The following is a 204,152-nucleotide window of genomic DNA, read 5'->3' on the forward strand; positions in this document are numbered from 1 at the left end:
CCTCGAAGAAGTGAAAGGTTATTTAGGCTTAGATAAAAACTATGGCGCCTTTTTTAGCATGCACTGCCATCTCTGAACATCTGTTTGTCAATTGTGATGGTTGCCACTACACAACCCCTAATGCGACGAGTGAGCATCGCTATCTAAAGTGAAATACGCATTCAAGAGCAGTGCTACGTTATGTACAGAGGAGTCTGCGGTTAAAGCGAACACCTGAGCACGTGTCGTCCGCTCGGAGCAACCGCCGGCCGGCTGTGGCAACTACTTTCGCGCAGGAGCATTGAGCCTAGTGGGCGGTACTTCTTTGTAGTCTGCGACTGTTGCAGCCGTTATTCAGCTTGTCGTGAAGCGAATCTGAAGTCACAAAATCTTAAATATGGTCGTTTTTTTAGGTAAGGGAGCATGAAAGAACAATCTACAATAGGATAAATGTCACCTGACACAGGCGCTTTAAAACTGTTTGTTCACCTCACGCACTGCCGCCGGTCGATGTTGCATTGCTGAACATGAAATACGCGCTCCACACGCAAGCATATTCTTATATATAGCTATACTGAAAAAAGCCATTTTTAAAGAAAAAGGCGTGCTTCTTCGATCACCAAAAACATCAATGAGGTAGTATTTTACAAAATCTAACTTCCTTTCACCGTTGCCACAGCTTTCCATCTGAGCGTGGCCGTGCAGCCTGCGGACAAATTTCAAAACGTGGGGACAGCTGCCATCGCGGCGATCTGAAGCACGGCCGCAACTGTATCAGACGACTAGGCAGTGCCGCCAACAGCGCTCACTGCTCCTGGGCGAAACTATTTGCTGCAGCCGGCCTGCGGTGGCGCTGAGCAGACGTCACGTGCTGCAGTGTTCCCTTTAACAGTGGACACCTCTGTACATTCTGCAAAGATGAACATTTCGACAACAACAAGCATTACTGGCACTTGCGTAGACTTCACCCGGCGTTTCTCTGTGTAAAAATAAACAATAATGAATTGCGGAAGGAATTCGGAGAAATTTGTCGAACCTATTTTGAGCACTTCAATCACGGCGATGAAAAAAGCGACATGGCCCTGTACATACAGTTTGTCTTGCAAGTTTACCTCGAAACACTTTCTTCGAGAGATTTGAGTTGTTTTGACAGCAACTGAAAATGAAGTACGCTTGAAAATTTTCCAAACCAATTTCACTTGGTTGGCGTAATAAAAGTCCTGTCAAGAGACGAAAGGGTGCACTCGGAGCAATAAACTGTTCCGCCTCTACTTGGCTGTGGAATCTTCTATGCGTCATAGGTGTTTTGTTTTTGTGTTATATTGACGCTGTCACTAAAATGTGTTTCGTGTTGAAGAGACGTCCCCAGTGCTTGCTTGACAAAAGAAATGCGTTTTCATTGAAGTAGGTTTTCTGATTCGACCTTATTTTCCTTCCACAGGTGCTTTTAGGGACAAAAATAATTTTTCTTTTGAGGATATGTCGAGCTTAACATAAGTAAAATTGATGCATTAAAAAAACAAAATATCTCATTTCTAAAGACAATCATGTGCAAGCATTGCATCGTTGCTTTGAAAAGTGTGTCATATGAGTTACTGGGCTGTTGTCTACGAAGCATATTATTTGGAGGATTCACAAAGCAGTAGGTGTTTTCTAAGTGTAAAAATAAACACAAGCGCGCGTGCACGCGAACGCACACCCACACAGGCACAGAGAGCATGGGAAAGTGCCATATACGCACGCATTCAACACGTGTCACTAAATTCCGGTGATGTCATGGGCTATAAAATAGCAAGTTAGATAGGTATAAATAGTAGATTAGTTTTAAATGCTGGATGAATGACTAATTGCGTATATTTTACGGCGTGCAGCGCTTAACGCGTGTGTTCAAGTGAACGCAATGTTAGTTGCAGAAAAGCCTAAATTTTCCAGAAATGTAATCTATGATAAGCCAAGTCTACAATTGAGGAAACTTGATAATACTACTTTTATATATACACAGCAAACTGAAACAAGCAATGAAAGACGCCAGTAGCTTATATACATTCAGAAAAGAAAATTTAACTGATCTCTCGGTGAAAGGAATCAATATAATACGAAAAGGAAACACGTCTTCGCAGAGGTAATGAAGCATTTATTGCGCATTTTCGGCCACACTAGTGAACTAATGAATGCGATAGCAACAAATTGTATTGTCATGTGAAGGACGACCAGCAGCTCGAAACTTGCAGCACCCTACTCAATCAGAAATGACGCACGAAAAGAACACACACAAGACGATAGTGAGCTAATGACTGCCACAATTGTTAATTCATTATGTGCGATCCGCGCGGCCTTTTTGTTAACGTAGCCACTGTGACGAGCGAAGTGACCTTTGTGTTCTCTGTAACTTGAATGCAAACTTACAGTGCAAGCAAAATACGTACACACTTCGTGCACAGAAGTGTCCATGCTCTGTTGAGGCATGCGCGCATCGTAACGCGTGAGGCGGTGACCTTAAAAGTTAGTTCTTTAGGTGTTTAACACCATCTTGCTAGTGATAACGAAAACAAGCAGAAGGCATCAAGCTCCGAGTACCACTGACGTTAAGCGGTGCAAATAATTAGCGCGCAATTCATACGTTCAATAACGTACGCTCAGCGGCCGAGTCAATTCACGCCACGTGCTGTAGAACAAGGGAGTATAGGTTTAAATCCTGGAGACAGAACCACTTCTTTTAGTCTCAAATGTGAAAAATTCATTTGCATTCTTCGGAGACTTTGAGCATGTCTATATATCGGCTTACGTCTGGGTACACTCATGATCACCCCCTTAACTTGGGGTAGACCAAAACTAGTATAGGAGGGAGAGATGGTCTGACGAATATGACTAGCTTGTCTTGACATGAATAGCACCGCGATTCCGTCACCTAAGTTGTCACACTCTTTCCTTCAGATAAGTGTGGCACATACCGGTATTCCACAGACCACGCTACAAGGGGATGCGTCACAGGTCACTGCTCGTTATGTCTACACCCAGAAACAACGAGAACAGGCATTGGTGATTTTTAAAAACTTCACACTGGCAGCTAAGACCAGACGAATGCAAATATTAAATGTCACGGTTTCAGTGGGAATTTGACCCAAGTGTTCTAGTTTCCAATGGAGAATTCTAGAACAGTGTCACGCAAAGCCTTCTAAGTGACCCTATTGTTCCGGAAACATGAAATGTGGTGGCAGCGCCAGCTATCTAATTTTACAAACAATTCCTATGTGTTACTATCACTCAGCCACCACGTATGGTTATGGGAAATTGTATAGTTGCACATCCACTAATCTTGATTTGTGTACTACTGTCAACTGCTAAAATCCTCGTGAGCACAAGTGCTACATGTCAGCTTACCACTTCTGGTGCTGCAGTACCTATGCTGCTGTTGGTATCATTACGCAGATGTAAACAAATGTTTATATCAATCATATGCGACTTTTCAACGTATGTATGTGCGTACGATATTGGTTCATACCTCTAGTGTCATTTCATAACGTTTCGCTCAACACCTAACTTACACTAGTCACCTTTACTACATACGCTTCACATAACATCAATTACTGAGGTACGTGGGATCTGTAGCACGTTTTGCCATCTGTCAGTCTATATTTTACTATGTTATATTCATAACTTTAATATGCCAGTGGAGCCCTGGAGGACTCCGCAGTAAAACACCTTCTTGTAAAAAAAACAACAACATTTATCTGCCTATGAATTTCAAACTTTAAAAATGTTTTTACTCTCACATCTGATTATGTAGAATGCTTATACTGTATTGCGGTTGATAAGAGAAAGTTCAGCGCCAGTAGAATAATAAAAAAAACCAAAGCAAGTTCGTGTTTTTTTTCCTCATACTCTGTCATCAAACGTAGAAGCCATAACCCAATACAGTAAAGAGCTGCCTGAAAAGGGTGGTTTCTGCTGCAGATAACACCACAGTGAATCGGAGACTGCAGTATACGACTTGATCTCAAGTGACAGCTTGGCAAGCAATCTTCTTGAAATGAGCATCTTCATAGCCTGGCCGTGTAGCCTGATAGTGAAAAAAGGTATTTTGTTATTTTCCACTAGTATTTCACGTAAAAAGTTTGCGTAATTAGGCGAGTGGGAGAAGCCAAACACGTTATATGCAGTTAAATAGTATAGGATGCGCATTTCATCCAGCAGTGCAGCAGTTCATTCCATTCGGTATGTCTATGAGATACCGCTACTCTCTTTTATCCGGTTGCAAGAGATGAGCCCGGGCTTTCGTGGATGACCTTTATTACCCAGATAGCTGGAGGCAAACGCTCATAACGTCGGAGCAACGAAAGAACGTCGAGTGTAACGAACCATAATAGCGGCTCGAAACAAAAACCGCAGCGCAAAGGGTATGAAAGGGGGAAATGCGGGCTCACATTTAGAGCAGCATCGAAAGGAAATGTTCCAAATAATGAGCTGTAGCACCTTTTTCTGACGAGCCTCGTAATGCACACCAGCTCGTACTTACCGGACACGTCACAGGTCATTCGTTCCCCATCTTTCATCATCATCATCATCATCATCAGCCTGACTACGTCCACTGCAGGACAAAGGCCTCTCCCATGTTCCGCCAGTTAACCCGGTCCTGTGCTTGCTGCTTCCAATTTATACCCGCAAACTTCTTAAGCTCATCTGCCCACCTAACCTTCTGTCTCCCCCTAACCCGCTTCCCTTCTCTGGGAATCCAGTCAGTTACCCTTAATGACCAGCGGTTATCCTGTCTACGCGCTACATGCCCTGCCCATGTCCATGTCTTCTTCTTGATTTCAGCTATGATATCCTTAACCCGCGTTTGTTCCCTAATCCACTCTGCTCTCTTCTTGTCTCTTAAGGTTACACCTACCATTTTTCTTTCCATTGCTCCCCATCTTTAGGAAAGAGATATACGTCGGGCTCACACCTAGCGTTAACGCAAGCATATCGTAAAAAGAAAGGATACTGGCGATGAGGCCTTGAAAAGGGGCGTCCAACGTTTGTGATAAAACTGAAATTGTGTGTGTAGAGCTGAAGGGCTTCCGGCCGTTGTCAAAACGCTGACTGACCTTTTCCGGCTTTTGTGGCACCGACCAGCCATCTGTGGTCCGTGTTATCTAATTACCCATAAGCTGTTACACCAGGCATATCTGTAGGTGCGTTCACAGCACATGTAAATGAATATTTCTCTATCCAGAATTAAAATCCGATCACTACTACAGCGTTTATTTCTCGAGCTCAAATCTTCAGAATCAACTATAGTATTCATAGGAAAATTTATTTCAATTCACAAGTTCTTCTAGTCGCCAAATGTTCTAAAATTTACGTTGCTATAAAACACTGCACAAGCAGTCAAATTAGAAAAAAAAACTGCTTTTAAACTCAGTTTTAAGTGAGCTTCACGGTGTTTTTTGTGTTATATGTGATATTTTGAAGTGTGATTACAACTGGAGAGAAAGTGAGATAGACGGACATAGAAAGACAGAGAGTAAATTTAAGGATACCTGGAGAAATTAGCTCCACGTGAGCCCTGAATTTGCATGATATGAACACATAAGGGACACAGAAACATAGATTAAATATGCACAGACTATATACAATATAACGCCAATGCGCTGCTAGTAAACGCAATTTCAATGCCACACATATGTGTGAGTGTACTGTACGCTGTTGAATAAAATGGTGCAGCGTAGCTGAGGCCAACCTTCCTGGTTTCGAAGAAACTCTCCATTACACAGCATTCTACGTCAGACTTCCACCTGTTGTTACCAAAGGTGTTATTATAATTGCAAAGTGTGTGTGACCCCTTTTCTGTGAGTTCCTTTATATCTATCTGTATATTTAAAACACCCCCAACCGTTTTCATCAGAGGAACTTTCTTATACTCAGCTATCGAACGTTTAACAATATTGTGGAAAATGGACAATATCGCGAGACAACTGTATAAGCTCTTGCCTTCTCTTTGAAAGCACTTTTTTTGAGGGACCCGTAATGCCACATAGCGAATATGACCAAAGTCACTGGGTCTCTCACGTTTCCGGAAGCGTTAGAAATGGCGATATTGAGTCCGAGTGATTTTCATGACAGCCGCCTAAGAAGAGAGTGAATTTTGATGAGTGTTCTTGTGTGTGTTATTGCGTACTTAAGAATTAAACTAAGTCCGTAAGAATTAGAAATAATCAAAAACACTCATAAGGAAAACGAGAAACAGAAAAATGAACAAGAAGACCAGAAAGAGAGAACAGCATGAAAAGAAATACACAGAGCAAGAAAGAAAGAGAAAAAAACAGACACCAAAAAGCTAAAAACGACAGTGGGCAAGGTAGAAAAATGAAGAAAAAGAGAAAGCTAGAGCATAGAAGAAAGAGAGAGAAAGAATTCATAGCATGGTCACTTATGGGATAATTTAACAAGGTGGGAAAGAGGAAGGATGGTGATGAGCTGCCACAGAAGGGGAGAGGGTGAAACATCGTATACCTATGTATAGCACAGTATATTAAGTGAGTGTGACAAGAGGAGAGCAGATGAGTTGACAACCATTGTTGTTTCATCAGTGATCGCATAATTAGTGCGTGACTGATTCAATTTTTCTTGTGTCTCATGGTGCCTAAGCATTCGACGCAGATTGAAGGTGTTTTCGACCTGAGAGACGGGAACATTGCACACCCTAAAGTCAAAAAACTTGTAGCCTACAAAATGGTTCGTTAAACTGGATGATTGTCATTGCGAAAAGCAGAGTCTTACTAGTAGTATTCGTTTCCAGAGTAAGACAAGGATCCTCGTCCCCTATTTTCATGAACTCACGGTAGTACTTTTAATGAAAAGATTACTAGATTGTTCATCTTAATTGGACGCCGTACGCTAATCTCTGAAGAGGCAGCGACCCCGAGGAAAGCTCTTTATGGTGTGGAGGACAACTAATCCTCGCATCACTTAGGTGGCATAACTAATGTCGCAAGCATCTCTCATGCTGGAGGATTATCTGAGATTACGCTCCCATGGCGAACAAATTGTGTTCTCTTCATTACGTACATTTTTATATCCCCGAGTGTTCACTCAGTCTGAAATACGGCTTTTTGGCACAGCCGAATCCACAGCTCTTAATTCAGACCTCCGTTCGTCGCATTAAGTGCACCTCTGAAACAGTAATCCTATCTGAATCGCAAAGGGACAGACATTAATGGCCGCTACTGCACAGTTCTCTTGAGAAGTATATGCTAGCCTCATTACAAGTTCGTCTCCAGATTCACGTTGAACAGACTAGCAGTACCAATAGCTTTAGCAGCTCTACGCTGTCGTATGTGTATTTGGTATGAGGAACTGCTCGTAGTATGTTCAAATAGACGCTATTCCATCAATCTAAGCGGTGTTGACACCTCGCTAAGAAGACAGATTAGTAAATGAGAAACTAACCTTGATTAAGGAAAGTGAGAACGTCTGCCAGAGTGCTGCAACTCTAGTCTGCTACTTCACTGTAGAGAAGGTTGTCTATGGAACATATATCGCATAAGGACATTGATACACAAGCCCCTGAAAAATTGTGTGTGTGACCCTCAAATCATTCACAAACTGTGCCTACCGGATGTGTGATGCTCTACCCACATCAACTCTTGTAGTCACCGTATCAAGGTGTGGAGATCCCTCTTTTTTTTTGTTTCACGCTCTTCGAAGTGCTCAAGCGTGTGGGGTACCCTGGATGCTTTCTTGACAGCATGTGTTCATATTTTTGGTTGCAGGGAACGTAGCCCGTGTACACATTTGAAAAAGTTCATATACATGTCATTGACTTGAATAAAATAAAAAAAGAATTATGACAATTTAGCTTTGCCAGTCAGTTCTGAGCTTGTGAAAGACCTACGGGGAATAGTCAGTTCCTCCGATATTCATAAATTCCGCTATAAGGAATGCAGTGTTTTGGGCAGTGTTAGTTTGAGAAACCATAGCTTCAGAGCGCTAAAAAAGAGGAAAAAGAGAAACAAATCACTGAGGAACGCAGGACAAGCACTTCCTCTTCCATTGTTTTTGATTCTGCGCTTCCAGAAGCTATGAATCAGGACCAAATATCCCGACCTTATTGCTTCGTATTGAAAACAGTTGATGGAAAAGCTGGAAGTCAACGATCTGGACGTGTCTGCTGGGACGAAGCTTGCCGTGTGTTAAGCTCGGTATTTAAACTAGAAACGTTCGAGGAAACATTTAGTTGGTTATAACCCAAAAAAATAAATATAAGCACAGCCGCAACCACCACCCTCTCTGACCACCTATTGGCATTCTCTGATATTCCTGCCATCAAGCAATTCTACTTGCTAGGAGTCGAATTTTTCCACAGAGGTGCTCTTTTGTGTTGCAAGCCACAGAAAAAAATTACAACCAAATTTTGTCAAATATACTTTGGCTTGTCAGTACGTCGACAAAAATATTATTTTTGGCCTGAAACGACGATTATTTGTTTTGCGATAAGCCTACTGTTTACATTAGGAAAGTGAGAAATGCTTGCGATTCGAGTCAAAACAAGCTGGTATGATCCTTACAGACGTGAACGACCGGTGCCCCAAGGCCTCACGGGTGGAAATTACAATTGTTTTTATGTAAAAGAACAGCTAATTCTGTAGGATGCATTTACGCATAAAGTCTACTGCGGGCATTTTACGAAGCACTCCGGTGAATAGCCCTGTATGCGTCTACATCTGGCGCCTAAAAAATTACTTTTCTACGCTTAATAGTCCGGCAGTTTTGCCGTTACGTAACAATTTGTCCGCCTGTAATCCCCTCCTTGCGAAAGGGCAGCTTTCACTGACTGCCGCACTCTGTGAGCGAAAGATGTGAGCGGAATTCGAATTTTCAGGCTGCCCTGCAGTCAGAGATGACACCGCTGAGGCTAATTCTCTTAATTCCGGGGTTAAGTAGTGCATACGACTCTGCACCTAATTTAATGTCATTGCGATACTAATAGCCTGATACGCTTCAGGGTGTCTCGCATTTCACTTTAATGGTTACGGCTATGCCCGTAACTGTACATTAAAAAAATGGAAGCGACATTTCAATTAAGTTATTTCTCTAGGAGCAAATCTGGCGACGATAAATATGCTGAAAATAGAAATAAGAGGTAAAGAATATTTCAATAATTATGTTAAAGTCAGAAGTTCAATTGATGCCAAACTTACAGGTTGGTCATGTTAACACGTTTCATTGTGTCCCCCCCCCTACCAAAAAAAGAGAACTTGAATTACACCTCCACAAAAAACAACGCACACCATTTCTTATCTGACCTACAAGCTTTGCCTTCACTGCATTTGTGATGTAATGCGCAGTCATGCACACGCGCTCTCATTTGGCGGTAGCACCCTTTCTCGTAAGTGATGTATGTAAGAGCGAGTTTCGTTCAATTAAAGACTTCTTTTGACACACTTGACCCGTGTGAGCCAGTAAGTTGGTTAATGTTAAATGTCAATGACGTTGTCAACCTATGACAGCTCATAGTTGCAGCCGGCCTTATATGCGGTATTTTCTAATCATTGATTGCATATCCCCTTCGAATACCGAGAAGAACATTGCCACCCAAAACGGTATAATGACTAACATGGTTAATAGTGAAATGCGAAACTTCTTGCTTTGTTGTTAATAGATGTATATAGTTCACAGGAATAATAGTCAAGTTTCACTCGCAATGTCACCTTGCCCCACATAATTGTCAGAAATACTACTAACGAGCAAGCTTGTTCATATATTCTTCCTTTTGTCAGCGTGACGTAACAGTTAACTCTAAAAAGGAGCAGAGAGTGACCATAAAATGAAGAGACAGGAAGGTTAACCTAGTAGAAGAACTGGTTTGATACCCTGTGCAGGGGTGGAGAAATAAGCGTGCAAAGAGGATAAAATGAGAGAGATAAAATAAATAAAATAAGCATACACATGCACACACATGCCGGGGTGTTTCGATCGCAGTCGTTTGGAGAGACCACATAAACGCAGAAAGCGCAGGAGCGCCTTCACAGCCTTCTTCTGCGACATGAAGTACTGTCGGTAGCACCGGATTCTTTCTTCCGAAAGAGCCTGGTTATCTAGTTGATCGAGTGCATTGCACAGCGACTGTCTATGCGAGCAGTATTGCGAGCATTCGCACAGAACATGCCGAGTTGCTTCGTCACTGCCGCAATGGTCACAGGCTACAATTCCGGCCGTTGCTATGCTGAACGAGTACGCAATGGTTAATGCGACACCCAACTATAACCTGCACAGTAGGGCAGTGTTACTTCGGCGAAGTCCTGGAGGAACTTGAAGACTGAGAGTTTGGTCTAGAGTATAAATCGTGCATGCGCAAAATGTGGCTAGTTCTATTTTGACGAGGCCCGTTCGCGAGCAAGCTTGCGGAGCTTCCATGCAGTGTCAGTTCTGGAGAGTGAAATTGATTATTGATTTATTTCAGTGTGGGCAGAATGGGCAGCTTGATCGGCCCGTTCATCGCCAATTATTCCAAAATAACTTGGAAGCCACTGAAAGACTATTTTATAATCTTTGTTAATTAAATATTGTGTCGCTTCCACAATCTCGGAAAACAGTTGTTCGTGTGGGCCGCGGCGTAAAGACAATAGAAGGGATTGAAGTGCCACCTTGAATTCACTAAAAATATTTGATTTATATGCCCGTTTATCAATAATGAAATGCAATGCGCCACGGAAAGCTGTGAGCTCCGCTCTTGTTGATGTCGTAAGTTGGAAGGTCTTGAATTTCATTGTTGCGGCTTTCATTGGTATCACAACAGATGCCGTTAAACTGTTTTATAAAACGGAGCCTTTCGGTGTATACGTTTATACAGTCTTGATAAGTCTCGTATAACAAAGGTAGATCAAGCTGTCTAAGAGCATGTGACAACATATCTGCTTTTTTCTGGATACCAAGTATAAATAGCCTGATGTTAGCCTGAGTCAGGCACCAAGGAGGAGTCGAAGGCCTGGCGGCGGGTGTGAAGCATTTTGACAATGAGTCGCGATATGTGGTTACCGTTTGGCGAAATGACGAACGTGGTATGTCTGCTGGTAAAAAGGCTAGGTGGTGGCAGGGTGTCCGAGCAATATGCCTTATAAGTGTCCTGAGTGTTTCAACATCAATATATGTCGTGATGAGGTGGTCACTGGCGATTGCTATAGAAGCTACCGTCAAAGCGAAACGAGGAAAGCCGAGGCAAATCCGGAGATACTGTGCTTGAAGACTCTATAACGTTCGTAGGCTCGTTTTGCTTGCATTGGTGAATGCCGGTAAGCTGTACCGCAGAAAGTCAATAAAACATACCCTGTACAGTTGTAGCAGTGCACTAGGTGACATTTCTCAAGTCTCTCCTGCGAAAAAATTCAATAGATGACAGATGTCTATTAACCGCTTTTTCATGTATGAGCCCTGCTGGCTTCATGCTAGATCCCTGTCAATTACGTTGCCCAAAAACATGTGTTATCGAACGTATTGTAGAGTATGACCTTTGATGCTTACGTCGTACTTATTCATAGGTTTGCGTGTAAAAGCTATGAGGGCGCATTTCTCGGAAGAAATTTCCGAGTCTCGACTTTGGAGGTAACGTGCAGTTTCATTGGCAGCTTCTTGAATTTTCACTCGCAACTGTAGGCGTGTTACAGCTGATACCCAAACGCAGACATATTCCGCGTACATTTATAGCTAGACTGTGCTTAGCAGATGCTCAATGAGGGCAATCAGCACAAGACTGAACAGCATTGTAGTGAGTACGCCAACCTGGGGGATGTCATGGTGGTTGTACTGCAGATAGGTTTGACCGTCTTTGGTGCTCACAAAGAAGGACCGCATTGACAGATAACTACGTATTCAGTGATACATCCGACCACCTACTCTTATCTATTCGAGAGCATTGGGGACTGCTTCATGCGTAACGTTGTCAAACACCCCTTTGACATCTAGAAACAAAGATTCACAGAGACGCTTACGGCCTTTCTCGTGTTGAACGTACGTTACCAGGTCGACTACGTTGTCAATTGATGACAGGCCACGCTGAAACCTTGCCATGGCATCAAGGTAGGCGCTGTTGCACTCCAAGTACCACTTCAGGCGTCCCAGGATCAAACCCTCGCCATAATTTCTTACACAACTAGCCAATGAAATCTAACGATAGGATTAGAGCTTCAACGGTGACTTTCCGGATTCAGAAGTAAAACTGGGCGGCTTGTCTTCCACCTTGTCGGGAGCCGTGGAAGCAGCTAAAAAGAGCGCGGCTGAAGCGCACGCTTCAGAATGAAGCGTAACAGATGTTCACAAAGTCGAAGCGGTTGGGACAGCTGATATGACCGAGGAAAAATGCTACCGCTGTGGGTCTGCAAAGCATGCAAGCAGACTGTGTCCACAAATCGCTGCCATCTGTTTCAAATATGATAAGAGAGGACACATTCAAAGAGCGTGCCAAGCTAATAAGCAGAAAACAATGAAGGGAGCACGCCGAAACGCGACGAAATTATTGCATCCCGCTCAAGCTTCTCTTAGCATGAAGGAGATTTTTTCGCCTGGTATAGAGCCGATGAAAATTTCAATTCGAGTACAAGACCTACCTCTGGAAATGGAGTTGGATACTGGGGCTACTGTGACTGTGATGTGTTTGAATCAGTTTCGTCAAATGTTTCCCTCAACCAAGGTTATGTCAACGACGCTGATGCTGCAGTCATTCGAGGGAGCCATCATCGATCGCCCCGCCGCGGTGGTCTAGTGGCTAAGGTACTCGGCTGCTGACCCGCAGGGCGCGGGTTTGAATCCCGGCTGCGGCGGCTGCATTTCCGATGGAGGCGGAAATGTTGTAGGCCCGTGTGCTCAGATTTGGGTGAACGTTAAAGAACCCCAGGTGGTCTAAATTTCCGGAGCCCTCCACTACGGCGTCTCTCATAATCATATAGTGGTTTTGGGACGTTAAACCCCACATATCAATCACTTAGCCATCATCGATCCTGTCGGAGTTGCCCACGTGACCGTGCAGTACGGAGAGCAGAATGCCTGGCTGCCTCTTTACATCACAACAGAAAAGGACCCGCCTCTGTTAGGTCGGCAATAGTTGCACGCCATCCAAATCGACTGGAGCCGTATTTTCAAGCTCAACGCTATTCCCAGGTTGGAAAATTCTACATGTACCGGACTATGCGCTTTCCTAGACAAATAGAAGAGTTTGTTTAAAGATGAACTGGGGATAATTACAGAAGAAAAAGCAGAATTGTTGCTGAAAGAAGGTAGTGTACCAACATTTTTAAAGGCAAGAAGTGTGCCCTTTGCATTGCAACCGGCAGTTGAGGCTGAGCTTAAGAAGTTAGAAAACATGGAAGTCATTTCATCAGTTCTGACAAGTGACTACGCCACACCGGTTGTGCCAATGGTCAAGAAGAACAGTGGTATAAGACTATGCGGTGATTACAAGACCACTCTAAATCCTTGTCTTGAAACTGACCGATATCCACTTTCAAGAGTGGACAAGTTGTTCACGCCATTTGCAGGGGGCCAAGAATTTTCAAAGATTGACCTCAATCGAGCATATCAACAGGTCGTAAAGACGCAGTCGTCCCGAAAGTACTTGACACTAAATACCCATAAAGGCCTTTTTTTCCGTAAAGAGACTGCCGTTCTGGGTCTCTTCACCTTCCATTTTCCAAATAATTTTGGGCGGATTGTTGAAGAACCGTAAAAGTGTCAGCTGCTGTTTGGATGACGTTCTCATTACAGGCAAGACACTGGACGAACATTTTGAAAACCTTGAAGCGATTCTGAAGCGGTTGAATCACCGTGGTGTTCGAGTAAAGAAAGAAAATTCTTATTTTCCAAACAGAATTACAGTATCTGGGTCATGTTATCAGTGCACCAGTGGTCAGTACAACGCCAGACAAGATAGAAGCGCCCATGAAAGCTTCCGCACCTACAAGCAAGCAGCAACTGCAATCGTTTCCGGGGATCGTAAATTACATGGGAAATTTGTGCCTCGTTTGTCTACTCTAGTGAGTTCACTTTACAAACTGCTGCGTCGCGACCAGTCATGATTCTGGGACAAATCGTGTTAAGCGGTGTTCGAGGAAATCAAGAATGCGTTGGCGTCATCCTCGATCATGGTGCATTACGACCCAGATAAACCTTTGCAAGTGGCATGTCACGCTTCCCAGTACGGTGTGGGCACAGTACTTTCGCATGTAACTGAAGATGGAAGCTCTCGCCCTGTGTGTTATGCGTCGCGCACATCAACTGACGCGCAAAAAAAGTACAGTCGGCTAGAAAATGAAGCGTTGGTCATTATCTTTGTCATCAAAAAGTTTCATTTCTACATCTATGGAAGATGTTTCACGTTGATTATGGATCACAAGACGTTGCAAACAATCTTGGGACAAAAAAAACAGGCATTACACTCATTGCAGCAGCACGTTTATAGCGATGGGCCGTCACGTTGTCAGCTTACAAGTACTCGCTCGTGTACAAACAATCCAGCGACAACGCAGAAACACACTTTTTTTCAAGGTTCCCGCTCCTGGAACCTGAAGACAGCACATACGAAGGCGAGGAATTGCTTTATGTCTTGCGCCTTGACTCTATGCCAGTGTCCGCCAAAGAGATTGCACGCGCTACAGCACGTGATTCGGTGCTCAGTAAAGTGCTCAAGCTTACAAGCATAGGTTGGCCATTGCACGTGCGCGACGCGAGCGTAAAACCTGTTTTTGACCGACGTTTCCAAATCAACATGCATCAAGGGTGCCTCAAGTATGGTTTCAGAGTTGTTATCCCGTTTTCTTCGGGAATCAGTGATTGAAGAACTGCATCTAGGCCATCCCCGGTATTGTGCGGAGCAAGGAGTTAGCTCGCAGCTACGTGTGGTGGCCGTCAATTGATGCAGATTTAGAGACAAAGATACGAAGTTGCCAGGCCTGCCAGGAACAATGAACTGATCCATGTAAGGCACCTCTGCATCCATGGGCACGGCCGACCGCACCATGGAGGCGAATTCACTTGAATTTTGCGGGGACTTTCCGTAGAACTATGTTTTTGGTGGTGGTAGATGCCCACTCAAAGTCGCCGGAAGTGTTCATTACGCGAAGCACAACGTCCGAGCGTACTGTGGCCTGCTTGCGCGAACCTTTCTGCAGATTTGGAATGCCGGAGACGGTGCTGTCCGAAAATGGAGCCCAACTGGTGTCCGAAGAGTTGAAGGCGTTTATGCGAGATGTCGGGGCCAGACATGTCGTGAGCGCCCATTATCATCCAAGTACAAACGGCCTGGCTGTGCAGTTTGTGCAAACGTTGAAGTCTGCTCTGCACAAGTCGCTGCCCGGTGAGCCTATAAAAGAAACACATCACAACTTTTTATTGGCATACCGAAACATGCCTCATCCTACGACTAAAGAAGCTCCTGCTAACCTGTTTATGGGTAGGAGGTGCGCACCAGACTGGATGCCATGAAGCCTACAGTGGAGGGGAAGGTGATGCACAGTCAATTCACCCAAATGCAGCAGGGGAAGAGCAACAGAAACTGTTTTTGTATTAATGAGAGTGTTCTAGTACGAAAACAGAGGCTCCCCCAAGTGGGTTCGTGGAACCGTGCTACAGAAGACTGGCCCAGTTTCTTATAAAGTCATAGTCACTACCCCAAGAGGCAAGTTCATCTGGCGCCGACATCTCGACCAGCTGTTGGCAGGCACGGGCACTGTGACGACACCTAAGGCATCGGACCCAGACTTCACGGAGGGGTTCTGGCCCTCTCTCAAAGCCAGGCTGTTGAACAGTCAACGTCGGAAGAGCCTATGCCTATGGAAGCTGGCTCTCCAGCGCCCACTCTTCCATTGGAGACACCCGCACCAGAACGGCGCTACCCGTCAAGACAATGCTGTCCACCCGATCAATACGAAGCTCGTTTTTAAATATTGTATAAGAATACAACTTCACCCTCTAAATAAAAGGGGAGCAGAGTTATGTTATCATCGCCCATAGAGCGATAGGAACGGCTCGACTATCACGACCGTTGACTATATAAACCCGGACATGTAACCACGCAGCCGTTGTCCAATGCGCGCTGGCATGAAATAAACCACGTTCAACTGCTCCCGTGGTCTTCTTTTGGTGGCGGTTTCCCACTTCGACGAAACGCGACACTATGACTTGCTTGTCTGTCTTCCACAAGCCTTCATCGCAGCAGCTTGCTCTGACGAAGGCGACTTTTGCAGTGGTTCTTTTGCACCTCGTGTACGGGTAATTAGTGCCACTCTTCCATAGAAACTATCTGACCCCTTGCTCTGCTTCGACGTCTGCCCGTGCCATGTAGGGAACTGCAGCTGGCGGTTTCGCGGATGTGTCGACTTACTTCCTGAAGCTGGGCGGTCTGTCGTGACGACCTCCGACGGCGACGTTGCCTTCGCCGGACTTTCTTAGCGACTTCTTCATGGGTTGAGCTGTTTTGTACCATTTTCTTCAGAATAGAAAACTCTTTATGTGCAGACAATTTTTAGAAAAAGCCTTGTGAGCATCCTGAAAGTTAGGACACTTCAGTTTGGGGGCGCTGAAGTTGTCTTCCGAGTGCGGTTCTGCGCACCGGGGCCATCCTGTGAAGCTGCTGCAAACACAATTTACATGGCAGATCTTCTCGCAGTTGAAGAATAGCAGAAATATATGAATATACAGTCGAACTTGTTGACGTAAACGGCCAACCTTCATGTAGGCATGAAGTAAGAGAAAAGAATGTGTCGCCATATTTTTTTTTCTAAATTAAGGCTGAAAGCTGCAATATATACTGCAGGAGAGCCAAAACTTATAATTACGAGGCATGAGAGTGGTTTTTTCGAAACGCTTGCGTCGACTGCTTTTGATCCCCAAGCATGGGTGCAACAGCAGAACATGAAATATATGAAAAAATGTCCTAAATCACAAATTTAAAATATTTTCATTTCAGGTTGCACATGACGCATCACTTTATTTAGACCCACATTTTACGCTCCACTGACTATCACTAATAACTTCAGTGTCATGAAACTGCTGGCGCGGTGCTTTTCTACTTCGAGAAAATTGCAAGCATAGCTGTATTGCCGCCACAAAAAAGTATTCCATCATTTACTCCAATACAATAAAGTCTGCTTCTTCTCAACCGGGCTCAGTTTTTGCCTCAGCAACGTGCGTGACACATTTATACCGTATACTCTTGTTGCCTAGTTAAAACAGGTTAAAAATCAAGAGTCATGAAGGGCAAGATTACATCAAACCCTTCTGAGACTGGAAAGTTCGATCGCTTATTCCTTGCGTACCTTATTTTCGATTTTCTGGTGCATGCATTCGCGAATACCCAAGCCTACACTACTTGAAGGCAACTAATAATCATCCACGCTTGCAAAGATTTCGCATCTAATAAGTTTCAGTCGTGCCTCTGGAAAGTCTTAAAGAAGTTCGAGCTGACGCGAGTTGGTTGTAGTAAGTCGAAAACACAAAGAAGATTATGCGGTTTAGTGGCCTAACAGTGGGGATGACTTTTATTACAAATATAAAAATACTAAGTTTCCCATAGAACTTTTTTTTTGCAAAATACAATAAATTGTAGAACATTAACGCACTTGAATGCGTCAAATAAAGAAAGAAGCAGTGCGTGCAAGCGCTGTGAATCTGCCTCAGGCAGCAGCTGTCGAGCGCGAAATTAAAGCACTCTAGGCGGCATTCATCCATCTATTTTGAAACCGCGGGCAGTTCAGTATTTCAGGGCCTAACAATAACTCGGATTACTGCCACTTCATCGGAAGAGGACAAGTAACAAAACGAATAAGTTTTTCCCAACATTTATCGCTATCTTTTTTTTTTCTTTGTATGATAGTTCAAAGAACGTTGTTATTTGAACCCTTAGGAATATGGCGAAGCGTTTGGAGACAATTACATGCTTGCTCTTCAAATATATGGAACGCTGTAGATTGAATAGAGGATCGGCGTTTCGTAGAATGGCTTCGGAACCCTGGCAAAATTTACACCATTTCTCGCTAAAGGGAACCATATGTAGATGCGAAGCCGCAGAAGATGGTTCGATTAAGTGAAAGACTGTGTACTTTACTAAAGAGCTTGTGCTGGCGCTAACACTCACAATGGCGGCGGCGTTGACGCTGGCGCTGATAGCAGTTTTGCACAGGGAAACAATGAGGCGAGCGCGTTTGTCATTTTGCAAAGTGGAACTATTGTGGAAATACCGTGGCACCTCCAGCGGAGTACGCAGCCGTCGCACCGTGCGCGCTGCTTCGTAGAGTAGATGATTCTCAGGAGAAGCATATGGGAGGAGAGAGGTGTGGAGGGGATGCGTACTTGACGCGGGCGGTGGACGCCGCGGGAAGGATGGATGGAGGGACGGACACAGCCCCCGCCATAAGCTGTTCAGATTCTAAAAAACTTGAAAGAAATAAATAGCCAAACTAAAACACGTTTCATTGGCAGGTAAGTGACTTCATGGCACTCTCAGCAGACGCTTCGTATGCAAGTGCCATTGGCTGTAATTCAGCTTACGAGTATAACCATTATTAAATTTACAGCAGCTCTACATGAATAAAAATTGCCCTTTGTGAAATTTTGCCAGTGAGTGTGAATGTACAGCGATAGTTACATGCCATGAAATGCATTGCCACTAAGCCCGGTTTTACGAGTCATCTTATTATTGCGTGTGAATTGTTAATGTTTCAGTGAAACTATTTATAGTACACACAAAGGTTTGCTTGCCCAACTACCCAACTATTCTCTACTGAATAATAACAACAACAACAATAATAATAATAATAATAATAATAATAATAATAATAATAATAATAATAATAATAATAATAATAATAATAATAATAATATTATTATTATTATTATTATTATTATTATTATTATTATTATTATTATCATTAATAATAAGACTAAACATCAGTGCTAACATAGGAAGACCACAATATGGTAATGAGAGACGCCGTTGCGAAAGACTAGAAATTTCAACCACCTGCAGTTATTGCAGTTATTTAAGGTGCACCTAAATATACGTACGCACACAGGCGTTTCCATCGCCATAAAACATGCGGCCGCCACCATCTGATCCCACCACGACGTTGAAACCAACAGTCTTGCAATATATGTATATATATATATATATATATATATATATATATATATATATATATATATATATATATATATATATATATATATATATATATATATATATATATATATATATATACGATTAACAAAAATGCTCATTGGGAGTTTTCAAGTGGAATACTCTGCAGAAGACATCGCACTTGAGCTCTTATACCTAGATACTACAGGAAAAGTAACATAAATTACGCAAATAATGCCTGAAGAGATTATTATTCTTGGCAAAGGGTGTCGCTATTTGCGTGATCACGTTCCACAGTACCTTATTAAAGCAATGAGCATAAAACGAACAAAAACAGCTTTATCAATAAAGAGCAGAGAAATGTTCCCCGCCGAATCGGCAGTTACCAACTCAAACAAAGAGGGGTAATTCGGTTTGTAATTATTGCTGTTGGTACAGCCGTACCGTAAATTAATCAGCCCCGGCGTACCATACTTCATTAAGAGCAAGCTGCAGGTAATATAGTTTTCATGAAAATTGAACGTGACATTCGATTCATTGTCGGTTAGGTACAAAGAACGTCGTTCTCGCAAACTAGACAATTAGACTGAAAGCACTTCATCGTAAGTAATAAATAATTTTACAAACAAAAAATGTTTTTAAAATACGTTTTCTGCAGCGCCAAGCAGCTTGCATGCATGCATTAAAGCGTAATTAGACACGTCGAATAGTAAACTTGATTATGGTTAGGGGTTTGTCTTTGACGATTAAGAATTAAAAAAAACAGTAGCTTGAGAGTTCGTGCGAGCGTAATTTCTTATTACAAAGTCCACCTGCTCACCAGCCAATACCTTCTCGCACCTCAAAACGCCGCAGAACACTAAGCTCGTTCCATATCACCGTCCCGATTCCTCACGGGAAATTTTGCGAATTCCGAAGCTTAACGACCTGCACAACACATCGCGGATAGCCGACTCTACAGGGCTTTTGATCATGCTATTTTTATTACTTGTATGTATGCAATGTTCTTTTTTCTCTAATATAGGAGAAATTTCTGAGCTCAATTCTCACTCCCTTGAACAATTTTCAAATGAGAAAGATTGTCTGACCTCATAAAGTTTTTCTGCGATACATAGCTATTACTTCCACGTTGAAACTAGCCATAGAAGCAGTTTTAATGTATATGAATACGAAATAGGTCTTTATTCATGATACACCTGCTTATAGAGCTTTTGAGTTAGATACACTGAAAATCGCTCACTTACCTGAATACCTACGCAATACACTTTTTCAAAAGTTCGCATTATTTCACCCGACAACGACACTCCTAACATTTTATGGAAGGTTCATACACATGTATTCTTGTTTAATTGTGATTACCTATTCTCACACTTTCTGCGAAGCTAATGAAGAAAAAGCAGTAAGAGGCATAGAAAAAAGTATTCTTGTTGCTCATTCCTATTAACAGGTTATAAAGAAAGTAAATGACAGTAGGTGCAATAACATCATCGCTTAGTATTTTACGTGCTACTTGTTACATGCAAAAGAGAGGAAGAGATATTTTAATTACACTGGAGATACTCACCACACACACACACACACACACACACACACACACACACACACACACACACACACACATATATATATATATATATATATATATATATATATATATATATATATATATATATATATATATATATATGTGTGTGTGTGTGTGTGTGTGTGTAACGTGTTTCAAGTCTTCGGGCACGCTACACTAAGATGCACAGTGTTGAATCCAAGCGTTTAATTCCACTACTGATATAATTAGTATAGGCATCGTATAAACTGATGCAGCGCAAGCCTGTTTCATCGTCTCTCGATTTTGAATGTCACTCGATAGATCAGTTTTGTACAGAGGTCTACATTAGAGACTAGCACCTGTCCAGATGTATTACTAAAAGTTCCAAGCGTGCGCGGTATTTTAGTGTGGCCACGTCTTTTATCGAGAAAGGTATCTCAACTATTTCTTCTTTTTTATTTTGGTGTCAAGTGTAGTTTTTTCATTGTTATGAGCCTCGACGTTGCTATGTATTCCGCAGTGGGCAGCTATCTACTGTAGAACAACGCGGCCATTCAGTTCATCACAGGATACTTTTCATAGGCCTTTCACGACCGTTTTAAGTTGTTCGTGGGTCTTTGGGGATTCTAAAAAAAAACGGCAGCGCTTTTATTGCGTATACAATTAAGGTTTACTGCAGTTGACGCTGTGGCCTAAGTGGTGACGCAAGCTAACATGCTTGTTATGAAGGCGAAAGCTTTGGATGCCTCATCAAAAGAGATATCCGGCCATCGCAATACATGCCGATGACGTCGGAGAACCGTGTAAATACACGCTGATGACGTCAGGGTAACAAAATAAGAGACTATTACAGGTGCACTGAACGTAGTAACTGTAATAAGGGACAAATCTAATCAATAAAGAAATTTCTCTGTCACGCTGGGCGAGAGACAGCACGCTTCCAGAACTAGGGCCTTTTTGTGGAAGTACAGGGTATCATTGCAGCAGATCCCACTCAATCGCCATTGAGATTGATTGATTTGTAAGGTTTAACGTCCCAAAACAACCATATGACTATGAGTGAGGCGGTAGTAGTCGAATACGGAAATTTCGACCACCTGGGGTTCCTTAACGTGCACCCATATCTGAGTACACGGGCCTACATTTCCGCCTCCATCGGAAAAGCAGCCTCCACAGCCGGGATTTTTATTCCGCGACCTGCGGGTCAGCAGCCGAGTACCTTAGCCACTAGACCACCGTGGCGGGGCGATTCCATTCAGCATCGAGAGAAATTCGACAGATCTTATTTATTCTGGTAGTCACTGTCCAAATTCACATGACATCGATTCTCAGATTGGATTCTCTTATCGGTATCTGTTGAAAGTATTTATTTATTTTTTTCGTATCTATCTCAAAATTTTATTTGTGGACAACGCAAATTTCTTGCTCACAACCAACGACGCCATGTAATGTTAAGCACCTATGTCGGAAACCAGCTGGAGATAGTAGCGTACGAATGTGAGGAATTCATCCTCAATCGTGTTTATCTTTCCTGTACCGTCGTGGTATGCGAATGTATGAAAACAGAGTTGGAAACTTTGTCCTGTACACCTTCCTCGTAAATTGTATGTGCCAATACTGCGTAGTTCCTACTATACAGATTCATGAGACATTGCCTGTCACTACCCCATAGGCAATGTCTTAGATTATGGGGCCGTTGTTTATCAGTCTGCGACTCAAAGTGCTTTGAAGATGCTGGATCTCGTGCACCATTTGGGCATCCGCCTTTCTACGGGTGCTTTTCGCACCAGCCCTGTAGAAAGCCTTTACGTTGAGTCGAATGAATGGTCGCTTTATCTACAAAGAACTTACATATCCTTTGTATACTTTCTTAAGGTTAAAGCAGACAAGAGGCACCCCTCATACTCAACTATTAATGATTTGTCGAGCTCTATTCTGTTTCAAAACAGGCCTTCGATGAGGCAGCCCTTCTCAGTTCGCCTGAAGGGTCTAGCTGAGGAAACTGGAGTGTTACTTGAACATAGTTTAATGGCTCCTGTAGCATACCCGCCACCGTGGCAGTGGCAGAGTATAGACTGCGATGTGTCTTTTTTAGAAGTTACAAAACATGCGCCTATGGCCCATATCCGAAAAAATTCCTGGAACTTCAACACAAATACACACGTCCTGAGTTCTTTACAGATGCCTCCAAGTCTAACTCTTCTGTGTACTATGCTGCTGTCGGCCCATCCTTTTCGGATGCTGGCCCTCTACATCCAGGCACAAGTATCTTCACAGCGGAAGCTTACGCGATACTTGTGGCTGCTAAACACATCAAACAACTACAAATACAAAAAGCAGTAATTTATACGGACTCCCTCAGTGTGGTAACGGCTCTGCACAATCTTAAAAAAACAAAAAAAAACCTTTCCTACATACTCAAACAACATGTTGTAGTGTGCTGGGTGCCAGGGCACCGTGAGATCCAAGGCAGCGTGATGGCGGATCAGCTTGCTGCATCCGCCACGAAAGCACTGCCACTACACCCATTTATATCCCGGCCCTTGATCTTAAGCCGTCTCTCAAACGAAACCTCAGGGACTACTGGCAGAGCAAGTGGGATAGACACACACAAAACAAACTACGCATTATTTGATCACGTCATACAGAGGTAATACTAACGAGGCTCAGGATAGGACACGCATACAAGACACACACATATCTTTTGTCCGGTGGCGATCTAGCATTGTGTGATAGATGTGGTGAAGCATTAACAGTTCTTCACATGTTAATCCAGTGCAAACAGCTAGAAACTCTAAGAAAGCAACACTTTCCATCACCCTACCGACAACATATACCTTTACACCCTGCAATGTTCGTCGGTAGGGAACCGCTTTTTAGTCATAAATCATTGTTAGCGTTTATAAAAGAAATTCATAGTTTTCGTATCATATACCCGGGAATTCCGTAGCACGACCTCTCTAGAGAGGTTTTCGCTTCGGTGGCTACACAACAAAGCACTTGCCTCACGGCCCTTGGACGCAAGGGTATGAACGAGTGAGGCACTTGTGCTAATGCCATGCTTGTAGACCATCGTTTTCTGTTATCACCAACTTTTGTCATCTATTCACACCACACACACCTTTCACGGCATGATCATGATTTTATTACTTGTATGTTTTTACCCGCCTTATCGCGAGCAATTTTATGGCCCTTATACAGCCGCTTATCACAATCATTGTCCATATCTTTAGTAAGACGAACTGGCGCTGTTTGGCCGTGAAATGGCCCTTGCTCCACAAAACATCAAACATCATGCGTAGTTCATACTACTTTTCTTTAGCGCAACAAGCCTTGCGTAGCAAACACTAAACAATAAAACACATACGCGCAGAATCTTTGAGCGCCGTGAAGAATGAAACGACAAACAAAAGAAGTAAGAAGGAACGATTACTACGAATACTTACAGCAGCCTCCGAAATTGGTACGGGTGCTTCTTCGAAACATCAGCATAGGAAGAACCACCAATGAAGCTTAGGATGAAAAAAAGAAACCACACGCATAGTCTTCAAGGGGCTGAGTAGATTGTCCACGCGTATCTTTCTGCAGCGCTGCAGAAAAGGCACATCGCTTTGTCAAGCATGGCCTTTTATAGGTGGCTTTTGGGAGCGACAACCAGGAATATTGATCGGCTAGACCATATTTATTTTCTTTCTTTCTTTCTTTCTTTCTTTCTTTCTTTCTTTCTTTTTTTATTTATTTATTTCTTTATTTCTTTTTTTCTTTCTTCCTTCCTTTCTTTTTTTCCTTCTTTATTTATTAATTTATTTATTTTAGACTTATTTCTCTCTGATTTTGATTCCTCGACGCCGAAAAAATTTTTGGCTACCCCTCCAGTTTAGATAATTACAGCAGTCAGGTGTTTACTAGACAGGTAAGACGACCGATAAGCCCCTGGGAAATCGCCCACATAAATGCACCAGGTTATGAGCAAGATCATGGTGTAATATTTGTTTTTTGCAAATAAATAAGACAACACTGTCCTGTTGACGAAATATATTGTGCATTCACTATTATTCAGCGCATTATCAAAGTGGGCTATAAATTCTACACAAATTTCACCGACGAACTGCTTTAGTGTGACTGGAAGTGTCACCTTTATCAGAAATGTTATTTTATCTGCACATAAAGTACATTCTCGTTCACAAACTTTCTAGCCATGCACGTACAGAACATTCTTGAAGTACCGCTGAGCTTCAAGGCACAGTGTACGCTCTAACCATTGTCGTCTGCCGTTGTAGCCATCATGTTTTACCCTGTGAACATTGGGCATGAGGCAGTACGAAAAATAGTATTGTAGAAAAGTGGGCTAGTGTAAATTGATGCATATCGTAAAAACGTAAGCGCAAACAAGAACAGAGCACAATAATGCTGTGTCCTTCTACTCTGTTTTTGTATTCTTGTGCTCCGTTCTTGTCGGTACTGCTTTTTTAGGAGTATAAATCACCTTGTGATTACAAATCAATTTGCAAGTCATATCCTATTCGTTTTGTCAGATTGTTCGCTCTGTATAGGAAGCTATAAATTGTCTTATATCATCATCTTACCAACAACCTTAAACAGACGGAAATAACACGTCGTGTCGTTCGACACAGCGATAATTAGGTGGGCACAAATGGTCTAGGCGTCCTTAATCAACAGCAAAATTAACCCATTTGTCAAGTAGTGTCAGTGATGAGGAAGCAGACATAGGTCTCACCAGATTGGTTGTGTTTGCAGTACAAGATGGAGCTGTAATCGTTAGCTGTCATTTGTAATGCAATGTAAAATAATGCTTCACGTAAAACAAATGGGTCTTCTCAAAGTTGACAAAAGGTGTAAAGGGGCTCCAGCATTTATGTAGTGTTTTCATTGTACAGAAACATTCACTGCCAGAGGCACTGAGTTCACCGAAAACACCATGATGGAGAACTACTCTATCTATTTTCACTCATTGCTGCGTGCAGTCGCCAACATTATAACACAAAATGGGAAAAAAAGGCAATGCAATGTGCGTCTGTTTACATTGTTTGAATTTCACAAATTTCTAATTCGCCCTCAATGTGCAATTTTCGGCTTGGCATGATCGTCTGGACAACCACATGTCTCCACCGGGTAGAGCAAAAGCAAAGTGAAATGTGTTCAAGGCGCCAAATTATCACTCAGTTTTATTTCACTTTTTGTAGCACATGTCTTATTGATTTAAATGTATATATGGTAAGCGGGTTCATGGAAGAACACTTCCTGATGGTGCATTACACTCCTGTGCGCGCGTCACGTAGCAATCAGCACGTATTATGCATGTGGCTCCTTGGGTTATATAATCGTCATCTGTCGTCGGTCCATCCCTTCCAGCTTTCTTCATCTTGACGCTCACTCTGGTGAGAATTAACAGATAAGATATGCATTTTGACGACCCACCTCTTGTCATGTCTACCGAACAAATCTATTCATCCACAATTTCAAGAAAATGTATGATGCCTCTACTTACGACATTTAACTGTCTATAAGGTTATAAGCAACCCACTGGTTTCACTTCATTTTTTGTGTATTGTGCTGAACTAAGGAATGACCAGCCTACTTGCTGCGCACACTTAGTTGGCAGGCCATCTTTCATATAGGCGTGAGAAACTTGCCAGACAACTCTCATCGCCTACGTTACTTGTCTACCAGGTTCATTCGTTCAGTACAATTTTGGGGCATTTGCTGGATACCATTAGAAAAAACGACCCATTTTGGCATGATTACTGTTATCCCTGGTAACATTATCGTGGTATAACAAAACTCACGGTAATTATTCCAAGATGCGATGGCTTGGGGAGAATGGGTAGGTGCTGTGCAGAAGCCGTGAGATACGCATTTCCCTCGTAATCATCTGTACAACTACAAGCCTGTTTGTGTGTTCCCATACAAACAACAACGAGGTAATAGCATCTTGCAACGTTAAATTATCTTCAACACAGGGCGCAACTAACCTCCCGAAATGATGCCGAAGGAAGTTGTCCCTCAATAAAGAAGCGAAAACATAGCCAAACATGCAGTTATGCTAGGTTTAACTTCGTGCGTATTGCCTTACAGTGAGACCTCAGGTGCTGCTTACTATTACTAAAAGCGGTGGTATGCACGTTGGTTATTCTGGCTTTTGAACAAGAACACTACTGATAAGCGTCTGTTTCGAGGTATGGCGACTGTCACACAGGTCCCGTTAATTAGGGAGGCGATCGCCGGGCTAATTCCAAGGGCCGAAGTATTGCCCCCCCGAACCGCACCACGAAAGCGGGGACAATTTAGAAATGGTCCTTTTTGGCGCGCCAGCGGACGCCGGTTGTGGCCCAAAGAACAAGTCAGAGCTGAGAGTTGATAAACAAAACAAATATTATATTCTCAAAAATGGCAGATCGAAAACAATACGCAAGAATGCACACTCCACAGTAGTTACATACAATACGTCACCAATCAAACAACGTACTACACAGTACAATCAGCCACACTCGAAACAACGGACACAGACAACAATACGCACTACAATGTAGTCGCATGCATTGAACAACCAAGACACTCAAAGACTAAAGAGATAGAAAACCTATTCAGTCCAAAGTTCTTGGAACAAAGTCTAGATGATACTCGTCCGAGAATCACTCACTCAAAGTCCAGCGTTGTTGTCGTTCCGCAGCCCTCGAAGTTTCTCTTCCAGGAAACCTCACGTCTTCAATAGGCCACTCTCCAAGCTTCAAAATTCTTCGCCCGAACACGTCGGCTTCACACACGCAGCTGTTGCCACGCGTCTTCGCTCGGTAGCGGTAAACACATGCTCTTGCCTGTAGCTGAAGCCTTCACCCCTCAGGTGGAAATCCTCTTCTTCTCCTGCTTTATCGCTACGGACAAAACCTTCGCCCACTACACGGCGGAATCCCTACGCGCTCTGGCGCTAACTTCCGTCTTCTCCTGATCTCTCGTCTCTGCTGCTCGGTTAAATACCTTCCGCACGACATTCCAGAAGGTTCTCGTCATTTCGTCGGCGCGATACGCAGCGAAGGCTGGAAAGAGGGCGAGACGGTTGGAATGCCCTCCGAGATGGATGACTCAACCCGGCGTGACCACGCCTATTTTCTTCTGGAACTTTCCAGCGGTTGCTCGGCCGCCGCTGCGGGGTGCGGAGGCTCATCGGCGAAGCCACGCTTCCGAGGGGAGAGCGCGCGCCCAGGGGGAGCCTTGGATGTTTGTTTTCTTTTTTTTTTCTTTTGACCTCGCGGCATTTCTCCCACCCGTTATCGCAAGAATTTGGCGGCGCGCCCATTTTTAGCGCTCGTTCTGTGACACTGCCCCCCACTTTAAGAATATTATCTCATAATATTCAAAACCACACAAACGAGCGCGAACAGTCACCACACACTCTGAAAGACTGTAACACAAACCGTCGCTCATGACACTTCACATTCGCAATAGATCGCTCAATACAATCTTACATTGTAGTTCAATTCCACAACACATGAAATATAGCCACAGGTACACGACTACAACACTTCATCACTCATTCCAAACAATACAAACGTACAAAGTTCTCTCGTTACAACAATTATACAACACTATACATCACATCATCGTACAGAACACTTTGACTCGCTCGACATACACTTGTGACACAGGATAACAAGAACATTAATACAACATATGTCACTCAGCCCTGCCGAACACATTCTGATTCGACTTAAGCACTTATCCTGTGTACTTTGAGCGGCGCTTGCGCCCTTTCTTGCGGTGCTCGCTCGATCTCTTCTTGTGTTTCCACGTTCCTTTTCGGCGAGCCCTTTCCAACAACGATATCTGAGGCGGCGTCTCAGCCATCGTTGACACTTCTGACACTGTTAACGGGGGATAACGCTCAACCGATCCTGTCACCCGCTTGTTCATGTCACGACATTGGGCCTGGCTTGCCGACTCCGTCACCTTTACACTGTCTGTCGGTTGAGGTCGTGCCGACGTACGTCCAGCTGCGCAGCACATGAACTTATTCGACACGATCGTCTTCTCGTTCGCTGTCTTTTGCGCCGCGACTTCACCTTGGGCTCTAGTGAGATCCGTCACGGGATGCTCCTCCACTGTATCTCACGGTCGCTGGGTTGGCGAGGGCTCTATCTTAGGGTCTTCTCCCAAACCTTCCGGATCATTCGGTCCTCGCGCCCCGGCGATGTTTTCGATGACAAGGTCGTAAAGGGGGGACGTCATGCATAAAGCAGTAACCTTCCCGCTGAAGTACGGGGTGTCAACCTCAATCTCTGCTTCGGGAAGCATCCGAACCATACGGTCAATTAGGCAAACCGGTTTCGTTCTGCCTGTCAACTCACTTTCCCGTACCAAATTTCTCCGCACGATAACCGTGGAGCTACCGGTATCTCATAACACCGTAATCTTTTTGCCCGCAACTTTTCCAGGCAGCGTTGGCATTCCTTACGCAACTCCGGTTGGCTGTTTTGACATTACAGCACCCACAATAGGAATTTTCTCCCCATTCTTCAACTCTACGAATCCATCGGTGACGGCATTATTATCAGATTTCGGTGCCGCTTGAACACAGGATACCTGGTGAGTTTGACTCACTCCGTTCCGAAAAGCGTCTGTTTTGTGCCCAATCTGACCACACTTGAAACATTTTACAACCGTAGGGCTCGTAAAGATCGACAGTTTTTCGCGCGATGACCCACTCGGTTGCACAAAAAACATCGCGGAATGCTGTCTGCTGCACGCTTCTTTTCTTCGGGAGCCAACTTCTTCGAATCATCGGGACAATCCTTCTTGACCTTGGCCAAATTAGTTCCACCTTGCGCTTCCAAGAATTCATCAGCCAATTCAAGCATGCCTTCAAGTGACTCAGCCTTCCTCTCTTTCAAGTACAGCGACAGGCTTGGGTGGCAACTAGTAAGAAATTGTTCTCTAATTAGGAGCTCTCTAAGCTCATCGTACTCCTGCGCTGTCCCTGAAAGTTCAATCCATCTGTCGAAATAATGACAAAGTCGGGCGGCATACTGCGTAGCCGTCTCACCATCAGCTGGCTTTCCTGTCCTAAATCTGTCCCGGAATCCTTCCACGGTAAATCTAAATCGCTTCAGCAAAGCAGCTTTCACCTTTGCATAGTTGGCTGCATCGGTCGGCGTCAGCCTACCGTACACACTGAGCGCTTCACCACTCAAGCAAGTACTCAAAGCAGTTGCCCATTGATGGTCCGGCCAATTCTGGCTCTTCGCAATCGTCTTGAATCGGTGAAGGTACGCGTCAAGGTCGTCCTTTCTTTCATCAAACGCTACGAGCAGCTTGCTTGGGTTCAAGCGGAAGCCATGATCTTCCCGTTCGCTGCTTTCAACTCTAGGTTGGACGGGAGTTTCACTTCGCTGTTGCAACCGGAGCCGCTCGAGTTCCATCTCGTGCTGCCGCTGCCGTTCCCTTTCCTCTCTTTCTTCTTTCAGCTGTCGCTCCTTTGCCTCTCTTTCTTCTCTCGCCCTCTCAGCGGCCAGCTTTTCTCTCTCCAGCTCCAACTTCAACTGCTGCTCTCTTTCTTCTTTCAGCTGTCGCTCCTTTGCCTCTCTTTCTTCTTTCGCCCTTTCAGCTGCCAGCTTTTCTCTCTCTAACTCCAACTTCAATTGTTGCTCTCTTTCTTCCTTCGCCCTCTCAGCTGCCAACCTCTCTCGTTCCAACTTAGCTGTTTTTTCTTCCTTGGCTCTCTCAGCTGCCAACCTCTCTCGTTCCAACTCAGCTGCTCTTTCTTCCTTGGCTCTCTCAGCTGCCAACCTCTCTCTCTCCAACTCAGCTGCTTTTTCTTCCTTGGCTCTCTCAGCTGCCAACCTATCTCTCTTCACCGCCTCTTTCTCCTTCTGGCTTACCCACTTCCGTAGTTCGGCGCCAGAAAGACTCATCTTCTCACCAAGAGCCACTAACTTTTTGAGATCCATGGTGTCTCGCAAATAAAGTCTTGCCGCGTGTAAAAAGTATCTGCCTAAATCAGTCTATCGGAACACTCCACAGCACTCGTTAACGAGAACGCTGCATAACACACAAAATTGTTCCGATAGCACTATCAACACTCGAGGCTCTTTCTCACTACTTTGGACACACTGTGCACCAAAAGGTCCTGTCACGGACGCCAGATTAATTGTCACACAGGTCCCGTTAATTAGGGAGGCGATCGCCGGGCTAATTCCAAGGGCCGAAGTTTGGCCCCCCGAACCGCACCACGAAAGCGGGGACAATTTAGAAATGGTCCTTTTTGGCGCGCCAGCGGACGCCGGTTGTGGCCCAAAGAACAAGTCAGAGCCGAGAGTTGATAAACAAAACAAATATTATATTCTCAATAATGGCAGATCGAAAACAATACGCAAGAATGCACACTCCACAGTAGTTACATACAATACGTCCCCAATCAAACAACGTACTACACAGTACAATCAGCCACACTCGAAACAACGGACACAGCCAACAATACGCACTACAATGCAGTCGCATGCATTGAACAGCCAAGACACTTAAAGACTAAAGAGATAGAAAACCTATTCAGTCCAAAGTTCTTGGAACAAAGTCTAGATGATACTCGTCCGAGAATCACTCACTCAAAGTCCAGCGTTGTTGTCGTTTCGCAGCCCTCGAAGTTTCTCTTCCAGGAAACCTCGCCGAAGTTTCTCTTCCAGGAAACCTCGCGTCTTCAATAGGCCACTCTCCAAGCTTCAAACTTCTTCACCCGAACACGTCGGCTTCACACACGCAGCTGTTGCCACGCGTCTTCGCTCGGTAGCGGTAAACACACGCTCTTGCCTGTAGCTCGAGTCTTCACCCCTCAGGTGGAAATCCTCTTCTTCTCCTACTTTTTCGCGACGGACAAAACCTTCGCCGACTACACGGCGGAATCCCTACGCGCTCTGGCGCTAACTTCTGTCTTCTCCTGATCTCTCGTCTCGGCTGCTCGGTTAAATACCTTCCGCACGACATTCCAGAAGGTTCTCGTCATTTCGTCGGCGCGATACGCAGCGAAGGCTGGAAAGAGGGCGAGACGGTTGGAATGCCCTCCGCGATGGATGACTCAACCAGGCGTGACCACGCCTATTTCCTTCTGGAACTTTCCAGCGCTTGCTCGGCCACCGCTGTGGGGTGCGGAGGCTCATCGGCGAAGCCACGCTTCCGAGGGGAGAGCGCGCGCCCGGGGGAGCCTTGGATGTTTGTTTTCTCTTTTTCTTTTGACCTCGCGGCGTTTCTCCCGCCCGTTATCGCAAGAATTTGGCGGCGCGCCCATTTTTTCGCGCTCGTTCTGTGACAGCGACACAGATGCTTATTACGGTTGGGACCTTATAAGGTCCCAAGCGTGATAAGCTTGGGACCTAATAGCTTGGGACCTAAGCATTTAATAAGCTTGGGACCATTCCGAATGAATAAATATTTTTGTGAACAAAAGGTGACGTAATTGTTGTTGTCAAATCATTTATATAGCAGGAAAGTCACTTCTAACTCAGCTTGTGATAGTGTCTAGTGTCTTTCCACTCTTATTTGTCTACGCATCTGGGGTGTTGCACTTTAAAAATTAGTAGCTGCATTACCTTGAAATATTTCAAAACTGGCATAACATAATTGCATGACTAACATGAATGACTGGTCACGAGAAGAATTGCGTGGCATGCAAGTGATGGGCGCCATAACATAAGTGGCATTTTTCTAATACAATGCAACAGTTGTCATTATCAGCAACATCAGCTTGGCAGCGACCACTGCACGTCACAAGTTTCTCTCATGTTCCGCAAAATAAACCAGTCCTGAGCTTGCTACTCCTCCATTGTAGCCACAAACTTCCTAATTTCACCTGCCCACTTAACTCTGTCTCCCACTCCCACGCTTGCCTTCTTTTATAATCCAGTCAGCTACACTTAATGTTCAGCGGCTACATTGAGTACGCGTTATATGCACTGCCCATGTCCATTTCTTCTTTGTTTCCACTAAGATGTCCTTAGCACCCTCTTGTTTTCTGACTCACTCTGCTCTCTTCTTACTCGTAAAGGTTATACGTGATATTTCCTTTTGGCGTTGCTCTCAGTGCCGTTCCTAGATTAACTGGAACGGCCTTTGCAAGCTTCCAGGTTTCTCCTCTGTAGGTAAGTACCGGTAAGCTGCAGCTACATTATACGAAGGAATACAAAGGTCATTGAGGTTAACCAAACAGAACTACAGTTAGTGGCCCACACCGAGAGAAAAGGGAAAGGGGAGTATAAAGACGAGAGAAACACAGAAAAAAGGAGCAGCGCACCAAAAAGAAAATGAAAATGATCAACAAATGCGCTTACACTTATATGACATTTATGCATTACACTTATATGACATTCAAGTCACAGACGTTCACAAATACCTACAGCCCTTAAAAAGCACTAGCGCTTTGACTGTCTTGTTGGCCGACGAGTGATGTGGGTGGTGCTCCAGCAACATCTGCAGGAAGAGTGACCAATCGTCCAATCGTCGCAACTGATCAGAAAAGGTGGAAGCGGTAATGTTGTAGGTGCGTGTGCTCAGATTCAGGTGCACGCTAAAAAACCTCAGGTGGTCAAAATTTTTTGAGCCCTTCACTATGGCGTCTCTCATAATCGCATGGTGGTTTCGGAACGTTAAACCCCACATATCCAACATCAGAAAACGTTTCATTCAGAATTCGAGAATGCTTGCTCAATGTGCTCCCTCCCATTCTCGTCGTTTTATAACCTCGGTGCTTACCAGAATCCACGAGGCTTGATTTGTGTATAACATGGCATAGGTAGTACAAATAGTAAAGTTTAATAGCGAAACAAAACGCAGTGGTTTGGGTAATGAGCAATAGTTGAACAGAGAATATCGCTGCAGCCCACGTTTCCGCAAGAAGACACATCATCTTCAATGCAGCTAGTTTGTTCCTTAAGAGCGTGCTTGTGTACGTCTTCCTCACTCTTCGCCAACCTGAAAGATTTAGTAGAGAGAAGCAAGCTTGTTGCCAAAAAAGGAAACAAATGAAAATAAAAGAATGAAGGTGGATCTCAGAACAATGCAACTTTTGATCGAATTGTCAGGAAAGTAGATGATGTAGGCAAGAAAATGAGTCATAATCAAGCTAAGGTTGCAGATAATGCTAGGAAAGCGTAAAAATTAGTGCGTGCCACAATAAAAAAAAACGTAAGCTATAGTTGAACAGATTTGTGGGAAGTGGCAGCGCTTTACCAGTGATCTTTCAGTCAACATAATGGAACACCAATAACACTTAGCCATATTGGTGTTTTATGTGTTTCTGTTTTCGTGCTCTTCGCATGCAATATTCAGGGAATCAGAGAAGGCTGAGGGCTTCCTCGAAATAACTACTTCCTCGAAATAGCTCTAAGAGCATTTTGAAAACAACTTTTTTTAGCAATCAGCACAGCACCGTGGGTGCGTTGCCCCGCCGCGGTGGTTTAGTAGCTAAGGTACTCGGCTGCTGACGCGCCGGTCGCGGGTTCAAATCCCGGCTGCGGCGGCTGCATTTCCGATGGAGGCGGAAATGTTGTAGGCCCGTGTGCTCAGATTTGGGTCCACGTCAAAGAACCCCAGGTGGTCGAAATTTCCGGAGCTCTCCACTACGGCGTCTCTCATAATCATATAGTGGTTTTGGGACGTTAAACCCCACATATCAATCAAGCATCAATCAACCGTGGGTGCGTAGGGTTGTCATAATGGCTCGGTATTAGTCGTTAATGGGCACAACGTTTCAACCTGAATTTATAGAACTCGCCCATATTTTTTAGACCTGTTCATTGAGCCAACACTCCCTTGACTCCATACGCATTTATCTTTTTGTCTCGTCACTTTTCATCTAATTCCTTTTAACTATCAAAACAATGTCACCTTCTATATATGAACGCATAGTCGCATAAACATCGAATGAATAGGTGAACCTATTTTGGTGAATACAAACTTGTCTGTTTTGTCATGTCTAATACCAACCAGTGACCATCTGACTTTACGTCAGATGCTATACTGAATGATTAAAATTTACGTTAACTATGACTAGGCCACCTTCCCGAAGTTTAGAACTTTCTCTCAAAACATGAGTGAGCTTGTCCGAGGGCTTTGGGCACTGATCATAAAATGTTTGTCCGACACTGTAACAACTGGAAGCATCTCTTGCACCATACGCCTGTTTCGATATCGCTGAGCGTGATCTTGTTTTTTCTTGATCTACGATAAATAAATAAATAAATATATATATATATATAAATATATATATTAACGTCAACACCCCTTACATGACGCGTAACATAACACAGAGGTTAGGTGTTGCTTTGCTATCGTCTGAGTATGTGCCACAGCTTGGTATACTAAAGTAATGCCATACGAGATAGTGTATACGTGTCAGTTCTTAAAGGGTCTAGAAGGAGTACTGAAGGCGAGCATTGCATTGTGACATGCGTCGTCATGCTTCAACACGCCATCATTCTAGCCATGCTTCCCAAGTCACCACTTAAAGCAAGTGGTCATTGAAGTGTTGTGGTTGTCATTGGGCGGTCTTCGCTGTTGTCGTGGCGATGCAAACGTCATTGTTGTCATGTTGAAAAAGGTGTCTAGTTAATCTTCACACAATCAGCTTCAGCGTCAAGAAAGCACCAAAGGCCCTCGTCAGTGCTGGTTTACCATCGTTGCATACCGTGAAGTTCCAGTCATGGTTTAAGGTTTGGTTGTTTTCATGGGCTTTGCATGAGTTTTGCGAATAGATTTACGCACTAGGGACTATTTTGTAAGTTGGTATCACAGCTGTTCAATGAGTGCTTGAAAAGCTCGATTAATTTCACTATTTTTTCTGCAGCCAATATTACTACTACATTATATTGTAATGACTGCTGTGCTTTTAGCTGTCAAAACAACAAGATTCTCGAGAATGCTGTAGAGTTGGGTTGCGAAAATTTCGACGATCTGTGGCCCTTTGATGTGCAGTGACATCACATAGTACAGAACCTTCTAGTATTTCGGCTGCATTGAAATGTGACCACTGTGGCAGGGATTGGATCCACGACGTGTAGGTCAGAAACTGAGCACCGTAACCACCGTAACGCCCCGGTGGCCTCCGCTCCGGCATTTCAAAGCTGATTCATGTGAAGACTTTATGACGTACAATAAGCAAATGCACTAATAATTTGTGCCCCACCGCGGTGGTTTAGTGGCTAAGGTACTCGTCTGCTGACCAGCAGGTCGCGGGATCAAATCCCGGCTGTGGCGGCTGCATTTCCGATGGAGGAGGAACTGTTGTAAGCCCGTGTGCTCACATTTGGGCGCACGTTAAAGAACCTCAGGTGGTCCAAATTTCCAGAGCCTTCCAGAACGGCGTCTCTCATAATGGTTTGGGGACGTTAAACCCCACATATCAATCAATCTAATAATTTGTTATTTTCGTTATATTTGTTGCTATTCGTTCTCTGTGCTCTCTGAAAACAGGCTGCGCAGAACGATTGACCTAAAATTCAACAGTTTTATGAGTAGAATTGACGTTTACTTACCTAGGAGAGAAGTTATAAGATTCAGTGTGGTGCCACTACCTTCCAAACCATCTTGCCACTCGAACGCTGAGTGCTTCGATCGCGATGTAGTGCATGATGGCCCACGTGCCTTTTTGCCTTTTTTCACTGTAAGGCTATTCATTTTTTTCTGTAGTCGCGTTTACAGTAAATGGTAAATATCAATTCCACATTAAAGTGTTCCAGGGTGTCTAAGGAGGGAGAAAAGAGTTGTGGAAGTTAAAAGGTGGATCTAGTATATAAACGCATACCGGAATTCGCTTCACCACAGCGGCATCTTATTGCACGCAGAAGAGCGATTATTAGTGTGGGGAACGTGCCAAAATGCGAACTAAACCGATTAATTTCGCCAGACTTTCTTATGGCGTGCTTTGAGAAGTGGTACTGGAAGAACAGCCATGAATTTTAATCGTGGAAGCATACTTCATTTCTTCGCTAAGTATTAAACATGTTAAGCGTCATTGGTTGCATGGAAATGTGTGCGATGAGAAGGCAGAGTGAGTTCTTTTTTCCTTTTTTAACTGAGCATTTACGTATTGCTCCTGAATAAGATTAAAGTTTACTGCTTCTCGGGAACAACCCAGCACCTTAATTTTTTCGGAGAAGAGAGAAAAAGAGAGAGAATAAAATGAGGAAAAACAAGAAGGTTAACTAAAAACTGGATCATACGATTTGCTACCCTGCACTAAGTGAAAAGGGAAAGAGAAAGAAAAATGAAAAAGAAAACGAAAAGCAAAATAGACGCACCAAAAAGAAAAAAATAAGAGTGAGCGGAGATGCTATAGCCTAATCAATGGGCCACTAAAACGCAAACACTTCAATAAGGCCTTGACTGATTTTCTGTGCGAAGACAGATCATGTCGGCTTTCAAGCACTGACTGTTCTGACAAGAAAGGAAGAGTCTCCTTAAGTAACACACATCGATTAACATTGCTTTTTATCTTTACTCTCGGCATGTAGCGCTTGAGAATTGCGGAATTGATCACTTCATCCCCCAGTACCCGATTCTGTACCGCCGGCGTGTTACCACTGATGCAGTGGAAAGACACAAAAAAAGAAGCGAAATAAAAAATCGTTCATTCCCAAAGAAATGCAGCTTTATCTACTGGTCTGCTAGTATTTGCATTCATACGGAAGCGTTCCATGTGTAATCATTATCATTTTGGGAAGCGCTAACATTTTCTTCGATTTTATTTTCGCTTAGAGGACTTTCGTTTGCTTTTTTTTACACATTTATTTGTTCCTCTTTTGTATTTTACTTTTTCCATTTTGTTGATTATATATACTGCACAGGTGGTGCTATTTTATTAACCTGCATTAAGTCACTTGCAATGTTGTTTAATTTTTTTACTCTTCGCAGCGTATTTGATTAGTATTACGAACCAAGAAAGTTATCATAGTTACGAGTTATTATACCTGGTAAATAAATGTTGTTGAGCTCGAGGGTATGGGTTACATATTCAGCTATGCCGGCTGCATTGGCTGGGTCCCAATAAAAACAACCTGTTGGCTTGTACATAGGTGCTTGTTAAATAACCCCACAAGGTGTAAATAAACACGAAGTCCCCTGGTGCAAAGGTTAAAGGGCCCTTAAGCCATATCGAATTCAAAGCGAGGCAGTAGTTATTTTTTCGCCTTCAGTGCCCTTCCTAGAAAAGCTGCTCCCTCCTTGACTTTTATCGCTTCAGTAAACACGTCGAATGTCAGCGCTAAGCGCTGAGCCTGTCAGGACATTGCGCTTTTCGACGACACGCAGCTATTTCTGCTTGCACAGTCGCAAACACCAAAAATGAAAAGAAATCAGTTTATCGCACACGATAGTCATGTGGCACAAGGCAGGACGAGGACGCTACAGCATGGCAAACCAGCGTTTAGGTTACATTTCTTAACAGATATTTTGTGTATGTCAATTGAGAGCTCATTTCAACCTGACGTCAGCTGAACAAACTGCTGACGTCAAGCATTGTGCCGCAAAAAGAGTAAATGGCGGCAGATTGATTGATTGATATGTGGGGTTCAACGTCCCAAAACCACTATTGGATTATGAGAGACGCCGTAGTGGAGGGCTCCGGAAATTCAGACCACCTGGGGTTCTTTAACGTGCACCCAAATCTGAGCACACGGTCCTACAACATTTCCACCTCCATCGAAAATGCAGCCGCCACAGCTGGGATTCGAACCCGCGCCCTGCGGGTCAGCAGCCGAGTACCTTAACCACTACACCACCGCGGCGGGGCAAATGGCGGGAGAGAATAAAACACTGGTTTGATTTTTTTTGTTTTCAGTGGCTATAGAGAGGCTTTTTAGTGCTTGGGCAAGTTGTTACAACGGGCAAAGAGGAGAAAATATCACTGATATTTATGTTTCACATAACAGAAAATAATAATCACTTGTAAGTCAGCGCCTGTCATCATCTGTATTTCTTTGTGTCCGTCTAAAATACAGCTCCATATTCATCTTTTTCTACTAATTCACAGACGGAAGAATTGGCCAAAGTGGCTACATGCATCGATACAATTTCTCGCAGCACGATTAATGTGCCCGCTGAGAAATAAAGCCACGCAGGCAATCAAGATGCCGATGCTGACGCGATCTCATTACGCTATCGCGTTTTGCTTTTGAGGGTGAAGTTTTATTTATTTATTTATCAAATTCTGCGGACACGTAGCCCAAGCAAGGAGGGCAAATAAAGTTGTACAACAGTGGACATGTCGAAAACAAAAAGAATCAATGAAACAAGAACACTCTTACGGAAACAGAGTCAATGCGTTTGGTGGAACGCTATACAAACAAATTATTAATATACAGCATTTTGGTGTCGATTCAATTACACAATTCAATTCAGTTATTGTACGAGGGGAAAAAGAATTTTAAATGTATTCGTTTTAACGAAGTACGGTGTTAATGCATCTTGTCTACGGTGATGAGGTGTTTGGGTTAATATGGGCGATATGTATAATGATGAGTCTAGGGGAGTATTGTTCGCGTAAGCTAGTTTCAGAAATTCCAGTCTGTGTTTCTGTCTTCTCATATCGAGTGGTTCGATGCGGTTAGCATGCATAAATTCTGTGGGTGAATCCTCTGTTGAGAATTTGTTAAATATAAATCTAACTGCTTTTCGCTGCACTCGCTCGAGGTTTTTGATATTTGTTCTTGTATACGGATCCCAAACAGTACATGCATATTCTAGTTTGGTTCTAAATAAGGTGTTAAGGTGTTATAGCATAACACTTTTACGTCGGAACGTGCTTTTTAGGTTTGTGCCTCAGGAGGCATAATTTTGTGAAGGCTGGGGAGCAAGTTTTACTGATGTGGTCATTCCATGTTGACGCGTTGTTAAAGGTGACTCCTAGATACTTGTATTGGGTTACTTCATGCAGGGGGGATGAAACCAATTTATACGAATGAAGCAAAGGTGATTTTTGTGTGTCATTTGTATTACTACACTTTTATTTCTGTTTAGTGTCATTCCCCAGTGCATGCATCATTCAAGAATATTATTTAAACTATTATGTAAGCTAATTTGATCATTGATAAAAATAATGTCTTTAAAAAGCACGCAATCATCGGCACATAATCGAATCTGAACACCGCCTTCAACCATAGTAACAATGTCGTCAATGTATAAAATAAAAGGGAGAGGGCCGAGGGCACTGCCCTCGGCACACTTGATGTAAGTGAGCCCGATTTGGCACCCTTAATTTCCACGAATTCATGCTGGTCTGTCAGATATGCAGCAACCCACGAAATTAACAATCCTGAGATCAAATGTTTTGCAATATATATATATATATATATATATATATATATATATATATATATGTTTTTACAAGAAACACAAAAATATATTTTGAAAAAATTATTAATTCTATTTCGCTTTGCGTAAATTGTAAGTGTGTTGGTAAGATGCAGATACACATGCAGAAAAAGCATATAGTAGAATAAAATTGAACGCGAGGAACTGACCCTGCGGATTGCGACAGGGTCGCGCACCTGGCTCAGTTTCACATCACCACAAGTCGAGCTTGCCAGACCCCTCGCGAACCTGCTGAACAGCTGTGAGCAAATCATTGGCATTTGAGTACCAGAGAAGCTTGTCGCTCTCTTCCAAATGAAATCTTGATTTGAAAGATGGCATGTGCTGATGATGGCCTCTAGTGGGACTCTCCCACGTTTTTCCAAGCAAAGGCCACTCAATAAACCTCCAGGTAAATGATGTGAAGGAAATCAAGGCTCAGATGCAATGCAATCTAGATTATTAGGACGCAGCATTGCCATGCTTGGCTATATTGTGCCAATTTGGTAACTTCTCTTGGCTGGTGGTGGCAAAAAGAAAGAATACTGATGTTGGCTACCTATATATTTGTTGTCTACATTATTGTTTCCTTGAATTCTGTCAGGTTATTATTATATCTTGACAACGCAGCCGCTGTCGTACGAGTATGCGGTGTAAATTCATGCCAACCAGCTAAACTGGATATCCAGCTAACAAATTGAATTCAGGAAATTGAGTATGCAGAAAACTGACAATAAGTTGAACACTACTCAGTAACCTAATAAGGGATAAGCGTGAATTGCGGGAAGCACCATTCGGTTTTGACACGCTTCCTCTTTAGCCGGCGTTCTGTGCGCTTTGAGTATGAGTGACGAAGACAAGGTGGTGGAGCGGAGGGCTTGAAAACCACTGCAGCGCGTTCTCGCCGTCTTTACATGTTGACCGACTGGGTAAGATTTACAGAGGATTCACGATGTACCGATGTACCTCCGGAGCTTCGCCCACTTATCATTCACTCCGTGAATATAATTCGATTTTTTTTCTCTTGGGATGAGTGATGAACGAAGGGAATTTGGCCATACAAATAAAGATATCCTGTTAGACGGTTGTAGATATGTTCTCAATCACTTGCCGTCCCTTCGCAGAGTTTCATGCTTGGCAAACATGAGCGTTTTCAACGACGGTAGACACGCATGAGACATGCAAATGTACAGGTTTTCTTAACCGAACTCAATGCACTGATTCTGCAGCGTTGTACACAATATATGACACGGAGTATAGCAAATAAGATTTGAAGGTATGATATCCATTGCGGGATAGCTAGAACTGTTCATCCTGAAGTGCCTATTGGTTGTCGCTGGCAAATTTTCTAAGGAATCTGCGTCAACTATCATCTCAGTCAGGCAAGTTTTTAGCGAGTTCTAAAATATCTATACCGGTGATCCGCTAGCATCTATTCTCAATCAATAAGCAATAACATTGCGATAACCAATATACAGACAAACCAGGCTCATTTTTGCAATCGACGTCAGCATCACCGCGAGGTGTTTAATGAAGTCTAAAGGCAATAACATTCACCCATGGACCTTATTTTGCCACTGCAAATCAGACCATGCAACGGAAGCCCACGTTCGCGGATGAAAAGGTGATGAACCACACTGGCCATTCTCCCCTACGGCACTAAAAGCCGGTGGGGGTTGTAGCTGGAAGGAAGAAGAAAAAACAAAACAAAATACAAACTGAAAAGACTCTTACGGCGTGTGAGTAGATAAATACTTATTGCTTGTGATAGTGCATATGATAGTGCATATGTAATCCCTCCGTTACCATAAATACGTGTGCTAACATGACATGCGCGTGATCACTCTGCTGATATAGTCAATGCTGTGTTCGTGTTATTAGTTCATGATATCTCTGTTCATATGTGTAATGTCCAGCATCAGTTTTGTATATCTTGCTCAAATGAGGTGTTCATAAAACTCCTTTTTTTTGTTTTCTGCCGGCCTCTTTCACTGAAAATAGCAGTTCTGACGAAATGCTATTTTGTTTAAAAATGACAGTGTCATTATTATAGTTACGTATCAACTGTCCCAGCTTAGCTATGTTCATGTTCGCTCAATCTGAAGCCCAGTGCATTTTCTTAGAAGGCTGCCCAAAGCATCACAGTAGTTGCATGTTATTGTAGACACTGCATTCGTAGCCAGGCTTTCATGCTAATCTGATGAAGAGACAGGGCAACTGCGAAGAACAAAACTATGATCTTTATGACTTAATGTAGTACGGCCAGTACACGAGATTAAAGAGGAGAAAAAGGGCGGGAAAGGCGACTCTGCTGAGTTGATCAATCTGCTTTGCCTTGACTTTTCCGACGCTGCGTGGCACTGCTTGGACCAACGTGCGAACTTCGGTGTGTCCATTCTTGTCGAGAACTAGCTGAGCCTGAAACAACAGAAGCAAAGAGGCAAAATAGATTGGATCAGCAAACAGCCGCACGCCACTTCATTTAATGCGTCAATACGTTCTCAGAGATGTGAAAGGAATCTCAGAGAAAATTCACAGTAGCATTGAATAATTGACGAGACTTGTCTGGGTTATGTCCTTGACCGCATCTCGTGTCCTCGTCCATACATTTTCATTGGATATTGCCAGGCTGTATTCTTCTATAGTTCTTTTCACCCTTTCTTCGGTAGTGCTTACTGACATGGCGGAAAATATAAGAGTTCAGTAAGTTAGTTGAAAGCAAGGAAAGGGCTGTTTTCCAAAAATTTAGGATTAGCGAGCTTTCTGAATTTTTTTTTCATTTCCTTCATCGACACTGTCAGTTAAAGTGAATAATTGATTGATTTGTGGGGTTTAACGTGCCGAAATCACCGTTTCTATATGAGAGACGCCATAGTGAAGGGCTCCGGAAATTTTGACCACATGGGGTTCTTTAACGTGCACCCAAATCTGAGTACACGGGCCTACAACGTTTCCTCCTCCATTGAAAATGCAGCCGCCACAGCTGGGATTTGTACCAGCGACGTGCGGGACAGCAGCCGAGTTCCTTAGTCACTATACCACCGTGGCGGGGCACTGTCAGTTAAAGTGACGCACGTTTGTTAGCTTAAAACTAAGTTTTGTTTTTGTTGTTTATACGCATGTTTTTACTGATTATTCGGTCAACAAAAAAATGATCCAGTTCTGAATGTGTTATTCAATTTATTTTCTTAGGGTATTAGAGTCACTGAGCTCCGCCCGGGTCGGTTGAAATATTGTGCTTGAAAACTCTATTTCAACAACGTCCTTCTGCACGTAGCAGCCATTACTCACCAAAGTTAGCAAAGATGCTTGTCGGCTCTCTATAGATTTGTCAAAGGCAGTTGTTCATAATCTTTTTTTTCAATAATTCATTGTCTTCGGAGATTATTCACATTGGGAAATATTTTTTCTTCCGCGATTAAATAATAGATGGCCACTAACTGACATTTTTCTTGACATTTAAAGCCTATAATTTATTGGCGTGCAACAGAAATTCTAGACACCACCGCAACCTAAGTTTTCATGAAGAATTATGAGGCTCATTATTTTACAGAAAGAATAATAAGTAAAAAAAAGAAAGCAGAAAGAAAATGCTAAGTGTACAAAACATTGGCCAAATGCAACAAATGTATTTTCAATATACAATTGAAACTGAAACTGAAGGAAATTTTTCCAGGAACCAATATTTTTCCATCATTGCTCAGTACGTCTAATCCTGATAAACAGACGGGATAGATCCCTATTCCTGAATGCAGTAGTCTGATCTAATTGAATATACTAATATGACAAATACCCACCGCAATCTCGTGCTTTGAGCCATCATTTGGTATATCCGTCACCGGTACCTGTAATTGGAAAGTAATTAACAGATGAAATATCTCCACAGGTAACATTTCTGTGCGTTTCACTGTTGGGGAATTGTCATTTCAAGAAGGCAGCAGTTGGGACTTCAATTCTAAACTCTTTCTTTAGAACGAACTTGTGCCCGAAAAATGAAAGTCATAGTACAAACAATAATTGATGTTGAACCCTGATGGCCATGAACAGAGCGCTGGCCCATATTTCAGTCGCCTTAATTTTCAGCTCTATCGGTGGGCTCGCGTGAGCTGTTCAAGAAACTTGATTACATGCGTCCAGCGCGTTATCTTTACAGAGTGACCTAAAAAATTACCGCCCTTACTGAAACCGAAGATTACAACGTTGTATACGTCGAGCGTTGCTAACCCATATTGCGGAAAAGATCCGAATACGTCCAAATAAAGCATGCAACACCCAATGGAAATACAACATGAGAATTAACATCGAATTAGCACTGGTGAGCAACGAAAATGCGATATTAAGATTGCAAGGTAGTGACAGTGTATTTTGTGGCTGGTGAGCAAATCGTTCGATGCCCAAATGTGGGCATGGTGTAAATGAGACCTTCATTTCTGCTGGTAACCAGAATTCGTGAGCTTGACGTATATGTCTCTATTTCGCAATAACGTGAAAATTGCAGACATATACGATCGCTGAATTTAATGTGCTTAGCACTCAGCAGTGCAATACGTCTACGGCCGGCGCCAAATCAAGGTAGGAGATAAACGAAAGGTGGGCCATCGACGTGAACGTGGTTCATTCGAAGGAGTGAGGACAACACGACGGTCTTTTATCGAAGTTGTGCTAACTTTTCGACCCCATTCCCTGGTTAAATAATATAGATAGCCACGTAACGTGCTCATTAAAGCATCATTTTTTTTCAATATGTAGCTCGTAATTTGATAGCACAGTCATGTTGAAAGAAGTGGCGTGACTAAAACGAACGTGCTAATGCACGGGAAATAATGGCTAAGACGAATCAACGGAGCGAAAGACACGCGGGATTAATTCGAATGTGGTGAGGTAATCGCGCCTGCGTTATTTCGGAGTGCTTCGAACTGCAATCTCATTTCCGTCTCAAATGATAGATAACCGTGTACCACGTTCATTAAGCACAATTTCCACGTCAATGCTACGTACTCTTATCAAGTGCTATAGCAGACCACTGATGGCGATGCGGTAAGCTGAAGTATTGTATAGAGAGATTTCTCAGCAATAGGAAGTTTGAAGAAAACAATTCAGAAGCAAAATAACTTTTCATCTATGTCCGAAAGTAGTCTTCTTTTATTACACATTCCTCTTAGAAAAGAGAACAACAGAAAAAAAGATTGAGGATCATTGAAGGTGCTTTCTCAGTAAGTTTTGACTTTGTGGTAATTGTTATAAATTGCATTCTAAATACAAACAAAAGACACGCACTTCACGTGACTGCGCGCTATGTGGCAGCGGAAATCGCTTTAGCGATTGCTGTCTCGACACGAAGCACGCAGCGTTTAATTTATTGGTTTTGACCTAAAAGCTCAACTCGCCTTTTTAGGTGAAGGTTTAGAAAATGCTATTTCCAAACAACGACAACAACAACAACCACAAATAAATAAAAACAACAAGGTCAAGTATATCTTAATGCTTAAGGTAACCCCAGTCACTTCTTATCAGCTTAGCAACTTCCGGCATGTTTTCTTTGTTCCAGTCAAAGTTCAAGCGAAGTAAAGCTTGGTTGATCAACCGAAATAGGCAATGATGTAGGAGGTAATCTACGCTAGCTGATTAAACTGAACATTTATTGCCTGATTTGCAAGATGCGTGTCTTGAGTGCTGTATTGTGTAGACAACAAAAAACTAAACAGTAAATAAATAACAATATCCAGTAGAATGTTTAATGCTAGGAAAACACTCCTCGTCAAGAAGAGGGCATGATGATGCATTTATCAGCAGATCTGTGGTCACCAGGAATTGACATTGCTTATCTAATTGGTTGCAAAACGATGAACAGATAGTTTATGTTAAAGTGGAAATGTATGCTACCTGGTTGTTTATATTAAGTGGCGTAACATTGATATATAAACAGTATGAGCACAAAGCCCTCCTCTCATCCTGTGAGCAAGAACTAAAGGGTGGCGTGCGTTCTTTTCTTGGCTGCTTTTCCGTCGTGTTTCTAGTGCTGTTATTGCATTGAAGAAGATTTTATACGGTGAGAATGAACATGCTAACGTTGCAGCCATCACTGTAAAAAGGGCATAAAAGAAAGCACAAAAAATTGCTTTGCCATAAAATAAAAATAAATTGAGTGACAAATCGAGTGACAAGTCCACGAAAATTCTAAGTATGCGCAGTAAAGTTAAGCGAGAAAGCCAAGATTTAAGTAAAAAATAATGCAGTACTGGCACTTTATGCCATACTTTCAGTTACATTGGCTCTTTTTTTGTTTTCTAATGAATTATAGCACAGATTGTTTGTGAACTCGGAATATTGGGGTAATTCTGGTGTGTCCGAGGTGGGAGTCGTTTACTGCGGCACTTGTCGTAAATATCGATTCCGGGTGTCCTCACAATGGCCCTGCTCAGCGATGCGCATTTGTGAACAGATAGGCCATTATGTCTTGGCACAGGAAAAGCAATTCAGCTGAGAAGAAAAAAATAACGAACTGCGGGACAGAGTTTTGCTGCTCGTGTAATGTAGTGGCACGTATTGCCGATTTGTAGACTACAACGTCGTATATAAAAAAAACGTCTGCATTGGCAATTCCCGCAAGTTTGTAGAAACACGCATGTTTCGTTGGAAACGGAAATATTGAGCTACGAGAGTAGATAAATAAATTCTTCAGTAGAGATTGTCACTGGAGACAATGTTTCCCCGGGTAGTCTGGCCTTCCTTAAGGCATGAACTGCATGGAATAAAACAAGACTACTTGTCGGGGCATTTGTTTCAGTTTTTCATCTGTTCCAGCTTCCATATTTCCTTAACTATTACCTTATTTGGGCTATAAGCACGAAACGTGAACCGTATATATCTTCGTGCATATAAAACGCCTTACGTCAGACGATGGGCGCTTGTTGGGCAGCCGCCTCCAGAGATAGTTGACGAATGTGAACTCGAGAAGGGCTGCAAAGACAAAGGAAGTGCACGATCCTATCCAGACGTCCATGGCCTTGATGTACGAGACGGGAGGCAGGTTTCCCTGGATGCCGGCACCCTTGGACGAAATGGTGAGCAGCGTGGTTACGCCCAGGGTGACTCGGGCTGGGATGGCGTCTACGTCGAGCCAGAAGGACACCCACGAGATGACCACGATAAGCGTGGTCGGAAGGTATGTTTGCACCATGTGATAACCCAGAGAACGCTGGAGATAGAAGTCGGCTTTCAGGCAGCTGTATTCCCCTGAAAAGCAGAAAAAAGAAATGACGCCATGGGACTACGTCCAATGCAGTGGAGCGCTGTAGCGGCAGACACAATGATTTCCGCATTAGCTTGTTTGCCTTCAGGTTGGGCCCAATATGTATAATCAATTTTATATGCGCCCTATATAAGCACTCCTGTACTAGAGTAATCACGCGCTTTAAATGCATGCAAGTCATGTCTCTTATCAGCCCCAACAAGGTCAAATGCATTACGAATTATGCCTGCAAAGTTGCATATGTATTTTGGGACTATGCTGCAAAAAAAAAAATAGGGAGCAGAACGAGAATAGCCACATTTGTTTTGACAACCACTTACTCAATTTTCTGCCTAATTTGTTTGCACGTCATCGTATTAAAGTGAAAAAGTTGACAGATATCCAACTGCAGCAAACGCTGCATGTGCTATGCTGGGCCCATATATATATATATATATATATATATATATATATATATATATATATATATATATATATATAATGAGATATAACAGACAGTAATGCCAAGGAATGTACAGGGGAAGTTATTAACATTAATGGAATGTAAATAAGAAGAAAGAAAAGTGGATGAAAAAATTACCAACTGTAAGCAGGAATCGAACCTACGACCTTCGAATTACGCGTTCGATGCTCTAACCACTGAGCTATTACAGCGGCACTCCCTCCATCCACTTTTTTGGGTTTATCTGTGAATTTAGAAGTAGGAGCGACAGTCAGCGCCATCTATAAGCCAAACAACGAGTGTGAAAACACTCTTATGCGCATGTTTGGCGTCACGTAGCACGTGAACTTATTATGAGCGGGCAGCTGATTAATTGTCCCTCTTATATATATATAGCTAAGAAGTAGCCGGTGTCTAAATCAAAGTCCAATGTCTTTTTATATCGAATTATGTAAAGAAAAGCTGCAGCCAGTTGCAGGATGGCTCGATTTTAGGTACCTCACATAAAACTATCACAGGTAAACATGTAAGAATTTCTATATATATGTATTTTTATTTCTTTCGCTTCCTTTCATTCAGCCCGTTCATATTTCTAAGCCATGGCACAGGCTTGAAGATAAGCAGGCCAACACTTGATCATTTTGTTCTCTGAACTTCCTCCTATCGATTCTCTCCTCGGCTCTTTCTTTTCAACAGTCGCTCAAGAGGTCAGCAACAGCAATGTCCACTTGTATCTTTTGCTTCAATATTGTGCTTGAGATCAGGAATCTTCGATGGATGATCAAAGCCTTTGGAGCACTGGTCTCAGCCGGCACTGTAGTTTCTCTTCTTAATTCATAATAGCGAATTTCTTATTTTTGAGCAGTGGGCATGAAACGAAGCCTATTGTCTGACAAATTCTGTTTTGTCACGATAAAACATTAGCGAAACTTCGAACGATGTTGACCTGGTGAGTTAGAAAAAAACAAAGAAATAAAAAAAAATCTCCTTGTCCACGGCTTTTTTATGCTTTTTATCAACTAAAAAAGCAGAGTATGAAGATACAACACGTATGCTTTTAAATGTTTAGCCTAATTCCGTACTTCACCTAATGGTCGCATAGAATTCTCAATTCTTTCATTTGTGGTCCATGTTTTTTTATTTATCTGCAGCGTACGTAAATACGCTGTAGTGATTGCCTCTTTTGAGCCTTCAAAAATGTTTAAACTTTGCTATCGCATCCAGATAGTTGTCATGCTTGTTCTGGTGTTTGTCTCCTCTCAAAATGTCGTAATGAGGCTTACGACATCGTACAGTCATAGCTTATTGCATTTTGAGTACATATTCATGTGCATCAATGTTTGCTGAAATATTCAGTAAATTATTATAGATATTGTAGCATATATGTTCCCTACTCCGATGAAAAGGAGTCTTTGATGCATGCATTACGCCCTTTTGCTTCAACACAGCGGCAGAAAATGCTAACACGTTTTCGTAGATAGATTTCGTAGATAGATGAATTCGTGCATTGCAAAATACCCCATGAGATGAATGTACGTTAAGGGATAGCACAGAGAAGTGAATAAAAAAAAAACTGGAGTGGTAATGTACCTCAGAACACCATATAATGCCGATAAAAAAATGGGCTGGCTATCACTCAGCGGATTGACGGGACTTATCAGAGCGTGTAGCGGACAAGCAATGGACACACTTAACTGCAGCGTCCAGGGTTTTTTTTTTTTTTAAATAGATAGCAAGGCCGTTTCAGATATCACGAATGATCCTTTAAACAAGACATATCTTTACTTTAATCATGCCAATAGCATGTTCTTCAGCGTCCTCTAGGGAGACACGGTGATTTGTTTACCTTGTCATCCAGTTACTAAATGCTAAGGGTCAATCTTTTGTTTCTCTCATATTACGAGCTAGGAAGCTCAGGATAAATGTTTATAAGAGCTAGTCAATGATCAAATAGCTAGGTGTATAGTTTGTGGTAGTTTGATTTTCAAGTGAAAAATAAAGCCTCACAATTATGGTGAACACACTGGAACTACATACATGCAACAGCCGTGTAAACCGTGAGAGAGTATCTGAGAGCAAGACACCCATGTGTTATTCGTAAGAGCTTCGTAAGTAACAGCGGGTCTTGCTCTTTCCAGTAATATTCAACAGAATGTGTCGCTTCTTGAAAAAGTTTACCCAAGGATGACGCACACCTAGCTTTGTTTCCCACATACACTTTTTGGTGGTACTTTATGTCCTGCGCGTGGCTGCGTAATGACATAACATTTTCTCTTTTGCCTGTTTTCTCTATTTCTCTGAAAATAACCACGTCGCATGGTACTCTAATTATTAAACATCTCATTTGATGTCGAGTGTGACTAAATGCAGTTCCCTTGAGTGCGTCTCAATTAAAGCCTATACATTCCTAATGCCACACGTAAATTCTATCTCCAATAAGTACTACTCGTTCTGAAAGAAAAAAAAAAAGTATTTGTTCTTACCTATGTGAAACTTTTCTTTGCATAACGACGTGTTGACCTTCTCTATTTCAAATTGTGGCAACTTGAGATTATCGAAGAGAACAACGGGCTGACTCTCAGACCATTTCAGCAGCAGCTCTTCGGTGGTTTTGGAAACTGCGTGAATCGTTACACAAACAGTCGAATGATAAAGTGTGAAACTTCTCGATACAAAAAAAATGTGAAGCTCTGACTTTGTTTTGTGTGCTCGTAAAGTACTTACAAGAGGCGATTTCGATGCTGCAGACTTGGGAATCCATGGGGTACCGGTACAAGTCCATCATGCAGGAGAACCGTAGTTTTAACCTGTTGCGAAGATACGAACACGAAGGGGTGTCACAGGACAACATATGGGTCAGTTTTTTGTGGGAAGCAAGTTTTGATAATGGTGAGAAGACAGAGAGACCGGCCCAAGGGTAGCGTTTACCTCTGAATATAAGTGAATATGCGTGAATATACATTTCTTCATAACATGAATGGATTTTGTGCGAGAAAGAAGCAAGGAAGAAAATTGAGCCCGTATCTGCATGTTACACTCCAAATGTCGTCGAAAGACGATAGTCTTGCATCTGGAGAGAGTGAATAAAACGTTTATTCGATGTTATGCACAAGAACATCGGTGAATGATATTTTGGAGGCACTGCGTTATAGTTCCTCGAGCGTGCAGCGGAGGCGAACGAGTGCGTTTAGTCACGTCACACGTGAGACATGAGCGCTATCTGGCAGTTATCCTGAAAAACGAAGCACGCGCCGGGCGCGCTCGTCTCTGAGGTGATAAAATGTAGAACGCAACGCGACGGGTAGGTGCCAGCACCGTGTCATCTTAGAAAAGCGTTGGAAACACTTGCCTTTTCGTGAGAGCGTTGCATTTTCAGCGCGGCGTGATAAACGCTACGGTCCTTAGAATTACTTATGTATGCCTTTTCACGTAAAAAAAATACACATAATATTGACGTATTAGTATGGTGCCTCAGATATGCGCAATAGTTGCTTTTTAATTGACAATCGCACAAGTATGAACGCTGAACCTTGAGCAATATTGGTGGGCGCTGCGGATGGGGTCGGCCGTTTGGAGTATCATTTGGTTACTTTGGTGCCGTTTAAGGCTGCTAAGGGCGAACAAACAGACAAATGTACAGACAGACAGGCACATAGACAGACCAAAATTATTGCGTGGAAGGTCCCCAAGGTAGACTGTCATCTTTAAAAACCCAAGACTTGCGTGAAAGGCGCAGCAGAGTTACAGCGATAGGTGGAAGAGGGCTCGCAAGAGCCTTTTTAAACGCTGTTGTGCAAACCACTGAAAAAAAAATGCGCTTCCTCCCACAACGCTATAAATCACCGGAATGTTTTTTAAGTAGACAAGCCCAAACTGCGTCATTATTTTCAAGCAAGGAACCACTGCACAACTTTTAAATGGACACAAAAGGCAACTATTAAGTTGACGTTGATTGTTGAAATAGCGGCCCAGAAACCTCGCAGTGTTACTTTTGTGCCGAGGAAGTGCTTATTTCTAAGTAGCATCACGTTTTAGTGGTCGTCATCAAGTTATCATGCTTGAAATTATCCGCCTAGATGGCACGACTTGTCAGTTTAACTAGGCGAAAACTGAACTTATGACCCACTCGCGCCATTCTCTATAGTAACGTCTGGTGGTTGTTTTTTTTTTTTTTCATGAATCAAACAGAAGCGAACAGGGAGCATTTCAGCGCATCTGATAATGCACGGAAGGTTAGTGGTCTGAGAACTGGCTAACCTCCCTGTCCTTCCTCATTTATTCCTCCTCTTTAATTGGTACAGGTAGTTCGCTTACAAGTGATCAATTGTAGGCTGTAACTCTGGCATCATTCGGTAATTTTGCAAATGTCCCATTGCGGCGCAAGTGTTCTCGTGAAGTTGATTCCTTGGCAACTAGCAGGAGTACTATTGTGAGGTACCCATTATGCCATAAAATATAATCATTGTGTAGTATGAAACGGTACAGTATGCCACAAAGTTTCTGATAATTTTGGGAAACTCCATACGTAAAATGCGATTATTCGTCATTCTTCAGAGTAATGTGGTACCCGAGAAATACCTGTGAGGTATTGTGGGCGCTTTGTTGGTGCTCTGGCTAATCACGATGAATAACTATGGCTGAGACTTTTGTGATGGGTCGCAAGCAATCACTAATTCGCAAGCAATCACGCAAGCAATCACTAATTACGCAATTTTTATTGTGAGAACCTCGTTTTTATTTTTGCTCATTTCAAATACTCATTTGCGCATGTCAATGGGATTCCTTCTCAACATAAAGCCTACAAAGGATCTGTTTGAAAAGGTGAGCCAAGCACCAAAATGACTCTGCGATAGAATCCTGTGCTGCCACTGAGAAGGTCCTGGTTCGAGTCTAATTCTGTCCTAGATATTTTCACTTTTTTAAATTTTTAACAGGAGAGAGTTTTTGCCGAGATTCACCAAGAGTTGAATGATGTATTTCCGTCACGGATATGACGTTGTAAAATGGGCACACACCTATGATAAATAGCAAAATAACAGAAAAGTTACCGCAGTGGAAATCGAACTCATGAACTTATGACCCGTCGCTCTGCAGGAGGCAGCCCTAATAAAGCGGCGACAAAGGGCCTGTTCTTCATCATATTAACGGCAAGCCACTAGGTCCACCTTTTACTGCTGAATGTACGCAGAGTTCGGAAGCACGCCAGTGTGTTTTCGCAACCTCCAGTGATATAGCTCAAAGGGCGTGCTTTGGAGGTTGTCGGACCACTCATTGCGAGGTGCATGTTCCTCCTGCCTCCACAACCTGCACTTTGCCTTACAGGGTGTGTTTGCCCGTGTGCGCGCGGTTACAACGTAATGAGGTAGTTTGCACGACTTGTGTTTTCTTCAGAAATTTTTCTATAAAGTTACAGAGTGCGCAACATTCACTTCACTCAATGCAGTGACCTTTGTATTTTTCTGCATTAGTTTCGTGCGTTCATCTTTGTGCCTGAGCAGTAAACTATAAGCATCAAGCTGTGACATTTGTTAGTTTTCTCCATGTGCTCTTTTCGGGCGTCTTTTCGTGCTTGGTTAGTGCATTGCAAGTGTCAACCTGCTAGCCATTTTTCGCGCGACCTTCCAATCGCCACAATATCTTCAATAGCTGCACTCTTGTGGTGAAACTGTGACATTTTTATGTGCTTGTACGCCCTCTTTGCGCGGGGCTCAATATCTGCTGCGTCAAGGTTTATGTCAACAAGTTGATCTACGCCAACAGTTAAATCATGATCGTGGACGTTTCTCTTCGGGAGGGAGACGTACCACTGATAGCGTCAACGTGGTCTCAACGTGGGCTTTTTTTGTACATGGAACCCTTAGTTATTTATTTTTTTGGACCCTCAGCTAGCCTTCGGCTATGGGTCCAACCAGTCATGATGTTTCTGTATGTTTCACAGTTTGCAAATAAAGAATTGAATTGAATTGAATCAAACGTGAAACAGTGCTATATGTGCCAAACATCAATAGACATTACACAAGCTCTCCTACAACAATGAACAACAAATGGTCCACTCCCTCTGCGAAGGCACATTTCACTTTCGCGTTACACCAAGTCCTATAACGGAGAATTCAGGCGTGTTTTCTTTTTTAAAATAATTTACGCGATAGCGGTTACAGACGCTTACAGTGGTGGAAGTGACAGCGAACAACTACGGCGCCATATTTGGCAGTTGTGATCTCATGTAGCTCAAAATGAGCAGGCAGAAAGATTAACAAGACAACCATCTGATCGGCTACTCTACTATGTGAAAGGGGGAAATAAGACTAAAAAGTAAAGCCATCAAAAAATTTCAGAAAACAAGACCTAATGTAGTGAAATGAAAATAGTGCACTCTAAGTGGTGCATAGGAAAGCTTAAATGTTAAGCAAACCTGTACGCCTATTCAATCACGCAGTGAGAATGGTGTCTGCAATGTGTCGCCTGGCTGTGCTACATAAGCAAAACCAGATGCAATTTTAAACACAACAGCGTTCTTCTCAGCGAAGTCCCGGAGAGTCAAGTGTACACGCGCAAATGCCTCTTTGAAAATTGCAATGCCTGCAACGTCCACGAGCGTGATTTTTATGGCACGATGTCTAAACTCGTTCAACAGTAAAGGCGGAAGAACGTTTATCAAAGCACGGAGTACTGAAAAAAAAAGAACGAAGTGGGGATTCAGTAGATGCTAAGTTAAACACGCGAAAAGCCGATTGCAGAGTTTGGCTCCGCTGTTGAAAAAACGCTGGGCCTGCGTGGAAGGCGCAGCACAGTCACAGCGAAAGCTAGAAGAGCGGCCTTTCAGAGCCTCTTCTAAACACTCATTGGGTAACTGCTGCAAGCACACTTGCTGGGTAACCAGTATGACAATAATAATAATAATAATAATAATAATAATAATAATAATAATAATAATAATAATAATAATAATAATAATAATAATAATAATAATAATAATAATAATAATAATAATAATAATAATAATAATATAATAATTTCTCAATGGTAGACCAGCATTCGCTATGCTAGTTTTCGTCATTCTTCTGAGAAGCGTTGTGTCTGTTAAACACTTGCAAGGAATTTTGTGCCAATTGTTCCTGCAGTGGTTGACGACGAAGAGAAATGATGCCTGAAATGGGTACGCGCCACAGTGAATCGGTGATCAAAAACAAGCTTTTGTAATGAGTTGGAGCATTGGACGACCCACTCGTTCCACGATTTGCATTGTGTGGCGCCTCATTGTTTTTTGGTGTTCTAAAATGCCTTATTACTCGTGATAACACGATTCCTTTTCTGACGTCAAGCGTGCCTAAGGCAAGTTTGCGAACAACTCCCAAACACCGGCGTGGCTCAGTGGCATAATACTGAGCTAGCACGCAGCGGACCCGGGTTTGAACCCCACTTGGTTCATGACACAAGACTTTCTTTCTTATTTTGGGATAAAGGTTACGGTCACCAGTGGGGGCTGGATGGATGGATGGATTATTATGACTGTACCCTTCAGATTGGGCGGCAGCTAACGCCACCTAGCTGTAGAATTTAGGGAACAAAAACTAAATTTATCTTTCCTTTTTTTAATTGTAGAAGTTAAGCACTGGCACTTTGCAGTGAAGCCTTTAATTTTCACTCGTGCCTTGACCGTAGCCACCAATCAGATAACCTCCTCCTAGTTAATTCTACCCGCTTGAAGTCTAATTTGCCCTCCCTGTCTCTAAACCGCAGTGCTTTGAAAAACTCTGCGTCATAGCCCTGAACTTTAGAGTGAAGCTCTTTACAGAATATTATCAATTGTTCGGCAGTTTTTTTTCCCTCTCCAAACGCACTGCATACTGTGTCTACCCCTTCGTATCGGGCCTGATAAGTCTTCGTTCGCAATACTGTCGTCCTGGCCTCAAACAATAGAGAAATACCGCGAGTATTATTATAGATCCTTTCCTTGGCAATTTCCTGCTTAAAATTTCGATAGGTCTCTAGTACGGACTTCCTGACCGTGCCTATTCTCCTCATATCGGTCTCCATTTTCTTCACCTTCTCCTTAAGAAATAGTTCTTTTTTTGTTTGGCCTCTTGTTTTTTTCTAAGTATTTCCCCGTCAATTTTCTGGATCGCTTCCTTCATTTTGTATCGAAATTCATCATGTACAAGTAGCTGAAAACCTTCTTTGTCCAATGCTCCTCCCCATTTCTCTAATTCACTTCTGCAATTTTATCTTGCTGCTAGCTTCCCTTCCCTCAAATGATGTCCATCCCGTATCGCCTTGTACTCAATGATTAGATGTATTCTTGTTAGCTCCTAAAGCAAGCCTATCTATTCCAAGTTGCTTAATTTCCAATCTTGCTTGAACCTCTGATCTCATGCACAAGACCAAATTGCGGAAAGTCAGACCAGAAACGATGACACCTTTCCGAATTCCTTTCACAACATCATACCTATTGTAATTCACAGTGCCCTAATTGTCTTCACCACAGCATTCTTGTGTCCTTTAGTCATTACGTATATTTCGTGTTCCCTTAGGTACTCGGTCCTATTGCTTATCTATACGTTCAGATATTTGTATTTGTAACCTCTAGCGTGACCTCCTGTATCGTAAGCTCACTACCTTCATTATCATTAAAATCATGACTGCTGATTTTTCTTTACTGAATCTCAAACCTAACTCATCTCCCTCATTTCCGCACATGCCCATCAATGTCTGCAAACCTTCCATGTTGTCGGCCATTAGCACTATATCATCTGCGTTCATCAATGCTGACAGTGCTTGTTCGATTAGTTTTCCTTGTTTGACGAAAGAGAGGTTGAAGCCAAGTCCACTCCCCTCTAATTTGGCCTCCAATCTTTGTGGGTACATCATGAATAACAAGGGTGCAAGAGGAGACTTCTGCCTAAGCCCCCGTTGTATCTCTGAGGGCTCGGATAACCGTTTTTTCTATTTTATAGCTACCTGGTTACTTTCATAGATATCCTTTAAGAGCTTAGTGACTCCATACTCCACACCTAGTGTGCCCCGTATTCCCCACAAGGCCTCTTGAACCACGCCATTGTACGCTTCTTTGATATCCAAAAATGCTAGCCACAGGGGTCTGTGTTTTTTTCGGCTATTTCGATGCACTGTGTCAGTGAGAACAGATTGTCTTCCAACCTCCTGTGTTTCCGAAACTCATTCTGCAGTTCCCCCAACACCCCCTCATCCTCTACCCATGCCTGCAGTCTTTTTTTTTATAATTTGCATCGCAAGCCTGTAGACCACTGATGTCACTGTTATAGGACGGTAGTTGTTTATGTCAGCTTTGTCCCCCTTTCTATTATATATCATACTCATTCTGCTAAGTTTCCATTCATCAGAAATTTCACCATCGAATATTGTTTTGCTCACCTTGTCTCTCAAAGTCTGCTTAGACTTGGGACCTAATTCCTTTATTAGCATAAATAGGATGCCGTCAGGGCCTGTTCATGTACTACCAGGAACCCTCTTCTCAGCCCTTTTCCACTGTAGTTGTGAAAATGGAGCCACTGTACCACTTGATTCATCCATGGAGCCACTGTACCACTTGATCCATCCTTGTCTATTAAGGTGCATAAGGCACTTCCTTGTTGAAAAGTTTCCGTCATACTTGCTTTTATATATTCAATATCTTCGTTCCCTTCACGCCTAACACCTTGAGCTGTAGTTACAAACCTGTGCTTTAGGCCGGTCTCTTTTCTTAGGGAGTTTAGATGGTTGCAAAATTTTGCAGCTGCCTTTCCATCCTTTTTATGTCCTTCTGCCAGCCATTGAGCCCCCTTTGTTCTAGTCTTTTCATTGATTAGAATGGATGCTTCCCTTCTTCAGCTTATCCCAATTATCCCATTCTCAGCTTATCCCATTCCCAGTTCCCAGCTTATCCCATTCCCTTCTTCAGATATTGTATTATCTGTCAAGATCATCTCTCGGTTCACTCCACTAGTCAGCATGTCTGTGTTCCGCTTTCTGACGTTTTGCTATGGCTCTCCTAACTCTTCATCCCATCAACTCACGGGTTTCTGTCTCCTTTTCCGGCGGCGTGACTTGTCACGTGCCTTAGTAAGCTCTAGCTCAAATAGGCTAATTAGATTCGTGTATGTCCACATTGTTTTATTATCCTCAGTGATTGATTTCTCACTTTGTTTAGTAGCTGTTTATGTTTGCCTTTCTGAATAATAATTTCCCTGTAGTTGCTCATCTTCACTCCTTCCCACTTTTGTTTCTCACCCAAAACTTAGCTTGATGCGTTTGTGACCACTGCCCAGACTTTTGGAGCCACATTCATCTATGTGCATTTCAATGAGCCTATCATACATCCTATATGACATCAGTGCATAATCTATCGTTGGCTGCAGCCTTACTACCTCCCATGTTATTTGCCCATCACACTTCTCGGTCGTGTCGCAAATAATCAAATTATGCCTTTCACACATATCTATTATCATTTGCCTGTTGGGTCAGTATACTCATCTATATCTTTTATGTGCGCATTTATATCTCGTAGTATATTTATCTCGCACTCTCCTCCCGATTTCTCAATGTCATTTGTTATACACTCCACCATTGGCTGGTTTTCCTCTCTGGTCTTTGCTCCCATCCTCAAGTACACCAAACTAAGAATTGTCATCTGCCCAGCTACTTTCCCTTTTAACCGTAAATGTTCTGAGCATCTCTGCTTGACTCTTTGCCAATCCATACCTATATATATATATATATATAAATGGCCCCCTTCCACCACCTTTTTTGCTGCCTTCTGTTCTATTGCAATATTCTTATGCCTGGTCCGGATTCTGGCGGCAGATAATTACGGCGTCATGCGTGACTCTCGTTTTGATCTCATAACAGCTTTCGCTGCAAAAAAAATCACCTGCGCGGAACGTGCAGCGCCTGCAGACACAGCGAAAGTTGGAAGAGCAGCTTTCAAACCATTTTTAAACACTGCTTGGGTAATTGCTACAACCACACTTGCACGTTCCTCATTACGGGCACAAATATTCATAATTTTGATATCTTCCGTCATTGATGGAAAAGCGTAGTATCCGCAACACACTCGCAGCAATTTTGTGCAAATTGTTTTACGCATTGACTGACGACGATGAAAAATTATGCGTAAAGTGCGTATGCGCCAGAGGTATCACAGAATGAAAAACTCACTGCGACTAAACGATTTTCTTGCTAAATTACGGTCTCACGATTTTTCTTTATTTTTTTTCTGCAAACTTGCTATCGGCATTTCAAATCAAAATTAATTTACAAAAGTTTTGTAGGAATGACGCAATGCTGAAAGTATAGTGAAAATTCACCTTATAATCAGCCAATCCCCTCCTTTGGGTACGAGCCATTTGCACAAGAAAACAACAACAACAACAACAACAACAACAACAACAACAACAACAACAACAACAAGCTTTTGTAATGGCTTGGTGCATTGGAAGACTCAATCGTTATGCAATTCGAATTGTGTGACGCCTGGTTGTTTTTTGCTGTTTTAAAACGCGTTATTACTCATAATAAGAGTGGGCACGTCGGCTGGTCATCTTGTAGCACCATGTTCAAGCCGCTTCTTTTCTACGTGCAGATATTCCTGTGCGGTGCAACAGCAATGACCAGCGCACATCAAGATGCGACCAACTTTGTCATCGAAGAACGTAATGCTACTTCTGCGCAAGCGTCAGCCATCATCAACGAGGGTTGGGCTACGCTGCTTCCAGCGCCATCAACGTCAATTCAAGTGGATAAAAGACGCCCCCCATCCCCGGATTCCTCCAGTGGGCACGTCGCCTGGTGATCTTGTAGCACCATGTTCAAGCCGCTTCTTTTCTACGTGCAGGTTAGTAACGAAGTATCATCTGTTAAAACTAGCAATCGTTATTTCGTCCAGATTACGTGCCCACGTAGCTTGTATACCTTGTATTTTGACATTAGGCAAGTGTTTTTGTCCCTACTGATGCTATGCGGGGACGTTGAATCCAATCCAGGGCCCTCCACTGCGAAATTGTTGTCACAGTTGATTGAAGGTCAAAACAGCATTCAAAAAAGGCTTGATGATATCGAACTGAAATTGAAAACTGTGGAGGAAACTGCTGAGATAATTAAAGGATTCAGTGATAAACTTCGCAGCCTGGAAAATACGGTTCAATACTTAGAACGTAAGCTCGTTGATTTAGAAGACAGAAGCAGGCGTAACAACCTTGTTGTGTTCGGCATACCGGAAAAGAATGATGACGCCTCTGACGACCTCATGGATAGCGTAGTCTGCAATGTGTTCAGGCATGCTTTAGACGTGAACGTAAACTCAGTCGAGCGAATTCATAGGCAAGGGCGAAGGCAGCATGGTAAAAATCGCCCAGTGATCGTGAACTTTTCGACCGCAGGGAAAAAATTAATGTTCTCAAAAGTTGCTTCAAATTAAAAGGGAAGGGAATCTCAGTCTCAGAGGATTTCTCTGCAAGCACTCGGCACGTCAGGAGGTTTCTATGGAACAGCACTTCAGATATTAGGAAATCTGGCACAAAGGTTAAAGTTGTACATGACAAAATTAAGATTGACAATTTATTGCTAACATTAGATGAAGTTCAGCGTGGAATGGTCTCTGCGAGCAGACCGCTTACCAGAGCAACTCGCAACAAATGAAACGACAAGAACGGGAGACTTTTCCGATGCCTAAATATTAAAGCCCGTAGTATTCTAGCGAAAAGCGATGATTTAGACAGTATTGTGTTAACGTATCACCCTCATCTTTTGATAATTACTGAAACCTGGCTTCGCACCGACGTTAGTGACGATGAGATCACGCCCCAGGGTTACCGCATCTATCGCATAGATAGGAGTAGTCGAGGCGGCGATGTTGCAATCATATTTAAGGAAACCTTACAAGTTGAAAGATTACCCGATAAAGCAGATCTTGAATGCGTCATTGTGAAAGTAGACACAGGCGATCTTATGTTCATAGTCGGCGCTTTTCGCCGGCCCCCAGGCACAGACGAAGCATTCTTTGATAAGCTTAATGAATTTCTTTGCATAGTCTACAGTTGCTCTAGTAATATAATAGTTGGCGGTGATTTCAACGTTCCTTCAGTTATATGGGATACTAATTTTCCTGTACCGTCTTCAAATGCAGCGAAACGTTTAGTCGATATAGTCCTTTTTCATGATTTAACTCAACTAGTTAAGCAACCAACCCGCGTACAGAATGCTACTGCTACAACTCTGAATCTTTTTTTCGTTAGCAACAGCATGCTGCGTCGTGTGGCAGACACCAATGTGCTTGATGGAATATCCGATCACAAATTGGTTTACATGTGCATTAATCTTAATGACGTTCCAAAAGGCAAGAGGGAAGAACGCGTGGTGTCTTCTCGCGCGCAAAAGACGTAGAAATACTGGACACAATAGAATTATATTTCTCTCGATTCACTTTACTTTCTCAATGTAGTACTTGTACTGTTAACAAACTTTGGTGTTTCTTCAAAAACCTTGTGTTGCAGTGCGTTCATGACTTTGTGCCAGAAAAAGTGAAAATAATAAAAAATGTTAGCCCATGGATTACTATGCCAGTTGTTCGTTTGGGGCGAAAGGCAAAAAGGATAAGAAAACAGCATCGTCAGAACCCCACTCCGTCGACCTTGCTTAAACTCAGTAACGTGCGTAAAGAATTAAAAGACAGTATCAAGGAAGCAAAAGATCAGTACTATAACGTCACTTTAGAAAACTTTTTGCTGTCATCCCCAGCAAAATTCTGGCAGCATTTTGCCCCAAACAAGAAGCGTTTTCAAAATATGTGTAAATGGGACTATCGTAACTAATAAAGAAACTATTGCAGAATCATTTAACACGTTTGTTTGTTCAGTGTTTACTGATGACGCTGGAAGTAGGCCATGTTCAAAAACGCTTCATGATATCCCACCAATAAGTGACCTTGCAATATCTGAGGAAGGAATCTTGTCTCTGCTTTTCAACATAGATCCCAAGAAGACGCCTGGTATTGATAATATACCTAACGCGTTCCTTATGAGGTATGCTGAATGGTGCTCGAAGTTTTTGTGCATCATTTTTCAGAAGTCACTGTCACAGCGCGCGCTTCCAGATGACTGGAAATTCGAAAAAATTATCCCTATACCCAAATCACATAACACTTCTCTCGTCTCCGCCTATAGACCGATTTCCCTGCTTTGCTCATGTGCGAAGGTATTAGAACATATTACATTCAAGCATCTCTCAGTTTTTCTCGAGGAAAATAGTTTAATCAATGACCGACAACACGGCTTACGAAAAGGATTATCAACCGTCACACAACTGTTGTAAACCGTTCATGACATTACAGCTATTCTAGATAGGCAAGGCCAGGTTGACATGATTTTTCTAGACTTCGAAAACGCATTTGATCGCGTGTCGCATCCAAAACTTCTCGCGAAACTTAAACCTATACTAAAAAACAGTACATTGACTTCATGGATTGAGGCCTACCTTTCTTATCGAAATCAAATAGTTTCTATAGATAACGTCCAGTCTGATTCACGACCGGGGAAATCGGGAATCCCTCAGGGCTCTGTGCTCGGGCCACTTCTTTTTTTAATTTTGATAGACGACATTACCAATGACATCCCGATTTCTATTAAGTTATTTGCAGATGATTGCATTCTTTATCAGGAAATACGTAGCGCAGACGATCAGGTTTTTTTAAACGCAGCGTTAACAAAAATATCTTCTTGGTGTGCAGTGTGGCAAATGAAGATTAATGAAAAGAAAACGGTAGCTATGAAGGTTACGCGCAAGCCGCTTCCTTTGAAACACTCATATTCTATCAATGGTCAAAAACTATCGTTTGTTAAAACTTATAAATATTTGGGGGTTGTAATAAGTGCAGATTTTAAGTGGAATGAGCATGTTGCCAACATTGAAAAGAAAGCTTTACAGAAACTTGCATTTCTAAGACGTTCTTTGCGCAAATCTACCCCAAAATTAAAATTAATTGCGTATAAAACTTTTATTCGTCTGATCCTCGAGTACTCATCTGTGGTTTGGGACCCTCATAGCCAAGTAAATATTAAAACACTTGAAATGATTCAAAGAAAAGCAATCTGATTTGTATATAATCGCTACAGCGCTCTGACGTCACCCAGTGAATTGTTAAAAAAAGCTGACTTGGATACATTGCAGGCAAGACGGCAACACGATCGATTGAAGTACATGTTTATACTTTACCCCGACAAGCTACGCATGGACAAGCACGCGTACATAAAAACGGTTCACCGCCGATCAACTCGTTCCGAGCATCCAAAAAAACTGAAGGAATATTCCTGTCAAACAAAAGCCTTTAAAAACACTTTTTTTTTCCGCGCACTGTCACTGATTGGAATGCTCTTTCTGCCGATCTGGTGAACTGCGAAACCATTCAGTCGTTCATGGAAAAACTTAAACACTAGCAACCCACTTGACTCTGATCTTTCTTTGCGCTTCGCCCTCTATTTTTCCACTGCGCATCCTGAACAGGCTTCCATTTATGTTCCACTTTCTATCAATTTTTTTCATATCAATACGTTGTATTTTTGAAATGTTGCCGATTTTTGAACCGTTATATGATATTTGTTTCTTACTTCTGTATGAGCAGATGTTTGTCGGTAGAGTTTTTTTTTTGTACATGTACACGTAAACCACTACAATTGTGTAAGTACTGGCGTTTTACTTTGATGCACTAGTTTTTCATGGTGTAGCTCTACGTGACGTGTTTTCTTTCCTATTGTATCTTCATATTTGTTTCCTTTTTTGTATCACCCACCCCTGCCTAAGGCCTCATGTGTGAGGCTGGCAGCACTTCTGAAATAAATAAAATCAATACTAACACAATTCCTTTGCCGACATCAAACCTACCTAAGGCCAGTTTGCAAACGAGTTCCAAGCACCGGCGTGGCTCAGTGGTAGAACACTGGCCTGGCACTCGGGGGACCCGTGCTTGAATCACATAGTGTCGTTGGTGGTTTTTATGCAATAGTGGTTACGGGCATTGGCAGCGGCAGACAACTACGGCACCGCATGTGACCTGTGTTGCGATTCGTGTTGAGAAGATTTAAGGAATGTCGGTTGTTCGATAGATAGTAGTCTACGCAATCTCAACTTTGAGTTGACAAATGCGGTCAACCGATTAGTGAAAGCCCGGTGCGCATAGTATCCTAGTAGGTTCCGTGTTCGATACCAAAATTATTATCAGGTTTTTTAACCAAGCCCCATTAAGGTTTGGTTCAGTCGACGTTTACCACGACAGCCCCGCCGCGGTGGTCTAGTGGCTAAGGTACTCGGCTGCTGACCCGCAGGTTGCGGGTTCAAATCCCGGCTGCGGCGGCTGCATTTCCGATGGAGGCGGAAATGTTGTAGGCCCGTGTGCTCAGATTTGGGTGCACGTTAAAGAACCCCAGGTGGTCGAAATTTCCGGAGCCCTCCACTACGGCGTCTCTCATAATCATATGGTGGTTTTGGGACGTTAAACCCCACATATCAATCAATCAACGTTTACCACGACAAATATCTTATGAAGACGCCAGTTATTGTTATTCACTATTTTTCTGAGCCTCTTTTGATCATGTTCAAGAAATGCATGGGGGTAATGCTTCATATTGGGGCCTTCCACTACTACTTATATTTCACTCATTCACTATGTGTTAGATTGAGCCTTAGACGTTTACCGATAATTATAAGTGATGGTAACTCTGTGAAAAATTTTTTCCAGAGCGCGCTTCGGTCGATTACAGTACCACAATCTTTTAAAAAAATATACAGGTCGTTGTCGTCTTTTTTTTATTTTAACTACAAAATAAGCATCATATTCCCGTGCAATATGTACCCAATAAGGTTTGTTTATACACGAAGGAGCTTATTTCCATTGAATTGAAAGGGCAAGTGCCATCTGTCTGGTGTATAATTCCTTGTTTACTGCTTTGCAATCATCATTTTGATTTCACAAACACCATCTGTTACGTCGATGTTGCACTAAGCACACAGTGTGCTCTTCGAGAAAACAAGGCACAGAAAAAAAATGAGAAACGATGATTTGAGGCAAAATGCAGCGATGTGTCTAAACTGTTTTAAGAGTTTGTAAGTGTTTCGGCGTTGTGCTATGTGTAAAGTTTTTGAGCTTCCCCTACATGACATATCCTTGTTGTAGCTTGTCCATTTTTATCATACTAAAGCCTTTATTTCCAAACCAACCTCGGCCTTACCTCACGTTTTCCTCAACTTCCCGTACCCTCTATGTTTTGTAAAGGTACAAAAATGGTAACAGGGCGAAAGATAAAGACAAGATTGGTTTATGAATACTGGTGCGATTTGTTCATCATGCGCTATAAAAGTTTAAAACCGATAAGAAAAACTCGACGAAAGGTTGAGGTTGGTTTGTGAATACGACCGAAGGATCTGACACGTAAAACTTGACAGGTGAATGAATTAGCAAGTGCGTAGCGAGCTTTAATTTTGAAGTGCTACACTGAGTTTAATATGCTGCCGAAGTTTTATTATTGCGCCGCACGGAACGCCGAGAAAATGCTTGTAGTCTGGGAACTGCTGCCGATGTGTACGCATTATTTGGATAGGTATGCTTCGCCATAGTAAAGGCAAGTCTAACAGGCAAAGACCGTTGAGAGGAATAAACTGCAAAAGCTTTTGTTTGTAAAGTACACACACACACACACACACACACACACACACACACACACACACACACACACACACACACACACACACACACACACACACACACACACACACACACACACACACACACACACACACACACACACGTCTAAAATTTATATGACTTACCGCAACATGTACAAGATTTCCCCTGTCGGGTTTATCCTAACTAGGACGTTAGGTACGGTCACATACTGGAACTCGGCATGTTTCGCGTTCGCGAAGAATACTTCTGGCTTCCATATCATTTGCACCAGCTTTGGGTCATTAAGGTCAAGTGGACGAGATAACGTGGATTTTCGTAACCGCTCATCCAGCCATGACTGCCGGAAGTAGAGGTCGACTTCGTAGTCCTATAAAAAATACAAAACATTTGGAGAAACCGTTAGTACTTACAGCAGATAAGCAAATTTCATCTTTTTTAAGTGAATTAGTAAAACGCTGAAGATCAGAAAGAACTATAAAATGTTATTTCTAGTGATTGGAAAGGGTGCCTGGAGCAAAAATACAGAGTAAGACTTAATTATATTGTGAATATAAACAATCGACTGCAGAAATTGGTGCGCTCAATCTCGATGTCGCTATTCGAATAAATAATCAATACGGATTCCTTTGCCATATCCCACAATTTGTAAAAAAATGCCCTAACAGCATTTGTTTTATCATTGTGTGCAGAAAAATTTTGGGGACGTTTATACTTAACCAATGGGAGCAAAAGAAAAAAAATGTCTGTCGAAAGCATGAAATGCACAGCGATTACTTGTGTTGTGATGAATTTGCAGTTTACGGTGATGGATTACGTATTTTATGTAACTCCATATTTCTTTATTATTTTAAATTCGGATAAATTTCAAATCAAATATCTCTCATAGCTCTGCTTAGAAAACCCCCACAAAAGCACCAATGCAACTGTTTATTCAGTTTTATTAATTTGATCATAATATTAGGAGGTAACTTAGTGAAGCGGTTGCTTTCCAATAATATTAACCGTACAACTGCCTTTGCCTCTATATTTATCATCTGATGGGTCTCACACGGTTTGATGACAAGCATGTGCGCGAAGTTGCCTAGTTCCTTGATAACCGTGCAAAGAATAAATATATCTTTCAAACTGCGTAACAACAGAGTATTGATTGACCAGCCAGCCTTCAATAATGGCGCCACTAGGGCGGTGAATTCAAATGCAAATAATTCGATATCTTTAAGAAAGAGCTGTTAGCATAGACAAGAAGTTTCTCGTCTTAAAATGTTGCTGTCTCAGAGATTGTCACATCCAACGCGTAAGGCGTGCTCGATCTCACTCTCGCAGTAAAGGAGTCAATACTGCACGACAAGGTAGGATCGATAGCTTACTACCATGTACAGGAAACCATTCATCAGAGGAAGAACCTTTTCAGATGCCCAATTAGATTGCAACAAGAAATAGCAGAAAAAAAATGTATGCTGAAGCCCTCTAAGTTAACAAAAACAAGCGTGGTTTGATGGGTATGACATAGAATTAGGTACTCAATTTTTTTTCCTCAGCGTATATATTCATAATAAGGCTTATACATCGCTTGGAGTTGGGTGGTGAAGTTAATTTAATTAGTGACCTTTGTTATGGTGGTTATGGGAGGATGTGTTTTGTATGTTATTGGGCTCATTGGGCAGTAGATTTTTTTTCTGTTTACATATGCTCCCAAACAGAATAACGTTGCTAGAACATATGGAATTTTCTGCCATAGCTTCGAGGCACTACCATTTATCGCATGTGCAGGAGCTAAACGTGGCCACAAGCAAATACGCAGCTATGGCCTTACTTCCATTATAAAAAAAAAGGTGGGCTGAGTGCGAAGAAACTGCAGGCACAACTACGCAGGCTAACACTCGTCAGTGTAAAATACACCCCAACAGCATGAAACATTGTGTTTTCCGCGGAGTACGGACAATGCCTGAAAAAAAAAACATCGCTGATCCCACTGTAGAGAGGTCGTTGTAACAAAAAAACGTGTCTTTACAGAGGTAGTTGAGCCTTTATTGTTCATTGTTTCATCAACAGCAACAAATTGAAAAGTCAACTTAAGAAGGGAAAGCAGCTCAAAACTGGCAGCGCGCACCTCAAGAAGAAATGTACAAAATCAGCATACACAGGGCGAGCGCGGTACAACAACTGTAAAAGTTCGAGACTGAAAGCGCGCTGTTCAAACAGAAAGAAAGACGCACGGAGCAAGCACACAAGTATACACAGGATAAGCGCGAACAACTGTCAGAATTATTTCTGCATCTGCGTCAGCAGGACGCTCCTTTCGTAAACGAGGCCGCGGCCGCTGTGGAGTCACCTTCGTCTTCTCGCAAGTTTAACGAGTCTGATAAGCGTGCACGAGAGACCACGCTCCGTGGAGGCGGCGCTTCGTGGAGGCGACGACCTTTAGAACGCCCACAACGCGAGCCCATCGCGCTATTTTGCCGCAGCTAATGAAAACGCGCTAAAGTTTCGAAGGTGTGACGTCTGTAAAACGGTGTATGGTGTATATCAACAGCATGCCGTTGGCATTCCAAACAACGCACGCTTCGCGGTGGAGTGGTTGTCGCCACGCACTGAGAATCGGAAGGTTCCTGGTTTGATTCCACGTGGCGATTGCTTGCCTACTGATTGTTTTTTTTTTCTTTGCAATCTGTTAGTATACATTTTTCAAAGTCACTTCTGTAATGAAAGTACGTCAGTGGAGCGGTGGTGGACCCTCGCATAAAACGTTTTCGTGTTAAAAATGCGAAGCGATTTCCTCATCATGACAAGAGTGCACGAAATGTTTTTATTACTAACAGGTTGGTCAAGGAAACAACGAACATGGCGCGTAAATTAATTTGTTGTCATTAGCTCAAGTTCATTGCCGATACACACACGTGCTAAAATAAACCAGCAAAACACACTAAATTAGACAATTATTTTGTGTCACAGCATTTATGGAGTGAATCATGCATAAATATAGGAAGCGTGCGACCTTTCATGTCGATTTTCATGAATAGAAAATCGTATTCGACAAAAAACGTGCTAAGGGCCCGCCATACAATGAAGCAATGCAAACACTGGGAAATTTACGACATGAGTAATCGTAATGGGTCCTTCTTCTGAAAGAATTGTGCATCCAATTTTTCTTGCGTAGTAAAGCAAATACAACAAGCCAAGAAGCAACCAACCTTCTCCTCACAAATCAACACAATCCATTGACCAGTTTCAGATCATTACCATTGATACAGTGCTTGCTGATAATTTTTTGTTTCAGGTTCTTTGTAAACACAGTGTTGCGGCACGACATAGTATTGGGCACACAGTGTTATATGATCCTAACTTATCAGAGACAGTGAAGTTATGGGCTCAGGTTGTAAAGAATGGTAGAATGATGCCATTTAGAGAATGATACCATTTAGAGAATGATACCATTTACAATTCAGACTATTTTTTTCTTGATTCACATGGCAGCATTCACACGGCAGCATTCACACGGCCGCATTCAAATGCTCAGCAAAATCAACTGACACTGTTCAAGTATATAGCACTCCACAAATATAACAATGCGCCCATCATTGTGAGAACCTTCAACAAACTAGCAATATGGCCGGGGCAATGCACAGAGCATTCAAAGCTGATCAAGGACTCACCATGTTTGACGGATTTATTGATCCAAAACTTCGTATGTAAATTTCGCATGACACGATGGTTGGATCTCCTGTGAAAAAAGAACGTACGGGTAAAAAGTAATACAGAAGCTCGGGATGGAAAAATCGAAGGCGTATTGTGTGCTCTATTGGGGCTCAGAAAGGCACGCTCACCGAGGTGACTACTCGGCAAGGCTCTTCGATCATAGTTTTTGAGGAGCTCGTCCAGAATGTCCAGATCATTCGCTCTTGAGGAAACTCCCCTGAAACGAGCAATAAAAAGTACAGCACTTACTCAGTAACCCATCTTCTGCTACTCGTGATGACAACTTCGTGATATGTTTGCAAGATTGATCCCTTTCCGCCAAACCGTAGGGGCAGCCAGTCACGGAAATGTTTGGAGGAGCCGATTATCTTCTTTTTGTGTCCTCCTCAAGGCCACAATTTTCATATGTTTAGGAATGTCTAGTGATTTCATCTATGGCAATCGTTGTTATCACGCTCTTTCTTGTGTACGAAATCGATCACCGTGCACGTACCACATTACAGTTTTGCCAAGCTAATGACATAGGCAACATATAGGCCTCCATGCAGCTTTTCCTTTAAAACTAAACATTGTATTTCTCTATGGTGGACTTGGCTCTGTATAGAGTGCCCATAATACACTCGGTGTGTTTTATTGACCCTTTTTAACGTTTCTATTTGGGCTCCAACAATGTTTTTTAACATTCAGGATTATATGTCAAACTTTATTGTACATACGCTTTTTTTCTTTCTTGTACTACACAAACACTGACAGAAATATTCACTTACTTAAAATGTGGCCCAACGTTTCATAGCGACCGCGCTATGAGTCTGTTATTTTGGCGTCCACAATGATGAGCGTGAGGACTTTTCAAAAACAGACATGGGCTAGCTCTGTTGGTTCATTGCACGTTTTAGTAGCGTTTGTAAACGAGCGCTACAGACGTAAAGAAGACGGAAAAAATTGCTGCAAGCTGCATAATAAATAACAGTGATGTTTAGCACTACTATTGTTAATAGATATTTATCAATATTGCTCAATTTCCTTGCTGTGGTAAATTGGCGATGTGTAAAATATTTGTCGCGATAATAAATTTCATATTGAAATATTCTGTCTCACACGAATGGAGGACTTTTCAATTCTTCAAAAAACATTGCGATTGTCTGTGGTGCTTCTAAATAACATTTTATATTTGCTACGATTATGCACTTTTATAGTTTGTTGTTTTAACAGCTTTATACTGAAGCAAAATAGCGAATAACAGACTGATTCCTAAACTTACTTTCTTCAACTAAATAAGCACTAAATTGAGAAAAAAATTGCATATTGCATGGTAAGTTATTGGGCAATGTAAATAGAATTACAGCATCACACTCAGTTTATTGATGACGGTTTCAGGACACCGTACCACACTTACAGAGAGGCAGTCCTAATTATCTATATTAGAATTTCTTTCCTTGCAACTTCCTTTATTTTACCACGTCCGGAAATGAATACAGTGCTGGGAATATGCAAGGCGTATTGAAGATACACCAACTGAAGTGGCTCGTTTTCAATGAAGAACTGTGTAATGAAGTGTGTATGAATTATTTGGAGTGTTTGTGTTTCTGCTATGTCATTACTATGACATACTTGCCAGTTCGTTTCTGACTATCTTCGAGATCAAAGTTGGATCGCAGCAATGTACTAGGGTATTACGAGTAACCACAGAGGAAATGCAGATGTGCTGCCGTAGTGGGATGGAATTTCTATCGCGAGCTTAAAAGAGCAAACGTGCTTTGTTCTGGGTCAAAATAACTGATGTTTCAATTGACCGATACAAGCGTCACAAAATGTGAGGCACTGGTAAGTGATAACATTGGCATCAAAATAAATGCTCCGTGAACTTAAGCTTCAGGGAACGTGTTTGTGATCACTTCAGAACAACTAAGAACGTCAAGCATTGCATACTCATTGGAAGACTCTGAAGAAGACTTAGCGCACCTTCTTCCTCATTGCGAAAATTAGTATACTTCATTGAGAGAAAAACTTTTATAAGAACTTCGTAGTTCGGATTACTATTAATTGCAAACATTTTTGGCCAACGGCCAAAAGAAAAATTTCAAAACATAGGTGTACGCGCATCAGAACTTTTTTGCAGGAATAAAAAAGTATTGCGTGGATACTACATCAAACCAAAATATTCTTCGCATCTTTATTATTAACTGGTACTTTTCGACATATTCTTTCTGTATTTTCGCGTTTGTGCAGCATGTGTTTCTACAATATTGTACGTTGCAGTTACAGTGCGGTTCTTGAAAGACGATTTGTGAATGCCTAACGGTCTGCTGTGAGAACACCTCGCGGACTTTTATATTGTGTGTGAACGTGTGCTCGGGCTGCGCCAGGAAAATTTGGGCTCTAAACGGCACAGAAAAACAGTGTGAGATGAAGCGCGTCGCAGTACGGACAACCCTCTCCAACAAAAGGCATTCCGAAGGCCCGACTCATTGACTAGAGTCACCGGCTCCCAGCGCTGTCCTGATAGAAACCATAGACTTCAACGGGAGCCCTTGGTCTTCGCTCATCATTATCCTCACGACTATTGAATAAAGTTCTTGTCATGGTCACCGTGGACGTTTCCTTTGTTTGAACATTTACTTTTTTCGAAACTTTTGTGCTGAGTGAATACTCGCATTCGTTTTTATTTAAGTAATGAGACAACGTGCTTGACCGTTCGTTTAATGCCAAATTATATAGTTTTCTGATTTTCCACTACATTACGATGACTGTAACAGGCAACAGAAAAAGAGTAGTCAGTGTGACACTAGGCAATACCCTCGCTATAATACACTTATGGCTGCGGTGGCTGCATTTTCGATGGAGGCGGAAATGTTCTAGGCCCGTGTGCTCAGATTTGGGTGCACGTTAAAGAACCCCAGGTGGTCGAAATTTATGGAGCCCTCTACTACTGCGTATCTCCAAATCGTATGGTGGTTTTGGGACGTTAAACCGCACATATCAATCAATAATACATTTATTGCAAAAAGAATTCATTTGCTGGTAGGATCGCGGAACTTCACTATCTAGTTTCTTGTTTTCTAAAATTATAACATGTCAACTGAAGAACCCCCTACATAATGTGCTTACTATTTTTGAGCAAGTTCTTTGAGTCTGTTTTACCAAGAACACATACTAAAACCTTAATGCACCTCTATGACATTATTGTAAGATGATAACAATAAAAATAAATTGAATTAGTATATCTGTATTTCCATTGACTATGCCATTTATTCTGGGTTTGCTCTAATTTATGCGGAAGCTGTACGCACGTGGGTTTCTTGATTGCAGGCATGACATCATGAGCTGAACCATCTTGTGTACGTGCTAACTTCATTCGCCTAATTGTGTTTCTCCTACGATTTTTTTTCTTCCCATGCGACGAATTATTTCAACCTCATTAACGTTTTTCTTGAAAGACGAATTCATGTCACTCGAAAATGAAGGAATGAAAGAATAACAATTTTGTCCATTTATTTTAGTGACGCTTTCATTGTGTTGATGCAAGGCTAATTACGAACTTAAGAAGTCACGTTTATGAAATGGACTTTGTGGGGATAAAATTGTTTGTTCTCTTGTCAAGAATAATTGACTTAATAGTCCATGCAGATCTTTGTGCTACCTAGCTGGTTCAAACCACACACCCCCCTACAAAAAAAACAAACAAACGAATATTCTACTTCTATAATTCCTAGCACGCAATAATTTAGTGGTAGCTGATAGTTTCATCGTTTTACGACCTACGAGATGCGTGTGACAAAATAATGATACTTATGTTGCAGTCTTATTAGGAATTAGGGTCCTGAATGCAAGCACATGCTGACAACCACGTAATTTGCAATGGGTATCAAATAAGTTTTCAAGACGATTGTGGCTGCATGCTTGGGAAGTTGCGTACTCGGCTGCTGACCCGCAAGTCGTGGGATCAAATCCCGGCAGCGGCGGCTGCATTTGCGATGGAGGCGTAAATGTTGTAGGCCCGTGTGCTCAGATTTGGGGACATGTTGAAGAACCCTAGGTGGTCGAAGTTTCTGGAGCCCTCTACTACGGCGTCTCTCATAATAAAATTGTGGTTTTGGGACGTTAAACCCCGCTTATCAATTAATCTTGGGAAGTTGCGTCAATGCTAGATAACTTGCGCGGCTGCGTTCGTGAGGAAAAACAGTCAAATAGACACCACGTAGGCTCGTTAGCACAATTATTGCAATCACAATAACGGGTTACTTGAAAAGGAATATCTTTTCTCAAAAATTAGCGCGGATATATTCAGGTCACATCAAAACCTACTTAGATTCGTGAAAAACTCTGTATGCTTTAGACACGTTAATATGCTTGGTACCTTTGCAAATAACAAAAAGTGGCAGGTTTTAAATGTTTTGAAAGACTCGAACACGTCATGCATACATTATTTTCTTTTTAATATTTGAGAACGCCAAGACATAAAATAAAACGCTGAAATAACGGAGAATAACATGAATGTGATACCGAGAGTGAACACTAAAGTAAAAAGAATCGTTCTGCATTTGGAAGCTTGGCGCCTTTACGTGAAAGGCATTTGAAATTATGAGCGCTGTAGAGATTATTGAAAAATATCATACTAGAAAGCGCTGGTGGGTGGTCTTTCGGAAGTGTCTAGGAGTATTACATCAGCGAGTGGAATTCGGAGGAGCTGAGGAGTAAAACATTCAAATGAAGAAAACACATTAGATGAATCATGCTTTTTTTTCAGCAGAAAAGCAAACTGCGAGAACCTCTCAGCAGAATTTCTCATTTAAATAAAGAGGGAAATTGAGAGTAGAGAAACTCCACTACTTCATGAGGCGGCCACTCGTGATCTTACAACGTCTACTTATCATATATACTAGGAAAAACGCAGCCTTGCGTAAACATTCAAATGAAACTCTTTCCGTCATTCGAGACTTTCCCTGCAAAGTATGCAAACACTTCGGAAACAGCTGAGAATTGGGAAACACTGAACTTCAATAACTTGCTTTAAGCCTTTCTACTAGCCTCTTCACGGATTTTCGAGTGGTTTCCCGGTTACCTATCTCCGAATGACTGACTTGGAATGTAAAAAGTGTGTGTCTACAAAATTAGGAATTAAAATGGTGGATATATCTAGCCCAGTCTTCTGCAGTGAAACTATCTAGTGCCTTATTTGAATTTGCGCATGTTTCGGGGCCATGAGACGGGAAAAAACAAAGCGAGGAAGCACTGCAGTTATAAATAAACGTCGTAAGAGAAGTCATTGCTCAGAGGTTAAAGGACCAAATAGCTTCAACGTCAAGGGACGGGGATCGACACTTTGCACCAAGACGTCATAAAATGCTAGCAGTTTGGTGGTTGCATTGTTTCTGTAAGAAAAACCTTTACCGAAGCTCAAAACTGGAGCCGAAAGAAAAGTAGTGTTTATGATGCGCGATAGCGAAAAGAAATCGCTATAGCTGAACGCTTCGACAAAGTACGCGTGCATTACAAAGGCCTCCATCTTTCCACTCCTGCTTTTTCGTAATTAAAAAGTAGAAAAAAGCACCCTCCTGAAGCAGGTATTCAACACGTCTACGGTGCCCTTAGCGTAGTGATGTATTGCCTCAAAGAAGGTTGTGGGAAACAGCACAAGTGTTGCAGAAATGAAGACTTTCTCACGAAGCCCAAAATTACAAAAACACATGAGATAACACCGCTAATGTTTAGTGGCGTCATAGGAAACTACTACATGAGAATTACTGTGTTGCCAGTACAGGAAGAGTGCTCTTAAAGGCAACATTACTGAGCGACCACCTGTGAAGCCCTGCACTTGGTGTGTGGTGTGCAACGTACCTCTCCGTCTCCATCTCTTTCCCTCCCCTTCACGCTTTCGTTCTTCTCCCAATGAGTAGGGTAAAAACTGGATATTGTCTAGTTAACCTCTCTACTTTTCCAATATTACGTCTTTCTCTGTCTCCGTGTTGCGAAAAATCACAAGCACTTTACATGCAGCAGCTGGGACAGGGTTCATAACATTTTGCCTAGGTAATTTGGCTAGTTGATATTGATTCTTGGTTAGACTGGATAAGGTACGAACGCACCCATGGACACTAGAAGCAAAAACACCAAAAGTGTTTGCGTTCTTCCGTCTAGTGTCTGTAAGCGCGCCTTATTCAGTCTAAAACCTATGAGTGGTACACTTTGTTCTGCGACAGCGCCGTTTTATATCAGCATACTGACTTTTTAATTATACAATGTTTTCGCCAACAAAAAAAATAGTAGTATGCCATGAAGTGCAAGACAGTATTAGTGCTTAAATGTACTCGTCTATGGTGGCGCCAGCAGCATACCATCTCAATGCGGAATGGTGCTTTCCTGTACAAAGCCAAGTACCTGCATTTCAAAAAAAAGATGAGCGTGGTCATAATGACGTTATAATGAGACAGATCATTTTGGTTAAATTTCTCTCAAAAATAGCATAATTAACTGTTGGCGGTATAGAGCCTTCCATGAAGAATGGCGGTTCTGCTTGCGTGAATAGGGCACGAATGTCTACATTCAATAGTTTCCACCCAACATAACAAGCTTGTAGGTTTAAGAGCACGTAACTGTCCTCTCTGCTATGTGCAGGGCAAAATCTATGTACTTTACTAGGTGGAATCGAGGGGGGAAATGTGATGCTCCAGAAATGGCTATCACAGTATTATCCGGTAACTCCTGTAATGTTGTACCATCATAACGGAGTGAACGGTTATAGCAGAACACCACTTATCCTTCAACTCCCACAGTTACGGAGAAAACGAAGAAACGCTGTGCAGTATTATCCCGTCGACGCTGTATGCTTGTGGCATCACTGTTTTTTGTCAACTCTCGGCCCTGGTTAACTACCCTGCCTTGCACTAATGCTTATTCTCTCTTCTTTTTTGTCCCAGTAATGACTGTTTTGAAATGTTCATGAAAACATTATTGAGAACAATTATGAATATCGGTTAAGATGAAAAATAGTCGTTGACGTTTGATCACCCACACAGGCACTCACAATTTGATCGTGACCAAGGCTACCGCGTAGAAGCCAATGACATCAGTAAGCGTTTGTCCCACTGTTCAGTACCTGTCATTGTTTTCACAAAGGTGTCATCCCGACCAGACAAGATTTCGTCAGACCTTCGACTTCATCTCTCAAAGTAAATGCTAACTGATTTCTTTCCCCGAATCAAACGAGTAAAGGTATATATGAAAACTTTATCCAGGATACATAATTGAAATTGACGTTGTCCACTGTGAACACTGCTATTTATTTCGGGTTATGAAAAGACCACCAAATCTTCGTTAACGTAGAGCATCCACAGAGGTACGGTCTGCTATAATTGCATTGCTCTCGCAACTTATCTGCCAATACCACAGCCGCTTTGTGTGACTGAACGCTCTCTTTAAACAATACGCGGTGATTATCTCAGTGATCTGAAAACGAAGCTGACAAAAGATGAATTCGAGCAACTCATTGTCGTAGATAAAGCACAGAGTTGTCTGGAATGGACAGCTTTCCATTTATTTACAGCATCGAAGCCCAGTGACCAAGTACTGTTTCAGACAGAGGTGATGCTTCAAACAGAAAGAAATGTGGTTTGAAAAGCTGCACGCTCACATGCGACTTACTTATCTTTTTAACAAACCAGCTCTGTCCATAAGCAGCTGACATTTTAATTAAATGCAAAGAGACAAATAATTACAAGCAGCTAGGTTTCTCCTTACAGTTACTTTATAATTTCTTGGTCCTAGAGAAATAATGTGCAGACCACCGTAAACCATTTAACCGGTTAATATCGCTCTCGAAGCATTCATTGCCCCAGAATAAGGTTGAAACGGGTTAAGTTACGGACTCTGGAAAATGGTACAAGAAACAAAGTTGGTGTTTTGTGTTCTGTTCAAACTCTACATTTCCCTTAGCTACTTTGCATGTTTAAGTATGAAGCCCACGGGACCGCTATATGCTCTGCCATAGTAGAGTACCAAGTACTCTAAATTGTTAACCACTTTCCCGAAACACACATTTAAGAGAAAGTCTGACTAACATATGCACAACAAGGCGAACTATTGTCATCAAGAGAGCTGCAGTCCCGACGAATACAAGTCATCTTGTTGAAACCTTACAGCTGCATCACTTGTTCAACAATATCGCATGACTTTCGACGCCCGCTGAGCTTCGTGTATTGTTCGGGCTCGTAGGTCAAGAGTGAATCGAAGGAGTGAATGAGCTTGAAGGCTGTCGCTTGTTACAACCGCTAGAAAAAAATCGAAGAGAAAAAGAGAAATATACAATAATGCAGAAATGTTCAAATAATCAAAGGTAGATTGCAGGTGAATTGTTATTTTGTTCAAAACGTAAAAGGCCGTAATGACAAGTTGCGGAGGGTAATCGTCAAGTAAACGTTTTTTTTTTTTTTTTGGACAGCACAACTCCTGCGCTTATATAGTCTCTTATCTGGGACATAATTGCCATCAGTGGTATCCGATAGCCACTAAGCGTTCGTGTTTTAACTAATTACGCGAAGGCGGCATGTTTGGTAATCTGGCTTAGTCGGTGGCGATCGAGAAGCCTAATGGTAACTAAGGGAAAGAATGGTAATGAATCTCAGTGTTACTGCCTAGCCGACTTGTGAGCAAACAGAAATAAACATGAGCACTGTCAATTGCCACTTCCAGCTTCTCGAGAAGCTCTGGACGTGTATTGACCGCTCAAAGAAATAAATCGAAGATTCATTTAAACTCGTTGCATCAACGAATTGCCAGTTCGAAGAAGCTTCATGATGCATTTAAAGCGCAGGCCACGAATGCTTGTCCGTTACACAGAGCTGGTGAACGAATGACCTTGTTGTTGACCTTGTGTTTACACCATCAGCAAGTAAAAACCCCACTAGGTAAATGACCTGATTCTTGCCACACTTTCAGCCCAGCGTGGCAGCCCTTCGATTCCCTTTGTTCACACCCTGTAGGAGCCTTTTGTTTACGTAGCGTCAAGAAGATCGTGTTAGCAGCTGGCGATAATTGATTATCTAGACTGACACGAAGACGCCGTGAATAAGAACTTTTTGCAACGTCCAAGGCTCAGCACGAAAACCTACCGCGCTAAAAAAGACGTGATGTGTGGCATAAACGAGATATTTCGTATTATCGCTCATGATGTGAACTCCATGGGCTTCCTAAAGTAATGCTCGATTGCGAGAGCAAAGGAACAAAGAGAACGAAAGAATGCCCAGCACATGTACTTGTGTAGCTGGTCTTTGTTTCTTCCATCAATCAGTATATGCCAGAGGAACCCCACCTGGCAAAGTCTTTAGAGCCAAGCTTAGTATGAAAAACTGCTCGCGTCATCTACCGCTTCTCATTGCACCGACATGTCTGTTCTCAGCGTGAATATTGGCAAATGAATATTTTTTTCTTGAAATAGAGCGCACACTGCGTTCGGCATAGTCGAGTCACTGCAAAACATTAAAATACGTGCACACAGAGGGTGGCTGATTTCTGTGCAAGCCTCGGGGGGACAATTTTTATTTTCTCGCAGAAATTAACAGTGATGCGCACTCGTTCCAAACGTAAATTATCTCGTAAAAGTTTTCCTGAACCATACGTAATTTTACATTTGTAGATCGATGTGCCATCTTGAAGTCTTTATATAACCGAAGACCCAGTCCTAAAAAGATACAGGTCTCTGCGGTGTCACGCTACTATTTAATTTTAAAGATAATGGCTTTAGGAGCACAAGCTGAAAATTAACTAACGTATACCGGTCACAGTTGATAAGAAGGAACATGGCGCTATTTTCATTATTTTTCTGGCTTTATTTTAATTTGGGCACTAAATGGTGTCGGTCGTTTCATGTTTTTCAAAAATTCATATATTCCTGTGTTTCTATACTCGTCATGTATAACCACAAATTTGAACAACTGCTCTAAGCTTATGGTATATTACATTAGCATGTGTGCGCGTGAGGTACTAAAAATTAGAAATTTTTTCACACAATGTTCTAGTTCCATCAACGCCCACGACTGCAATTTAGATATAAGTACAAATGCGAAACTTGTAGATTCGCTTCCCAGCAACGCCAATGTATTTATTCCTCAGTCCTTTCACTAGACTTTAAAGCAACCAAACTTCAAAATAAAGGTACAACTAAAGGTTGATATGCTTTCCTGCCCTCCGCTCCCGTTTTCTGTGATCGTAGTCCCTATAGGAGTCCCTCAAACGATTCTCTCTGTTTCTTTTTTTGTCGTTGTCACGTAGTACAATAATTTCTTGAGTTCAGTAAAGCAACAATCCAGATTTCAAACGTAGATGTTATGAGTCCCCGCAGAATTTAGAGTTTTATCTCTCTGAATGATCATTCCTTCTAATCACAATAAGCTAAAATAATTAATTTTTTAATTAAGTATTTTAGCTTTTAGCCAGAACTTAAAAGCATATAGTAGCTGTGACAGTGCCATAGCCACGTATTGTCTCCTCTTCAAATATCTGTGGAGCTTACCTTTTGTTTGTTTGCTTGCTTGCTTGTTTGTTTGTTTGCTTGTTTGTTGGCAATACAGAAGGCACATCGAGGTTTTGACGCCCTTTTATGCGAACTACTCGTATTCTTCCTAAGCTCAGTTAGTTCCATTCAATATGTGTTTTTATCAATCTTTCCGAATTCGTCGTCTTTTTTCACCAGTGCCCCCGTTTCAAATTACCATTATAACAGCTTAATTCACCCAAAATCAAGAAAAAAAAGCAACTTCAGCCTTGCGAAGTAATTACTGTTGTGCCTGCATCAGGATACTTTCTGCGATGTCGTCATATCTTGCCTTCTCAATTGGCATTTACAGTGCTGTTTGTTTGTTATTATCATTAGGAACTCAACGTGTATAAATATACACGTTGGGCTCATCTTGATTTTTTGGCAGATTGAGCTAGCAGCAGATAGACCTAATTAGCGGGACAAGCTCTGTGACAGCATGTGTTCGCGCAGACAGTCCTCGAACAAAGCAGAATACACAATTAGGACACCACTTTTTGATTAGATTTTATTTTTTCTGAGCATTATTCATTGTGTGATAACAGGAAATCGTAGTGGAGAGTCCTATTAATTTTACGTAGTTCCCCATTGACGTGTTCCAAGTTTTTAAAAAGTATGAGTGCAAATCGCAATTAACCACTGCGGTTCGTGCGCAGTGGTTAATTGCGATTTGCGAAGTATTTTCCAATATCTTTGAACAACAAGAGAAAAGATTAGCATCTTGTGTTTGCATGGCACGGTGATGGCGAGCTAAATGTTTGCATCGTGTCTTCATTGCTATTCCCCTAAGAACAGGCTTCAAAAAACATTCTCGCATGTACTTGGTTACGTTGAAAGCCTAGAAGTTTGGACTCCGGCTTGTGCCTCGGCAGCCTCGGGGGGAAAAAAAACCTGCTTCGGGAACGTACTATTGCGCGACTACAAGTATGCTTTCACGGTGTTGTTCGTTCTGCTTGTCACTTTGGGCATATTGCTCGGAGCAGTACTTTCCTGTGTAGTGATAAAGTTCCCATGTGCCTAAATCCTTTGTTCAAGCCTCACCACTGGGTCCCGTAGTGCTAATTAAATTTCAAACGTGAACTGTCACCTTGGAACACTGCTTGCGGTGTTTGGCAGCTGAAGCGAAAGTCACATTTTCGGTCGTGGCCATGGCGGTCGCGTTTAGATCGAGGTTAAATGCTGAAGGGCTGTGCGCTTATGTTTAGGAGCACGTCAAAGAAAAACCCGAGGCAATTGGAATTTTTAGAGGCCTCTATATCCGCACGCACCAGGATTATGACGTGATTAAGGAACATAAAAACTGATATGGAATTTCGGGGATTTCAGCTGTCATCACAACTGCCGCTATTGAAAATGGGTCGTAAATCTGTCAGTGACTAACAGGCGTTTAGCGTTCTCCTCGAGCCCAATAAAAACATGTCAGTAGCTTTGGCACTTATCCCGAGTCAATAAAGGTAATCATAGGTGGACGATTTTGCACAAAACATGTTTTTATGTCAGTCTAGCGAGATATAAGCAATCGAACTTACATCTAATCAGGAGCTCTATACTGTAATTATTCATGCCGCCTTTATTTTTTCATCAATTTTTTTTTTTTCAAAACCTGATCGCGAAATCATAACTTTGCAATATGGAGTGCAAGCGATATCTGCGTCAATCATCTTTGCGAATCAACTTCTTCGAACTCAAGCCCACGCACACGCCCTCCAACAAGCACACGTGTGATCACCGCCCAACGTCACAGCTGGCATCCGGTAATGGCTGCACCGAGATACCAGACAGCCGGTCATCTGGAAGGAAGAAGCCTGGTCAGCCCCCGCAGTATGGATCCAAGGTTTGGGAACTGACCATTTTCCCAATCGCTGGTGTCCATTATTCTCCGACACAGGACGCAGTACACCAATAGAAGAGCCGCGCAAGACGCTCGAAGGGAGCGCGAAAGCAGTCACGCTTGGTCTGTCTTCATCCCGGAGAGATTACTGCGCCGTTCAACCAGAAATTCGCGCCCTCGGCTCACATTCGGAACCACCTCGGTGTAATGCGCGCTGAACGCCCTCGTTCGCCATTGAGGTCGATATCAGTGAAAAGCTCTTGTGCTCCCTTTCGTGACCGAGTTTACGTGTCAAGCGAAAACTGGGTAGAAAACTTTGGTGATAGAATTGAGTTTTTAATTTATCTGACGCAATGTAATCATAACGTCTAAAGTTACGATCTTTTACTTCCACAAACGAAAGCCTGAATTCTTTTTTTTTATATTGGCGTGCAAACAAGAGAAGAGTGGGGTATTTATTATAAGAGGTGACAGAAGATTTTGGGAACTGAAGAGGTAAAAGTTTTTTTCCTTTTTCTTACCGAGCATTAAATATTCGCATAGCTGATGATCGCTGTTCAGGTACCTAGAGCAAAATGAACAGGACTGATTTCTCAGAAGTTACCGAGGTCATGCAAGAAATTGTAGTGCATTTACGTGATTGTGCTCTTCGATAGCTAAGAGCATAATAACAAAACTGTGAGGTGACTAAATATACCACCACGTTGTGAAAGAGTGAAGAATTTCTGAACGCGTGGTGATGCTACAACCGACATTTCAACAAGCGGTCTTGTCTGCTGCAAGACTGCAACTTTTTCACAATTACCGTCTTGAATAAGAAAAGTGTATGTGTTCAAAGGTGGGTTTGAGCGGCATCACGTATTCATGAAGTTTCCATATTCTCCTGCAATTTTATTTGTATTTTTATGTAGTAAAGCTTGCTCTGGCCTCGTAAACTATATTACTCTTCAGCTAAACGTATATGCTTATGTCCCCACTTATAGACGTCTACTGACCTCTCTTGCTAACGCGGCATGGTTGTAATAAACGTGCTTTCTACCTTGCTTCACTATACTTCATTGTATTGGGGACTATAAAGATAATGGAAACACAAATAAGAAATACGAGGTATAAAAATTTCGCGATAGGTTGACATGTTAACATGTGCTACAGATTGGCTGTAAAAATGTACAGTAAGATACATTTTTCAGTGAGAGAGACTATCAGTACAAAGAACTATCCTTCAAGAATTTCGAAAGAAGTTTTTCAAATTAACGTTTGAACTTTTGTAATTTTTATTTATATCGACAAACTATCCCTCCTAAGTAATACGATTTTTCTATGACGCTATTCCTGAATATCCAGGCAGAAGGCACTCATGAGTTTCCATTTACTAGGCAGCGTGGAATCCGTTGAATCTTGTCAAAGTTTTTTGCTTTCACAACACCTTAGTTTGAAGCGAAAATTCTGAAACTTCAATATTATGGAATGATTTCTACTGAGAAAAGCGGACGAGGGATTTCTCTTGCACCACGGTTCATAACACGGGTAGATGAACACCTACCTTCATACAGCTGCTAATGAAATATGTCAAAAAATTCAAAGAATAAACTCTCCGACAAGTCACTCATAACGACAGGAGCTCTAACTTGTGCGATTGTTCAAGCCTTGCTGTACAGTTTGTGTGAGCATTTTTGACATTCGTATCATTTTGCTTGCTGTATCTTATTAGAAATTGAAGCTAGGCCCTCCAGCCAAACTTCAAGTTTTGTTAGTTGTAACGCCTTGTGCCACGCGTACTTCTGATTTAAGGTATTCTGTCAATAGCGTAGCCGTGTGAAACTCATATAAATCTTGATGAATTAATTCAATAAACTTTGCGATATGAACTTACAGTGCGAAGAGGAGAAGCTGCGAAAACTTCTACTTAGTACCATTCAAGTTGGGTAAGCATGCCCTTTCAAGTGATGTGATTTTTCACTAGGCACAATGCGTTTATTATTGATTGCAAACTTTGTTAGCAGTACGGCCGTTCATCAGTCACCAGAGGATACGCCAGGCACAAAAATACCTTAACGAAATGAGTGCACGACCAAGCTGTTACCAGAATTCTCATTGATTGTTTTACGCAACCGTATATATTATGCAGTAAAAGTTCTGCGCAAATAACACTCAGGTACAAAACATTCCTTTGTCTACGCGTGCCGAGGTCAGGGCCGCTCTATTATATTTTTTTGCTGGCTAAATTCGTAACATAAAAGTTTCGCTAATGAGTGTATCGCAAAAATTACATTCAGGTTTTCATACATCATGTGTCCCCTTATGAAGTGAACACGTTGAGTGCGATAGTAGCAGAAAAGGGTGCTCTAACGAAGGATTTCTTAGTTGCGTGCATGCTCTCCTCTGCCCACGCGCCTTTTCATTACTAAAAAAAAGCTGGCGACTTCCTAAGAGAGAATAAAGCAATCATAGTTTCCTTCTTTCTTTTTCTTTTATAATAGGGTTGTTATGCTCACAGTTTGTCTCACTTGTGATGTTGGTTGGTTGGTTGGCTCCTCAACACCTTGGCGCAACCCACCTAGGGGGATAGGCCATGAATGGGACGGTGCCTTGCTTTTCAAATTATTTCACTTCTTGAAAGAGAGGGTTGGATTACTTAGGTAATATAGGTAATAATAAAAAGGGGTTAAATTTCTAAAAAAACCTTGAAAAGAAAATATATAAACATACAAAAAATTATACATAAAACAACTGAAGTTACTTATTATTAGCATTCCATTCTTCTAGATTCTTGTAAGAAATTTGTAACAGCGGTAAAAACGCTCCTGTGGCTGAATCCAAATGCGACTGCGCCAAATGAAAGAATCACCGGAAGTGTCAAGTTTAAGCCCAACTTTCGTAGGGGTTCTCCTAGTAGATTTTCCCTTTGAGTTTTGAATTTTCGGCATGACAAAAAGAAGTGCTCCAAAGATTCCCTCTCATTACAATAAAGGCACAAAGGCGACTGTGCCAGACCCGACCTGTGAAGGTAAAAGTTCAATGAGGGGACTCGACAACGCAGCCCGGTAATCACTATTTCTTCCTTTCTTGATGAACACCACTTGTTCTTCCAAGGGAACTTTAGCTGTGGGAAGTCTGATACAAACAAAGGGGATTTTTCAAAGTTATTGGCCGTTGTGCGTTTTTCAAAGCGTGCTGCTGTGATATATTCTGAAGTAGGCAAAATAGGTAAAACAGGACAATCAAGGGAAGATACAGCTAGTGCATCTGCATGCTCATTCAGAGCTAAACCTCTATGGCCTGGTACCCAAACTAGTCGGACGAGTCGCACATGTGTAGGAATGAGCGAGTAGAAAGTTTCTAAGGTACGCGAAAAATTTGGTGAGCTTAAGGCAGTACAGACCTAGAGACAGTCTGTTAGAACAATAACCGCTGATTTAGACAATAAACAATCACTGTCCCGGCGCACGCTCTATTTTTTCGTCTTCCACATCCCCTACATCTTTCTCCGGACACGATCACCCGGTGCGCGCTCGCCGGCTGCACCGATTTCTCTGTGCAACACGCGGTATTTCAGAGACGAACAAATGAGTGCCGAGAGAGAAAGATAAAATAAAGAGTTCGAAAGAAAAAACGAAGACACACATATAGGGAGACATAAAGAGAAGGAAAGCTAAAAACATAAAAAACAGAGATCAACACAGAAAGAGAAAGAAAGAAAAGCAGCGAAAAAAAAACATTGTCGGGAGAGAGAAAATAAAAGAGAAAGAAAGGGACGACAGAAAAAATGGAAATACCAAAAAAGATAGAAAAAAGTACAGCACAAAAAGCAAGCAATGGAGGAACAGAGGCGAAACGATAAAAAAACAGAAAGAGAAAATATGATGGGATGACAGAAAGATAAAAAAAGTTACAATTTCACTAAAAGGGCCAATGAATGAATGCATATCAACATATTTAAATGTTTTAGAAAGCAAGGCTAGTGTTTTTAGGAGCAATATTATTTGTAACGAGCATGAGCTTGCTAAGTAGCCAGGTTTCCCGCGGCGCGGCCACAGTAGATGACCACAACAAGGCTCGTGCGTAGTGACGGCATTGATGAGAAGCGCCTCCCATGGGCAGCGCATGCTGGTAGTAAGGGCTATACGTCATGTGTGGCCACTGGTGGCAATTTGTTATATGAAGAGCGCATAAATATGTGGACTGCGGCTTGAGGTACACTTTTGGCACCGTTTTTTCATGTTTAGAGCGCATCCCGTAGAAGTTCCCACCTACTGTGGAGGCAATCATAGGCGCCCCCCCACCCCCCTTGTTCGGTCTCAACATGGGCGCGCACAGACCATCGCGGCCGGAATAGTGATGCTCGCTACGCAGAAAGAGCAGTCTAGTGAGTATATATATGTATATATGAGATCTAACAACCTATAATGTAAAATAAAGCATGGAGGAAGTTATTAGGCCAATTGTGATGTAAATGTGAAGAAAGAAAAGTGGGTGAAAGTTAACTTGCCGTGGGCAGGATATATATATATATATATATATATATATATATATATATATATATATATATATATATATATGTGTGCTTTTCAAGACCAATTTGTTTAATTCCGGGGGCACCACAGCTTCACTGACGTGTTTCAGACAGGGATATGACGTAAAATATACGCTAACAGGTGGCAGAGAACAACACTACAACAAAATATTTCACCGCTGGGAGTCGAATCTTCGCGCCCTCGCTACAGAACACGCGTCGTAAAATGATTCGTCCGCACAGGACACGCTGATCAGCATACTAACGGCTAGCTATTTATTTGCATCATTTTACAATTGACACTAAACTGAGTTCATTGACTTTAGCATGTTTCCTCATCACTAGCGAGGTGACGCGAATGGTTCGAATGGAGCTCTTAGAATAGTGGTGCCGCACAGTGCGACGCGTTCGCTTATCTCGCGATAGGAGGGGTTTGTATGTCATGTGCTCTCACCACAAGCTAGGGAGAGCGCAAAGGTCACTTCGCTAACTGCAGCGGCCACTTTTGCGAAATGAGCGCACCACTGATACATAAAAATTCACAACCATGACAGGTGTTAGTTCGCCCTCATCCTGTGTATGTTCTTACCTTGCGTCCTTTCTGACTGAGAAGAGTTTTGCATGTTTCGAGCTATTGCTGTGCTTCGGGTGACGTTACAATTTGTTGCTGTAGCATCTATTCCTTCGCCTTTGTGCCAGAATAACGCACTAAGAACGCTCTCATTTCCGAGTTTTGTCGATTTCTATGAAAAAGGGATCAGCTATGAATGAATGGATAGAAGAACTTTATTTTTATTCCTGTGAAACGTGACTAGCCCAATGTCTTTTCGTTTGCTGTTTCACCACAAAAGCTGTGGATTCACAAGTTTGTAAATTGGCACTGAATTTCTTTCATTAACTATGTAATCCGACAGATGATTTGTTGTGGTGACTGTTTCACGAAATAGCCTTTAAAATGAGTGATGCATCAACTTGGCTTTAAATACGGATCAAGAATCGTTAGTTACTATTGTTGAAAATTCTTTTCTGAGTGCGACTTGCGAGTGGAAAACGCTATGCCCGCTTAACAAACACAAACTGCCGACGTAAATTGAAAATTAATTTCATAAAGCACTATGCTACAGTGCTCTACGAGGTATTATTTTGCATGAAGCAAAAGATATGAACAAGAACCATCGTGGTATAACTAAAATGCACAACAGCTCCTGATCCAATCCTTCCCGCGCATCATATCCTTGGTTTAAAGCTACTAGCACCTGGGAATGCGTGAGTCAGATGATGCAGTGTTAACACACATGAAGTAAATAAATTGAACATAATGAAGTGTGAAGAGAAGTGTTGTGCATAAGAAATTTTTTGATGACATGACATCAGTGCTTGTAATGCACGTGGCCTCAATAAATGTAAGTTAAAGAAATTTCTGACGCCTGTATCGAGCCGCGTGTTTTCACATATGGAGACAATTTCTAGGCATTACGGATATAAAAAGTTCAAATCCCTGATACGTAAGAATATATAAAGTATAATGTCTCCGCATGTGGAAACATAAGCTTATTTCGTAAGCCCTACCCACGTAACTTAGAAGTGCGGCAGTTTGGGCTAGTTGGTAAGGCATAACGATAGTTAGAGCGCGAGAACAGAACGACCACAAAGGAGCACGAAGGAGACAAGCGCCAACTTGCATAGAAGTGTGGCAGGTTGGGCTAGTTAATTGTTGTGACATCACGATAGTTATAGCGCAAGAACAGAACGACAACAAACAGACATGAAGGACAGTTGGAAGTTAGCGCTCGTGTCTTTCTTGTGTCTTTGTTGTCGTTCTGCTCTCGCGCTATAACTATCGTCTTAACTTCTGAGTTTATTGGTCAGAGCGCGAAAAAATATAGAGGAGACGGTAAACCATGCGACAAAAACCATGTTACACAAAGAACAATGCATGAGTACGAAAACAAACGACAGCAAAAAAAAAAGACGAAGAAAAAGCCATAAGAAAACGAAACAGAAAAGTAAAAGTAAAAATACTATAGTTTCGCGCACTGACACCTTCGAGGAACCTTAGTTCCTTCTCGGACAGAGACACGGAGGGCTTGCTAATGCATGACACCTCCTCGCGTGCCATCTGCGCAGCCTCGACGATAACTCGAGAGCGCTCATCCCTGTGCTTATACAGCGTCACTGTGTCCTTCAAAAGGGGCACGCAGTTTCACTCAGTTCAGTGCTGAGCAAGGAAACCATCCTTCCCGTTTTTAATATTGTTAGCGTGTTCCCTCAGTCAATAGTCGAGACAGCTTCTGGTGATTCCGACATAATAAGAACACCAGGAAAGGGGGGTCCTATAGACAACTCCTGGGAACATGCCACGTACCTGTTCCTATGCTTAACTTTACATTCAGTTTATGATAGCTTTTTCAGGGGGTTTGTAGATTTGGTGTGACTGATTAATTTAAATATTGCAGAGAACAGCACATGAACGTCCACACGTTTTTCATCTTTTCGCCGTCTTATACATCCTGCGATATACCCCTCCACTTTGTGCATTTTCAGTCAACAAAGAGCTAACCTAGACCGTAGCATGTGGGAGTGTACTCGAAACCCACCACCTAATTCTTTACACATTAATAGTAAGGAGCACTGGGAGGCTGCAGTGCGCAGCTCGGCGCCCGAGGTCCAGGACCAGATCTTGGATTGGGCCAAGGTTGTAGCGGAGACCTACGCTGGTTAGGCTCCTCTGACACTCCACCACCGCACCTTTCCCTCTTGGGATAAATAAAGTTTTTCTCCTCCTCCCCCTCTTCCTCCTCCTCCTCCTCCAATTTTTTGAGCCTATGTGATATCGGGTGTCTGTACAGGGCAACAGCTATCCTTTGACGCTCTATATCTGTTTTGTTCAAATCCTGTTCCTGCCTCTGTTCTGCCCTACTGGTCCGCAGGATAGACTCAGCGACAGAGGCGATGAACACGCCTCAGGAAAACCCGAAGCCTTAAGCCGGGACACTCGAGCTTTGAAGCTCACAGAGATGTTGTGAATGCACGACCTGTTCAAGGCATTCTCAAGGCAAGTCCGTGCTATGCCTCTCTTCACTAGCTTGCTGGGAGCGGAAGAAAAAGGAATCAAAGATTTAGGCCACGTGGTTCGTAAAACCAACAAATATCCTGTGTGCTAAAAACAGTCTTAAATCCAAAACCATAATGTGCAATCCGAAAAAGGTAGTGTGTAGTCACGTCTTGCTACTGGAGTGTTCTTTTACAGAGATTGATGTGCACGCAACATCACGGTTATCACGTTGCAACCTTGCTGCTGCTTCCTGTGTGGTTATCAGAAGCTTTCAATAAAGAAGCTTCAGGGGCTTTTTTTAAAGTTTAATAATGGCCAAGACTTATTCTCGGTGAAGGCACTTTAAGAGGATATTAAAGAAGCACTCTTATCTTGGAAAAGTTGGTGTCGTATTCGTGACACATGTTATTTTGCGGGAAACATATGAGGCCAAATAACTTCCCACGGGTAGACGGTTTACATCAGCTACTCAAACAACTCGTGGTTCTATTAGAGGTATATAACTACATTATAATGATGTTGCCATATGCTACTCATGGCTCTGCAGGTGCATTTGTCGAATGACAGGTTTTATCTCTCGTACTCTTGTTAACAATAACTGTTTGTTATATTAGCTTCATACTTTCCACAGGACCATTGTATCAGGCAGGTCAACATACAACGGTGAACGTGCACTCCTTTTTATTGCCCCTTGGAAGTATTGTACTATTAGCACGACATAAACGGTGCGCAGTTTTTATTGGTCGACAACAGCCATGACAGAGACCATCTCTTGTTTAGTTGCAAGTGATTGATATGTGAAATTTCACGTCCCAAAGCCACTATATGATTATGAGAGATGCCGTAGTGGAGGGCTCCGGAAATTTCGACCACCTGGGGTTTTCTAACTTGCACCCAAATCTGAGTACACTGGCCTACAACATTGCCGCCTCCATCGGAAATGCAGCCGCCACAGCCGGGATTGGATACCGTCAGGAGCTTTTAGTTGGAAGTGGACGAGCTTGTGTCAGGCATGAACAAGACGAAGTAACTAGCCGAACCACAGCAACTTGTATACAAGTGTTCCTAGTCAGACTTTTGTCTGGTATTTTTAGTGAAACACTTTTGTAGACCCCTCCTTAAGATGTCAAATCAACCCGCCGAACAACTCACCATTTTGGATATATGGCGTGTGAAATGATTCATTTTTCATGGTGCTTCAGTGAGAATAAAGTAGTCAAAATCAGAATTGTTTTTTTTTTCTTTTCTTATAATACCGGTGATGCATGGCGGCAAACTGAATTCCCTGTCGGTACATTGCTCCTTCGTGGTAAAACAACAGCAGAAGTTTTTAGTACAATTAAAAGTCATTTTAGTCGTATCAAGAACAAAGAAGTTGCTATTGTTTTTTTTTGTCATGTGCCAACGTAGGTAGTGTTCGAGAGCAACACCACTTATACAGGCAACACAAAAAAAGAACGGTCAAAACTGGCTGCAAATTATGACACGCCTAGCAGTTTTTTCTAATCTGTAGATTGCGGAAACAATTTTTAGAAGAATGAGCAAGACATATAATTCACTCACTATCATTTATTGCGAGAAGCTTGAATGCAACCGTCGTGACTTTTAAATGGCTTGAATTGATTCACGTTCTGCTGCCCGCAATTTCATTTTTTGTAAACAAACTTTATTGCATATTTTAGTTTATGCAAATATGCCATAAATCTTATGAATCGCAACTAATAACTCATAACGCGAGCAATGAGAACTTATTTTTGCGGCAGATAATGTATCGCTGAAAAAAGAATAAAGTTGCGATTAAAAACGAACAAAAGGCCTGCGCGTAATTTTGTTTCGCAAAAAAAAACATGAAAGGGGAAAAGCAGAGAGGCTGATTACGCTTTTGCTTAGGCAGTGCGTTTCGACAGTCAATAATAGGCTAAATTTGTATCGTACAAGTTTTAATGAGGGTCATTATTCAAATAGGTTCTTCTGAGCTGCACAATCAAGAGTAATGAGGACATACCTGGTATAGTTTACAAGCATGGGGAGGCTTCCCGCCTTCTCTTTCAATGTTACATATCGTCTACTCATTTTTAAGGCATAATATTGTACGTGTTATGTGTAATAAATTTATTACACGGTGAACGCCATTTTCTGACTGTAAAGTCTGTACCTGCTGCGCTGTATCAAAAAACTAATACGTAAGTTAGTATCTTGCATACATACAACTGAAACATTAAGTTCTAGGCAATGCGTTTGCACGCTTAAAATGTGCATAATTAGTTTATTGTTTTTTTTCCAAAAGCTTCGTCGTGTCAATGCTTTAAGTAATTCAAGCAATGTGCAAACTATGATTGCGTACGCAATCGTGTAGATATCAGGGCTTCTCGCGCTGTAGATATGTCATATATACAATAAAAAGAACCATGTATTTTTTTCCATAAATATGTGGTCATACGTTTACCCACATATCACGTAAGGGAGGGTGAAAAATCAAAATAAGATTCTAAAATTCATTGTCAGCTGTACGTGTTGAACATATTGATAAAATATATTACGTCCTGCCCATGCGAAAATCACTGCCGAGTATAAAATTCACCTACCGTCATTTTGATAAAAATCAGGCCAACACTGTAAGCGAAACTTGCCACTCACCAACTTAAGCCTTCATCTCTTTAAAATATATGATTAACGAAAACAAAGGAATTGAGAAAAGTTTGCTGCTCCCAAGAATCACCTTTTTTGGACGGCGACGTTAGCTTGCGGACTTGAATCACGCAGTCTCCTGTCGCGTAAATAATTAACTTCCTCTGATGGCCAACGAGTGGACTTCGGCACTACCGCACTGTACGAGATCACCCTCCGCGCCTATCTCTAATGACATGCCACCACGTGTGTGGATCAATCGCTCTTGCCTAATGTTTGAAAGCGTAGCAGTGTTTCTTGAATGGCCTCTTTGTGTTTTAGGTATAAATGATTTAGGTTGATGTATTGTGTGAAAGCATATTGCGTCCTAAATCAATCAAGAAGTAGGTATTGTCGTTGCACTTCATATAACGAGGTTTAATAAAAAACACCGATACACACGATACCGAGAGAGAGAGAAAGAGAGAGAGAGAGAAGAAATATAAGAGCGTAGGGAGGCTAGCGCCATATCTAAAAAAGACAATATACGGTGTGGTTGATACATGTATTACTCCTAAATGATAAAGACAAAGAAAATGTCAAAGAAGTAGCCGCCTATCGTTTCCCACGTTTTCCCAACCGTAGTTTGGGCACTTTTTAAGGCTTAGCGGGTAGTGAAAAATACGTTGAAAACAAATCCGGCCCTTACGTTCTTCGGTAAATTTCGTTAGTCCTTTCGCAATTAGGACCATCACATTTCTCCGTTTTAACGTCATGCCGTAGGCTAACTAGAGCAGATTTCCTCTCACTGAAACAACCAAAAACCAGCAGGAAATAGAACATCAAAGCTTGCAACAACAAAAATTCCAAAAACAGGGCCTGTGTACCTAAGCCGATGTTTAGGCAAGAGGACTTGTCTACCTCAAGGCTGAACAGATTTCTTTAGCGCTAGCACGTATATGCTTCGTACCTTTTTCCACAATTCGCAATGAAAAGAGGCAGTAACTTATGGTAAGCGAATGGTGGAAGGGCCATGGGGTGACGAATTGTGTGAGAAAAAGGAAAGACGTAGTCATTGAATAAATAAACAAAATAAGCGGGGAGGGTCTTGTCGTGAATCAGCCGTGACTTGGTTGATGTAGGTACGTCATCGTAGACAGCGCAGCTTTGACTGCCTTTTTGTAGCACGCCGATGTAAAGAATAATTAAAAGCTTAGTTATGTTGCTTTTCTGTGAACACGTTCTCAATATTGAGTTTTTGTGCATGTCTGTTAATTCGAAAAATTGCAGCTTATGGCGTATTCAGAAAATTACTGGGACAACCTGAACTAACTTGTCCGGTAAAGAGCACTTGGAAATTTTTTGCAATGAAAATGACTTAGGGAACGTTATACAAAAAGAAAAGAAACGAAAACAGCAAGACTTAGACACTTACGGGAAAAAATTCCGACGAAAAGTCAGGGCTTTTTTGTTATCTTAAAGTAGTTTTGCATCAGCACGAAATATAAAGTTCATATGGCATAGTGTGCTTACTCCAAGAATTGCTTTAACCTTCTTCTTTAAACGAAAATTTTGAACCACCCTCATGCATAAACGTATGATCGTTCCCTGATCTTCTTCAATGAACTGTACGCTAAGTGCTACAATCCATCCCACTGGTAAATCCATCAAATCAGAAACTTTACTGTGTTCCATTCTCTTTGCCCTATCTCTAACTACCTCCAATGTCACGAAGCGACGCAGAAGCAAGGATTAATACGCTCGCGCACAATGTCACAAGGTCTCCGTGGAATACCCCCGGATTTCTCGACACCCGTCTTCACCGCCTGAATCCATGTCTACGACTTACCATTCCACCTGGTTTATCCAGATCTGAAACAACCGTTCCCTGCCGCATGTGGCTCGGGGTGTCTTTACGAACGCCTTTTCTTGCAGGATTGGATGGGCAGACAGTGTTGCTTGTGAATATTGCGGCGCTGACGAAACCATCGAACACAATTTGTGTCAGTGCCCTCAGTACCCTCAGTACAGCTGTCAGAGACAGCCCTGTCAGAAGTGTTTGCACGAATCTACGACCAGCCCCTTTTCAAAAAAATAATTTTGGGATGCCGGAGAGATCAAGCGTCACGCCGAAAAGAAACAAAGGCCCTTCTGAAGTTTCTGCGATCGATCCGCCTTGTCGAGAGATAGTGACAATCTAGTGTGTGGGTGTGTTGCCGCTTCCGTTTTCCTTACTTTTCTTTCTCCAATTACCCCTTTCCAATGCAGGGTCGCGAACCAGGTACTTGCTTTCCGGTTAACGTCACTGTCTTTCTTCATGCTATATATATATATATATATATATATATATATATATATATATATATATATATATATATATATATATATATATATATATATATATAAACAAGCTATACAGAGGGCTTAAAAACTGCAGCGACAATGGGGTTTTTGTAGGCGCTATTTTTATATGTCCATGGCAAATACTACCACACCTTGAACACCTACGATATTGGACAAATGAACATCTTTCTTTCTCTTGTTTAATACCGAAAGGATGCAGAAGCTATATATATATATATGGCGCAGCTAGGGTGAAAATTTGTGGTGATCTGATAAAAAGCTGCGCGACTGTAAATTTGCGATAGGGGAAGAATATCAACTCTTTTTAAAAGTCATGTGCTCTATTTGACTTCCCATGATAACTGCATATTTATACTGCTAATTTAGCAGCGCACAGTTAATCATGACGTAAACGGGTGCAAATGAGCTGTGTAGAGCTCGCACGTATTATGATGATTATACTGCCTGTAGGTATCTTAACTCAAAAACACGGATATGATCATGAGAGACGTGATGAAGGAGAGCTCTGGAAACTTGGACCAATTGAGTTATTTTAACGTGCACCTGAATCTTAGCACACAAGTTGCGCCCATTTGACCATCACAAAAATACGGCCGTCACAACCGGCATTCGATCCCGCAACAACCACTACAACACCTTAACTAGTTAAAAGAATTTCTCTGTGTAAATGGGACAAAATTATTTTGCCTTCCCTAAGCATAGAAGCTGCTCAAGTCCTCCGTAGTCATTCAGCAACAGCTAATAAAAGAAATAATTGCTATGCGAAAAACGAAGAGAATGATTAGCTATTTTTACCGCCCCTCACCTCATCCAATGAAAGGCAGCAGCAATAAATCATTCGCAAAACAGAGTCACTTGCATACAAGACTGCCAACGTTAAATCAGAGAGTAAATAGCCGTATGTTGTATGAGAATCAAGAGAGTTTGAGCCAAATGCACTAGTTGCCGGACACTTCGTAGCTTGTGGTTCTTTGGGGTCTCATTCAAACTGTTCTTAGTATGGCGGGGTTGTTTTACTAGCGCTAATCTTGATCAGATGGCTTGCCTGATCAGATGATCTGCTCGTTTGCTTGCACTAACGGTTCATACTGTGACTGAGACAACCGAGACGGAAATTGATTGATATGTGGGATTTAACGTCCCAAAACCACCATATGATTACGAGAGACGCCGTAGTGGATCGCTCCGGAAATTACGAACACCTGGGGTTCTTTAACGTGCACCCAAATCTGAGCACACGGGCCTACAACATTTCCGCCTCCGTCGGAAATGCAGCCGCCACAGCCAGGATTCCATCCCGCGATTCCATCCCGAGCACCTTAGCCACTAGACCACCGCGGTAAAGTAACCGAGACGCAGTGTTACGTGAGCACTTCCACGTTTTATAATTACTGCAGTCTTACCATTCCAACTACTTTCTGACAACACGTAGCAGTGCTGCATTCGCCTTTTTTGAGAATTCGGGACACCTTTCGAAATGAAGTCAGGTGTTTACTTGGAATGCAATTCCCCTCGAGAAGCCTTTCATCATGTAACAATAAAGTGTGGGTTGATGCTTTTATTTTCATTGTCGGTTGGTGTGCTCCGTAGCCGTTTAAAAGCAGCAGCGAGTATGTAGATGTCACACTCCCTCAGTTCAACGTTAGCAATTTCTTTAATAAGTTAAATTACCCCGATAACGTTTGTACACCCTTCCATGTACACCACCAACAGGCATGGTTCTTTAAGGACTTCACAGCTAATATATCTTTTACTATTCGTGGCAGGCGTAGAATTTTAACTGTTTTTCAGAGAAATGACTCAGAACGTTTTCTCAGTATTAACAAATATTTTTGTCACAAAACGCGTAACCTAATACCCAAGAAGCAAGCTTCCTGTTTTATGCAGCTGTGTACATATGCTCGTGGGAGCATACATGCATATGTTCGTGGGAGTCTTCGCTAGTGCTCAGGACAAGGCTTGATCGCAGAAAACATATTTGTTCTCATAAAATTTTTGTTCCTTTCACGGAACAATAAATGCTTAGGTAACGTATCGTAAAGGTGTTTATTGAAGCTTAGTCGATGACTGAACTATTCCACGTTTTTTTTTTTCTTTGTCGCAGTCATTCGCAAGACTGGATCAATCTTTTCTTTTCGTTCTACCTTTCATGCGAAAGTCCGCTAGTTATTAATTAATGATAATATACTTCATTTGATCTTCACAACATCAAGGATGGTACAGGAGCTAAAGGCGAGCAACGCCTGACAGAGACCCCGGTACGCGTAACATGTCCCAACAGCATATTACATGACATAATGTCAGTTAACTGGCAGTGTATAAAACTATAATAAATTGTTATACAATTGATAAACAATGCATTGGGAGCACAAAGACTTTCGCATTCATTCATTCATGCATTCATACGTAGTTATTGTGCTATTTATTAGCATAACATCATAACAGTACCTCTATATTGGAAGTCGCTGTCTTGGAATGTCATGCAACCAGAAGCTTCTCATTTTCCGACCTATTGTTTCACTTATCTGCGTTTTTACATTGCTTCTTAGCCCAAGCCGTTGTATACAGAGATAGGAGAATCTTGGTTAGTTAAAATTTCACCCTAGCAATCATAAATTATTGTGAACGTATAATACGTTTTTCTAAGATAGTTTACACTTGTCCTTAAAACCGCTCTAGGAATGAAACCCCTCGAGTTCCAGCGTACGAATTTGTTTGCAAATGCAGCTGCTGTTCAGTGAATTGACTTGAAGCTATTGCCCTAATCTATTTACACGTTGGCCTAAAATGATTGATTACAGGTACAGCTCGGGAATCCAGAAACATCGGCAGCTGTTGGAGTATTGCTTGTTAATTCGCTGTAAAACAATTCTTTACTGACGCAAAGCTTTCCCTAATAAAATCATTCTTCAATCTTTCTGCGATGAAAATGCGAGAGGATGTTTTGTCTACTTAATTTCTTTAAACATTTCTATGAAATGCAAAACAAAATTGAGCGAGATATTATGATACTCTTGCATATATTCAAGCGCGGAGCTCAAAATATGTGTACAGGTGATTTACGAGCAATTTAATTAAGCCTCAAGGCGATTAAGCTTTCGGAAGGCTCTTATGAATTATGAGCTCAACGAACCAGAAGAAGAAGGCTCGACACGTGAAGGGTGTGGCGCTAGTCTTTACGAGTAAATGAGTTGGGTGACCACCCGTGGAATTCTATAAAATTATGCTCCACGGAAATAGATCTCTCGGCTAGTGCTTTTGGAGCCAACAGGGCACCAAACTTTAGAAGGCCGAAGCGATTTCGGTCGGCGACGCAGCTGAACGTGACATGTTTTGGCAGAGGACGGCGCCACCTATATCAGCACTCACATTTGTTCACTTCTTTTCTTACGGTGAAAGCTTTCGTTGTCGGCAGGCACGTCACGTTCGTCTTTTGCACGCGTCACATCCTTCCTCTCTACAATCCAGCTGTTTCGCGGCTTGTATACTCAGTGAATTAGGCAACCCATTTTGTGTTTCGACGACTCAGTCCCTTCCGGGCATCACCGGGCATAACAGTTCTCTTTTGTATACTCCAACGACAAACAAACGCATGTGCAAGTGCTCATACAATAGAAAACTGCATCAGTACCTTCACAAAACTAAGTTTCCTAGATTTAAAAAACTGAAAATGTGAAAAGGACAGACTGTAAAATGCAGGTGGAACTAATCTCACGATAACAAAAAAAAAACAAGCTAAGTAGAATACATAGATTGAAGCTCCAAGCCTTCTATAACAAACGGGCTAGTGTCAGTAAGGCAGGTGACGGAAACCCAATTGAGCTGATTTGTGCTCAAGCCATTTAATTGTCACCAAGGAGCTGAACAACGTTAAAAAGAAATAAGCTATTGGTCACGTAGTAGCATAATTTCCCTGCCCGTACAGGTTCAGTACTGGCCCTTCATTCGTATTAACCTAATGCTGATTGATCGAAACGGAGGAATGTTTTAATCGACAAATGTGGTGTTGCATTGGTCCTATCAGACTAACAAATTAGGATGCTTGAGTGAACAGCGACGTTTCTTTCTACAGATATATTCTGAAATAACGCAATCGTTTTTTTTTTAATTATAAATAAACCATATGCTTTAGGATGCCTAGTAGCCTGATATATAAATATTCGACGTCAGTGTAAACGCACCTAATGGGAGCAGACGCATTTATACCTATAATTACTTCTTCACACAATCTGAAGTAGTACGTCGCTATCACCTCTGCCTTTTTAGTCACTGTGCAGCTGATATGTACTTCCTAGTTACATTAGAAGTCATAGGGAACCCTTCTTGACATTTGACGATTGACTGACGCTATAAGATGACAAGGAGGACTTACAATTTTGTATGTAGATATAAAGAAACATTTTGGCAGCTTTTATTTTCCTGATTTTATTATCGGCCGAACTGTATGAATACAATTTTTTGAGCGCTTAGAATATGTTCATTACGTCTTATATAATACTGAATCCAAAATTTGTAAGAAACCCAGTAGTTACGACGGTATTTCCTTGATCTGCGTGAAATTCGTAAAATATGATTTCATAATGCAACGAAATTTTGAAAGCATGGGAGAATTATCACGCAGCGTTACTATTGTATTTGAATAAATCCCTAAAATTCTAAACATGTTCTATTTATACAAAATCAACTATTATCTCAAACCAATGCTTGCCTAAAACCATTGCCTTCGTTTGTTTTTAAAGCAGTTAAAGCAATAGCCTTGCAAGTGTTTCCAGCGCTTTGCTAAGACGACATGGTGGTGACACCTACCCGTCCCCTTGCGTTCTACACCTTTTCACCTCCGAGACGGGCGAGCACGCCGCGCGCTTCGTTTTCCAACGTAACTGCCAGACGGCGCTCATGTCTCACGTGTGACGTGACTTGATGCGCTCGTTCGCGCTGATGCGCGAACGAGCGCATCAGCGCTTATTCAGCGAACGAGCGCTGCAGCGATTATTCACGCTGCGCTTCTCAATAATCGCTGCAGATTATTTTCGATATGCAGTGAGTTGTGGAAAGTCCTTGAGTGACGGAGCGTTTGTGAATACGGGGGTAAAGCTTCTCCTTGAAGAGTCAAACGCAATAGCGATGCCCCACTTCTAGTTCGTACTTTGAACATTTAGTGCCTGAAACCTTTTTTTTTTCAACTTGCTATGCATTCATACGTGGCCTTAAGAGACTAGGCATCGTAGCGTATGTACCTTTTGCAGTGTGTGACTGGCTTTAAACCACGAAGTCATAATGGAAATCACATGTTCTGACGGCCGCTGGTAATAGGTGCTTGTACCACGCATTATTGCTGCAATATTTCATGTATTTAGAAGGATGTATACAGGACGCGTGTGTTTCTTGAGCATGACAGTTACTTTCACTGCGTTTTCAAGCAGGTGAAGCTATTTTCACTGTACTCAGAAGCGGATGCGTGGCCGTGTGGTCGAACATCCGCTTGCCATGCTAGCGACCCGAGTTTGATTCCCAATCTGCCGCAGAATTTTTTATAATTTATTTTATTCGCGTCATTCTTGATTTTTCGGCCATGCATAAGATGATGATTCTTCGCTCACAACCAAGGACGCTGGCACCAACGCCGAGATTTCTGCGCAACGAGCTCTTTCGGCAGATCCCACAGCAGATCCCACGTACTTTGTGGAGGAGGAAAGTTTAAGCGGAAAGACAGGGAGGTTAGCCAGTTCTTAGACCGGCTGGCTACCCTGTGCTGGGGAAAGGGGTGAGGGGAATGAAAGATGTTAAAAAGAAATGTTGCGAAGAGAGGGAGAAATTACAAAAAAAAATTGCGATAGAGGAAAGGCAACATCAATGAGTAAAAGACACTAAAGTCTGTCTCTGAGGCCAGTTGTCCGCAAAAAGCGCAGCAAAGCTTTCAAAGCCTTCTGGGCTGAGGATGGGCTCGGCCAATGACCCAGAATCCTTTGTTCCGACAAAGGCCGATTGTCTAGTCTATCCAGAGCTGCAGTGAGTTCTTGTCTTTGCACGTTGAAATAGGTGCACTCACATAGAAGGTGCGCGGTGGTTTCTTCGCAAGTGCAGTAAGTGCATGTAGGAGAGCTGGCCATCCCGATGAGATAAGAGTATGCGTTCGTGAAGCCCACTCCAAGCCACAGGCGGCATAGAAGAGTCTCCTCAGCTCGAGATATCCTTGGGGGAAGACGAAGCTGCAGATCGGGATCCAAGTTATGCAGGCGCGCGTTTGTGAAGTCTGTCGAGTTCCACTGTACCAGTGTGAGGTCACGTGCAAGCGAACGAAGTCTTGTAGCTGCGTCGGTTCTTGAGAACGGGATGGCTGTGTATTGGGTACCATCGTGTGCAGATCTAGCGGCCTCATCTGCGCGGTCATTGCCATATATACCGCAATGACCTGGTATCCACTGATACACTATGCTGTGCTTTTTTTCGGTTGCTTGGTGATGAAGAAGCCTTATTTCAGCTACTAACTGTTCATTAGGTCCATGGCGAAAGGGTGATATAAGACATTGAAGAGATGCCTTCGAGTCCGAGAAGATCGACCAAATTCCCGAAGGTTCTTTCACTATAAACTCCAGAGCTGCACGAATGGCTGCAAGTTCTGCAGCTGTCGATGACGTCAAATGCGATGTCATGAATTTAATTGTGATGTGCCTCGCGGGAATAACCACCGCCCCTGCAGAGCTTACTGAAGACACCGAGCCATCCGTGTAAATGTGAAGGCGTCCGTTGTGCTTCTCTTGCAGGAAAAGTAATGTGGCCTGTTTCAGGGCTAGATGCGACGACTTTTTCTTATTTTGGATGCCAGGAATTGTAAGAAGGGCTTTGAGTGGGTGTAGGCACCATAATGGTATCGGCGGCTGTGCTGCATGCGTGAAGTGCAATGGAAGCACTGCGCAATGCTGAGCTACAGTTGCGCTGAACGCTGAGTGGGGCCTGGAAGTTCGAAGTGAGGCTAGGTGATGAGATGGAAGCCGAGCGAAATGTCTTATGTGCATTCTCAAAGCGTCTACGCGGATGTATGCGTTGACTGGATAATCACGCGCAATGATGACTGTCGCTGCTGTAGACGCGCCTCTCGGGAGACCAAGGCATATTCTCAGGGCTTGGGCTTGGATCGACTGGAGGACGCGCAAGTTTGTTCTTCGGATCCCGCAAAGCACGGGTAAGCTGTATCGCATATAACCGAGGAACAAAACAGTGTAGAGTTGGAGCATTGCTTTTACCGATGCACCCCACGTTTTTCCAGCAAGAAACCTCAGTACGTGGGTGATCATGGTGAGTTTAGTTTTCATATGGGCGATGTGAGGGCTCCAGGAGAGGTCGCGATCAACTATGACTCCGAGGAATCGGTGGGTCTTCACGTAGTTGATCGTGTGTCCGTTGATTTTAATAACATATGGGCTCATAACCTTATGCGTGAATGCTATAAGCGAGCATTTCTCTGATGACAGCTCTAGTCCCCGTTCTTCCAGGTACTTTGTCGCTATTTTTGCCGCTCTCTGAAGCCGGGCACGCAAATGAAGGCGTGTTACGCCTGACGCCCAGATGCAGATGTCATCTGCATATATTGATAGATGGGCAGATTCTGGAAGTGCATCAACCAGGCCGAGTAGCGCTAGATTGAAAAGTGTGGGGCTAAGAACGCCGCCTTGAGGCACACCTCGGTGGTTGCAATGGTGCGTTGTTGTGCCATTCTCCGTCTGTACAAAGAAAGTTCTGCCTTTCAGATAGCTGTGGATCCATTGGTAAACCCGACCCCCTAATCCAACATTTTCCATGACATCCAGAATAGCTTCATGTGATACGTTATCGTATGCACCTTTCACGAAGAACAACGCCGCAGATAAACGTTTCAGTCTTTTTTGATGCTGAACAGATGAGACCAGGTCTATAACGTTATCAATTGCGGACCTCCCACGCCGAAAGCCCGTCATAGCATGAGGGTATACCTCATGGTGCTCCAGGTACCACTCCAGGTGAGTCAAAATCATCCTCTCCATCACTTTCCCGAAACAGCTGGTAAGCGCGATGGGGCGATAAGAGGTCAAGTGCAGAGGAGATTTACCTGGTTTAAGCACAGGGACGAGGCGGCTGGATTTCCATGAATGGGGGATAAATCCGCTGCTCCACGAGTCGTTGTACACGGATAGAAGGGCCCGTCGAGCTGCTTCTCCGAGATTGCAAAGAGCCATGTACGTGATCCCATCCGGACCAGGCGATGAAGATCGTTTGCATGCCGTCAAGGCCGCTTGTAGTTCCTCTAGAGAGAAAAAGGTGTCCATTCTTGAATCTCTGGAAACTGGAGCGTTTTCTAGGTGGCGCGTGGTGCACGCGGACGCATGACCGGCAACTTTCATGCAGAAATCTTCTGCTACTTCAATTTCGGTGCGTCCTTGGTGGAGAGAAAGACACTTGAAGGGGCGATGTTGATGTGGCGATGTTCGTAGGCCACGGACAATCCTCCATGTCTGCGTCAAAGGCTTGTGTGGATCCAAAGATTCGCACAGTTGTTTCCAGCGAAAGGATTGAAGTGAAATGATTCGCCGCTGAATTTTTTTCTGTAGGCGCCTTGCCTCCCTCAAGTCGTGAATGGACTTAGTGCGCCTATATCTTCTTTCTGCGCGACGACGGATTGCTCTGAGCCGTTCCAATTCCGCTTGATATTGACAATAATCTGAAGTATGTTGAATATGATAGGTCGCTTCTTGAGTAGCACCTCTAATCATATCCTCGAGGGTGTCAAGAGGAGGCGCTTTATTTTCTTGACACCTTTTTTCCGTCAGTGACCTGAACTTTGTCCAGTCGATGCGAGTCGAAGTGTCGTAGTTTGGCGATTTTTCCAGGCCCTTGATCTTCAAATAAGTTGGTATGTGGTCGCTTCCATGAGTTTCATAGTCTGCGAACCACTTGACCTTTCCATTTAGGCTTCGTGACACAAATGTCAAGTCAAGGCAGCTGCTGTATGTCGTTCCCCGTAAAAACGTTGGGCTTCCGTCGTTTACACAAAGCAGCTGCTGCTCCAAAGCAAAGGAGAATACTTGCCTTCCGCGACTGTCTGTCTTCTGACTTCCCCATAGTGGGTGGTGAGCGTTGAAATCTCCGGTGATGATCCATGGTCCAGGTGTGGCTGTTAACAGTGCACGTAGTCTTTCAGGTTCAAAACGGTTTGAAGGTGATATATATGCGCCTACAAGCGTGAAATTGAGGTCTCTACGTTTAACTGTCAAGCAGACATACTGGTTGTCATCGTGAGGTGCTACACGGTGCTCGATATAGGTAAGGTCGCATCTGATATATACAATGACTTTACTCTGTTCGTTGCAGGTAGCGGACTTGAAGGCTTCGTACCTGGATAGTCGTATTGCATTGTGTAGCCTTGGCTCACAGATAACAATAATTGGAAACTGGTTTTTGAACACAAATTGTCGTATATCAGAAATGCGGGGCTTGAGGCCTCGGGCATTCCACTGGAATATCGAAGCTCCTTTGACCTCTTTACGAAAGGCTTGCAGAGGCGGAGCCATGGTGCCTTTCCAGACTTGATAGCACCGGCTTCAGCGCATTCACTAACTGAAGTGCACTCTTTGCAGCCGGACTGTCAATGCTAGTGAGGAGCATACGAATGGTATTCATAAGGGCCTTTACCATGGCTACGATTTCTTTGTCGCGACTATCACCGCATTCTCGTTCCGAAGTGATTGTAGACGAGCGATGCGGTGGCTCAAACGGTGGGTCTATCGTTGGCAGCGCTGGCCATGCTTCAGGCGAGCCGGTGATGCTCTTGTCTTGCTTGGAGGATTTGTTTTCGGCGTGTCTGGACGCTTGAGGTGGTATGCGGGCGGTCTTTTGGTGAGGTTCAATCCTTGCTTCAGCACTGGGTCTCCTCAGGGGCCTCCGGCGACGAGACCGCCGGCGTCGTACTTGGGCAGCGGCCTCCCTGTGAGTTGAGCCATCCCGGACCATTTGCCTCAACACTTGCATTTCCTTTTTCATGATTGGGCAATCTTTCGACGATGCTTCGTGAGGGCCATGACAGTTTCGACATTTTCGAAGTTCTGCCTGGCAAGCGTCTGCGCTATGTGATTCTGAGCATAGCGAGCACACAGCCAGGTTTGTACAAACAGCACTGACATGTCCCAATCTATAACATTTCCGGCATTGAAGGGGTTTCGGTACGAAGGGTCGCACTGTGTGTCGAAAATGGCCGACCTTGACTTGCGATGGAAGGCTGTCACCCTTGAACACGAGCTTCACGCAGCGTGATTTGCCAAGGCGACGAGCTTGCAGTATAGTAGGTTCTGCAGACACCGGTTTGATGAGAGCAGCAAAGTCACTTTCGCTGATGGAAATGTCGACGTCGTAAATGACGCCTGCCGTAGAGTCGCGGCCATCAGGTATATATGAGCGAACATTGATGTTATCCAACTTCTTGACGTTGCTCAGCACTTCCAATGTGCTTCGTTGAGTGACGTCTACGGCGAGGATATTCTTACGGCCATTGATCCGCACGTCCGCGATCTCTCCCTGGGCGAGTTCCTCAAGAAACCTAGACGTGACTTGACGATTGAGCCGGTTGAGACTATGAGCCGCATCGACCGGCACAAACAGAATTGTGTATATCGTGGGCTCTCGCGTCGTCGTCACATTCTTACTTGTTGTTGGAGACGGCATCACTAGTCTTCTTTTTCGCTGCCGCCTTGTCACAGGCACGAAGTCGCCTTCATCGGAGCTCTCGTCGCTGGCCGTAGAGTAAATCAGCGTGTCTTCGCTGTCGGCATCACTCGGGTGGCCCGTACGCTTTCTCGTGGTAGCTGCGGACGACGTCGATGGTTGCGGTGGAAGCCCAGGCGAATCCACGTCCATCGCCGCAGTCACTGGAACGGTGTCTTCCACAGAGTCGCAGAAAAACTTTGAAAAATTACAGATAGTGACAGCAGTGTTCTACGCCAGAATCACTTTGTGAATCGTACTTTTTGAATCGATGTACGCGAAGCATGTGGATGGAAGGTGAAACATGTTATTTTTTTTATTTTTTTCATTGAGCGAGAAGTTATGAAGTGACGCTAAATATATGTGCGAATTGACGCACGCACATGCATTGAACAGCCGCGTATGTTTTCTATTACCCGTTTTTTAATGTTGCGTATTGATAACAATAGCAACGTGGATATTAGCAACACCAAAGTGGTCAGCTGATATGAAACGCTGGTTTGTGCTGGTGCGCGCAATGATTGTAGCCCTCAACACTGCTACAGAAATTAACCTCAGCGGATGGTGCCTAACTACAAATTAAGTTAAGCTGACATGACGGCTGTATCATAAGAGTATATGTGTTGTTCTTATATTCGGATAGCGAGTACTGCAACCATCATGCACGTTACTGAGCATTAGGGTCTATTTAAAATATTTAAAAAGTATATACGAGGCCTGGAATGGCTCTGTGTTGGAATACTTCATTGGCACACAGAATGATAGGGTTCAATTCCTGCTGAAACACTGATATTTGTTTGCATTCTCTGGTCAGCGCTGCCTATGGCAGCCTATTCTTAACGCTCAAGCGTTAGAGTTACCCGTGTGTGTTCTCGCCGTTCCTGAGTATATATATATAAAAACCCTATCACCTGTGGCACATACCCTCGCACCAGTCACTCTTACCCACCCCCGGTTATGTGCCATTGTTTTTGGAAAATGTTTCACAATATACGCGACCAGATTGGGACATTAATCATGTCATTACAAGCAAGTCATATTTAACAGGCCATCTTACCCTCCCGTACTAATTTTGGTGTACCCCAAGTTAATAGGGGGATGATGAGAGCACCCAGACGTAAGCGGTTATAGATAGATAGATAGATAGATAGATAAATAGATAGATAAATAGATAGATAGATAGATAGATAGATAGATAGATAGATAGATAGATAGATAGATAGATAGATAGATAGATAGATAGATAGATAGATAGATAGATAGATAGATAGATAGATTCAAAGTCGCCGAAGCTCGCTAAGAAATGCTTCGCATTTAAAAAAAGAAATGAACAGAGAGCTAGAGGCTGGACATATGACCAGTGCAAAAGATAATGGTTTTCATGATGACAATACATTCAAAGAGAACTGACAAGATATCGCCCAAATGAAGAATAGTTTGATTAATACGTTTGTTGATAACACGTGGATAACGACGTGATTTTCAAAGTAATTTTTATTATCGAGGACTATAGAAAAATTAATAGAAAACTGCGCTCTGTTTGGTGGTTGTTTCAGAAAAGGAAAGTTGACAATTTTTGTTTTTAAGGTAAGGCTTCAATTTTCTACTTAGCACACACAAAGAAACACATACGCACACTAGCAGGCGTACGACTTTTTCTCAAGTTCCACTCACAAAAATCAGAGTGACAAGAAAGAGAGAAAGAAATAAAAGGAAGGAACAGGGAGGTTAACCTAGAAGAACTGGTTTGCTACCCTGTACGGGGGTGGGGAAAAGGGTCGGAAAGAGAATGGGGATAAAGAGATATAAAAAATTGCAAACATATTGATACGAAGTAGTGCTTAAAAGATAAGCGGACAAGTATTCTTTTTTTTTCAGATATTGACGCATTTGTTTATATATCTTTAAATTACGGAGGAATAAAAATCACGAATATTTTCATTGAAAAATAACCCGCAACCTAATATCCACATATGACATCTTATGTTGAGCTTTGGCGAAGGTTGTAATACTACAACTAAAGGACCTGAGTGGCAACTAACATCCGTATAGCTTTCCTGGCGTAGGCGAAAACGAGTGGCGGGTTATCCACATATGACATCTTATGTTGAGCTTTGGCGAAGGTTGTAATACTACAACTAAAGGACCTGAGTGGCAACTAACAACCGTATAGCTTTCCTGGCGTAGGCGAAAACGAGTGGCGGGTTTCTTGTAAAAATGCTGAAAATAATCTACGGCTAAATTTTAACCTGCTATTGTTAAGGAGAATTTCATTGGTGTTACCAGTCAATTAAATAGCATCCGCGAGATCACTATGGGATAAAAAGCGTTAATATACCATAAAACTCCGTATATTAGACTATTTGAATGGCCCTAAGTCCATAGAAAAATGTTCATCTATATCAGCCTGAGCTAATAGAAAAGGCCCCCAAGACAGCAATACAGAACGCGTTTCACTATTTCATTTTTCGTTTTAACAATCACGCTCCCTAATTTCAGACACTGAGAACATATGCCTTCAAAACCACCATTTCAGTCTGTGTACTTACGGTCTCACGTGAATGAACACAACTCACACTCGAACAATCTTTCACTTTAGCCACGACCACGTGCCACGACTAACTTAGCCAGCGTCTCGAAAAAATTTCCCATGACACCGATGCAATTTGCCGTCCTCATTTCTGAGGAAAAAAGCACATAGTCATAACCCTTTCATTCTTCTTCGTGCATACCAAACTACTCTCATCAACTCACCCAGGCACGAGAGCCAGAGCGGGCGGCCAGCAGAAGATGCCGATCACCATGACCAGGCGGCAGGCGCGGGTGCATAGCCCGCCCATCATCGCGTGGCAACGTTCGTCACAGCGTGCGTGCAGCGGCCGGCCACCACGGTGACGAGGGAGCTATGGTTCAAGCTCTCCGGGGACGACGGGTCCGCTGCCCGCGATTGAGCGGCGGCGTGGCTCTACTACAAGAGCGTCCGCGGGCCCCGCAACGCCGCCGCTGCCGTCGCTAGCGCGCCAACACGCCGCCCGCGTTGGCGCGCTCGTTAACGGCCGACACTGTGGCGAGGAGCAGGCGCTCTCTCTTTCTCTCCTTCGTTTAGGAAGAAGAGGGAGTTCTGATCTGCAGCGTGGCTCAGAACTCTCTCTTCGAAAGTAAACGCACATCCGTGCTCTCCCTTTGGACCCGTCAGCCACTGCACTCCCGTTGCCAGCTTCGTGTCTCCTCGTGACAACTTTCAGACTCCCTTTCTCCCCATTCGCTTTTTCTTCCTGTTTTTTGCGTTTTCTCTAATTGACCATGTTTGCTTTGCTCCCACGCATAATTCGAAAGAAGAACAAACGTCCCTATTCACGTCTCAACTTGCAAAGTTTAGAATGAACGCTTTAGTTTTAACTTCCTTGGCTCCAGAGTAAACCGTTTTCTTTCAATATTGTCCTCTGCATGGACGCTGAGAGATGTTCGTCGTTTCTCTACCCCCAATCTCTCACATAAGTCCTATAGGCGTGGTTTCATAGCAGTTTTATTACGCACTCTACACTGTGAACGTTCTTTTTTCTTGTAACATACCTGCAGGTGGTGTTACTCTCGCAATGCTCTTATATTTTCTTCATTTCTTAGTTTTCCTGCTCAAGCTTTCTTGTTAGCTGCATTTAAATAAATATTTTTATGCACGAAGCAAATATGCAGTTATATTTCAACCTATTTTGGGCTTTTTCGTACATGTTACCCTGTTACAGAACATGGGCGGACTAAGTATGCGCATGCGCGTCCTAGCGTCTTTTCAGTTCACTCATACTTCATCATACGACAGTTCAGGTAATGTAAAACATCACCTCGTATTAAGCTGTCATGAGATCACAAATCGAGTCACGAGCAGTTTTCCGCCGCCACCGTTGGTGTGCGTAAGCACATCGAGCGAAATTAGGAAAAAAAAACTTAGCACCAAAGACCCAGTGGGGCTCGAAACCCGGGTCTACTGGGTGCAAGCTCAGTATTCTACCACTGAGCTACGCTGGTGCTTATGACTTGTTAGCAAACTTGCCTTAGGCAGACTTGATGTCGGGAAAGCAATCGCGTTGATACGAGTTATAAAGCGTTTTAAACAGTGAAAGAACAACGAGTCGTCACACAATGCGAATAGCGTAACGAGTGGGCCCATGCTCCAACCCATTACAAAAGCTTGTTCTTGTTTCCCTATTAACTGGGGCGCATACCCACTTCAGCCATAATTCTTCATCGTCGTCAGCCACTGCATAGACAATTGGCACAAAATTCCTTCCAGGTGTTTAGCGGATACCACGTTTCTAAAAAGAATGACGAAAAATAGCATAGCGAATGCCAGCTTACTACTCAAAAGTTTATTATTGATGCCCTAGTCGGTATCAAGGAAGTGTGCTTGTATTAGGTACCCAACGAGTGTTTTGAAAATGCTCTGAAAGGCCGCTCTTTTAGCTTTTGCTGTGACTGTACTGGCCCTTCCGCGCAGGTCTGGCGTTTTTTATACGGGTTTGCCTGCTTTGCTGTGGAGTTGTTATGCCAGGAGATCTTTCTTTTAATAACGCTCGTTTTGCAGAATTTCCAGTGTCACTATTGTTGTCGGCGTCAGAAGCGCTCGTGGTGACCGAAAAATCTTATTCGTGACAAAAAAAATGATGAAGATGCAAATAAAATATTTTTTTTAATTGCCGCGTCCAAGTGAGAACTGAATCCAGGCGTCTGAGAGGCAAACAGAGGTTCCACCATAAAGTCATGTTTGTTTATTTTTTGTAAATAGAGTTAAAGTACCTTTCCTTGCTTGGAAATGCAGTGAAAACAACTTTCGTGCTTTACAAACAGAAGTGTCCTGCATACGAGCTTCGCAATACAACGTGTAATATCGAAGTAATATTGAGAGATTCAATTATTCTCCGTGGTTCAAAGGCCAACTCCGGCAATCCTTCGAGATTAATCGGTCTCAATGAAATTCACTGGGTACGTTCCTTTGCACATTTCCGTCATTTATGCCAAATTACAGGCTTGAGAGATGTGCTGATTGTTTCAAGTGAATTTTGAAGGTTGCCTCGAAAAGTTCCCCTCGCTTTCCAGAAAAATTGGCAACACTGTGTCTGTGACGTCATGTTTGGCATGTTAACGAAAGTGACGTAGCCGATGGCATCGCTACTTTGGCCGCTACAGCGTTAATTTTGCTGACCACAAGGTGACAGCGGTGGTCTTGGACATGGGTATAGCACGGAAAAGCTTCCTCTCTTCCTCTGTGGTGTTTGGCTGGCGCTTCACTGGTCTGGCTTCTAACAGTTTTCATACTCCGTGCCGGCGAGATCAAAAATACGGCCTCCGGTTCTTACCAAATAGTACATCATACGCAGACAGAACGGCCGGTTGGGTATTGGTTTTGGTATTGCACCTTTTTGCTTAATAAAAATATTTTTCATATTTCTTGCGCATTTGGGCACGCGATAAGAGTGTCCCAGAGGCATACAAACACCATTACCTTGACATGGTCAAAAAATTGCCGGAGTTGGCCTTTACAGCATGCTACCGAAGAGGAACAATGCAGCCATATGCGAAAGCTTCGCTGACACAAGCCACTTTGCTTAATATCAATTGCAGTAATGCAATCCACAATTAAAGTTCCTCAAGTAACATCATATCATAAAAAGTATACACTAAGTGGTGGATGGAGGCACTAGGGAGAGGATATCAATGTCGCGTTTAACTTTTAAAGGCGAAGCTTAGGGTGCCCTAATTTTGTTTTTGTTCTTTTGCCCGAAAAAACCTTTTGTCTTTCATTTCGTTGTGAGCGGAGAATTATCGTGCTGTTCCAACAAAGAAAGAGAACGACCTAATTTTGTGCATTTCGCGGTAGACGTACAAGTACGTTCTTGTACTCAGCAGCGATTCTGGCAGTGCATTCACTCCGATGAGTTGTGGAAACAGTGGATAGGAAAATAAGATTGATGGTAGGAGCAATATTCCCGTCACTGTTGAGAAGTGTTTGCGATGCTAAATATAGTGAAGGAAAAGTATAACAAGCAGATTTTCTTGGTCTTTTACAGCTTGATACTGCAACCGAGATCAGTCAACCAAAACAAATAGAAAGGATCAGAAAATTTTCACACTTTTTTTATCTATCTTCAACTGTAGCATCCTTCGCAGCTACGCATATCAGTAGATCTACCTAATTTATATTTGATCTCTCGGTATCAGCAGCGTGTGTTTCCATGCTAAAAAAGTTTTGTAAATCACCATGTTTGATGAAATAATCCCGTTTGCTTGATTATTATTCCCTATGCAATAAACGAAGCGTTGCTTGAGCTGTAACCACGCCTGCTAAATACCTTTAGATTTCATATATGCATTACATAATCTCAAAACATATCGAAGTTCGCAACATCTTACTGATTATACTGTTTTATCAACGAGTTGAAGCTGTCTTAGTGTCCTGAATCATATGTTTATGCGTGTACGAATGGGGGGTAGTGTGCCAGACCCAAGCCAGCTCTTTTCCAACAAGCCGAACTTACAAGACGAAGTTACCTGCACCAGTTAGGTTGAACTATCAAAATATAAATAACTACAGCAACTTAAAAATAGTTTAACCATCCTTCACCACCTTCAACATTGGTTGGGTATACCCCACCCCCCGTAGCACTTTCACATATAAAATAACTTCGCGATAGTTACCTAGCTGAGAAGAAATGCGCAACAGACAACTCTTCAGATCAGCCCCGCCGCGGTGGTCTAGTGGCTAAGGTACTCGGCTGGTGACACGCAGGTCACGGGATTTTCGATGGAGGCGAAAATGTTGTAGGCCCATGTTCTCAGATTTGGGTGCACGCTGAAGAGCCCTAGGGGTCAAAATCTCCCGGAGCCCTACACTACGGCATCTCTCATAATCATATGGTGGTTTTTGGACGTTAAACTCCACACATCAACTCTTCAGATCAAGTACCCAATCTGCCACAAACTGAGTAGTAATACTGTAAAATAACTAATGCAAGAGAAAAAAGAAAAAATGACGGCAATATAATCGACATCAGAACAAGATAAAACAAAGCTGCAAAAAAGGGCGTCATTGGCTAAGAGTGGTGAAGATGAGTTTACAAAAAAGTAAGTAACTGCTTTCAAGTAACAGTTGATGAATTGCTGTGGTTGTAAAAGAAGCCTATTTGAAAGCCGATAACATACTTTTCAGAAGGATATTGTTGCAAAGATTAAAAGCGTGGAATGCTGTTATACGCCACACGCATAAGTCGGCAAACTCACCCATTAATCGACTAACCCAGACTTACTGATACTCCAATCGAGCCATGAGTCTGATTCCGAATGAGTGCGGGTGAGTTATATCTTGGTTAGTTTGAGTCCGGTTGAAAAAATGCACGTTTCAGTCTGTATAAGTTCAAAGCGCGAGATCTGTGCCCCAGTGAGTTCCACTTGTTTTTGCTGTCCTAAGACCCTATTTACTCTTATTCAGCATTACAATCAGACTTACCTGAATTCTCGTTTATACTCATTTCTACTAACACGTATTCCAGATAATATCGTTCGTACACCATTTCAATATCTATTCACCAGAGCCAAGAATCGTCTTAGGGTGGTCTTGGCCTGCTTCTGCCAACCCATCTGGGGAAGCTCTCGATAAATGTATCTTATTTTGTCAGCTCGTTCAATAAAAAAATGTTCTCTCTCGTTTGCAGCCACTACCACAGATAATTCAAGGCATATCAAAATGTGCCTACATGAACACCAATTGCATGAGAAATTAGTTTCAAATAGCATTTACATGATGATCAAACAAGGTCATTCTATAGGCAAATGGACTAATCAGTCGACTCACTCGGACTCACTCATACACAGTTCGAGCCTTCAGTCTGAGTGAGTTCCGGGTAGTAACATTTTGGTGAGGTTGATTGATTGATTGATTGATTGATGTGTGGTTTTTACCATCTCAAAACCAGCACATGATAATGAGAGACGCCGTAGTGGAGGGCTCCGAGAATTTCAGCCACCTGGGTTCTTTAACGTGCACCCAAATCTGAGTACACGGGCTCAACACATTTTCGCCTCCATAGAAAGGGCAGCCGTCGCAGCCCGGATTTGACTCTACGACGTGCGGGTCGGTAGCCAAGTACCTTTGCCACTTGACCACCGCGGCGGGGCATTAGAGCCAGATTAGAAAGACGCGCATTTGGGCTGGGTGGTGCATCTTCAAAACGAGTAAACGCTAACAGAACCTCATTTAAAGAGCATTATACAAGTCAATTTCAAAGGCCTTCAGTATTTAGGAGAAACTGACTATTTGGCGAGAAAAATCGCTTTTTTTCGTATCTCTTCTTTTATGGGGTCCCTAAAAAGAGAAAAAATAAAAAATAGCCGACAACAAGTTCTACACAAAAACTTAAGCCGAAGTTCAGCAAACGCGAGAAGCGATTAAATTTAGATGTGTGCATATGCATAACAAGGAGGTTGATGTTATTCAACGCTAGCCACATGGCTTCAAGTTTGTTGCCCTTACATAAGCACCGGCATACCCAAAAATATACTACCCACCTATATTGATGTATTGCTCATATGGCGGAACAGCTGGGACTCAATTAAGTTCACAGAAAACAAAAAAAATTGGAAAAAAAACAAAGCGAACTGTGGTTTCCCCTTTTTTGAATTATTTTCTTCAATTTTATAGTGGTCCCGCCAAAGTTAATTAAAAATTATTTACACTTTGCTAAAGATATTGGCTGTTTTATGATAACTCCTTGAAACTGCGCCAAACAGCGCCGTTGTCCTTAAGAATTTGATTGATTGATATGTGGGGTTTAACGTTCCAAAAGCACCATATGATTATGAGAAACGCCGTAGTGGAGGGCTCCGGAAATTTTTGACCACCTGGTGTTCTTTAACGTGCACCCAAATATGAGCACACGGGCCTACAACATTTCCGCCTCAATCGAAAATGCAGCCGCCACAGCCATGATTCGATCCCTCGACCTGCGGGTCAGCAGCCGAGTACCTTAGCCACTAGACCACCGCAGTGGGGCGTCCTTAAGATGTGGTGACAGATACAGTTTACTGACAAAATCCTGCTTTGTACTGGTCCCAACTGCTCTCGTTGACTTTGGCACTTGAGGCGTGCAGCACATTCAAAGCTAACGCTTTGTTACTCTTGGCTGTCGTGCAGTAGCAGTTAGACTGTGAGGGGTGCATTTTGTATGCTGCTGTCATTCAAGTTTCTCTAACCTGGTTGAGCGAATCGCTTTGCCCAATACTGCTTCTGCATGCAACTACACTACACAAGACGAAAAATGGTTCTAGCATATACAGCAGTGAAAATAGCCGCAGGCTTATTTAGGCCTCCTTTAGCGCGTGAACAACACCGAAACAGAATAGTGGCTCAATAGATTAGAGATGCCTATTTTTGCCTAAGCTTAGAGCTGTTTTGCATTTTATTGGTTGTGCAAGCCGTGCTGTTTGTCTACTCTGCTATTGAGTGTGAGAAAGTTTGTTACAACTAAATATATTAGGCAAATTAAATGTAACAGGATGTTTCACAGTGTGGAAGGGGGCAATTGCCCACCAATTATCTCATGTATCCCTAAGGCAGCATAGCCTACAAAATTTTTGTACGCGTGTATTGGAAGTGTCAATATTTAGTTTTCCTTTTAATTAACAGCATTCTACAAAAGAAATATGGTGCATAAATCGCATCCTATTGATCGCACCTACATTATTTTACCATCAATACAATTGTCGAAAAAAATCAATATTTTAAACAAATATTGGTAATTTTTTGATAAACATTCACAAAAGAACACGCCACAGACACGGACATGCGTAGAGATGGCGAAAAGTATGGTTTCCATCAGTCATCAAACAAATCATGATGTGGCGTCATGGTTAAGGTGGCTTATGTCACAGACAGTCCACCTGAGTGACTAATAACAAGTTGCCACCTGATGAAGCGGAGGCTAATCTAAAAAAATTGCCCGCAGCTTCCCTCGGGGGAACACTGAGGAGGATGCGGACCATATAATTGGTTAACGGGGTGTTAAGTGCGACTTACTTGGGTCGATGGCTAAATTGGTTAACGTGGTTGTGAAATGGGGTGTTCAATTGCGACTTACTTGGGTCGATGGCTAAATTGGTTAACGTGGTTGTAGGAGGGGGTGTTAAATGAGTGAACACGTACACACGTATGCGAAAGGGCGGCGCTGGTCGAAGGGACGTCGATCATTGTGTTTGTGGATTCGTTGGAATTCATTTCACCGCGACCTTGGACGTCGACGCGCCGTACAAACCAACCGACGAGCGGCAACTGAGCGAGCGAGCGCCGACCTTGAGTATATGTACAGCACGACGGCGCATGCACTGTCAGCTGTTGAATGTTCTCGAAGCGCGACGCCACATGCGCGTCCACTGGAGAATCAGGAGAATTGTAGATGTCGAACGCGGTGTGTAGAGGAGGAAGGGTGCACAGATGGTGGAGGAGTGAAGCGCGCGCGGTGTGTAGAGGAGGAAGGGATGCACAGATGGTGGAAAAGTGGGCGACGGCGCGACGGCGCATGCGCGCGCGTCAGCTGTCGAATGTTCGAGAAGCGGTGCGGACGGCGCGGACGGCGCACTACAAGGCGCGAGTATAAGATGCTCCGCATCTAAAACGCAGGCAGCTTAGTTTTTCCGCAGCACAAAGAGAAAATAAGAAAACAGAGATAGCTGAAATAACAAAAGAAAGCGAAAATCGTGGAGGGAAGGTGTGCTACAAAAATAAAGGCTGGCCCGCAGCAAGAATGGGAGACGCAACGGGATGAAATAGAGATGCAAACAAAGGAAGTTGCGTTATGAACATGCTTATATTACTCATGCCTGTCTACGTCACCGGCATCTCAAGGAAACTGAATCTATGTCTGTTTCTTCAAAGTGCGCGCGAGCCATTCGTGTACCTTAAAATAAAGCTCTGAAACATCCCTATAGCGTGTTCTTTTGAAGCGAAAGCAGGGAGTGGCATCATGTGCAGACCAGTAAGCTAGCCTGTAAAGTGGTGCCTCCAAGGTTTATTTTCTCTGTGTAGGCTACCACAAAATTTACAAAGAAAACTTGGGGTACTATAGTGTTGTCGTAACCTGCTCGAACGTATTCTGCATTTATGAATTAACTGTGCCCTAGTTTTTATTTAACTGCCTTGTAATGAATTATAGATAAAGCTACTTTGAAATAACTTTGAGCATTCTTATTTCAAGGCCATTCATGCACTGCATTTAAGAAATGGCGTGCATCAGTATGCCTGACACTTAAATAAAAAAAAAGAGAATTTGTATGCGAATCCTGTCGCCTGTGAAAGTAGGCCACCGTGCAGTAGGCTTGGGCAAAGGTTTCATGCAGTGGCTAATGCAGATTTCCTTTTTGTACGACGGAGAGGTATCTTCAACGTGTAATTTCATTCAATGTTTCTGCTTGTGTACGCAGCCCCCTCTTCCACCCTCAAAGCCTCCCCCGGCTGCGTCAAAGTTTCGTTTGACATGTACGCATCGCAGTCAGATGCGCAAAATTTATTTTGCCACCTGGAATTTGCACATATGAACGAAATTCCGAATGAAGGAACCTTCTCCTTACAGGCCGCTTCGCCTTCGTTAAGCAACACCTCATCTCCTTCATATTGGACCTATGCAGACGCCCAACACTTCTTATATGGACACTCACTGGCATTTTCTAGCGTAGTACACAAGGCATTAACATTGTCGTAAACGCTACCTGTTTTAATATTATTACAAGGGCGTTACATGCGGAAGTTAATCCTTCTTTGCCGGCTACAAGGTCACGCATGAACGGAGTACTGGTTGAGGTAAGTGCATCTGACGTTCAATTAGCGGGAGTGTCGGTTACGCTGAAGTCCCGTACTCTTGCCGGTGCAAGGTCTCGTTGATTGAATTCAGTGTCGCTTCCGGCTGCAAGGAATGAAATTGAATTTCTTAAGCCTCCCTGCTTCGGCAGGCTGTGCACCAATGCTCAGTACGAAGATCTCTAAAACGGAAGCCACCACCTAATGCGGGCAGTCTTCGAAACTTAATTGTGGCAAGAAATAAGTGAATACGTATACAAGTTCCGACAATTGAGCAAGATGGGGCAAGCAAGCACACCTCATCAAGAATACACGCACACAAACACACAGAAAAGTAGTTTATTTAAGTAACTTCTCCATGACTTGCTTAAAGAAGAGCAATAGTAAATGCATGCAAATAGTATTTTATCAATTTCACAATTGCATGGACACCCCAGATGAGTTTTTGCCACCACCGTCATGTTTTGTGTAAAGGCTAAATAGATAACATGACTCTATGCGTCGCATATTGTATGTCCGAGCGCATACTTTCAATTGCTGCTTACGGACGCGGCTCAAGCGAAAATAAAACGCGTCAAACGGCTCTATCGGGCGAAGTTGCACGAAGAGGTGCTGGTTGGGGGGCTGTGGAGCTAGGGTGGCAACTTTGAATTTTGAACAAAAAGGCACATTCAAGCACTCTCTCTGGGCAGACATCAGTTGGTGGGTTCCACGTATACACATATACGCTCTCTCTGCTTCCTCCGTGTTGAGGCGACAAAAAGCACGAACAAATCTTCGTGTCTTGAACGACCCCATTTACTCACTGTAGTGTTCTGTGATGGTAAATGAGATCGCATTCTAAACAATCCGATCTCGCCCATTAGCAAAAAACGCTGCATTTATTACACAGCTGCTAGCCCTAGTTAATATAGCATTACAATTGTTGCTATTGCATTCATTGCTTCGTCCCGCCGCGGTGGCCCAGTGGCTAAGGTGCTTGTCTGGTGACCCGCAGGTCGCAGGATCAAATCCCGACTGCGGCGCCTGCATTTCCGATGGAGGCGGAAATGTCTTAGGCCCGTGTGCTCAGATTTGGGTGCATGTTAAAGAAGCTCAGGTGGTCAAAATTTCCGGAGCCCTCCACTACGGCGCCTCTCATAATCGTATGGTAGTTTTGGAACGTTAAACCCACCATATCAATCAATGCATTCATTGCTTTACTGTTGTGATAAAACTATGACACTTTTTGGCCAGCATTTAGTTATGACGTCACTGCAAACGCGCCAAACGTGAATGGATAACACAGATGCGCGTGCCCAAGTGACGTAATACCAGCACACGTGTACGCCTAACAAATATAAATAACCATAAATGAAAATGTCTGAGCTATTGTGACAGAGGTGTTTCAATTGTGACTCTCTATGGTCAAAGCCCAGCGTGAAAACAATAAACTCGTGCCCATCTATTTGTTTGTTATCTATCAGCAGGTAGAATCGATCGCACAGTGCGCACATAAAAGCGTTTACACTCTCGGCGCGTTTTCCGTAACGCTGGTGGTTTCTCAAAAAATCTGCTGATGGTTTTCTAAATATGCTCAATTTTATGTATAAGAAAAACTTTACACCACAGAACCCTCTCAATACACTAGTTCCGACGTCAGCGCAATAAAGTAAGGCTTTCATCTCCAACTGATGTCATACTTTGACAGGTTTCAATACGATCCATGAAAAAACCACTCTTCTGGCCAACTTAAAAGCGAGTGATTGGCAGACATTTCGCACGCATTTATAGTAAAAAACAACGGTAAGTGCGCATGGTCAGGGCCATTTGAACAAATCATTCTGATTTGAATAAATATTATTCAAGTATTATATTTTAAAAATACTTCATATTCATGTCCATCATGTATTTATTGATCTTAGGTTGCGTATCAATATTACCTGCACTAAGTTTACACAATATCATAATTTTCTGCCCCGCCATAGTGATCAAGCAGCTCAGGCACTCGGTTGCTGAACTGCAGGTTGCGGGATGGAATGCCAGCTGCAGCGCCTGCATTTTCGATAGAGGTGAAAATGCCGTGACCCATTTGCTCAGATATGGGTGCACGTTACAGAACCTCAGGAGGCCGATATTTCCGGAGCTCTTCAATATGGCGTCTCTAATAATTATATGGTAATTTCGATACGTTAAGCCAGACATACCAATCAATCAATGTTGATTTGCTGCTCCGTCGATGTAGCAAACTAAGGTAAAATGGCATCATCGTTTTCTTCGCTTAAACTTTGGAATGGCGATCTACTGTCACTTCAACTTCTCTACACACATTTAGGCATGAAATAAAGCTTTATATTCTTAGTAAAATAGATTAACTATTGGCCTTATTTGCTTTCAATTTGATTGTTTCTCGGTGTTAATGTTGCTTGTTTTATGTTCTTTATGCTACAGATATCTCGGGTTACTTTTTGATATTTTTTACTATTGTATTATATATTTTTTTCTGTATTTAGAGCACACTCTATCTATTTGTGTTCTCAACTGAGAAGCCCGTTGAGTGAGGGCTCACTGAGTGAGCCCTCACTCAGTGAGCCCACACTGACTCAAAGCCCTCACTGACTTTAAGACTCTCGTCTGCATATATTTTTGTACCGATCTTTGTAAGTTCAGTTGCAATAAACCTCAACTGAAACTGAATGTGCTAGTGTTGTGTGCATCTGGGTGTCAGGTCATCAAGTGCTAGCTGTAAGCAAGTCAACGCACAATTCAACCAGAGAATTTATTTACCTGGTTTTGTCCTGGCCCCTCAGTTCACGGTATTCAACAAACAACACCGACTACAACATAAGCAGTTACACTCCAGCAATCTCGCCTGCAAAGACAAGTTTTCCATCACCTTACTAAGAAGCTTGTTAATAAATTCGAGGAGACTTGTCATCCAGCAGTCCAGCCATGATGGCCAAATTATACCCAGAACAGTTTGGTTCTGTGTGCGAATTCTGTGACAGCTATGCTGACCTGTTTAACATGTCCAGCCATTATGATAGAGTCATCATGCCAAATACGCAGCTGATTTGGAAGAGGTGGAAAGAGACTTTATCCAGCCGAGCACTGCCTCGGGGAATGGGTGCCGGTTACAGCTCATTCCAACAGAGTCCGTGAATAGAGAATAGGCTTCACGTTTCTGGCTAATATAACTGCCGAAGCTAGTAACAATAAATCTTTTGAACCATTCATTAAATCATTTATCCGCATACAGTTCATCGTTTTTACTTAATTTAAAGTAACGAATAACAACATTTCTTATTGTCTCAAACCTGTTGCCAGATGCACAAATACAGCTTAGTAGTTAAAGAAAAACGGTGCAACACTACTTGCCCCAAATTCCAACAGTCGTGTAGGTGGTTAGCAATATAGTGCTCGAACTGCTTTCTTTTCCGAAACATGGTGTTGTATTAACTATTTCGGCACCTATAGTTGTGATGAAAGAATGTATAGACATAGAAAGCAAGCAATCATCCAGAAAACACTACCGCATTTTAACAGCGGCTGCCATATCCAATGTCTCTAGACTGTGTGGCCCTGGTAACGTTCATTTCCTGGTGTCTACCGCAGCGCGTGAACAACTGTGACGCTTCCGAGCGTCTCGGTGGCAAAAGAAATAAAAATCTTGGAATGAAAGCGCTGCAGCTGTTACAACCTCGTAATTATGCGACTCTTGATATTAAGAGGAAGAAACCGATGCCAGATGTCGGCTAAGAAATGTAAGTTGCTGACATAAGCAGGGCAGGGCACCTACGAGCAGAAAATAAAGGCGGATGCGGGATACTGGCCGTCATAGTAATGCCACTTTAACTGAAGGTAAACGCAATTGTTTAGTATTATTATAACCACCTTTTGTTTTCATTCTGGAACTACTGCCATTACAAGGAAGTCGTAAACTTCTTCAGTGGCTTTCATCAGAATGTGACGAAGACGCTGCTGAAATATGTACGATTCGTTGAAATTGTTTGAAAGCCCCTTGTTTAATGTAGATTCATGTCTTTTAACTCTTTCTTTGGTACTAAGCAAAATTGCTTGTGCGTATAATATATAAGAAAGTTAGAACTAAGGTTTCAAAGTTGTGTTGTACCCCATTTCTTCAACATTGTTGGTAACCAACTCAGTAGAACAAGAAACGATATAGTCTTTCATAAAACACAAGTGTCATGCAAAGGTAAAAACGAGTGATCCAGAGCGAGAGAGAGAGAAAATGGAACGAAAAAGGTAAGAAAGTTAATGGAGCTCCCGTTGAATAATTGTGTCAGGACACATGAGCGTTACGTTAAGTGTCAAGCTTCTATTATGTATATTAGTACTTGAAACGTGCAATTACGTTGTTCTCTGAAGGTGTACTTCAACTTACAACCATATTTAGTTGGAGCAGCACATTAGCAGCAGGCTTAAGCTGTTGAAATAATTGCTTAACTATTTTTCCAAGCGTTCTCAAAGACAAACGAGCTGGCCTTGTGGTTTAAACGCTTTGATGTGAACATCAAACGAGCATAGTGTTTTTATATTCCGTACTTTACTTATACTAAGCGGCTAAGTCGTTAAGAAAATAGAGGCCGTAATTATTTTTTTCTTTAGCGAATGGTTTTATTCTTCTATAGAAAGAAAATATTGCTGCTACGGCGAAGGAGACAACAGAACATTAATGAATGAGCAAAGTATTCAACATTTACTTGGCTCGATTATCGGCTGTCAGCGTAAACTCTACTTAGAAACATGGTTAGGGATTAGTTTTAAAACCTTGCCACAGTGATGGAGGTGCCTGGAATCTAACTTCACCACACCAAACGTCTGAGTATGTCTCTAAAAACTGCGCTGTTTATGCACCTGTGGCTACATTGTCGGCATTCTCTTCTTTCATATCAACGATAGTAACCATTTGTCTTCTTTACCATGAGTGAGTCGAGAGCCATGAATTCGTGGGAGCGACCGGACGCCTCCAAGATTGCGACACCACAGTCGTGACAAAAAATTAATGTACTTGCAGAACACAACTTATATTCCTCTGCCCGGAAACAAGGTCAGCTTCTCAGGCAGTTTTATGAATGAAATATTACAAGAACAAGGTTATTAAAAGTTTTTAAAATGCATGCATAATAACTAAGCTGTAGCTTCGGCATTTCCACCATTTCTAACCCCCGCAAACATGAAAGAAACATATGTACCATCTTGATGTTGAGCAAAAGAAGGTGATTGCACAAATGTGTACTTTATGGCCTGTCAATTGTCAATATAACCATAACTACTTGAAAAATGTGAAATGTTGTAATCATAGCTTTCCTAAAAATGTGCTTGTTGTGAATAAAATCGTTCCAGCAAAGTCACAATCGGACGCAATGTTCGCATATCTAGTACTAGTCACTCCATCAAGGCATGTAATTGCGTATTCTCTTTCGAAACGAGCGTAATATAGATACCATTTGTAACGAGTAAAATGCTTGTGCTGTAGTACATGCACGAAAACAAAACAAAACGATTCATAAAGCTGACCATATCAATGCTTTTTTTTCGTGAGAGAATTGCACACATCGACAACTTTCCTTGGCAATGCAGTGAAGGCTACAGATCCATATTGGACGCATTCTACTGCTCATGAATATGGTCTTCCAATTGCTTGATTTGCAGCATGAGATGTGAAAATACTGCTCTCCTTTTCTGCTGATAGCTCCCCCACACAGAATGCAGCTCACATCACTAAGATGTCCGCATTTGTTTTAATTTATTCATCGTCACTTGGAGTTTTTGAACTCGTGAGAAAGCCGCCTCTTTTACGCACTTCAAACGCCAAGCGGCATCTGGATCGATATGAAAAGTTCATCGCACACGGCCATCACATTCAACAGTTGTACAGAACGCATGGTACGCGTGTGCATACATATGCACAAGCTCTGCTTATGTAGCATTCACTTCATTGCCAAGAAAAGCGGTCTGAGAGTATAAGCCTTGATTGATTGATTTGTGGGGTTTAACGTCCCAAAACCACGCTATGATTATGAGAGACGCCGTAGTGGAGGGCTCCGGAAATTTCGACCACCTGGGGTTATTTAACGTGCACCCAAATCTGAGCACACGGGCCTACAACATTTCTGCCTTCATCAGAAATGCAGCTGCCGCAGGCGGGATTTGAGCCCGCGACCTGCGGGTCAGCAGCCGAGTACCTTAGCCACTAGACCACCGCGACGGGGCTGAGAGTATAAGCCTACCTTTACATTGTGCAGTATACTCTAAATAGAAAACACAGAGATGAGGTAACTTCATTCGAAATAATAACTTCAACGCAAAAAAGTAAACAAAAATTTTCGTTTGTTAAGAAATCGCGAACATTGCAAACAAAGCACCGACTGCTTCAACCAACAAAAAATTGCCCGCAGCTTCCCTCGGGGGAACACTGAGGAGGATGCGGACCATATAATTGGTTAACGGGGTGTTAAAGTGCGACTTACTTGGGTCGATGGCTAAATTGGTTAACGTGGTTGTGAAATGGGGTGTTAAATTGCGATTTACTTGGGTCGATGGCTAAATTGGTTAACGTGGTTGTAGGAGGGGGTGTTAAATGAGTGAACACGTACACGCGTATGCGAAAGGGCGGCGCTGGTCGAAGGGACGTCGATCATTGTGTTTGTGGATTCGTTGGAATTCATTTCACCGCGACCTTGGACGTCGACGCGCCGTACAAACCAACCGACGAGCGGCAACTGAGCGAGCGAGCGCCGACCTTGAGTATATATACAGCACGACGGCGCATGCACTGTCAGCTGTTGAATGTTCTCGAAGCGCGACGCCACATGCGCGTCCACTGGAGAATCAGGAGAATTGTAGATGTCGAACGCGGTGTGTAGAGGAGGAAGGGTGCACAGATGGTGGAGGAGTGAAGCGCGCGCGGTGTGTAGAGGAGGAAGGGATGCACAGATGGTGGAAGAGTGGGCGACGGCGCGACGGCGCATGCGCGCGCGTCAGCTGTCGAATGTTCGAGAAGCGGTGCGGACGGCGCACTACAAGGCGCGAGTATAAGATGCTCCGCATCTAAAAAAAAGCTTCGTGGATTAAGCAGAGTAATAAAAACTAAATGTGATTAGGTGATGTATAAAAAATAAAAACGGAAAAGAATTAAGTAGTTTAGCAGAGCTTTTAGTTCGGTTGCTAGGGAGATACAATTTTTGGGGTCAGTATTGCCGATACAGACGAATTCAGTACGAGCTTACTTTACAACAACTGCTAACTTTAATCTATAAAATCGTGACTTTAAAACCAGAGCACACTAAAATATCCAAAAGAAAATGATGTCTTTAGGTAACATTAACATGTCAGGCCTTCATTTTCAGGTACTAGTGAAAGTGACACGCGATACGCTTTTCTAAAAAAGTCAATTTCTACACCTTCAGGCAGAATTCGCACGTTTGTGAGGGCGTTTTGCGATTCTGTTCAGTGTACACAACTGGCGGCTATTAATATTCAACGCTCTTTGATAAATCTTGCTCACGACTTTAGATGCAGGAAATTTGCAACGTCAATATGGACTGTGACGTCATTTACGCCAAAAGTCCTGTCGCCTCATCCTTTAATGGTAGGAATGATTCGGGCTTCCTCAGGGAACTGAAGTAAAATTAGCAACATGTGCCGAGTGAGAGTATGCTGCCGCGACCGAAAGGGAAGTCGGTGGCGGAACGCGTAAACACACTGTTACTCAGACATGCACCTTGGTTTCCAACTTCGTAAACACACCGAGTTGTTTACTTTGGACGAAGACGTGAGGCCATGGAAACAGCGCTCGCTCACTAACCTCCTTCGGGAAACGTTGGACAAGAGATTTTATGCTACTTATTACTATATTTTAGGGCGTAATGAGCCTCTAATTAAGCAGTAAGCTTGTACGCTGCGTGTATTTCATCGTAAGAGTTATATAACTAAAGCACTTGGAATTGCTAATATTTAATCGAGTCAATACAACCTTCCACTTGAAATATATATCGGTGAACCTCAGGACTGGTGTCTCATGTCTGGGGAGTGGTTAGTTCGAAGTAAAACCGTATAAAGTATGGAAGTTTTGTAAATAAACAAGAAGAGCACCAAGAAATTTATCGAACTTTCTGGCTTTTTTATGGCTTTTCAAGGTACTTATCTATCCACAACTTTATTATCTGAATAAATTACCGCTCAAACGGCGAAAGGAGTTTCTTAGAAGCGGAAAGGTGAGCTCGCTGCCTTGGGTCTGTTTGGAATCAGCAACTTTTGCATTCTGGGATTTTTTCGCTGGGCAAATAATTACTTTTTGTACTGTTATTTTCTTTTTTTATCTGCGTTTCTCAGTAAGATGTCATTTTTTTACACTTTGTGACAATTGGAACACTCGCATGCATCTAATATATTATGTATTGAATGTAGCAAAACAGACATTCGCTTTCCGGTTAACCTCCCTGTCTTTCCAAATTTCATCTCTCTTTCTACCGCATGCTCAACTCACTCTGTGCCTCGTCCAGGTCCTGTTATGCATTTCAAACTAATAAATAGATGAATAAATAAATATATAATTACATCAGTAAGTACGCTATAAACAACGAATTTTCAAGCGGTAGCTACATGCGGCAACGATATAAATCTTGTTGCCACGGCTACAGGAATATTATAGCCACATATTTTGTTATAGGCTAAAGTAACTACATCCGACATGAAAAACCATGCGTTTATGACAGTAATGGATCTCTGCCACCTTCAGGTTGAATGTTTCTCTTTGCTTTCAGTGCTATGTCAAAAACTAAACAACACAGAAGTTCCGGAGAAGATCTATGCATGAACTGGTGACAAAACGTTGCGCTAAATACGTTGTTCGATCCAATGTTTGAAAAAGTGAACTTGTTTTGGTTCAGTCAGCAACTCCACAATGCTCCATAGTTACAATTTCTAGGGAGGCATCTAACACCGGAAGTTAACTTGCGATGGAAACCACTTTTACACAAACACTTGATTGTCATCTATCTTGTAATAGCTGTTTTTTTTTTACTTTGAATCAGTGAAAGCCTTTGCTTTAATTTAAGCACACACAGAAAAAGTTAGTACAGGCCCACCCTTTAAAAGTAACATATAAACGAGCATCTGTGGGTTTCAAAAACGCGCTCATTTTCAGAATAACGAGTAATTCATAAAGCTCGCAAAATGTCCAGACATTAGGTACGAAACACGTACTTTACGTGCAAATCATACATATGTCCGAGTTTCCCTACCATATAAATATTTCACAGACAGAGTATTCAATAGCTGGGTACTCAAAGGCGTACCTAAGTATATGCAATAATTTCTCTCGGTGGCCCGTTGCACGTAACTATGTCGTTTTTCCCTTGGCATAAAAGCTGTCGTCGATCTACTTGCTTCTTTCAGAACAGGAGTTCCATTGATTGTTGAGAAAGCCACGAGTTTCTTGTCCCTTTGGTGTTTTTTCATTGAAGAAACACGAGTTTGACGCGAATCAAAACACTAGAAGGGGAGCGCCTGCAGGACTTCAGGTTCTCTAGGGATGTTGAAGAGACAGGGTTAGGAGCTTAAAGGAAACATATTTGGATGATCCCTCTGCAAATGTCAATGCACCGTCCTTTCCTGATCATTCTTACAGGTCTTAGAAAAGGCACGTTTCTATATGTACTGCCAGTGAAATGCCATCCCTAAACAATTTTTGAAATAAAGACATCTATGTACATCGACTAGGCACAAACACTTAAGAAATTGGTTCAATAGAGTTTATCTTGTAAAGCAATACTGAAAACGTATATAACGTTTTTTATTACAAATCTGACAATAATATTTATTGCATAGTAATTGTAAAATTTCTGATCTCTCAATACGAAGAACGTGTACGCGCTATTCATCAGCCTGATTCACAGTTAGACAAAAGAGGCTAGGAAACACAAAAAACCGAATCCGAATCTATATACAATTTGATAGTTTGTTTTAGAGGGACAAAATGGGAAACAAACGGCTTGAGCAACTGATTTCGGCGCAACTTCATCTAGTTTAAATAACGTAGGCTTTTTCATTTCAACTAAAGGTTTGCATATTTACAACTGTCTATTTTAACACTAACACACCACATTTCCAATCAGCATACTACCAAGTCAAAGTAACATTAACTACAATATCCGTACTACATAGTTTAGCTGCAAATTTGTTGGCTTATTTCCCACCTCCACATTCATTCATATCCATTTAAAATTAAGTAATCGCTCCCGGAAGCAGGAAAGCTGATTCTTCAAATTTTCCCTATCGCTTTTCAACTTGATTTCTGAGATATTCTTGCTGATCTTTTCTGCAGTATGTTATTATTCATCATTCCTTCAATCGAATTTACTGCGTTTGTATTGGGCTAATAATTTTGGATACGAACTTATGAACATAAATAGTGCGACATGCGGCGTGTGTGATGCCCACAATAGTACAAAAACTCTTAATTGATATGCGAGGTTTAACGTCCCAAAACCACCATACAATTATGAAAGACGCCGTAAAGGAGGACTCCTGAAATTTCCACCACCTCCTTGGGGTTCTACAATGTGCATCCGAATCTGAGCACACGAACCTACAGCATTTTCGCCTCCATCAAAAATGCAGTGACCTGCGGGTCAGCAGTCGAGTACCTTAAGCACTAGACCACCGTGGCGGGGCGGTACAAAAACTCTGAACCACGTGTCTGGCCAAGTCAACTCCAGGTGTAGTATATCTAATTATCGAGTTTCCACTTTAAAAAGCTCATTAAAAGCAAAAAGCTAAACATAACGCACGGCTTGTCTTCCGCCAAAATCTCGCAATTAGTATACAATTTAACAAAATCTAGTATGTGACATGATTACCGCAATGCACTATAATCTCTTTACCGGATGCACCAGCCTAATGAGTATAAAGCGACAGCTGGGAACACGAAAGTTTCATGCCCTGCTGAGCCGGTCGCTAATCCAACCCGTCGGGCCGGCACGTTGCTTTATACCCGCATGGCTGCTCCACGTGGAATCAATGGTACGATAGCAGAGCTGACAGGTCGTAATCCTCGTTGATAAAAATATATTGGAGTGTACAGCCGCTGCCAAGATGCTTCTGTGGTTTTTTTTTTATAGTAGCAACGTCGAATGGTTATAAGCAGGCTTTGCTTGGCTGATATATCATTTATCTTACCACCAGAGCCATGTAGGCTAAAGAACTCTCAGCAACCATTCGCCATCTGTGCTTCTCGCTTGGTGCTGGTGACAAGGCTTCAAGAACGCTTATGTGCATTAGGTATTTTGTTCGCTAATAGCCAGATGTCCCACAAAAGTGTTATTGGTTTCTCGTCTTTCTACATCCTTATTTGTCAGAGTGATATGCAACGGTGAACAAGGGTAACTTCTGCACTCTTCAATTCAACACATACTTGAATAGATGGGAAGTAGCGTTAATTTCAGTTGCGGGTGTTTAAACCTTGGTACACCAGCCAAAACCTTATCACTCAAAATGATTGGTACGCATGTTCTTCCCTTTATTTCGGCCAGTTACACTGAGCTTCATAAACAAATAACATCCGATATAATTTAAGTAGACTTATAAGTCATGTTGGCGTCGTAATAGAAAAATAAAATGTGTGCACGTGCTTGAAAGGCACGTGCTTGAAAGGTACTATCATCTGTTAACTTCTTACGATCGAAGGCGAAGCGTGTCTTGTGTAGCCAGTAGGCATAGTCCGACGTGGGAAGTTACGTTTATTTTGTAACATGAATGTTTTCATTTCTTTGCATTAAAAGGCTACTATAAACTACAAAATCTTTTTTTGTGTGTGAAGCAGTATACGTATCCGCTGCCAGCACTTATACTTGCAGCACGCATGCTGTTCCCGTACAGGATGATCCGTGTGAGAGACAACATACGAATGCGTAGCCACTAAGACAGCGCAAGAAGAGTGCTCATGGCGCTGCCTGCTCACGGACAAAATAGTCAGCTATGGCAGCGGAGAACATTCATGCTGCAAGCTCAGTCTTCAGCTGACGGACAGATGGCCTAAGAGGCAGGGGCATCTAGCACCGCATTTGCCTCTCCGTAGTCTTGCTACTGACTGTTAGAGATTATAATCATTGTTTATGTATTTTATCTTGGTTGTTTATGTGCATTATGTCCTTGCGGTAGGTAAATATAAAAACTCTAATTCAAATCGATAGAATACTTGTTGTTTTCTGCTACTACTTGCCGACTTTCAAAGCAATCGATACAGTTTAGCCAAATTTATAAGCCAATGTACTTTCAGTCCTCTCGAAAGGCACATTCTGCAGTGGTATATGATGAATATATTTGAACAAATTGAACTGTAGTGTGTGCCGGCGTAGAACCATCACGGTTTGGCACTGATTATCGCATATTTATTCGCTTTTTATTATAGTTCGTAGTCATTCTGCGATCACTGTCACCGAGTTGGTTTTGTTAGAGTTTTCAGTCATCGTTTCGATAAAAGAGGATGTCTTCTGTAGCTATTTCACTTATTCTGAGCATAAAAAACAATATGCTTGATTGATTGATATGTGGGGTTTAACGTCCCACAACCACCACATATGAATATGAGAGACGCCGTAGTGGAGGACTCCGGAAATTCCGACCACTTGAGGTTCTTTAACGTGCACCTGGGGTTCTTTAACGTGCTTTGATCTGAGCACACGGACCTACAACATTTTCGCCTCCATCGGAAATGCAGCCGCCACAGCCGGGATTTGATCCCGCGACCTGCGGGTCTGCAGCCGAATACCTAAAAAAAACAATATGTGTAATGAGCGACGACAAACAACCAGAAGCTATCGACTATACTCTCAGTCTATATATAGGCCACAAAACATGTGGTATCCAGAAAATAGTCGATTGAAATAGAGAGGATGGCCGACCTTTGTCAGTGCGATGCCATTACATGGCCATTCTTGCAGCCTCACTAGTGTTATGACCCAAAACTACGTACTCCGTGAGTTGGTTCAATTACTGGTGGGGCCAGTGACCTGTCTTTTAATGTCTCGACAACGATCGATTATTCTTCTCGCTCACTAACGTTGTCGGCGGAAGTCAGCTGCGCAGCATACAGAGAGATCTCTCCGCCCATACCACCCGATTAAGCCCACCTACCAACCACAAGAAAAAAGTGAATTGCCGTACTTACTATTCAGGAGACGTGGTCGACTGTGACGTTCACGTCATAACAATGAGAATAAAAAACACAGACAGGAAAGAATACCAAAGATGCAATTCAATGCGCAATAGAAATAACGATTGCGTTGGACTATGTCAAATATACTGAACGCTAGTTCAAAATGCTTTTTTTGTTTCACGCTTATCTCCGTAAAGGCACCGTGAAAACTAACTATCTTGTGTCTAACTGTCTTTAATGAAATACTAGTAATCATTATTCGGTCACAATCGTCGTATAACAGAGGCATTTCATGAAACTCGGGAAGCATGAAACACTATTTCACGACAAATAATCTCTTCCTACGGGAAAAATGCCGACTCCGTCGGAACTGCCCTTTATTACGAGCTAGCGTGCACATATACATGATCACACACCAGAATTCATCGTATGGTGTCTTCGCGTTGTGATCCCATAGCAGTGCCTTGGAACCCTGATTCGAAGACACCATTGTCCACTGCGGGACCAGATTGGACAATTCCTCTTTCGTTTCAGCGTTTTCTGAACGCTATTCCGGCTATTAGTTACTGCAGCCTACGTTTCGACGGATGATAACGCTTCTACAAAGTGAAGGAAATAAAACAATAACTGTAACATCGCAAACGATGAGCCGCATACCTCCGCACGCACACTGATAAATGACGTCCATGCTTTTTCTGGGAGAGGTAGTGGATAATCCAGACTATCGCATTTCTTTTTTTATTGTTTCTCGCGTAGGTGAGCTGGTTTCGGAATATAGTCATACTACCATGCAACTTGTGGCATTCCACTTTTATTAATCTGTACAAAGCAATCCTATACGAATCGTAGTTTCTCAAACATCTCAAAGAGAAATGTAATACAGCAATCTACATCTTGCTTAAATGTTTGATCTATTTGCACACTGTTCGAAGTTAAAACTTGCAGAGTTGTAGCACAAAAAAAAATATCTGATACGAATGACCTAATGATCACAAGCACATGATTGTTAACCAGGAAAAGCACATATACGCGCTTTTTAAAGCGAATAGGCATAACATATCCACTATTGAAGTATCGTACGCACAAAACGCGTAAAATAAGTATAGGATAAATTCGGGTCATGCGCGTCGGTAAAAAGAAATACCTATTACGATCAGCTTATCATATACAATGAATTCATCATCATCATCATCTTTTCATGCATTCAAACGTGATCTTAAAAACTTCATCTTGCATAACTAGGTTGACAACGATGATTACTAAACGATTCTTGGTATCCGGGCATGAAATGGGAAAGTCTTTGCAAATTTACGTTATTGCTTTTTGGCGTGATTATGTTTTACTTATATAATCTTATTACTATTGTTCTTGTGTCGCATTCTGACTGCCTGTTTTGTTTACTTGATGTTATTTTATGTAAGTTCACTGTTTATTTTTCTTTGTGTTGCGTATTTTACGTGCTGTTTTAATTAATCATTTTATTGTTATATTTAACCGAGGGTCCCCCTGCAGTCGCTTGACTTTGGGACCCTCGTCTGCATACTACACTCTACGAATTTTGTATTTTGAATGATTGAATAAACTAAACTGAACTGAACTGAACTGAACTGAATTGAAGCTTAGGCGGTAGGTAAGTTTGCCATTACATTCATCCTGCATGAGCACTTGTACCTTGTAATGTCTACACAAACAGAAGTGCCTGAGCTCAACAAATTTGAGTGCGAATACCTGCACTCTGTATGTGCCTCTCAAGTGTCCTTGTAATTCTGTGTATGGCTCTCCTTTTCTTTTCTCTTTTCTTCCCTATTATCCCTTCCCCCAGTGCACAATAGCAAACCCGACGTGCGTCTTGTTATTTTCTATGCCTTCTTTTGCATCTCTATCATCGCTATATAGCGTTAATATATTATCTGGAAGTTGCGAAAAACTCTTAGCATATGAAATGTATCTTCCCAACTTTGTTACTTTGTAATCGCGCTATTTTTAGTTGGAATTTGAATCTGTGGAATCGTCAACCAAGGGCTGCTTAGAGAAACTACCCCAAAGGTTCAAAAGACCACTCTTTTAAGTCACTTAGACTTGAAAGCTGTAGTTTATGCGCCTATGCCACAAAATGATTTCACTGACCAGACTACCTCCTCGAATCCAGAATTGTGTATTTTGATGTTTTCCCGACGGCGGCTTTTTCTTTTTTTTTTTGCTTCTCAAAGCCTCATTTTACTCAGTGCTCTGTGAAACTTACTTTTCGCTTCCCCACTGCTTTCTGCTTCTCGAACTGAGTGGCGGATGAGGAGAGCGGGATTTCTAACAGCTCAATATGATTATAATTATTACATAACGCTCAGGACAGACTTAAGTGTACGCTTGCTGCGCGATGTTCTGAAGCGAATTTGCATTCGCTGAATGTGGTCATAGCTTTAAGCCGTGACAAAGGACAATATAATGTGATGCTTGGAGGATATTCTCGCAGACCGACTCTGAACAATAATCAAAACGAGACAAGGCTGTGGGGAATGGGGTGCTCCTTCTGCGTTATGCTCCACCATGAACTTGTTTCCGAGACACAAAGTCACCACATACAAACAAGATCTGTCCGACAGGTCAATGTTATTTATCGGTGGTTGTGACAATTGTATGAGTGTATTGCTTGTTTTTCACGCTGATGATGTTCTCTTGACTATGCTGACACAATAGGCACAGAAGTCAGTATAAGTTCGGTGGTATGTAACTGACCAACTTATTAAGGAATTCAGAAGCAGTACCATTAGTAAGACGCTACATTATTTTTGCAGCTTGGTTTATGCGCATTTAATTACTGAAAGTGTTGTTTGTCTTTACATGACCGCATGTATGTACACTATGCGAGGGCTACCGAGAAATCGATGTTTTCTCATAATTAAAAGTCTCTTGAAGGTTGTCGACGGCTTAGTCTGAAGAAAGCCAACAGACGCAGACGGTAAAAAGGCTCGTGAGCTTTGCTGCCTCAACATACGCAGCCATCTACTTGCAAATGTAGCTCAAACCAAGCCAAATAACTCAAGCCCATACTGCTTATTGATACTCGTTTAAAAGACGCAGGCAGGGAATGGGGTCTAGCATGGACATGGCTCATGGGCTGGGGAGCTTTTCGTGTCATTAAATATAAGTGCAGTTATTTCACTCGCCATCATATTACGCAAATAGTTTACCTACAACAACCACCAGAAGCGATCAGCAACCTTGGCTAATTCATAAAAATATGTTCTGCGCTGCTATGGTACAAATATTTCAATATATTACATATTAAACTGTGTCACCACATAAAACATACAATTATTGCTGGAAAAGAAAACAAAAATGACAAAAGTAATGGTCTTAGTACGCATTGTCTCTATGCCTACAGAGTTACTGGTCGTAGCAGTAAATCTCGCATAGTGAGTCGGGGTCACAGTGCCAACGACGCGAAGGTTACAATAGCGTGACGGGGCAGCGTCGACGGGTTCAACGTCCTATCGCTCGGGTGACAACATGATTACAAACGCAACGTAAGTTTCCCGAAGTAAAAATGAAGAAGGCGTGGCCACACGTTGCGGGAACAAGCTCCTGGCCGGGTATGGCGTTAGCGTAGGAGCCCAGACGTGCCTTCACTGTACGGACTCTATATGGCGTATAAGCCGGCCGCTCTGCTATACAGTACACCTTGCTTCTTGCTATTCTCTCGGCCGACGTGACGCAGTCATTAGTTTGCTGACGGTTTTGAACGTAGCTTTATATGGCGCTGCGGCGAAGCACGAAAAAGGCAGCGCTCAGTGGCAGCCCATCAAAAACTTTGCAGCTGACTGTGTCTGTTCCCATTTACGTTATTGGTGTTCTCTTGCTCTGATTTATTCTTAGCGTTCATTGTCATTGCTTCAATGATCTAGAGTTCCTTCAAACTAGAGTGTTCAACCATCTTTTCTGCAACAAAAAATATACGGAGTGAAGTAAGCTAAAAGAAAAAATGAAAAGGACGCTTGAAGGTGGCGTTCTGAGATGAGGTCAACAATTGCTCTGTATGCCTTGAAAATGTCTCGAGATATAAAACGTGGCGTGAATGAGCTCGCAGGAATAAAAGTAATCTATGAGGCATTACTTATAGTAAAATATGGTTTGTTAGAGTTTGTTACGTTCAAGCAAGAAATTTACCTGAACATAATCCATCCATTCAATTCGAAGAATTGTTACGCATTGGCTGGTGTGATGCAACCTGTTCCTGAAAATGCAGGGTGTTCTACGTTTTCGTTTTGACTCTATACGTATTAACAGTAAGCCCAACTTACGTACTTATACTAAAGCTCTCTAAAGATGGTTCAAATCACTTCCTTGCGACAATAACTAATGTTTACAAACATCTCGTAATCACGCCCTATATAACTGTTTCAAAGTGCACACCACACATGCATCTATAGCGTTGCGAAACAGAGGTCTAGGCAGCCCGCAAGCTCACTTGGCCTTTTGCATTTTTCATATTTGTCTTCAGATAAGCAACGTCTTCTTTACTTGCGGCGCATTCAACCCAGTGTTGCTCTAAAGCTCTGCTCAGCACATCATAAATGCTGGTTTTATATGAATGGCTGGCTTCCCTCTGTTATTTGCAATATAACACATGCATGGATTTTGGGGCAACCACTGTAAAATTCGAACATCAGCTACTTTCATGTGTGTGAGTGTTTTGTCCGGCATTGGAACACTTTTTTGGCATCTTCATTGACACCCCCCTCCTCCAGCCACCATGTTCTTTTCCTTTCTTTTTCTCTGTCTTTGTGTTTTTCATGCAGTAATTGTACTTTTCATCTTATCAGGGTGGTTACGTATACCGCGCCGAAAAAAAAAAACGCTTGCGTTGTGGTAGTGGAGCAGACGACGAAGACGACGACAACGAAGAAGAGAATGAAGGTAGAGCGTGCTGGTTCATGAGGGTGTTTTTCTGGTGACTGGAAAACACGTTAGACTACCCAGCCGTATACTCTATCGATGGCACTGCCGTTGACGAAAACTCGTATTTTATATCAGCGCTTCGTAATTGGTAGACTCGTTACTCAAAATTCGCATTTTTTACACCTGACGTGACTTAACCCATCTTATAATCTGTGCCAGAAGCGTAAAAAAGACTCCATACGCTAGGTGACAGTCATACAGTGTTTTTTTTTTTTTCGTAAAATTGTTTCAACAAATATCATGGCTCTGAGGTAGAACGCCAGCTTGCCACGCAGACGGCATAAATTCAATCCTCGCTCGGACCCGGAAATATTCAATTTTTTGAATTTGTATTCTTCTAGATTGTACGGTAACGCACAAGATAATTTCTTGTCCCCAACCAATGATGCCGGCACAGGAATGTCGAGGAAACGAGCCTTTTAACGCCATTGCGTTAAAATAACGTAACTACTGATAACGTGGAATGTTCTCACCAAGAACCATTGAAGAGCTAGTGATGTGACTAAAATCCTACAGAATCAATAAGGTGGCCAGAGTAAACCTTACGTAAGATCACGTAAAAACTACTAACATGACTATAAATGCGTGACTCGCCTCATGGAGTTTCGCACCGAGAACCATGTAACATCCAGTCACGTTATTTGTTCCTACTAAAGCTACGTGACACGTGTGTAGTGGGTGAAACCTACCGAAACCGGTTAAGAATTGCCAGGCCTACCCACAATTCACACTAGCAAAAGCTTAGCATTTCTATCGAATGCTTAGCATCACGTGCAAAAACTTAAAGCTAGGTAGAACACTACATCCACGGTTGGTTCCAACTTAGCGCTGCTAATGCAAGCTGTATTTTTTTAAGTGCCAGAAATTTTGAGTCTCATGAGAGGTATGGTTGTTATCGGTTTGTATTATGCGCACTGCTCTCATCTCCAGTATTATTCAGGGTGCATGCACACCTTGGTTCCCTTAGGGACCATTGTTTAACTAAACTGATGTTACAGTCCTGAAACGTGTGATCAAGAATATTGTTCGTCATCTGTACGTGTCCTTCAAAGCCAGGTTACCCGATCTGTCAGGCAGGCATCTGTTTTCAGACTTTTAGTCTAAAAGAACGTCGTGTGGCAAGCAGTACTAAATAATAAAGGTAACCTAAAAATACAAACGATTTCGCCCATGAGTTGATTGATATGTGGAGTTTAAAGTTACCAAAACCACCATATAATTATGAGAGACGCCGTAGTAGAAGGCTCCGGACATTTCGACCACCTGGGGTTCTTTAACGCGCACCCAAATCTGAGTCCACGGGCCTACAAAATTTCCGCCTCCATCAGAAATGCAGCCGCAGCAGCCGGAATTCGAGCTCGCGACCTGCGGATCAGTAGCCGAGTACCTTAGCCGCTAGACCACCGCGGCGGACTTTTTTGGCCCATGAGTGAAGTAGAATTTCAGGATCCTAAAAACACCGCGAGACAACGGTTGGTAAGCAAGCCAACGCGCGAGAAAAATAATTCGGTTAGAGACGCCATCTTGACATTTTCGCACCAAGCTCCTTAACGTGATAAATTTGAACGTGTATACTGGGCTATAAGAGGGTTTTATATGATAAAAAAGAAGAAAATTGTCATTTGTGAGGGTCGTAACTCTCATGCGCAGTTTTATCACATTTGTTTAGCCAATGCTCCAAAAAATGGAAAACAGCGCTTGAAAATTTTTAACGTCATGCGGGAAGATTTTGAAACAAACGTTGAAATAGAAACTTTAAGATTCATTTGCTCCGCTAATATTGAACCTATGATATTAAAACAAGCTGCATTACAGTTATCAGAATGCAGTTTATCAATATAAACGAAGTCATTGTTTGTATTTCCTTTAATAAAATGCAAAGCATAAGACGGAAAATGACAGTGTCAATTAAGATGACACATTATAAAAACAACAAATAAGTTTCTAATTTAAGTATCAGTGATTCATTAAGAAAAGCCATCTAATAGAAGCATGGATACGGTTCCTCTTCTTATGACCTGCCAAAATAACTATAGTTGATAGATTCTGCTCGTTTCTGTCTGCAAATAAGTTTCAGAGACCTACATCGTAAAATGAAAATAAAGCTGTGAAACACAGATTATCAGAATTTTGACGGTAAGTTCTTTGAAAAGAGAAACTAAATGAGGATAGCTTTAGAAAAAAATTCGGCAGATGCGGCGTACTTGGGAATCAACGTTATGCGGAGCATGCGGAGGGAAGGCGACCGTGTTGCAACTTTTTATTGAATGACACGTAATGAAACAACGCGAAATATATGCACAAATGATGCATGTACAAATTTGTTGTGACCTCTACGAGAAGATTTTATTCAGAGGCGACGTAACGGTCCACTCGAAGGCATATAGTGAACGCGTACCGGAGACCTCTTGCCAAAAGCCGAAAGTCCTCTTCTTCTGCCACCACCTCTTTCCCGCTATACAGATGCACATACCTAAATTACGTATGTGGAAACAATATGTTGAAGAGTCGGTGATGTTTATATACCCAGTTGTTTGCACATGCGCAACGATCTCAAATGGAACATGCGTATTAGCAACACCAGAAACTGATATGAAGTGCTGATGCTCGCGAAGATGCCGGCCCGGGACACTGCTACACAAATCAACTCCAGCGCTTGGCGCCTAACCACAATTGACGTTAACCCGACGTGACGGCTGTATCAAAGGAGTACATATGTAATGTTTATAAAGTTGGTAGGCAGCACTGCAACCACTATTCGCACTTTCAAGCACCTGTAGGTGGCGCGGAGAGCGTTTCAATATGGCGGGACGAGAGGTGATGGAGGCTACCCGAAAATGTGCGCATCTCGAGAATAATGCGGCTTTCGGGCCTCTGGTATCTCTCAGCGCTATAATTGATCGTGCCAGGAAAACACAGAGATGTATATTCGAAGGAGAGGCAGCGTTTAACGCTGGTCACGTTATATGTTGTGGAAAACGAGAAATGACAAGCGCGGCCATCCGCGTCTAGTCCCTCTGCCTGCAAACAAGCGCATTTAAGGGCCGACCAAATACCATGAAAGTTGAAGTCTGCAACGCAATTGATGCCGTAAAGGTCAGTATTTCATATTACGTTTTCTAAACTCTGTACGATATGCGAGAATTAAAAGCGAACAGCGGTAGCGTGGGCGTAAACAAAGCGCCACACGTGCGTTAATGGCAAGATGTATGGTTCCCCGCGCCTTTTCAGCTGCGAAAGGATAGTTCGAATAGTCTACTTACACGGACGCAGTGAAACAGAGGTGATTTAGTAGATAGGAACGCTACACGTGCGATTGCTCTTCACTCGTAGCCCGTCTTTTGCCATGGCGCAGCACGAATACGACACACCCGCACCAACATATCCTCACCATTTCCGGGCTTCCAAAAAGTTCTTCGCGGTGCTGCTAGCTGATCTGGAAAGTGCGAATTGATGTTTCACGAAGATTAGCGCCTATTTGAAAAGTAGTTCCAAGACCTGGCGTAGCTCTGTGGCAAAATCTTTCATTGCCACGCAAAATGCTTGGGTTTGATTTCAGCTGGGACCCTGATATTTATTCTTTGCATTCGTCGGGTATTTCTTAACGCTAGCGCATAAAAATTCAAAATCCGTGTTATTGTTGTTTTTGGGTAAATAATAAGTGTCAATCCTCTGTCGTACATATATACGCATACAAGTGGCACATACCCACCTGTGGGTATGTGCCACTGTCTGGCGGGAAGCGTTTGATGACGTACGCGACGGGATTGTGACATTATATTCATGCAAACCAGCGCGTCGTAATCGTCAAATATTCTTACCCTCCCATGCTAATTTTGGTTCACACCAAGTTAACGTGGTGACCTTGAGAGCCCCCAAACGTAAACGGATAGATAGATAGATAGATAGATAGATAGATAGATAGATAGATAGATAGATAGATAGATAGATAGATAGATAGATAGATAGATAGATAGATAGATAGATAGATAGATAGATAGATAGATAGATAGATAGATAGATAGATAGACAGACAGACAGACAGACAGACAGACAGACAGACAGACAGACAGACAGACAGACAGACAGACAGACAGACAGACAGACAGACAGACAGACAGACAGACAGACAGACAGACAGACAGACAGACAGACAGACAGACAGACAGACAGACAGACAGACAGACAGACAGACAGACAGACAGACAGACAGACAGACAGACAGACAGACAGACAGACAGACAGACAGACAGATAGATAGATAGATAGATAGATAGATAGATAGATAGATAGATAGATAGATAGATAGATAGATAGATAGATAGATAGATAGATAGATAGATAGATAGATAGATAGATAGATAGATAGATAGATAGATAGATAGATAGATAGATAGATAGATAGATAGATAGATAGATAGATAGATAGATAGATAGATAGATAGATAGATAGATAGATAGATAGATAGATAGATAGATAGATAGATAGATAGATAGATAGATAGATAGATAGATAGATAGATAGATAGATAGATAGATAGATAGATAGATAGATAGATAGATAGATAGATACGCTCAAATTCACCGATGTTCACTAAGAAATGCTTCGTGTTTAAAACATTCATGAATGTTTGTCTAATCACACCGCTTGGCGGGGTCGCTCGAGAACAATGTCACTGGACACAAACATTACGAATAATGCGTTTTGCCAGCAGTGCGTGCCCAATTTAAACAGTTCAAAGGCCATCAGAAATTGCTACCGCTCCTTCCTATATGTGTAAGTCATAAAAACGTAAGCGGCCTTCTATAAGCTGTATAGCATATGGAAGTCCATCAGTTTTGATGCAACCTGATACATTGCTGTAGCATATACTATCCTTTGGGATTTCTTTATGTGTGCACGCAATAATACCCAGAACTCTGTAGTTTTTCTCGTTGTGACGCAATTTTCAAAAGAGGGAGCTTCACCTTGTTTCGCTGTTAACTTTTCGTGCCCACATTCTGCGATTTCTGTTGAAAGAGTCTCCTCGCTGCGTTATTTCGTTTTCCAGTTCTTCTTCCATGCCATGCATCCTTTGTCGAATTAACTCGTTCAGAAGACTCCTCCATATAGACATTGTAAGTGCCGAGGCTGTTGTTCGCAGTATTGTTAAGGGCTTCTCCCAAACGTCATTCAGCTGAAATGCGACAAAAGAGGTGTGATGCCGTATAAATTCCCGTCCTCACTAAGCTAGTCGTTTTTTTTTTCTGTTTCAAAGAAGGCGTGCATCACCTTCTACCATATCAGGTTCAGAATTTACTATTCTCTCATTTCTGTTGACGCACGGATACTGATCCGTCAGTGGACATTCAATCTTGAAAGCTAATTGAGCATCATGATGGAGCTGCCATCCACAGCGGCCGTCGTTGCTGTGATCGATTGATCCCGCAGACAAGGTTGAACGCTCCCTGCTTTCTTTTGCTTCCAGACAAATGATTTCTGCTATCGTTCGTGGGAGTCGGAGGCTTGAAAGACAGTGTGTGGATTCTCGCATTTGTAGAAAAAGGAAGACTCAGTTCTCTTTCGGAACAATTTAAAGCCCCTAAATTGGAGAGCCCCATTTTACTACAAGTATCAAGCCATCATGGCGGTGGCGCATCTAAAAAATGCCCGTGCAAAGCTTTGTGATTCTGCAAGCACCTTTCATTATCTACAAAACAGCTGGTATTCGTTGAGCGCACAAGGCAATACTAGCATGAAAATCAAGCCAAAATAAAAATTTCATATATTGTTTGCAATGAACGTAAACATTCGACAGATGTTTGTCTGGTTGGGTATGTAAACTGGGAAACTCCAATCAAAAGGTACGTAAAAATGCATAATGTATGCATTCAAGGACTATCGAAGTCCAGCAAGGTTGGCGAATGTGCTTAAAGAAGTTATTACTTCTCCTTTCATATAACTCACTGCTGTGCGTGTAATAGCACATAATGTTGTTCCCTGTTTTCGTGATAGCCGTTCAATCTGCTAGCAATTAAGGTCCCAAGCTTTTGAGAGTATACAGAAAGAAAGAGCCTTGCTGGTGAAACATGAAACTTTGTATTCTAACAAGTGCGCCATGCAAAAATAAGAAAGAGGCATAAACTGACATTCCAGTGGCTGCCCAGTCATTGTGGCATTCAGGGCAATGACCAAGCATACGCAGCTGTCCCATATGCCCATGATGGTGTCAGCAGTGTCACCATTCCCTTTTCAAGATCCAACGCAGAAACAAAACTCAGTTTTTCACGACGTGACACTACCTTGCTGGCCCGTTTATCGCATGAAGTGACGTTCTCAAATGCCTACTCATTTCTCGTTGGAATGGCTGACAGCCCGGTATGTGAAATATGCGTATGCAGCGAAACATTCGCGAACCTTCTTTGTGACTGCACGCGCTTCCGCTGTGAAAGATCGACCCTCTCAGCAGCACCAGGGTAGCTGGAAAACCGCCCTCTGGCCTACCTGCAAGACCGGGAGGCCCTGGCCTACCTCGTCTGCGTCACAAGCTCCTCTGAAGGAGTTGTTGCAGGTTTTGCAAGCAACTAATTAAGAGACAAACTGTGAGTGTTCGCGGACATTGTTGCTTCCTATAGTGCTCGGGTATAGTGCTCCAGTCACATCTTTTAGGGACGAAGCTTTTTATAACGGCATTCGTTCGTCCTTCGTAGCCGTTTTAGTATGCAACTAGAATAACATTTTGACCTCCAAGGTGGTGCTGGTAAGAGATTTCTTCTGTGCGTTGTCGAACAAAAAAAATAGTGCTCAATGTACATGCCATTGGCTGCTAATGGAAAATGAGAAACAGGAGCATTTGGCTTTTAGTTAACGAGCACGCTGCAATCCCCATTAGCAGCCATTTGCATGTACATTGAGCACTATCTGACAAGAAAGGGTTGCTACGTTATACTCACTGGGTGTAACTTCCTTAGTTTTATAAAGGTTTAGCGAGCATTGAGCCGCAGTGCGATGAATACAATGAACTAGTATATACCATGAATGAACTCGAGGTGGTTAAAGATGGGAAGTGGATACGAAGTCAAAGCCGTAAGAAAGAAAAAGCCGAATTCTCCTGTCTTTCGTTTCCTATTAGCAGCCATTGGCATGTACATTAAGCAGTATCTGACAGGAAAAGGTTGCTACGTTATACTCGCTGGGCGTAACCTCCTTGGTTTTAGAAAGGTTTAGCGAGTGTTGAGCCGCAGTGCCATGAATACAGTGAACTAGTATATGACATGAACTCGAGGTTGTTAACAGTGGGAAGTAGACCCGAAGTGCAAGCCGTAAGAAAGTGTGCATGTTGGAATGTCCGCTGGACGGCGGTGCTTCTATATAGGGAATATATGATGAAAAAATGCGAGATGGTGGTACTTGGAGTGTTGAATAGATGGACGAACGAACACACAGACAGATGCGTGGATGGACGCATGGATGGACGCGTGAACGGACGCATGAACGGACGCAGGGGCGGATGCATGGACGAGCGCAGGGACGGACACACGAACAGACGCACCCACGGACGGGCGGATGGACGCATGGACGGTCACACAGACGGACGGATCGACGGACGGAAGCAAGAACTAATGGACAGACGAATGCTTCGCCCCACTCTACATCATTCACTCCGTGTATATGCTGCCAATTTTTTTTTTCGTGCTGTCCCCAACTGTTGTTCTCTTTCTCATTTACATTCGTTTCTCTTCCCAAACACAGGGTAGCAAACGGGAGCCTTCTTATGGTCAACCACCCTGTCTTTCCTTTATCTTTCTCCTCATATAGTATTCCGGTGAAGTACTATTTTTTTATCCGTTCTGAGAATGCTTTGAATTCCCCGGCAGGTTCCTTACGCCGCCACAATGTTTCCAAAAGCCAGCGCAAGTGGTAGTCCGATATAATCTATTCTTCGCGAAAAACATTTTTTACCCTCTCGGCAGTAGAGGTAATGAAATGATAATTTCGTTTTAACGACAAAAAACAGAGAAGGTGGAATTATTAACTTTGTTTACTCATTTTGAAATAATTTATTCTCGTGGTTTCATAATCGAAGTATAACAAAAAGAAAGAAAGAGGAAGCAATCATAACGCCTCACTTAGGTGTCGAGTAGTGCCACTCACACGTTAGTATTCATGTTCTCTGCTTTATCAGGAGCGAAGCTCCTTAGGCCCGCACTTTACCGTAGCCGTCACCGTTATCGCCGTCGAAGCTCCCTGTGCTGGGCAAGTGCGCCGAGCAAAAGAACAGGTGCGCATTTCCGTCAGAAGGCTCACGCTGTGCTTGGCGGCGCAACACAGCCACTCTCATAGTCGTTCTCACCTCCGAGTAAAGCAGATGATGTTCCTGCCTGCTCCCCACACTACCACTTTCAAAAAGCCAGCCGCAAAATCAAGCGCATAGTCGTTTGTGTCCCAATAAAGCTTTGCTCATCGGTTGTTTTCCGCTAGCTTTTGCGTTTCAAAACAACCGCTAGCTTTTGCGTTTCAATCATTCACGCAGCATCTTTTTTTGTGAGTGAACGTTTGTGTTGCCACACTGCCGAACCCGATCTCACAAAATGCGTACAAGGAGCCACGTGGTTCAAATGTGCTTCATCCAGGTGGTGTAACAATCGCTGATGCGTTAGGGAGCCTAAATGACCAGCGCTAGGTTGCTCACTAAAACAATAATCTGCTCTTTGAAATAACCCAATGAAACAGCTTTCAATAATTGTCCCCACAGTGAAAAGCAATTTGTCCCTACTTCAAGCAATTTTACGCCCTGATGACACATGCATGCAATATGAGTCTTGAAGGGAACTCTCAACGCATTTCATATTAATATATAAATGGCTTCATCAAAAGAGCTTATTACCTGACAAATTCACTCCCATTTTCCCCATCTCCTTTCAGGATAGTTTAGAATTCATAAAGTGCGAGTGGAAATGGTCACGCGCGTAAAGCACTTTTCTCATCTTTCATACAACCACATACTCCTTTTGTTCTGTCTTATGACACCGGCCCATTATCGCGTCAGAATCTGTGGGAGGATTCCACATTAGTTTAGGTCCCTCTGATAGCCTTTGAGCTCGCAAACTACAAAAACAAAACCTGGGCTTATTCTCGAAGGAATGCGGCCACCAGCGATAATGCTCAAATGTTCGATGCCTCAAGTGTATATGCCAACGCACTTTGTCACGGATCAAATTATCGAGAGCCGACGCTCTGCTCATTGCTATCAGCACAGATTGCATATCGCTTATAGTTTCACTGGCCATTTACCGGCCACAAGTTCGGCCAAATAACCAGTTTCATTTTTGAACAGAATCACTGCTTCCCTTGCCAACCTCAAGACCTTGTGACAATACTTGTGAGCGCGCTGAATCATACGGAGAAGGTAAGACGAGAGGCGCAAGAACATGCGTCCGTTCGAGAGTGCACTTCATAATCACTTTGTGTTCTAACGCAACACTGTTCGATGATAGGATCCACCGAGACTTCAGTCATCGTACTTCCGTCACAGAGAGTACAGTCCTAAAATGGACACTAATGGGTAAGAAAGATAGTACACAACTAGAAGACAAAGTTCCGACGCAGGGAGATGAACCTATGGTCTCTCGGGCAGCGACAATATAGGCACCCGGTGATTTACCGACTATGCACCGTAATCATACTACAAATTAACGCAAAAAACGGGGACGAAGAAGGAATGTCTGGTACACAGCGCAGACTATCAATCGAGTTTTATTGAAAAACATTTAGGTTTGTTGATGAGCTTCCTACTCCATCCCTGTTTTTTTTCAGTGAATTTCATGATACCGAACTCGCCCGGCAAACGACTGTCTTGAACTGTGCAACCACAGCGCATCCCCTAGGTTCTCCAGGTAGACCCTACATTGCTCACACATTCTTTCTCGCATGGTTCTCTCTGTTGAGGTGGTTAGCCGTGTGGAGCGGTTCATCCGACTGTGAGCAGTGAAGTTAAGTAAAATAACAAAATTTTAACGCGCACCTTTTTTTTTAAAATGGGCCTTAAAATAGCACGCGGTTGTTTTTGGGTACAAACCTCAATGGTCCCATAGCTGCCCGTCCTCAGGGCTATTATGTTGTGTGACTGTTTATTTCTTGGTGGCAACAGTAGTAGAACATTTGCTGGCGGGTTTCCGACTCGCTGGAGGCATTGATGTCGTTGGGCATTGTGCGACTTGTTATCCACTTTGTGCAAGAATAGATGCAGCCGCCACGAGGACGCACTGTGTGCACCACCAGAAAAGCGTTAAACTCCAATTTAAACGTTAGGCGATTTTTCATACAAAAAAGAGCGGTAACAGAAGAACAGGCTGTCATTTCGGCGTGCTGTAGACTTGCGTTCACGACTGGCAAAAGCTTCAGAATTGCACCTTCGAGTGCACGTCTTCAGGCGAAGGCGGCTTTGGTCCACACGCGGGGGCATCTCGAGATATTGAAGCCCGGGAAGGAACCAAAATATTGACACATCTTCGTTCGGCGAAAATTACATACACGTTATAAGTGGGGCGCACAGTTTATTACTTTTTTTTCTTTTTGTGAAGGAGAATGGGTGCGCATTAAAATCGGGGTGCGCAGCATTTACCTTTTTGGATCATGTAAATCAGAATCGCTTTGGAATTGAATAATCACGGTGCAGTACTGCGTCACAAGACGAACGAGTGCCCGTTGAAGGCAATTTATTGACGCGGCCGTTAGAGCCCCTCGATTGCTTGATTGATTTGTGGGGTTTAACGTCCCAAAACCACCATATGATTATGAGAGATACCGTAGTGGAGGGCTCCGGAAATTTCGACCACCTGGGGTTCTTTAACGTGCACCCAAATCTGAGCACACGGGCCTACAGCATTTCCGCCTCCATCGGAAATGCAGCCGCCGCAGCTGGGAAGTTAGAGCCCCTCGAAGCCAGCGAGGAGTGCTAATTGCGCTAGCATCAAGAAGACGCCTTAGATGCAGTTACTTTCCTTGCCTTTCACTTCGTCTTAGCATGTGACGGGTTGATGTCGGAGAGCATATTCTGTATGTGCTGATGGTGTTTTTCCGCCACCTATATACTGCTGTGACAGTGATTGCACTGACTAATAAAACAGGTGCAATAGGCACTGCAGGAAAGCCATGGTGGTGACAAGTGAATGCCGTGCCATCGTGGACCAAAGAAGGATGATTTTAAGGGCTTTTCTCTTTGTTAGACACAATAATAACGAGAAGTACGAGATAATAATGCCAAGAAAAGTACAGAGGATATGATCAAAAGCAATTGTAATCTTAATGTGAAGAAAGATGAGTGGACGAAAAGACAACTTGCCACCTGGAGGATCCGAACCTGCGACCTTCAAATAGCACATTCGGTGCTCTACCACTGCGCTACGATGGGGGTCATCGCCACGTCCACTTTATAGGGTATCTATGTGCATCCTAACATGAAGCCTATGTTAACGCCGCCTGTTGCCAATGCGGTGAGCGTGTAATACTGTGTTTTGCCCCTTCTGGCCTCACGTAGTACGTGATGATATTGCGATATCGTGCTGACCAATAATTCCTCGCATACCCAGGCAATATATCTGCCAGAACAAGACCGTCGCAATGAAGCAATAAAAAAAGTGTGAATTTAAGGGTCCGTTTTTTCCTTGTTGTTAAATGCAATATTAACTAGAACTTGTACATAACGCCAAGGAATGTATAGGGAATGGAGTTAGAAGTAATTATATTATAAATGTGAAGAGAAAGAAAATTGAACAAAAAGAGGACTTTCCAACGAGAAATTACGACAAAAATATCAGGGCATGTTGCGTGGTCTGATTTTTATATTATACTACAACATAATTTAACACCCACCAACATATAAATCACGTTTTAATACAATATTGGAGTATATATTGTGGTTTATAGTAGTTTAATTTTATTCTCAAGTGTACAGTGAAGGCGGCTGATTGCAATGGCCATTTCCTCCCATCAGAGTGCATACGCTTTGCATAATGAGGGTCTGAAGTAGAGGTGAAGTGATAATTTATGGTTTAAGACATCTTGCTTGGTTAGTCCATTCGCAAAAACACAGATTTCTTTTTTGATGTTATACCGTAAACTTTTATATCATTGATGCTAGTCAGAGCACGTATGATCCATGTAAGCTTTAGTAGACATTCAACTCAACTCCAGCCGATAACATAACGGATTTCGCGCAACGTAAAGCAAGGGTAAGTTACCCAGCCGAACCGAAACCTAGTATGAACCATTACTTTACAACTGATAAAGACGAAAGATATATAGATATATAAGATATAATAATGGGAACCAGGCAAATCGAAGCAAACCGTAGGTTTTGGCTCACGTATCGCACTCAGTGATGTTGGCCTAGCGGCGTCCACTGGATAGGTAGATGTATGCCTGCCCCACTTATAATTTTTGTCTCCGCACAGAGTAAAACTGCCACTGGTGGTGCTTGGAGGGTACTTTTTGGAATAGCTTTTAATGGATCCTGACAACTCAGGAAGAATGTTCGTATTGCCGTACTTAAACGGGCAAACTAGAATTGTGCAAATATGCAGCGTGGTTCACAGACTTGGCATTCTAAGGTCATCTGTATTTTGTCAAGCAGAATAAACAGATTTCTCAGAGGCTGAACCAGAAGTGCAACGGCTTCCCCTCCGAGAATGTTTTTCAGTACTTATAACTTGATGTTTGCTGATTCAGCTGTGGTAAACAGCCTACTTGACACATTTCATGTTACTTCTTATATTGTTTACTTTGTATGAAGCCATAACTTTAAAAACTTTTACTCGTTAGTCTTTTTTTCAAGAAGGCATGCCTTTGATGACGGTACTTTAAAAATGAAAGCCGTTTTAGGACACGTCTTTGATACTTCAAAGAAGGCATCTCGTCTTAAAGAATATTTCGACAAGCAAATAATTTTTTTATCTATATTACCTTATCGGTTCGCATTGATCTTAATAGCTGCATCTACGTCCTGTATGCCTGGGTGGTTAGCAGTATTCTTTTTGAGTAAATGCATTTGTATTCTACTGCGGGGCTGTTTTCAGACCGGTTATTTTGTTGTACTCACAAAATTTATTTCAAAATAAAGCAATGCGTTGCATGCCACAAAAACACTTTTTTTCCTGTATTTTTTCAATGAAGTTGTGTCCAGCAGGCAATAACAAAATTTTATAAACACTATTTCTTTAAACTCGTATTGACCTCTAATCCCCCAAGGTATGTTTACGTACTTTACGTATACTAGACAAGAAAACACTGCATGACTTTGCTTTTTGCTTTTACTAAAAATGTTCTTGGTACGAAGAAATGTTTCGGGCTCATGATTTTCATAACATCCTGAGTTTCTTAATAAACTATTTTAAAATACTTTGTCCAGTGAGCCACAATGTTATTAGAAGCTTACACACAATGATGTTGATTCTTGATGTTTGTTCAGTATCTTACTATAGCCACCTTTTTTAAAACAATCCTCATCTACCTTAATGCTAGAGGTGCCATGTTTTTAGGTGACACCACATTTTTTGTTGCTTTTTAAACTATTACTTAGCACTGTGGGAAATAAAAATGCTAATATATATATATATATATATATATATATATATATATATATATAACGCTAGCTACGATGTAGAATGGGCGACGTGGCCTAGCTCATACGCCATGTTTATTCCATTCTGCACTTCTTCCTTCTCTCTCTATAAGCCATCGCTTCATACGTCGCATGATCCCCCCCTTCCCCCAATAGAAGGCATGAAATACGAACAAGAAAAAAGTAAACAAAGAGACGTTGAAAAGTCACAAATGTCAAAATTCATAATTGGTTCTATGCTCCAGAGGAGTTCCGTAAACTTTCAAAGACTTCCGGAGAAAGTGCAGCAGTCCGGTTAGCGCAGGAGTTCTGGTGGGCGAGGCTGACTGTGGCGTTCTGGAAAAGATAACCGCGACTTCCACAACTGCACTGACCATGACACTGTTTCAGCAGCTACGAAGAGCGAAAGAGGTTGGTCGTCCTTGTAGCCCCTGAAGGTCGGACGTCGTAGGCGCCAAATTTTCTGTCGCGGGCACAGTATTCTGTGTCATGGCTGAGACAGAAGCATTGCTTCCAGCTTGCGTTTGCGAGAACCGAAGTTGATGACACGATATCTGTGTTCCTGCATTTTGCAAATTGTAGTGTTCAGTCTGTTTCGTGGTTTTCTGTGGTGGTATCTCTGCCGGTAGGATTGTACATGACGCCTTGATATCTCGTACATAAGACATCTTTGACGTTTCCTTCCACGAATATGGCTCAGATGTTGACCTTGTCTTTCCTTTAGTTTGTGTCGTTCCTTACAACCATACTTAAGCCGCAAATCTACTTGTGGTCTTATTTATTTCATCGTAGTGCTTGATGTAAGGGCCGTAGTTACCGGAGTTCTTTGAGTTCTTGACGGCACTGCTGATGTTGTGGAATCTGACGAGGTGGTACTCTTTTAGTAACACGAGCCTGCTTTTCTCTGATAGTTGGTGTGACCCATAAATAGTTGGTAGCTGTTAGGGTGTCGTGATTCGTGTCAGGCAATAAAGATAGTGCTCCAGTATTGACAGAAACATCTGCTGAGGCTCTTGCAACGACGTTCTTAATGGGCGTTCCTGGCACAGGGCAGTGCTTGAGAGTTCATCCTTCCGAGCCTCCTGTGTTGTTTGGGCTCTCAGGTGGCTGGGAACTCGATGGCGACACTGCGAAAGGATTGGTTTGGTCAGATTTTACTTAGGGTTCTTTCTCTGTGTCCGCAAATTTTGAGATGAGCTGTTCTGATGCACGAATAAGGACGGTTGGCCCTGGGCTTGGCTGAGTCTATTCGGAGTTCCGTCCACTACGGTCTATCCCGACCGTAGTGGGCGTGTGGGTGAAGTGAACAACCAAGGGGTCAAGTGACGGAAGACCAGGTGGAAGGTTGGGAAAACGTCCGCGTGGTCTTTCTGTGAGGATGTGGCTAACTTCACCTGACGGCAATTGTGAATTCGTGCTCTGTGCTCGAATGCGCTAAGGATGCCTATGACTGCGATGGAATTCGAATGCACTGAGAGTGCGTGTTCTAATCGAGTCTTCATTATAGTCTTGAAACCAGGTGATAATTTCTTCTTTTATCTTTTGCCAAGACTCGTTATTCTCGAATATGTGGGTAAGGTAAAATTTAAATGCCTCATCGGTGATGTAGTCGTTGAAGTTCATAACCATCTCCCGTTCCGACCATGATGTAGCGGTAGCGTGGAGCTCAAACAGGTCGAACCAGTCCTGTACAGGTCTATCGTCCACTGCCCCAGTGTACTTGGGAATGGAAAGGTCAGTCGATGTTTCCGCCATGATGCTCGTCGATGTGTACAGCTAGGTACTGGTTCGGTTGTTCATTTATGGTCAGGGTGTCTTGTGGAGAGCCTTGAATGATGTGCGACTGATGAAGGGGCTGGCAGGTCTCCATCTTGTCGACTCGTGTGACGCTATGATGAATGGGCGACGTGGCCAGGCTCATACGCCATGTTTATTCCATTCTGCACTTCTTCCTTCTCTCTCTCTCAGCCATCGCTTCATACGTCACACGATCTCCCTCCCCCCGAAAGAAGGCATGAATTACGAACAAGAAAAAGTAAACAAGGCAAGGTTGAGAAGTCACAAATGTCAAAATGCACAATTGGTTTCATGTCCCAGTGGTGTTCCATAAACTCGCAAAACTTCAGAAAAGAGTGCGGCAGTCCGGTGAATGGGGGAGTTCTGGTGGGTGAGGTTGGCTGTGGCGTTCTGGAGAAGATAACCGCGTCTTGCAAAACTGCACTGACCATGACATGACTTGAGCAGCTGCGAGGAACGAACAAGGTTGGAAGTCCTTGAAGCACTTGAAGGTCGAATGTCGTAGGCGCCGAATTCTCTGTCGTACGCGCTGTATTTTGTGTCGCGGCTGAGACAGAATTAGTGCTTGCAGCCTGCATGAACAAGAACTGAAGTTCAAGGAATTATGTCTATGTTCGTGCGTTGTACAAATTATAACGTTCAGTCTCTTTCGTAGTTTTCTGTGGCGTTAACTCCGTTGTCGTAAACTAATGGGATGGTGTCTGAATCTTGGCGTGGTAGAACTGGTGACCTCTTGTCTTTTTCGGTGTTTTCTGAGGTTTCGGAGCTGTAATCTTAGGCGCAGTCTTTATATTTTGTGCCAAATGCGTTTCTGGCGCCGATCCCTTATGCAAAGATGCCTGACGTCTTGAATTTGTTTTAAGAGGCTGACTTTGCGTCGTCGTCCTTGTCGGTGTATCCGTTGGAGTGTCTGCGATTCTTGGACTTGCTTTTGCTGGCGTTGCTGATGTTGCTGTGGAATGCATTGCGGTGAAATCCCTTCTTGAACATCGCGCTCGTTTTCTTCACAACTTGATGTGGGGTCCAGTCGGCAGCTGGTAGTTTGTGGGCTGTTGTCATGCACTTCGGGCAATGAAGATGATGCTTCGGAGCGGATAGAATGTTCTTCAGAAGCTTTTTCTACACTGTTTACTACGAGAGGCTCTTGCGCATGGTAGCGTGTGACGTTCGATGCGTCTGAGCCTTCGGTGTTGCTTCGACTGTCGAGTGTGTATGCACAGGAAGGTGATGCATGAAGCCATGCGGAAGGAGCATGTCTCGACTGGGTATTTTCTCGGTGTGTTAACTCGTCTATCGTGAACATGGTGTCCTCATGAGGCAAACGGTGAGCGTCAGGAGCGCTTGAAGAGCCGCGGGATGGAAAACCGGGTGGTGGACCCTGTATGAGAGACGAAAAATGAAGTGCATGAGGTGGGTAAGCAACGTCTCGTGTCGTGTGCTGGAGCGATGACTTTGAAAATACCGGCTTTCGTGAAGAGAAAACTGGTGCAAAGCTACGTTCCTTGAGAAATAATTGTGGACTGTGACGGCCGAGTGTGGTTGTATGCTGATGGCCGGTAATGAGGAAGTCCTTGTCGCAGTCGTCAAAACGGGCAATCATCTCTTCCCTAACCTTTTGCCATGATTCGTCATTTTCAAAGATGTGGGTGAGGTAAAACTTAAATGCCTCACCGGAGATGTAGTCAGTGAAGCTGATGATCATCTCCCGTTCCGACCAGGATGCAGCGGCGGCGTGGAGCTCGAATAGGTTGAACCAGTTCTGTACGGGTCCGTCGTCCACTGATCCGGTGTACTTGGGGATGTCGAGGTCAGTCAATGGTTCTGTCATGGTGCTGGCCGTTGTCCTTCTAGGCGATAATTCAGTAGTCAATGTATGGTCAGGGTATCTTCCGGGGAACTGCGTCGATGATGAGTGACTGATGAAGAGGCCGGCACGTCTCCATCCTGTCGACTCGTTTGACGCTACGAAGAATGGGTTACGTGGTCTGGCTCATACGCCTTGTTTATTCCGTTCTGCACTTCGTCCTTTTTGACCTCTACTAACCATCGCTTGATACGTCACACACACACATATATATATATATATATATATATATATATATTGTGACCAGCAAAATAAAGGCACAATATGAACAACTCGGGAAATTGTTGTCCTGTGTGATTCTTTTTGTACTCTAATATTCTTTGAATAGGTTTTTCTGAGCAGTTACGGGCACAATATACGCCCGTAGCCTATCTACATCGTGTCTTGGGATACCGTATATGAAACGCAGTACAATGCCTTTATACTACATTTCATATTACTGGATCATTGTTCAGATATGTGGATTGGGCATCAAAATATACCTCACACATTGGGCTCATTAAGCTACTCCTGTCTACTTGAGAAAAAAAGATCAAATAGTGATTTGTTACTTTCTGGAATAGAGGGCTAGGAAGAGCCGCAGCACTTGAGATTACGCCAGAGTTTAATCAACGGTGATCACATTTCAAGTGAAGCTAGTGTCAATGCAGTCACTAAGTGTTTGAAACCGAAATAGTGCCGGAAAACACTTTATCAGTGTGCTTTTCTGGGCCAGTTGGTAGGCTGCATGATTTGAAAGGCTAGGGTTTTATCAACTATCAGACAGAAGTGAAAAAAGAGAGGAACGCACAAGCAAAGACTGCTGTTACAATCAAAGTTTATTAAAAAGCAAAAAAGCTGCTGTTTTTTTTATACAAATTGGCGGTGGTGTTTTAGGGAATGCCGCTTTTCAGAAACCTTCAGTTATAAGTCCAGCCATGTTCTGTGCATTTGTTTTGTTTTTTTTGCGATCCTGTCTGAAACTCGCTTGTGATCCCTTATGAAACTTGTGCCGGCCACGGCGGTCACATGCCGATGGAGGCGTAGTGATGCAGGCCTGTGTACTCTGCGATACAAGGGTGCGTTAAGGAATTCCAGCTGGTCAAGATTTCGTGAGCCCTACACTACAATGTCTCTCGTAATCATGTGTTTAGAAAAGTAAACAATTTAGAGTACGTGGTAGTCTACTACGGGAGAGAAAAAAGCCATCCCATGGGCCTTACACCTGATCGTGGTTTTGTAAATTCAAAGCTCAACCAATATTATTCCGCATAAATCATAGTGATCACCCGACACGCCAAGTAGCAAGCCAAGGGACAATAACAGGCTACCATATCCTAAAATGTATTTGATATTCTCTCTTTCACTCTCACACGCTTTCGCATGGTGATATGGTGGCCACTTTATTATTTTCTATCTTGATATGTCTTCTCGGGCATAAAAAGAATAAACTCAAAGCAAAAATTTACTTCGTGTTCAGCGCTTCTCCTGTCAATTTTTTTCTCCGTCTCTTTCTTTCCAGTGCTAACTCACACTGTCTTCATCGGCATCTGAATTCACACTAACGTCTTCGCCTTTCAGTCATTCCCTAGCTGCTGATCGCAAACTGGTTATTTATGTGTCAGCAGCAGAGTTGTCCAGCGAGAGTTTATTTGCTCTGTCTGTACTCTTTGTTTTAAGAATTGAACAACAAATATAGATTCTCACGCGCGGAAGTGTTAACGAGCGAGGTATCAATTTTCGTCTCACGTACGTGTTTTTCGCGCTTAAAAAGTATTGGATCAATTTTCGAATTGTAACAAAAGCTGGGCTATGTGAAGTCAAACTCCTTTGCTGGTAGCTGAAGCCTGACTCTTATGCAGGTTAAACTGAAAAAAAATGCTTGACAGCTTACGCACCTGCTTTAGTCGTAATTTTATTTTACTGCCACTATAAGGTGCGCTTTCTGAGAATTCCTTAGATTTGACCCATCTTCTTGTTGAGGAAGAGCTGCGCTTGTAACTAGAGAAAACGAACTATCTCGACAGCCCTTTGCCTCTAGCAAAAACCCTTTCTTTCATTCCGCCTTCACTCACTCAAGGACTAATCTTTTCGCCCACCCTATGTCCACACGTTTGCGTTTGCTATTTCAATACTTACTACACCTCATTTCCATTTTCCCTGCATGTGCAAACGAGTTTGCCTCGTTTCTCTTGTATTGATTTTCTATTCAGACACGCTTGTCTTCCTTCCAAGGGGCCAGCATAAAGGAGCTAGGAACAGCCGCTTTTACAAAAGTGGATTTTTGAAAAGTTTGAGCCGCCTAATTATCTGCTGATTTCTAGCTTTTTTTTCCCACCTTCACAATAAGCAGCAAGGAACTCTTCACAACCATTCTTGTGTATTTTGGCTTTTATTAGAAAAGTTTGCCGACTTGCTTGTTTGCTGTCCCGCGTGATAATGTTTGTAAAGGTAAGGTTACCATGCCGACGATGAGACGGCTGAAAGCACAGTATTTAATGTCTTCACGGTACGTGTTCCGACGCTTATCCGTGATTCATTACTCGTCAACAGTATACAGTGGTTCTGAGATCTCTGCAATTGAACTAAATATAACTGCATAATCGACAGACTACTGTGAAAATATTCGTACATCCTGAAACAATTGGTGTATTAGAATTTTCAGCTGTTCGTGTTATTCCTCAAGAAGACTACGTTTGCGAATAAGTGTCTGTGTGGATAAAAGCTTACCAGCAGCACCCGCTTCTGTTTCAGAAACAAAACAACCAAGCTCAACTCTACGATAAGTAAAGGCATAATTATGGTAACAAGTTGGCAACAAGGTAACTTGAGTGCTGCATTCTTTGTGGTCTCTGACAACATGCTCTTGGCGAGTTAAACATATAATTGTTTGTATTTAGAAAATTTTGAATTATGGCACTTTGCATTTTTTTGCCAAAAAAACTCTTAAAAGCTGCCGCTTTGATCGCAGGCATTTGCAAAAGTACAATTGCTCACTCTTGTTTCTAAGAAATTAGTGTTTTCCAGGGCAGAATATTAAACCGCACCCAACGTTGTCAAATACTACAACATAGTTGAGAAGAAATCTACAGGACGCAAGCCACACACAAAAAAATCAATTGGGCAGGGAAACCTAATAACTTTTGTCGTTTCTTCTGCTTGTCCAAGCAAGCCTAACAACACGTTCTGCTAAACTTACTTGTGAGATGCGATACCTCGTTTTACATTGAACAATACCGTTCGGTTCAATTTAGTCTTTTTAAACATTCGTGAGGCGTATCTTGTACACTTATTCCAGATTTATTTAAAGAAATAAAAGAAAAGAAAACGTCGTTTTAGAAAAACACGTCAATAGGCCTGCCTCACAACAGAAATTATCATGATTCGTTGAATTTAGGTAGCCTCTAAGGCATGCTCGCAACTACAAGCACGCAATTTCTTGAACATTTTTTTTTTCACTATACATACTACGCAACATAGAAGTGATAGAGGGAAAAACCCATTTTTAGGTTTTACCTTCAATACGACGTATTTAAATTTTTCGTCTATATATATATATATATATATATATATATATATATATATATATATATATATATATATATATATATATATATATATATATATATATATATATATACGTTAAAGAACCCCAGGTGGTCTAAATTTCCGGAGCCCTCCACTACGGCGTCTCTCATAATCATATAGTGGTTTTGGGACGTTAAACCCCACATATCAATCAAATCAAACCCTGCAATTTCTCTATGATTGCACCTACACTGTCACAGCCTTTGCACATAATATTCAACTCATGATCTGTTATGACTTTTATAATGCGCCCCACTTTTTTGGTTTCATACAACTCATTTGTAACTTTCAGGCAAAATGCAATGACGTTTGGATATAAGTCTGGTGTGATTCCGTCGAATTTTCACGCAAAAATTTCAAATTTATTCTTGGTCGCCACTTTTCTATCCACAGACTTTTCGAAAGGGCAAGCATTTTTTTTTTGTTGCCTTCGTCCCAGCTGCAAATTTCTTCTACTGGTTATCAAACCGCACTTTTGGTCTTTCTAGGCAAAACAAGACGTTCGCCAGTCAAGTACGTCATCCTAGCGGTAATTCTACGTGTAGTCTCGTACATCGCTAATAAGTCTTCAGTGCAGTCATTGATGATTCCGCAAAACATGCCAAGGTCTTTTACTTGAGGAAGAAAAATCGTTGCTAAAAATGTCTCGATATGCGCGAATCCTCTTCTACCTTTGCAGGAAAAGCCAAGGGTCAACCACTGCGAAGTTTTGTAGTTTCGTGGTGCAACCCGGCCCCACCACCAAAAGTTAGGAGGCAGGGAGTATAAAAAAAGGTGCTTACAAAATACTCAGGCAGAGAGAGATAGAATCAGCTGCAGGCAATGATGATGATCATGCTGTCGAGCGGACAGGCACAATAATAATATCTGGGATTTTTCGTTCCAAAATTACCATACGATTGTGAAAAGACGCCGTAGTGTAGAAATCCAAAAATTTCGACCATGTTGTGTTTTTTAGCGTACGCTGACTCGCGCAGCATACAGGCCTCAACAATTTCTCTTTCACCGAAATGCAACCGCCATGGCCAGAATCGAACTGGTGACATTCTGGTCAGCAGAAGAGCCCCGCGGCCACTGTTTCATTGTGGAGGGTGAGCTGATAGGACCAGTATGCGGAATCGGTCTATAGTTGAGCGCATCGCAGGGCTTTAAACTTTTCATATTGCACTAGAGGCCAGAAGAGCAACAATACGAGTGCTGTCACATTCGTCATGTTTATCCTATTTGGTGGCATTCTTGTTGATTATGGCGTGTAATAATAACAAATGACCCATTGGCAATGCTTGACAGTAGACAGATGGGCGCTCTAATGACAAATCGTTAGTTATAGCAATTCAAAGAAAAAAAAATGTAAATATGGTAATTTATATATTGTATAAGTCCTTAAACACTATTCTTACATCTGATGTCTTGATGCGAAGAAGTAAGGAAAGACGCACACAAACAAACAAATACGCATGCCCACGCACATGCATGCACACACGTACTCATGAGCGTCGATTCCACGAAGTTATTTGAGCAAAAATGAGCCAGCTCTTCAAAACTTTGCAGCGGGAAATGAGCATAAGGACGTCATGCCAAGGACAAAATATTGGACCTCTTTGCAATATATGCATTTAGAAGTTTCTCGGTTTCTTTGTTCTTTCGCTGAATCTTGCCAGGTTATACAAGCTTTGCGGACATAGAACTACAACAGATTGACAGAATAATTCAGGAACTTCAAGGGTAAAGACCATTGAGAGCAGCGATTCTCGTAAATATCGACTGCGCGTGTCTCTTGCGACAGCCCTGCTCAGTGATGCGCATTTCTAAGCAGGTCTTTCGCCTTCTGGAAAGGAAGTACAGCGGAAAAAGCAAAGAAAAATGAAGCTCTGGCAAAGACATTGCGACGACCAATCAATCGCAGTCGAGGTCTGTCTAGTGCAGCTACGTTGCAGCATAGCGTTAGAGAAGTGCAGTATAATGAAGAGAATGCCTTTGGACGTAGCCTTCCTTGTGAAAATTAGACTCATTCTCATCTCTGCGACACATTTTGGGCCCATGGCAATGCAGCAGCTGTGAATTACGTGTCACGAAAGCGCTGTTGGTTTTCTTGTGGGCCACGAGTCTGAACGAAGTTTTTGAAAAGTTTAATTTCTGTGTACATGCGTGGGTACTCAAACGTTTTTGTGTCCATGTGTGCGTGCTTGCGTGTGTGTGCGTGTGTGTGTGTGTGTGACAATATGTATGATTTTGTCGTCTACATATTCTTATCATCACCCAACACTTGGAACAGAATATTAGGCGAATAGACAGGCTAACACCTCCAGATTTATAATGAAGCATTTATCTCGCTCCCATATCGAGCATTCCTTTTCGCCTGGCAGCGCAAGTTATGCTTGTAGTTGTAACGGTGAAGTTAACAGAGTAAATAAGACAGAAGCATTTGATGTGTGAGAGCATATTTTAGTGCCCTAGAATGCGCAGCTGTACGTCTACAACCCTAAAAGTAATTGCAACCGAGCTTTTCCCCGAACAATAATGACATCGCAAAGGGGCAATGTTCTTAAGAAGACGGATGCAATGACAACTATATTGAGGCCTAGCCTCGCGTTAGAGCTGTTAATTGTTGGTCTAAGTAAGCGCGGGCGCGAGGTTCGTTTTGCGCAATGCCAAATCACTGTACATTAACAAACTACCTGACGCAGCGGCTGTCCAAGTAACTGACAGGATAATAAAGGCATAGTAGTAGATGCGCACGTATAAAGGCAGCTATATGGCAGGCCGAACGTTTCATCACGTTGATGCGACTTACATCTCCAGCGGCGTTGCAGAAGTAGTTCTGTGGTGCGCCAAGATTCCGTAAGCAAAACCTTGCACCTACTAGAGTATTAAATACTGTCAGACTTACGTTTATTGCTTGGAGACAAGGCTGCTTGTCAGGAGTAGGCACTAACCTCGTTATTGCTTGAGAACTCAGAGAAACATGGAGTACTGCATTCGCTGTACCAAGGGGGTGATCAGCGTCATATGCTGTATCCACTTTGCTTTGTGTTTTCTGCAGCGGAAAGCCTCGGGCATCCGATCAATCAGAGCGTGTTCTGAATCACGCTCGCGGTTGACAGACCTGACCTCGATTCTATTCATGGTAACCCATGTTCCCTATCTATATATATATATATGTACACCATGCGAATAACGTCTTGCTCTCCACCATCATTTTCAAATCTAAATGCCTTCCAGTGTTCTGGTACCTATGCTTCGATTCGAATATGAATACCGTCACGTAACTGAAACATCTCACGTCAAATTATTCCTACAAAACCGACGCATTTCGGCCAAGTCTAATGCTGCTTGATCAATAAAAGTAGCCAAAATTATGTATAGTGCGGGTAGGTGGTTAAACAACCTTTACATGGGTTTGTATGAATGTTTGTATGTGTTTTCGCCCGTATACACATGCAAAAGTGACAAATTTTGGGGCGCAGGGTCGTTGGTCATGCGACCTCCTGCAACCCCAGTGTTCTGGCCCCTTTGTGATTAACTGGTTCGCATACCTTTTGGGAGTTGCTGGTATGAGTAAGTCCTACATCTCACACAATACGTACGCCGAAGTAAATGCGTTGGAACTCATACCACGAATAGATCGACTTATTCAAACTCGGTCGGGTAAGGAATCCTCACCACACTCACAATGCCTAAATAAACTTTACTCGCAGTGGTGTTGAAGGAAACCCGAAATGTAGGATTGGTTGCACTAATTTTAAAAAAAAAACAAGCATCTGGAAGAACATGGAAAAAAATGAACAGAACAAGTTGAAGGGCTCAGGAAAGAAACAAATTCAGATTGAAAGTTGAGTAACGTTGCATTGATTGATTTGTGGGGTTTACGTCCCAAAACCACTATATGATTATGAGAGACGCCGTAGTGGGGGGCTCCGGAAATTTTGACCACCTGGGGTTTTTTAACGTGCACCCAAATATGAGTACACGGGCCTACAACATTTCCGCCTCCATCGGAAATGCAGCCGCCACAGCCGGGATTTGATCCCGCGACCTGCGGGTCCGCAGCCGAGTACCTTAGCCACTAGACCACCGTGGCGGGGTAAGTAACGTTGCGACGGGCAGATTACGAGCTACACTGAGGAGTATTCGACATTGACGTTTATCCTGAGCACGCAACATGGATAGCGGTATCTGGACCACCTACTACTCTACTTGCACCACAAACCAATTTAAGTTTTGAGTGCGTTTGAAAACGTGCATGACAAAAATAATCAGTCCCTACTTTCAAAGCAATGAGACCTGTTCTATGGGCTCATTTTTATTATACTTAACTAATGAACTCTTAAGTGTAATTCAAAGACTCTGGGTGCGGACCTCACTGACACAAAGGGAGAGGTTCTGTCTCCTTTAGTTTCTTTCATAAAGTGAAAAGTGTTTTGCTCAATGTTAAGCAACCCTAAATATTATTTTCTATGCTTTCTTCTGCATAGTTTTTGATCAGTTTCGTCAGGTAATTACAATAGGGACAATAAATCCCCCGAAAAAACTTTTTTGGTACTTTCGTATCGAGGGCGTTGTCTAGGTATAGACTTGATGCCCAAAGCAGCATTCAAGCGTTTATAGGCCAACCACTGCTTCATGATCACATCACGTTTCCCATGACCCCCCCCCCCCCTCTGGCAAAAAAAAAATTGCACTTCACACTCACAGTCTCGTCAAGAAGTGGCGCTGCCTAACACACTCAGGCATTAGGTACGCGTATATACCCAACAAAAAGGGGGGTGAGAGACGAAGGAGTGTTATCTGTTGTACTTTAAATGCTAGGGCATCGTACGTGTAAATCGAAGGTTATTTGTTCTTCTCCACCGACAGAGACAACGATTTTCTTCCCCTTTAATTCCCTTTAATTACTGATACGAATCGAGAAATGCTGTCCCCTATGCATACATTGGCGTAAATGTATGTCAGTTTCATTAGATAAGTATAATACAGTCTCTATTCAGGAATGTTTGGCTAGTATGATGATGATATATGGTGTTTTTTGGCGCAAGGGCCATTTGATGGCCAAAGAGCGCCAGTTCATGTGACAAGGAATGTGGACAATGATTGTGATTAGCGGCTGTATAAGGGCCATAAAATTCCTCGCGGTAAGGCGGGTAAAAACATACAAGTAATAAAATCATGACCATGCCGTGAAAGGTGTGTGTGGTGTGAATAGATAACAAAAGTTGGTGATAATAGAAACGATGGTGTATATGTATGGCATTAGCACAAGTGCCTCACTGGTTCATACCCTTGCGTGCAAGGGCCGTGAGGCAAGTGCTTTCCTGTGTAGCCACCGCAGCAAAAACCTCCCTGGAGAGGTCGAGCTACGGGATGCCCGGGTATATGATATGAAAATTACGAATTTTTTTTAAAAACGCTAACAATGATTTATGACTGAAAAGCGGTTCCCTACCAACGAACATTGCAGGGTGTAAAGGTATATGTTGTCGGTAGGGTAATGGAAAATGCTGTTTTCTTATAGTTTCCAAGTGTTTACACTGGATTAACACGTGAAGGACGGTCAATGGTTCACCGCATCTGTCACACAATGGTGGGTCGCCACCAGACAAAAGATATGTGTGTGTCGTGTATATGTGCCCTATCCTGAGTCTCGTTAGTATAACCTCTGTATGACGCGATTTTGATACTGGCAGCCAATGACCAAGGTGTGGCTTGATAACGTGTAGTTTGTTTTGTGTGTGTGTATCCCACTTGCTCTGCCAGTAGTCCCTGAGTTTTCGTTTGAGAGACGGCTTAAGATCAAGGGCCGGGATTGATGTGGGTGTAATGGCGGTGCTTTCGTGGGCGGATGCAGCAAGCTGATCCGCCATCACGTTGCCTTGAATCTCACGGTGCCCTGGCACCCAGCACACTACAACACGTTGGTTGAGTGTGTAGAGTGTGCATAAAATAGAGTAAAGTGAGACGAGGACAGGGTTTTTTTGTTTTTTAAGACTGCGCAGAGCCGTTACCACACTGAGGGAGTCTGTATAAATTACTGCTTTTTGTATGTGTAATTGTTTGATGTGTTTAGCTGCCACAAGTATCGCGTAAGCTTCCGCTGTGAAGATACTTGTGCCTGGATGTAGAGGGCCAGCATCCGAGAAGGATGGGCCGACAACAGCGTAGGACACAGAGGAGTTGGACTTAGAGGCATCTGTAAAAAACTCAGGACGTGTGTATTTGTGTTGAAGTTCCAGGAAGTATGTTCGGATATGGGCAATAGGCGCATGTTTTGTAACTTCTAGGAACGACACATCACAGTCTATAATCTGCCACTGCCACGGTGGCGGGTATGCTACAGGAGCCATTAAACTGTGTTCAAGTGACACTCCAGTTTCTTCAGCTAGACCCTTCAGGCGTACTGAGAAGGGCTGCCTCATTGAAGGCCTGTTTTGGAACAGAATGGAGCTCGACAGATCATTAATAGTAGAGTATGAGGAGTGCTTCTTGTCTGCTTTCACCTTCAGGAAGTATACAAAGGACTAGTAAGTTCTCTGCAGATGAAGCGACCACTCATTTCACTCAACATAAAGGCTTTCTACGGGCCTGGTGCGAAAAGCGCCCGTAGAAAGGCGGATGCCCAAATGGTGCACGGGGTCCAGCATCTTCAAAGCACTTTGAGTCGCAGACTGATAAACAACGGCCCCATAATCTAAGCGGGTGCGAATGAGGCTTCTATACAGGTTGATGAGACATTGCCTGTCACTACCCCACGTAGTACGTGACAACACTTTTATAACATTTATGGCTTTTAAGCATTTTGTTTTTAGATACTTGATGTGCGGTACGAAGGTCAACTTGTTGTCCAAGATTAAGCCTAGGAATTTATGCTCCGCATTGACAGACAGATGTTGACCGTTCAGTTCAATGTCAGGTTCCGAATGCATGCCTCTCTTTCGAGAGAACAAGACACAGGTGCTTTTTTGTGGGTTAAGTCGAAATCCGTTTTCATCAGCCCATTTGGAGACCTTGTTCAAACCAAGCTGAACCTGCCGCTCACACATTGCCAAGTTGCATGACTTGAAGCCAAGCTGAACGTCGTCGACATATGTACAATAAAACATATTGCGGGGGATGGACAAGTGCAAGGAATTCATTTTGATAATAAAAAGTGTGCAACTAAGTACACCACCTTGTGGCACGCCTGTTTCCTGGACAAATGTTCGGGAGAGAACACTGCCCACACGGACACGGAATGTTCGGTTTGACAGGTAACTTTCAATTATGTGAAACATTCTTCCGCGCACACCAAGGTGGGACAGGTCTCTTAGAATTCCAAAACGCCATGTTGTATCATAAGCCTTTTCGATATCGAGGAACACAGAGAGAAAATATTGTTTATGGACGAAGGCGTCTCTGATCTGTGCCTCAATACGAACAAGGTGGTCTGTGGTGGATCTACTTTCTCGAAACCCGCACTGAAATGGGTCGAGCAAATTGTTTGTTTCTAAGTAGTGGAGTAAGCGGCAATTAATCATTTTTTCAAATAGCTTACAGAGGCAGCTTGTTAACGCTATAGGTCTGTAACTTGATACAGTAGAGGGATCCTTTCCCTGCTTCAAAATTGGAATTATAACAGCCTCCTTCCAGGAGGAGGGGATCACACCTGAAAACCATATGCGATTATAAAGAGAGAGGAGGGTTTCTTTAGTTTCGGAGGGTAGTTCCTTCAGCATCGCGTACATTACGTTGTCAGGACCTGGGGTAGATGTATTACAGCAGTTGAGTGCTGTTCGCAGTTCTGCTAAGCAGAATGGTGCATTATATGCCTCATTTCTTGGAGATTTTCTTTCTAACTTTTGTTTTTCTATTCGTGCCTTGTAATTCTGGAATGATTCGGAGTAGTGTGAGGAGCTCGATATGTGTTCGAAATGTGTGCCAAGAAAGTTGGCTTGATCCTCCAAGCTTTCCCCGAGGCTATTTACTAGTGGAAGAGAATACGTTTGTTGGCCCTTAATTTCCTTTACCTTATTCCACACTTTTCCCTCATCTGTGTACGAGTTGATACTCGATATAAACTTTGTCCAGCTCTCTCGTCTAGCTTGTCGACGCGTTCTCCGTGCCTGCGATTTGACCCGCATGAAATTTTCCAGGTTTTCTGCTGTAGGGGAATCGCGAAGCAACGCCCATGCTTTGTTCTGAGTGGTCCGTGCTTTCCTGCATGCGTCGTTCCACCATGGGACTCGCCGTTTAGAAGACATGCCACTCGTTTTGGCAATACATTTAGATGCGGCATCAAGTATAAAAGCTGTAAAATACGTGACAGCGTCGTCTATGGTCAGGGCAGACAGCTCAGTCCATGTCATGTGTGTAAGAGTTCTATACCCTTCCCAATCAGCTGACTCAATCTTCCATCGAGGAACCTGCGGGGGTAGTTGATCTTTGTTCGGCGCACTCAGGATGATTGGGAAGTGATCACTCCCATAAGGGTTTTTAAGAACGTTCCATTTAAAAACAGGTAAAAGGGACGGTGATGAAATGCTAAGATCTATGGAGGAGTATGTGTTGCTTGCAAGGCTAAAATACGTAGGCTCCTTCATATTTAAAAGACATAAACTAGAAGAGAAAAGGAGCTGCTCAATGAGACGTCCTCGCGCATCACAGTGAGCATCGCCCCACAGGACATTGTGTGCATTAAAATCACCTAGAACCAGAAATGGCTCTGGGAGTTCATCTATTAGTGATTCCAGATCCCGTCTGTGTAGCTGTTGATGTGGTGGTATGTACACAGAACATATGGTAATAAGTTTGCTAAAAAGTACAGCTCGAATGGCCACTGCCTCCAGGGCCGTTTGGAGCTTCAAATGCTGGCATGCTATACTACGATCGACTATAATGGCTACACCGCCAGATGGTACAACAGGATCCTCCCGGTCTTTTCGGAAAATAATATATTGTCGTAGGAAGTCCTTGTGCTTAGGAGTTAAGTGCGTTTCTTGCACACATAGCACTTTCCCGTTAAACTTACACAGAAGTTCTTGGACGTCATCTAAATTTCTAAGTATTCCCCTTACGTTCCACTGTATGATTTTGTCCATAGTGGAAAAAAAGGGAAAAAGTGCTGTGTGCAAAGAAGACGGGGAATAACTCATTTTACAGGGCCTTTGTCAGGCCCTGTAATCGGCGTTCTGTCCTTTTTGGGGCGGTCGAGCGAAGCTCGCCACTCCTTCGGCGCTTCCTGCGCCGTTTGGCTTGAACTGGTGTCCATAGCCTCGCTCGAGGCACTGGACACCCGCTCTAAAGAGCGATCTGTGCGTCGCTTAGACTTCGCCTCGATCGACGAAGTCTTTGTCCCCACCGAGCCGGGGGTTGATGGAGCCCCCTTGGCCTCGTGATTGCCCTGGCTGCTGCCAGAGCTTGCAGAGGTCACTGGTGTGGACAGGCTGAAAGTGGGCAGGGCAGCGCTGGCTGCTCCCGCCGCAGGGGTGTGTGGCATTGGCCTCGGCACGCTAGGCGTGGTCCGGGCAACTGCCAAGGGCCTTTGTGGTGCCGCCCCTCGTTGCACCACTTCGGCAAAAGGTGTTTTTAGTGCTAATGATAACGAGACTCGTTGTCTTGCTTCCCTGAATGTGATATTTTCCTTAACTTTTATAGTTATTATTTCTTTTTCTCTTTTCCAGGCTGGGCACGCTCTGGAGTATGCGGGGTGGCTACCTTCGCAGTTTGCACAGAGGATCTCGTCTTGACTACATTCATCAGCACTGTGGCTGGTTGTGCCACACTTAGCACACATCAGCTGTCCTCGGCAGCTCTGGGATGAATGACCAAATCGCTGGCATTTAAAACAACGCCTCGGGTTTGGAATGAAGGGTCGGACATGGAGTTTTACATAGCCAGTTTCGAGAGTCTCGGGTAAAGTGGTTGAGTTGAAGGTGAGTATCAAGTGCTTTGTTGCTATTTCATTGTTGTTACGTCTGATTTTGATGCGCTGGACTTGTATTACACCTTGATCCTTCCATCCATCAAAGAGCTCTTCTTCACTCAGTGTCATCAAATCTTCATCCGATACCACGCCCTTCACTGTATTCATGGTACGGTGTGCGCTCACAGAGACAGGGATGTTACCAAAGGCCACGAGGTGCGAGAGTTTATTGTACTGTTCCTTGTCTTTTAATTCGAGAAGCAGATCTCCACTTGCCATCTTCGTGGCCTTATAACCGGTTCCAATGGTCTCTCTGAAGCACTTGGCTACAAGGAAGGGTGAGATTGCTCTAGCTTTTGTAGATGATTGTTCGCAGTGGAGGACATGGTATTTTGGAAAAGTTTCTTTGTTTTTGGGCCAAAGTAGGAATGTTGCATCGGTGCGTACCCTTTTCGAAGCACGATCAGTTAAAGAGGGGGTCGGGGATCCCATGAGAAAATGTGTATTTTTCGGTAACAGCGCCTACCACCCACTACGGAGTCCAACGAGGGGCCGTGGCAGAGCATGTGGGCATGTCTGCGCAACGCCAGCAGTACGCAGTTACTATAACCCAATATGGTTTACCCTAGTTTGGATAGCCACACAAACCCTTGCCGCCAGGAAAAATTGGAAGTAAAATGAAGTGAGGAGAAGACAGGAAAGATGTAAAGGGAGAACAAAAGACGAAGATATAGGGAGAGAGAGATAGGAAAAGGCGACTGCCGATTTCCCCTGGGTGGGTCAGCCCAGAGGTGCCGTCTACGTGAAGCCGGGGCCAAAGGGGTGTGTTGCCTCTGCCGGTGGGCCTTAAAGGTCCAATCACCCAGCGTCGGCTCAACCCCCAGGATCCCCTTTTCCCCGGACACGGCAAAGCCACGCACGGCTAGGCGTGGGAGGGAGTAGAACTCCCCCGTTAGCTCGGGTCCGTGGTGTCGCTACACACCAAACGCCTACTTGCGCAGGCGCCCCTGCGGGCAATGTTTGGCTAGTATTTCATCCATCAATGCGTTTCAAGTGGGCAGAGCTAAAAAATGAACAAATTTGGCACCCTCGCTTTCACACTCTGAGAACACCACTTATGCACTAGCTTTATATGCATAGAAAGTGTAGTCGGACGAATGCACTTGCACGATATGAAATGCCACTGGGGCATCTGGAGAGCGGTGGGAGGAGTTTCCTGACGTGACATACGGTGTTTGTGTCAACGTCGAGAGCACGCTTGCTCTGCTTTAAACCGGGCCTTTTTACTGGCGCGTCCTGCTGAAATCAGCATTCTTTCGCGCAAACTGCTTTAGGCGTAGCGCAATCGCGGAAGTACCTAATAAACTTCGTCTCTTTCCGTTTGGTGACTGCTGACACAGTAAACACTATTCAAAATGGTTAAGAATACTCCAAAGGTCACTTTAAAAAGCTGCTCAAACTTTTATTCTTAGATCACAACAGTTATTCATTTTCTTATACTTTTCGGCGTTTTACTTCGATTAATTGCTCTTCAAGTGGAAGTTCAGTAACATATGCCTTGTAATTACTTGGGCTACGTTTGACACGAATACTTTTCGCTCGTTCATTTGAATTACATCTTTCACTCATTAAGCCTCTTAAATTCTAACGATAGCACATACATGACACTCAACACAACTTGGTAATGATTCTATTCAATGATCAATGGGTACACTTTTGGATACAGTGTTGATTACCCTTTCAATCCGTTTTTTTTACACTCTGATTGAGTTGTTAATTATGTGTCTGTTTGTGTTTTACATATGTGTGCTTGTGTGATTTTTTTCGCATGCTACTGCTTATAGGTTTATTTTTCGTTTCGTATGCTCGATTCACTTAACATCTATGGAACAGCTGGCACCTTCTTTGTGTTCCAATACCTCAATTTTGCGTCAATAAAAAATATAGTAAATGCTGCATCCGAAAGACGCGAGCTATATTCATCCAATTGATTACAATGTCTTCATTGATATGGGGGGTTTAACGTCCCAAAACCACCGTATATTACAATGTCTTAAGCATTTTAGGGTTGATTCTCATTGGTGTCTTGTTATCTTGTTCTTTTTATTTAACAGCGAAGCTCTTGAAGCTCTAATGAAAACGTTGGGTGTCAGCAAGAAAGATTTCCCAACAAGCCCATGAAGCGGTCAGAAGATAGGGTATCCGGTTCTTTTCGTTGGTGGCTGCCCCTCCCCGATGGTCTAGTGGCTAAGGTACATGGCTGCTGACCCGCAGTTTGCGGGATCGAATCCCGACTGCCGCGGCTGCATTTCCGATGGAGGTGGAAATGCGGTAGGCCCATGTACCCTGATTTGATTGCACGTTAAAGAACCCCAGGTGGTCGAAATTTCCGGAGGCGTCTTTCATAACCATATGATGGTTTTGGGACGTTCAACCACATATATCAATCTTTCTTGGTAGCCTAGGTCCGAACTACGAATTGGCCGAAGTTGTTGATAAAGTTGTTACCACCACTGCTTATCACACCTGCGCACCTCCTGGGTTTACCTTCACCCCGAAGCAAGTGCGCCGAGGAGCAGCAGCTGCCACCCTGCCATCTCCACAAAAGGTAAGCCAGTCGCTTCCAACCGAGCATGCCCAGCCAAGCAAAAAGTTGACATTTCATTTCTCTTGTTTTCAAGGGCAACCTTGAAATTGATGGTTGGTGTTTCTGGTTGCTTTCTTTTAGTTTTCGTCTGCATGAGTAAGGTTTCTTTGTAAAGTACACCTACTTTTTAACAAGATATCTTGCCTGCCACAAAGTTTGTAACCCCAATATTTGTAGCACTGGAATGTAGTAATCACAGTGTTTTCTGTTTAGCAACAGCAGAGAATTCTCTGCCATGATTTGGCAACAACAGGCCATCTGCTTTATTGCCACGAAAATTTCCAGGCTTTCTACTGTCACAATTTTTGCATTTAAGAGGGTTTTGTCAGGGCATCTACGTATTTACGTCAACCTCTTGAATGAACAGAAAAGCTTTTGAACGGTTTAGTGGGCCTGACTTAATCGAGTGCACAACAAGCAAGTCCTGAAGCACTGCAGCCGACTGTTTGGTAAAGTGTTTCACTAACATGGAGGTATAGGTAGGTAAAAACTTTATTGATTCATAAAAGAATCATGCAAGGAGGGGGGATAGCCGTGGGATAGGTGTAGGCAGGATGACGATGATCCTTTACGCTACTATAGATGGCAGGACACTTCTGTTTTTCAGAGACCACTTTGGCCCAGTCCATTGTCGAGCTGCGCAAAGTGGCCTATCATCGCCCCTGATGTTCTGGCCCTTGCCATGGGGACTTGAGTGTGTTTGGGCAACGCCTCATTTATTTCATTGCCAGTGCAAACGCGCTCTCATTAACGGGAGCCATCAGTCCGCCTTATTTTATAGAATGGTCTTGTTGCGATGCTGCATGAGGAGTCGCGCTGCTTGCGCCTTACGTGATTTTGAGCGCTTTCCCCCGGATATGCGATGGACGTGTTTTCCACTACCTTATAGTATGTCTGTCAAATTCGTTCCGTCGTCTCCTTTTTGTGCGGCTGGAAGCTACACCGCCACCGCATCACAGCGCATCGCATCTAGACTCTTTGCAGTGACACTTCACCATTGGTTGCCCGCATTGCGCCACGAACAGTGACGCGCTATCTCAAAACACCTCATCTTTTACAGAGCCAGCGTGACCGCCAACATTGTGAATACGATGAATGCAAGACACCGCCCTACGCATCTGTACGCAAGTAAATGAAAATTATTTCGTATGATTTCCGTCGTGAGGTACTTCACGTGTGTTTTGCTGCCATGCATCATGACAGCAACACACACGCGAAGGCTAGGAAATGGGCGAAAGCAAGAGAACACTAAAGGGAAGAGTTATGAACAGCTGGGTCAAGCACACCTGACTGGCATTTATAAAATAGAGGAGGCGTTGGTTGGAGAAATTCAGAAGGACGTCACTAAATACGGCTCTGGTACTAGCCCAGAAGTTGCAGGAAGGAGAGATTCTGCCACGCTTTATGTGAAGAGAATAAAAAGAATGTACGTGAATATTGTTGAGATCATCACTTTAGCAGGTGCTGCACAAATTCTACGCGTACGTACTTCTCTTAGTTCAAACTGAATCACTTCACTTCCGGCGTCGAATATGCAACAATCAGGATCTAAGAAATGCATTTTGAGTGTTCACACGCAGCGGCACATGTCAGCGCTGCTACGAGGGAAGCAATATTTACTCGTCGAAATGAGCAATCTTATATTGTGCAAGAAAAGGAATTGACCACTTGCCGTTTGCTCACCACAAAGTCACATGGAAATCAATAGGGATTTCTCAGAAAGGAACCTTCTTATATATTGTCGAAATATCCATGTTAGTTCGGGGAACGAACCTGTGACTAATAGCTTTCCGGGGTGGTCGCTCTACCAATTGAGCTAACCAGGAAGCTATTGCAGTTGGCAGCGCGAGGGTGGGCAACTCGTAGCAAATAGACGCATCTTATTGCGAATAAGCTCTAAGAATACCGCAAGGTGGCAGCCACTGCGAAGTTTCCTTTCTTAGAAATCTTTATTGATTTCCTTAGTGCTTCACGCTACGGACGGTTGGTTGTCAATTTCTCTTCCTGAACCCTTCCGCCACCTTGCGGTATTCTGCAGCACTGTTTTGAACTTTTGATATCACGCGCATATCCATCGAGTAGACTTAAGTGGTGTTCTGCGTAGTTCGGGTGCACCCAACTAAGCTTAGAAATTATATCCCACCAAAGCTTATGTTTTTTCTAAAGCTCACGGTATCAAGATTTCGTCGCTATTTTCTCTATGCACTTTCATGTTATACCAATAGCAATCATTCACTTTCCTATGTACTAGTACTAGACATGCTAAAACACGAAGCCTTGCCGTATTGTTAATCAGGTATCAAGGCGACCCACTCAACTATATTTCGCTTGTACAGGCTTAGTTGATGAGCTTTAATACGGAACGAGAACTCATTGCGATGACACAGATCCCTTTCTCATGGTATAGAACCTTGTCACGTATACATGGACCCAGTCTACGTAACGCAGAGCATCGAGACGTAATAAATATGTAGCGATGTGCTCCCAGAGAGTCTGTGTGCATCACAAATACGCCATTGCTGCCACAGAGATCCTAATGCGACGAGTAAAGCAATGAATGCATGCATACCATCTCCGACAGACCGAACGCAAGACGACGCGACATTAGTGCTGGTTTTCTTCCCTGGGGTGTTAGCGAGAGAAAGAGCAAACACCTTCAATGCCTCGTTTTATGGCTCTGCTCTGCGAAACTGAAAATAAGCTTACGGCATGGCGCTGGCCGATGAATCACAACACAGACCCTTTCATCAGAATTGCAGGTGCTTCCTTGCTACGGTTTGAGTAAGTATAGAATAATTGCTTGGTAGACTATTCTGTTGATTGCATAGTACCTGTATGAGAGCGTGAAAACTTGAAAAATCGGCAGATTTCACGTATCATGTGAGTCAGTGTTATCCGAAGCACGCGGAGAGAAGCTGACCATCGTGTTTTTTTGTTGTTGTTGAGCAAAACGTTACAAACAAAATGGGGCTAAATATCTATACAAATATTGTGCGCATAAGTATCTGTTGAAGGGTTGTACATGTTTAACAACCAGCTGCTAAGAGGTACCTAATAATATCAACCGCGGCAGTGGTATTACTGAAACCAGAATTGCTAAGCTGACCTGTAGCGCTTGTGCTTGTGAGGATGGTAACCCTAAATAGTGCTACGTAAAGCGATTTCAGTTAATGGTGCTTCACTACAACTCACTCACCCTAGAGAGATAGAGAAAATAAATTCAGAGAAAGGCGGGGAGGTCAACCAAAAATTGTAGTATTCAGTTTGCTTAACCGCATTAAAGAGGAGGGGGAATGAAGAAAAAGATGAGAAGAAAAACGAAAAAAAAGCAGATGTGCGGAAAAAATAAGAGCTGAATTGCCATAGCCTATTCACAAGGCCACTATACTGCGCAAAAAGTTCAATAAAGTCTCGACTGATTTTCTGGGTGAAGACAATTCGTGTCGGCATACGAGCACTGACTGTTTCACAAGGATCTGTCATCACGTCAGGCTCATTCAGCAGCTAGAGGCAGTGACTGCGCGCTGTAGCGGTGGTATTGATACAGAACAAGCTCTGGCGTTTAACCGCTGCCACAATCTTGCACAGTCATTAGGCTTTAATGAGGTGAACAAAGCTCCGTTAAATAAATGTTAACTTTCTTGTATCGTTGCAGTGAACTTATCTCCTTTCTCTCATTTTCCTTCTCATTTCTTCTTTCTCTTCGCTGCTTCTCCATTTCTGTTTGCGTCCGTCTGCTCTTACGCATAAAATATATGTGCGAAAACATCAGCATAACCCGTGCTGCCTTACGAAGGTGGTTGTTGCTGTTGAATTAGTTTAATTGTAGCACAGAGAACAATGGCTATTATTACTTTCGTATCGTGTGGTAGTGAGAGCAGTGGACGCATTAACGTCACGTGTATTAACAGATATTGTGTGAATAACGTTAACGAGTAAGCTATTTAGGCGCTGCTAAGAGAAAATTGGAACAGATAGATAATAAATATACAATAAGCCTTCTAGAGTTGTTAGCTAGAATGCTGAAACAACGTATACCTATCGTAAAAAGGACAACAAGTAGAAAAAGATGTATTGTTCTCCGATGTCATTTTCATGATCGTTATTCGTCTCTTTGTTTCTTGTTTATTGGACCACTCACCTAATAGCCAATCAACAAGTATTTCTTCGAAGATTGCTTGTTTCATGCAAGAATCAAGATTGAAGACAATCGGTATTTGTCTCGTATAAGCCCTGCAATTTTGTTTACTAAGAAGTATCGTGATTCCTTTGAGCAACTAGAGAAAGCATCCGCAAAGAGCTGCATAAAGGTATTCCTTCTAGAGGGCATATTAGACAAAAAAGAAATAAATAAAATGTGGGCTTATGAATACCTCGAAATTCCCTAAGGTAAACTTTTCGACGTGTAAGAGTGATACCTAGAAAGCTGTGACATCCCAATCTGAAGGGGTGTAAAATTTCAGATAAGAAGCACCTCGCCAAGTAGCACGAAGTAATGTGAAAAAAAAAAGAAGCCCTGCTCCTACTGGGAATGTAGGTGCTGTGCGAGCGCGAGTATGTATATCAACATTGACGCAGAACCAAGCCTAAATTTAAAGGAAGGGTGTACGAACATGTATTCCTGCTGAAGCGCGTATAAAAGGCCAGAACACGAACTGTGCATTCTCTTTTCAGTTGAAAGTACTGAAAGCGCTAAAAGCGCTTAATACACTCAAAGCATCGGTGCAATTGCCCGGCAACCCGGATAAAAAGTGAGAAAGTTTCTGAAGACTTGACGCTCTTCTGCCTCCCTCACTTTGCGTCATGAGCGGCCTCGTCAAAAACGGTTTTGCTCTGCAACAGGAGGTACAAATGGAAGTTAAAGTCCTAACCATAAACTTTACATATATTACTTTTTTTGCCTTTTCATAAACGCTATATTCTTGTTTATAATTTTTTTCAAGGTATTAGCACAGAAAAGCAGACTATTTTTAAAGCACATTGAAAGATATTACACATCGCGCTTGTGCTAAGTTTTGATGATAGACGCGTAAAGTTGCCGTGAAACATCCAACCATAATTCATCTTTGTTTGCATGAGTAGAAAAGTCTTCTTGTTTTCCTACCTCTGCGTCACACTTGGAAGTGATGGCATTGGAAAAAGTTAACGCAGTGATAAGTCATAAATTTCCCTGCCAACACGGCTATTTGGGATGGTGACAGGTGCTCTGTGACGTTGTGCGTGTGTGCGTGCGTGCGAGCGTGTGTATGTGTGTGCACCGCATTCTTTTTCCCTGCGTACGTTAGCATACCGATTAATGACTGTTTAACATGCCCACCTTTCTTTCTCTTTTTTGTTCCTTTTTTGTTAGTCTATTATCAAAAACGTCGGAAACGCAAACAAAGCACACAATAAGCCTGTTCACTTGCGACCTGATACAAAACCCACCCGATGCTCTTAGCCCGTTGAGGTAGCTTAGGGTCAAAAGTATATAGTATCTCTGCCGAGCGCAAAAGCGCGGACTGAGCAACGTACAGACATGCGTCGTTGAACACTCGTTATGTACGACTACCCTTTGTTGTGCCTAGCCTCAATACTTTCCTGTTTAAAACGTGAATAACCTAAATATGTGCCAAGGCTCAACAACCAGTTGCTCCCGTTACATACGCAGTTTGTTGTTGGGTGAGAGGAAGGAAGGAAGGAAGAAAGGAAGAAAGGAAGAAAGGAAGAAAGGAAGGAAGGAAGGAAGGAAGGAAGGAAGGAAGGAAGGAAGGAAAGAAGGAAGGAAGGAAGGAAGGAAGGAAGGAAGGAAGGAAGGAAGGAAGGAAGGAAGGAAGGAAGGAAGGAAGGACAAGAACATCAAGAGAAAAGGCAGGGAGGTGTTGTAGGGTACGAATATAGGTTATTAGAAAAATGTATTTCTCAATCAAAAATTTTAAAAATTACGTTACGTCTCTCGCCAAGCTAACGCCACACAACAACACGAAACGCACACGAAACCTTCAAGTATGGAATGTACCTTGGTCCCGGAAAAACTACAGCTTGCAATCAGTAAGTCATAATATTCCGACCACACCCAACCGGTACAAACACACAGCCACATTGAATAAAAAAAAACATCTGCTCGACTACTTTTTATCTTTATAATAACTTTTTACCCTGCATTCTTTTACGAAATGTCATTGTTACATTTTATGAGTATGTGTGATGTAAGCTGACATGTATGTGAATTCCTTTAGATGCGAATGCTATGTAAAAACACTTGGTGAGATGTTTCATGTATGTGTTATTGCCATGTAAGAGACTCTAGGCCTTCGTCAAGTTGCTGCAACAGCTTTTTGTCCAGGTGTCCCTTCAGATTGTTCTTCTGGTAAATAAAATTGAAATTTAAGAATTGAAAATTGAAAGTGAAATTTCTATTACTCAATGCGTCCTGAAAAGTCATGGCTAGCATAGGCGATGAAGGCATTGCTCCTACTTCCAAACAAAACAGACTTGCACCGATGGTCGTAGACCACCAGCAATAACGATACTGTGATGTGCGCGACCTTGTGAATTTGCGCTCGCTCTCTTTCTGTCTCCATCTCTATCTTCAATACTGCCACATCTATTTCCCCAGCGTAGCGTACGTACCATCTCAGTATTTTTCTAGACCTAATATACCTGTCTTTTCTTTATCTCCTGATGTCTCTGTTTCTCCTTTAGTCTTTCGATGAACACAGGAATTTGAACAAAAAGTTAAAATTTAGCAGATGACCACGAGGTTGATGACATGGATATTCTAAGACATTCCAAATGCAAGACCTCCAGGGCGTTCAGTCGCATAGCTTGAATCCCCAACGTATTCTTAACGACTTGTTTACCCATATTGACCGCGCTTCGACTGAATAATATAATCTTTATTACTATGAACAGAACAATCTCATGGGGCGAGGTATGAATAAGAACCTAAAATTTACATTCGTGACTTCAGAATGTTGTTGTTTTACATGCGACAACATAGGACCACTCTTTTGTGTCTGCCGATAGTTGAAACCTCTTGGCCATATTTTTCTCCTCAGTTAAAATATCTTTTTTGAATGCCCCCCCCCCCCTTCGACCTATGACTGCTTGGGAAGCAGACGAAATTTTCTAGGCACTATTGTTTCAAGGGCTTGAACCAGCCTGCAAACACTGTCCACATGGGGCTGCAGAAGAAAGCTGTTCGTCTCGGACAAACACGTTTGTGTGTCGATAGTGGGCTAGAATATTGTGACGCATGAGGCCATCACGAGATTTCAAACCTCCAATTTTTAAAACTGTGCTTGGGCTGAGGAGGCCATTACCTTATGTTTGTGCAATACATGTTTCACGCTTTGTATTCGTGATGCGTTTTCCATCCGCTATAGGGATATATTTTCCGAAGCACATAAAATTTAAAGACGAAAACATGCCCACGTTGTTTAAAACGCGTGCCTGGATCGCAGTTGAAAATGCAAAGCTGAATATCCCTGTAAGCAGCACTAAAACACAAGATTCTTGCTTGATCGTTTTTTTTTACTGCTACTGTTATCACCTAAATGTTAAATCAATATTCTGCGGCGTCGAAACGTAACGAAAAGAACAATAGTCTATGGCTAAACCTACACAGGAGATAATGGGGCAGTACTTGTCAACTGAAACACACGTGCTTAACCAGTGAACCGAATTGCCGGGGTGGCTGCAATACTCAGACGGCACAAATACATATAAAAGAGCCGTTATGACCGCGTTGGTAATCTCAAAAGTAGTTGTTTGAATGCACTATTTAGCGTCGGGCAGATAATTCCTGCACCAGCTAAGTTAAGAGCACGTTCGCGAAAGAAAAAAGCTTTGTAATTCATATGTTTCATCACAAATTTTGAAAATCAAAAACAAAATTCGAGAAATTTCACAATACACTCCTTGGCATATCAGTGGCTGAGATAGAGTTGTGTCGGTGGAAGCTTTTGCTTTCCATTTTACAGATTCGCAAAAGAGGACCGGGGTTAAGCACTTGCAAGTACTTCGTGCTAAACCCATGCCATTATTTCTGAAGGGTCTGAGTGTTTTCACAGCTACCCGAGCAACAGATGTCTGTTTGTAATATTTCAATGCTTTACTAAAGTAAGCTTAAGAACGTCACAGCTTACTATACTTGAGTCATTCATACGTCATTTCCGATACAGCGCTGAAGGCAGTGATCAATTAAATTTATTCCAGAGTCACAGCTGAGCCAGCCACTTCCTGATACCCTGCTGAAACCATGTTATAATAAAAAGCCACAAAGCGCAATTTTTCTAGTAACGTTCATACTACAAAATTTGAGCTATGCGGCATGTTCAAGGTAACCTGGCAGCTACAAATCTGGGTCACTTCAGAATAAAACTTGCGAGAGAATTAGCGATGCCTTGTTTCCTGCGTGGCTTCCCTCCCTGCTTCTTTGAAGTCTTCTGGGATTACGGGGTAGTGATTGTGTTTCAGAAGCGTGCTGTACCAAGGCGTATAAAATAAGCAAAATATATGCGTGTGCTGTACAAGTGGCGCGACTGGAGCACTCGTATAGCGAGCAAGAGCGCTGCATATAAATCACAAGATTACGCCGTCTAGCAGACACCGCGCATGAATGATTCCAGCGTGGTGAAGGGGAGCCGTAGAGAACAAGCGAGCGCCTGTAATAAATAAAATGTAACGGAAGAGTGCACCCTGATCCTTATCAATAGCTGGGCCTTGAAACACGATTTATTTTATTTTTAAAGGCGATAGTGTTTCTTGGGGACCTCCGACGCCAAAATTTGGATCTGTCTTTCAGTCTTTCTGTCTTTCTGTACATTTGTCTGTTTGTCCATGGTAACGATTCCCCTAAAGACATTAACCGACCCCATCCGCAGTGGCGACCAATATTATTCAAGTTTCAGCGTTCATACTTGTGCGACTGTTAATTAAAAAGCAATTATTGCACATACTTGAGGCATCATAACAACACATCGATGGTTTGCATGTATGCCTTTATATCAGAGAAGACACACACAAGTAATTCTAAGGAACGTAGCATTTACCACGCTGCGCTGACAGTGCAACGCAGTGCTCAAAAAGGCAAGTGTTTCCAATGCTTTGCTGCCCGTCGCTTTGCGTTCTACTCCTTATCGCTTCCAAGACAGGCGCGCATCTTTCTCCGCAGGCACTCACGGTTTCCTTCGTTTTCTAAGATAGTTGCCAGATGGCACTCGTGTCCGACGTGCCTCGATGCGCTAGTTTGCCTTCACTGCACAGATCGACTCGCTCTAACGCAGCGCTTCCAGAATACAATGCACCAATTTTCTCACACAGAAAATAAAGTTTTGTTTCCATTTTCTACACGCAAGGGCCTCGTCTTTTTAAGACATTTGCAGTGAAACATGCAGATACGGGACCGATTTTTTTATTGCAACAATGTTTAGGTAACGTACACAGTGCATCTTCAAAGCTCCTTTAGGCAGTACTTCCATGCAGTTTGAAACACCTGTGGAAATTTAGTTAGAAGTTTCAGGAGTCCGAACACGTTGCTATTTACGGATGCAACAATTGGCTGTCTCTTTTTCAAGTCGGAAGTGACCAATGCTGCTCTGCTAAGGACGGCGCATTTGAACTGAATATAGCATGGTCTGATTGTGTCGCCCGGTTTAATAGTTTATAGTGAAATTCATTTATCACATAGCCATGCAAGTGGAATGGAAGGTACAACAAAAAAACTTGGAGGACTCCTTTACTTTGCCTTGAAAGATGGGACACGATAGTATATTCGAGCATCTTTTGAACCGTCCTGTCATTTACATTACATGTTTTGCATCTTGGAGAAAACTGCAACCATGCCGCGAGGAAAAAACATTGTTGCACATGAAATTGGCGGTGCATTTTGCAAATAAAGTCTCAACGTTGTCGTAATTTATAATTTTGTGAAGTAGGGAAGTATCCATTACACATCCGTATAAAGCAGTGCGCGTGTCCACACAACTGGGGTTTTATCCTGAACACTGCCCGTCTTTGGCATCGAAGCAAAATTTGTTATGGCGGCATTTCGAGCAAATCGAGGAAGACGTCTACAAAGCAGCCCTCCGGAGCAGACTTGACCAATGGTGAAATTCGAAAACATGGCGAACTTTGACAATATACAAAATGGCACTCCTACACACTTTGTTGGTGTTGTCGATTGATATGTGGGGTTTAACGTCCCAAAATCACCATATGATTATGAGAGACGCCGTAGTGGAGGGTTTGTTGGTGTTGGCACTGGTTGATGAAGGCCATAAATTATTTAAGGAATCAACTCTTTGTACTGGTCGGGCAGCTCGCTCATCTGTTAATTAACATGATGTGACGCCTGCTGAAATTCTCAGCTTCTGCCACGCGAAATTAGATATATAAACAATGCTCCCGGCACCTATGTGTAGGATTTTTTTTCGAAACAGGTCGGTGCACTCACGTGATCCTCTAGTAGAACACACGTATACTTTGTAAAATTCCTGGGTTCATTGAGAGCTCGAACTTGTTTTCTTCACTCATTCAATTCATCGGGAATTTTCGCTCACTGACAACACTACCAAATTGAACACCCGAATCACTTTGAATTGAGCTCCTTAGTTATCACATTAGGCGCCCCTGTGAAGTTTCCTATATTTACTACCAATCAGTGAACATGCTTGGCTATACTGCCCTCCGTGGGTAACCGAAGTCATAATTACTTATGCCATGAGTGAGAGCATATCTAAAATTATTCCCACTTTTCACCCTCATCTAGACGTCATAAATATGGTGCGTGGTGAATAGCTTGATGTACAATATCGGTTTATGATGCATAGGGACAATATTGCGTGTTATGCCCTCCTTTCATGTACAACTTACCCGTTTTGACAAAATGAAAGATTCGAGGTTATTATCAGCAACCATTCATTATATCTTTCTTTTATTTTCACGCCTCTATTTTCTTAAGTTTTATTTCTTGAGATTTAGAGGTTACTAAACCATAGCCTCCGGCCTTTAAACGCATTTGAATATGTAGCATGGCAGATGGCTGCCAGCTTAAGCTGCGTCTTCAGTAACCCTTCCCTTTAAAACATGATAATCTGATAGTCTTGCTGACATTCGTAGGTGCAATTAGTAAACAAGAGTGCAATCGCACTGCGTCTGTTCGTCACTTGCATTCATCTGAACCGAATCTGTAAGCTCTCCAAAGGCTCCTCCTGGGGAAAATCGTGACGTGGGCAGGCATGAACAATGCGGTGGCTGAAGGGATGTTGCAGTCGGTTTCACTGAAAATGCTGAAATCGTTTACGCAGCCTTCTTTGTTGGCCTCTACGTTCATCATCATGAGGGTCTTGAGAGTCGAATGCCCCTTAGAAAATGTTTTCATAGGTTCTACTAAGCATGACACGGCGTCTGCGTTTTTGTTCACTTTGAAGAAAAGGTGACATTTCTCACTAGAGCTATATCTGATGGAGAAATAGTGTAATTTAGTCCCGCAAGACGGGAGATTCGTTCGTGATGGCAGAGAGGATTGATATTGTTTCCCAATAAAAGGTAAGAGTAGTTGTCCCAATAGCCGTTTATCAGCACATTTCATAAAACACATGAAACAAATTTATATGAGCACATACGGATGACTCCAATCAAATAAGGTCTCAACTCTGGGTCATCGGCTTCGAAAACACCTAAATAACGGTACGGCCATTTTTCAGTTGGTTGTAATAAAGATCAATATATCGAACCACGTCACGGGCATCTGTCGAAAGCCTGAGAAGTGGTCATTTATTCTGAGTTCATATAAATTTTCACCCAAGCTTTAACCTTCGGAAAAGTAAACATGAAGAAAAGTTACAGTGCACGACCACCGACCTCTGATGGCAGTAATGAAACATAAATAACAAATAAAGAGTACACAACAACGTTTCGTTTTACGCTGAGGCATATCGGTCAATACGCTTGATGTCTTTGAGAAAGTACATAATTAAAAGCAAACGAGCATAGCCCATCAAACGAAGCAAGGACCTTGCGTTAAAATGCTTACTAAAATTCTAACAAATGTTGCTGGCCCAAGTGTTATTCTATATAACAAGTTGCTAAGCTGAGATTGTGCACTAATGACATAAAATAGAGGGCTCATAATGTTAAATTATTGTTCTCCCTAATCTTAACTGCCCAGACAAGCTATTCTGCACATTAAACCCATAGAATTCTTAAGCACTTTTTGAAGTTGGCAGGACACGATCAAAACATCAAAGACAAAGGCACTTACTGTGCCATTGTCTTCATTTTGCCTCGGAGAGACAAGTGATGTTTAAGCCAGTGTAGTGATTGGACAATCTGTGCTGGTTGTACTGCAAAACTTTCCACAAATATTGTTGACTCACAAAGCAGGGAAGGCACTCTCGTGCTTTTTGAGAACCACCACCTCCTGCGAACGCCACTAAGTTCTGGTGCAATCCTGCACGTTACCGCACACTTACTGCTTTTTCTCACTCGCCCTCTTTCATCCTTCTCTTCTCGATTCCTATCCTTTAACCTTGACGGGTAGCCAGCCAGTGGGTGCGCGAATTTGCGTGTGTGGGCGTGTGTTTGGGTACGTGCGTGTGTGTGCGAGTGTGTGTGCGCATGTGTATGTGCGTGTTTGTGTGTGTGCGCACACGCATAAAAGTACTAAACTTGTTGCTGGACTATTCGGTACATCATAATGAGAGAAATCTTTTGACCAATAAAACACGACAAGATGGATGAAGGAACACAGAGAAAGAGCGTCTGTGCTTCTTCGTTCTTTTTGTGTTTTAAGTGTCTAGAATTTTCTCTCATTCTGTGTGTGCTTGTTTTTGCATGTGGATGTGTTTACAAGCAGAGAGATATAACAGGTCTATTTCGTAAGCATAGCGGAAATGCCTGTGAGGCATAGCAGCAATGGTTTACAGTAGGCACGTTTCAGATTATTTGTGAACTTGTACTGCTATTACGCATGACGCAAAAACAGGAATATAGCATTCCCAGAAATTTCACATCCCGTATAACTTTGCTTGCAGAAACCTCAACACTTCCGCAGCTAAGAAAACACAAAGAGCCTTGTTGATCGTACGCGCTCACTAGCCATAGTGAGTCTACAAAAAATACGGTACTGATGCGACTGGCATTGAGTAGAACTGTTTTGTGGTGCTGTCATACCATGCTAATTTTTGTTCTCAGCTGTCTCGAGCCATTGTTTGTTTATGGAGCAACTGCTACATCTGTGTGTTTTTGTTTCGAAACTCGACAAAGTGTTTGTCAGAGTTTCTACACTGGGATTTAGCTAAAAATTAATTGCTGCAAACAGCGGTGTGCGGTTACCAACGAACCATGCTGTGCACAGAATTACATGTAATTTAGAAGGCGTAAGGTGTGGCTTAGTAATGTAAAAAAGCATTCAGTACATAGGCATACCCCCAAACTGCTCCGTGTTGAAATAAGTGTTGAAATGCGGCTGTTCAGTCTTTACTGCCATTACCGGTAGTGAATAATTGAAGTTCCACGTATTTTATGCAGCCAGGCAAAAATGCTCCCTGTACCCGGTTTTCGGTAGAAACAGCTGTACTTCCGGCAATATTTAACACAGCAAATGACAAAGAATTCTGAAGTTTTTTTTGACAAATGTTATTCTGCTCCCCATATTTTATCTTGCTCTATTTCAGAAGAATTAGTGCATCGCTGTAAGTTGTTTACTTCCCAGAAAAAAATGGAACGAAGAGGATTTCATTTTTAGTAGCAAATGTGAAAACGAGCAGTAAGGGTAAAATAAAATGGCAGCATATCCACGGAGTGAATGATAATGAGTGAAAGAAGCTTCGGAGGGTGTTATTGGTAAGCCGTGAAACGTCCGTCCATATGTCTGTCCGCACCTGCTGAGTGAGTCGTGGAAGCGGCGGTCACGTAGCGACAGAGACAAATCATGTACAGAACCACGACTTCGGGAGCTTCGCCCATCAGAAAAACCTAATTAGGCAATAACTGGTGAACTATTTCAGCGCTGAACTAGTTGTATGCTGAAAGAACTGCAATACGTATGTTCAGCCTCAAATTTTAATTTTAATATGCCATTTACCACATACGCTAGCACTTCTGCTACGTTTCCTGTCCAAAAACGTCTGCAATATTTCAACTGTTTTTCACCACATTCAGCTCGAAATTAAATTGAACATGATTTCAGCAGAAGCGACAGCGAAGTTTACAAAGTTAAAAAGAAAGACATATAAAAATGAATGTTAAAAAAGCGCAAAAAATATTTGAAATGAAGGCTGTGACGAAAGTGTCTTAGTATATCTTGTTTGAAAAGAGCAGATGGACCCAGGAGGAGTAGCGAAGAAGAAGTAGCAGAAAAAAAATGTGATTTCAAAACTCACGTCTGAATGAAATTATCAGCGCCACAATTCTTCACTTTCCGAGAAACAAGATTTTTCTTCGGGGTTGATTTTGCGGGCTAGTCGTTGTTGTTACACGTGGTTCAGACCACACAACACAGAAGCGTTGATGGACTTTTCTGAGTCAACAACATGCGATAGAGAGACTAAGAGAAAAGGGCAAATGGCTTCGAAACTAAACAAAATGAACCATAAGTTTCTCTTTTCTTCTTGAGAAAGACGCATAGCTGTGGATGCAACCTAAACACACGAACATAACCGAAAGTAGCTAAAATGAAACAAGAGAGCTCCTAATGACCAGCATTGCACACTGCGAGATACACAGCATGAAATACAGAATTCGGAATACACACTGCCAGGCCCACAGCACAAGATGGAGCATATAGGATAAAAAAAGGAAAACAGTTTGAAATATACAGGACAACTTTTGAACTCCAAAGTTGCACCGCAAAGGCTTGTGTCCATTCGACTGTCTATGCCATGTTTTTTCTTATTGTTTCCTTCATTTTTACCCAATTTTATTGTTTTTCGCTTTTTTGACCCAATCAGAAATTACTTGAATCCTGAGAGTGTATAAGGTGAATACGCCACAGGTGGCAGTGTTCCAGGGTACGGAAGGATGAACAGACGGGCGCGAGTATAAGCCTGTGAAAACTTTCGTCTGAATAATAGATACACAATATGACACAATACTTCTTTCTCGTACAGGCAGTGCTCGCACTTGGAAAGTTGAAAGAACGTGAGCAGTGTTTTACAGACGTGTAGCTACGCTCTCATTCACCAAAGCGTGAATGAAGGAAAAGGATAGTGGAAGGAAAGGCAGGAAGGTATACCAGGTGAGCGTGGGGTTCGCTATCCCACACCAGGAGAAGAGGGCATAGAAATGAAGAAATAGGAATAGAAAGAACAAAGCATAAAAAACACGTGGGCTTAAACAAGACTGCTGCGTTCAGGCTTAAATGGCATTTTTTACTGGGTGTCATTTGTTCAATTTACTGGTGTTTAAGTGACACCAACTCGGTTCATTTCTGTAATACGCAAACTTGTACGCCCCAGGTAAACAATGAACCTTACTTCGCTTGACTTTCTCCGATGCATTACTATCGCTGTCATCTATACGCCTTCAAAAGGAAAGATAAAGTTCTTGGTTTGGGGTCGGTGGACTGTGCGGAGCCATATAACATGGCCTCATCTCTACGAGAAAGAGAGAGAGAAAATAGATGAAAGGAAAACGCTGAGAGGTTAACCCGTGAAATGTTACCGGTATGCTACCCTGAGTAAGGGTGGGCCAACAGAGTTTGCCCAGAAGACAGAGAAAGATAGAGAGAGAGAGAGAGAGAGAGAGAGAGAGAGAGATAAATGAAAACGAAAAAAGGGAAACACATGTACACATACACACACGCAGAACGTTCATATCAATATAGTTCTGAGGGGCCGCTTGAACGCAGGAAGTGCAGTAGCCCCTGCACAGACTTTTGAGACGTTAGGTCCAGTCAACGGCACAGGATTCATTCTTCTGAAAGATTTTAATAGCCTAGCTTGTCAAACGTTTGGCTAGCTGGCTTGTCAAACAGAACATGTTTGACAAGCTAGCTAGCCAGTCTAGCTTGTCTAGCTTGTCAAACAGAATAGCTTGTCAAACAGAATATGTTGAATTGTGTCAACACTGCCACAGTTGTCACATGTTGCGGTGTTGGCCATCCCTATGCGAAACAAGTACGCGTGGGTGAATGCGACACCCAACCATTACCTATACACAAAAGTGTAGCCTCGCATTGGCGAAGTCCTGGATGAATTCGAAGGCTGTCGGTTGGATGTAAGTAATACAGAAGTGCGTGCTTGAAGTGCGGCTTGTTCCACTTGGACTTGGTGCACTGATGAGCAAGCACGCGGGGCTTCCATGCAGCGTCTGTCCTAGAAAGAAGTATTATTATCTGTCTATTTGTGTATAGGTTCAACAGGCAGCTCGATCGGGCCGTTCATTGCCGATAACGCCACAGTGACTTAGGAGTCATCGAAACACTATGTTCCGTTCATTTTCAGGTAAGCGTTGGACATCTTCTACAATCTTAAATTTCAGTTGCTCGTGTAGGCCGTGTTTTACAGCTATGACAGAAGGGATTGCAGTGCCGCCTTTGATCCACAGAAGATCACCAGTTTTTGAGCCAGTTCAGCAGTAATGAAACGTAATGCGAAATGTAGCGCATCAATCTCTGCTGCAGTCTATGGCATCGGATGAGACGTCTTCAATTGGATTGTTGTGGTTCACAGGTATGACGACGGCTGCAGTTGAGCGGTTCAGCATAAAATAGCCATTAGTGTGTATACGTGCGTTGAGCACGGGTACTTTGAGGCGGAAATGTTGTAGGCCCGTGTACTCAGATTTGGGTGCACGATAAAGAACCCCAAGTAGTCAAAATTTCCGGAGCCCTCCACTTCGGCGTCTCTCATAATCAAATGGTGGTTTTGGGACGTTAAACCCCACAAATCAATCATCGAGCACGGGTACTTTTTATACAGCGGGAGCAAGTCGAGCTGTTTGAGAGCCGATGACGACATGTCTGCTTACTTATGGTTACCAGGTATCGCCAGAGTGATGCTAGCCTGAGTAAGCCACGGCGGACAAGTCGAAGGTCCAGTGGTGGGTGAAAAGCATATTGGCGAATACTCGCGATACGCGGCAACCGTTTGGCAAAAAGAGGTGCGTGGTGATTCGGCTGGTAAAGAGGCTAGGTGGTGGCAGGAAGTCCGAGCATGATGTCTTATACGCGTTCTGAGCATTTTAACGTCAATGTGCGTCTTCACAAGATGGTCTCCGGTGATCACCATAGAAGCCACCATCGACGCGCTCACAGGCAAGCCTAAGCGAATTCGAAGCACTTTGTAATATTCGCAGGCTTGTTTTGCTTATGCTGCCACAGGAAGTTGAAGAAATGTACCATGTACTGCTGTGGCATAGCACTGGGTGACAATCCCCAAGCCCTCCCTACGAAGAACTTATATAAACGACATATGCCAAGCAACCGTTTTTTTTAGGTACTTGTTGGCTCCATAATGAATTCTTGTACTATGACACACCGGAACTTGTGTGATCAAATATACGGTATAATTTGGTCATTGATGTTTATGCTGTGCTTATTCTTATGTGCGCACGTGAAAGCAACAAGAGCACATTCCTCTGGAAAAATGCCCAAGCTTCTAATTCGTAGTTTACGGGCAGTTCGGCCTGCAGCTCTTTGAATTCTACTAGCGCTCGTACCGGGGGAGATTGTGCGAGCTTCACTTCAAGTATACCTTATTTTTATCTAAGCAAAACATTTTACTCTAACAATAAGTATAAATTTTGGTATAATTTTTTTTATCATGGCAATGTTTTGTGGATGACACTTTCTTACTACGAAAGTGTTTTGTACCGTGCTCCAAAAACACTTTCATGGCGTATTTCTGTGACGGAAATACGTCAGTGAAATGAACACCATCACATGGCAAAGAAAAAGAGCTAGCCGAAGAAGCTCCGTTTGCAGCATTCGGACCCACGATCTCTCGGTCAGCGATGATGACTAGCGGGCGTTCAGTCGACCGTTCTATCCCCAAGCACATAAAGGTAGCTACAGGAAAGCACCTTTTATCTTTCATAATCTTAGTAAAAAAAAAGTATGGGTTACGTTTTCACAGTATAACATATGTAACACGCAATATGCCTTGTTAACAAAAACGAAAACTTAGTTCCGCGTTCTTTATACGTTTATACTGTATCTCTGCCTACTGCTTAGGCTTTCATCAATGTAAAGTTTTACACAATAAAGACAAAACCAGCACACTGACCATCCAGTAGACTTGATATCTGTGTTTTTCTCACAGCGTTAAAGAATAGAAGATTTAATTTGGGCTTTAGCTCAGCGATCCTGCTCGCTAAGACCACACTCTTTGAAGCGCACATAAAGGACGGCATGTAGACGAGAACATTAGGTGATTGCACTAGGATTATGCAAATTTCGCCGTACCTAGCGGATAAAAGCTAAGTCTTCACTGTCGCTTAACTTCCCTCATAAGCTCTTCGTGGTTGTTTCGCCTAATTTGAGTGAAGCTTTATAAAGGTGAGTAGTGTAGAGAATACTGTCGTATACTATGACTGAAGCATTGCACTGTAGCTCTTAGGTTACATAATGCCCCTTTGTGTAACACCAAAAGGATCTGCTCGAAAAGGGTATTTTTATTCGGAAGCATGCCAAAGTATGAAAATTAAGCATGTTCATTCAAGTTCAAAGAACACTTCATTCAAATATGCCACCGGGTAAAAAAATGTGAAGGCACAGGTGTACAGCTCATCAAGAAACAAAAATATCAGAGAGCAGAAATCGCAGCTCACCGTCACCTTCAATGAGCGCATAATGGATCGGCAGGGTTTGGTGGATAGTCCCTGGCATCTTAAAATCTATAGACGCCACCTCCAGTGTACCTAAACAACAAATTCTGGCTCTTGATTTTTCGTGCCACTGTAGTGCTCATAATTATTTCAGGTGCTTACATGCGCACTTTTATTCTGTTTGTACAGTGCCTGTCAAGAAAACACCTACACTTTCAATACATTAATGTTCAATCTCTAGTTTTGCCAATACTTCAAGTACTAAACACCCATTCATAACTCTTTCGAAGTCTGACTTTTGCAGCTGAAACACGACTGCATATTATATAGCTGAGATGACACTCCGTTACTCTTATAAGACGTAGTCTAGTGCGCAATATCATGTCTGTTTGACCCTGTGTCCGCAACAAAGTGTCCCACGTCAGTATGTTTTTGTGCGCATGCAGTGCTTTTTATATGAAACTGACAATTGAAAATGAACGCACGTGTGACTGTTTGAGATTACGCTTGTTTTTTTTTGTTTGAAAAAAATGTCGAGAGTATGATTATTTCTGGACTACAGATATTGAAACGAAATCTGGTGGTTTTGATTCGGGGAAGCTTACTTAGTTGCACAAGTTTTATCATAGGCCTACCCAAAATATTTGTGCTGTCAGCATCTGAACTACAGTGATACCATACATTTACATTACCTTTCCAATGTATTTTAGAATAACATATACTTTGTGCAGCGGCTGCACGACCACGATATGCGGCTTATCTTCGGCCACAAAACTAAGACTTTGCTGATCTTCGCCACCAACGCAAACAATGATTGGCTTTAAACTGTTTTTATTGGACTTCATAGGACATGTATGTTGTGCACCGTACGAGGTGTATGTCCATGATCTGCTGTTCGATAGGTTTTAATCTGTTTGAACAGATATTGAAGCGGCTGTGCTTTCAGAATATTATGTGTGTATGTGAACGTTTTCAATAGAAACACATACCATATAATGTGTATATTGAACAAATACAGCAAGTCTGTTTTTTTAGAATCAGCGCGTCATTGCGCACTATTGGTTACGTCTATGGCATGCTGATTTCTTGACACTTTTGGAGGGCAAAGCATGTCAAAACTAGCCACTAAAAAATAAAAGCTACAATTTTTGTAAGATTCTCTCGTCTCAAGCCATTAAAAAAACATGATCGAGGTTTCAGATAAGAAGTCAGGTAGGTTATTTTAGTTTATTTGCATTCAAGATTTTTATAACAGTCTGCCTTTGTCACTGCTGCTTATCGATTATGACGGATGTTATTAGAAATTTTTACAGAGGCAGATGTGATGCTTACTCGCAAAACAATTGACACGTCTGGCTCGAAGCTTCTTATGAGTGCCTCAATGCGCATAGTAACTTCTTGTTTTTCTTCAACCACTTAAATCCTCCGAGTCTGGGAGGCCTCTGCATCTGTGAACTATTGAGAACCTATGCCTTCAAGAAAAAAATGAAGAATCACTGCGATTTCAAGACAATTATTCATCTTCATTCAAACATTGTCACTTTTAAGAAGTATAATTGCACCAAGCTACCTTCTTCCTGGCTTTTCGGTCGCTTAGAGAATAACACCTGCATGTATCGTTTCCGAAACCAAATCGAAAATCCTTTTACTAGAGCTTTATTGAAGCAAACCATGCCAATATAGCACTCCTGGCTTAGGATTTCATGTTGCCGTTGCTTTCTGCAATGAAATAAGAAGCCTCCAGTAGTTTAAGCGAAACACATCAAGTCGCGCAGATATTTCATCCCATAGTACCTAAATATGAACGCTATAGAATAGATGAACGTTCATTGTAACAGTTCGTCACGTGCACGCCTACACCTAGTTCTCAGGGTGCTGAATTGATTGATTGATTGATTAAATAATTAATCGATTGATTGATTGATTGATTGATTGATTGATATGTCGGTTTTAACGTCCCAAAACCACCATATATGATTATGAGAGACGCCGTAGTGGAGGGCTCCGGAAATTTTTACTACCCGGGGTTCTTTAACGTGCAACCAAATCAAAGCACACGGGTCTACAACATTTCCGCCTCCATCAGATATGCAGCAGCCGCAGCGAGGATTCGGGGGTGCTGAATTGAGAATGTACGTTGGAGTGTACCTAGTGATTTACTTTCTTTTTGAAGCAACTTAATTTTTCGGAGCTTTAAGTGACTATGGACTGTGCAACACTTGCATTTACCACCTTCTTACTATCTGAGGTTTCTGCACAATAGTCTGCGCAATAACTTCATTCTTTCGTGCAATGACAATGTGTAATTGTTGGCATATAGCTGATGTCTCCGTAGATTTCATTTTGATTACTTGAATTGCAAAACCTTGTAAAATAAAGACACAACTCACTATTGAAGAGTACGAGGAGAAAAAGAAGGCGAGGAAGGACAGGGAGGTCATCCAGGTCTCAGACCGACTGACTACTCTGTGCTGGTGAAGAGGGTGAGGGTAGCAGAAGATGACGCAAAATAGATGCTTAAAAAGGGGCAACAGTGCGAAAGACGACACTGCTTACAGTCCGTCTCTGAGGCTAGTTTCCCGCAAGAAGCGCAACAATACTCTGAATGCCATGCGTGCCGAGGACAGTTTCAGCCAGTGTCCTGAGACCCTTTTTTCTGACAATAAGCAATCAACAGGTTCATACGACACCAATTGCAGCACGTCGAACATGAAACTATCATGATCTTTTTCAACACCATACAACACCACCATTATCCTTTTAAAATTGTCAATCTATTTGCACACAACAACCGATTGCATTAACCTATAGCTATCACAACTAGTCAGCACAGATCCCACTGAACGCATATGCACATCCGGTTATCGCCATTGCTTAGGTTATTCATTGCCAGTTTTACCGTTAATAAATACAAGAAGCATCGAAGAACTTGTGGCTTAAACCGTCCTGCTACCTCGTGCCGGTGATTGACCATTGTGTGGTCGGATCAACGTTTCTGCAACTACCGAAACCAAAAACAATTGACCAGCTATATCTGCCCGACTTGGCCAGGTGCACTTGTGTACCAACTAAGCCTCCGATATCGCATTCATGTTGGTTCAATCAAGGCGAGCCGCTCATTGCGTCACTTATGATCCATGTGATGTCGACGCACCATTTAAAAAGTCAACAGCCATAGACCTACATCTTTTGTGAGAACGGTGGAGCAATGGCTCGCTGCCTTGTGCAGGTTAGTGACTTCTATGGCACCATTAGGAGTGAATGTCGTGCTTTTTCGTCTTGCCATGCCCTAAACACTGTGCTTCTTTTACTTACTATATGTACTAAATATGTTGTCTTGGCATCACTTATGGTCCACGTAATGTTGACGCGTCGTTTAAAAGACACCAGTCATAGACCTGCACCTTTTGTGAGAACGCCAGACCAGCAACAGCTCTGCTGCCTCGCGCAGGTTTAGTGACTGCTACAGCACAATAACGCCCGAATGCCGTAGTTCAATTCCAGCACCACTAACAGTAGTGGTACTTCCATTGACCCTATATTGAATGAGATGCTGCCTAACCAGAAAAATATGGCAGAAGATGTAACTGTACTAAGAGAATAATTAAAAAACGTGGCACAATTTTATAGCTGATTGGACAGGCAGGCACATCGAATTAGAAGGAAGAGCCCTTCGTGTCGAAGACCTTCAACAAACTGCAAAAATGTTCAAGGCGAAGTTGACTGAACTGGAAAATCCCACTAGTTAACATATTCAGATACTTCAACTTACGGAGCACATGGGTAATTTTTTTTTGTAAAACTTGAAAACAACTGTGTCTTTCTCAACCCAAAGAATTATGGAACACCAATTGCAGAATGTCGAAAATAGCACGGCCATGATAATGTTTACAGCCATAGAACCTGACCAGAATGTCGAGATCATTGCATGTAGCGCCGTCTCACGTCGGCCACAGTGGTGCCGTGCCGTAACTGAACGGAAAATAGGCGAAAAAAATGATATCTGACGAAAGAAGGTAGTTATCAATAAGAACAGCCGGTTTTGTACAGCAGAGACTTACTTTAACAGTCTGCAAAAGGTACAGTGCTGCACTACAAACCACTCAGCTTCCCACAGCGTTTAATATTTAACCATGTGATTTCATGTGTTTATAGGTGGTATTCAATTGTCCTGGGAAGCCACTTGTTTGTAGCGCGATACTGAAATTTTGTCAGATTGTAACAGTGGGTTTCTGCCAGGTATTACGTGGAGTCGTTTTCGATAACAAACTTTTTTTACGAGATATGCGTTTTCTCACTTATTTCCCATTCAGTTAAGGCAGGTCGTCGTCCCTGCTACCAAGAGGTGGTGCCACGTCTAAATGCCCCAAATTTCTGGAAATGCATCACAACAAACATCTTAAAATGTTCGATCTGCCCGGCCACTATAACCGACTATAATAACCAACAGTTATCGCAAGTAATAAGTATGGATTCTTCTGAACCTGTATCTACTTATCGTTATCACCGTTGTTGTGTTGACTAGTCAATCTTTGCTTAGGTTCTGTTTTATTATTTTTGTGCTTCAAATAAATCTACTGACGTCAGTCTTGCGACAAAGTAAGCGGATGTTAAGGTTTACGAAATATGTTCATTCTTTTAACGCTGTTTGCTTGTGGTGGTATTACTCATGTTTCTTCAGTGTATATTCTTTTGTAGTTTTTTTCAAATCCCGGTTGTTGTGGCCGCATATTTTATGCAGGCTGAAATGCTTGAGGCCCACATGACTATAGATTTAGATAGACGCTAAGAGCCCAAGGTGGTTAAAGTGTTTAGAGCCCCCATCTACGGCGTCTATCATAATCATATCTTGGTTTAGGGACGTTAAACCTCAACACCTATTATTACTTTTTGTTTATGTTTTTTTGTTTTTTTCTGACATCTATTCAAGTATGTATGCATTTGTGTATTGCCCTCCTCCTTGAATCCAGATTAAGGTGAGTAGCTCTGAATAAATAAAAAATAAATATATAACTCTTAAGTTCTTGTTTTATTCGCAAAAGTTCCCCCTGGTCCCTATTACATGTATTATTTATGTTACCATTACGAAATGTTCTGTTGCAGTCTTTCGCTACAGCACTCCTCCGTATATATTTATGCAGCAATGTTATTAACGTGAGGGCAATAAAATGGTAATTGATTGACTTACTGATTCGTTATTTTATATAGTTAACTACTGCTCAAAAAACAATGCTGCAATCCTACATTGTCCACAAGATAAGCATCAAAAAGCTTTGGCAAGAACTTCATACACCTGAAAAGCAAAGCTCGCTAATATGAAAGTGGTTCATTGGTAGCAGCCAAAAAGAGGTGACACCCGGGGCCGTGCATGTCATACGCTATGGGTTCTTTGCGTGCTCTTGGCTGATAGAACATGGCATGAACAAAATTGTGACACTGCTTTTAGCACCCGTACTAATTGGCGTGATTTCCTATCCTGACAACGAGCGCTTGTGTGGTCCTGCGAGCGCGCTTATCGCAAAAGGAAGAAAATTGCCTCGCATGCGCAGGAGGCACGATGCTAAAGAGACAGCGGAGCTCATGGGCAGCTAAATAGTCTTGTCGCCGGCTTGCTAACCATTGCAACTTTGCTCTTTATTTATTCTTCTACTTCTATCTTGTTCTCTCTTCTCTCTGTTCTTTTGTGCATGTCCTATTATATCACAACTTATTTCTTTGTTTAGCACTGCAATCTTGTACTCAGTCAATCTTAGAAAACATCAGACAGCGGAAACCTACGAGCGCTTTACTATAACGTCCCTCATAATAATATCTGGTCCTGGGACGTCAGAATCAAACCTTTATTAATAAAAAAAATGTGTACAATACTTAGCATTTCGTATACAGAAAGTTGTCTCATAGCCAAAAGACTGTATGGGGACCGCCTGTACACAAACAATGTGTTGTAACCCCATATATTGTTCCCCACTGACAAACCCCATATACAATTATGTATTGTAATCTTGTACTAAAGCCCTTGCTAGTATATGGGCATTCAGACACACACGTTGGGTAGGGTTAACGATGAACAGAAAGTAAATCGCAAACCTGGAAATAGCAACGCTGGAGGACTGTCTGGCGGACTCCCCTTTATAGATTATATTATGAAAGTACTACTTGGACATCATATAAACGTCTTCGTCTGTCTGATAGTTATAGGCCTTGCTTTATTATTATTATTATTACTGCTGCTAATATTCTTATTATCATTGTAAGTACCAGGTCTAAGGTTTATGTGTTTTTCGTAAAGTTCTCTCTCTTCACAGGAATATTCTGAGCCATAAGCTCTCAGTGCTGAGCACACGCTCGTAATCTATTCAAAGATAAAACGTGCCGAGGCACACGTTGTATATTTCCACGAAACGGGACCATGTTTGCCCGTGAATCGCTGACAACGACCCCACGAAAGAATGGTCCGCATGCACTTTGTTGCAAATGGAATCGAATTCGCAGCTTTCCGGTGCCTCCTTCATAGACTCCACCGTTCTCACCCCCCCCCCCCTTTTTTTTTTGTCTCGTGCTGAATCGACGCACGTTCAATATTCCGGAAATGTGGGCATTGTTTTCCGAGCACGGCGGCGACCGAGTTCCAAAGTTTACGCTTCGGTTTTATAGAGCTCTTACGGAACATCTCTGGAATAATGAATAAACTTCTTTACACTTGTTAGCTTTTTTTTTGAGGGTCTCATCTTTTGCGCGCCACTTCGGTTAATGTACTTCGATAGTAAGATGCTCCTGCTGTGTAAAGAACGTCTGAAAACGAAGTGCCCGCGCCTATTTCGACGTACAGTGGCCGAAGCGAAGCGATTCATAGCGATTTTTAGGACCGTGTAAGATTCGCTTTAGCATCACAACAGGTTTATGTGGCTTTAGTTTTTTACTGGATACCTCTAATATAGCGTAGCAAAACTCTTCACACCAAAAAGGTCTGACGTAAGGTTTCCCCGATTAAACCAGGAGAAAAGTTCACTGTGAAACTATAGATGCAACTGGAAACGCCCGAAAACTCCACACGTTAGGCCATTTAATGATAAGACACAAATCAACAGGGCCGTCATTGTGTTCTGGCCAATTTATTTACGTTCATAAAAATAATCACGCAAACTAGTCAAAGTTAGTGAGAACTAAAGACACTAAAAATTTCGAAGGCCTCGTTCGTTGCTACATAAAATGGTACGTTTTTGTACTTTCCCTAGATAACGAAAAGCGGTATGTAGAAAGAAATATCGCAACGTATGTAGTTGAAACTCGACTCAGCAAAGTGATGACTTCGCCTGAACTATTTCAATAACTCGATAATGCGATGAAATCAAGAAAACAAACTTTGCCATTGGAAGTTTAAAATTGTAGCGTGATGACAGCCAAAACTTCACTGGCATACTGTTTGCCAGGAACTCTCGTGCGCGTGTCTGAAAACCCTGTGAGCACGTTTTGAAGGTGACCCACAAGTATGGGACGCAATGTCCAGGCAATGCTCAAGAGGGCACGTGAGGCTATCGCTACAGATACCTTGTGATAAGACATGAAGAACGAACTATAGAGGGTGTGTTCTAACACTCACCGTAGACCGCTAAATAGAGAGCTAAATGGAAGGCGGCCAACTTAAGTCTCATTACGATTCTCACGTAGCCGGCAAAATAGACAGCGGAGCGAGAAATGTGTCAGGAGATCAGTGCTATCTGTTGCACGAGCTGTAGTGACAAATACGGACATTGCTGGAGGAACGACGAAGTAGAAGCTTGTTGTGGCGGAGGCTCGTGCTGCTTTCTGCTGAAACCACTGACTGGTTTCTCATTGTTGTTCGGCACATTGAACGGTAGCTTTATCTGGGCGCCTATATTGATATGATATTACGTGGGTTTTCATGGTGAAAGGGCCATAATTGGCCAAAGCGTGCATGAACAATAATGAGTGCAGGGCAACGGTACGTTATTGAAGTGATATAAACATGATATGAGCAATGAGACTGCTGCGCGGCTGTGAAGAGCCCTAAAATTTCACGCCTTGAGGCGGGTTAAAACTGAAATTATTAATATCATGGTGGTGACGTGAAACGTGTAGAGTTCGAACAAATGACAGTGTTGGTAGTAAGGGCCACCAAAGCCGCGACCTTACCTAGGCGTCTAAAAGTATTCTTACATTTGGTGGTGAGTGCTAGCTTTCTTAACTCGGAACACCATTCCCGGACTCGCCCTCAACTTCCTGCCTCACCAATGCCTGACAACATGACCCAGCCACCTGAAGCCCTAAACCCATTGGTCACCTGTTCCGGAATGCCACGACAGAGAGATCAGCTGATATTCAACACGACAAACGACCAAGACGCCAAAGGCTGGCTGTCCCAGTATGAAGTAGTAAGCGCTCACAATAAGTGAGAAGACATAGGCAAGCTTGGTTACCTTCATTTCTATACCGAGGGTGTAGCCCATCTGTGGTTTGACTACCATAAAGCTGAAATTTACCCTTGGTCATTCTTTAGGACGTGCTTTGTGGCCGACCTACCTAAACTTGGCTGGCCTTTTGTTCGCAAGCTTCGCGGCGAACAGCGCTTGCACGGCCGTGCAAAACACTCTGGCGAGACCTTCACTTCGTTTATTGAGGATGTTCTCGACCTCTATCGTCGCATCTATCCCGAAATGTCCGACACTGACGAAATACGGCACACCATGAAAGCTATCAAGCACGACGCCGTTCACATGCTTGTTGCAAAAAAGCCCCCAAACCATCGCGCAGCTGATCCAGCATTGTCAAAATTAAGACGAGCTGTGGAGAAAGCGGTCTCTCTACACAACTTCCAAACCTACACGTGACCACCCCTTCTGCGTTAAACATTGCCGCTGTTCCCCGGTGGAACAGACCACGCTAATGCAGCAAATCCAGCATTCGTCCGAGAAGTGGTGCGCCAGTTGTCTCTTGTGTCTCATGTTTAGACCAGTGCACACACGTGGACGCCAGCACTCCGCAAGGTGATCGAAGAGCAAGTTTCTAACGCTCTGCCTCCCGCATACCATCCTTCGCCTAGCTCCGCACCTCTGACTTATGCTGAGGCCACAAGACGATGATCGCCGTTACTACAACCCGTCACGGATCCTGCTCGACAGCCCTGTCTCTTTTTATTTAAATAAAAAATAAATGAAGGAGTTTTTGTCATCGTTACTTGGCGATAGCTACCCCTTTCCACTTGATTGTTACAAATAAAAATACAGAAAAAATATATATACTTATATACAGTCCTACATAGGTGAGTTCAAAAGTTCTCCTATGGGCAGAACAAACACGCCATGTTCGCTTTTAACAATACTCCGCTCAGTAGTGGTCACAAATCATCGTTTCTTCGAAAAAACGTTTCAGCACCTTTATTGCTTTGCCATTTTCTTTAGATGACCATGGGCCTAGTTTTTTTTTTTTCTAACGCAAAAGGCCGCTCGAGATCTAACGCATGGTGTTCCTATTCGAGTGACCCTCGGTGTGTGTCGTGTTTCTGATAGTTGAGCAAGAGGTGATAGATATCCTCGTAGCCGTGGCTGCATGAACATGCTGACGATGTTGCACGCTAAATACGAAGTAGAATGTTGCCCCCTCAGCGCGTCGTTCTGTCCCTCCGCACCCACCTGATTTTTGCCCTCCTGCACCGCTATCAACTAATCCTTGGCGCACACCCGTCAACAGGCCTATCCGCTACTTCTGTCATCTCCACAGCCGTGTAGCACGCTACTGCCGTCGTCGTGATTACCGCCCAAGCGATGGTGAGGCGAGTTACTGCTCCTATCGTTACTTGCCACCACATTCATCTTCGTTCCACCCCAGGTAAGATCAGTCACCGCCACATCACGGTGGCTTCAACAGAAATTGGCCAGCCTCAGCACGGCGCCATTCTATTTCTCCGATGCTTCCTCAATTGCTACCATCTTAAGCAGAAAACTGACCATCACATTTATCGAGGCAAGAGCTGCACTTATATCGAAAACTTCAACGCCTTCTTTTTTTACACGCTAACGAAATAAGCATGCATATTGATGGTGTACCTGCGACAGCGCTCCTTGACAATATTGTCTGTGCTCAGAGGTGAACCGTGCAGCAAGTTAAAGAAAGTTACACCACCGCTTTCCGACGTCTCTCTCCGCACAGCAACTGCGCACAACATCCAACCTTCTGTGACACGCACAGCTCGACTCGTCATCCAGAATAGTTTGTATGTAGTCAAAATCTTTGTGTTTTCACCATGTTTCCTCGACACCATCTTGGGCTGAGGCTTCCTTTGCGCTCATTATGCCATCGTACACTATGCGCGTGCCGAACTATAGTTGTCGACCAACTGCCCCTGTCTGAAGCGCCGACGCCTGACAGACCCTCTTTTCAGCCGTTATCTTCTCGAGTCATCGTCGCTGCAGACACTCACATCCCTCCTCTATACAGTGTTCTTGTGCCATTTTCTGCGACGAGGCACCCTCTGTCGACGCCTTCGGCTCTCGCAAAAAACTTCCTTCTTCTATTCGCAGTTGTTCCCTTGAAAGGTGACGTGGCTCTAGCTATATAATGAACCTGCTTCCCTCCCCAGCCATCTTATTCTGTTATGAAGTCATCGGTCACCTTGAATAAATTGATTCTGTTTCCTCCAGTCACTTACCTGATGGCTTGCCATCATCTCACGTAAACAAAATTAGTTAAGATACCTCTCCCACTTCATCTTTCAAGGCATTTTTCCAATCCATTGACCTTGAACTTCCCGCCGCTCATCGTACCCCATTCCTGGTTCTACTCGATCGCTTCAGGGTGTGTTCTCACAATATCCTACTTTTTTTTTGTTGCATGTTTGCCCCCACTCACCACGTCGACACCAGTAGCCTTGAAATATTACGCCAGCGTTCATATTGAGTTTCTCGTGCTGAACGTCGTGTCATTGATGAGGTGAACAATATGCTTCAACGTGGCGTAATACAATGTCTAAACAGCCCTTCGGCTTCTAGGGATGTACTGGGGAAGTAAAAAAAGGAAGGCAGCATCAGATCCTGCGTTGATTATAGGCGCTTTTTAGGATCACCCGAAAGGATGTTTATCCGTTGTTCAAAATCAATGACCCTTCCGATTACCTGCAAGGAGCAGAGTACTTTTCTTCTTTAGACCTTTGATCAGGCTACTGGCCGGTCCCTATGAATGAAGCTGACCGCTCTAAGACTGCGCTTGTATCGTCTGAGAGATTGTATGAGTTCAACGTGATGCTCTTTGGCCTCTGTAATGTGCGTGCGATCTTCGAACGTCTCATGAACAACATTTTTAGAGGCTTGAATTTGAACGCATGCCTATGCTATTTGGATGACGTTGTCGTTTTCTCGATAGACTTCTACTCAAATCAAATCAGGTCAAATGAAATTAAACTGATTTCAACGTTCAAACAACGTTGAGGACTATGCACAAAAAGCCAACAAGACTTAACGAGGTGGATGGCGCCAATTTTCTATGCAGAAACAAACAACAAATGAGAACACCAATTCAACACTAAAACAGAAATTATAGGCTAGTGACAACACATAAAATACGTTATACAAACGTATAAATTGCACCTAACAATCTGTCGAAGCTTTGTGCAGGCAACTCTCAGCAAAACCCAAGCTTCCGTGCGAAATGAGGCACGCCAGGCGAGTAATGCGTAGATTGGTTAGCATCGCCGGATTTCGTTCAGGAGGAGGAGGAGGAGGAATAGGAAGAGAAGGCAAAGAGGTTAACCAGGAACATGCTGGGTTTTCTATCCTACGCAGGCGGAACGGGAAAGAGGAGTATAAAGATGAGAGAGAGGACGAAAAGAAGGGAAAAGAGTAGAAAATCACCAGTACATGGGCTTACGCGTGTCCATTGGTTGTACCGTCCAAAAGTAAAAGGCGTTCACAGAAATTCGAAGTTCTCAGAAAACGAAAGAAGTCTCTGACTACCTTGTGAGACGACAAAAAACGAGGACGGTGCTGCTGCAGCATCTGCACAGAGTGGCCGATTGTCCAAATCTCACAATGATTCAGAAAGTTTCTATCTGTCAGAGGCGTTGAGGTGTGCCAAACCTTACACAGTCCGAACGAGTGCTTGCAGAGATGAACGCTTCAGGGAGTGCATATTATCGATCGAAAATCTGTGTTCACTCCTGTCATTCTTCTTTTTTGTAAGTGCTTCATGTGACTGCGAACCACTGTTTGGCATAAAAGGTACTATATGAGGTAGCGGAGAAATAAAGGGTGATGGCTGCATAAATGTGCACATCGGGTCTCTCGACAAGTGTGAATGGTTGTTTTCAAATAAAGCTGTGAAATAAATTATTTCTTTATTGGCAGCATCCTATAGTGTTGACGTGATACGCATACTCTGTGTGTGAACTTAAAATACCTATGCATTTGTGGGACGCGCGAAAAAAAAATAGAAGAAAATCAGGCGTCCTACCCTGTCTTACACTTATCTTTTTGCATCTTTGACAGTGAGCTTAAAATAGTTTTATACATGCACTATTTCACCCTACGTTCAGCTATAGTATTACCATACCACGACTTCAGCGCTATTTTTGGATCTTTATACCGGTTAAGACCGAGGTCGTAGACAAAAAAAAAAAACGACAATATTTAACAATTTAGGTTAGAGTATGTCATGTTCTTACTCAGCAGTGCGACAAATAACGTCATTCACGACTTTTTACGCAGACTTTTTGTTACTCAAAAAAAAAGGCAGAAAGGGTGTCTTATTTTCTTCACAAATATAGAAATTAATTTTTATATTTTTTAAACATGTCACTCTTTCTTTTCTCCGTCGAGTTTGTCACCATTTACGCATCCCTCACTGCAGTGTCGCAAAACAAATATTTGTCTTCTAGTTGACCTCGTAGCCTTAAACATAATTTTTATCCCTCGCAATCTCCAGTGCCTAATCGCCATGTGCCCAGCACCTCCAGGTCCTAAACGGCATGTTATTGATAGAAAACGTGAGCAGCAAGTTTCTGAGAAGCAAATTGTAGCCACGTCTGATCATGATTAATGTATGGAGAGAAGAATGCACCATTTATACTCACTCTTTCTGCCTCGTGCTTGTATTTTTACTCGCTTGCAAAGAGCTAGCTGGTTACATATGGCGTTATGCGGTAAGGGTCGCTTTCTTTGTTCAAGCCGTCGCGCGATCAGTTCGAGGGGATACGTTGGTAGTGAAATGTGCCCCACTTGTTTTATCTTCACCAGGCATTGATTGATTTGTGGGGTTTAACGTCCCAAAACCACTATATGATTATGAGAGACGCCGTAGTGGAGGGCTCCGGAAATTTCGACCACCTGGGGTTCTTTAACGTGCACCCGAATCTGAGTACACGGGCCTACAACATTTCCGCATCCATCGGAAATGCAGCCGCCACAGCCGGGATTTGATCCCGCGACCTGCGGGTCAGCAGTCGAGTACCTTAGCCACTAGACCACCGTGGCGGGGTATCTTCACCAGGCAGATAATGTGTAATGGCCTCATCTTATAAAAGTAATCGTAAGTATCTTCTTTTGCACAACGTCTTTTCGAATTCGTTGCCATTGTTCATATTTCAGAACCACGTGGTACGAAGATTCACAGAAGGCAACTGGCGCTTTGTGCCCCGCCACGGTGGTCTAGTGGCTAAGGAACTCGGCTGCTACACCGCAGATATCGGGATCCAGTCCCGGCCGCGGCAGCTGCATTTTCGACGGAGGCGGAAATGCCGTTGGTCCATGTGCTCAGATTTGGGTGTACGTTAAAGAACCCCAGGTGGCCGAAATTTCCGGAGCCCTCCATTACGGCATCTCTCATAATCATATAGTGGTTTAGGGACGTTAAACTCCTTATATCAATCAATTAACTAGCGCTGTGTGGAGCAACGCTTTGTCACTAAGACAGCAAGCAGCGAACGCTTCAAGCGAATGAAGCACGTGGCAGAATGAAAAAAAAGAAAGAAAGAAAGCGACCTACTGCAAAACGCGACACGCAATCAGCTAGTTCACTGCTAGCGAGTAAGTGACTAAGAAGACATGACTGGGTGCCCAAAAGGACGCGCACGCACACTGTGATGTCTCGAGGCAACACGATCAACGTCAGACGGCGCGACTATCAAGTTTTATCTGATTACGGTTGTTGATCGCATGTTCCGACTTCTTTCACCGACGGGTGTACGTTGGCGTGTGAAGCTTTCAAGACAAACTACTACAGCTAGGACAACTGCCCCTATGATGTGAGCACTGCCCGTCTACCATTTTTACAGTGCTGACAACGCATCGACGAACCCTTGGCTGATGGGAGCCTGATCCGTGTCGTTCAAACTGGTGAATGAATTGGTGCGGCATCGGGTCGTGAAATCAGCGCCAACATTACTTTAGCACTAACGCATTTTCATCCTCAAACGCATCTTCATGGCTTTCTTCATGAAGGCTATTACCTACGTGCGAGTGGCTTCACCTTTGTACAAGATATTAGTGCACAATTATGGTACCGGCTACGTTTTAGCAGTTAATAAAATGTTGAACCCTCATCTTAAAGAAAAAAAATAAAAAGCAACAAATGAAGATAGAATATCCGAGCAAACATATGCTCATACATACATTTAATTAAAAAAACATCTGCTAAAACACACTCATACGCGCATACATCTAACAAAAGCAACAAAAGGTAGGAAAATGTTCTAAAGAAAATGAATATTGCCTCTGATAATGTCTCTAGTCAATATTCAATCCAACCAGGCAGAAAATGGCAGTTGACACGCCTGTTCCTTATGGATATGTATTCGCTCATGAGTACATAAAAGTGGACACGTCATGAACTTCATTACACACATATGATGGGCGCGATATAATACTGTGCATAATAAGTACGACACGTGTTATACAAATGAAAGTTCTTTATTTATTAGTACTAGTCAGCAATTTGGCTGTCTTTTAAAAAAAGTTTTCAACGCTTTTAAGGTGTAAGTCTGTAAAGCTCCGGTTGGCCACGGGCCCAGAATTTTCTTCATATTTAATGGTCTGTCGTCTAATTTGAACAGTCTCTGCCTCTTTTTAACTGTATTAAAGTCTAGCATCCACTCTAAAGGCCCCGTACCACACTCACCCCGATCCTTGGGCCGATGAAAAATTCCGTATACGCGTAGCCCAACTGAAAGGCGTGGCTGAAAGGCTTGTTTCTCGTCGTGCATAAGCGTAACTTTTCGAGGCACAGGCGACTTCTCCGAACAGTCAGCTTTACCGAGGAATTTTTAAAACTTAATATACGTTGTATTCTGTTATGACATGATCGTGGCAGACGGCCGTACAGTTTTTCACGCGCTTGTCTGTTCGTTCGCTACCTCATAACGCGGAATCAACTTTTATGTTGCTGAGAGCCGTGAAAAGTGTCGCGAACACTTTTTTTTTTCGAGTTTCGGTGAACGAGCAAAAACAATGAGGTTAGCGTTCGTGATAGAGCCGTAAATATGGCTTAAATTTAACTACGAGGAATGCCGCAGAAGATTTCCATCAAGACACTGTGAAGTAAAGAAAAGAAAAGATTCTCACCTTGCCGTCGTCAGCCTCGGCAATCGATAACGTAGAACCGTGACGAAGAGCGATAGTATGACTGGAAAAGCGCTCAAGACGGCGTTTTCTATGGGGGTGGGAAAAATAAAACAAGACGCCACCGACACTCATGCATGCGGCTGATCCTGTTTAGATAGCTGGTCTGGCTTGGCGGCACCGCAGCGCCACAAGCAAGTGACAGGGGCTCTAGCGAACGAATTCTCGGAGTGTATCTTCACCAATGTTCAACATCTGTTAAGGAGACAAATGTTAGCCCTTGCTGTAAAAGAATACAAAATGACATACCTTATATTTATTTTGCTTCCAGCGTCTAAATTTGAAAGACCAAGTGCGAAACGAGGCCTTGGGTTGAGCAGAGAGTTCCGTACCAGTTACCTCTCGGTGATCACGTACTTTTTTGCCCTTTCTCTTCGCACGTTCTAGAATGCACTCAACTGCTCATGCCGTAACTTGTACGCTTAATCGTGAAAACTGCTAGAGGTTGTGCAGTCAGACTCCGGTGCTGCAGTTATGACAGGAAATTATTTTGCTTTAACATAGTAACGTCTGCATTTTGTCCTATCGGCCCCGCTTGTTGCATGTTCTCGGCTACAGAAGAATAATAGCTGTGGTTATACGTCTCAAAGACATGACATGATTATTTTGCTTTGCGCACACTTATCATGTGTGAGCCATGGCTTCTGATTGCGCCTGCAACCTCGAGTTGGGCAGCAGAACTAGTCTACCACGCCAGCTGTTGCACAAACACAGGCCCGTCACGTATTTGTTTAGAGAAACGGTAACGTATGACTGCACGCGCAAAACTCATCTCACCTGCTCCATAGGATTCTAAAGGCAGAAGATTAGATGACGGGTAAAATATGTCGATACAACCCCACTTTGCAGAATAATTTGCTGGAATAGCGTGCGCAATCAAAATTCAGAAATGCCGAAGATGGAACAGGAAGGTTCCTTCGCCCTATCCCGCCTCCATATTCCAATTTCCTGCCCATATTTTATTCGATGTTCCCACACAGAAAAAGTAATCTCCCCCTTTGAAGGCTTGCTGTTCTGTATGCCAGTCGTGCCTTTCCTTAATCTTCAGGAGAAAAATGCGACGAAAAACTTCGGCACTCAAGTCACGCCTTCAGAGTATCCGACACCCTTGCGCTTCAGCCCACGTGAATTTGTCATCCTTTGGCGTGCGTATGTTATGACCGTGTTCTTCTTTGTTTCAAGCAGACAGGTGGGGCTGGAATATTTGTATATCAATGAAATTCGTGGATCTAATAAATACATAACAAGTATTGACTGTTCCTCGTTCTCCATTCCACCTCGGCGCTTATATATAGGAGACATCACGTTCTTTTGATTTACGTAAACACTCTCTCTCATCGTTACATGCAAAAAAGCTACATCATGTCTTTTGTTTTTTGCAATTTACATAAAACTAGCAAAGAAGAAGGTTATAAGACAGCATCCCGTCGAACGACATCCAATGGATCTTTTTACCCCACATTGCTCGTGAACGCGGCTCACTCGTAGTTCGTGAAAAGAGCCATTGGTAGAGCTACCGGTCAACCCTTAGGCAGTTTTAAGCAAACGCTTTTACTTAAAGAATACAAGTTCAGCTAAACTTGAATGAGTACTTCGTCTCCTTTCTTTCTTAACCCACGAACTTTCCCTGTTGTAAAAAAAAAAAACTTGTAAAAGCAGAAATATACAAACACGAAAAAAAGAAAAAAATGAATGGTTAATGTTCGATTGAATATAATTGCCAGCACCCTTTACCAGCCAAATAACATAGCAGCTCCGAATAA

At 42.7% G+C, this 204,152-nt stretch overlaps 1 protein-coding gene across 2 annotated transcripts; it reads right to left on the minus strand.

Moving 5' to 3' along the window:
* Positions 1–42,198: 42,198 nt before the first annotated feature.
* Positions 42,199–202,499, minus strand: LOC119172082 (glutamate-gated chloride channel). Of its 2 annotated transcripts, XM_075892896.1 has the most exons (10): positions 202,333–202,499; positions 139,611–139,819; positions 69,185–69,273; positions 69,014–69,081; positions 65,504–65,727; positions 50,399–50,481; positions 50,158–50,292; positions 46,873–47,216; positions 43,778–43,825; positions 42,199–42,398 (listed from the first exon to the last, which is right to left on the minus strand). In XM_075892896.1, the coding sequence occupies exons 1-10, from the start codon at positions 202,462–202,464 to the stop codon at positions 42,222–42,224; spliced, it is 1,509 nt and encodes a 502-aa protein (XP_075749011.1). In that variant the 5' UTR covers positions 202,465–202,499; the 3' UTR covers positions 42,199–42,221. The 2 variants fall into 2 exon arrangements, with proteins under 2 accessions (XP_075749011.1, XP_037278959.2); XM_037423062.2 differs by lacking the exons at positions 139,611–139,819; positions 202,333–202,499 and adding an exon at positions 107,443–107,736.
* Between the last annotated feature and the right edge of the window lie 1,653 nt (positions 202,500–204,152).

This window comes from Rhipicephalus microplus, chromosome 4 (assembly GCF_043290135.1).
Source record: "Rhipicephalus microplus isolate Deutch F79 chromosome 4, USDA_Rmic, whole genome shotgun sequence".
Lineage (NCBI taxonomy): Eukaryota > Metazoa > Arthropoda > Arachnida > Ixodida > Ixodidae > Rhipicephalus > Rhipicephalus microplus.

Coding starts and splice junctions, on each gene's coding strand:
- LOC119172082 (XM_075892896.1), bottom strand. CDS start 202,464: ATGAGTGTCGGTGGCGTCTTGTTTTATTTTTCCCACCCCCATAGAAAA. Junction 139,820..202,332: donor CCGAGGCTGACGACGGCAAG/GTGAGAATCTTT, acceptor GTCGCATTTCAG/CTGAATGACGTTTGGGAGAA. Junction 69,082..69,184: donor CTTGCCGAGTAGTCACCTCG/GTGAGCGTGCCT, acceptor CTTTTTTCACAG/GAGATCCAACCATCGTGTCA.